This window comes from Oryctolagus cuniculus, chromosome 11 (genome assembly GCF_964237555.1).
Source record: "Oryctolagus cuniculus chromosome 11, mOryCun1.1, whole genome shotgun sequence".
NCBI classification, from domain to species: domain Eukaryota; kingdom Metazoa; phylum Chordata; class Mammalia; order Lagomorpha; family Leporidae; genus Oryctolagus; species Oryctolagus cuniculus.
In genome coordinates, this window is record NC_091442.1 from 67999883 (window position 1) to 68287305 (window position 287423).

Genomic DNA, 287423 nt, shown 5'->3' on the forward strand with positions numbered 1-287423 from the left:
GCCGGCTGGATTCCTTTCTGCATCCCTGGGAACTTTAGCTGCATTTTAATTAGAAAACTCATCTTTTGAGTACAGTTTTTTTTAAACCTCCTGTATTCTCTGTAGATCTTCATTTGGCTCACTGGTTAGTCACCTGGTCTTTTAACTTGAGCCAAACTTTCTCTGAATACAATAAGGATTTCAAAATTAGATTTTAAAGATATCTGATCCTTGATGTTCATATGGTTTAAAAACATCATTTACAAATATGTGCACATTTAAAAATATATTAGCTTAGTATATATCCATGGTAGGAAATATGCTAAATTCAAAATATTTTCTCTTGAAATTTTTAAAAAGATTTATTTATTTATTTGAAAGTCAGAGCTACACAGAGAGAGAAGGAGAGGCAGAGAGAGAGAGAGAGAGAGAGAGAGGTCTTCCATCCACTGGTTCACTCCCCAGATGGTCACAATGGCAGGAGCTGCACCTATCCAAAGCTGGGAGCTTCTTCTGGGTCTCCCAGGCAGGTGCAGGGGCCCAAGGACTTGGGCCATCTTCTACTGGTTTCCCAGACCATATCAGAGAGCTGGATTGGAAGTGGAGCAGCCAAGACTCTAACAGGTGCTGATAGAAGATAATGGCACTGCAGTCAGCAGCTTTACCTCACAGTGCCAGCCACCATCTTGAATTTGTTTTTCCTCTTGAATTTAAAATAAGAAAAAGACAGCTGTGAATCAAAAAGTAGATGGTAAAAATATCTAATGTTTAGAATAATTTACATGGGGAGAAAAATAACTTATGATTTGCAAATAGCAAAGAGGTTTTCTTACCTTTGAAGGAAAAAACACCATGCCAGAGGAAAAATAATTTGTTTCATGCAGGAACACCGGGATGGGTTGTGGGCATGACCCAGCAGGAGGTCGCAGCTGTCTGGCATTAAAGGTGCAGCATCATTGTGAACTTGTTGATAGGATGTTTTGTAATTATTTTCAAGGTAACCAACAGAGAAATATTTTGTCTTCTGACTCGGCAAGTAAATGAATTTTCATCACCTATTTCTTTAAGATTTCCTCTCTTTTATTCACCTATAAATAAATACTAAAATGTTAGGTTAATAGCTATTTATTAATAAATGACTTCATTTCAATCAGCTCATCAGCTTACTTACTGGGAATTATACTACCTTCTCCCCAAAAAGGAATGAGCTTACACTTTTAGGCAGAAAAATTCTGGAAAGAGGATTTATAAAAGTTCTGAAATTGTTTAAAAGAGAACTTAAGTAATGGTTCCACATGAATCCATTAAAATTTATTTCATGTAATAGCAATTTGTTAATAGATTAATAGGCTCAATGACCTATTTGCTCACTTAATGACTCACAATTTTTTATAACAAGTAATAGAATAACAGGAATTTGTGTTTCAGTGTGGCTTTGTCAATATATAGCTTACTTTGTTTTTTTTTTGTTTGTTTGTTTGTTTGTTTTTGTTTTGACAGGCAAAGTGGACAGTGAGAGAGATACAGAGAAAGGTCTTCCTTTTGCCATTGGTTCACCCTCCAATGGCCGCCACGGCCGGCGCTGCGGCCAGTGCACCGCGCTGATCCAATGGCAGGAGCCAGGTACTTATCCTGGTCTCCCATGGGGTGCAGGCCCAAGCACTTGGGCCATCCTCCACTGCACTCTTGGGCCACAGCAGAGAGCTGGCCTGGAAGAGGGGCAACCGGGACAGAATCTGGCGCCCCGATCGGGACTAGAACCTGGTGTGCTGGTGCCGCAAGGTAGAGGATTAGCCTAGTGAGCCGCGGCGCCGGCCAATATATAGCTTACTTTGGAAGAAGACTATTTCTTGTTGTTTTTTTTTTTTTTTATGTAAGGATGTTACTAATTTCAATTATTTAAAAAATATGGTGAGTTTTTATCTTTCAATATATTTTCAATGCAGTCTATTGCTTTTCCCATGATTTGAAGATTTTCTTTCTTGATAAGGAGGGAAATGAATTGAATTATAAGCAGTCTACTAAGAATGTTTTCCTACATGGATGAGGAAGGTTCTGGTGCATGTGTTGATTTAATGAGAGAGTGAAGATACATATGTGTAGATAATCAATGGTTTTAACCTTGCAATTTTTCAAGCAGTTGTACTAAAAACTACTTTTGGGAAATTGGATTTTTGATGAATTAGTGATCAATGACTTGCTGTTTGACTAATTTTCTACACACTAGTCTGCCTTTTATGAAATCATCTTCCACCTCCCAAGAGAGACCTACTTACCTGAATTGCCAAAAACAGTCTATCTGGAAGCAGATGAATGAAACTTCTGCTGCAATTCCCAGTCCTGTAGATTCAGAATGATAAATTGCACTCCATATACAGAAAATATCTCTTTAAGTTGTCTTTTTGGAGAAACTGAAGGATCTTTTTAGTCATTGAGCATTTCACTGAGATAGCATTAAAAATGAAGTTTCATTTTAACTACTCTAAAAGCTTATTCATAACCCCCATAGAAGTGTAGACTAGGAGGTAAAAAGAATTTCAGTATATATAAAAAAGATGAGGGAGGAGTATATATGGAAAAGATGAGTAAAATGCTAAGACTAAGAAGTAGAAGATATCTGAGAAAAATAAAATGCATAGTGCCATTAAAGTTGTGGTGCTTCATATAGATGGGTGTGTATCTTGGTATGAGACAAAGACGTATGTATTAACAATATAAAATCCACTTTCCCCAAACTATTTAGCAGCATATTGTTGGTAATAGACACAAGCAATTCCAGGTTTGTTTTGTTAATATCACTTGGCCCATATACTTAGCAATTGAAATGACATTCCAAGGACTATAAAGAAGGGCATTGAGTTGGACATTCTAATGGCACTGAACAAACTCATCTCCACTAATGTTTTCAGTGGTGACAACCAGAGACTGATGGCAAGAAGGTTCTAGAACTGACTATACAAATAATGAAAGGTATGAGGTGTTACTGCCAAAATATCAATCTACATTTTTTTTCTAGTATCAAGACACAGGCTTCCGCGGGAGAAAAATCTTTTTAGAAAAAACTCAAGCGCTGCTATATTAACAAGTCTCCCTTTGCAACTTGTGCAACATATCCAGGAATTTAAGTTTTTTTTTTTTTTTAATTCTTTAAATTAAAAAGTGTTAGCTTTCTCTTCCAGGGAGCAGAGACCTCTTACTGATCTGTCCTGCTAACACCAAAGGACTAAACTTAAGAGCCTCAGAAATTCTTCTTGGTTTGAGTCTTTATCTTTCCGTTTCTTTTTTTCTCCTCTTGTTTTCACTGTATTGAATTCCATGCCTTTCTTCACTGACAAAAGAGCTGCACCAGGCATCGGGGATCAAGAAAAGTTTTTTTCACCTTCATGATTTAGGTACTAATACAGACATCTGGCAGCAAGGAGTATAAAAAAAAAAAAAAAAAACCTCCTTTACTTTATTCTTTTTTTTTTTTTTTTTTTTTTTTTTTTTTTGGTAAGGGAACCATTATTTCAGGTAGAAGATATCAGCTAACATATTCCTGTGGGCATTGGACTCTTTCAAGACCTGCATTGGTGATCAAACCAAATATTTAAAAGGACATTCCAGTAAACAAAAGAATGGGCTGCATTCACAACCATTTTCAATGAGATCTCTTTCCAGTCAAGATTCTGACCATCTGCTTGCCATCTTATATTTTTTAATATTATTCTGCCAAATATATGCTCTGTCAATGCAGGTAAAGGAATACTTGAAAAATCTGAGCATACACAAATCAGTGAGACCAGATGACATGAATCCTAAAGTCTGGAGGGAGTTAGCTAATGCAGCCTTGCAAATAAGTACCCAAAACAGAGAAGCTTCACAGCAATATTTTATCAAACTGTCCTCCTTTCAGGAAGTACACAGGTAGTAAAATAAATGCAATCAACATTTTCTTAGACTCTCAGCATAAGCTGTTAGTTTGGACATGTTACCATTTAAAAAGCCAAATAAAGAAAAAAAAGTAGTATATTGTCAAGAAAGAGTGAAAAGCAAAATAAAACAAAAGCTTTGCAGGATGGTAAGTGTTTTTCTAAAGATTATAGAGGTCTATAATTGATTATTTAGCAAGATCTGGAAAAGTATAAGCCATATACACGATGTGGTTGGGTTTTGAGGAGACATTTCATGGCTGTGAGCCAGAATGACCCTGAGTCTTGTCCTATTTGTCATCTTTCTGTGTAACCACAGCTATGGAACTCTCATGGGAAAAAGTTAGAAATCCATCTCTCTCTTCTTTGATATTGTGGTAAATTTAAAATAGCTTCAAACTCTTTGACACTCTTTCCATTGATAGGTAGGATCTATTTCCCCTCTCCCAGGATCTGGACTGGCCCATGACTGCTCTGATCAACAGAATATAGCAGAAATAATACCATACCAGTTCCAGGTCTATCCGTAAAGAGAACTGATAATGTCTACTCTTGCTTAATGAAAGTCAATCACCATTGAACAAGTTGGACTATCCTAACATTGCCATGTTAAGTGGAAGCCAAAAATAGCCATGTGGAGAGGCTGTGTGCCAGGAGAGAAAGAATGAAGTCTTCCAGCCACTCTGCCAACCCAGCTTGGGCACGTTCTATGTGTAAGCCATCTTGGACATATCAGCACCGGAAAATGACATTGGAAGGTACTAACCCAAAATCCAGAATGGAAACTCCAGCTGTAGGGCCCTAACTGAGCTGGCCCTGTCAATTCCAGCCATTCAAGCCATTTTCTCTGAGACTTTGGGCACTGTGGAGCAGAAGCCAGCCATCTTTGCTGTGCCTTACCTGAACTCTTGACCCACAAAACCACGAAGTCAGTAAAAGAAGAATGGTTTCACATCACCAAGTTGGGATGGTTGGTTACACAGCAGGAGGCAGAACTAACAGCTTTTCTTCTACTTTGGAAACTTTACCCCCTTTCCTTCCTTTATTTTTCCCCTCTTTTTGTCTTTTTTTCTTCCTTTTTTAAAATTTTGTTTGAAAGGCAGAATTACAGAGGGAGAGCGGCAGAGGCAGAGAGAGAGGGAGAAACAGAGAGGTTTTCCATCTGCTAATTCACTTCCCAAATGGCCACAACGCCCAGGGCTGGGGCAGGCCGAAGCCAGGATCCAGAAGCTTCATCTGGGTCTCCCATATGGGTGCAAGGGCCCAAGCACTTGGGCCATCTTCTTCTGCTTTCCCAGGTGCATTAGCAAGGAGGTGGATCAGAAGTGGAGCAGCCAGGACTCGAACTGGCACCCATATGGGATACTAACACTGCACCATTTTTATACTACTTCCTATGAACTTACTGTTGCAGCCAATGTGTGATCCTAACAGATGGATACTTTGGAATTTTTTTCTTCTTTTTTCAACCTATCATTTTCTTCAATGAACATATGTTATGATTTTAAAAGACAGTATATGTGTGTATGTGTGCAATCACTTGAAGTTGGTTGTGAAAACATTTAGTCTAAAGCTGAGGTAGGACATTTTTTCTTTCCTTTTCTACTCATCCAGAGAAGGGAGAATCAGATCCTGAATTACAGAGCCAGTCATCCTCCTCCTGCCACTTCGTTTTGTGCTCAGAGATCGCTCCGAATGCTTAGTTGTTGATGGTGTGCTTTCAAGTGGATTCTGGTCCTCTGGCTAAAATCTTAGGAGAGAAACAAGCTGAATTGTCTTGTATTTGGCCTTCTGACAGCAGGTAACAGAGTGAAAGGGATTTTAAAAGAAAAGAACATACCTGCATAGGCTTGGAGCAGAAACTGGGCTAATCTGAAACTCCTGGCTTCCTTTTTCCTCTGCTGAGTTGCATGCCTGCTTGACGGATCTGCAAGAGGTCCTTCCTGCAGAGCCCATCTCTCCAGAAGACAAGAGTTTCAGATGACACTGTCTGCAGGCCTTCCTGTTCTTTGGACTGACACATGTCTCCCTGGTGTCAGTTGTGTGGGTTCAAATTCTTCCTGTCTCCAGCACTCAAGCTATTTCAGCTCCCTAATGCTGCTTTCTCCTCCCTTTCACATCACTGAAATTTGAGGGGGCCCAACTGGTAACACACTTGCTCTCTCCTACTTAAATTTTGGACTAAAAGTGAGAAGTAAAAGGCTAAAGCAGAGGTGAGTGTAATAAACAATATTTTTTTTACTCAGAAAAATGATAATGGCAATACTTCCTCTATGAGCAAATTGGCTTCCAGAGTTAGACAGACTTACCAACCCAGTCATCATTGGCATTTGGCAACCATAACTCCTCCCCTGAGAGGGGACTTGCCTCTGGAAAATGTGTAACATGAAAAGGGAGACAAAGACAGGTAGCTCCCAAAAGTAAGACAAAGAGGAAGGCATGGACAGTGTATGCCCAGTTTCTCTTTCCAAACTTAGCAATCAGGCAAGTCACTCCTTCTCCTGGTTAAGTCTTCTGCTCAGTTCTTTTCTTCTCAAACTCTATCCGAGCGAAAGCCTGCCTAATCCTTATCCTGAGTCCTCACCTGACAACATCCCCTTCAAGAGGCCACCATGGGGTGAGCTGATGCTCGGTCTCCCCTTTCCCCTCCTCTATGGACAAGGGTTTTAGTCTCTTCCAGCTACACATATTTATCTACTGTTTGCACCAGTTGGGTCTCAGTCTGAAGATCTCACAATAGAAAAACTCTTTGGACTGGGAACATATCAAAAGGCATACGGAGTCCCATCACCCAACTTTGGCTTCTGGAATTATGGAGAAGCAAGCAATCTTTTGCTACAGATTTGAAAATAGTATACTTTGAGCTTTGGGGAGAGAGCATGGGCTTTGGCATGAAATATCCAAGAGCTCCCAGCCTGATTCTGCCAATTTTTTTTTTAATTTTTATTTATTTTGACAGATAGAGTTAGACAGTGAGAGAGAGAGAGACAGAGAGAAAGGTCTTCCTTCCATTGGTTCACCCCACAAATGGCTGCCATGGTCGGTGCTGCACCAATCCGAAGCCAGGAGCCAGATGCTTCTTCCGAGTCTCCCATGTGGGTGCAGGCACCCAGACACTTGTGCCATCCTCCACTGCACTCCCTGGCCACAGCAGAGAGCTGGCCTGGAAGAGGGGCAACCGGGACAGAATCCGGTTCCCCGACTGGGACTAGAACCCGGTGTGCTGGCGCCACAAGGTGGAGGATTAGCCCAGTGAGCTGCGGCGCCGGCCATATTATGGTTACTTTTCAGAACATCTTTTATCAGTACTCCTGGGACAATGCCCAACACATAAAAGATATTAAGAAATATTGATTTCCATTTTTCATATCTAACCTAATGTGAACAAAGTTTCTGTTACATATCACAATACATAAACAAAAACTCTCCCAGAGTTAATTGTCAATATGATCTCTGTGGGAATAATGAAGAAATGAAGACCCTTAGAGGCTGTGAATTTTCTTCTAGCCTCCTCCACTGACTCCAGTGTTAGCTGGTGGAAACTGGGTTAGAGGACCATACATCAAATCACTCTAAAGACCAGGAAGTGGCCTAAGCCACAAACACTATTTTGGAAAGCTGATGTCAAGATTAGTAATACTTAATTACACAACTGCTACGATTACTTGTCAAGAATGGACTATTTGAAAGTAACTAAGACTCATTCCTTGATTACTCAGCATCCATTTAGGGCCAGGAACAGTGGACTCTACCTAATATTTACTAAAGAAATGAATTCATGAATGACCAACTTTCTGATTCAAAGAACGCCTTATATAAAAGCATGGTGGAAAACACAGTGTTGTGTCATTACTGAGGCTACTTTATACAAGTCTGTCTTATATAAAATAACATCCAAAATAGTACAGGGAAACCTCCCTTTACAGAAAGCTCTGTGTATCTTAGGTTTTGATTTTTTTTCAGACTCTAAACATATCTCCATGTCTATTAACACTAAATGGCCTAATTACAAAAATGTCTCAAGTGAATTTTTGTCCTTGAAATAGTATTTTCCCATTGGTTTTTGACATAATTTCAGAAATATTTAAATTTTATTCAAATGAAGCAGCTGTGGTTTCAAAATGTTTGCTCTTCTCCCAAGAAGTTAGTATTCAGAATCTTTTTGTAATGTAAATTTTCACCCCCTAATTTATATGTTGTCAAGTTTGAGTTTCAGTACACTGTATTTGGCTCACTTAAAACCAGGCACACCTGAATTAGCTTTGGGGATAAAAGGAATACAAAGAAAATTGATTGCGGGGAAAACATCTGATATAGTTTTACTTGCAAAGTTCAAATTTTCTGAATGGGATCAAGATGGCATGGTTTGAAATGTGACTGAAATGTCTACATTTCTGAGAGCACTAGTGGTGAAGGTCTTATACCATATTTCCTGCTGTGTTTCTCCTTAGATTTTTCCACATATGGACACACACAATGGGGAAAGCAAATGAAGAATTTCCCTGTCTGTGCCCTACAATCATTACTGTTTGGTAACTTACTTTCCAGCCTTCACTTCTGTAAGTAATTTTTAAATAAGTCTTTTAAGATTTTTAATTGTTGTAAAAGATACATAACAAAATTTACCATATTAGCTATCTTTTAGGTGTGCTGTTTAGTGCTATTAACTACATTCGTAAAGCTGTGCATCCATCACCACTTTCTATCTCCAGAGCTGTTTTCATCTTGCAGAGCTGAAACTCTGTACCTGCTAAACACTAACACTCCAGTGCCTCCTGTAGATTTTGTTTTGACTTTACCAAATAAGAAAAAGGATTGAATTCAAACAGAAATGAAATACTGTTCACTGCTGAGAAAGATCCGTCCTCAAGTATTTCTTCTCCAGGGCAGGCATTTGCCCTAGCAATGAAAACTTCAGTTAACATGTTGCCCTTGCACAGCACAGTACCTGAATTCAATACCCAGCTCTGGCTCTTGATTCCAGTTTCCTGCAGATGGAGACCCTGAGAGGCATCGGTGATTGTGCTAGTGACTGGGTTCCAAGCACTCAGGTGGAAGACCTAGACTGAGTTCCTAGCTCTTGGCATCAGTCATCATGGCCATTGTAGACATCTGGAGAGTTAACCAGGATGAAAGCTCTCTCCCCTTGCCTGCCTGCCTGCCTATTTTTTCCTCTAACCCTCTGCCTCCCCTTTCTCTCTCTGCTTCTCAAATAAACACATTAACAGCAGAAAAAGAGAACTTTTCTCTTGCCTGTGCAAAAGCCTCTCACTCCACCTTCCAGTTACACTTTGTCCTTTCACCCTTAAATCTAACCCTGGTAAGTGGGGTGGAGGGGCTGCTCTCCTTTCCCCCATAATCTTATAGTTCAAAGATTAAATTAGCAGTTACATCATGTGACAGAGCCAGTGATGGTGTGCAAGTCAGAAGCTTGCCATGATTAAAAGTTCTAATCAGTCAGTTCATCCTATATTTTACCCATATCTTTTTGTCTAGAATTTTCCTCCATGGTGCTGGATTTGGCTCATTGGAACAACATGGACTAAGACATCTCCCTTCTGCAAGAAGTTTTAGGAAAGAGCCAATTTCTCACTCTAATTTTTTTTTGGACACTTATTTGTTTATTTGAAAGGCAGAGTTACAGACAGAGAGAGGGAGAGGCAGAGGGGGAGGTCTTCCATCTGCTGGTTCACTACCCAAATGGCCGCAAGGGCCAGTTTGAAGTCAGGAGCAAGGAATTTCCTCCAGGTCTCCCATGCGGTGCAGAGGCCCAAGCACTTGGGCCATCTTCCACTGCTTTCCCAGGCCATCAGCAGGGAGCTGGATTGGAAGAGGAGCAGCTGAGGCTTGAACTGATGCCCATATGGGATGCTGGCACTGCAGGCAGAGGCTTAACCACAGCACCAGCCCCTCTTAACTCTGAGCTCTCCTCCTGGCTAACTAGACCCAGCTCCTCCAACACTCTCACATAATGATGAATTTTCTTAGATCTCTGCAGCAGGTGGGTTTTGCTATGAGTAATTGAAAACCTGACCAATAGTGGTATCAACAAAATGGGAATGTGGGGAGAAAATCAGTCCTCAAAGATCCCTTCTCTAGGATGGACATTTGGTGCTGGAGCATGCAATGAGAGGGCGCCATTTTTTCTCTTTGTAAAGTTTCTGGCAGGTGATCTCTATCTGGTAAGGCTCGGGATCCATCCGCCACATGGCTTATGTTTCCAGGTCTGAATGGTAGGCCCCCCAAGCTCTGTATGGCAGGATGCAGGAGGGGAAAGAGAAGGATGAAAAGGCACACACAACCCCTTAGGAAATGTGTGCAGAAGCTGATGCCGCTGCTTGTTTCCTCGATCCAAATTTAGTGACATATCTGCTACTGGATAAATGAAAGATGAGGAAATGCAATGTATTCTAGGAAGCTATAGGCCCCCCTAGAAATTGGATGTAGATACTGTTTTTTTTTTTTTTGAAGAAAGGGTGATGGACATTTTAAAAATTATTTTTAGAGAGAGCGCACATGTTTCTACCCACAGGTTCATCTCCCCAATACCCACGAGGCTAAATCTAGGAACCAAAACTCAATAAGGTCTCCCAAAGCAGGAACCTAACCACCTGGACCATCATCTACTGTGTTCCAGAGCGCTAATCAGCAGGAAGCTGGAACCAGGAGCAAAGCCAGGGCTCAAACCCAGGCACTCCAATACAGAAAGGAGACACCCCAACTGGCAGCTTAACTACTAAGCCAAAATGCCTGTCCCAGAATAATGAATTTTGAAAGCAACCAGCTCTGTTTACCATACTATCCCATTGAGCTCACTGTCTCTTATGCAGTGCTGAACCAAATCTGAGCAGAACTATTGTTGCCTGATTTTCTTTTTCAAATGTTCCACACTTTTATATACTTGATTTCTCTTCAGAGTGCATAAATCTTTTTGCCTTTTAAATGTACCACACTTTAAAAGTAGGAGTTTCTTTTTCTTTTTTTTCTTTTTTTTTGACAGGCAGAGTGGACAGTGAGAGAGAGAGACAGAGAGAAAGGTCTTCCTTTGCCATTGGTTCACCCTCCAATTGCCGCCACGGCCAGCGCGCTGCGGCCGGCACACCACACTGATCCGATGGCAGGAGCCAGGTACTTCTCCTGGTCTCCCATGGGGTGCAGGGCCCAAGCACTTGGGCCATCCTCCACTGCACTCCTGGGCCACAGCAGAGAGCTGGCCTGGAAGAGGGGCAACCTGGAAAGAATCCGGCGCCCCGACCGGTACTAGAACCCGGTGTGCCAGCGCCGCTAGGTGGAGGATTAGCCTATTGAGCCGCGGCGCCGGCCGAAAGTAGGAGTTTCATTTCATCACATATAGATGTGGTAAAATATTTTTTCTTTTCTAAGTCAAATGAAATCAGCGAGACTTTTACTATGCTGATGAAAACTTCAGTGTTTTTCAGTACAGCTGCTTTAGGGTCACATAAAGGTAGGTTGAGAAGGAATTGTGTGGGTCCTGAAAGGTATGGAATGTGTCTCTTATCTCTGGGTCACCTTAATTCCCCCTGAGAAGTTGATTGTTCAAGTCCATTTTGGTCCATGTGAAGACAGGAGACCCTGGTCTTTTTCCTTCTAGGAGTGAGTCTTGGGGTTTTGGCTAAGGCAATGTGGTTGGTGCACCATGTAGCCATTTCTAAGGCTCCACTTCCTCCTCTGGATGCAGCAACATCTCCTCCATTCCAGGCTTACAGAACTCCCCTCTTCCAAGGTCATCCTTTTCTGTATTTACCCTCCAAGCATATCTTTGAATTTCCCAAATCTGGATCAGCCCAACATCATTTACCCTCAGAAGCTTTAAAGATCAGTTTTGTCTCGTTTTTGGATATTCTAGTAGAGGAAAATTCTGACATTAATTTCTGTTGTGATTGTTGTTTTGTGATTATTGCTTTGTTTTGTTTTCTCTTAATCATTTATGTATGCTTTTAATTATTTATACATTAATGTAGTCTTGGATTACTTGGATCATTTGCATAATCATGTTATATTGCTGGATAGTATCAGAAATTGAGTTTCTCTGCTAGTTTCAGAACTTAACTAGGGATAGCTGGTTATATGACTTCCTCATATAAAGGAAGTCCAGAGCTAGTACAGGAACTCTATGATGTCAGCAGAGATTAAATGCTCCCTTGTCTTTCTGTTCTCTACCTTTACTCTCATTCATCATCAGTGATACATTGTGGCTACTCATGCTCCAGCCATTACATATATATTACAGACAGGAAGAAGAGGAAGAGCCAAAGAGACATCCCTCCCAAATGAGTCATAACCTTTTAAATAGCCCTCTTAAAAATTATTTGCGAAGATTCTATTAATATCTCATTGGCCAAATCTTTCTTCATGAGAGGATGAAAACAGGGGCCGGCACCGTGGCTCACTTGGTTAATCCTCCGCCTGCAACGCCGGCATCCCATATGGGAGCCGGGTTCTAGTCCCGGTTGCTCCTCTTCCAGTCCAGCTCTCTGCTGTGGCCCGGGAAGGCAGTGGAGGATGGCCCAAGGGCTTGGGCCCTGCACCCACATGGAAGACCGGGAAGAAGCACCTGGCTCCTGACTTCGGATCGGTGCAGCACCAGCTGTAGTGGCCATTTGGGGGGTGAACCAACAGAAGGAAGACCTTTCTCTTTGTCCATCTCTCTCACTGTCTAACTCTATCTGTCAAAATAAATAAAAATTAAAAAAAAAATAAATTGGCAGAATCAAGCTGGGAGCTCTTGGATATTTCATGCCAAAGCCCATGCTCTCTCCCCAAAGCTCAAAGTATACCATTTTCAAAGGAAGACCTTTCTCTCTGTCTCTCTCTCTCTCTCACTGTCTATAACTCTACCTGTCAAATAAATTTAAAAAAATAAACAAAAACTTAGTTGGAAAAAGAATTTAAAAAAAGAGGATGAAAACACAGTCTTAGGTAAGCATATTTCTGCTGCAAATAATACTCAGATTTTATTATTGAAGAAGCATGGTGGGGGAATTGATAGGCAACATGCCATCTCTGTCTGTTGTATATTATTGTTAATATACAACATGTTTCTGTCCTCAGTTTATAGTTATCATTAGGTATTTGCACTCAAGTAAAGGACCCTAAACTTTACCTGATTAGAACTGAGTTTTCATTTCAACCTAGGAAAATCTTTATATATTCAACATATTCATTGTTTAGAAGTAAATCACCTCTAAAATATAATTTTTTAAAGATGTGTTTTTATTTGGAGGTCAGGGTTACAGAGAGGGAGAGGCAAAGGCAAAGTGAGAGGTCTTCCATCTACTGGTTCACTCCCTAGATGGCTGCAATGGCCAGGGCTGGGCCAAGCTGAAGTGAGGAGCCAGTAGCTTCCTTCAGTTCTCTCACATGTGCGTGGGCCCAAGGCCTTGGGCTATCTTCTGCTGCCTTTCCTGATGCATTAGCAGGGAGTTGGATCAGAAGTGGAGCAGCCAGGACTTGAACTGGTGCCCATATGGGATGCTGGAATTGCAGGCTGCAGCTTTACCCATTTCACCACAGAGCCGGCCCCTCTAAAATGTCGTTTAAAAGTTGGCTGTTGAAGAGCTCTCTCTGACTCTGTGGTAGTTGGGGAAATGATGAAGTGGTGGCAATAATCTATCTCCAGAGACAGACTTCCAGCTTCTGAAGTGTACATCTGAGACTTCCAGCTTCTAAAGTGTACATCTCTTATTCCAGCACTTTGAGATCTTTCAGAACAATTTCTGTTTTCCTTTTCACAGAGACTTCTATTGTTGGAGAGAAATTTTATCTAAAAAATAAAACCACAAAAAGCATTTTCAGTTCATTTTCCTCTTATTTTGCCTTATTAAGTACAAATAGCTGTTACTAAAGTGTTCCAGCAGCAATTTCAATACTGCTGTGTGCATTTTCTCCTTTTCAGAAACTCTTAGAATTAAAACAAAAAATTAGTTTGCACATATAAGTATATCAAAACATCACACCATACCCCATAAATATGTATTTACTTGTTAATTAAAAATTGAATATTCATATGTGTATAAAAATAAAACTATTGTAGAAATTTGGCCAAAAACCAGATCTAAATATATTGTATAAATCATAATATCAATTCTTCACAAAGCTAATTGGGCAAAGATGTAAAATTGTGAATAGTTTCCCTTGACAAAATTTTTTAATAACATTTAATTAGAATTTTAAAAAAGAAAAAAACGACTTTGTTTAATACTTTCTTTTTCTTGCCAATTTTTCTATCAACACAATGCATTCTTAATTCATTGCACATGTATCTGAATGAATATAAATAAATAAAAGCAAACACAACAAAAAAATCCCATAAAAATTATTTCTACAGTATCAACTTTGCCTTGTCAATTAAGAATTTCCCTTCCCTTTCTGAAAGCTTTTGAATAATCTAAGTGAATATATCTTTTTTTAAATTAGAAATTTTAATCCTTTGATTGGGAAGATTCATTCCACAGTTTATTTTTTTAATTGGGAATTAACCATTGAACTTGTTTCTGATTTCAAAAATTTTTTAAATATGGAAACAATGACATTGCAACAACAAAGGATTAGGTTATACCTTGAAAATAACATTAAATTGTGAGAAATAGATGGTGGTCACTAATTCAGCTCCTACTCTGGAGTAGTTATTCACAAAATATTCTTTCAAAGCTCCTTTTCTCTCACAATAGGAGCTGATGGCCCTTTGCAACATTTTAAAATCTGTGCACTCTGTGTTGAGGGTAAAGGGGCCTAGCCTTCTCCCTGAGGGGAAGGGAAATTCTTTACATTTCATCCTCATGAATCTCTCTCTCTCTCTCCCTCTCTCTCTCTCTCTCTCTCTCACACACACACACACACATACACACACACACACACACACACACACGATTTCTTAGTTTATCAGTAGCTCTTTGGTGGGATGTCCTGTCACAAGCGCAGATTGCCCGTTGTGAGCTCTGCCATGTATTCACTGTGTGCATTTGAGCACTCAAGGAAATTTATGAGCCTCAATTTCCTCACCTAAGAAATGAAGATAGTGATACCTACTGAGCTGGGTTTGGAGGATTAATGGGACAGATAATGGGAGAAGAATCCATGAAGGAGATCCCCATCAAAGATTGAATGAGTAAGATGACTGGATCAATTTTTACTTTCCAAATTCCAATGTTAATGCTCAAGGTTGACCGTCATAGTTTGCAACATGCTACTTGGTGACTGTTATGACAAAAGAAACAGGGAACTTATCTAATGGACATACGTGCAGCGGTAAGGACAGGGGAAAGCATTTTTCAAATGAGTTTCCTGTGCCAAATACTATCCAGATGTTAGCACTTTTATTTCTCAGAACCTCTAGGAGGGAGCAGTATTACCTTGATTTTGAGGAACATGAGGCTCAGAAAAGCTAAACCACAAAGCTAGCAAGTGAAGAACTGAGAGCTGATCCTCTTTTGTTTGTAGGAGGTTCATCCCCTGGGATAGGCAGAATTCCAAGATGGTTCCCAAGTTTCCCATGCCTCCAAACATCTGCCCTTGACTGTAGGTGGGATTTGTGAATACAATGGGATAGTCATTCCTGTGTCCTCATTATGGATTTAAGAGTTTGTTTGGAAAGAAGTCAGAGTGATCCTCCCGCTGGCTTTGAAGAAATTAGCTGCCATGGGACAGAGCCAAGTGGTTGGGAGCTGAGGGTGACTCTTGACCAATAGCCAGCAGGGCACAAGGACCTCAGTCCTACAACCACAAGTTACTGAACTCGGAACTATCTGCATGAACTTGGAAGAGGGCCTGCGCTCTAGATGAGAACCACAGCATGGCCAATATCTTGATTTCAGGCTTGTGAGACCCTAAGCAGAGAACTCAGATTTTTCATGACAAAATTCCCAGTATACAGAAACTGTGAAATAATGGGGAGGAGTACTGTTTAACTGGCTGAGTCTGTGGGACTTTATTGCACTTCAATAGAAAATAATACATGTCCCTTCAACTAGGCTCTGCTGGACTTATAGTCAGGTGATAGAAAATTCAGATTCTATGTGTTGCTCCATCAGGTACTGGCTCAGAGAACTGGGGCAGTTCATTTTCAGACTGGAGCTATAGTAGTTGCGTGTCCTATCTGAAAGAATAGCTGTGAAGTTTATCTGAAACAGTGGAATGTTCTCATGGAACACAAAAGGCTATCTAAAGGTGATATAGAGTGAGTATCCTTTATCAGAAAGGATTGGGACCAGATTTTGGAGTTTTTCAGGTGAGAATATTTGTATATCTTTATAGGTTGAACATCCCTAAATCCAAAAATCTGAAATCTGAAATGTTCCAAAATACAATAATTTCAGATTTTTGGGTTAGGGATGCTCAACCTGCATTCAAAATGTTTAACAGTCAGTCAGTGCAGGAGGCAATTAATCAGAAAGGATGCTGGTCATTGCAGTATGGTCACACTGGTTACCTGGTAATATTTCTTGTAGGACAGTTGGGAAAGGTATTTCCAAGTTCAAATATCCATGTGTGAAAGCCTGTGTCTAGGTCAAGGAGAAGAGAGGTCAAGTTCATAATGGAGACCCTGCCAATCTACAATTTCTCTGTAAGGCTCAGAGTTTTGCTTTCTCCTGTACTGTAAAAATGTCTCAAATTTTCAAAAACCATCACATTAATATATTCTTTGCAAAATTTGTGAAATTGACTCTACTTTTAACAAATGTGCATTTCTGACGCCCTTCTGTTTCTGAGAAACAATGGTACCATTAGTTCTTCCCTCAGTCTGCTCAGAAAAAAAAAATGGAGACATGATTTAATGCTCAAATATATACTATTCAACAAGAAATGAGAGGTTGTTTTTTTCACAGTGTCACTCATATTTACTTGGTTTGACTGTGTAGATGTACATTTTGACCTACATATTCTCCAACTTTTTTTTTCCTGCAGATAGTTTGCTTTGTTCCTGCAGGTATTTTTGTATTGTTTCCTAGGTTCAAGTTTTGCAAAGTGTCTCAGTTGGTTCAGTAGCCTAATTGTGCAGTGGCATATTTAAAAGTCATTATTTTCATCATCTATTAAATGTAGCCCAGAACAGTTTAAAAAATTGGGTGAGGCATTTTTGCAAAAGCATTTATGATGTGGGCTGCCAAGGAATGTGCAGCTGCAGGAGCTTCTTTCTCTAATCTCAGACTTTTACTTGAAAATGTATTAAGGGTGGATACCTGTGAAGAGGAACCAATTTGATCTCTTAAGAATTACAAGCATTGGAGAATAGGACACACTTTGAACACGCTGAAATCTATTGGAGCTGGGAAGTGTTAATACTCAGGAAGCAGCCCCTTTCTATTGAAATGAACTTGGACTGCACCTGCTATCTTGTTAGCCCTTAGACGTCTTTGAAGAGTGGATCCAGAGCAGTGTTGCGTTGATAGATATTTAACAACAAGCTTGGGAGTTGGAGAGACTGGCCAATTTCCTTGATGTAAATACTCCTGCCAAAGCTAATTTCAAGTTACCAGTTAGATCACTGAATGCAGAGTTAGGGGAAAGTGTTCAATGGCACAGCAGCCTATAATAGTTTTTACCATATAGAGACAATAGATAGAATAATTTTAAGATTTCAAATTATAGTAAAATTAGGTGAAATAATTAGGAAGTGATGACCTTTAAACAGTCATCCCTCAGCATCCATGGGAGTTGGTTTCAGAACTGCATGCCAAAGATACCAAAAGTCCAAGGTGCTTAAGTTCCCTTTGTAAAAATGGTACAATATTAGTGTATATTTAAAATATCACTTAGGGACTGGCGCTGTGGCATAGTGGGTAAAGCTGCCGCCTGCAGTGCCAGCATCCCATATGGATGCCAGTTCGTATCCTGGCTGCTCCACATTCGATTCAGCTCTCTGCTACAGCCTGGGAAAGCAGTAGAAGGTGGCCCAGGTCCTTGGGCCCCTGCACCTGCATGAGAAGATCTGGAAGAAGCTCCTGGCTCCTGGCTTTGGATGGGCGCAGCTCCGGCCGTTGCAGCCAATTGGGGAGTGAACCAGCGGGTGGAAGACCTCTGTCTCTGTCTCTCTGCCTTTCCTTCTCTCTCTGTGTAACTCTAACGTTCAAATAAACAAGTCTTTTAAAAAAAGTATCACTTAGATACTTTAAATCATGTCTAGATTACTTACAATTTAATACAGTGCAAATGCTATGTAAATAGCTGTTGTATTCTTTAGAGAATCATGACAAGAAAAGTCTCTGTATGTTCAGTACAGACACTATTTACAGAAATATTTTCCTTCCAACGTTGGTCAAATCAACATATGTCAACTTTATGGATTTGGAACCTGGAGATATAGATGCCAACTATCTTTGTTATCTTTTTAAAAAATATTTATTTATTAGAAAGGCAGAGTTACAGAGACAAAGGGAGAGAGAAGACATCCATTCACTGATTCACTCCCCCAAATGGCTACAACAGCTGGGGCCAGACCGAAGCCAAGAACCAGGAACTCCATGCAAGTCTCCCGCATGGGGCAGAGGTCCAAGGGCCAGGACCATTTTCTGCTACCAGTGCTATGTCATCTCCTGTGACTCTTGAGCCAGTTCTCCAGGAGTCAGAAACAGCAGCTACAGTGATGAGGAGGGCAAAAGTTAAATGAGGAAGGAAAATACAACAGCAGTGTCCAAGCCCCACTAAAGTTGACATAGAATGCTTTCAATTGCATAAAAATGTGCAGTTTTGCATATTACAGTAGACTGAATATAAAGCCATGTGTTTAGGGAGTGGATCATTTCTAGTGCCCAAAAGAAGGACTCTTCATTTGTTATCCAAGAGCAATGGAAAAACTAGACAAACTGTCTACATAATGTGGGAGAGGGACAGGAAGGAATCCATAAGTCAAATTTGAAGAGCATTGGAAGAACAACATTAGGAATTTGGTTTTTCCTCATAATTTTTAATACAAAATCAGACAGACTACCAATTACAAATGTTAGCTTTCTTTTTGAAAAGAGTTTCTGAAGACATTAAGTCCAAAAGCTTAATCAATTGCCACTTAAAATAATGATGAAGGTAAGTCACATTATCAGGATGGAACATCTTTGAGGAATAAGAATTTCTTTTAGAGATTTATTTTATTTTATTCAAAATGCAGAGTTGCAAAGAGAGAGGGAGATACAGATAGAGAGAGATCTCTCATCCTCTGGTTCACTCCCCGACTGACTGCAACTGCTGGAGCTGGGCCAGGCTGAAGCCAAGAGCTAGCAGCTGCTTCTGGGTGTCCTGTATAGGTGCAGGGGCACAGGGACTTGGGCCATCCTCCACTGCTTTCCCAAGCGCATTAGCAGGGAGCTGGATTGAATGTGGGGCAGTCAGGACTCAAATTGGCACCCACATAGAATGTTGGCTTTGCAGGCAGCAGCTTAACCCATTAAGCCACAATGCCAGACCCAAGAATAAGAATCTTAAGTAATGTACAATAAAAAATATAGAGTGACTTTCAGAAGTAAATATTGAAGTATTCCACAAAGAATCTTGTGGTTGGGTGCTGAACTTCCACCCTCAGTTCTGATAGATCTTAGTCCCCAAAAAGATCATAGGAAAAGATAAGCTGACTTAGAAAAATTCGAGTCAATAAGACCTTGCTTCATGGGTGGGCATTTTGGTGCAGCAGCATAAATCACTGTTTTGTATGATAACATGACGTATCAGAGTTCTGATTCAAGTCTGGCTACTCCCCTTCTGATCCAGCTTCCTGCTAAGGCACACCCTTGGAAGCAGCTGATAATGCTCAAGGTGTTGTGTCCCCGCTACCCACAGGAAAGATGGAATTCCAGGCTCTTGCTTCAGCCTGGCCTAACCCTAGTTGTTGCAGCCATTTGGGGAGTGAACCAGCAGATACAATACATCTGTCTTTCCACCCTTCAAATAAAAATGAAAATAATTAAAAATTTGAGGAGAAAGACACTTCAAGAATTTCTTGGAAAATGGAATTTAAACATAAGTTCATTCACTCTTTAATTAACACATAATTATTCTTAGGTGTTTAAATTTAACTGAAAAGTGATCCCTGTTAAATATAAGAGTGGGAATAAGAGAGGGAGGAGATGTACTGTTTGGGACATGCTCAATCGGACTTGCCCCAAACGATAGAGTTAGAAATGTGACAGGGGATTCCAATTCAATCCCGTCAAGGTGGCATGTACCAATGCCATCTCACTAGTCAAAGTGAGCAGTTTCAGCTCACAATTGATAATAATGAAAGGATTAAGAGTCAAAGGGATCACATAAATAAGACTAGCGTCTGCTAATACTATCTGAAATAATTAAAAAGGAGAGAATGACCCAACATGGGAAGTGGGATACACAGCAGACTCATAGAATGGCAGATGTCCTAAATAGCACTCTGGCCTCAGAATCAGCCCTTAAGGCATTCAAATCTGGCTGAAGAGCCCATGAGAGTATTGTAGACATGGAAAGCCAAGACACTCTGGCAAAAAACAAAAACAAAACAAAACAAAACAAAAACTAAATGAAAGATCTCTGCGAGTGAGATCCCAGTGGAAAGAATGGGGCCATCAAAGAAGGAGGTACCTTTCTCTGAAGGGAGGGGAGAACTTCCACTATGACTATGACCTTGTCTAAATAAAATCGATGACGGTGAACTCAAAAGGCTTCCATAGCCTTAGCAACCCATGACAAGAGCCTAGGGTAATTACTGATGCCATAAACAAAAGTGTCAATTGTTAAGTCAACAACAGGAGTCACTGTGCACTTACTCCCCATGTAGGATCTCTGTCCTTAATGTGTTGTACAATGTGAATTAATGCTATAACTAGTACTTAAACAGTACTTTACACTTTGTGTTTCTGTGTGGGTGCAAACTGTTGAAATCTTTACTTAATATATGCTAAATTGATCTTCTGTATATAAAGATAATTGAAAATAAAAAAAAAAAGAAACAAACCAGAAGCCTTCATCCCGTGTTGGATTGTTTGGGTTCCAACTCAGCTCCACTTCCAATTTCAGGTTCCTGCTACTGTGTACCCTAGGAGGCAGAGGGTGATGGCTCAGGTATCTGGGTCCCTGCCATGCATGCAGGAAACCCAGAATGAGTGCCAGGCTTCTGGCTTCCAGTGGTGGCTGCTTGTGGGCTTTTGAGGAGTAAACCAGCAGATGGAAGATTTCTATTTGTCTGTCTCTTTCTCTTTTTTATTTATTTATTAAAGTAAAAAAAGAATTGTAAAAAACAAACATAAGTTCATTCTAGTGCAAACAATTTTAGAGTCTATAATTTTTTCATAATACACATTTTTGATGAACTTTTTTATAATACTCATTTTCCATGGACTTTTTGAAGTACAACAATTTTCCATAGGTTGTCTAAATACTTACACAGTAAGGAGTTAGGAGGTGAAAATAAACATATGTAATTACTTGCAGTTACACAACATCAAATAACAGTTGTCTTCTAAATTACACAAGTTACTTTTTGTTTGGAACTGTACAAGTATACAGTCATAGATTTCTTGTTAAAAGGAATTTAAAATTCTACCTACTGTATGTGATGAATGTAAACATAGTTGGAAAATGGAAGGGTTATTTGGAGGAGTTGTGCTGGGAATAAGTGCAAAAAACACCCAGATTCCATGAGACAGCCTATTGTCTGCTCCAGCTTCCTACTAGAAATGATACTTGCAGCAGTGACGAGACCCAGATGAGAAAGTGAGGTGACTGGGCAAGGAGGCCACACACTCTTCCAACAGGGCTATGTCACCAGTCTGCAGCCTTTATTCAGACCATGTTGTCCAAATGAGGAAGCAGGTTGGTAGGCGCAATCATGCAGTGACAAAAGCAGAAAGGAGGAAAAATGATAGAGCAATTCTGTAAGGCACCTTTCAACTTGCTAATACTGTGCTCTATAATAGACATGCAAGTTGAAATACCCATGGCAACCTGGAAAATTGAAAAAACAAAAAGACCAAGGGAAGTAGGAAGTTACAAGAAAAGTGCAAAGTACAAATGCTACAATGAGTAGCTATTGACACTCTGCTTTGGTGTCAGGGAGCAGGCTGAGCTTCAGCCTATTCCACAGTCAGGGCTTGCTGATTGTGCCACATGAGAAAGTGGATCCAGCAGGTGAAACATCTATGCTTTGTAAAGCCCTAAATTTTAAAATGTTGCCAACTTATTTTCAAACACTGTCTTGATCAAATAAACATTGTGTTCTATGATCCTTGGTATATGACCAAGATATTTTTCAGCCAACAACAATGATGATGGCAATGGTAAGAATATAATTCATTTTGGATCAGATTTTTTTAGATTTATTTATTTATTTGAAAGGCAGAGTTACAGAGAGACAGAGAGAGACAGAGAGAGAGGGAGAGAGAGAGAGGTCTTCCATCCACTCATTCACTCCCCAGATGGCTACAATGGCCAAAGCTGCATCAATCTGGAGCCAGGAGCTAGGAGCTTCTTCTGGGTCTCTTATGCGGGTGCAAGGGCCCAAGGACCTGGACCATCTTCTACTGCTTTCCTAAGCCGTAGCAGAGAGCTGGATTGGAAGAGAAGCTGCCAGGACTTGAACAAATGCCCATATGGGATGCTGGCACTGCAGGTGGTGGCTTTACCAGCTACACTACAGCACCGGCCCCGTTTCAGATTCTATTATAGTGCTTGCTAGCACCTGTAGTTAGGTGTTTCACAGGTATTAGCTCTTTTAATTCAAAATAATATATAGCATCACATTAACATCAAGAGTCCAATATACTGTATGACTTTATGCTTTTGTGTTTCAGAAGTAAAAATAACATTAACATATAAATAATTCTAAATAACTGTCCTCAATTCCTCTTTTTTTTGACAAAAGCAAGATGTATTTATTTAGATAAGAGACCTCCAGTCAGAGTGTCATGGAGGGGTGCTCCAAGAGAGGATAAACCTGAAGAGGCTAGTGGTACTGGGGTTTTTAAGCACAATTTTGGAGGAAAAAAAAACTCGACAATTGGGTCTCAATTCCTCTTAATTATGTCCTAGACTATTTAAACAAGTGCCTGGAATGGAAATGAGGTCAAACAGGGCCTTGTGTACCCTGCTAAGATGAATGCGGAGTACCTATGAATATTTATGGAAGAAGTAGGGAGATCAGATCTGGCTGTCCGAGCCCATGCCTTTCATTGCCATGCACCAAGCATTGCATCAGTTGTGGGACGTTCATAGATGTGAGAAGGGTACAGTCTATAATTTCTGAGAATTCTATCAATTGCTATCTGAGAAGGGTCCAGGAAGGGCACTCCACTAAAGTTATACAAAATCTGACACCAGTGGTGACTAAAATGTCCCATTAGATGTTTCCTTGAGAAAGAGACAGTGAATCAGAGTACCCATTCACTTCCCTTTCCAAAAGCTAGGAGCTGGTAACTCAGTCTGGGTCTCCCGGTTTGGGTGCCATGGATCCTCCATTGAGTGACAACTACTGCCTCCTAAGATCTGCATTAGCAGGAAGCTGGAGTTAGGAGCCAGAACCAGGACTTGAACACAGGCACTCCAAAATGGCAAGGGTGTGTGTCAACCAGTGTCTTTTAATTGCTGGGGCAAACACTCATCCCTTAATTCTGTTTTTTTTTTTTTAAGACTTATTTATTGAAAGGCAGAATTAGAGAGTGATAAGGGGAGAGGGAGAGAGAGAGAGAGAGAGAGAGAGAGAGAGAGAGATCTTCTATCCACTTGTTTCACTCCCCAAATGACTGCAATGACCAGGGCTGGACTGCAGGCTGAAGCCAGGAGCCAGAAGCTTCATTGGGGCTTCCCATGTATTTACAGGGGCCCAAACACTTGGACCACCTTCTACTGCTTTTCCCAGGCCATTAACAAGGAGATAGATTGGAAATGGAGCAGCTGGGAAATGAACTGGCACTGATATGAATATAGGATTCCAGCATTGCAGGCAGCTGCTTTACCCACTGTACCACAACGTTGGCCGGACAGGTGATCTCTTAGTGGGAGTATCCCCTTTGCCAGAAGCTTTCTTCTCAGTTTGGGCCAACAGCCTCTGATTTTTATCTTACTTCACTTCTGTCTGTACTTGAGGCCTGATTCAGCAGTTGAGTAGCTGTCAGGAGCTGGAGGGTCTGGGTGACTGGTTGATGGCAGGAGGCACTTTCGACTTCTTATATAGGATGGCCCTCTGCCAATGCAGCTGAGTGTAGCAGGGCCATTTGACCAATTCTGTGAGGTCCCTTTTAGGCTGGGAGTCCAAAGTTCTTAGGCCTTTCCTCAAGGGGGCATTTATCACATTCTTGGTCTCCTGCTTCTTCATAGGATGCCATAATGCTACCCCCTCCTTAATTGTGTTTTTAAACATTATCAAGAACAAAAAGTAAACCCTTGTTGAAAAAGACAGCCGATAGCATATCAAATGCCAAATATCATAATGTGACCTCATTTTTCTGGACTTTCAGACAGTATTAAGAAAACCCCGGGTGGGTATGTGGAACAGCTAAGACACCACCACTTGAGGCACCTGCATCCCATATAGGAGTGCCTGATTTGAGTCCAGACCACTCCACTTATGTTCCAGTTCTCTGCTAATCCTCACTGTTGGAGAAAGCCAGTGATGACCTGAGTACTTGAGACCCTGCCACTTATATGGGAGACCCAGTTGGAGTCCCAGTCCCCTGGCTTCTGCCTTGTTCAGTCTTGGCTGTTGCAGGCATTGGGAAGTGAACCAGTGGCAGTTCACTGAACTAGTCTCTCAACCTTTCAAATAAAGCGAAAATATTATTTTTTAAAAAAGAAGGTTGAGAAAAGTTTGAAGAGGTGGAGGAGAAAAGGAAGGACAAACACCAAGTGTGTCCATTTTACTATTTTCTCTGAGATTTGATATTTTAGGAATTGAGGTCAAATCAATAGGACCATTATAACTTCTACACACACACACACACACACACAAACACACTTAATAAAAATAGTTTTTTTCTTAAGAGAAACTTTGCTTTTCAGCAAACAAAATTAAAATTATCTTACTGGAATGCTTTCAAGAGTATTTGTATCAACAGCATATATAGGCAAAACCCCATTAAATTTTTTTGTGGATTTCTCTAAATCATTTAGCTGTAATAGTATTGTGTTATAGTAAGATCATCTCTATGAATCTTTTTTTTTTTTTTTCAATTCAGAGGCTTTGGAAATGATATAGGCTTTTTTTCCATCTTCTTAAGTGAACCACCTAAGAAGTGTATTGAGCTCAGTAGAAAATACATAAGAGAGTTCCTTCCCTAATTTCTTTTTTTTTAAATCTATTTATTTATTTGAAAGTCAGAGTTACACAGAGAGAGAAGGAGAGGAAGAGAGAGAGGTCTTCCATCTGATGGTTCACTCCCCAATTGGCCTCAACAGCTGGAGCTGCGCCGATCCGAAGCCAGGAGCCGGGAGCTTCTTCTGGGCTTCCCATGTGGGTGCAGGGGCCCAAGCACTTGGTCCATCTTCTACTGCTTTCCCAGGCCATAACAGAGAGCTGGATCGGAAGTGGAGCAGCTGGGACTAGAACCGGCGCCCATATGGAATGCTGGCGCTTCAGGCCAGGGCGTTAACCGGCTGTGCCACAGTGCCGGCCCCTCCTTCCCTAATTTCTATCATTCCTTTGGGAAGTAATGTTGGTTTACTATTTTGGATGTAGGGGGAGGTGGTAGTTGGGGCATTTCTACTTGGCCTTTCCTTAGCTTTTTTAACAATTCTGAGTCTATAGTTTTAGAGACCAGTACAGATGTTGACAAGCTACCAACTGTATCTGTTTCAGTTATAGAATTGAGGACTGGAGAAATAACCACACAGATGGGTCTGCAATTGTAGTGGACCCACTGGAAGCCAGATCTGAGTCAGAACTCTATTTAGTACTTGGCTTCTGGGGCAGACAGTTGGCACAATTGTTGAGACACTGTGTGGGACCCTACATCCCATATGGAAGTGCATGGTTTGAGTCCCAGCTCTGCTTCCAATCCACCTTCCTCTGAATGTGCACTCTAGAAAGACAGTAGAAGATAGGTCAAATACTTGGGTCTTTGCCATCCATGTGGGAGACCCATATTGAGTTCCTGGCTCATGTCTTTAACTTGGTCCATTTGCTGGGCGTGTGTTTGCGTGTGTGTGTGTGTGTGTGTGTGTGTGTAGCCAACATATGGAAGATATTTTCTCTCTCTTTCTCTCTCTCTCCCCCTTTCAAATAAAATTAAAATAAATAAATACATTTTAAAAGTTTATTTTAAAAAATACTTGATCCCTATGTGGCCACATGCTTACAAGAAGATAAGGCCAAACTTTGGGTCTCTTGGTTAGCAATGTCCTCTTTCTTCAGTAAATGGCCATAGACTTCTTTAGAGAATGACAGAATCATTGCTGTGTTCATTTGTTGTGGTATGTCAGGAGACTTGACCTCTTCAGTAACCGAGATTCAGGTTCAGTAACAGACTCAGATTCAGAAACTTTTTTTTTTTATCTGATTTATTTATTTATTTGAAAGGCAGAGTTATGGAGAGACAGAGGCAGAAGCAGAGAGAGAGAGGTCTTTCATCTGCTGGTTCACTACCCAAATGGCCACAATGACCGGAGCCGAGCTGATCCAAAGCCTGGAGACAAGAGCTTCTTCTGGGTCTCCCTCGTGGGTGCAGAGACCTAAGGAATTGGGCCATCTTCCTCTGCTTTCCCAGGCCATAGCAGAGAGCTAGATTGGACGTGGAGCAGCCAGGATTTGAACCAGTGCCCATATGGGATGCTGACTCCCCGACTCAGAAACATTTTACTGGAGTGACAGGCCCCCAGCCTCCCAGTCATTCATTTTTCATGTCTTTTGGTTTTATGAATTGAGTAATACTCTTGCTGTATGTGCATCTGTCTTGACCTTAGAGCACTATTCAGTTTTGAATGCCCATAACTTTTTGAGCAAGAGAATCCTCTGCCTGCCTTTATGACTTTGCTTCTCATTAGAATGATTGGTTCTACCTGGGGGTCTTATCACCTCCATCACTCTCACAGATGGTCTCTTACCATTATACCTAGCCACTAGGGGCGGTCACTGCTGAACTTCTTAGGGATGTTGATACCCTCTCTTAGTGTATCCCTTGTTGGTTGACAGATGATGCTTCCTCCCAGGCATCTTGTGGGTCAAGGGTTCTGGTGGTTTTTTGGTCTTACATAGTAAATACACTCTAGCATGCCTATTTCACTGAGTTTTCAAATTCCCTATCACACTACCTATTATGGCAATTCTGGTATTTCCACACATGCCTTCTTATGTGATCTATTGCTTTTTCTAGGATCATCTTAGTAGTGTGTATTTCCTAGGGTCCTTGCAAGGGTGTTAACTCCTACATCCTGGATAAATTTTCTGTTACACAACATTACATTCAAGCACCTTTGATAAAGCAACTGCAGAATTCAGGCCTGTATACCTTCATCTGGCTCCTGCTGGTTCGCCAGCTCTTTGAGAGTCTGATTCCTTTCCTCCTTACCAGGCTTGAATATGTCCTTGGGCTTGGTTATTTTATGACTGAGTCCTAGATATTGGCTCAGTAGTAGGCAAGGAGACATGTTAATCCTTGGGAAAAGTATGCAACTGTTCAGGTTCAGTGGTTTTAGGGAAATATAGGAATTCATGAGTCTTAGGCACAGTGACCCCAATGTCCCATCCATGTGCTAGAGACAGCAGTCCCCCTGGTCGAATTTGCCTTGCTTGGGAGCTTGACCTTCTTTAGAGCACTGCTACCATTAGGATAAAGTCCTGAGTCTGGTCTTCAGTCTCCCCTGGGGATGAGGGCCTCTTTCTGGTTCTGTCACTTAGCTTTCCGCCAATTATAGCTTTTTGTCAATTAGTCACTCTCATCAGGTTTTTGTCATAATATTTTGCCCCCAGGATGCCAGTAGAGCTTAAGAATAGCCAACCAAGAAGCTAGCATTGTGGCTAGTGGGTAAAACCACCACCTGCAATGCCAGGATCCCTTATGGGTGCCAGTTCATGTCCGGGCTGCTCCACTTCCAAAAAAACCAACTCCCTACTAATGGCCTGGGAAAAGCAGAAGAAGATGGCTGAAGTGCTTGAGCCTCTGTTACCCATGTAGGAGGCATGGAAGAAACTTCTGGCCCCTGGCTTCAGCCTGGCCCAGCCACAGGCGTTGCAGCCATATGGAGAATGAACCAGTGGATGGAAGATCTCTCTCTCTGTGTCTCTTCCCACCTTTCTCTATAACTTTGACTTGGAACTAAATAAGTAAATAACTAAATCTTTTAAAAAATGTTCAATCTTCCTTTAATTATATTTCCTCAAGCATTTCTCCAACTCCTTTGAAACACAGCAGTTAGCCTTTTCCCTTCCATTGGTCACCAACAGATCACCCCCAGATGGCCACTGGCAAAGCTGTTAACAATTGTGCTGCTACCTTGAATCAGAGGGCACCTGGGTACCATCTCCCCCGATGGGATTTGAATTGCCAGCCAAAGCTCCCAAATTACAGCCCAGTACCTGCTTTCTTAACTATTCATGGTGTCAGCTGGTTGAGTTTCCCAGGAAGCAGTTTCTGAGGTGGAGATTAGAGTACAAGAAGTTTATTAGGAAGGCTCCTAGGGCTGCTACCCAGGACAAGAGATGAAAGCAGGATTAGGCAGAGGGGGCAGTCAGTGACAACTCCTCTCAACTCAGGCTGTACATGACTAAACAGAGATCTCTGAAGCTGTGGTCCTGCCCTGAGGTGGAGTGGAGGCAGCCGTTATACCCTAACACTTGTCAGTTATTGGAAGCAACTGTCCTGGGAAAAGGCATAATTCTGGGAAAGGCGGTGCTCTTTAGCCAAAAAACTCTCCATGAGGGGGTTAGCACATTGGCCATGCTCCTAACAGCTGTAAGAGTACACCCTTCATCCATGCAAGGGCTTCTGGGTGGTGCATCACAGTGTCCACCGTGCCTGATCTTCAAGTATCTCTCAGCCAGAAATTCCTGGCTTGGTGAATCACTCTTTGCAAAGGTGAATACTTACATCGAATGTTTGCAGGTAAGAGCTAAATAATACTGTTCCAAGTTTCACTTCCCACATAGTTAACATAGCTTCGCTTCTTTATCTTAGGACCCCCTGTCATTTGTGGTTGTCTCAGTTCACACCAGAATTCTCTAAACCCACAATTCAGGGACAGGGCTCTGTGCCTTTGGGAATGTGGAGTCCGAAGGCTGAAGCTTTCCCTCTTCTCCACCTGGCTAACTCTGTTATCCTCTACAATCTGGCTAAAATGATAACTTCTGCTGTGACACTTCTCCTAGTGCCCTATCCCAGAGATATCGGCAACCTTCCTTTTGTTCCTACAAACATCTGGAAGAACATCACTTATCAGGCATGTTCACAATTCTAAGAGCTAAACTTGGTGGGCAGACTCCCATTTCATTTGAATCCTAGCTGACACTTGGCAGTTGTATCACTTTGAGTAAGCTATTTAAATTTTCCCAGCTTTAGTTTTCTCATCTGTAAAAGAGAGATCTATTTCATAGGGTTATTGTAGGGGCTAAATGAACTAAATGTAAAAAGCTCTTAGAACTGAAAACTATACAACTTTGTCATTACTTCATGGTAACTGTTTTGTCTTGTGTCTAATTACTTAGCTTATCAGGAACAGTGGCAATTTCTTTTTTGACTTTAAGTAGCCAACTATTAGCACAGTACCTGGCACACAAAAGGCAATGATACACATTTATTGACTAAAATAGACTAAGATCTAGAAATCTGTATCTAGCACCAGGATAATAATAACTTGCCATCCTAACAGCTAACAATATTGCATATTGTAACCTTGAAAAATACATTTATTTTTCTTTGTGATGGTAGTGGTAAGCCAGTGTTTCTCAAAGTCTTTAAAAAACATAGACAACCAGATATAATAAGCTCAAAGAACACGAAGCAGACTCAACCAAAAAAGATCTTCTCCTAGACATATTGTCATCACATTGTTGAAAGTTAAAGACAAGGAAAGAATCCTAAAGACGGTAAGAGAAAAGTGTCAAGTTGCATATAAAAGAAAACCAGTTAGATCATCAGGCTTCTTAGTGGAAACCTTACAGGCCAGAAGAGAGTGGGATGATATATTCAAGGTCTTAAAAAAACTTTCAATCAAGAAAATTATATCCAATGAAGTTATCCTATAAAAGTGAAGTATTTTTCAGATAAACAAAAACAGAGAGAATTCACTACCAGACCAGGCTTATGAGAAATTCTGAAGGGTGTCCTGCATTGCAAGTAAACATGAAACACATGTTACCATCAAATTCATTGATAGAGCAGGAGGAATCATTATCCAATCAACAAAATGACAACTCTTGGTTCTTATCTATCAAAACTAACCTTGAATGTAAGCAGATTAAATTCACCAACCAAAAGACTTAGGTTAGTTGAATGGATAAAAAACCATGACCACACAATATGCTGCCTACAAGAAACTTAGTTCACAAAGATACATGCAGACTGAAAGTGAAGGGTTGGGAAAAGATAGACCACGCAAATGAAAACCAAAAGCAAGCAGATATAGCTACCCTGATGTTAAAAAAAAAAAAAAGTTTTGGCCAGCGCTGCAGCTCACTTGGCTAATCCTCTGCGCCGGTACTCCAGGTTCCAGTCCTGGTTGGGGTGCCAGATTCTGTTCCGGTCGCTCCTTTTCCAGTCTAGCTCTCTGCTGTGGCCCAGGAAGGCAGCCGAGGATGGCCCAGGTGCTTGGGCCCTGCACCTGCATGGGAGACCAGGAAGAAGCACCTGGCTCCTGGCTTTGGATCGGCACAGCACGCCGGCCGTAGCAGCCATTTATGAGGTGAACCAACGGAAAAGGAAGACCTTTCTCTCTGTCTCTCTCTCTCTGTCTAACTCTGCCTGTCAAAAAAATAAATTAAAAAAAAGTTTAAATCAAAAATTGTAAAATGAGATGAAGAAGAACATTATAGTTTTGATAAAAGGTTCTATTTATCAAGAAGATTTTTGATTACTGCTTCAATCTCATTACTTGTTATGGGTCTGTTTAGGTTATCTGTATCTTCTTTATTTAATCTTGGTAGGTTATATGAATCCAGGAATTTACTCATTTCTTTGAGGTTTTCCAGTTCATTAGTGTGTAGTTCTTCATGGTAGTTTCTTATGATTCTTTGTATTTCAGTGATCTTGGTTGTAATGTCCCCTTTTCACCTCTAATTTTATTTATTTATTTTCTCCTTTTTTCTTTTTCTGGCTAGAGGTTTAACTATTTTGTTTATCTTCTCAAAAAAAAACAATTTTTGTTTTGTTGTTTTTTGTAATTTTTTAAAGTTTCAATTTCATTTATACCTGCACTGATCCTTATTATTTCTTGCCTCCTGCTAATTTTGGGTTTGGATTGTTGTTGTTTTTCTAAAGCTTCAAGATGTATCATTAGGTCAGGCCGGCGCAGCGGCTCAATAGGCTAATCCTCTGCCTGCGGCACCAGCACACCGGGTTCTAGTCCCGGTCGGGGCGCAGGATTCTGTCCCGGTTGCCCCTCTTCCAGGCCAGCTCTCTGCTATGGCCTGGGAGTGCAGTGGAGGATGGCCCAAGTCCTTGGGCCCTGCACCTGTATGGGAGACCAGGAGAAGCACCTGGCTCCTGGCTTCAGATCAGCGCGGTGCGCCGATCGCAGTGGCCATTGGAGGGTGAACCAACGGCAAAAGGAAGACCTTTCTCTCTCTCTCACTGTCCACTCTGCCTGTCCAAAAAAAAAAATGTATCATTAGGTCTTTAGTTTGAGACATTTTTCTTTTTTAAATGTAGCACTTAATGCTAAAAATTTCCCTTATTAATACTGCTTTTGCTGTATCCCACAGGATTTGATATGTTGTGTTTTCATTTTCATTTATTTTAAGAAAGTTTTTGATTTCCTTTTTAATTTTTCAATGGCTCATTGATCATTCAGTAGAATGTTGTTTAATTTCTAAGTATTTGTGAGTGCTCTATTCTTGTTGTTGTTGATTTCTAGTTTTATTTTTTTATGGTATGAGAAGATAAATGGTATGATTTCTATTTTTTTAAATTGGCTGAGACTTGATTTGTAGCCCAATATGTGGTCTATCCTAGAAAATGTTCATGTGCTGATGAGCCATTGGTTGAAATGTCCTCCAGTTGCATCCATTTTGCTGCAAATGGTAGAATTTCATTCATTTTTATAGCAGAATAATATTCCATTGTGTATATATACACGCCACATTTTCTTTATCCATTCATTTGCTGATGGACACCTTTGCTGATTCTAAATTTTGGCTATTGTGAACAGTGTTGCTGTAAACCTGGTAGTTCAAGTATCTCTTCGGTACTTCAACACAAAAGTCCCTGAATAGCCAAAGTGATTCTGAACAAGAAAAATCAAGCTGGAGGCATCATAATAACTGAATTCAAAGAATGCTACAAAGCTATAGTAATTAAAACAGCATGGTATTAGCGTACATACCAATACGTAGATCAGTAGAACAGAATAGAAAACCCAGAAATTAATCCACATACATTGAACCAATTGATTTTTGACACTCCATACAGTGGAGTAAGGGTAGTCTCTTCAACAAATGGTCCTGGCAAAACTAGATTTATACATGTAGAAGAATGAAATTAGATCTGTATCTCTCACTAAATACAAAAATAAACTCAAGATTGACCAAAGACTTAAATTTAAGACCAGAGACTATGAAGTTGCTGAAAGAAAACATAGGGGAAACACTCTAAGACATTGGTGTAGGTGAGGACTTCTTGGATAAGTGCAGGCAACAAAAGCAAAATTAAATAAATAGGATTATATCAAACTCAGAAGCTTCTGCACAGCCAAAAAGTTATCAATAGAGTGAAGAGACATCCAACAGAATGGAAAAAATATTTGCAAACCCCTATCCAACAAAGGATTAATATCCTGAATATATCAGCAACTTAAAAAACTCAACAACAACAAATCCAGTTGAGAAATGGACAAAGGACTTCAATATACAAGGTCTAAGAGTCAAAGGGATCACACAAACAATTCTCAAAAGAAGAAATACAGATGTCCAACAAATATATGAAAAAATGCTTAACATCACTGTCAGGGAAATGTGAATCAAAACCATAATGAGATAGCACCTCACCCCTGTCAGAATGTCTACAATCCAAAACACAGAGAGTAGCAAATGCTGGTAAGAATGTGAATAAAGGGGAACACTTACACGCTATTGGTGGGACTGTAAATTAGTGCAGCTACTGTGGAAAACAGTTTGGAGATTTCTTAAAAAACTAGAAATGGACTTGCCATATGACCCAGCAATCCTACTACTGGGTATATACCCAAAAGACTTGAATACAATGTATTGAAGATATACCTGCACCACCATGTTCATAGCATCAGTGTTTACAATAGCCAAAATTTGGTTACCACCACTATATATTTAACTTCTACAAGATCATCTATTTTTTAAACTTCAAATATCAGTGATATCAGGTGATACTTGTTTTTCTGTGCTTGGCTTATTTCGTTGAACATAGTGACTTCCAGTTCTATCCATCTTGTTACAAGTGACAAGATTTCATCCTTTTTATGGCTGAGTAATATTCTATTGTGTCTATGTATCATAATTTCTTTACCCATTTAATGATGGATGGTCATTTAAAAGGTTTCTACTTCTTAACTATTGTGAATAGTGTTATAATGAATATCAGAGTGCAGACATCTCTTCAATAGATGGATGGAGTGTAATTGCTGGTACCTCACTTTAGTTTTTTGAGGAATCACTATACTGTTTTTCACAATGGCTATACTAATTTTCATTCCTACCAACAGTGTGCAAGAGTTTCCTTTTTCTACATCTACCAACACTTTTTTAAAAAGATTTATTTATTTATTTGAAAGTCAGAGTTACACAGAGAGAAGGAGAGGCAGAGAGAGAGGTCTTCCATCGATGGTTCACTCCCCAGTTGGCCACAATGGCCAGAGCTGTGCTGATCTGAAGCCAGGAACTCAGTCTGAGTCCTCTACGTGGATGGTAGGGAATCCAAGTACTTGCACCAATATCTTCTACCTCCCAGGGTGCAGCATTAGCAGGAAATTGGATCAGAAGTGCAGGAGCCAAGACTCCAAATAAACGCTGTGATGTGGGATGCAAGTGTCCCAAGTACTGTCTTAACCTCTGCACAAAACACCCACCCCTCTTATTTAAATTAATTTGATTAAATTCAAAATCAAGCATGAAATATTTGATATAAAATAAAGGAATTTGAGAATTTCCTGGAATTGATTATCCCTCCTCTTCAAAATCTTTCTAGCTTAATATTATTACTATGTCAGCTCTTTAGAAGTTAAACATTTACATGTAACTTAAATCTTATAAATAGATAATAAAACCATTGATGCAGAATTTGCTTTAGTAAATTCACATTTATGCTTCATAACTATTCAAAGCACACAGACATTAATCAGTATTGTCCTTGAGTGGTTTATCAGAATTTGGGATTATCCATAATAAACTTGCTTTTAAGTTCCATGCCGTTAATATTGCACTTGCTTACTTGTAGCTTTTTATCCATTTCAATTTCCTCTACTTAATGTGCATCCAGAGAAGTTCTTTGAAGCTCAAATACTGAGCTAGTTCCTTCCTTGAAGAAAGTTTTGGTATAGCACAAATTTTCTTGTCAGTTAAGGACAAAAGTAGAAATTTTTTTTAGCATTGATGGGTTAAGGGAAGAGTTAGACAAGAGGCTAGTTGGGAGGAATGGACGTTTTTCTTGCACAACCGTATCTCCTCACCTCAATATGTCTTCAATGTCTTCTTGGAAGTAAATATCTAGACCAGCACACACACTATTTTCAAATATAAGAATCAAAGAAATTCCAAAGCCAAATATGAAAAAAAATTAGTTTCATGGCTGTTTTACATTAACCTAATCTGTAATCTTTCCATATAGTTTGAATAACTGAGATCTAAGTGACAAAGACTGATTTTTCTGTTGTTGGTAAATCTTGTAGTTACCCTCCTTGTTTCACAATCAAAATGATGATCATCAGTATAATAAAATATGTACCTCTATTATTTGTAGCTCTGTGCTTTATAAGTGTACAGGTTCTAAAAAAACACTATTAGAAATGAATTAAGCACAGAGCTAGACCCTTTCCAATACCATCTCTCTTTAGACTCCAATCAGTCCTTTGAGCTGTGAGGAATCTGTTTCACCAAAAGGAAACTGAGGCTCAGACACGTAACAAATCACAGATTATAGTGGAAAATTGATTTGTCTTGGTATCAGAATCACAAATAACTCCAGGAATCATTATTTTACCATAATTTTTATCCTTTTAAATTAAGAAAATTCTGTCTATAGTCTCATTTAATTGACAGAATGATTATGTGTAACATATTTCAGTATAAAAACAGAACATGAAGTTTGCTTAAAGGATTGTATTGACTTTCTCCTTTTACCTTGAAGCATGTCAGGTATATCAATTCTACAATCAACTAAGATAATTAGAGAAACAACACATGCCCCAGAGGGAGCATTTTCTAGTGATTATATCATAGATACATAATAATATCTTTATAAGCTAAGCAGGAAAACATTCTCAGAAGCATATTGTTCAGGTCAGTGATTTTAAAAGAATTCCATAGGATGAATAGCCCCTCTGTCAGAATAAAAGTTGTGGTGCAAATTCCATTATAATTCTCTTTTCTCAGTCACTTGGAACTTTCTCAAAAATTCTCTTTCCAAGTGAAACTGTCCCTGGTGGCTGCCTCCCAAATGCAATTTTTTTAAGTGAAAGGAAAATTTGTTTCTCCATCCAAGAAGGAAATAGTTATTCAGCTACTTTTTTCAAAGTTCTTTAACTATAAATACCACAAGACTCAAACTTTTAAATACTTAAAATTTTATATAAAGTTGGGTAGCACTCAATTATTGATCTGTTTGCTATATGGGAAATTAGGAACAAAATTTATATAGAATTTTACAAAGTTCAATGAATTGTTTGCCATATTAAAGTTTAGAGTAAAAGTGGGAATAATGTTATAGAATTACAGTTTGATTGAATCTGACTAAACACATGATTGAAGTTTGCTTCTTCAATCAAGTATTTAAATACTGATGTATTTCAATAACCACTCATGGAGTCAAGATAAAAATGTTGTTGTCTCCTCTGTTCAAATACCATTAAGGCTCATGGCAAAGCTAGAAAGGTTGTCATGTTAGGATTTGCCTCTTCACTTTTTTTTTTAATATTTTTATTTATTTATTTGAAACAGAAAGAGAAGTCTTCCATCTGCTGGGTCACTCCCCAGGTGATTGCAACTGCTGCTGGAGCTGGGCCAAGCCGAAGCCAGGAGCCAGAAGCTTCTTCTAGGTCTCCCACATGGGTGCAGGGGTCCAGATACCTGGGCCATCTTCCACTGCTTCCCTAGGCCATTAGCAGAGAGCTGGATTGGCAGTGAAGCAGCTAGGACTTGAAGCGGCACCAGTATGGGATTCAGGCGCTGCAGGCAGTTGCTTAACCTACTGCATTACAAGGCTGGCCCCTGCCTCTTTACTTTTAGTGATTTGTACCTACTGAAGAAGATCTTTTTTTTTTTTTTTTTAACTACTTAAGGTGACCTCAGCAGTTTCCTAGGATCTACAGGTTCCAGATTCTTCTTCAGCCTTAAAGTTGACCAGTTAAATATCTCAGTTCACATACCTAACTAGAGAATGAAGAACACTAGACTTTTTTTGCATGTGGGTGAATATCCATGTTGTCCACACAAATACACTTTCAGGAAGCTTTATAAGGTAGACTTATAATATAGTTAATCATTTCAAAGGGCATTTTACCTGCAAAACCTGATGAACTAGACATTGTCAGTGACTGTTAAGGACAGAGAAAAGTCATTTTGTATTATGTAAAATACATAGATTATAAACCAGCAAGTCAATTCATAAGCAATAAAAACTCAGCAATGTTGTAATGATCTGAGGTCTTTGTTTATGCCTTCTACAAGAAATATAAAACTAAACTATTCCAGTCATTGTCATGGCACTGTATAAGCAATAAAGATCAAATTGTATATTAAATTGTGTATTGTTTTAGATAAATTGGCTTGGTTGTAAGATGCAAGAGGTGGATTAAACAAGCTAGAAATATATCTCTTATGTTTAGAAGTCAGGAGGCCATTGGTCCTGATTGGAATAGAATTCCAAAAGGGAGGGATTTGCCTCCTGCCAGGTGGTTACCTTGCTATGTAAAGTCAGCCTCCATTTCGAGATAACTTCATGCTCAGAGACCGTAGTTAAGGCTCCAAACATTGTGTCTACATTTTATTCTACAAGGAAAGACACTAAGAAAGGGCATGCATTAGCCCTGTTATTCCAGTTACTTCCCATTGGCTAGAATACGCAAAGGGCCTCACTTGGCTGCTAGGGAAGCTTAAAAAAAAAGTAGTCTTTTTTCTAGAAAGAAATGTGTCCAGTTAAAACTCAGAGATTTTCTTTTTCTTTGTAAAGATTTATTTGTTTGAAAGGCAGAGTGACAGAAAGAGAGGCAGAGATGTGGCGGGGGGGGGGGGGGGGTGGAGAGAAAGAGAGAGAGAAACTTTTATCTTCTGCTTCACTCCCAATGTCTGTAGTAGACAGGGCTGGGCCAGGAGCCTGGACCTCTATCCTGGTCTCCCATAGATGTCACAGAGTCTGTAGTACTTAGACCAGCATCTGCTGCCTTCCAGGCCATGAACAGCAAGCTGAATCAGAAGCAGTGACAACAGGGCTTGAACCAGGCCCTCTGGTATGGGATACTGACAGCTTTGCCTGTTGTGCCACTACACTTCTCCAGGAGTTCTCTTTTTGAGGAAGAATGGCAGAATGGATATTTGAGGTAAACCCAACAATTTCATGCACATACATGATTAATAAATAAGAATGTAAACTTAAAATGATTACAAAAAATGATGTGGGGTAATGGCTGGTAATGGCTGAAGTACTTGAATTACATTAAGACTATAAAAATGGATTCTTGTAGATGATCTCCTTTCATGAATTAACTTCACAAGGTCTTTTGGAGGTCTTGAAGATTAAGCATCTTGTAAGTTAAGGTCTACAATAAAGGCTACAGCTGAACATTCAGGGCAAAGTGGATATTTAACAATTGATAAATAAATTCAGCCTGTGTAGTTAGCAATCTAAAAGAGAAAAAAAATGCACACTGAATCAAGAATTATTTTGGTTGTCACTCTACTGTGTGTTTATGCTTTAAATTTATGATCTTTTAGGAAGAATGTATACCTAAAAAAATATGCAGTCCTTACTGTTTAGTCTCTGGCACTAATGTACATTGCTCAACTATTTCAACGATTTAAAGTTCTCTTTTTTTTTACCTACATTTTTCCAGTTAAATAAGAAAATTATTTTGTTCACTTAAATATAATAAATAGTATATATAACATTTAAGAATGTAAGTGATCCTAATGATATATATAAAAAGTGAATTCAATCATCTCTAGAGAGACAATACAGACTGTAGTGTTTTTTTAATAACTTTTTTAAAGATTTATTTATTTATTTGAAAGGCAGAATTACAGAGAGGCAGAGAGAGAGAGGGAAAGAGAGAGAGAGAGAGAGAGAGAGAGAGAGAGAGAGAGAGAGAGAGAATCTTCCATCCACTGGTTCACTCCCCAGATGACTGCAATGGCCCGAGATGGGATGATTTGAAGCCAGCAGCCAGGAGCTTCTTTTGGGTCTCCCATGAGTGTGCAGGGGCCCAAGCTGGGCCATCTTCTACTGCTTTCCCAGGCAATAGCAAAGAGCTGAATTGGAAGTGAAGCAGCTAGGACTCGAACCAGCAACCCATATGGATGCTGGCACTGCAGGTGGTGGCTTTACCTGCTATGCCACAGTGCCGGCCCCCAGACTGTGGTTAAAAGGGAAGATTCAACCATTTACTTGAAGTACAAAGGTGGAAAATTAAGTTTCAGCTTTGTTTTAAAATTCAAGATAGCTACTTCAAAGGATTGTTATAAGAATTAATGCATTTTTTTTCTGTGTGCTTGACAGACAGTAAGAACTTAATATAATGTAAGGATGTGTTATAGACTTTTACTATCTGCTTGAATTCAGCTACTCATAATTTGATGTAAATCTCTCAAATTTTCTATCAAAATTTCCAAATTTATTGGTTTAGAATTTTCAACTGGGTTTCTTTAAAATTTTTTAAAAGATTTATTTTATTTATTTGAAAGGAAGAGTTACAGGGCGGGGGGCGGGGAGAAATGGGGTGGGGGAGGGAGCTTCCATCTTCTGGTTCACTCCCCAAATGGCTGCGATGGCTGGGGCTGAGCCAGACCAAATCCAGGAGCCAGGAGCTTCATCCAGGTCTCCCACATGGGGGCAGGTGCCCAAGAAATTGAGCCATCTTCTGTTACATTTCTCAGGCCATTAGCAGGGAGCTGGATTGGAAATGGAAGCAGCTGGGACTTGAAACAGTGCTGGTATGGAATGCCAGCAATGTAGACACAGGCTTAACCAGTTATGCCACAGTGCAGGCCTCCTTAAGATTTTTTTTAAAGATTTATTTATTTGAAAATCAAAGTTACACTAAGAGAGAAAGAGAGTCAGAGAGGTCTTCCATATGCTGGTTCACTCCCCAAATGGCAGCAACGGCCAGAGCTGGCCTGATCCAAAGCCAGGAGCAAGGAGCTTCCTCCGGGTCTCCCCCAGCAGGGGCCCAAGCATTTGGGCCATCCTCTACTGCTTTCCCAGGCCCTAGCAGAGAGCTAGATCAGAAGTGGAGTAGCTGGGACTCGAATCAGCACCCATATGGGATGCCAGCACTGCAGGCAACAGCTTTACCCGCTATGCCACAGTGCCGACCTCCAAATTTTTTACAAGTCTCATGAAACATTACATAAAATGATATGCAAAATACTTTTTTAATTTTTAAAAAATGTTAATTAATAAAAGGAGAACAGAGTTTATGTATTTCATAGAACCAATTCTAAGATAACCATACTTCCTCCATCCTCCTTCCTTCCTTTTTTTCTTTTTTTCCATTTGATTTTTGCAATAACATACTTTCAGTTTACTTTATAATCACAGGCTTAATGCACCACTGACCATAGTGTTCAACAAGTAAAAAGTAGAAAGACCATTGTTTCACAGGACTATAGACAAAGATTATAAACAATAACCAATCGTAAGATGTCAGTTTAATTCTTTTTTTAAAGATTTATTTTATTTACTTGAAAGTCAGAGTTACAGAAAATGGGGGAGGGACAGAGAGAGAAAGAGAGATCTTCCATCCTCTGGTTCATTGTCCAAATGGCCACAATGGCCAGGGCTGTGCCAGACTGAAGCTAGGAGTCAGAAGGTTCCTCTGGTCTCTCACATGGGTGCAGGCACCATCTTCTGCTTCCACTTGGGCCATCTTCCGTTGCTTTCCCAGGCACATTAGCAGGGAGTTGGATAGGAAATGGAGTAGCTGGGACTCGAACCAGCTGCCATATGGGATGCTGTCATCAGAGGCAGTGGCTTTAAATGCTATGCCACAATACCGGCCCCCAGTTTTGTTCTTACACATTGTTTTTTATGTTCTATATTAACTACCACATATCAGAGAAAACATATTTGACTGTAACTGGCTTATTTCACTAATCCTAGTGATCTCCAGTTGCATCAATTTTGTTACAAAAGGCAGGATTTCATTCTTTTTTTATGGCTGAGTAGTATCCATCATGCATATATACACTACATTTTCTTTATCCAGTCATCAGCTGATGGACATATGGGTTGTACCCCCATGTTTATACCAGCTCAATTCACAATATCTAAGATATGGAATCAACCCAGATGTATATCAACAAAGCACTTTTTAATATACTTTAGTGATAAAATAAATGGGTAGCGGTTAGAGACATGTGGTTATGCTGAATGAGATGTATAATTTATGACCAAGTAAAATATAGAAAGTCAAAGTCAACTTTGTTTTGTCTTGTAAAGTTTATTTAGCGTCTCAAAATTATATATTTCCAATTTTCTCTTTTCTGCGAGGATGGTCCTTCCAAAGATTTTAATAGTTCTTGCAAAGCTGGCAAAACAACAACTGAAATTCATCAATGTCTATATCTATACCTACAACTATGAATTTAAAAGGTATTGCCACTTTCTTGAAACTGTGTTTTTTTAATAACTTATCAGTGGTCCAAGACCTACCAAATGAGCCTTGTTCAGGATATAATGAACACATGTACAAAGATTGCTTTTTAACTTCCAGTTCCTAAGCCTAAGTCATATTGCATTTGCTATAAAGGAGCAATATATTATCTTGAAATGAACTGTGGAAGCAATTTTTTTAAGTTGAGCTAACATAAAGTTTTAAAGAATGAATATATCACAGTGAAAAACTGGAAAATGTGAAACATTGCATCATTTGTTTGCATTTCATATAAACATCAATATTACTGTTTCCAAAGAAAATATAGTAGAATATTAATTCTGATAAAAAAATAAGTATTGTTAATGAGCCAAGTACATTAGATATTTGTGTTACAGTTTTGTTAAATAATAAAGGCCTATTAAACGAAGAATGTTGTGTTACCTTTGGGCCCTAGTCTGCAGTTTTTTATGTGAGAATAAACCTCATCTGCTTTCTATGGGAGCATTCTTCAATTAAATATGATGAGCATATTTCAATTAAGGTTTATATTCCATATGTATTTTTACAGGTGTTAGTACCTAGATCCATAATTACTCCAAAGATCACGTGACTGTATAAGAGGCTCCCATGTGTATTTTTTTTTTTGAGATTTATTTATTTATTTGAAAGACAGAGTTATAGAGAGGCAGAGGCACAGAGAGAGAGAGAGAGAGAGAGAGAGAGAGAAATCTTCCATCCACTGGTTCACTTCCCAAATGGCAGCAACAGCCAGAGCTGGGCCGATCCAAAGCCAAGAGCCAGGAGCTTCTTCTGGGTCTTCCCAAGCAGGTGCAGGGACCCAAGGACTTGGGCCATCGTCCACTGCTTTCCCAGGCCATAGCAGAGAGCTGGATTGAAAGAGGAGCTGCCAGGACTCAAACTGGTGTCCATGGGATGCTGGCACTGCTGGTGGAAGCTTTACCGGCTATGCCACAGTGCTGGCCCCTATTTGCGTTTTTGATAGTGCATCTTCAAAAAGGTGGAAAGTGTGTATTGTGAGAAAACTATGCCTGGATTTCCAAATGTTTCTGAATCAAGATAAACTTCTCTACCAATTCTATTTTTCAGTGATTTTTTTTGAAGAGGCTTTATATATAATTCCAAATGTCTGTATAGCCAATAATTATAACAGATAAGATTTTTCTTGTTGAAGTCATGTCAACATTATTGCCAGATTACCATATGTTCTTGTCAAATTGCTGCCAAAATCTGAGTGCTGCCTCATCTTCAAAGTAACATTTGTATCAGAATTACATTACAATATCAATTTTAACCATTTTCTAGCTAATGGGATCAGATTGGAATGGCCCTCAAAATTAGGTGTAAACATAAATTCGGCCTGTGCTGTTTCACAGTGGGGGTGAGGAGTGAGTATTCCCCGAAGCATTGGTCATCTGAACTGACAGACCATGTGAAAGGCATGTTAGGGGTGTATATTGTTGTAGTAGTATTTGAATGAGGACATGAATAATTAAATTCCAGCTTAAGGTCTTATTAGTGTGTTTGGCTCCAGGAACTCGAGTTAGTTACCCAAAGACTCCATCTTTCCGAATAGTGACCATATGTGCTCACTGAGTTATTTTCCTTGGGTATTTGCTTTTCAAAGGGCTTCTCTGCATACAAAGTCAGTTGTTGAGATGTCCAAAAATGTGTAAGTAAATAGCTGAGAGTTTTCACTCCAGAAAACATCAAGTGTGCAGAAATGTCAACATCAGGGCAGTGGGTAAAGAAAGAGTTTTCAGCAATAATAAAATCTTGCTGGCTGCTCTGCTCACAGAAAACACCCATTTCTTTGAGCCATTCACTTACTTTTTACTCTGCTCTGAGGCAGGGGAGCAAGCATGATTATAATAATAGAAGCATGAAAAAGTTATGGTCCATCAGAGACTTTCTGATGGTTAAATGAAACCTACCATTTGATTTTAGTTTAGAATTAAAACAATGAAGTTGACAGATTAATTTTTTCTTTCAAACCGACCATTTAACTTTAGTGCACTAAAACTGCTAAATTGATTTAATCAATACTACCCTTGACTTTCCTCTGGATTGTGTCTCCTGAGAGATCAAGCCTCAGCTAATAGAGCTTGGTTCTTAACCCCAAGAAAATCTTTAGTGAAGCCACGCACGTGGTTTTTCTTCTTGTAGTTTTAATACAAATTTCAGAAGCAAGTTAACAGCATTGTTTTCCTCTGCTGGGTTTCTGAAATGACTGTAAATATGACATCAGTATTTAAGGAGAACATTGTTTACGAAACTTAACAAATATCGCTCTAGACAAAAAGTAAATGGGTATATTTTTCTTAGTGACAAGGCTCAGATTAATTCTAGAGCTCAAGTTTCCTTTCCCACTTGAATGTTGATTGTGTTTTGGAGTTGTTTTACAGACTCTAATCTTTGAATTTTTGTTTTAAGGTAACAATGTGTTGTGGGTTGAGTTTTGTCCCTTCCCCCTCACCCCCCACATCCCCCAAAACAGATTTGTCCAAATCCTAACCCCTGCTACCTGTGATCTGGAAATAGATTCATTCTGGGTGTAATCAAGTATATTATGCTGACATTGTGCTAGCTTCAAGGTGATCGCTGAATATAAGGACTTGTGCCTTTGCAGGAAAGAAGAGGAAGTTCTGAAACAGGAGACAGGCGCACACACAGAGGGGAAAGCCAGGTGGAGATGGAGGCTAGATGGCGGCAGTGATCTCTATAGCAAGAATTCCCAGTAGTCACCCAAAACTGGAAGAGAGGCCAGGAGCAAATTCTCCCTGAGAGCCTCCACAAGAAACCAACCATGCTAAGGTCTTGATTTCTGACTTTTGGCCTCTAGAATAAGAAAATATATTCTGGGGCCGGCGCTGTGGCTCACTTGGTTAATCCTCTGCCTGCAGCGCCAGCATCTCATATGCGCGCTGGTTCTAGTCCCGGCTGCTCCTCTTCCAGTCCAGCTCTCTGCTGTGGCCTGGGAAGGCAGTGGAGGATGGCCCAAGTGCTTGGGCGCCTGTACCCACATGGGAGACCAGGAAGAAGCACCTGGCTCCTGGCTTCGGATCGGCCCAGTGCCGGCTGTAGCGGCCATTTGTGGGGTGAACCAACAGAAGGAAGACCTTTCTCTCTGCCTCTCTCACTGTCTAACTCTGTCAAATAAAAAAAAGAAGAAGAAAATATATTCTTCCTTTGGGCCACCCAGTTTGTGGTAATTAGCTCTGTCAGCCCTAGGAAACTTATACACACCATAAGTCTCCTTAGTGGCACGTGGGATAGTTCTTTTGTTTTAGAAGCTGTCAGAATGTGTTGCAGTTGCATCTGTAGAGAGTACAACTGATGTTTCCCCATCAGATGTATTCTTCCCAAAATGAGAACCCACACCATTTTCTGTTGTCTTCAGTGGCTGGAAGCCTAGGGCCAGGATAAAAATTTATTCTTTGCTCGCAAATATCAGTGTCATGGATAACAACTCAATTTCTCCCACATCCTTCAAGTACAGCTTTCCTTAGCTAGGAATGCCAACACCAAATGCCTACAGTTAGAAATCTAGGGGCCAGCACCATGGTATAGTAGGTTAAGCTTCTGCCTATGGTGCTGGCATCCTATATGGGTATCAGTTCATGTCCCTACTACTCCACTTCCAATCCAGCTCTCTGTTAATGGCCTTGGTAACAGAGGATGGGTGAAAGTGCTTGGGCCCCTGAACCCATGTGGGAGACCTGGAGGAAGCTCTTGGCTCCTAGCTTTAGACCGGAGTTCCAACATTGTGGCCATTTGGGGCATGAACCAGCAGATGGAAGATCTCTCTTTCTCTGTCTCTCTTTCTGTCTCTTCCTCTCTCTCTCTGTAACTCTGCCTCTCAAATAAATAAATCTTTCAAAAAAATGTAACTGAAGACAAACCTATGTTCTCTGCAACAAAACAAACCATTCCCTGAAGGTAGCACAATTTTCCTGAGCATAATACAATTCATCTTTTTAATTTATCTTTATTTTTAAAAAACATTTAGTGATTTTATTTGAAAGGCAGAGAGTTACAGAGGAGATAATCTTCCATCTTCTGGTTCACTCCCCCAAACACCTGCAACAGCTGAGATCGAACCAGGAAACTCAATCCAGGGTCTCCCATGTCAGTGGCAGGGACCCAAGTCCTCATATCATCACCACTGCCTCCCAGAGTGTGTATTAGCAGAAAGCTGGATCTGGAAGTGCAGCCCCTGCTGAAATCCAGGCACTCTAATAAGCAATGCTGGCATCCCAAAAGCATTTTAGCCCTGTGCCAAATAGTCACTCCTTTTAATTCCTGTTAAACTGAATAATATGAAATGACTTACTGCCCCTTCAGAAAAAGAATATAGCAAAAAGGGAAGGAAGAAGGGAGAAAAAGGGAGAGGGAAGGGAGGTAAAGTAGAAAGGATGGGGTGATGAGGAAAGACAGAAAAACGGAGAGAGATGGAGGAAGGGAGAGCCCTACTGATATCTGCATGTGGAATATTACATAGTGAGCATGTAATTCAGATTGCTCTCATAAAAGAACGTATTTTAATGTATTATTAAAATATGACCTTGCCTATCTCAGTTGACTATAGAAAGATAAAGGCATAGGCACAGATGACCTACACAATACAGAGGGGCCCCAAGGAGAACAGTGGCAAGGGAAGCTAGCAGCCCAGCCTCTGAAGAGAAGTAGCACTTTAAATTCAGACCCTAGGTGGCAATGGAGGTGGGCCCCTTCCATCTGCCTGTTAGTCTGAGATTTGGTGCTATTATGAAGTACTTCAATGTCCTGTTGAAATTCATGTTGTCTATGTTTCTCATTGTGTAGAATAAGTGAACCCTCACCAGCTACAACACTGAAAGTTAATCAGAAATTTTCTTTGTAGTGGTATTTGTGTGAACATATTTTTCTTTTATTTTTGGGGTCAGGTCTTCTGTAAAACAGAAGAACTTCCTTGCCTTTTTCCTCTTTCCCCTCCATACCCTCCTTCCCTCTTAATCTCTTGAGGGGAGAGGAATCACAGGACAGGATATCTGGCTTTATGCTGCTATGCCCTGCAATTGAATAGTCAGCAGATGAGTAGAATGATGGTATTTAAGAGCAAACAAAGGGAAAATATAAATCCTTTGAGCAGCAGATATGTGTAATTTACTTGAGCTTTCTGTTTCAACTTTTAAAAGAATGCAAGATCTTAGACAATAGCGAGTCAGAAATAGGCCAGTTACAGCACTAAATCTCCTTCAATTAGGGTCATAACAAAAACACTATTTATAAACATATGGTGCAACTTGATAGGCTTAAAAGAATGGTGGATCCAATTTGCAATCTCCATCCACAATGTCCCAGGAGTGGTGAAAACCTGCTCCTTGTAGAGTCATTTTAAGCATTCTCAGCAAGTCTAGCAGACTCCTTAGATTCCACAAAATGACTATATTTTTAGCTATTGATGAAATTCAGGCCCATCATTCTCCATAAGCTCCAATATTTATTCAAGAGTGTTGTTTAGTGAGGCACTGATGTTGGATGAACTACTCATATATATATATATATATATATATTTGTCTAAGGCAAATTAAGTATTTGCACAACACCATCAATGATAATGCCTCTACTTCATATTGATTTGTATTTCATTGTGTGCCATTCTGACGTTATAATCCCTAAAATCCAGATTTAATTCTTTGAACCCATACCAATGACTTTTGTCTTTTCTCTAGCATGAAGTGCTCAGACTGGTCTGCAAGATCCCTGTGGTTTGCCCTGCCTTAACTGTCGGCCCTTACATTTCACTGCTCCTCTCCACATACTCTTCCAGATAGACTAGGAGAAGTCACACATACACATCACACTTTTCCCTTTCTCCCTTTGATTAACTACTCCCTGGTTTGGTCTGCCTTCTTGCCTCATATTTCATGTCCATACGTAATTTTTTGAGTTATTTCTATGTTGGATCTCAGCTCTACTCAACATAAGCTGATATGTAGGTGGAGATTTATTCACTTTTAGCTCTCAACCCTTTATATTAGAACTTCACACATGGGGCCGGAGCTGTGGCACAGTGCGTTAATGCCCTGGCCTAAAGCACCTGCATCCCATATGGGTGCCGGTTTGAGACCCAGCAGCTCCACTTCCCATCTAGCTCTCTGCTATGGCCTGGGAAAGCAGTAGAAGATGGACCAAATCCTTGGGCCCCTGCACCCAAGTGGGAGACCTGGAGGAACCTCCTCTCCTGGCTTCTGGCTTCAGATTGGCGCAGCTCCGGCCGTTGAGGCCAACTGGGGAGTGAACCATCAGGTGGACGACTTCTCTCTTGCTCGCTGCCTCTCCTCTCTCCGTGTAAATCTGACTTTCAAATAAATAAATCTTTAAAAAAAAAAAGAACTTCATACAGTACTTTGTGCATAACAGATACTCAACAGCTATTTGTTGACTACAAATACAAATGAATAAATTATATATAGATTAAAACTGAAAGATGAGCATTAAATAATGTCTTGGGAAGACATAAATAGGGAAAATACATTTTATTCACATGTAATTAGTGCTTTGTGAGAAAAATACTGTTCTTTAAATCATTTTATATCTTTACTTGGTGTAAAATTTAACCAAATATTCCCAGCTAAAATGTTTCAGTTAAAGTGATTATATGTTCTAAAGGAAGTCGGACTTACAAAAGACCATATTATAAATAGTAAGTCATAATTGTTATCTAAAATATTTTATGACTTTTTATTTATTTGAGAGGCAGAGAGAGACCACCAGAAAGCACCCATCCACTGCTTCATTCCCCAAACGCCCACAACAGCTGGGGCTGGGCTGGGGCCAGAACCAGAACTTGGAATACAATGTAGGTCTCCCATGAAGACACTAAGGACACAACCATCTGAGCCACAACCATTGTCTTGCAGGGTCTGCAGTTGTGGGAAGCTGAAGTTGGGGGCTGGAGCCAGCATTGAAACCCCAGTCCACCAACATGGGATATAGATGCCAAGCCATAAGCTTGCTCCCATGTCAGTATTAATGTTATTTTTATTATTACCTCTCTGCAATAAGATTTTAGAGAATTGTATACTTTAAGACTAAGACTATACCTCAAAAGCAATTTTATCCTAAAGTTCTAATGACAAGCTACTAAAAATTCAGTTCTCTGTACTGTGAAGACATCCAAATACTTCAGCGGAACTTTTTCTTTGTTCTATACAATTGCTCAACTAAACACATAGAGAAAACTTATGAATATTCAGTGGAAAGATTTAACTGAAAAGGAAAACACTGAAAAAAGTGTAAAATATTATAAAACCTTTCATATAATTGAACCAAAAGGAAGAGCAATTGACTTTTCTGGGAGATGTTCATTCAGTAAGTGATGGAGCAATAATATGCTTTCACAAACACTCATGTTTCCAACCTTTGATTACTATTTGCTTGTTACCAACAAAGGCTTTGAAGTATCATAACTCTAAGAACCAAAAATGATAGATAAATTAGATTGAGTATAAGATAGAAAGAGATCGGGGGGCGGTGCCAGCATCCCATATGGGTGCCGGGTTCTAGTCCTGGCTGCTCCTCTTCCAGTCCAACTTTGTGTTGTGGCCTGGGAGGGCAATGGAGGATGGCCCAAGTGCTTGGGCCCCTGCACCCGCATGGGAGACCAGGAGGAAGCTCCTGGCTCCTGGCCCCTGGCCCCTGGCTTTGGATCAGCGTAGTTCTGGCCGTAGTGACCATTTGGAGGGTGAACCAATGGAAGGAAGACCTTTCTCTCTGTCTCTCTCACTGTCTAACAATGACAGGAAAAACAATGGAAGATAGTCCATGAGCTTGGGCCCCTGCACCCACATGGGAGATTCGGAAGAATCTCCTGACTACTGGCTTCAGATCAGCCCAGCTCCAGCCATTGTGGCCATCTGGGGAGTGAACCAGCAGATGGAAGACTCTCCGTCAAAAAAAAAGAAAGAAAGAGATCAAGCTTTAAAAAGTTGTGAAAGCCTTATATATTCACCTTTCCGAGTTTATTTTCCTGATTCTAAACTCTGCATTCCTATGTCCCTCAAGTTTTAAGAGGGGAGAGAAAGTGAGAAAAATGAAATTATGGGGAAGATCCAGGGGCCAGGAACTTAACCCAGCTCCCACATGGGTAGTAGGAACCAAAGTACTTGAGTCATCACTACTGTCTCCCAGGTTGAACATTAGCAGGAAACTGGAGTCAGGAGCCAGAACTGAGTCTAGAACATAGGCTGTCTGTTATGAAACATAGTTATCGTAACTGGCTTCTCAATGGCTAGGTTAAAGGCCCACCCAAGAAAAGGAGACTTAAAAAAAAAAAAAAAAAACATAATTTGGTGCAGAATCTTCAGGGAAGTTGGATGCCTTAAGTCAGACCAGCAAGAGCACTTCCCAGAAGATTTGCACCATAGTGATTTATTGAAAGATAGCAAGAGAAACCAGCAAGGGAGGAGGAAGTAGGGTTGATTTCCACAGGAGAACTTTGTATCAGAAGTTATGTCTCAGTGTTGCCCCAACCCAATGCATGGGAACTGGGATTTTCTACTCCATACCATGAGTCATTGGTTCAGGGTGCTCCTGGAGGGCAAGTTTCCAGGATGTTTGATTTTCCATTCATTCTGGTTAAAACTAACTCCAGGAGCTAGAGAACAGTCCTTGAGGTAAAGATGCAGATGCTGCATTTTGGAAGTGAAAGCACATTAAGATATAGGAGAGGGAGATCACAGTACACAGTGAGATGTGGGCAAAGCACAAACACAATGCATTGCTTTGGCACAATCCGCTTTGAATCACACAGTCACAGTGCTTCAGACCACATGATTCAGTTGTCCACTCAGCATCAAGGAAATCTCTGAGGTGGCTGGCACACTTCCAGCACCACTAACCCACTACTGCTCCTTCTATTGCTGAATATAACTGCTGCCCCATTCTCCCCAGCATGGATCTCACCTGTCTCCTGCTCTTGTTGTTTCCAACTCCTGAAGTCTTAGGAGTTAAGTGATAGAGGCTGGAATATGTGTTTATATCTCTGCAGCAAAAGGTTCAAGAAGGGGCTGGTGCTGTGACTGAGTGGATAAAGCCACCATGTGCAGTGCTGGCATCCCATATGGGCACCAGTTCAAGTCTTTGCTGCTTCACTTCAGATCCAGCTCCCTGCTAATGCAGCTGGGAAAAACAATGGAAGATAGTCCATGAGCTTGGGCCTCTGCACCCACATGGGAGATTTGGAAGAATCTCCTGACTACTGGCTTCAGATCAGCCCAGCTCCAGCCATTGTGGCCATCTGGGGAGTGAACCAGCAGATGGAAGATCTCTCCGTCTCTCCCTCCTCCTTCTCTCTCTGTAAGTCTGTCTTTCAAATAAATAAATATATCTTTTTAAAAAGTTCAAGAAAAGGGAATATCTGGCATTGTTGGTTTATTTATTGAGAGCAAGATCTATCTATTTAGTGTTAATTAGGAATTCCCAAACCACAGGAAGAGGATGCTGCTCTGTGTGGACAAAAAACAAACAAACAAACAACAACAACAGAAAAGTAAGAGGTATTCACCACAGATAGACCACATGGATAAGACTTCCAGTATTAACAATAAGTTATTAGCAGGAATTACCTCTGGAGAGTCGAACTAGGCTAGAATTTGGGGAGTGGCTGGGAGGAAGAATTTTCTCATGTTCTATCTTTCTGTAGTATTTGAGAATTTTATAAGGGACACATATTTCTTTTTTATTTTAAAGAACTGGATTGCTTTTTAAAAAATATGCATACCTTTATTTAAGACTGCTTTTGAGATAATGCTTTAATTAAATTATGTACCCTTTGATTCCAAGAAAGATCACTCTGATTTGGTGGTTACCATTAATTTTTTTCACTCATTGGCAGATATTTGTTCAAAGCCCCAGAGATATAAAGATAAAAGACTGAGCTTCTTATCTCAAGGAGGGAGTTAATGATTATTGAAAGAAGTAGGAATGAGATATCCTTGCATGTGAGGGGGTTGTTTTATTTTCTTAAATATTGACAAGACTTTAATTTCAGATAATAATTGTCCTTAACTATGCAGTGTTAACTAGATTTATTTATATTTTCTCTTAATAAATGGAATTTGTATATCTTCATGATGATCTCCAAGTTAAGTGACATTGGTATCTCTGAAATGAGTTACTGTGGAAATATTTTATGCTCTTGAACTTGATTTTTAAGGATTTCATTAGAACTAGATAACACCACCTTATTTTCTGTTGGTTTACAAAAGACATATGGTTATTCAGATGTATTCCATGAGATGATTGTAATATAAGGATCCTAAAAATTCCAAATTCTAAACCTGGGATTTAATACAAGACATAGATAATAAATATGTGTATAAAAATGTAGCATCAAAATTATTCTGTCTCCCTGACATCTACTTTTGCTTTATGAAACATCTATGACATGTTCAAGCTTAGCAGTAGCTGTAAGAGTTTATCTCACTCCTCATAATCATTCTCAGTCCTCAAAGCCACCTCAGGCAAAGAACTTGCTTTGCCAGTGTGGCAGCAGGATCAGTCCAGTCCCTTCTTTAGTCAGTTTACCATCCATTTAGAAACTTAGAGCTACTCCTACTTTATAAAGTAGTCCTGGTTGACAATGGCCCAATTGGTTGGCAGAAAATAATACATCATTCTTATAGGTAGTTAAAACCCTTTGACTTAGACATAATTTGTTATGTAAATCTTGTTTGAAATCTATCCTTAAGTTCTGAAATACTTCAACTCAGTTAATGAAAGCAATGGCTTCCAATCTGTGTTCTGCAGAACTTCAGGGCTCTGCAGAAAGCACTGGGGCCGCAAGAGGCAGGGATTGAGAGGGAAGACTGAAGGGTTGGAATATCAAAGCTCTGTATCCCTGATCCACCTCAGTAAATTTGCTCTTAATTTTGCATAAAAATTGTTGTATAAAAGTTTGTTTGGAAAAAGATTTCTGCTAATGAAAAACTTAATGATTTTAAAGTTCAAATACACATTCTCTGTAACTCCAAATAGAACCTTTAGAAACTCTGCCCCAGAAATACTTGCACACGTGCACTAAGATGTAAGGACTAAGAGCTTCTTCGTCATTGCTTTATAGAGCAGGAAACTGGGAGAACCACCCAATATTCTTAGCAGGAGAACAGTTAATCAAGCTATGGTATAATCACATTGTGAAATACTGTATAACTGGTAAATATTCGTGGAAATAACTTTAGGACATGTTATGTTTTTAAAAAGCAAGTTTCAATAAAATGTGTGTAGAGTAGTCCTATTTATGAAACAAATTCGTATGAGGATACTTCAAAAAGTTTGTAGAATGGGGCTGGCATTGTGGTGTAGTGGGTAAAGCTGTCACCTGCAACACTGCCATCCCCTGTGAGTGCCAGTTTCAGTCCCTGCTGCTTCACTTCCATTCCAGCTCCCTACTAATGGTATGGGAAAAGAGATGGAAGATGGCCCAAGGGCCATTAGCGGGGAGCTGGATCAGAAGTGGAGCAGCAAGGACTGGAACTGGTACCTATATGGGATGCTGATTTTGCAGGCAATGTCTTAATCTTATGTTCTTTGTTTTAAAGATTTATTTATTTTGGAGCCTGTGCTGTGGCTCAGCAGGTTAATGCCCTGGCATGAAGTGCCGGCATCCCATATGGGCTCCAGTTCGAGATCTGGCTGTTCCACTTCCAATCCAGCTCTCTGCTATGGCCTGGGAAAGCAGTAGAAGATGGCCCAAGTCCTTGGGCCCCTCACCCACGTGGGAGACCTGGAAGAAGCTCCTGGCTCCTGGCTTCAGATCAGCACAGCTCCGGCCATTTTGGCCAATTGGGGAGTGAACCAACAGATGGAAGACCTCTCTCTCTCTCTCTTTCTCTCTCTCTCTACCTCTCCTCTCTCTCTGTAACTCTGCCTTTCAAATAAATAAATAAAATAAAAAGATTTATTTATTTGCATGGTAGAGTTACAGAGAGAGGGAGAGAGGGGGAGAGGGGGAGAGGAGGAGACAGGGAGAGAGGGAGAGAGAGAAAGAGAGAGAGAGGGAGAGAGAGAGAGATCTTTTATCTGCTGGTTCATTCTCAAAATGGCTGCAATGGCTGGGCTGGGACTGGGGCTGGGCCATGCCAAATCCAGAAAGCCAGGAACTTCTAGGTTTCCCACATTGATGCAGGGGCCCAGGCACTTTTGGCCAACTTCCACTGCTTTCTCAGGTGTGTTAGCAGAGAGCTGAATCAAAAGTGGAACAGCCAAAAAAAAAAAAAAAAAAAATGGAGCAGCTGGGACTTGAACCAGTGCCCATATGGGATGCCAGCATTTCAGGTTGCAGCTTAACTTACTAAGCCACAAGGCAAGTCTCACCTTGTGTTCTTTGCTTTAAATGGCTTTATTGATATCTAATTTGTATATTATACAATTTACCCATTTATAGTATATAGCTCACTGGTTTTATATTGTACTAACAGAGTTTTGAAACCATCACCATAACAGATATTAGAACATTTCTTAAAAGATTTATTTATTTATTTATTTGAAAGTTACACAGAAAGAGGAGAGGCAGAGAGAGATCTTCCATCTGATGGTTCACTCCCCAGTTGGCCACAACGGCTGGAGCTGTGCTGATCTGAAGCCAGGAGCTTTTTCCAGGTCTCCCACATGGGTGCAGGGGCCCAAGGATTTGAGCCATCTTCTACTGCTTTTCCAGGCCGTAGCAGAGAGCTGGATGGGAAGTGGAGCAGCTGGGTCTCGATCGGCACCCATATGGGATGCTGGCACTTCAGGCCAGGGCATTAATCTGCTGCATCACAGTGCTGGCCCCTAGAATATTTTTTATCACCTTGAAATGAAACTCCTCTTCCATCCTCTCATTCTTCATAAACCATGGATCTACTTTCTGTTTCAATAGATTTGTGCTTTCTGGACATTTCATCAAAATGGAATTGTGTAATATGTGGCCTTTTGGTTCTGGATTATTTCAGTTAGCATTGTGTTTTCAAGGGGCATCTATGTTTTAGCATGTGCATTATTTCATTTCTTTTTATTGCTACGTAATATTTTTAGGCCGGCGCCTCAGCTCAATAGGCTAACCCTCCACCTGTGGCGCTGGCACACCGGGTTCTAGTCCCAGTCGGGGCGCCGGATTCTGTCCCGGTTGCCCCTTTTCCAGGCCAGCTCTCTGCTGTGGCCCAGGAGTGCAGTGGAGGATGGCCCAAGTCCTTGGGCCCTGCACCCCATGGGAGACCAGGAGAAGCACCTGGCTCCTGGCTTTGGATCAGCGTGGTGCGCCGGCCGCAGCACGCCGGCCACAGCAGCCATTCGAGGGTGAACCAACAGTAAAGGAAAACTTTCTCTGTCTCTCTCACTGTCCACTCTGCCTGTCCAAAAAGAAAAAAAAAATTTATTATATTACCACATAACAGCTTGTCTATTCATTAGCTGATGGATATTTGTGCTGTGTTTACTATCATAAACAGATGCAAAAAGTTTTTGTGTGAATGTAATATTCATATGTATTACATATATATATATAGAGAGAGAGAGAGAGAGAGAGAGAGGAGAGGAATCGTTGGGTCACATGGTAATTCTACTTTTAACACTTTAAGAAACTGCCAGACTCTTTTCCCAAGTGGCTGCACCATTTTATGTGCATTCCCTCCAGCAATATAAGAGTGTTCCAATTTCTCTGTATCCTTGCCAATACTTCTTTTGTCTGTCTTTTTGATCATAATCATCCTAGTTGGGGTGAAGTGGTCTCCATATGTTTTTGTGTTCCGAAAGATGTCCACCTGAATTAATTAGGCTTCTGCTCAAGCAGCATTGCATAATAAACAAGCTCTGAATTCGATGACTTTTTCCACTGACATCCATCTCTCCCTCATGGGCTTAGCTGGGCATCATTCTGATCCTAGACACTGATACATGAATATCTTGATCCTGGGATTGGGCCTGCTCCTCTCACAGTGAAGCTGAGGATCTGAAGCAGCAAACACAACTACTCTGCAGGTCAGACTGTGAACTTTATTTCTGTTCTCAAACCATTGTCCAAAAATCCATGTCACTAAACCCACTGAAATACAGCCAGTAAGCGCACGTGGCTCGCAATGGCCAGGGCAAGAGTGGATGATTTTAATAAGGAAGTGAAGTGTTGGGAACAATGATCCAATCTGCCTCCCCACTCAGTTTTCTACTGCTACTCCTTCCTCTTCCTGTTTTCTAACTCTGTTTAATCATTGTGTGTTACATGTTGTCATCATCAAAATGCAGTGTGTCTCAAAACTCTCTTCATTCCCCCACATAACTGCTTCTCTCAATTTCTCAATTTCTCCATTTAGGGCAACAATGTTTAAAATTTGGAATTATTAAAAGTCCAAATGGTTGAGAATTAGAATGCCTTTCTTCCATTAGGTCCTGTCTTCTTCTGTGCTGACTGTTTCTTGCTGGTACTAAGTATTTCTGTTCTTCTAAAACAAACAAACAAACAAACAAACAAAAAAAACACCTTAACAAATTCAATGTAGCAATGTGCTTTTTTCCTCAGTCTCCTTATCTACATCTGGGGCTGACCCCATGGTAAAAAATCTGCTGTAGATTTTTTGAAAAGCTTGTTTTTCTTGTCATCTTCTTCTTGTTGTATTGTCTAGTCCATGATATGAAACTACAGGTGGAGTGGACATGCTTTAGCCATGAGGTGAGCATGCAGACTAAAGGTGGATGCTAAGAACTGGGCCCAAAATAGATGAAGAAATGTGAACTCTGATAACGTCATAGAGTTCTGCTCCACCTGGCCTGCCCACTTCTGGATTTTCTGTCATGTTCCACTTTTGTTGATAAAGCACCAGAACCTTTACATTATCTATCAAGTAATTTGCAAGCTTCTTCATAGGATAATAAGATGTTCCAAAATCTCTAAATAGATTCTAAGTTTTCATCTCATTATCATTCTTTGATCCCTCACCACCCACCTGTCCAAGATTGATTCTTCATCCTTTTCTGCACCAATTGAAGGCTGAATCTGGTAGTCTAAGTCACCCAACTTCTCTTGTTTTTTGGCCACTTATATGGGATGCATGGGCCAAGGCATTTCTTCTCACCTCCTCCCTGCTTTGGTGTCTTCTCTCTGGCAGTGGACACATGCCTCCCTGACCTCTGTAGCAACCAGACAGCCCCTTCTCCTGGGCTCCAACTCACACCGGGTTCCTCAGTATTACTTCCTTCCCTTACCATTTAAGCCCTAGGGTGATAATAGCTTCTCAATGCTGCTAGTGTCTGGATGCCTCAACATCTCTTTTCCTTTCCTATAGCCCTGCCCACTCACTCTACATGGTCCTTGCATTTAAGTGCCTTCACCAGAAACATCTGCAGTGAATTGTTTCCAGCTGCTATCTGACTAACACAGTAAAACCTCTCCTGGTACATGCGTTTTGGGTTTGCATTTCGGCAACTTTTCTCATAATCCCCCCTTTGCTTGAAATCCCTTTCCTCCCATCTCTGTGTCAAACTGTCCTTCAAGGCCCCCTCAAATGCCATAGCTCCCAAGTAGCCTTCCTTAATCCCCACACCAGGGGAAATCTCTTCTTTCCTTGAACTCACTCAGCACATACTTGATAGTGATTATCTTTTTCTGCTTTAAATTATAGTGACTTACGTACTCATACATGCAGCTCTGGACAGTTTGTAAACTCTTTGAAGTCTGAACCCAAATCCAGGTCTGATATGTTTTTGTTTTTCTCTCTTTCTGTTTCTGTTCTACCTTTGCTTCCCTCTCCCAAAAGCACCTGAAACTAGGTTTGACATAAAATCAGTGTTCTATCATTCATTCTTACTTATTACTGCTTCTTGTTAATACTATAATAGATAACAGTTACAATATACACCTTACAAAACTATGAAAATTTTGGAACAAGCTGAAATTACCCTTTGGTGATACAAATAATGAATTTATTGCACTTAAACTATGCAACAGTTATTCATCTATGAGACACACAGTCACCCTTTGGTATTCCTGAAAGAACTGGTTCCAGGACCACACAATGATACTGAAAACCTGCCTGCTCAAGTCTCTTATATAGAAGGGCATGGCATTGTTATAAAATTTACCCACATCTTCCTGTACACTTTACTTACTTATTTATTGTTTTTGAGAAGCTGAGACATACACACACACACACACACACACACACAGAACAAAAGCTTCCATCTGCCAGTTTACTCCTCAGATACCTATTATGGCCAGAAGTGGGCCAATGTTGAGATCCAGAAACTTAATCAAGGTCTCCCATATAGGTGGCAGGAACCCAATCACTTGTGCTGTCACTCCTACCTCCCAAGGTCAACATTATCAGGAAGCTTGAATGTCGGAAACCAGAGCCTAGAATTGAACCTAAGAAGTTGCATGTGGGAAACGTGTTTTACCCACCAGGCCAAATGCCTATCCCCTCCTGGATACTTTAAATCATCTCTAAATTTCTTACAATTTCTAATACAGTGTAAATACAACAAAAATAGAAGTCATACTTTAAGGAACAAGAAAAACAACCCATTTATATGTTTAGTATGGACACTTTTTTTTCCCAATATCTTCAAACTATGATTGGTTGGATCCATGGATGTAGAACCTGCAGTATGGAGAATCAATAACATAGGATACAAGACTATATTCTTCTATTTTTTAAAGATTTATTTTATTTATTTGAAATACAGAATTACAGAGAGAGGTAGAGCCCGAGAGAGAGAGGTCTTTCATCTGCTAGTTCACTCCCCAGATGACTGTAACCGCTAGAGCTGAGCTGATCTGAAGCCAGGAGCCAGGAGCCAGGAGTTTCTTCTGGGTCTCCCATGCCAGTGAAGGGCCCTAAGGACTTGGACCATCTTCTACTGCCTTCCCAGGCCATAGCAGAGAGTTGGATCTAAGTGGAGCAGTAGAACAGCTGGGACTCCAAACGGCACCCACGTGGGACACCGGCGCTGTAGGTCTGGGCTTTAACCCACTGTGCCAAAGCACCGGCCCCACAAGACTATACTCTTAGATAAAATTTACAAGTGCCAAATCTGCTTCTCCCAATACCTTTCTTGGATATCAAAGAAGAATTCGTGGGTCTGTCTTTATGGCACAGTGGGTTAAGCATGGCTTTCAATGTTGGTATCCCATATAGTAGCACCAACTGGAATCCCCCATGCTCTGCTGCAGATCCAGCTCCTTGTTAGTGGGCCTGGGGAAGCAGCAGAGTATGGCCCAAATATCTGGGCCTCTGCTATCCACATAGGAGATCTGGAAGGAGTTCCTGGTTCCTGGCTTCTGCCTGGCTCTCCCCTGCCCATTGTGGCCATTTGAGGAGTGAACCAGCATATGGAAAATCTCTCTCTCTTTCTGTCTTTCAGATAAATAAAATAAATACTTCCATAAAAAAGAAAAAATTATTAAGGTCCGATATTCATTTGTGATTTAGGTTATCAACCACTAGGGATTGGATTCAAAAGCAGACTTATCTTTTGTTCCAATGCTTTTAGTCTCTGCTCTGGGAAGTTCTAGAGAGTTTTCCCAAGAGTGGATAGAGGGTGAAAAGCCTTCAACTAGCTCTCACTTGAACAAAAGGATCTAGTTTTCAAAAAGAGTGGAAATTATCTATTGTAGCCTCCTGCACTAAACATTACCAGTGTCTCTCTATTCAGTAACTAACTCTCTGCCATAACACCTCCACCAACTGGGAATTCACTTAACCACTTACCTAAACCACACAAGTATGTTTCCAGAACATTTTGTCTTGTACTCCAGCTAAAATCTTACTGCCTACCATTTCTCTGCTTGAAATAACAAAAAATAAATATAAATTGACCACCCTCAAAATGGCAGTGGAAATGGTGATCACACTGCCACCGGTCTTTCTTCATGCTAAAACTGTCCATTTCCTTTAAATGGTCTTTATATGACATGTTTGGAAAACCTATTCTGGTCACATTTTTATTTGTCAATATTCCTTTTCAAACATGATGCCTAGAACCGTAAATGATTTTTCTGATATACTTTGCCCAGGGCAAAATATAATAATATTCTTATGATTAAATATAATGATATTATTATGAATGATTATTATACCAGGCAGAAGCCAGGAACCAGGAACTCCTTCCAGATCTCCTATGTCTCACCTTATGCACAAGGGGTACATACTAAGACTCCCAGTGGATGCTGGATATTGTGAATAGTACCAAAATCTACATATAATTACTGTTCTTTTTCCTATATATGCATAATTACAATAAAGTTCAATGAATAAGTTAATAAGTTAGGCACAGTAAGATATTAACAACATACCTAAGAATAAAAGAGAAAAATAACACTGTACTTCAGTGAAAGTTACGTAAATGTGATCCCTCTCTCTCTTTGTCTCTCTCAACTATCTAATCAGAGCCTAGCCTGCTGGAAAGAGAGAGAGGGAAACTATTTAACTAGAGCTGAACCTGCTGGGGTTTTATTAGAGCCTAACCAGGCTTCGGGAAGGAAAATATCCAATTGCATCATGTTCTGGATACCTTGTACTACTTAAAGGCAAGGGAAGGAGGTGAGAAGCATTTCTGCTATTCACAGTGCAAGGGTACAATCCTCAGCAAGACCACAGCCTAATCACAGGACAGGACTGTAGAATCTTCCCTCCCCTCTGCACCTAACCTCAATATAAGGCCTATCTACCTCATTCCTTGTTACTCAGTACATCATGCTCACTTCCAACAGAAACTAGCAAGGCATACTGGAAGGCAAAAGCAGAGTTAGAACTTACTAAATAAATATTAGAATCACAGTCAGATATGGCATGAAAGTTGGAATTATCAGAACAGAGTTTCAAAATAAAACCCTTTAATTAATATGTAAAGGGCTTTAACAGAAAAAATAGACAGCATGCAAGAACGTATGGCTAATAGAGGATGAAAGATGGAAATTCCAAGGACAATCAAAAAGAAACACCAGAGATCAAAATTACTCCAACGGAAATGAAGAACATCTTTGGTAAGTTCATTACTAGACTTGACGTGGTTGAGAAATCTCTGAACCTGATAAAGATGGCAATAGATAGTTCCCACACTGCAAAGCAAGGAGAAAACAGGTTGAAAAAAAAAATGCAAGAGTTGTGGAATAATTACACAAGATATAAAATGCACACAAAAGGAATACCCAAAGAAGAAAGGCTGAGAGGAAGAGATGCAATGTCTGAAGCAATAATGGGTATTTTTCCCAAATTTATGTCAGATACCAAGTCAAAGATTCAGAAAGCTCAGAGAACCCAACAAGGATGAGTGCATACAAAACAAATCAAACAAAAAACCCGACAATAAAACCTCCTACAGCTAAGCATATCATATTCCAACATCAGGAAATCAAAGATAATCTTGAAAGAAGACAGAGGAATAAAATACCTGATCTATAAAGGAGCAAAGATAAGAATTACACTTGACTTATAAGTAACCAGGCTAGGCTTTGGCCTAGCCCTGCCTTGACTATTTCAAGCATTTGGGGAGTGAACCAGTGGATGGAAGAGCGCGCTCTCTCTCTCTCTCTCCCTTTCAAATAAAATGACTATACAAAGTTTAAAAATGGAAACTAAGACAATTGGCAATAGATGGGAAATGATAACAAATATCATATATAATAATCTAACTATGTTAGTAATTACTTTGAACATGGATAGTCTACATACACTAACTAAAGGAACAGAGTAGCAAGCAAGATTCAAGTGCTTGAATCTCTGCTATCCACATTGGAAACCTGGGTTGCATTCCTGCCCCTTGATTTTGACTCCGGCCCAGCCAGGAACTGGCTACTGTGGGCATTTGGAGAGTGAACCAGTGGGTGGGAAAAGTCTGTGTGTCCACCTGTCTCCCTCTCTAGCTCTCTGACGTTCTCTGATTAGCTTCTGCTTTTGTGGTCTCTGCCTGCCTCCCCACCCCCCGACTCAACATCACAGTGGGTCAAAATACATGGAAAATGTGTTTTGTGCAAAAACTTTGCATGGATTTAAAAAAAAAATTGCGCTAAAACAAACTCTTACTTTTAATTCCATTTTCCCATGAATATTTTGAGGTATATTGATGTGTTGTTTTCAAAAAACCCACTTTAGATACAAAGATATATATAAATTAAAAGAAAATGGATGAAGAAGACAGCGCTGCAGCTCAATAGGCTAATCCTCCACCTGCGGTGCTGGCACACCGGGTACTAGTCCCGGTTGGGGCGCCGGATTTTGTCCCGGTTGCTTCTCTTCCAGTCCAGCTCTATGCTATGGCCAGGGAGTGCAGTGGAGGATGGCCCAAGTGCTTGGGCCCTGCACCCACAAGGGAGACCAGGAGAAGCACCTGGCTCCTGGCTTTGGATCAGCGCGATGCGCCGGCCGCAGCACGCCGGCCACAGCGGCCATTGTGGGGTGAACCAACGGAAAAGGAAGACCTTTCTCTCTGTCTCTCTCTCTCACTGTCCACTCTGCCTGTCAAAAAAAAAAAAAAAAAAAAAAAAAAAAGGAAAAAAGAAAATACATGAAGAAAGATATATCGTATTGGGACCAGCATTGTTGTGCAGCAGATTAAGCTGCCACATCCCATATTGGAATGTCATTCAAGTCCCAATCCAACTTCCTGCTCAAATACCTGAAAAGCAGTGGAGGATAGCCCCAGAAATTAGGCTTCTGCCTTCCATGTAGGAGACCAGGATGGACCCTCTGATTCCTGGGGTTGACCTGGCCCGGACATGGCTGCTCCAGCCATTTGGAGGGTGAGCCAGTACATGAACGATCTCTCTGTGCTTCTCCTTCTCTGTGTCCTTCAAATTAATGAGTAACAAAGCAAACCCTTAAAAATAAAAGCTTTTTTTTTTAAAAAAAAAAAGCAGAAGTAGCTATATTAATTTCATACACAGTAGACTTTGGAGCAAAGAATGTTATCAGAGATAAAGAAAGGCATTACATAAGGAATGAAGGAACAAAATCTCCAATAAGACAAATCAACCCTTTGTGTATGTGCATAACAACAGAACATCAAAATGCACGAGGCAGAACTTCATGATGCTTATAGCTGCAAAAAAAAAAAAAAGATAAATCTGTTATTAGAGTTGGAGATTTTAACACCTCTTCATCAGAAATGAATAGATGCAGCACATGAAAATTAGTAAGAACAATTTCTAGCACCAAAATCAATCAGCTGGATATGACTGAGATCTATAGAATACTTTTTATCTAAAAATAGCAGCGTACACATTTTTCTCAACTTCCCATGAACCAGTTTCTTGAGATAGACCAAATTCTGGGTCATAAAAGAAGAGAAATCATAAACTATCTGCCCTCAGACCACAGGGAATAAAATCAGAAATCAATAGCAGAAACATAGCTGGAAAATCCAACTATGTTTGCAGGTTAAACAACAATACATTTCTAAATAACACATTGATCAAAAAATAAACCTCATGGAAAATTTAAAAAATATTTCTAATTAAGTGATCGCAAAATTATTAAAATGTGATATGGCAAAAGTAGTGTTTAGTTTATTAATTTTACTATAAAATTTATAGTAATGAATACATACATTAAAAAGGAAGGAAGATCTAAAATGAATCATATATGCTTCCATTTTAGAAAGCGAGTAGATGAGTAAGTTAAAGCCATACTAAGCAGAAGAAAAGAAATTTTTAAAAATGGACAAGAAATTGAACTGGGAAAACAACAAAACCAAAATACAGTTAATTGAAAACACCTGTAAAATCAATAAGCCGCTAACAAGATCAAGAAAAAGAAGAGAAGATATAAATTATTAACATCAGAAGTTAAAGAAGACATCACTAAAGATATTATGGACATTGAAAAGTTGATGAAGGAATACTACAAACAATTCTGTGCCCCAAAACTTGATAAACTAGATGAAATGAACAAATCACTGAAAGACAATAATCTTCTGCAAGGCACAGAAGAAGAAATAGACAATTTAAATAGGCCTATGCCTATTAAATAAATTGAATTAATAATTAACCTTCAATTTATTTATTTATTTTTATTTTTTATTTTTGACAGGCAGAGTGGACAGTGAGAGAGAGAGACAGAGAGAAAGGTCTTCCTTTTGCAATTGGTTCACCCTCCATTGGCCGCCGCGGCCGGCGCACTACGGCTGGCGCACCGCGCTGATCCAAAGCCAGGAGCCAGGTACTTATCCTGGTCTCCCTTGTGGGTGCAGGGCCCAAGCACTTGGGCCATCCTCCACTGCACTCCCGGGCCACAGCAGAGAGCTGGCCTGGAAGAGGGGCAACCGGGACAGAATCCAGTTCCCCGACCGGGACTAGAACCCGGTGTGCCAGTGCCGCAAGGCGGAGGATTAGCCTAGTGAGCCACAGCGCCGGCTGAATTAATAATTAATAACCTTCAAAACAGAAATAAGGTCCAGATGGACTATTGTATTATACCAAAAATTTAAATAAATTATGTCTATTCTCTATGATTTCTTCCAGAAAATAGAAGCTGAAAGATTATTTCCTAACATTTTCTGAAAGCATTACTAATACCAAAACCAAATAAAGACATTAAAAGAAAGGAAAACTACAGAACAGTATATCTCATGAGCATAGATACAAATATCCTCAGCAAAATATTAGCTAGTTGAATCTAACAATATATAAAAGAAATTATGCATCATGATCAAATGGGAATTACCCCAGGCATTGCAAAGCAGTTTTAACATTTGAAAATCAATTAGTATAATCACAAATTAAAGAAAAATATCAAGATCATAGCAATGTAGATGAAAAAAAACCATTTGACAAAATCCAACACTTATTCATGATAAGAAAAAAAAACCCTCAACAAACTAGAATGGAGAGAAACTTCCTCAACTTAATCAACAACTCCTACAAAAGCCTTATAGCTAACACACTTGATGGGAAACTTGTGACTTTCCTACTAAGTTTATCAACAAGGCAAGAATGTCCCCTCCTACCTCTCAACATGTACTGGAAGTCCTAACCTAATTAAAGAAGACAAGAAAAGGATATAAAAAGCATTAGATTGGAAAGGAAAAAAATAAAGTTGTTTTTTTTTGCAGATAACATGATCGTCTATGTATAAAATTGAAAGAATCAGCAGATAATCTCCTGGAACTAGTGAGTTATTGTAGCAAGGAATAAGACTAATCCACTGAAGTAAATTCTGTTCTTATATTCCAGAAATGAAGAGTAGAATTTGAAATGAAAAACATTACTGTATGTAGTATCTCCGCCCAAAATGAAATTCTTAAGTAGAAATCTAACAGAATGTGTATAAGATCTTCATAAAGAAACTGTAAAATCCTTATGAAAACAAAGAAGAATTAAATAAATGGAGAAATATTCCATGTTCATGAATAGGAAGACTTAACAGTGCCAAGATTCCAGTTTTCCTAATTCGATTACAGATTCAATGCATTTCCAATAAAAATCCCAGCAAGTTATACTGTGAATGTCAACAAACTGATTTCAAAGTTTATAGGGAGAGAGTAAAGACTCAGAATAGTTAAGTCAATATTGAAGAAGTCAGAGGATTAACACTGACTCCAAAATTTACTGTCAATCTATATTAACCAAAGCTCTGTGATACTGGTGAAAAATAAGCAAATAGATTTAATGGGACAGAATAGAGTACAAAAATAGACGCATATAACTATAGCCATCTGATCTCTGACAAAATAGCAAAGCAATACAACGGGGAAAATATAATGTCAACTTTACCATAATTGCCATAATTTGGAAGCAACCAAGATGTTTTTCAGTTTGTGAGCAGATAAACCCTGGTGCATTCTGACAATGGAGTATTATTGAGCCCTAAAATGAAGTGAGCTATTTAGACAAGAAAAAAACGTGGAGGAAACTTAAATTCAAATTGTTAAGTGAAAGAAGCAAATATGGAAAGAACACATACTGTGTTCTTCCAGCTATATCAAATTCTGGAAAAGATAAGACTGTGAATACAATAAAATGATTAACATTTTTCAGGGATCTGTGGGAGAGGATGACTTGGCAGAAGACAGAAATTTTAGGGCAGTGAAACTATCCTGAATGAGACTATAATGGAGAATTTGTGTCCTTATATATTTGTCTAAACCCATAGAGTGTATGCTGGAGTAAACTATAATGTGAACTATGAACTTTGGGTGATAAAATGTGGCAATGTAGGCTTATTGATTATCACAAATGGAATACCCTGTGCTGATATGATGGTGGCTAAAAAGGTTGTGTGTGTATGAAGAGGAGGTAATTGAAGATTTTCTATACTTTGTGTCCAATTCTAGCATGAACCTAAAACTTCCCTAAAATTTTTTTATTATTAATTTTAAGCAGTACATTGTAACTTATGCCAAATATGCACTAATTGAACTTTCTATCAGTTAAGAATTACATTTGGGTGTTTATGACGGAATTAAAATTCTAACAGAACTTAGAAGAACCTTAAAAAAGATAGAAGATGAGTAAATTAAGTCTATTGATAGGCAGATCAGGGCTATCAGCATAGCCCCATGAAGTCATCAGGGACCAATCCTCTTTCTATCTTTCCATTCCACCGGCCTTAAAATGTGGCTTCCATTTTCGCAGTTACCACATAATCCAAGATGGCTGCTGGAGATTCAGTTGTTTGCATTCCTGGCAGGAAAAGAAAAAAGGAAGATGTGGGAAGGACATTGGGAGAAGCTTCCCAGTTGAAACAGTGCCTTTAAAAGTCTTTCCCAGAACTTTCCAAATACTTGGGCTTATATAATTCACAGCTCCAATCTAGAAGGGAGGTCATGAAATGTGATTTTACGGTTGGACATTTTGCTGTACCTAATATCATAAGTGTTCTATTACTCAATCAGAGGGTAATAACGAATATTAGGTGGAATTTTCATAATATCTGTATCTTTGTTTTATATGTGATTATAGGAATTATTTTAGAGTCACTTGCCCCATTTTAATATGGCTATTTTTTTTCCTCTTGGAACTAATTATTTATCTTCTTTGTATTTATCTTCTTAAATTGTATGATGGTTTGTTGAGTTTTTTTTTTTTAAGTTTAGTTTGGATATTGGTCCAGTTAGCTATCCTTTCTACCTTTAGGACAACTGAAAATTTGAAAATTATACCAGGATTCTGATAAAAGAGACTGCCTTTGAAGTTGATCTCAGCACAAAAGAATGCGTAACATCCAAGCCATATTTCTCCAGCTTTCTACAAGGATGTCATAAATTTTTTTTCAAATGCTTATTTAATACCAGCTGTTCTATTTCATTTATATATATATATAATACATATATATAATAGATGTATTAGAAATGGTGTTATATCTGACTTCAGAATCAGCCCTTAAGGCATTTTGGTCTGGCTTAAAAGCCCACGAGAGCATTTTAGGTAGGGAAAGCCAAGACACTCAGGCAAAAAATATCCTACATGAAGGATCTCAGTGGGTCAGACCCCAGTGGAAAGAAGTGGTCATCAAAGAAGGAGGTACTTTTCTCTGAAGGGAGGCAAGAACTTCCACTTTGCTTATGGCCTTATCTAAATACTGATGGAGTTTGTGGATTCAAAAGGCTTCCATAGCCTAGGCAGCTCATGTCAAGAGCCTCGGGTGATCACTGATGTCATATGTAAGAGTGTTAAGTGCTTGCCAGCGCTGCGGCTCAATAGGCTAATCCTCCACCTGCGGCGCTGGCACACCGGCTTCTGGTCCTGGTTGGGGCACCGGATTCTGCCCTGGTTGCCCCTCTTCCAGGCCAGCTCTCTACTATGGCCTGGGAGTGCAGTGGAGGATGGCCCAAGTGCTTGGACCCTGCACTGCATGGCAGACCAGGATAAGTACCTGGCTCCTGGCTTCGGATCAGCGCGGTGCGCAGGCCGCAGCACACCGGCTGCGGCGGCCATTGGAGGGTGAACCAATGGCAAAGGAAGACCTTTCTCTCTGTCTCTCTCTCTCTCACTGTCCACTCTGCCTGTCAAAAAAAAAAAAAAAAGTGTTAAGTCTAAATTCACAACAAGAGTCACTGTGCAGTAACTCCCCATGTAGGACCTCTGTCCTCAAAGAGTTGTATTATAACTATATATAAGTGCTCCCAAAGATGTGTCATTCTTGGGTGCTTTGTTAAAGTTAATTAAATTTCTAAAGAAGAAGAAGGGAAGGAGAAATAGAGGAGAGGAGAGGAGGAGGAGGAGGAAGAGGAAGAGGAAGAAGAAGAAGAGAAATTAACTTCAAGATTCAATGACTTTGAACAGCCCTTGTCTCAACTGTTGAGGAACAGTGTTTTTTTGTTTGTTTTGTCTTTTTTTTTAAAGATTTATTTATTTATTTGAAAGTCAGAGTTACACAGAGAGAGGAGAGGCAGAGATAGAGAGAGGTCTTCCATCCGCTGGTTCACTCCCTAGTTGACCGCAATGGCCAGAGCTGCGCCAATCCAAAGCCAGGAGCCAGGAGTGCCTTCTGGGTCTCCCACATGGGTGCAGGGGCCCAAGGACTTGGGCCATCTTCTACTGCTTTCCCATGCCATAGCAGAGAGCTGGATTAGAAGTGGAGCAGCTGGGACTCGAACTGGTGCCCATATGGGATGCTGGCGCTTCAGGCCAGGGCGTTAACCTGCTGAACCACAGTGCTGGCCCTTTGTGTTTTGTTTTTTGATTTTTTTTTTTTTACCATGCAAATTGTTGAACTCTGTACCTAAGTATAGAATTGGTGTTCCGTGTACAAAGTTAGTAAAAAATGGATCTTAGTGGAGAATGGAACTGGGAATGGGAGAAAGTAGAGGAGGAGAGGTAGGAGAGTGGGTGGGAGTGTGGGTATGGTGAGAAGAATCACTATATTCCTAAAGTTGTACTTATGAAATGATGATGTCTGTATTCCTTAAATAAAAGGTTTCTTTGGGGAAAAATCAACAAGCAAACAAATAAATAGAAATGTTATCTCCCCCCAAAAATAAATGGTGTTATAGAACATTCAAAAATATCAAAACTATTCATGATACATTATTTAGATAAAACCGGTTATGAAACTGAATGTCACTGCAAACCTTTATTTGTCCACTTAAAGTCTAAAAGGATTAAAATGGTTGAGGATTATCTCTCAGTGGTAGGGTGACTGGAGAAAATTTTTCTCTACTTTTATGTCATCTGCATTTTCTTTGTAATTTTTTAAAATTATTTGAGAGATGGAGAGAGGAGAGCGAGAGAGCTGTCGAAGAGTTCACTCCCAAAATACCCATTATATCCAGGGGCCTGAAGTTAGGAGCCAGACATGCACTCTAGGTCTCCCATGTGAGTGCCAGGGATCAACCACTTGAGCCATCACATGTTGCCTTCCAGGATGCACATTAACGGAAAGCAGGATTTAGGAGCAGAGGCAAGGAGTCAGACCTCCGACTCCAATGTAGGATGTGGGCATTCTGTCTATTTAACTGGAAGGCCAAACACCCACCCCCTTCATCTGAATTTTCAGCAGTGTATGTCTATTGTGATAAGAAAAAAAAAACCTATAAAAATAACTGACCAAAGAAAGAAATACATTCTTCTAAAAGCTGTATGAAGAATAGTTTTTTAGAATGTAAGACTGAAGACTAGAAGTTTAGAAAGAAATATATTGAAATAACCCAAAAGGAATATGAAAAGAGCCCTACTTAGGACAGTGACAGCTGAGGGAGAGAGTAGATTAATCAAGAGATATTTAAGAGGTGATCATTCGATGTGGAAAGAGAAGGAGGACCTAAAGTGGTTCCTAGCTAAGTGTGAGTTCCAATTTAGAGTGATCTCTAATTAATTAAAGCATTTATTTGAGCTTTTTATTTTATTTTCCCAATTTACAATACAGAGATGAGGTAAATAAAGAAAGAAATTACTTTTGAGGAGAAAATGATAGGTCAGTTTCTATGGTTATGTAACAATCCACCAAAAAACCTAGTGCCTTAAGTACAAACCAACACATAATACAACTCAAACATCATCTGCAGGGGAAGAGTTCAACAAAGTTCCGTTTGCTCTACATCACATTAGCTTGGGGTGGCTTAATGGCAGTGGTCCCAACCACTGGTCCTGTTCCTCTCAAGGACCAAGATTTATTGGAATATGCATGCAGTCATTTATTTTTTAAATATTTATTTACTGATTTATTTGAAAAGCAGAGTTACAGAGAGACACAGGGAAGGAGAGAGAGGGATCTTCCATCCACTGATTCACTCCCAAAATGGCCATAGCAGTCAGGCTAAAGCCAGAAACCTGCAACTCCATTTGTGTCTCCCATTTGGGTGACCCAACTACCTAAGCCATTATCTGCTGTCTTCCCAGGTGCCTTAGCGAGGAGCATCCAAGACTCGAATTAACACTAATATGGGATGCCGGTGTTGCAGGCAATAGCTTAACTTGCTGAGAGCCACAATGCTGGCCCCTCATACATTCATCTGTTAGGCAGCTGATGAGAAGACCAATATCTAGGAGCTGGCATATCCAGGGCTCCTTGGCATGTCTATCTCTGTGTGGCCTCTCCCTGCGGTCTTTCCAGCAGGGTGGCTTCAAGGTAGCTAAGCTTCTTATATGTTGGCTCAGGGATTTCAAGGTGCAGAGAGAGGAGAACGGGAGACCAGAAGCAAAAGATTGGGATCAAGCAGTAGTTACATTATTCTTGTAGCCTTTTCTTATCTAACTTCCAAAATTATGCAACATCACTTCTGTAGCCTTTTATTTATTACAAGCAAGTTCGTAAAGCTGACTCTTAATCAATGGAAGGAAATTCAATTTTATCTTTTGTGGGAGGAATGTCAAAGAGAGAGAGAGAGAGATCGAGAGAGAGAGAGAGAGATCTTCCATCTGCTGGTTCACTCCCCAAATGGCTACAATATCCGGAGCTGGGCCAGGCTGAAGCCAGGAGCTAGGAACTCCATCAGGGTTTTCTGCATGCGTGGCAGAGACTCAAGTACTTTGATCATCATCTTCTCTCTCCTGGGTTTATTAGCAGGGAGCTAGATCACAAGTAGAGCAGCCAGGACTCGAACCAGCACTCTGATATGGGATGAGGGCATCCTAAGTGGCAGCTTAACCCACTGTGCCACAACACCTACCCCAAAGTTGGATTTCAGTTGCTGGCCACTACTTCTCAATAAACCCAAATTAGTAGGGAAAATGGTTTCATGGGATGGTGCAACCATGTGGAACGTGTCTAGATGAATTGTACGACGAATGGTGCTGAGGGTAGGAAAGGAGAGGAAGACTGTTTGGTTACATTCCTCTTGTATTCATTTCCCACTGCTGCATAACAAATTACCAAAGGGATGGGCATGTGGCGCACCACTTAACACCTGATTCGGAACACCTGCATCCCCTATTGGAGTGCCTGGTTGAGTCCCATCTCCTGCACTTCTGGTGCAGCTTCCTGATAACATACATCCTGAAAGGCAGCAGATGATGATACAAGTATTTAGGTTCCTGTAATGAACATGGGAAGCCTGGATTGAATTCTGGTCTCCTGGCTTCAGCCTGATCCAGACATGGCTGCTGTGGCATTTGGGGATTGATCCAGCAGATGAAAGAACTCTCTGCCTGTCTCTCCCTCTGTGTCTCTTCTTTTCAAATAAAATGAAAAAAAAAAATACTACAAATGCAATAGCTTAAAATACCCATCTATTAGGTCAAGTTTTCTATGTCAAAAGTCAGGTAGGGTGTGGTTGGTTTCTCTGCTTGGGTGTCACCTGGCTGAAATCAAAGTGTCGGCAGCACTGAGTTCTCATCTGGAGGCTCTGGGGAAGATGGCACTTTCACACACTTCCGTGTTTGTTGGCAGAAGTCAGTTCCTTGTAGCTGCAGAAATGAGGTCCTTCTGGCCTCACCTGCTGTTAGACTGGGCTGCGCTGTTTCCAGAGGCCACACGCTTCTTTGCCATGCATCCTCTCCATCTTTCAAAGCAGCAGTGAGGAGTCAAAACCTTCCTTTACTTCAGATCTCCAATTTCATCTCCAAAAAGGATCCAGAGAAAACTACGTGTTTCAGACATGTACAATCAGGTCAGGCTTGTCTGGATATTTTTCTGCCTTAAGGTCAACTATGCCGCGTAACACAACCTAACCATGGAGATAAGATTCAGTATTTTATAGGCCCAGGAATTATGTATGCCTGTGCATGGCATGGAGACATGGCAGGAGATCTTGTGGGCCATTTTGTCTTGCCTACCAAACCCCCTGTCTCTAAATCTGATTTCAAAGCCCGCATTCTTCTTTATATCAAAGCTGCTTGTTAACTATAGACACTAGGAATGTTTGGAGTTGACAAAAGGAAGTCAATATGGATGAGATAGAGAATGTGAAGTCTTTTACTTCTGCTCTGCTTCCATGACTCTTGTCCAAAGGAATGTTCCATGAATTCCAGCAGACATTAAGTCCTCAAAAAGTAGCTGTTGAATAAGCTATGGATTTTTAAATGAGCACCTAGTTATTTTTAAAGACAAATTCTCTCTAGTTTTACACGAATTACTTTCTGGAGCCCTGAGAGAATTTTAAGTGAGATTCCAGCAAAACCAACTCAGAATATGTTGAATGAATGGACAGATTAATTTTGTTTAGTGCTCTGATTACAGGACTATGAAGGCTGCCCTCCCCCAAAAAAAGAGAAAGAAAGAGAAAAGAGAAAGCACGCTAGCTGGGCAGCACAAACCCATTCTCAATGCTATTGGAGGAAAACCCTCAGAGACATCTCCTGCGTTCCATTAAATACTGGATATATTCAAAGAGATATAATTTCTAAATAATGGATTTAAGTGGAGTAAATGAGCTTATTTAAAAATACTTGAAATGGTTTTTTAGCCAAATTAGAATACAAGACGCTGAAGGCATTTCCTTTGTACTATACTAAGATTGGATGCAGATATACCTTTATGTATGCGATGTATTCAGTTCAATAAATATTATTTGTATTTTTTTCTGTGACATCCAAAATATCTGGTTAAGATAAATTTCTGTTTACATGTGAAATACATCTAAGATTAATGCAATCAGCTGTAATCTGAGGAAATCCTTAAATGATTCTTTTATTTGCAAATGTATTGGAGTGTAAATGCGATGTGAAAACCTCAATCCCTTTATCACAGATGAATCTTCCTTTTGTCAAAGTGATCTTGAAGACAATCTAATACATGTAATGCTTTGCTTGTTCTGTGTGCAGCATGTAGTAGAACAACAATCTTATTGGAAGTCACTTTGTAATAGCAATCAATTAATAAGTACCAAATTCTATTATGAAATTATGATCCCTAGACAAAATCAATACAAAGATGAGGTGTAAAAAAAAATACCACCTGTCTCCAGGGAATATACACATACAATTTACATATAAACTTGACATAATTAAAGAATAAGATATTAGGTATTTTTTAAAGTTTTTTTTAACTTCTATTTAATGAATATAAATTTCCAAAGTACAGCTTATGGATTACAATGCCCCCCCCCCATAACTTCCCTCCCACCCGCAACCCTCCCCTTTCCCGCTCCTTCTCCCCTTCCGTTCACATCAAGATTCATTTTCAATTCTCTTTATATACAGAAGATCAGCTTAGCATATATTAAGTAAAGATTTCAATAGTTTGCACCCACATAGAAACACAAAGTGAAAAATACTGTTTGAGTACTAATTATAGCATGAAATCACAATGTACAGCACATTAAGGACAGGGATCCTACATGAGGAGTAAGTGCACAATGACTCCTGTTGTTGACTTAACCAATTGACACTCTTGTTTATGGCATCAATAATCACCCTAAGCTCTTGTCATGGGTTGCCAAGGCTATGGAAGCCTTTTGAGTTCACCGACTCTGATCATATTTAGGCAAGGTCGTAGTCAGAGTGGAAGTTCTCTCCTCCCTTCAGGGAAAGGTACCTCCTTCTTTGATTTCTTTGATGACCTGTTCTTTCCACTGGGATCTCACTTGCGGAGATCTTTCATTTAGGTGTTTTGTTTTTTTGTTTTTTTTTTTTTTTTTTTTTTTTTTTTTTTTTTTTTTTGCCAGAGTGTCTTGGCTTTCCATGCCTGAAATACTCTCATGGGCTTTTCAGCCAGATCTGCATGCCTTAAGGGCTGATTCTGAGGCCAGAGTGCTGTTTAGGACATCTGCCATTCTATGAGTCTGCTGTGTATCCCACTTCCCATGTTGGATCGTTCTCTCCCTTTTTTATTCTATCAGTTAGTATTAGCAGACACTAGTCTTGTTTGTGTGATCCCTTTGGCTCTTAGTCCTATCACTATGATCAATTGTGAACAGAAATTGATCACTTGGACTAGTGAGATGGCATTGGTACATGCCACCTTGATGGGATTGAATTGGAACCCCCTGGTATGTTTCTAACTCTACCGTTTGGGGCAAGTCAGCTTGAGCATGTCCCGAATTGCACATCTAGTGCTAGTGATCTTGAACATTTTTTCATGTGTCTGTTGGCCATTTGGATTTCCTCTTTTGAAAAATGTCTATTGAGGTCCTTGGCCCATCTCTCAAGTGGGTTGTTTGTTTTGATGTTGTGGAGTTTCTTGATTTCTTTGTAGATTCTGGTTATCAACCCTTTATCTGTTGCATAGTTTGCAAATATTTTTTCCCATTCTGTTGGTTGCCTCTTCACTCTCCTGACTGTTTCTTTTGCAGTACAGAAACTTCTCAATTTGATGCAATCCCAAATGTTAATTTTGGCTTTGACTGCCTGTGCTTCTGGGGTATTTTCCAAGAAGTCTTTGCCAGTACCTATATCTTGCAGGGTTTTTCCAATACTCTCTAATAATTTGATGGTGTCAGGTCATAGATTTAAGTCTTTAATCCATGTTGCAGTCTGGTAAAACCAGAGGAACCCTCAGAGATTACACTGATCTTTTATTTTAAAAATGAGGATGCTGAGATACAGAGAGGAGGAATAATTTGCCAAACTTCACAGAGGTGACAAATATTCAGTTTTGTGGAGTTGTGGAGGTACTCAGGTCTCAGTAACTGTCTAAGTCAATGAAGTTTAAACATTTTTCAGTGTAACCCACAGTAAGCAATCAATTTTACACATACTCTGTGTATATACCACTATGCCATTGATTATAAGACACACTAGTATTATGCGGACTACTAAAACAGAAACTGTCTTGTGCCACAGCAGAGTCGCATAGCCCAGTACTAAGATACCTGGGACTTCAGGATATATCCTGATTTTCAAGATAGTAAAAGATGAAAATAAATCCACCTTGAAACATGCACATGTGATGTATAACTAAGAGAGAAAATTTACATATGATCGTCTCTTTTCAATTTTATTTATTTTTTAAAATAATCTTTGGGTTCCACTAAATTAATTTGACCACCCAATAATTGGTTAACCTGGTCTAAACACTACTCTAAATTATGTGACACATCACCAGAAGCCTTATTAACATAAACAGCCAAGGTATTGTTCAATTTGATAGTAAATGCAGAAGAAGAAAAGCAAGAGTTTAACGTGGATAGGAACCCCCGGAAAGTTCTCCAATTAAAAAGTAGAGTTTAACTTGGATGGATGGATAATCTATAGTAAAGTAGTGAAAAATGAACCGTTGGGAAACTGGGGGTAGGGGGAAGGGGAGGTGTGTGGGAGGGGCTCAAATATAAATGTAAAAAATTTCTATATCCTTAAAAATAAGATCTAACCATTTATCTTTATAAAATGAATATGTAAGGACAACATCTTTTAGTAAAGGTCTCAATCATTCCAAAATTGAAAACAAATGATAATGTCTCACAGAAAATATCAAGAAATCTGAAAAAATTTAAATAAACACAGTCCAAAGAATGAAAATACACAAAACTGATTTAGACAAAACGATGCAATATTTGTTTTGTATCTTGTTATAAATTCAAAAGCAGACAAATAGTTTGATAGCAGAGTGTCCTGAAAACAAGTGGCTGGACAATCCCCAAGCCCCAATTCTTTCTGTAATTCTTGTAGATTCAGGGATTAATGCATAAAATAAAAATTTGGAATACTCTCCTTGCCAACCTCTGTGTACATTTTTTAAAGGATACAGTGAGTATAAAACTAGGTGGCAGAAATTTTTGGCGACTTCCACCTACATTCATTTTTAGTTTATGTCCACTCCTGATAAAAGGCAAGTAAACAAAAACAAACCCAGAAGCCAGTGTGCATGTGTGTGCAAACTGTGCACACCACCGTGCAAATATGTGATCAGAATTAAAAATGTGCACACTTGGCAGTTAGGAAGTGTTACTGCAATCGTTAGGAGGTGAAATTTCAGTCCCTTTGATGAAGATACCATCTTTCAACCACGCTCTGACAGAAAACCTTCCGTTCCTGTTAGAGCCCTCCCTGCCCAGTTAGCTGTTGGGCTCCATCTGGAGGGATGGGGGCTCTCCCTCTCTATCCTAGCTAAGCGTTCCCAGATCCCGGAGAAACCCTGGTTTCTGCAGAGCACTCAACGGGCTGCAAAGTGTCCCAGCTCAGCAGAGGGCAGCTGGAAATGGATTTAAAATGGCAACACGGACCAATCAGCGCCATTGCGCCTCCTCCACAGGCACAGCGGAACCTGGCGGTTCCTAACTCGCTGTTTAGGACTGAAAATAGGCGTTTGTATTCCACGGTGGTCTGTATCTCTGAAAGAAAAATTCTTCCCTGGGTGAAAGTTTTTATTTTGGAATCAATCCAAAATAATTTTGGGTGTGATGTGTGAAAATCTGAACCTAATTTTTTTTAGAGTTTTGTGTTTTTCAAGGATGAAATGAGGTACATTTTTAAATGGACTCCACCTTCTAAAAACGGACTGTGGCCATTATGGTAACTCACGTAACTCAGAAACAGCCCAGGCTATAAAATTAGGACTTTGCAAAAAAAAAAAAAAAAGAAAAAAAAAAGAAAAAAGTTCTTAGGGAGAAGGTTAAATGGAGGCAAATTCAAATTCAAGGGAACGTTGGGCAGCGGATGTAATTGTGATGTTAGGGATCCGTGAGGTTCCCTTTACCCCACGAGCTTTGGAACCCGGGGTATGCAGCGTGAGCCCTGGGGAGACTTCGTGTAGTCTCTGGACTTTCGCTGAGGAAAGAACTCGGCGCAGAGTCGGGCGCGCTGGGCGTGCTGTGTGCACATTGTGTGCACGTGTGCCTGTGTCTGCGAAAGTGCATGGACATCTGCGTGCCTGTGTGTTTGCGTGTGGGTTCGCGTGTGTTTAGGAGCGCTTGCGTGCCCGTGTATCTGCGTTCGAGCAACCGTGCCCGTGCCCACACGTTTGTAAGAGTGCATGTTTGTGCGCGTGGTTGCCGTGCGCGCCGGACTGCGCGCTCGGCAGGGAGGGCATCCTGCGGCGGCCGCGGGCTGTCTGAGGTCCTGCTCCTGCTGCCCGGCAGTAGCTTCCCACTCCCAGGGGACCGGGACGCTGAAGTCGGGGCAGCTAGGCGCTTCCGACAAAGTGTTGGCTCCGCACTGGGGACGCACAGGTAAAGGCCGAGCCCCGGCAGCGTGGCTCTGGGACAGTCAACGTTCTCGCGCTTTCTCGCGCCTTCCCTGAACGACCGCCCTGCTATGACCTCGGGCAGCCGGTGGGGCGAGGCCCGCGGCGGGCGGGCCCGGGATCCCCGGTCTGTCCCTTTAACCCCGCCGCCGGGCCGGAGCACGTGAGCCGGGCTCCGGGTGGCACCCGGGCGCCGCCGCCGCCAAGGCAGTTGTATTTCGAACACTGTGTCTGGCCCACGGCCAGGCGCCTGGTCTCCGCGGTCCGCCTGGCCTCCCTCCTCCTCATACTTTCCTCCTGCGCAGCCCCCTCCCCTTTATCCGCCCCCGATTAGAGGTGGGCACTCCCCCTGCCGCCCCCCCACACACCCGGGCCCCGGCGAGCGCGCGCGCGCGCGCACACACACACACACACACACACTCTCATCCCGCTCGGATCCCGGGCCAGGGGCTCAGAAAACTTCCAGCCCCGGCCGCGCGCGCTTGCTGCAGGACGCAGGAGCGAGCAGCGGTCCCGCTTCCACTGCGCAGTGCCGCCGCCGTCTGCTCCCGCCATCCGAGGAGGCGCGGTGCCACCCACTGCTCTGTCCCTTGCTTGCGCTGGGTGCCCGACCCGATCGCGGCCAACCTTTCCATCCTCCTTTTGCTGGCTGCCCAGAGCACTCCTTTCTCTCTCTCGCTCTCTCTCTCTCTCTCTCGCTCTCGGCGCGGAGGGGAAGAGGAGGAGGAATTCTTTCCCCGCCTAACATTTCAAGGGACACAATTCACTCCAAGTCTCTTCCCCTTCCAGTCTGCTTCCCAAGTGCTCCCGGTGCCCGCACGTCCTGATCCCGACCCGACCGGGGAGCCTCCCCAAAGCCCAGACCTCTCCTCCTCCTCACACGCTCCCCTCCTCCTCTCGCTACCTCCACCTCTGCCGCCACCTCCACCTCCGGCACCCACCCACCGCCGCCGCCACCGCCGCCGCCGCCGCCGGCAGCGCCTCCTTCTCTCCTCCTCCCCTCCTCTCTCTCTTTTTGGCAGCCGCTGGACGTCCGGTGTTGATGGTGGCAGCGGCGGCAGCCTAAGCCACAGCAGCCCTCGCAGCGCGCCCGCCCGTGCTCACCGCGCCCGCTCCTCCACCCTCCACCCCGTCTCCGAAAGGTGCCGGGCAGATTCGGGCGGCCGAGGCGCAGCGGCTGCAGAGGCAGCGGTAGCGGCGGCGGCGGCAGCGGTAGCGGCGGCGGCGGGACGCAGGATGAGCGCACGCGGGGAAGGCACCGGGCAGCCGTCCACTTCAGCCCAGGGACAACCTGCCGCCCCGACGCCTCAGAAGAGAGGACGCGGCCGACCCAGGAAGCAGCAGCAAGTCAGTACGCGGGCGCCGCGGGGGCGCCGGGCCACCCCGGCCTCTCAGCAGGGGCCCCGCGGCGCGCGGGGGCCACCCGAGCGCGGGAACCCAGTGACCGCTGCCCCCGGACCCCGAGGGCCGCCGGCAGAGTCCCCTACGAGGGCGCCGCCGAGCCCCGGGCGCCCGCGTCCCTCGGCGCCGGGAGATGGGAGCCGCGGCGGGCGGCCGGGAAAGGCGGGAGGTGGGGTCAGGCGCAGTGCGTCCGCAGACTTTCGCTATTGTGCACGGCCCGGAGTGGCGCGGTGTCGCCTGGTGACTGGAGGCGCTCGGGGTCCCGCGGACCATGGCTCGCCAGCGCTTTGCAGCCGCTCTTGAAGCTGCCGCGGGGGGAAGGGGGTGCTGGGGACAGGGGAACTCCAGCCGGTCAGGGCGGATGGGGCTGGAGCCCTGGGGACCCGAGGCTCTTTCTCACGCCTCTCGGGGCTGCTAGGCGGCTGGAAGCTGGAGTGCCATAGCCGCCCCCTTGGCGCCCTCCCTGCGCTCTCGGTGGCCCGAGACTCGCGCCTTCCCGACAAAGAACGCGTGGAGACCCTGGCTGCCCGGTCCTCTTAGGGCTTTATTTTATTGCGGCGCAGCGGCCGCCAGAGGTGGCTTGGAGAAGGGGCTACCGGGGAGCCTGGGCCCCCGCGGGACGGGGTGACCTCGCTCCGCCAAAGGCACGTTGGAAGGAGTGTCCCGGAGGGTATACGGTAGCTGGGGTCACTTCCTCGCCAGGCGCCCCTGGCCGCCTTTGCCCCCTGAATCCCGCACCTTAGAGCTGCAGACAGTAAATGTTCTCCAGGGCGAGTGGCGGGGGGTTGGGAGCGGCTTTCGAGGGGCTCCCGGGACCCCGCGGAGTAGAGGGTTTTGTCTGCGGATGCAACCAATTAAGCGTGCAGCCGGCGCTTGCAGAGCTGCGCGCAGCGCCCAGAGCTGAGGGTTTTGTTCGCAGCAATTTCCAAGCCTTGGCGGGCAGGGTTGGAGCGGGACATGTCTATGGAGAACATTTAAACTCCACTTGCTCGGGCTTTAAAGCTTCCCCTTCGTCCTTTAGCCTCAGATCGCTTCCTTCGTGGCAAATAGGCCGGTTAGAAAATTATTCCAGAGTCCCAAAGGTGCCTCAGAGCCAGGTGGGGACCCTGCACAACGTTTGCTTGCCCCGTGCGATTTAGAGAAGCTGAGAGGGCTGTACCTTTTTGAAATCATCAAAGGGAACAAGCCAATGTAGAGGCGCCTGAGCTTTCCCGCTCTGTCCAAGCGACACTTTATCCCGCGTTAGGATCCTGTTTTACACCTCCCAAGAAGTCTCTGCCCTCCCCCTCTCACTTCCCACTCGGCACTCGGCTTTGGCTTTCTCTAAAGTTCCTAATGGCACCCCCGCCCCTGTCTACGAAAGAAAATGCAATGGGATCTGGAGGCGCTTGGAGATTTTACCTTTCGGGTTGAGGAGAAATTCACAAAGAAAGAAGCTAGTGGCTCGGATGTGTGTGTGCTCTGGATGTGTCCCCTGGCGCTGGCGGCCCCGTAGACGCTGGTAGTGAAGCTGGCCCCAGATTGGGTGAATAGGATGCAAATCTTCATTGATGAGCACTTTTCCTGCGTTTTCGGTTCACGAGTCTCGTCTAATCACCGAATCTGAATAGATGATTCACTGGATAGTCATTTAGGATCTGGAATATTCATCGTCACATTCTCTTAACCACTGGAGTATTTACAACTGGGCATAAGAGCCTTTTGCAGTTTTGCTAAACCTAATGATTGCTTCTTTTTCTCCTTTCTATTCCTCCTCACACCCCACCCCTATTCCCTTTTAGTTTTCTCCAATTCACCCCCAGAAGAGTTTTCTCAAAAAAAGTTTTGAAGAAAATATGTTTATTTGTATCAAAAGATATTTAAGTTTAGACAGGAGGCCATGCCTGCCATCTCCAAAAGGAAGCGGAGAATTATTGAAGCAATTATCCAGATAATTCAAGCAAAACCTCCCACCACAGCTTTACCCTGATTATTTGGAATTTTTAGGGAGAATGGAGTTATTCTGAGCTGAAGAGCTTAGATAATCGCTCCAAAGTTTGACTTAGAATGTGTCGATTGTGTCATAATCAACCTAGAATCCAGGTACAAGCCACCTTTACAGTGTGGAGGGTGACTGGAATAGCTGCTGTTAGTTTTTCGTTTCTGTGTGAAATCTGGTAGAATGGATGCTGGTATCCTTAAAAAAGGCTTGCTGTTGCTCTAAGTTTCCAAATGCATAGCCTGTCAATTTGCATCTTAAAAATATATGACCGTCTTGAACTTGCATCTTTTTTCGCGCTTTGTTAGCATTTTAGGTTAGAAATGGAATCCAGTTTTCATATGCAAAATAGTTTCCTCTTTGAACTCTTGGATTGAAAGTGTGGTTACTTCCCCTTTTTGGAAACTCTGTGCCATCATCATCCTTTTACGCTTGAACTGAATGTGTTCTAACAACTACTCTGTTGAGCAGAAAATATAGCTAAAGAGTCAGGGTCAATTTCTTTCAGACATCCTTCCACAACAGCATTTTTTTCTTTTTCCTTTACAATTAGGAGCCAACCTGTGAGCCCTCTCCTAAGAGACCCAGGGGAAGACCTAAAGGCAGCAAAAACAAGAGTCCCTCTAAAGCAGCTCAAAAGGTGAGATCTTTAAAGTCAAGCTCTTCTAATTTCATCAATGACTTACAGGAACCTTGCTGTAAGTTTCCCATTCTCAGTCCACAACTAAGGACTTGGCCCACCTGTGTAACCCAAGACTCATTTCCTACATTTGACATTAGTTTGGTGGGAATTAACCTTTTTTTCTAAGCAGATGCCTAGCATTTAAAGTTCATGGAGATAACATGTTTTATTTAAAAATCAAAACCAGAAACAAAAACCAAATAATAAAACGAGGAGGGGGGATGAGGAGGGAAGAGGAGGTGGAAAATAACAGTATTTGCAATGGTAATGAAACAGTTAAAGACAAACTAAAACTATTGATTTTGCCTGCCTGGTAGTAAAATTTATGCAACTTCTGCAAAATATAAGAGATGAATTTACTTTGTGCTTCTTTACTCGATTGCTGAAAACCAAGTCTCTCTATTAAAGTTTAGTACTTTGCCAGATAGATGATAATTAGAAATAAACCCAATTATGGGATATTGAAAAAAAATTTTTCATTATTAGAACTTTAAGTGTGATGATAAGGAATACCATTTGTTTTACAAGAAAGCTGCCATATAGTTTATCATAATCTCAAAAAGCTTTTCCATCAAGTGATCTACTCAGAATTGGACAATGAGAAGATTTTTTTAAACAAATATTTGATTTATTCTATATTTTTGAGCAGGATAGAACACAATGAAATGTGACATTCTGTGTTTTTCTTAGTACATTTTAAATTAGAGTTTAAAATAACTTTATGTTGGTTGCATTTGAGTTAACCAAGAGGAAATATCTCAGGTCAATGGATGTATAGAGAAGTGAAGATCAACATAGAAGTCACTTTTTTTGGCTTTCTAAATAAATTGGAAAAAAATTCCTTCATTTTATTTGTAGGTTTGTATAGTAGTTGGAAACAAAGGTTAAAAAATTAACAGTAAACTTTGATACATGTTTTTAGTAGATTTGAGTACACCATGTACAGTATTTTTTTAAAAGGCTATATGCTCATCTTTTTGGAATTAATGTTTTATGTGGCTTTCTCTGTAACTATGGGCATTAACCATATTAAATGTGATAGTTTTCAGTGTGAAGTAAACTGCCATAGCAACTAGTGATACATACAAAATTGTTTAGGAGGGAGCTGTGAGCTCTTGTCTGTTTTCACAGTTTTCATCTGAGTTAAAGGAACAGACTTCTAATATATTTAAACTGAATGCCTTCTTGGAGTTTAGATTTAATTGTGATTAATATTTAATCAACAAACTTTAAAGAACATTAGATAACCTGATTATTTAAAAACGCCCATACATAAACTGGTCTTCTTAATATGATTATTTTCTATTGTCCTGTTCTAACTGGTTTATAAATCAACTTAAAAGGACTGATTTTACCAAGGAGTTTTTCTATGTTGCATAATATGGAGTTTATCCAACCTAATTTTACTCTAAGGAGATGGCAAAGAAATATCTTGGTAGGTAGTTAACAAGCACTTAAGCTATGATGCAACTGCTTTGAAGACTGCATCATTATGATATCCCCCAGGAAGGAATAATTGTCTTACCATAAATACTTAAAGGTTACTACATAAATGGAAAACTATTATCTTCCAGATCTCATTGTATTACATTTTTTTAGATGAGTAAGTAGATAGAAATAATCCCATCACATTCTCTTAATTTAATAAAAAAATTACCACTGAGTACAAAATCTTTGACAAAAAAAGAAAGAAAGAAAGAAAGAAAGGAAGAAAGAAAGAAAGAAAGAAAGAAAAGAAAGGGAGAGAGAGAGAGAGAGAAAGACAAACAAATCTGGGACTTATGCCTGATTCACTACCTACAGAAAAATACAACAAAAAGGTTAATCTATTCCTTAGTAAAGTTTCATTTAGTTTTAGTGACTTCAGTATAGCTATTTACAAATGACCCACCCCTTCATCTTCTGCCTAATTCTTCATGTGGATGCATGCACTGTTATAAGTTCCCAAAGAGAAGTGGGTTTTCTTTTGCTCAGAGAAGATCTCTGAAATGTTTCATTTTCCCAGACACAATTATTTCATACAATTTTGCTATAAAAGTTCCTTTTCCAATAAAATGAATAAATACATTTGCCATAATATGACTGTTATTTTTCTTCAGTTTTATAAATTACGCTTCATTTGGAGAAGATAATACTTTGCAAAATAATGAATGACATTGATGAATTGTTCATGGCATGTGTTAACGAAGTATTTTCACATTCAAATAAGTATTTATTGAGTATGCTACTATGCTATATTAACATGATTATTGAATATATACTTGTTTGTCAAACACATATTGTATTCTCACAAAATATAAGCTTGCTAGGATTTTGAAATGCCAATATTTTTAGAAAATGTTATATTGTTCATAACATGTATGATAAACATATCCTACTAGACTGATGAGAGTAGATATGGGGAGTCTTCAGTAATTAAAAAATTGGGTATTTTCCTGCAAGCTGAGACACATCACATTGAAAAAATCTGTTACAAAAACTGGTAAGTATATGAGAGAAAAGAGCTGTAAAATTAGAGGAGATGTACTATATTCTGAAATCTTGATGATGTTGTGTGTTTAAAATTTCTTGCTGCTTACAAAGTGTGTTTGGACTCTGTAACTGGCCTTGGGGCATTTAAAAACAAAACTGCTTGTTAGAAAATTAACAGTGTGAAACTTGACAATGCATTCAGAATGTAGCAAGATCAAGTGGACGACTACTAAATTAGCTATCACTTTAATTTCAGACCATATTCAGTCGAAAATGGGTTTATATAATATGTCAAACAGACAAGAGTATAAAAAACAATTTATTGTGCTTGGAACTTGTAGAAAAAAAGATATTTATTCCTCATTCCACTTATAATCCATTCATATGAATTTCCAGGGATGATCATTGTGTGCAATTCTAGCCATTCCTGAGAATACCAATCTGACTGCTCAGAATCTGCCCTGAACCAGTTTCATATCATTACCTTAATAGAAGAAATCACAATTTGTTTTTCCAAATAAATAATTTATCCATGTATGTGTGTGTATGTATGTGAATGTGCATGTTTATACTCATAGTGTGTCTTTACCCTTTTATCTTTTAGTTTGAGGTATACCTATGACCAGTTGTCTCTAAATTTGCTTTTTGTTTTGTTTTCTCATGGCTGTGCTGGGTGGAAGTACTTTGTATTTTAATATTTCCCATGTTTAGAGAGAAGGAAGATACAACCTTCTTTCTGTTTAGAGTTTTGCTGATCCTTTTTATTCATGAGAGAACACTGGAGGGGGCTCTCACTAATTCTTCAGTGTTAATGGTCACATGTCAAATTCATCCTTAAAATTTCAAGTCAACTTCATTCAAATACTGTTAGGAAGAAAAATTTTTTTCGGATGTTTCATGAAATTTTGATACAATGAAAATGAGTAATAGAAAAAAACTCAGATGTGACAGAGCCCTAATGTCATACATTTGCTTGACCTTCCTTCTGACTTCTTGTGTTAATGTTCAGACCCAGCAGACAAAGTGCAGAATGAAAATATCATCTCAGTGAAGTATGTATACTTCCAATAATGTGGTCAGAATAAACATCTAATTTCTATGTCCAATTTGCTGGAAAAAGAAGGTCTGATGTTAATTGAATCCTCTAAAGACAGGTCCATGCTCCTTTTACTCATTTGCATTCCTAAAATATATTTGAGTTTTCATAAATTATTTCTACTACCCATTATAGATATTTTAGGAAGAGAGACTACAGATTTTAATCGTCCTTTCAGATGAATCTTAGAGCACAGATGCTGAGTGAGGACAGAGTTTTCCTTAGACTGTAGTAGCCCAATTGGAGTAACCAAAGGCATAGTTAAAGGTAAGTCAGGAATAGATGATGCCAGAAGTTGTCATACAGGGTCAATGGTTTGTACAGTACTAGTACGATTTAATTTTATTTCTCTGTGTTTAATGGGCATGTAAGTTCCATTGAGGGATTCAGGTGCCTGTCTGAGTACACAAATGAATTCAGGCAGGTGCAATCAAGTAAAGCCCAACTGTTGTCGCAATTATCTTGATATTTTAGGCTAACTTCTCCAAACCATTGAATTTTTGTTTGTTTAACTTCATTAGGGAGTTATTAAACCTTCCTTACATATAATGGCATCTGTAAATTCTTTCTGGCAATGCATTTGAATCAGCATAAATTATGACCCAACAATGGACGATTCAACTGTATATGAATTATTTTGTGCAGTAATCATATTTCAAGGGCCCCATAGTTCTAATTCTCCAAAAACTGTCATCCTTCTGAACTCTTCCATCAAGAGCTCCTCATTACTTTGGCTGACCTGTATCTCTAGCTCATATCTACCTCAAGATCTCAGGGATCATTTCTCTCAGGAGACTGAATATACCAGATTGGTGTTCTATTGCATTGCAGCTCTTCCTTGACAGTAGATACGTACTGAAGAGCGCCTTGTGTCAGTTAAATCATTCAAAACTGTCATGTCTCATTAGCTGACTTTCTGTAGTTTTCAGAACTCAGAACCACATTGCTAGGCACTGGGGTAGAAATGGAATTTTCTTGTCCTAGATTCTGAAGTTTTTAGTTATGAATTTTTATTATGCTAACTAGAGCAAAGCGAGAGAACTGACTGCATTTTAGGCTATTGTTGATTTTTGTATTACTTTAATATACTAAGGATTTTTAATGGCATATTCTATTTGATTTAGTCAGCATCAGTAAGGCTATTCTCTTTTCCACAGGATATTATAGGAAGCAGTTTGCTCAGAAGGTAACTCCTGTGAAATCTTGTATCATTGCTGTTGATTTTTGTGATTACAAAAGAGGTAGATGGAGGATTTAGAAGAGAATTTCAAACTTTGGAAATGAAAGATACTCCTATCATTTTGGTATTTTGGTCTTGGTTTTAATTTAATGCTTATGTACATGAAGACAAGTGTATGAAAAATGATGACAGGAGAGTTGACAACAAGGGATTCCTTGGGAAGAATGAGTATGAACTGCAATGGATTATGGACTTGTATGTTTCCTATTGAAAAATATAGTGTGAGAGAAAATTGTGACGTCTTCTCAAGATTAAAAATGGTTCCACTTAAAATTGGGAAACTCATAGAACTGTGCTATTGAAAGAGTAAAATGAGAATTTACTCAATGCCTGGTCTGATTGATTAGTCCAGTTGATTTTGATGCCAATGCACACTGATTCACACTGTTTATAGTTTTTAAAAGAGCCTCTAAAAGAAATAAAATGTGACTTAATAGACTTTGCTTAGTTTGTTTCATACACTCTTAGGTCCATTGATCTTAGTCCTACAAAAAACAAAAAACAAAACCCTGAAAACAGAAGAAAGTACCATCATAATTAGGTATTTTCCTAGCTTTTTTTTGGTTCAGATGCATGGATTGATTTGGAGTAAGGGAGTTCTGCTTCTAGCACAATTCATATAAGATATGATGAGAGCGTTAAGAATAGCAAAAATTGAACAGCTAACTAAATTTGATCCTGAAGTCAGAATAGAATTATTTTCTTGGTTGCCCATCTTTGCTTTTGTCCAAGTCTTTATAGCAAAATTGAAAATATTTTACTTTTAACTTCTCATTTGATTTCGCCCTAGAAAGTTTTGTTTTGCTTTTTAAATTTGCCCATGGTGACTTTATTTTATATGGGAATCTCTTCCGAAAGAACTGACCCTTTACTGCCATAAAATCAAATCACATCTCAGTTCTACTACTTATGAACATGGGCAGGTCACTTAATCTCCCATGAAGCTGGAAACAGGGGAAATAATAACTGCCCTAATTAAGTAAGAAAACACTTGGAAACTGATGTGCAAATTTATAGAGTTGGTCAGTATTCTTTTTTAAGGTCATCATTTTTAAATAAGAAGAGGAAAATTATATTTGAGTACCTGTCAAATGCCGTGACTTTTGTCAAGCACTTCACATATATGAGTGGTCTTAAGAAAGTTCATTAAAAATAACATTATCTTTATTTTTTTTATTTATTTTTCCCCCAGAAACCTTTTCATTATCTTTAAATTGTGTTGTCGACAAACTTTTTGAAGTCCCCTCATACATTTAGCTCCTTTAGTCTTCTGGGTCAGAATTGTGGTCTCCCTACCACAGATGAGAAAACTGTGACCCAGAGATGTAAATTGTGACATGTTTAATACCCAGCTCCAGAAGATGGTGGCACTGGGGTTTGAATTTGACTTTGACTCTAAACTTAAGCCCTTTTCACAACTGTAACTATTCTATAGACAGCCGATTTCAGAAAGTAGATTTCTGATATCTCCAGTGATCTGAAGTGCAGTTTGGAAATTAGGTTTGGAGAAACCTTTGGCAGGGTCTGCAAGCTTATAGAGACATTGGCAATATATGCCTCCTGCAACTGATACCACAGACGTCTGACCCCCAAATAAACTACAGGGCCGTGCCTTTGGGGATTTGTTAATTTAGAAGTTTTCTTATTTGTTAAATAAGAGAGCTAGATGAAACGATTTTTAAAGTTTTACCAGGCTCCAGAATTCTGATGGTAAAAGGGAAATAAAGCATACATAGGAGGGGTGTAAAGTTCAGGGAATGTGCATACTATGAAAAAAAAATTTCAAAATTCTTTGCACCCAAATAAACTCAACTTCCAGTTCCATTTTCCACCTTTTGAAACTTCCTTGTATAATATAAGGACTAGTTCTTACCCTCCTTCCACTGAGATGTTTCTGGTCATCAGACGCTAGCACTAAGCAGTATTTTCAGGTTCAAGTGATCTACTTGCTAGATGAAGTTCCTTAATTTATTTATTTTTTTTATTCTGAAGTACACTTAAGAGCCTAGACTACCAGAACTTCTCAGAGAAAGAAATACATTTCCCATTTAGAGTTCCTCCCGATCCCAGTCAAGTTGTCCTAAACATATTGTAAAATTAAGTAGATAGTTCTGAATCTAAACCTTAAAAAAGAAACAAAAGTTATGAGTGATGACAAACATGGAAAAAGAACATTTTAATGAGATATGATAGTTTTGAAAATAAGCTTAATCATGTTGTTGATAGTCTGATATTTCAGTCCTTAACAAATGCACAGTTATCAAAACTCTTTTCTCCCTGTATATAAGAAATAAATAGAACTTGGTAGTCATGTCTTGATTATACAGGAGTTTGTAGTATAGATTCAAATTGTATTCCAGCAAAGGAAAACCAAATATATGCTTTTACAGAATTACATGTTGACATATTAAAACAAAACACGCCCCTTGAATGTTTTGTTTTGTCTTCTTTGAAAAATAATATCCTGAAGAGCATTAAACACAGCAGAACAACGTTTAAGTCAGTGTTTTCCAATATGTAAAAATCCTGGATCTATGCTGGTTTACAAACTAAAATCCTAGCTTGTTTTGCAGACTTTGTGGAGTTTGATTAGAATGATTAAATAATATGGGTTTTAAAGAACAATGAAAACCTCCCAGATAGATGCCACACAGTGCAACTAATGTATTTCTTATAGATGTAGTCTCAGAAGAGGGTTTCAGTTTACATGTAACACTGGCCTCAACGACCAAGGAGCAAGCTTGCTTTTAACAAGTCTGAGTGATAATCGTGATATTTTGCCCTTTAGTTAATGGTGCGAATTTTATTTCTCAATAGGCTTTTTGTAAATGAGGCGATCATTTAGAAGTCTTCTTACTTGCAGGTTTTTCTCTTTGAGAGATTTGTTTCCTCTGACTTTGAAAAGAAGACTCCTTTCAGAGAACAAAAAAAAAAAAAAAAACCCTCTCTTCAATGGATTTCAGGCGTACCCAGATCTCATCATGGCCCCTGAAACATAACAACTGCACAGCAAAAACCTGGGGTAGCCCCATTAGCCTCCAAGGTCAACAGCCTGCTACCCCAACCCCACCTACCATACCCATTGCTATTAGAAAAGTTTCCATCTGCCATGTTTGTGTAATTTACTGCTGGATAAACTGTGCAATCTTAGAGTTGCTCCCAAAGATTCAAGCAGATGCTGCCTCTGTACTAAGGGACTCTGTACTCCCACAATTCGCTATGCACTAGCCAGAGTATTTCCTAAAAGCTTCATTTTAAAGGTGACAGATGGGTGTCATGGGATACTTGCATTGACTGAACCTTTTGTGAGATTGGACTGACTTAAAGGAGAAAACTAAAAATTGCTAAGCCCCTCATTTGTGGTGGGCATTTCCACATAGCTCAGTGACTTCTCCCGGGAGGTTATCTCCATTTTACAGATGAAATCAAATTCAGGTTTTCAGGAGCCTGCCCAAAGTCGTCACACTCAAATGGAAGAGCGGGCATTTGAACCTAAGCTTTCTAGAGGTGAGTGGAGTGTGCCACTTGGCGCTCCTCTCTCTGTCCAGGACAACAATGAAAGATGGTGGGGTTTTACTGAGCGTACCTGGCTCTCACTTAATTTCACTCATGCCCTTAGGATTGAAGGTGAGACAGTGCCACTGGCCCTGTGATCACTCAGAAGTAGTGAGCACCATCAGAGAGCCCAAATCTGAGAGTCGAATAGAACTTCTGAAGGTGACCAGCTTCCCTTGTGCTCTGATTTAGTGACAATTAGCTGAATCAACTACAATTTTAGCTTTCTGGACTATTATCTATGGTAGCACTAGCTTGAGTACTAAGGGAGGTAACATTGTTTAGAAGGAAGACTCAGTTTTTAGAACTAAACAGAAATGTATTCCAATCTCATGTGACCCTGAGTGATTTACTTACTTAACCTTTCTAATTATTAGAATTAGTTCTACAAAACAAGAGAAATAATTACACCCACTTAATAAGGCTGCTTTAAGGAGTAAAGTAACACGTCTGATTAACAGCGCAGTGTTTGAGATATTTTAAATGCTCAATAAATGGGAGCTGATATAACAATCATATAGAGTTAGGGCTAATTCATGGGACCTGTTGGACAATGAAGCCAGATCAATGAGATATTGTTTGATGAGAAATCTTGTAGCCTTTGTTATCTGTCATTTATCTATCCATCATCATTTATGTCCACTTATTTTTAACAAGAAGAGGGAAGTTTTATTTCTCAGTGTCGTTTTAGTATCATTGTGCCAAGTAACCACTGGCCGGTAACCCACAAAACAGAAGTAAAATGGAAAACAAGTTGTCCTGGCTCAGATGCCTGTATTCTTCTGTTGAGGTAGCGATGGGATGATTCACATGCATAGAACAGTATGACTAAGATCTCTTTATACTGAAAAGCATAAACACGTTTTTTCGGATTTATGTGAGGTGTGTGTGCTAGTGTGTTGGTGTACCTGGGGATTAGAGTAGGGTCACAAATACAGAGAAAAGGCTAATGCTTTATTTATAATGTTAAGATTGATTGAAAAAGGAAAAAAAAAAACTATGATACCAAAAAAGTCTTACATAAAGTAAAGCAGTGAAACACTCTGAATATATTGGTATCCGCTCTTTAGAGTGTAAAATTATTATTAATGTATGTTTTCACTAATTATTATTTTTAAATACCCATAATGATGATTTATGCCAGCTCTTCACCCCTCCTCTTTAGTTAAACTGATTGACAGATGATTGTTTTTGGCTAAGAGCAGGAAATTAACCATGAAGAAGCGGACAAATGTTTGTTATTTTGAATTCCAATGCTTAATGTATTCTTTTTTATGTTTAGACTTGCTTGTGATTAGCAGTGTGGGTGGATGTGCTTTGTAAATTTAAATCTCTATATCAACATTAATTTTTATAATTTTAGATACAATACAGAAATAAAATCCTGATTAAGTCAGAAACATAAATTTTCCAAAATATTAAGTCAGTAGTTAGGCAATGTGAGGATAATGTTTTAATTTATGGAAAGAAACAAAAGCAACGTATCTTTTAAAGAACTTTTTCATGTACTACAGAGGCCATTACTTGGAAGTCATTTAGGGTAAGGGGTTGCATGGATGGATCTTTACATCACTCAGTGAAAACCAGGGGTGCAGAATGGGATCCTAAATGCAGAGGGAGATCCTTAAAGGGGAAGGAGGTTGTTAAGACAATCCTGGTACCTCATCTGCAGACCAGAACATCGTATCTTGAAATGTGTCCCTGGGGGCTGCACTTGTACATAGTGTCAGGGAGGAGACTATGTGACTTCTTTTTTATTTTGCAGAAAGCAGAAGCCACTGGAGAAAAACGGCCAAGAGGCAGACCTAGGAAATGGGTGAGTTATAAAGTGTCATTTACGTTCTTTATTTGAAAAACAAAACAAAACAAAAGCTTGCCTTTTCTAAACAAAAAAAAATAGTCTTAGGCCATCAACTACGTGAATTTCTAGGTTCTGGTTTGATGAATCTTTGAAAGGGTTAAGGCGAATGACAGATTATCACCACTAGACCAGGCGTTTACTCAGAACACTGTCCTTTCCTGAACGTGACCCCCTTTTTCTTTCTCTTATCAACATCAAAAGGGTGCCCACTCTTCCTTCAAAGGGGCTAACAATGAAATGGCTTGTTCAGTGGGTGGAGTAACTAAGGTTAAAGGGTATCATGAAACCTTGGAAGTTGATTACAAATGGTGATAAAATTCATATGAAATGTTTATGAGATAACTTTTTAACCTCTTTCTTCCTCCCTCCCTTCTTTCTTTTTAATTTCCTCCATGGCTTTGTTTTGGACACCTCTCCTTTTCTGTATGATTCTGGTTTCCTTTTTCATATGGCTTGGTTAAGGAATGAGGGTTTAGTTTCCACTTTTTCTTGCTTCCCTCAGTGGTCACACTCTACGTGCTGACATTAGAGACAACTGCACCCATAGTAGTGTGCTTGATCCTATAGACACACAGGTCCTGTACCTTTTAAGGCCAGAAATTCAGGCATCGCTGAAGAGCTTCGCTCATTTTAGCGCTTGAATCTTGATCCTTTTGTTTCTATACCACTCACAGTCTTCTGGCCTGTGTCACCTACTGATGGGGGAGAAAACTCTTGCAAATAAATAAATCAATTTCTCAAGAGGGCTGAAGGCACCCTTTGCAGCCACTGCTGTGTGTGAGGGCTTCTTTGGCCTTCTTCCTCTCTTCTCTCGTTTATTCTTCGTGTTCCATCTCTTTTCAGATTTTTTCCCCTGCCATTCTGGGTTATATTTTCCTGTTTGCCATTCCTTTCTCCTCTACAGTTCTGCATCACTTTCTATTTATACTTTGGTATTGCCTTTCATTTAATTTATTCATCTTTTTTTTTTTTCCTCTGCTCAACATGTGTTGGGATTAGATTTCTTAGCACAAGGAAATAGGGATGATCTTTAGATTAAAAACATCTCAGTGTTACAGTGTAACCTTCAAGTAAGGGGATTTCATTCAATCTTGTGTTCCGTAAATGCACTCTCCTAAGCCTGCCCGTCATATGCTGCTCATCTGGCCCTTGCTTGATTACCTTTAATGTTAGGGAACTCACTAGTCCTTAATGCTGCCTCTTTTTTCCTCAGAAACTCTGAACACTGAAATATTCTTCCATCTGACTGTCTGTACCTCTTGGCCACTGTCTGTAGGCCTCCCTCCTAGGAATATACAGAGTAATTGTTTTCACTTTCATTCATGATAACACTTCAGATATTTGAGGACAATTAACACATACTCTTTGTTCTCTTTTCTGGTTTGAATATCTTTAATCCTTTCATTTTTTTCCCCCTGTAAAAGAACATGCTTGTTATTCTTTTCTGAGTGTGTTTGTTTTCTAATCTTTGAAATATATCACCCAGAACTAAGTATCATATTCCAGGTGTGGGTTCCATAACCAGTGGGTTTATCACCTCCCTTATTGTACATATGGTTCCAGTTATCTGTTGCTGCTTCATCAACTGTTTCAAAACTTAATAGTGTAAAAAAAAGATTTTATTATGCTCATGGATGCTTTGGGTCAAGAATATGATCAAGGCAGAGCAGAAGGGCCTGTTTCTGCTTCAAGGATGTCTGGGACCACCAATGGAAAGACTCATGGAGCTAATTCTTGGAGTCTAAAATCTATAGGCTTCTGATCTTGCAAGAAAGGTGCTTTGTCAGGATTGGCTGGAAGTCTGGGCATATCTGGGAATGTCCACTAGACAGCCTAAACGTGGCCTGCCAAGCTTGGTGGCCTCAGGTTATCAGCTTTCTTGTGTGCACTCAGGCCTCTCAGAGAGAGTGTTCTGGTAACTGAGGGGGAAACTGCAAACCTTTAATTCAAAAAGTGCTACATCCATTAAACACTAGCGAGTGCACTGTGGACTAAATCAATGACAGAAAAATCAAATATAGATCTGATATTTTATAAGCATCAGAACTCTGAAGACATCCCATCCAATTGAACCAATCAATAAGAAAAACCTGTATTTTTTTTTTAAAGATTTATTTATTTTATTTGAAAGTCAGAGTTACACAGAGGAAGGAAAAGCAGAGAGAGAGAGAGAGAGAGAGAGAGAGAGAGAAAAGAGAGAGGTTTTCCATCCGCTGGTTCACTCCCCAGTTGGCTGCAATGGCTGGGGCTGTGCTGATCCGAAGCCAGGAACCAGGAGCTTCCTCCAGATCTCCCATGCAGGTGCAGGGGCTTAAGCACTTGGGCCATCTTCTACTGCTTACCCAGGCCACACCAGAGAGGAGGATCGGAAGTGGAGCAGCAAGGACTCAACCTGGCACCCATATGGGATGCTGGCACTGCAGGCTTTACCCACTACGCCTCAGTGCCACCACCCTGAATGGGCTTTCTAAAAGGCAACATAATAGGAAATAGATGAGCTCTTTGAATTCATGGGATTACTGTGGCTAAAGTGAAATAAAATAAATTGTAAGCAGATACAATGAAAATTTATCAGCCTCTGTCAAAGCAGGTGTTTTAACTCCTCCGCCTTTTCATCTGTACCTTTGGGCTATCCTATAGTATTTGCCAGTTACCATCCATTTGTCTTAGTCCTGTAGCTTCCTTCCTGTGGCTCCCCCCCTGGCCAATGGGTTGATTACAACTTCCACAGCACTTCCAAGTACCACAGTTTAATACCTCACCATCTGTTCACAACATTCTCCCTCCCACAGTTGATGTTTCAGCCAAGGTGGAGTAAAACAGAATAAGAAAAGGATGTGTATGATTTTTTCTTAATAGCTTCTTGTTCATTTGGAGTGAGGGAAATCTGGATTCCAAGACATGAGATCTTGCAGCTGGGCGAGAAGCCCATGTGAGGAGGCATCCACCATAGAAACTCTTGCCTTTCTGGGAATAACTGGATTCTCATTGACTTTCTTAGTTTCTAATTTTTACTGGCTGCAAGCATGGAAAATACCATGTGGTCAATTGTTACAAGTCCTTGATTTGGTCCCCAAAGAAGAGTTGTTCTGTTTAGTAAAGGAAACAAAAGGAAACTGTGTATTTTTTCTCAACAGTGTGTTTCCTCTTTGCTTGCATATCTTCTGTTGGGTAGACTGCAGCCAGTCACAGTTAGACAGTCCCTTCAGTGGCTTGTACTGAAGAAATAAATCATTGCATTTTTCCATAGGAAATGAGCTTGCACTTTATGGTAAGTTCAATTCTTTCCAACAGTGTCATTCATTGATTTCCTTGAGTTAGAGATATATTTTTGAACTGACTGGATTTGCTAGATACATGACTTAGAAGCCAAATTCCCTCCTCCTTTATTCTGGTTTTGTTTTAAAGTTCTTTTGATTTAAAACTATGTCCTATAAATCTTATAGATTCATGTAACACACCCAGAAAAAAATGCCTGTGGTGTAACCCTCTCCTCTGATGTAGTTGGTAGGTTAATCAGAAGTTGATTAACCGAAAATCTGTGAGAATAGGAGAGGAACTTTGATCAGTTTTACTTGTGGAGGGGATGGAGCATTGGCTAATCCAGTCATCCAAAGCATGTCAGCTAGATTTGATTAAGAGTAGTTCTACTCTTTACTTCATTTTCCTTTGTCTGCTGACCCCGCTATTAGTATGAATTAGATCCCAGGTCTGTTATCTTGATGAAATGATCTCTGGATTTTCATTTGTGTGTGTAGATGTGTAGAAAGTGTAGGAGGCACAGAAAAGAGAGAGAAGTGGGGCCTAACTTTTCTGCTTGTTGTTGTTAGGAGCTCAGGATCTGGATTCAGGTGGCTTGAGGTTCAAATCCAAGCCTACCACCTGGCCAGCAGAAGCAGATTGCTTGTCTTTTTTCCAAAGTCCAGATACATTTCTTGTATGAATTTTTTGAAGATTAATTGAAATAATACACGCAAGGACTTAATAAAGGGCATGGCACATAGTAAATACTCAAAAAGTGTTAGAATGTTAGAAATCATGAGTAATTCCACTTCACACTTTAATATTATTATCAACCATAACCTAAGTTCTAATTACTTATAGCCACTGCAGTTACTCCTGGGACAGAGATATGAGTCAACCTAAACAAGATTCCTTGGCTGTATTGTGACATCTTCAGTTTTTCTATGCTGAAACCTATCAAGCTTAAGAATTAGTAGTAAATAATATGGAAGTGCATTTTTAGTCGATTTGTAGTAGAAATTTTTATATTGCAGTTCTAAGGCTTTTTTCTTAGAAAGGTTCAGTGATGTGTACTAGTCAATTTGAAAAGTGGTATTTCTGCTGTGCACCTATATGCACATGTAGAGATGCACTGGTTCTCAGAACCTCTGTAGAATTTCATTAGCCAGGCTTTCTTTCAATTGAAATGAGGCATCTAATATCTGCTTTTCTCAATTTTTGCCTAGGAAATGTGCTCCCCACATAACTAGCTTAGTGATGGAAAATATTTGGAAAGAAAGTTTTCGTGTAGTGGATCTAAGACTTAAGAATACAATGAGGGCCAGCACCGTGGCTCACTTGGCTAATCTTCTGCCTGCGGTGCCAGAATCCCATATGGGCACCGGGTTCTAGTCCCGGTTGCTCCTCTTTCATTCCAGCTCTCTGCTGTGGCCCAGGAAGGCAGTGGAGGATGGCCCAAGTGCTTGGGCCCTGCACCCGCATGGGAGACTAGGAGGAGGCGCCTGGCTCCTAGCTTCGGATCGGCGCAGTGCACCGGCCGTAGCGGCCATTTAGGGGATGAACCAACGGAAGGAAGACCTTTCTCTCTGTCTCGCCCTGTCACTGTAACTCTACCTGTCAAATAAAAAAAAAAAATCTTAAAAAAAAAAAAAGAATACAATGAAATAATGAAGATGTTAACCTCACATATGAAATGCTCCATCCAGATGTTGTGTAGTGAAGCAGCTAGTGTTTCTGGACAAAAGGCAACAAGGACAGAATACCAATGAATACATTAGTGAGAATAGGATAGGCAATGCTTTCAGGTGTTTTGTTGTCTGAATATTTTTGCAAGAAAGGAAATTTCCAACAAAAGGAAAATACTCTCCAATATGAATTGATTTTTTAAGGGGAGAAATATCATTCTGGAGATACTGAGATTGACTTAGAAATTTACCCAAGGACCAGATGCTGGAACTTCACTTCCATTGGTCACTAAAAAGTTACTAGCAGTTCCCAGCTGTTTTCTGGGGACGCTGATTCTCTCATTTGTTAACAGGATGTAGCAGTATGTGAATTTGAAAGTATGCATTTCCATTCTAGCTCTTATGGGGGGGCAGTTGTCTTTCTTTTATTAAAGAGTCTGTGATACACAGGAAAGTGATGTAATTTCATTTGTTAGTGAAACATGTAAGTTTCTAAAGAGGCAACAAGGGCTTTTTGTTTTTCCTGGTTTGTAGAAACATAGAAACTTAAGTGATGATTTGAGGATTGAGTGGGAGGAAGTAAATCAGAATAAAATCCACTACAACCAGCCAGATTCAGACTCTTTGATATTCTTCTAAAGATCTCAAGCATTCATGTACTGAGGAACCTGGAAATCTAATTTTGAAGTTAAAGCATTAGGCTTTCATTTCCATTACTTTTCCTCTCCAGATGTTTGTTACTTAAAAAATAAATAAATAAATAAAAACTTTGGACTATTTATAACTTAACACTTGCTTTGTTTAAACTGATATATAACTTGGTGTTTGGAAAGGAATATTCAATAGTATATATTCCTGATTATTGTAATTTCTTGCTGGAATCAGAAGAGAAGAAATAACTTTGATAGAACATAAAAAACTGCTAATGGAGTGTGAAGGTGAAATCATTTTCCCTTAGAAACTTACACTCTTAACATGCTTTAAAAAACAGGAGATGATCTCTTTAAAGCAGTGTATCTTTGATGTATGCTGAGTAACTACAAAGAAATTTTCTGATGTGTATATTTCATTTAAAACTGGTAAGTAATATCTTCTGAAATGATCTCTTTCTTTGATATATTTTGTGATAAAAATGGAATACTTCCCAATTCTTAATAGAACTGTGGGGGAAAGTAACTTCAGCTTGTTTTAGTAGCTTACTGTAAAATTCACTAAAATGGTTACTTAAAAGTGCGCGATTCAACATGAAAACAATAAGTCACACCAGAAAGTAAGAATTGGACTTGATCATTAGTATATGAATTCAAGATCAATCCTTTTTGTTTGTTTTAATATTGAAGTGCTATTTTGAATAAAAATAATTATTTTAATGATTCTGTAAAGTCTTTAAGTAGAGTTTGATAATCTGCACTATGCAGTCATCCAGTTCTGTTGGGTCTGGCCAACCTCTACCAGACTTTAACCATTTAGGATTATAAAGGCATGGACTGCAGAGTCCACAGCTCAAGCAATGCTGTTGCAGTGCCACAAACCCTCGTGAGCTAATTAAACTGTAATCAAGGAAGGACGTGCTATTCTTTCACTGGTGGAATAGTGGAAAATTCTAGACAGGAAAGAATTCAGATGAATGTCCTATTTCTCTATATGATATCTCAGATCTATAGACTCCTGGCTAAGACAGTCACCTTAATTTCACTCTAATAAAATGACAGATATTTTGGAATTCAATGACAATTTTATATGACAGCAAATGTGAACTGGATTTTTCCTGTTTAAGGTGCTATACACCCCATATACATATTTACTTGTACTCATGCAAATTTAGAAATCTTCGTGTTGTATATAAGTAAAATTAGTATCCTACACATTTTATTATGTTTTTTACTAGGTAAGCAGGTAAATGCATATTCCAAAAGAGCATTTTTGTAATATTTTAAGGGTGGAGTCTCTTTTATTTTAGGATTTTTTTAATCAAAGAATTTTTGAATCCAAACTTTTCAATTTTGGGCACAAGTATTTAATCACTTTTGATTAATAACAAATATTTTGGCAAGTTTTCAATCCAATAGGATTAAATCAAGCCAATTCTCTAAGTGGAACTAGTACCTCTGCATTTTATGAGCTGAATACCTTTGGGCAGGTTGCTTAATTTACCCATGCATTTCCTTGTATTTAAGTACCTGACAGGAACGTTCTGTCCACAGCTAATGGCTGTCAAGCACTGATGGTTGTAAAACACAAAAACCTTTATTGCCACAACCAGCTCCACCATCGGGGACTGGTTATTGAGTTTGTAGATGCTCCAGCCCCTTGTCCCCTTTTTGCTTTGTTTTCCCTGCTCCCCCCTGCTGCCTGCCCTTTGGCCATTTCACTGCTCATTAGCGCCTCCACCAGATGGCGAGCAGGATCAGGAACAGGGGGTCAGCTCTGGTAAAAGGCTTGGTGGGAATGAAGCTGGGAGTAATGGCCAACATAAGGTTTTCAGATCATCTGTGGTTGTGATGTGTCCAGCCTGGAAGCTTCACAAGGTCTGTCCTCGGGAATAATTCCGTGCAGCCATGACACTGAGGTGCATTTTCATTAGTTATTCGTTCTTATAATAAATATAACTTTACACATGAGACAAGACATCTTTTTCAGGATACTAAAAACAATAGCCTGTATTTATTATTTATTTAGTATAGGTAAGTGATTGCAGATCAAGTGCAGTCTAGCAAGTCATTCACTCATATTCACATTCAGAAGAACTGCACTGAATTCATTTTTACATTGGACTTGGTTGTGGAATGGTATTTCTTTAAATTCAGGTAAAGGGAGATTGTTTTATGATGCTCAAAGGGCTCCCATCTGGGTACTGAAAGGTTATGACCAAGGGAATTTCATGTTACCACTTCATACTGCAGTTTCTTTTTTTCCCAAGTTTTAATTTATTTATTAGAGAGAGAGAGAGACAGAGATAGAGACAGCGCAAAAGAGAGAAAGAGAGCATTTCCATCTACTGGCTCCACTCCTCAAATGTTTGCAGCTGGGCTGAAGACTGAGCTGGGAGTCAGGAACTCAATCCAAGTCTTCCACATGGGTTGCAGGAGCTCAATTACTTGAGCCATTACTGCTGCTTCTCTGGTTGCACATTGCAGGAAGGTGGAAGCAGAGCCAGGGCTTGAACCCAGGCATTCTGATATGGGATGTGGGCATCCTAACTGCTAGACCAAACACCCACCCATGTACTACAATTTTAATGCATTCACCCAGATGAAGTACTGTGGAGTACCTATGTGAATGCAGTATCCTGTGGAAGGCATAGCATGTAAGACAGTCAATACTGCTAGAGACAAAGACTATTTAAACACCTTTATATTCCCCTGTTTGTTTGCTTTTCTCTTTCTTGGCTGGACCATTTAAACCCTGGGCTTCCGATTTTGTGGTTTTTTGTTTGTCTAAACGTTTTGCTAACGTCTTCTGACAGTGTTAAGGATCAAGCCCTGGGCTAGTTTCTAGGGGTAGACAAGTGGGGCTGGAGCTCAGTCTGGTGGAATTCTGAAAGGGAACTGATGCCTGCTAGGCTGATTACTAGTCTGCACTTCAGATGTGGTGAGGATAAATTAAACTATAGTTTTCAAGTATTTTGAGCTCTTTGGAATTCTAGTTTTTCCTTACAAGAAATTATGTTGTGTTCCAAATCCTAAAAGCACTCTACACACCATTATTTGAATTTGTGTATATATGATGTATGAATTAGTTGTACTGTGTGGGCCTGGGGTTACCTTCTCTTCTTATTGCCATAGCAGATATGCAGGCTAGTATCAAATGTACACAATTCTGATGTGTCAAAATCATGAGTCATATTTTATCTAGTTAAGATAGGCTTCAAAAGATATGTGTTACACAATCACATACAAGCTCCAAAAAGAGGTGGGGCAGGGGAAGGCATCACAAAGACCATAATAATTCTATCGAGCCACCACCATATGTTGATCTTATTTTTCTTTTTGTTCATGCTGAATATAGTTTATGATCAAGTAACTTTTAAATCACTAGCTCTTGAAGCAACTTAATGAAAGACTTCAGTATTTTTTAATAGTGTGAAAGCATATCATGTTTATGTTCTTACCCTCAGTACTTGGGACATAGGAGGGAATTCAGTAAAGTGATTAAGAGCTCAGACTGCCTGGGTTCAAGTGTCAGCCTAATCGAGGCAAGTGGCCCATTGTCACCAGTCGCTTTCCCTGTTTATAAGACAAGGAGAAATCATAATACTCATCTCACAGGATTGTTTTCTAAGAGTCAAATGTGAAGCCTTCAAAAAATTTTGTTCAACTTGCAGCAGACACTCAAAAGGTCAGAGTTGATCATATTAGAACAGTTCCAAGCCCATAGTAGCACTTAATATATACCTATGAATAGAAGGAAAGTTTTTCTTTAGTGTGTATAAAGCACTGCCTTTGTTAGTGTTGTTTGTTTTTATTTTTGTTTTCAAGTAGTAGATGTGCATTTGAATTGCATCCTTTGGCTTTTTTTTTTTTTTTTAATTTGATGATTTGTGTTTTCCAAGAGACTACACTGGGTTTAAAAGTACAACCCATAGACGTGAAATCAGTGTTTGCAATAATTTCAAATCCCAGCTATGTCTTTCCACTTAGGAAGTGAGCCACCAGCCACTATCAGCCAGACTTTGAATGCCTTGACCTCTATTACTGTTTCCATTCCCTCATTCCTGTTCTCCAAAATAGACTCTACTCCTGTACGTTAAAAGAATTTTGTCACAGCTTTGGATCATGAGAAATACAGAAGAACTTTGTTGGTCAAACATCTCAAAATAATTTTCTAGGGTAATTTCTTATTTTTTTCCTACAAAAATTCATTTTAATGGCCTATTTGTGTCCCATTCTTTACTTAATTCTCAGTACTAAAAAGAAAGAAAGGGGCAACCTAAGTTAATAACCATTGCTTCTGTGACTTCTTTCAAGGGCATTTTGAAGCACTTAGAGTGACACACTAAGTCAGTAAGGTAGACAACAAAGGATTCATTAAGAAAAAAAAGACCTGAAACCCAGGCTTACAGCACCACAGGAATAAGTAATTCACAGTCGGAATAACACAGGCAGCAGTGTAGCATACCTTCCAGGTTTAAGCATTAACATTACCAATAAAGGAAGTGCAGGTTTGCCAGGTTCCAAGACAACTCAAATGTTTTTAGTCCTGCGGGAGCTACTTGTTGCAGGAAGCATGATAGGCCAGAGAGGTGAGAGAGTAACTGTGGGAGGAACGCGGATTCATGATTACAGCTGATAATGTTTGATGAAGTACCATTTGTTTGGTGGCCTTTTATTATGTTTCAGATGATTCTGATGTCAGACAGCGCGCGTACCACCCAGGTTGTGTCAGAAGCTGATCCTGGAGTATAATTTCCTCATTACAGGGTTTCAGTCCCTGCAGTTCCTTTCCTGCCATTATTCTATCAGGTAGTCAGCTACACTGTTCTTTATATTCTCTAGTGGAAAGTTGGTGAAATGCTTGCGTCTCATCAAGCCCACTCTCACTGATGGATCCGGGAGAGGAGTTGGAATGTATGGACTGGCTGTCTCCATGATCTCCCATTCTCTTGTGAGACTGACATTAGTGGCACAGGATGTGTACCTTATGAGTTTTAAAGAAAGGATGAAAAGGCAATGCATGGTGATGCTGTCTATCCTATAATTTTTTATTCTACTATGCTCTTATTTAAATTTCCCTTTGAGGAATAAATAGAGGTTGATTTAATTCCATCATTCCCTTTTCTTATCTTTGGATCTGGAAATTTGCACGTGTATTCAATGAAAACAATCTCATTTCCAATTCTGATTCACTCCTTATAATTCTTTTCATATCCATAGCATAGAGTTTAACAACATTCTGTATGGATTTGCCACTTACAGATTGTTCACTTCCAGCCTGTCAAACAAAGACAAGGATGGGTTATATATTTTTTATTTAGTAATAAGTATATTAAAATTTGTCAGCAAATCAGCCAAGCTTAGGGCTTTTGCTTTTCTCCCTGTTTAGACAACTTAAACTACTTAAAATCCAGAATTTTATAAACAATAAAATGTTGACTTAATCTAATATATAATCTGCTTTGCTGATAAATCACTGATCTTAGTATAGATCAATTGAGATACTTTTTAAGAGTTAACATCGATGGAGACAACTGTTGTAAATATTCTATTATTTGTATTGTTGGAACTTCTTAGAGATCCTTAGTATTCATAGGGAACCAAGCCTTGTGAACTCACTTAGACCATATTTTCCTGCTAGCTATGATAAAACAAATGAGTTTCTGCACCCACTGTTGGGTTAGTGGGATGCTCAATGCACATAGGTTATATAGTTTGAGAGGGCATCCCCAGTAACAGGATGAAGAATTGTCTTTTGACTGAAAATAATTTTTTCTAAAAAATAAATAGACCTCATTTGTGCCTGAGATTATTATAATGTATTCAGAATTACTATTTGCTAGTTACTTAGGAAATATATTATAATAAACATTCAGACCCCTATTTGAGAAGCCGGCATTTTGAGTCCATAAGACAAACATAAAATTTTCAATTTGTGTGAAAGTTTAATTGTGTGGTTTTTTTTGAGGGGGTATTTTTTACTTTTGAATCGAAGAGATTTGTGAGTCTCAGAAAATGTTTGGGTTCATTTACTTGCTGGCTTTACATTATGTTTAGTAGGAAAGTATCCTTGTGTATATGAAAACAGCCAACTAGAAAGGAGATTTCATATGCACCCTTGATAATGGTATACAGGTTTAATCATATTTCCTGTAACAGGAGCATCTTCATATAGTCAACATAAATTTCTCCTTAAATGGTGCTCAGTCTGTTTCCTCTTGTCATGTTCTTAAAGGTGATAGAGAACATCTGCTATGTTCTTCTTCAAAATAAACCTTTTTATTTGGGGTAGTATGGAGTGTACACACTTTGGTCCTAACAGATCTGGTTTGGATGTGAGCCCTGTCACTCACTAAACTTGGGCCTTTGTTGCCTCTCTGAGCCTAAATATCTTCTTTTGTAAAACAAAGCTGATAATACCTCCTTTGATATTTTTAGGTAAAGTGCACAGTGCCTAGTGAATGCTCAAAATATGATCCCTCTTATCATTATTATTACAACTTGTAAGACTGTATCAAGTCAGCTTTCTCTTTTCTGCAGTAGCATTTCTGGATCTCTCTGACGATGTCCTATTTTTCCAAACCACTAAAGGTTTCCACATGAGTCTTCAGATGGTATTGTAGAGGGCACACTAGGTTTGCAAAGGTCTATCTGACTTGTTTTTGACTTAATGAATTTCTAATGTTGTGAGGTTTGACAGATCACTTAACATTCTTAAGCCTGTTGGTTCATATACAAAATGGAAATAATAATTATCATATCTTCTCTGTTTTCCTCCCTGGATTGAAGTTAGGATAACATAAGAACATAATTTATATTGTAAATCATCATACAATTGTAAGGTGATAGCAGTAAGGATAAGTAATTAAGAGTCAATAGAGTGATTGAAATTAGTTTCAGCATATATATAATTCTTTTTTATATTTATTATATTTATTTGAAAGACCGAGTTACAGAGAGAGGTAGAGACAGAGAGAGGTCTTCCATCTGCTGGTTCACTCCCCAGATGGCTGCAACGGCTGGAGCTGTGCCTATCTGAAGCCAGGAGCCAGGAGCTTCTTCCAGGTCTCCCACGTGGGTGCAGGGGCCCAACGACTTGAAACATCTTCCACTGCTTTCCCAGGCCGTAGGAGAGAGCTGGATCAGAAGAGGAGCAGACGGGACTAGAACCGGTGCCCATATGAGATGCTGGCACTTCAGGCCAGGGCTTTAACCCACTGCGCCACAGCGCTGGCTCCTATATATAATTTTTTAAAAATTGAACTTTTGGGGCTGGCTCCTCCTGTGGTGCCAGCATCCAATATGGGTGCAGATTCATGTCCCAGCTGCTCCTCTTCTGATCCAGCTCTCTGCTATGGCCTGGAGACACAGTGAAAGATGACCCAAGGGCTTGGGCCCCTGCACCTGCATGGGGGACCTGAGGAAGCTCCTGACTCTTGGCTTTGGATCAGCCCAGCTCTGGCTGTTGCTGCCATTTGGGAGTGAACCAGCAAATGGAAGACCTTTCTGTCTGTCTCTCCCTCTCTATGTCTGTAACTTTTTAAAAGAAGAGAGAGAGAGAGATCTCCAATCACTAGTTCACTCTCCAAATGTCCACAACCAAGGCCAAACCCAAGAGCTCAGAACTCCATCCGGCTGCCCTTTGTGGGTAGAAGAGGCCAAACAAAGTATTTCAACCATCAACTGCTGCCTCTCAGGTGCATATTACCAGGAAGCTGAAATGGGGAGCAAAGACTGGGCTTCAACCCAGGCACTCTGATATGGGATGCAGGCAGCTATGTTAACTGCATTGCCAAATACCTGCCCCTATATGTAACTTCTAAAACTTAGCTCATTATCTTCAGCCTCTCCCTCACCCTTTGTAGCAGTTATGAGGTATTTACTCTTTTGTCATTTCTGTTATGACCGAAAGGCTAAAACCGACCAATTTGCAGATGTACTACACGTACATCCTGAAACATTTCCAGCATTGCAGTATTGGTGTATTGGTGTGCAGAGGTACTGAGTAAATAAGCAGGAGTGGGCATCTAAGTGGGAGGAAAGAGGAGCATGATCCAGAAGAGGGAGATAAGAAGAGATTTCTCCTGGGAGGGACATGAGAGGGGAGGCCTGTAGAACTGCTTGTCTTCCGATGGTCACTGCCAAGGCCTAACAAGTGAATGTCATAGACCAGTATAGCAGAGGGAAACTTTGGTTGGGATGTTGGATTTGCCTGGAGCAGAAGTGGTCCTGAGGGCTGTGACAGCCTCTCCTGGCAGGAGAGGCTGCTGGTGGTGTCTGCAGAGATGCAGGCTCAGGGGAAGCCTGGGGAGCTGTCAGTGGGATGTTGGAGAAGAGCAGCCAGGAAGTTGAGTGTCCCAGCTGGGAAAGCTGAACCGTGGAGACTGCAAGCCCTGAAACTGCGGGAGAGAAGAAGGTGGAATGGGCGTAGTAATGCTTAAGTGCATACTTACATGTGCTATTGATTTTATATTTTAAATTTGTGGAATTTACAGCTAAGAGTTTGCAGAAACTTAAGAGCTGTCCCTGTATTTGTATTATATTAATCTTTGTTTTGTTGCCCTAATTCAGTTTTGTCTCATGTTTAATTATGGGTCTGAAAATACATATGTCGAGGGTGGAATTTGGTTAAATAGCCCTGCCAATTGTTTTCCATAGTTCGGTATTCCAAGCAAAGCAGCCACCATGATCCAGCTGTCTGTAGGGGATTTGTAGATGTTGGTTTCCTGAAGGCCTTTCCTCCATGGCTGCCTGTGACCCTAGCCACTGACTCACTAAGTCATTCTTGGCCTTCTAAGTCAGTGATTCTGAGCGGGCAGGGTGGTAGTGTGATGTCATGTCTGGGGCATGAGACTGTATCCTCACCGCACATAGATCCCACCCTTCCTGGTCTAGGCAGCTCCATGCGTAGTGCTTGGAGCATGGTGAGCATGCAATAAATTTAGTTGCTTCTCTTGTCTCACTCTGGATCTCGAATAAGAATATCCAAATTTGAGGATGCCACCGTTGCATTCAGTTCTCCAACTAAAATCCACAGTGACATCTGAGGCAGACGTGTGGATACGTAGTCCTAGACCCTTCCGTGAATCTAGGAAAGATGATTGCACTGAGTTTACAGCTAGACTTCCCATGCTTGTGAAGCATAATGAAATCTTTTGTGGGATAAATGAGTTTTAACTTGATGTAAAAATTTTAAATTACATGTAATATGATAACATTTGAAAGTATTTGCTGTGAAAAATAACTGATGGAGTTACAAGTTTAGAGGCATTCTTTGTTCTCCCTACTCTGTTGGTGTGTTATTGACTACACTGCCCCCACAAGGGATCAGAAGGAAGGTATTCCACATTTTCTCCAAATCTCAAGATGAGAAAAACCTCAAACTAGAAAGGAACATTTTAATAATGTAGCACATTTATTTTTTCTTTAGAAAAAATACTTTTTTGTACTTTCTCTGGTAGAGAGAAAAATTAAATTTTTTGCTTCCTTTCTCCTTTACTCTAAGTTCCAGCAAATATATTCTTATCTTTCCAATTAATTGTGATAATTGTGGATTCACATGCAGTTGTAGGAAATTACACAGAGAAATGGCTTGTATGCTTTAACCAGTTTCTCCCAATTTTGTGAAGCTATAGTACACTATTTCAACTAGGATGTTGGCATTAGTACAGTTCACTCATCACATCCAGATTTCCCATTTTATGTATACTCTGTGTGTGTGTGTGTGTGTTTCTGTGGGGATACATGGGTACATGCAGCCACCACCAGAGGTATTGCCTTTTAAAGCTGCTGGTTGCTTGACAGTACTCCGCACATTCACATGACGGCTGACACTAAGATGTGTCTTCTCCCCTGAATGCACCAGATCTTTGCATAGCTGTAGAAATAGGGAAAGTCGGGGCCGGCGCCACGGCTCACTAGGCTAATCCTCCGCCTAGCGGCGCCGGCACACCAGGTTCTAGTCCTAGTTGGGGCGCCGGATTCTGTCCCAGTTGCCCCTCTTCCAGGCCAGCTCTCTGCTGTGGCCAGGGAGTGCAGTGGAGGATGGCCCAAGTACTTGGGCCCTGCACCCCATGGGAGACCAGGAAAAGCACCTGGCTCCTGGCTCCTGCCATCGGATCAGCGCGGTGCGCCGGCCGCAGCGCGCCGGCCGCGGCGGCCATTGGAGGGTGAACCATCGGCAAAGGAAGACCTTTCTCTCTGTCTCTCTCTCTCACTGTCCACTCTGCCTGTCAAAAAAAAAAAAAAAAAAAAAAGAAATGGGGAAAGTGGAATCTGGCTGACGGTTCTTGTCCCTGGCTGTGCAGTTACTATTTCACTTTCCCTCGTTATAAAGTGCTGGCTGTCCAGGGAAAATCATAGGTGGGCTTGGCACACAGCTAATTACTTGCCTGGAGTAACTTACGCTTTTGTACTGCAGTAAGAGTTCTGCCAATTTCAGAGGCCAGGAAGCAAAGAGTTGGCTTAGAAATGTAGCACACCTGCTTTTCCTGAGGTCACGAAAAACATAACTATTTGAGTACCTGTTTGCTCTAGGGTTCTGAAGTTGTACAGAAATACCTCTCCCCACACACCCAGAAACTTTTGTTTTAAAATGTTCATGAGAGATACTCATTGGGGAAACTGTCCAGATAATTGTACATTGGCTGTTTGGCCTAGTCTCTAGAGTAGAACTGGGTCATCTTGACAAGGAATACCTACATTTGAGATTGCTACCATAATTTAGGCTCACCAATTTAAAAAAAAAAATGCAACTGTCTTGCACACACACACACACACACACACACGCAAAGCCATGCTGAGATGTTAACACTGGACAGGTGGCTAAGCCACTTCTCAAGCTAAATTTGAGAAAAATTAGACTTATATTGCTCAGACTGTGAACATGAAAACTGAGAATAGTAAAGGTTTATTGTGTCTAACTCATCACTCCTGGCATCTGAGTGTTTGGTTAGATGATGATGATGATGGTGATGATGATGATAGTGATGATGATGACGGTGATGATGACTGGTCAAAACAACATAAATGTGATCATCACGGGAGCCTTTCAAAAGTATATTTATTATGTTTGGATCCAATGCCCTAATGAATCTAAATCCCAGCCATACTTTAGCATACAATGAGGTAAATTTCCCTTCCTTGGACTGATCCTTTTCCTCATGGAACTCCACAAATTCATGAATTACAATTGACATTCTTTATTTTTGATGCTATTTTCTCATTTAAACATAATCTTAGTTTTAAACTCTCCAGAGACATATTTGAGAATTTTGGGAAAACTGTGTTTAAAAGAAAAAAAATTATAAAAGAATATCGGGATAGGCTGCTATTACTTCTTTTTTTAAGATTTATTTATTTATTTGAAAGTCAGAGTTACACAGAGAGAGAAGGAGAGGCAGAGAGAGGGAGAGGGGTCTTCTATTCACTGGTTCACTCCCCAATCGACCACAATGGCTGGAGCTGTGCCAACCCAAAGCCAGGAGCCAGGAGCTTCTTCCAGGTCTTCCCATGCAGAAGAAGGTGCCCAAGGACTTGGGCCATCTTCTACTGCTTTTCCAGGCCATAGGGGAGAGCTGGATCGGAAGTGGAGCAGCCGGGTCTCAAACTGGTGCCCATATGGGATGCCGGCACTGCAGGCGGCAGCTTTACCCAGTGCGTCACAGTGCCAGCGCCATCTGCTATTACTTCTATCAGACTTCTTTGGACATTATGTAACCCAAATAGCTACTAGTTATTACTGGCTTAACTGCTGGTAGGGGAATGGCTGGGGGACACTTGGAAGGTGGTGGTTCTACTTCCTGCATCCTGCTCTCTATCACTGAGGTCTAAACAATGCCAGACCATACTTTGGAACTGTTGGAATGTTGGTCTGTTTGGTGAGTGTTCTTCTCCATGCTAACTCCAGATTTGGTCCAAAGGCTATATACTAGAATCCTCTCATTTCTGCAGGTGACAACATCAAAGCTGACAGTAATTAAGTGTCCAGCTCAGGGTCACACATTCTCATCAGCTCTGACAAGAATCAGGTTTCCTAACTTCCAGTCTATTGCTTCCCAGTAACGAGCAGCTTCCTCTTACTTCACTGCCTTCCTTCATTTTCCATTTGCAGTGTTGACCACAATTCTTTCTTCCCTTAGGTCCTGTATTAGGGTTCTTTTTCTTGGGGTTGCTGTAACAAAGTACCACAAGTACGGGTGCCTTAACAGAACAAGAATTTGTTCTGTCCCAGTTCTGGGAACTGGAAGTCTAAAATCAAGGAGTCAGCAGGGCCATACTCACTCCCAAGGCTGTAAGGGGGACTCTGGTTCATGCTGTTTCCTTAGCTTCTGATGTGCTTGGTCAGCCTTGAGGTTGCTTGGTTGTAGCTGTGCCTCACTCAACTCTCTGCCTTTCCATGTTGTGCAGTGATCTTTCTGTCTGTGAGACTATTCTTCTCTTATGAGGCTGTCAGCCAGCTTAATTAGGGTCTATCCTAACAACCTCATCTTAACTTGATTATAGCTCTAAAGACCCTGTTTTCAAATATAATCATGTGTGTAGATACAAGGTGGGTTAGGACTTTAATGTATCTTTTACTGGGACACAGTTCAACACATACTAAGTCTCTAGCTTTAAAATCATTTTTAGAACCAGGTGGGTGTTGGTAATGCAAAAGGAGAACCTGCAATGAATTTCATTAAGTGTAAAGCATCATATTCAGCATTTGCAGTTTGCTGCAATAACACATTGAAAAGATTTATGGACCATTTGGGACGCGATTTTTGAATTAATTCCCTCCTTTGAAACCATTTTTTGGGGCCCAGTTTTTTTAAGGGAGGGAACGAATAGACCTGAAAACACCTAATTTTCATTTTTCAATTTAGCATGAAAGCCGATGGTTTTTATCTAAGCTAGAAACTCTTGCAGAAAACTAGCACGGTATTTGTTTATTATTTCAGTCTTCAGTTTTAATAAAGTTTTGTCTACATGTGCAAAGCCTCTTAGCCAAGATAAAAAAGTAGAACCTTAGGATTTTTGTTGTTGTTGTTGTTGCTGTTGGTTTTGCAGCACTGAAGTCCAGAATAAAAATGCTTGCTATACAGTATTTGATAGTGTGTGTACAAATTTTAAATAAAACTTAAAAAGAATAAAATCCTACTCACTCAACACTCTTCAACTGTACACATCCCCCAAAACTCTGGTTGGCTCTAAGAATTTGTGTTCAAAGACAATCTTCCTAACCTGACTCCCTTCAATATCATTTGATCAGTTTGGGAGGAAATGTACATATAACTTCAATTTGTACCTTTTTCAAAAAATATTTTTTAAGCTAAGTAATGAGAATGAATTGCATGTCTTTTATTAACTTTTATGTATGTGATTCCAAATGTCCCTTTAATGTATTTTAGCTTCAAATATACCTCTTCCCATAAGGCTAGTCCCCATTTCCTATAATCTTACAGACCTAGGAGAACAATATTTTCCCTTCTGTCATTTGGATAATTACGTCCTCTGTGCTCAGTGGTGGCCTATTAACTCACATGAATACCGTGGGCTTGCAAAATAGCCTCAAATTTCCATATATTGGAACTGTGAGAATTTTCTAGAATGGTGCTTTAGCAATAATGATGGCAGTGCAGGCATTTCCTGAGGATTAATGACCAGCTGGGAGGAACCAGTGGCCCTTGGCTCTGCCTCCCAGCCAGCCATTAATTCCAAGGAAATGTCTTTTGCCGAGGTCGTTATTGCTATTATAGGCTTAAAATGGAAAAACATAATAGGCATATGAGTTATTTTTATGGATTGATGCAGTTTCCAATGGCATGTACTAATTCGAGAAAATGAATGTGTGTATGTACAATAGCAAGTCAGATCATTTGAATCCTCCCTCAGTATCCCGTATGCTTTATGACTGGTTTTACAGTTCCCTACCTTTCCCACATAGGAAAAAAGGAAGAAAATTTGATTCAGCAATTCCTGAATTGGTTTGAGGCTTAGTAGGGTTGTTCAGTGACATTTACAAGCACCAGTTTCTGTTATCAACTTCAAATAATATTCAAATTTCACATACGACCTGAAGGGAAATAAAGTTTATTTTCCAATTCTGTGATGAAAATTATTTTTTGAATAAATGCTGCCAAAAATGGGGGTGGGGAACCTCTGTAATGATTTTATTGTGTTTCTTTAATTTTTTTCCTGCAGTTGGCTTAATAGGCAGCCTTGTATTTACATACTGAATCCACAAGAGAGTAATGTGCACCCTAGTTATCCCATATTCCAGGGTTTTATTGTTATTTCCAATTTTGGGGTCTATTTCTATTTAAGAGGCATGGTGGGTAGGGGTGGGTGGGAGAGACAAGCAACAGATAGAGAGAGCTTCCACCTGCTGGTTTACTCCTGAAATGCTTATAATGGCTAGAGCTGTGCAGGAACTGAAGCCAGGAGCTGGGAACATAATCCAGGTTTCCCACAGACATGGAAGGAATTGTTATCTGAGCCATCACTGTCTCCTTCCGGGGTCTGCATCAGCAGGAAGCTGAAGTCAGGAGCCCAAGCCTGGAACCAAATCCAGGCACCTTGTTGTGGAATGTGAATGTCTTAACCTCTAGGCTTAAATGCTTGCTCCCCATTGCAGGGTTTTAAAAAAGTACAGCAATAATGGGAAATCCTTCAACACAAAACCACAAAAAATTCTTCTAAATCTAAAGCCAAAGAGTCAGATGTTGCCCGTCATGTTCCTTTCTGATTCTTTTGAAGAGCTAGTCCTTGTACTTCTACTGTGATTTAGATGAATGGGCCTGTTGCACTATTTCATTATTAACAAAGCTTTTCAAATACATTATGAAAATCATAAAAGGGCAAACCTTGACAATCCTGGAATAATGCCACCCATGATCTTATGGAAAAGTGAGTTTGTGTCACCCAGGCATGGTGTCTGGGGACCGTTTTTACCTATCGTGAGTTGGCATGCTATGTTGGCATCGGCTATGTTCCAGGCTCGGTGGGGGATTTAAAAACTTGCAGGACACAGGTCTGCACTAAATGAAACAAGAATCAAACCAAGGCCTTTTTTTCCTGGTGGGCCTTCAAGATCTTGTCCCACTTCTCTTCTTTCTCTACCAAATTTAACTTACACTCTCAAAATAACCTATGGTATCTGTATGATAACTCCACCTATTACTTGCCTGTTTTTCATGCATATACCTTGAGCCTCCCCTAATCTTGTTACATGTGTGTTCTGAAGTCACTTCCAGATTTTTCTTTCATGTCATGATTCCATCATGTCATTTTTCTCTTCAGAAACTACTAACTGGCTGAATAATTTGTAAATTTTTCTGTCTTCATGAATAGAATTATTTGGCTCTTGCTTTGTTATTTTCCTCATTTTATGGAGCCAAGTGAGTAGATTTTCTATTCTGTAAACAGGACTGATACTTTCTCAGCTTCACTTTTTTCCTGGAATCTCATTCTCCCTGTGTCAGCTGTTTAACATCCTCAAAGCCCAGGTCAGAGGTGGTCTCTCAGGCACTAGCCCCTGACTCTCCTGTCAGAGTGGGCTGTCTCCTCACAGAGCATAGAACCACATTATAAATGCTTTCGTCATCGCATTATCCATTTTCTCTTGTGCTGATACTTTTGAGCATTTCTTATTTTTTAAAAAAGTTTTATAAGCTCGTTAAGATTTTTGCATTTTCTTCAAAACTTAGGACAGTGGTACACAGTTGTTGCTTAATACATGTTTGTTGAATGGACAAAAAAAATTACATGGCTGGTTACTCGGGTCATTCTCACAAAAAGATTTCTTAAACTGTGTAATTGGAAGTTTATAAGAAAGTATTTCCACAGTATTATGTCATTAATTACTGTACCCTGAGGAATTATTGCTACTGCTAATCTCTTGGAGCCAATGGTTAGAAACATAAATATAATTGACATTAACACTGCTACTGCACTCAATGAGATTACAAAATAGAAAGTTGACCTAGAAGCAGATATTGGAGAAATGTCTTCAATGATAACAAAATACAGGACATATTGTTTGGCTTGGTTCAGGGATGCAGTCTGGATGAGGCTGTCCACCGGGGCATTTGACAGCATGGTGGTCAGCTCCTATGTGGGATGGGAAAGAGGTGGTTCTCTTTTGGGAGAGTTTTCCTCTAAATCATAAAACAAACAATGCATCAATGATAGATTAAAAAAGAAAAATAAGTTAAAGAAATAATACTTGCTGATTGGTATGGAAAAATGAGTTCCATGTGAAAAACTTATGTATGTGAATGTATTTCTTATTTTTTAATCACTGTTTTAGATATGTGGAACACTACATTCAGGAAATAAATTAGTTTTTTTCCTGTCAAAATATTGTATTGGTGTTTCTTCTCTTTTTAAGGTATGTCAGTTTCTCCTAAATTGGTTAAAACCTACATATTATCTATATTTAAAAGTGTCTTGTAAATAAATTCTTAAGAGTAAATCAAGGCCGGTGCCGCGGCTCATTTGGCTAATCCTCCGCCTGCGGCGCCGGCACACTGGCTTCTAGTCCCGGTCGGGGCACCGGATTCTGTCCCGGTTGCCCTTCTTCCAGGCCAGCTCTCTGCTGTGGCCTGGGGGTGTAGTGGAGGATGGCCCAAGTCCTTGGGCCCTGCACCCCATGGGAGACCAGGAGAAGCACCTGGCTCCTGGCTTCGGATCAGCGCGGTACGCTAGCCGTGGCGGCCATTGGAGGGTGAACCAATGGCAAAGGAAGACCTTTCTCTCTGTCTCTCTCTCACTATCCACTCTGCCTGTAAAAAAAAAAAAGTAAATCGAATAAAGAAATATTCAGTGTATGAAAAGATAATACTTTGAAATTTAGCCTATCAACATACTTTTTGAAAAATATGAATTTATGCATGGACATGTTACTAATTTCATAGTGTAACTTGAAAATGTAAAGGATATTAACAAAAGAATAAGTATTGGATATGTTTACCTTTTCTTGCAGTCTTATAGCAAGCTTGCTAAAACACACGTATACACACACACACACACACACATACACACTACAGCCTCAAACAATAGAGCATTGATTTCTACCTGCTTACTTCTCTCCTGCCTCCCACAATCAGTACCACACGACTACTACAAATAGGCTGAAATATTTTAGGTAGTTTTACATTTTTACTACACAAGAATTGAGGAAAAGCTAAATTATCCTGAAAATGCATACTGTTTTAGAACAATTGATCTGCTTGGGTATACAATTTAGAGTCCAAGTGTTAGAAATCTCTTGTACACCAAACACATTTATTTATTTAAAGATTTATTTATTGGGGCCAGTGCTGTGGTGTGATGGGTAAAGCCACTACCTACATTGCCAGCATCCCATATGGGTGCCGGTTTGAGTCCCGGCTGCTCCACTTTCAATGCAGTTCTCTGTTATGTCCTGGGAAAGCAGTAGAAGATGGGCCCTGCACCCGCATGGGTGGAAGAAGCTCCTGGCTTCTGGCTTTGGATCGGCACAGCTCCAGCCATTGTGGCCAATTGGGCAATGAACCATCAGATGGAAGACTTCGCTTTCTCTCTCTCTATATATATTTTAATAAAAATAAAGATTTATTTATTTACTTGAAAGGCAGAGTTACAGAGAGAGGGGGAGAGAGAGAGAGGTGAGAGAAAGAGGGAGAGAAAGAGAGAGAGAGAGAGGGAAAAGGAATCTTCCATCCGCTGGCTAACTCTCCAAATGACTGAAACAGCTGGGGCTGAGCCAGGCCAAAGCCGAGAGCTGGGAACTCAATCCCAGTCTACCACATAGGTGCGGGAGCACAAGCACTTGATCCATCTTCTGCTGCTTTCCCGGGTACATTAGCAGGGACCAGGATCAGAAGTGGAGCAGCCAGAATTCTAACCTGAGGCCCATAAAGATTGCCAGTTTTGCAGGAAGCAGCTTAACCCATTGTGCCACAACATTGGCCCCACACCAAAATATTTAAAAGTGTTAAGGATCAAGAATTATACCTGTACTACAAACCTGGGTCAGTTGGTGGATGGCCAGAAACCAAACTATGAGGAAAAACTCAGGAAAAAGAAGACTGGATGCAGAGTTCCAGGCAGAGCCGAAGCTCTCATATATTTAGTTATGTAGGTGTGAAGTATCACAGAGATAGCTAAGCCAAAGATAAAGATTTGGGAGCCATTAATGGTATAGGAGCTGAAACCGTGAAGGTCCACAAGAATAAGGATACAGAAATGAAGAAGTAATGGGTGCCATTGCACAACATGGAGATAAAAGCTAGGTTTGTCAGCTACCAACAGTGTCTTGTGTATCAGTAGTCATAACTACATCTTTCTCCAGCTGTCTCATCAAACACAAGAACTAAAGTAGGGTTCCCTGGCCCCCTCATGCTTAGCTCATCACAATCAGCACAGTTGTTACTTCTCTATTAGTTCACTAGACTTAGCTCACCATTGAGGAATACTGAAAACAGCAGCAAACCCTAAATTTGGGGGATGCTATCAACACTCAGGGAGAACGGGAATGAGACTGCGGAGAATCCTTTTGGGCCAGATCATTAAGTCACAGCAAGTGACATTCCATTTTCCATCTGGAAAACTTAAAGTTTTGTTGTGCAATTAGCTTTACAGGATGGAACATTTCTGTTAGTTTACTAAAAACTGCTAAGCCAAAATAGGGCACAAGTGCAAGTGCTGGTCCCAGAAGCTGGCTACACCTTCCTTTCTGCAGTACTAACTGAACGTCTGTAAAGAAGAGTGAAAAGTCCCCGATGTGTTTAAACTGACTGCCTTGGCTCCAAGGATCATTGGATTTCAAAAGACAAAAAAAAAAAAAAAAAAACACACACACACACACAACCAACCAACCTACAGCAATATCCTTTGCCTGGATCCGATGGTGAGAAACTTGAGTTGTAAAAGACATGTAAGATTTTCACATGAATGGTTCAGGAGCACCAGGCTCTATGCCCAGCCAATCTCTCCATCCTACCAGAGATCTTAGTCTTCAGATCATAGTCGTGGTAACCTTCACACCAAACAGACAACATGAGGCTTTCAAACCTTTTGGAGGGTTCAGTGTTTCTAGGTAAGATGGCTTGACACAAGGAGTCACAGTTGTGCCCGATATTGGCTAAGTGGTTTTAGCAACCCAACAAAAATACTGTATTCTGCAGAGCTAATGGGAGAACAAAACCTTAACTTCTTCAGATAGAAAACAGGATCCCCAAACACGCTGAAGGGAGAAGTGTTCAAACAGCTCCATGAATATTATGTATGCCCAGTAAACATTTACGATCATATTTAGGTCCAAGCAGCATGAGAGATTTTGTGCTGGTAGTTGTTGATGAGTGCCACAAATAGGAATCCTTTATATCTGAGGTCACCATAGTAACTAAGTAGGGCCTATTTCCACTGTTCTTGTTAGTTTCCAACCTGCTAGCCATGTTTAGACTCCACGGACTCCAGGATTCCTAATTCACAGAACACCCCAGAGAACAGGTAAGTGCTTTTCAGAAAAAGCAAACGTAAACAAGGAATTTTAAGAGGTTTCAAGAATGCCACATAGTAAGCAACATGCTAATTAGTAGCCCAACTGTCAATTTCAGTGAGTAGTGTTATAAAGACAAAAATCACATAGCCAGAAACAGAATTATGATTATTAGGAAAATAATAGTGTTTTCTTGTGCCTCCTTGAAATCTCCTTGTATGTTATTAACTCCATTGTTTGCTGTTTTGTAGGTAGCACACTGTCACTTTGTATTTGGCAAGGAATGCCACTTTACTATTAACAGCCATGATAGTTTTTTTTTTGTTTGTTTGTTTGTTTGTTTGTTTGTTTTGACAGGCAGAGTTAGACAGTGAGAGAGAGAGAGAGACAAAGAGAAAGGTCTTCCCTTTGCTGGCCCACCCCGCAAATGGCCGCCATGGCCAGCGCTATGCCGATCCAAAGCCAGGAGCCAGGTGCTTCCTCCTTGTATCCATGTGGGTGCAGGGCCCAAGCACTTGGGCCATCCTCCACTGCCTTCCCGGGCCACAGCAGAGAGCTGGACCGGAAGAGGAGCAACCGGGACAGAATCCAGTGCCCCAACTGGGACTAGAACCCGGAGTGCCGGTGCCGCAGGTGGAGGATTAGCCCAGTGAGCTGTGGCGCTGGCCAGCCATGATAGTTTTTAATATAAGGAAGTTTTTTAACATATTGGAAAAAATGACTTGCATTCATGAAACTAACATTAATATTGTGATGATAATGTAATCCTCTTTTCCTAGGATATACTGCAAATGATTTTATAGTGTTCATATTTAACATACATAGTAGGTTTGGATTATATATGCAGTGATTATTGAATAGCAGCATAAAATTGTCCGTGGCCTTTTTTTTTAATATTTATTTATTTATTTATTTGAAAGACAGAGAGAGCGAGATCTTCCATTTTCTGGTTTACTCCCCAAATGGCCATAATGGCTGGGGTTGGCCAACCTAAAGCCGAGAGATTAGAACTGCATTTGTGTCTCACATGGGTGGCAGGGACCCACTGCTTTTCCAGGCATTTTAGCAGTGAGCCCTATTGGAAGTAGAGCAGCCGGGACTTGAGCCAGTGCTCCAACATAGAATGCTGGTGTTGCAAGCAGCTTACACTGCTGCACCACAACACATATTTCTTAACTTACTTAACTGTGATTAGAATTGTTTTGATCCATTTTATTGACTTTATCTCTCTGGCACACGGGTGTGATTTTACTGGATTTCACAAGGGTGAGATTTTTGTACTATGCATTTATAGGTAGAAATCCAAGTTACTCTGTAATAATTAAATATGCATTGAAAATATTATAGATGCTAAGGTAACTCTTACATTGAGCTTAAATCTAAGCTCATCTTCAGGCTTTCTGAAGTTTTAAATTAGAACTGGAGTATACTATAGAATGACATTTTTCTGTTTCTCCACCATCAAGATAGCAAGATGCTCATTCTCAGCATCTTTATCCCCACCAATTTTCAAGCAATAGTGACTGGCTAAAATCGTGGAGAATCAAAGTTTGTGAATTCTAAACATCATACCAAATATAAAATTTCTTTGTGCCCCAGGAAGGTAGGTCCCCATATTGGAGAGAAAGAGTTCAAAAACATAGGAGGAGGGGAATTGGAAATGACTCCTAGAGAGACATCTGTTTATTCACTCAACCAACACAGATCACATCCCAGCTCATGCTGGGCTCTGGGCTGGATATTGGAGAGGCACTGCAGATCATCTGGAGGTGCCTGCTCTTAGTGCTCTGACATTCTAGCAAAGTATTGTATGTGATGGGCTAGCTATTTAAAAAAGAAAGCTGGTAATTTCAAGGAGTGATAACAGCAAAGAAGGAAAGTGAACCAAGTTAATGTGATGGAGAACAATGAGGGAGAGAGACTGAGTGGGCTTGATGGAGGAGGTCATGTGTGAGCCTACAGCCCTGAAGGACAAGAAGGAGCCAGGTTGTTGTGGTAGATCGTTGCTGACATTGACAGCAAACAGGAGAGAAGAACTAACTGAGCCTTCACTTACTTTTTTTTTTTACCCCTTGGGTTATGAAAAATGACACAGGCAGAACACTTGCAGGTATATTAAGAGGCAGGTAAAAGGCAAAATGATTCATTGTGTCTGTTCTTTTGGTAACATCTGCATGACTATTTGCAAACCTCAAAGTGAAATGAATGTTACCTCTTCTACTGTAGCCTTCCTCTCACTCTTCATCACAAATTTAAGGAAGCAATCATTAATGCAGATATTTTTTTAACATTGCAAACTTTATTTGTAATTTTAACTGACTTACAAAGTTGTACATTATTTATAGGATTAGGATCCTATTTGATGTTTCTGTACATGTGTACACCATAATACCCAATCAGGGCAAATATTTCCTCAAACATTTCACATTTCTTTATACTGGACACATTCAAATTGCTTTCTTCTAGTTAACTATGATGACTTAAAAAGTTACTGGCACCTAACTGAGATATGTATCAATATTGCTTCTCTACTGCTGTTTTCTCTGTAGAGGAGTGGTTTGGGGAGGGAAGAGGGAGAGGAAGGGAAGAAGTCAGTTCTGTTTTTCTGGTTTCTGGACACTACAGAAGAATACATTAGAGGGGAAAAGAGAGTTTGTGAAGAAAGACGTGGAAAGAGATATACAAGATTTCTTATCTTTGAGTTTAATTACCTGCTCACATGAACAAAAAAATGTGGGCCTTATGGATTTAGGACCTACCATTCATCTTAGCTGAAGTATCTGTACAGACCTTAGGGCACAAACTGTGTAGAAATAGCTGCTTGTCCTGTTTGACTGATGAGCAGAAGTCCAGCCTACAGAGGCCTTGGATTCTTGTCTGACTTTGTGTGCTGATGAGAATGTCTTTGCTTTTGGATGGATCCAAGGACAGCATGAAAATCCAGGGGACTTCTCAGGAAGAGAAACTTCTAGGAACTTAATCTGCTAAGAGTAGAGTCAGGAACCAGCACACTTGGGGTGGTATCTGAGCAGGAGTCATCGGAACTGGCTGTCCAGTCTTCCCTGGGTAAGTGTTTATTATGTTCAAGTTACAGAACTAATTACTGTGAAAATACATAAAGGAATGAGAAGACGGAAACCCTATCCTCATGATACTGACAAATCAGTTGGAATGAGTATGCATGAATCAACTAAAGAACACTTCTGCCAAGTTCAAATTGTGTAAAAGTAGAGGATATGAGTCTTGTGGGGACACAGAGCTGAGGCATGAGCTATTAGTCAGTACTGGAAGGCTGTCTACAAGGGAAGGATTTTGGGTGGAGTTTTGAAGGAAGTGAGGAAAAGATTTACATTAATGTACATAAAGTTTGCCACCTACACAAGACTGCAAGCATCTTTAGAGCAAAGACATGTTTTTTTCTTCCATATTCACAGAATTCCCTTGCTTCTTGTTTGGCTCTCTATTACAGGATTTACCAAGAGTTGGATGGCTGGACTTGGGCACCATGTTGTTAAACTGGTTCTAGTTTGGAGTGGGAGTTTAGTCTAGTGGTTAAGACACTCTTGTTCCATATCAAAGTGCATCGCTTTGATCGTTGGCTCTGGCTCCTCAGCCCAGCTCCCTGCCTATGCAGACCCTTGGAGGTAGCAGAGATGGCTCAAGTTGAGTTTCTGCCACCTACAAGGGAGACCTGGATTGAGTTCTCAGCTCTGAGCTTCAGCCAAGGAGAAGCTCAGAGGCTGTGGGGGAGTGGACCAGCTAATGGGAGCTCATTGTCTCTGTCTCTTTCTTTATGCCTCTATGTCTCTCAAATAAATAAATGAAAATTTTACTTTAAAAATTTAATTAAACTTTGGTCTTCTATTCTGTCACCAGCCACAGCACAAAGTGAAACAGACATCACAAGTGCCTTCTAGATTTGTGCTTTTGTCTTAAGAGGTTCATTCTCTCTCTTTTTTTTTTTTTTCCTTTTTTTGAGCTTTGTCTCCCTCCAATTGTGCTCACAAAAGAATCTCTGCATCTGAGAAGGAGCAAATATCCAGTAACCTTCTGCAGCTGGCCTCACTAAAAGGGGAGACTCTGTTGAATGCCACTGGAAATGTAAGGATCTCTTGTGACAGTGAGGTCTCAGGAGAAAACTAGTGGTTAAATTGCTAAGTTCTTTGAGTCTGAAGCTTTTTTCACTTGCTGCACAGATAAGTGCCTGATCTTGCAGTATCATGTTTCTGACTTCTTTGTTCTGCTTTCATTTTTTTTTTCAAAATGCCATTTTCGTTTGTTCGTGGAGTTCAGAACATGTCATAGAGCTTCTCTGAGCGGTAGGTGGTTTTACAGAGCAAACGGAGAATGAAAACTAAATATCATCCTGGAAGCAGTCCATTACGAGCAGGGAAGAGTCAGATTACGTTCCAGTCTTGGCTGTGTCTGAACATGAAACAGGAACGGGAGAACTGAGGCAATGAGTCATCTCATTTGGGTCCAAAACACCATTTACCTTGAATATAGAAGAAACTTAAAACAAGAGTTTCTTCTTATAGATACTGCATTGGTAATTGCTGCTTTCTCTGTGGTTCTTGTCCAACCCAGTACATCTTAAAGGATGGTTTAGTGAATCATGAGATGGCACAAAAACCCAGATCTTGTCCATCTTGCCTGTTCTGAATTTCTTCACCTGAATACTCTTTAGAATTGATAGGAATGCTGATATCAATTTTAATAAGTTGTCAACTAAGTAATTAGTGGTGTGTATTGGTAATTCTTGAGAGAACAATAGAATCATTTCATTTTGAAGTTAAAAGAAAATTAAGAATTTGTACCAAAACCAAAATATAGTCAACGTCATATTATAAATACCAGTGCCCCATGTACGTTGTGTACAAGTGAATCTAACTGATTATCACTGATTCTTTGTTTCATACACTTTAGGAAATTGGCATTGGTAGGCAGTTACACTTTCTTGATGAATGAGCCAAAAACACCTTTGCAAAACATTCAGCTGATGAAAAGATTAGCTAGAAAGCATCTAGGATGTTCTTTTATGATTCAATTAGTTCAAATCAATATCAAGTAGATTTTGATTCAGTTTTTTATGGGGTTTCCTGAACCAAATTACTTTATGCTTGAAATAGCATACTGCCATCACCATAATCACATACATTCATAAATCAAAGCAAAATTAGAGAAAGAATATGATGTATCACAGAGCAACTCAGACAGGTGACAGTTGCAACTAGGAAATGGAAAAGAAACACAATGGTTGTATTTCAGGGACCATACTCTGAAAATGGGAGCTCTCATAGCATTTAAAGTCCCACCTGGTGAGTTGATGGACCCTGCAGTCTAATCTAATGTCCTTGTCCACACCCACTTCTTGCTGTCTCCTGACCTTACCATGGAGAAATTGAAGAGGATGCCATCAATAGGGTCACTCCATTCACTTTCCCATAGAATGAGCTAGAGGCTGCTTCTCTATTAATGTGTGTAAGGAAGAATAATCAAGAAAGACAATTTGGGACTGGTGCTGTGGCACAGTGGTTTAAGCCGTGTTCTGCAGTGCCGGCATCCCATACAGCTGTTCCACTTATGATCCAGCTCCCTGCTAAATGGCCTGGGAAATCAGCATGTGATGGCCCATGTGCTTGGAGGACTTGGAAGAAGCTCCTGGCTTCAGCCTGGCCCAGCCCTGACTGTTGTGGCCATCTGGGAAGTGAACCAGCGGATGGAAGATCTCTCTTTCTCTCTCTGTCTCTCTCTCTCCCTCTTTCTCTGTATTTCCGACTTATAAATAAATAAATAAACCTTTAAACAAAGCACAATTTACATTTCATCCCATGTGCACCATTTTGAGCATCGTTTCACACTGTAGGCGATATAAATAGAGGCATTTAAGTATAATCTTGTTTAAGATTCTTAATCAAGACTTATTAAATGCCTACCAAATACCTGATTATTCTAGAGACCTTAAAATAGAACTGTAAATGCACATTTGATTGACAATTTTATAAAGGGAGAAGATGAGTCTGAGAAAAATTTAAGTAACACACACAGATACACAAGCTTGAAAGTATTAAGACTGAAAATTAACCCAGGTCCATCAGACTTCATAGCCTGTGATTTTCTAAACCATGTGGCAAGCTCAGTTAGAAAGATTATGGAAACCTTTGAATTTCAGCTCTTCTTATACTTAACTTTAGGCTTGAAAACATTGGTTATGCTTTATAAAGAATGCAATGCTCACCATTCTAATTAATATTATTTAATAAACACTTATTGAGCACTTTAACCTGTATATGCAGCTCATTGTTGTAGGCTTTTGTGTAAGCAAACAAAATAGGGTACTTAGCTTCAAGAACTTACAGTATAGAAATGCATGCCCTGGGGCTGGCGCTGTGCTGTAGTAGGTTAAGCCTCTGCCTGCAGTGCCAGCATCCCTTATGGGCACCAGTTCGAGTCCTGGCTGCTCCACTTCTGATCTAGCTCCCTGCCAATGGCCTGGGAAAGCAGCAGAAGATGGCCCAAGTCCTTGGGCCCCTGCACCCATGTGGGAGATCTGAAAGAAGTTCTTGGCTCCTGGCTTCAGATCAGCCCAGCTCAGGCCGTTGTGACCATTTGGGGAGTGAATCAGCGGATGGAACACCTTTCTGCCTTTCTTTCTCTCTCTCTGTCAGTTATTCTGCCATTCAAATAAATCTTTAAAAAAAAGTGAGAAAATAAAAAAAGAAAAGAAACACATGCCCATACCAGTCCTGTGTATTTTGAACTCCAACTATGTGTTAGATGTTATGCTAGGTGCATTAGAAACTTTGTCTTACCTTGTTATTTAATCTTTACAAGATCTTTGTCAGTTTGTGGCTTTATAAAATTTTTACCAAAAGCTAGATCATGTGGTCTTTATTCCAACTAGGGAAAGCTTTGTAACAAAGAGGAGTAATACTTCAGCTGAGACCTAAAGAAGGAATGGACAACTGGAAGAGGGATTTTCCTGGAGAGAGCCTTCCATGCCATGTGAAAAGTAGAAACAGATCAATGCAGGCAGGGAAGTGCACGGATATTCAAAAAAGAACAGCTAGTTTGGGTTGGATAGTGTAAATTAGGATCATAGCCTGGGTAACATGGTGCCTGCAGACAATGAACCTAAACAGTAAGTGATAATAGATCACAAGGGCTTCGTATAGCATGTATAAGGAGACTGGATGCTATAGGAAGTGGGAAACTTAAAGATTTCTAAAGCAAAAGGACAGGTCAAATCTGATTTCATTTAGAAAAAATGCAGACTCAGTCAAACTCTATATCATTAGCCATAGTTTAAAGATCAGTGTGTCGTAATTACTAGCTACACTAATTTTCTTCTTTAGAAATCAGTTTTTTTAAAAAAAGATTTATTTATTTTATTTGAAAGAGTTACAGAGAGAAAAAGAGGTCTTCCATCTGCTGGTTCACTCCCCAAATGGCCACAACAGCTGTGCCAATCCGAAGCCAGGAGCTTCTTCTATGTTTCCCAAAAGGGAGCAGGAGCCCAAGGACTTGGACCATCTTCTACTGCTTTCCCAGGCTATAGCAGAGAGTTGGATCGGAAGTGGAGCTGCCAGGACTTGGACTGGCATCCATACGGGATGCTGGCACTGCAGGTGGCAGCTTTACCCACTATGTCATAGTGCCAGCCCCAGCAATCAGTTTTTATAGTATGTATTTATAGTACAGGTCTGTGCATTTTTAAATGGTTGAAAGAATCCAAAAGAATAGTAATATTTTGTGACATGTGAAAATTATGTGAGATTCAAGTGCCAGTATCAACAAATAAAGTTTAAGTGGACACAGTCACTCCTGTTTGTTCACATGTTGTCGCTGGCTACTTTTGTATGAAAGTGGCAGATCGAAACCTGCCAGAGGCCATCTGACCAACAAAACCTAAAATATTTACTAAAATATATGACCCATAACAATGTGTCTTTTGGCCCTCTTGATACATCTAAATGGGTTTCTTACTTTTGGTGTGTGAATGGAAAATGATTTAAGTTTATTAATAGAAGAAACCTTTAGCTGTGTCTTCTGATATTTTTCCCCTTCTCTTGAGAATTTTCACTGTTCTCTATCTAGATTCTTAAAACTGAAAAATAATGAGGTGGAATATGTTTTATCCATTACTGTACGCCTTTCCTCTGGGAATTCTGAAAGTGTGGTTTTCCCTTTAGGTTAGAGAACCACATTCTTTTTCTAGGCGCACTCCATTTTTAGTGCACACTCAAGACTGTCAGCTCTACAGAACAATGTACTTCATAGAGTCTCTTAAAAAATCTCTTCCAGGTCAATGTCTGCCTGTCCCTCAGTCCAGTTAGTTTTTGTCTGAAAGCTCAGGATAGCAGAATAATCTTTGATTATGAACAATGTACTTAACTTTTCTATTTGGCTTGCTAATGTCGCAGTAACCTACCAATGAGAAATTGGAAGCTGTTAAAGATTTCTGAGCAGGAGAATGATAGATCAAAGCCTGTGTGCTTGGCAGTTTTACATCACTGTGTCATGCCTTTCTTGGATCAAGGGGGTATTGGGTCTGGCCAAAGGAGGTGGCAGACAGTCCACCTGAAATTTGTAGACTGAAGCCATTCTGAAGTGGCAGGGAGGCAACATAATGCCAAATGCAAGCTGCTTTCCTCTGTGTGTGTTTCAGCCACTCCTGATCTGGCTTCCACCCCCTTCATCCTTCATAGAGCACCCTACCCCACAGGAAGTACTCTAAATTAGGCCACCAGATGCCTCTAAACTACACAATCCAAAGGCCACATCTCACTCCTCATCCTGGTGGGTTTTCTGAAATTTCCAGCATGTCAGCAGTGCTTCCCTATTTCAAACCTGCCCTCCTTAGATCCCAGAACAAAAACTTGTCCTCGAATCTCATTGGATCTGCCAGGATCTTCTCTCTCTACCTGCCCTCTGCATGTTGCTCATCTCCAGGGCTGTGTCTCAAGTCCTCTCTATTTTTCACAGTATGTATTCATTCTCGACCAGCTCTCTCATGTCTGAGTTTCAGTGACTGTATTCTTAGTTTATTTGAGAGTGTCATTGTCCACCTTGATTCCCTTCTTTATCCAGTTTCAACACTCACACAGTCTTGTCATTTATTGCTCCTAGCTATACCCAGAGCCATGTGTTTCGAGTTTTCCTTTTCGCCGTTGCCACTGGTATTTTCTTTGCACAGGCCCTCATCATCCCTCTCTTGAACCATTTGCTAGAGCCTCCTGGTTTCCTTGGTATCTCTAGTTTTCTCGTATTTAAGTGGACTCAAGACAACAAGTAATCCTTCCAAAGTAGTCCCAAATTGAATTTTTACTCCTCCATCCTCAACCTAGATGACATACTGACACTAGCTCACTAAGTGTTTGTCTTGATTGTTATATTGTCAGCGGCGCCAGATGTATTTCATTTAATTGAATAACTCTTCTGAATGGGCAAGTGATATTATTCTAAGTTGATATATTTATATGCACTAGAACTTGCAATTTGTTACAACCTTCAGTTTATTATTTCAGAGACCATGCTGTGCTGCAAAGAATCCTTTATTCTGATTCTCAAGTATTCAGTTTTTTTTTTTTTTTACTATCAAGACATGTCAACCATTGTGAACTTTCTCTGAAAGTTGATGCTCTTTTTTATTTGCTTTTTTCTTTGAATTAGTTTCACTATCACTAGAGAATGAGCAAGGTGAGTTAGTAGAGAATGAGATCATCCCTGTTGCTCCAGCTATTTTTAGCATCTCTGATTTTTAGAAAGTGGGTGGAGGGAAAATGGGGACTGGTGAGTTTTTTCTTTGTTGTTCAACCCTCCTAAACTTGTTAAAAGAGAAGTAGTAGCTACAACAAGTCAGCCTATCATATGAATGCATGTTTATAAATCATTTACTCAGCCATTCTGGTTTGTTAAATATGTACTTACGTCATGCTTTAAAAAATAGAAATTCTGAATCATGATTTTCAATGAATGGATTCCAAATCACAAGCAAAATTAACCAATCATTTTTATTTAAATATTTTCAGTAGTTTTTGCATTAGAAATTTACCATGTAATAAAACTCCATTCCCAAATCATGGTGTCAATAGTATCTCAGCTAGATATATTAAAACAGTGACAGAAAATATGTTTTTTGATAATTCTGTACTTGCCAATTTCATTGCATTATGCCATGTTAAATACTCTCACTGCCTCCTAATTTTAGTGTGCATTTAAGTTCACATCCAGTCATTCTGTCTAAAACACACACACACACACAAATCCTGCTATCCCAGGAGGGAAATCTCTATTGGTAATTCTCATTTTCTCTTTTTGAATCCTCTCAAAAGTAGGCAAAACAATTTCTTGCCTCCAATTTTTGAGAGCCATATAGTCATTTCAGCACTTAAGTCCAAACTTTCTAAATCAAATTTTAACCTGAAAACAAATGCTTTTGCCATTCATAAGCTCTTGAAATTAAGGCTTTTAGTAGAACTTTCCAGACAGCCTTCAAGAAAGCCATGTCAACACATGTCCCTAAAACACATTAAATTATATAGTGCTCTACCACGTATGTGTAGTATGTGAAACAAAAGGGAAAAAAAAATCTTCTCTCAATCCCTCAGCAGGCCTCTTGGTGGGTAGGGGCTGACAGGTGGGTGTCAGTGAGGCGGCAGGAGGAGGGAGGATGTGTGGGGGTGCGAATGAGGGTGCAGAGAACTCACACTCTGGGCTCTGGATTGCTGGGCTTGTTCTTTGTAGCCCTGGTCGAGAAGTGATTTATGAGAGCTGCACAGGCCATACATCACCTTCCTGGTTGGCTTTGTTGACACCTTGTCACATTCTTGTGGGCTGGAGGAATTCATTGTTCTTGTTTGAACTGATAAGGACAAAAAAAAAAAAAAGTAAGTAAAAGAAAAAAAGAAAGGGAAAAAAAGGGTTTTCTCACTGAGACCTTGGGAAAAGCCAAGGGGGTGGAATGTGGACGTGGAGCAGCAGAGCTGTGCTTTCCCAAGCAAAGCGGGTTTTGCTTCTGTCTTGTTCTCAGTCACAGGGAAGTCTTGCCAGTACGTGTGCTTGCTGGAGCTTGATTAGCCTGGTGCAGGTGCTGTCCTGGTTTGAAGGAGCTGTTTTTGTTTCTTTTCTTTTTTTTTTTTTTTTTTTCTTAGCTGGGGTGGTACTGGAGAGAGGAGTTTGGGGAGGAGGAGAGGAGGAGAGAAGGAGATAGAATGGCTAGGAGGAGATTCCAGGAGAAGGTAGAATAACACTGGTCATTGGGAGAAAGTAAAACACGCGGTGACTTTTGATGTGAGCCGGTCTCTTCAAAGTTCATCCTGCTGTACAGCATGCGTTTCGGGCATAGTGCCATGCTGACCTCTCCCCTTTAATGTGTAGTGCCCCATGCTTCACTTAGCATTTTGGCAGCCTGCACGCAGAGGCTGGCATTTGAGCCCTGTGCTTTGAAGATAGCAAAAAACTTTTGGAATGGGAACTCATCGAGCCACTGGCCAAAAGTTTGTGTGATTTATGCATAAGGTGTTAGCTCTCTTTCGATAGAGCAAACGAATGATCTGCCTGGATTTTTAGATCTCTGATATCTGTGCATTAAAAACAAGATTAAATTATTTTTCTTCTGAGAAAAGTAACAGATCAGATCATATATAAAACATCATGGAATTATAAATGCTCAGACTTCTGTTTGTGGAAATATATGTTTTCTTTAAGAGCAGCTGAGCACAAACATCTTCTATTTGCTAATGTTTTCTGTCATCATACTATTGTTGATTGCAAGGAGAAGAATCTACTGGCATTGCAGCCAAGGATCAGGTTTCCAGGGAGTATTCACACTTTTGTGTTATACTGTTAACAAGTTCATGTGTAATGTCATAAATCATTTTACCTGGAAGCGCCAGTTATACATCCCCAGGACGAGCCTCATTTTGAACTGGAGCCATAGCGATATGCTTCCAGACTTCTCCAAATGGTTCTCTGCAGTGATGTTTCTTGTAGAATATGTATAAACTTCTTGTACTTGATTTAATAAGCCTTTATTGTGCTGTAAACAAGGGATGCTGAAAAATTGCCAGGGTAGGTGGCAGGAGATTGGGATCTGAGAGCTGACTTTGGGATAATACTGAGTGCAAATGAAAACGACCTAATAAATGTGTAACAGTAAAGCCAATGAGTGTTCAGCAGGATAGTAATTGCAGGATTAAAATAAGAAGCTAATTTTGGAAAGGACACACTTTCTCTTCTATATCATCTACCATACTCGAGACACTTTGACTAACACTTAAATATCTGAACACAGGCAATGCTGTTAATAATAGTGGCATCAAATTATTAACACAGATCCAGTTTTTAAAAATCTACAAGCACAGTTTACCCAAGATTTTTGCAACTCAGATGAGCCTGCCAGTTCTGCCTTTGACTTTTTCCTTGCTTCGAATCTACTCTGGTTTCCAGGATGAGGTTTATTGACAGTGTTTCACTGCTCTCTGCTGGAGAAGCCCAAAGCCAGGCCCAACATCTGAGACTCTAATCACTGCAAGGAATGCAGGTGAGATGGCTCAGTTGATAAACTCCAGGCCTCTGAAATTAAACTCATCACAAGACTTATTCATGCCAGTCGTAGATCACAAGTTACAAGCCATGTTGTGCAGGCTAGAAATGGGTTTCTTAGAGAGGAGGATGAAGAACATGAAAACCTAACAGTGTCCTAACTCCCATTTCTTACTTCAAATGCTGCCTTTTAGAAAGGTATCTTATACAATGAGGCCTAGAGACTGTGTCATTTCTCCAATCATTTTTCATCCTTTCATTTTCCCACATATACATTTTATTTTGTTGGGTACATCTGAGATAATACCCCCCCAACAAACACACACCCCAAGAGAAAGAAAATAAAGGGGTTTTTGTTTTGTTTTGTTTTGCTTTGGTATCAGATTTGAAACAAAATCCATATGAAGGTTTTTTCTAAGCCTCTTCTGGAGAGAAGGTTTCAAGGGTATTACCAAGTAAGGCCACAGAGGGCATGTTAGCACATTTTTAAACAGAAGTTTTCCAGACAGAATAACTATTAATTTACACCATAATTTACATGAACATAAAATTGTACTGTAGCAACGTTTAGAAATTGTTCTTCAAGTTTGAAACAAAAGTACAAGTACAAAAACAAAAATAGTAAGCACTTTAGGTGAGTACTTAGAAATATATATGTAGTGTGCATGTACCCATATTTGTGCACATATGCACATGTGTTTGCACATATATTATATATGTGTGTATGTTTTGGTGGGAACAGGGAGTGAAGATATAAGCATAACACATCTCTAAAGTGTTTTATGTCCTTTTCGGTCTAGCATCTTTTAACTTAAAAACAACTTGATGAATAGAAATCATAAAAAGCCAGCCTTATGGCAGCATTAGAGTGTGATTCTATTCTACAGCATTCCAAGTGAATTATTGCTGTGCTGTCAAAGAAAACAAAAACATTTGGGAAGGACTGTTTATTTTACAGTGGTTGACCAAAAGTATGCAAGTGGTTATAAAAAAATGTAGACAACTAATGATGGGAGGTGCCACTTGTACATTCTGAACTCCATTCACAAACCTTTGACACTAACTCTTGATCACTGGAGACAATATTAGAGGCAAATGCATTTTCTGTGGGGAAAACCCTAGGTCTTTCAAAGCATTTCATCTCAAAGCAAATAAATAAGACCTTTTGCCCCCTTCCCATGTCATTGGCATGTCCTCATCCACAGAGTCTAATGGTGTGATCTTATTTCCCAAGAAGAGCAAGGAAAAGATTGCAAAAATATTTCTTTCAAATATGATAGCAAGGAGATGTTCTTGTGTTATGAAGCATGTATTGCCCTTTGTATTTAAAGATTAAAACTGGCATTGAAATTGTTAATCGATTCTTTAAACAAATATTTCATCTTAGAGATAGGTGGGAAAGTAGAGATCTCTCACGGGCCTCTTCATGTGAAAGGCAATAAAACGTGTACTTAGAGAAGATAAATGACTCGTGCACGGTCAGATAGCTGGATAGTGCAGCAGGATGAGAGTTAGGGACAGAAGGCTGGTGTTCATGTTGTGGTATGTTTTGGCTGAGAATCAGACAATCGACAGTCAAGACCCCACTGGTCTTATTTCTGGCATGTGTTTATTTAATGTTTAAGGATTTCTCCTTAAAGAAGAGGTCCTTGTTCCTCATTTCTGGGGTCTTGGAACTTATTTCTTGTATCATTTTAATTTTGACTGATAGCCCATTGAGCCTTCTGGTGGAACATTAGACTTATGTTTGAGAAATGATAATGATCATAACTGGTTCTGTGTGTTCTTATCATGGGGTGAAAACTGGGAAAAACTATCCCATAAAATCCCCTGATAACTATTGAAACAATATAGTTAGGGAAATACTTCAAATTTCCTTTCTGACACTGTCACTAGTTTGTTTTCTGGGAGGTAAGTAGAGGGTAGGAAGGCACTACATTTGAGACGTAGCAGTGCGATACCATGAAATAGACAAGTTCTGCTACTGCTGTGTGTTAAATCCTATGGGCATTGAGCTCTCCTACAGCTTTGTCCCCAGAGAGGAGGTAAAATACATAGATAGATAGATAGATAGACAGACAGACAGACCAGATCCAGTTGATAACTGTGCCCCTACCTGAGCAGCTCCTCTTTCTCATCCCTGAGGATCTCCAGAGGCTGAGTTTTGTGTCATTGGCCCAAGAGTCAGTTGCCCTTCGCACAGTTCAGCTGTTCCTGTCTTGAATGAGACGGCTTCAGATTATTTTTCAGATGTAGCATCTGCCTTCCCTTGGGTTAATCACGTGCCTGCTGGCCAGGGTATGTAAATAAGACTTGGCTAAAAAACACTTAAAGGATTATGAAGCAATCTTGCTTAATAGTAGTGAAACAAAACAAAGAAAAAAAAAGCCACTCCAACAAATCCTTGTGTGTGCTACTTAGCAGGGGAAAGATCTGGCTATGGCTGGACCTGTCGTAACCTAAGTAGGGCCCACGACCCAGAGGGAGGGAGGAAGACAGAGACAGAGACAGAGAGACAGGGCTGAGGGCAGCTTGAGGCTTAGGCGTCTGGGTGAGGAAGGCTGCTGAGCCCCCAGTGGGCCTTCCTCATGTGTGCTGGGATGACTCACAGCCCCCTCCTTTAAACTGCACGCTTGTCCCACATGATAAGACGTTGCCTAAGCCGGCCCCTGGTGGGCTCCCCGGGAGGTTCAGATTGAGGGGTTCCTGCATGGTGTTTATAGTGGAATGTCTCTGTGTTCTGTTCCTGGGTGGTTGGAGCCATGCCTCTGGTGCCTCCCAGTTGTTTGTCTCCCTAGCTGGCTGCCCTGCCAGAGGGAAGTGAGCACGGGAACCCCCGGTGACTGCAGGCCAAAAGCAACCTTAGTCAATGAGTGAGCTGGGCAGCTTGGCAAGGCCCTGCCTGCTGCTGGCTGCTGCTCCTGTGAGAATCACGTGCTGCTCTTTCTGTGGCTTCTGCCAGTTGGCCTCTGCCCACCTTTCCTGTTCATACTGAAGCGGCCAAGCACTAAGGGAGAGAGGAAGCCTCGGCTGCGCTCTGGGCTGAGCTGCCAAGGGTGCGTCTGTAGTAGATCCCGCAGCAAAAACAAAGCAGGGAAGGGCCCAGGGAGGCCCAGCCGGGGCAGCTGAGTGTGGCAGCAGCAGGCGGCGGTGGAATGTCAGGCTGATCAGAAGCTTGGAGCGTGGTTTGCATGCAGGGAAACTGAGGCCCAGAGACAGTGTGACATATCTGGGTGGGCAGTGGCTGCTGGGGAGGTGGGGGTGGCTAATCCACCCTGATGTTTGGGTTTAGTGGCTCTGCTGCTAATTGTTGGTGTTACCCTGAACAAGTCATCTAGGCTTCAGTTATCACATCTGCAAAATGGAAATGAGAATAATACCCCAAAGTATTTTAGTGTGAATTAAATGAGAAGTGTAAACAAAGCACTTGGCACAATACCTGGCCACTTAGTAAGCCCTCAGTAAATGTCGGCCAGTGTTAGTGAACCAGAGCTTGAGATTCAAATCGCAAGTGAAGCAGGAAAGCTAGGGTGTTGCCTCCAAGAGCCTGATCTCTTAAGGAAATGGTTTTTTGCTGTTAAGATTTATTTATTTATTTTGAAAGTCAGAGTTAGAGAAGGAGAGAGAGAAAGAGGGAAAGAGAGAGAGGTCTGGCTCACTTCCCAGATGGCCACAAAAGCTGGGGCTGAGCCAGGCTGAAGCCAGGAGCTGGGAACTCAATCCTGGTCTTCCACTAGGCACAGGAGCCCAAGTACTTGGGTCATCGTCTGCTACTTTCCCAGCCATAATAGCAGGGAGCCAGATCAGAAGTGGTGCAGCCAAGACACAAACTGATACCCATACGGGATGCGGGTGTCACAGGCTACAGCTTTGTCTGCTGTACCACACTACCTGTCCCCAGGAAAAAAAATTTTTTTTTGACAGGCAGAGTGGACAGTGAGAGAAAGAGAGACAGAGAGAAAGGTCTTCTGTTTCCGTTGGTTCACGCCACAATGGCCGCTGTGGCTGGCGCGCTGAAGCCGGCGCACCGCGCTGATCCGAAACCAGGAGCCAGGTGCTTCTCCTGGTCTCCCTTGCGGGTGCAGGGCCCAAGGAATTGGGCCATCCTCCACTGCACACCCGGGCCACAGGAACCTGTTTTTTTTAACACAGAGCACTTTTCACAAGGAGCATTAAGCACACTTGAACTGAGATCATAGCGGCTGCACGATTTTGTTCAGTTTTGATGTTGAAGAGTCCAATTAAATGGCCAGCTCACCTCCCACTTCCAGGAAGAGCACGGTTGGAATCAGGAGGGAGCAGGTTATAGGAGGCAAAGCATCATATCCTTCAGATTTCCTAAATCTGCATTTGTCCTCTTTGCAAATGTGTATTTGAACCCTCCTGAGTTTTAAAAGTTCAACTTCAAAGTTGTATTCTAATGAAAAACACTTGCTAAAAGGTTGAGCGATTGTTCTGGGGATGTAAAAAGAGAAGAGGTGGTCAACAGCACGTTTGGAGAAAACATAAGGATATGTGATTTGACTCCTTGGACCCAGGTGTGTGGAGGGCCATTGCTTGTTCTGGCACTAACTGGTTGTGAGTCACTTAATAAAGATAATAGTAACCACAATAGTTATTCAGCCCTTACTGGATATCAGATATTGCACAAAATATTCTGTATACCTTAGCTCACTAAATTTCCACAGCAACCCTATGCAATATTCTTCCCTTTCATATTGAGAAAGGGAAGCTTAGAAAAGTTAACTTGTCCAAGGTTGTACAGCAAGTAAGGGTGCCTGTGTTCTTAACCACTGTGCTATATCCTGCCTGCCCCTTAATCTTAACTTGAATTAGGCTGATCTCTATGAATTGCTCTTTTTCCATCTGTAAATTCAGAGCTGAACAGCACTGTCAACTGGCTACTTCTTTCAAATTTCTACATGTTTCCAGAAAGAGGCATAATTTACTGTGAACAATCTTGTTTTCCAAAGAAGTTCTGCCTTATTAAAAGCAATGAAACAATTATCCCTTTCATAGGTAAGTATTGTTTAAGAGAGAATTCAGGAAGATTGGAAAACTGGGAAAAATAATTTCCTATGATGTTTTGATATATATGTGCATGCCCAGTGCCTGTCAGGAAATACTTGACAGTGACTGATCAATGTTAATGCACAGGTACATTTCCTTTTACTCTCATGGGCAGAGTTTAAACTTCATCTGAGATGACCTTCATGTCTAAGCAAGGTGGTATATTTTGCATGCAATTTCATATCATCAGGATCGTTAAGCATTCTTACTTTACTAAATGACATTTGTGATAATTTTTCATGTCCTAGTGGGATTATGCCTCTAAGTTTTCACTATTTTCTTAGTATCTTTGAAAATGTGTGAATTAGACTCATCTGGATTGATATATGCTAGTAATGGCTACCTGTGTGACCTGGGACATGTTTCTTAATCTCTCTGGGGCTTAGTTGTCTCAGCTACAGAATGAGGATGATAATGGTGCCATCGTATTATTGTAATGGGTTGTTGAGACCATTAAATCAGTTAATTATATAAAGTCTTCAAATTGCATCCATCCCATAGTGTTATTTAAGTGTTACTTAATTTTATTAATCACTTGTGATTTCTAAAATGAAATTTTAGAAATGTTGGAGTAAGTTTTAAGTCATGATCACCTTTCTAACTGATTGTATTTTTTAAAGATTTGTTTATTTTAAAGTCAAAGAGAGAAAATGAGAGATAGAAATGGAGATCTTCCATCCACTGGTTCATTCCCCAAATGGCTCCAATAGTCATGGCTGGGCCAGGCTGAAGCCAGGAGCCAGGAGCCAGGAGCTTAATCTGGATTTTCCATGTGGGTGTGGGGGCTCAAACACTTGGGCTGTCTTCTGTTGCTTTCCCAGGCCATTAGCAGGGAGCTAGATCAGAAATGGTGCAGCTGGGATGCGAACTGGGACCCATATGTGATGCAAGAGTTGCAGGCAGCGGCTTAACCTGCTGTGGCCCCTCCAATTTTATTTTTAATTGATATTTGTTAGTGTAATCTGCTTTCTTCATTTCTCTCTGGTGTATGCAAATTACATACAGAAAGCTTCGTCTTTCAAGAAATTTTCATATTCTACTTCATCTTCTCTTTAGCAGTGTAGTAGCTTCTTCCTGTTTGTTCCTTAGAATTTTATCTAGAGAAAGTTGTGGCTTTAAGCTGACATATAATGGATCCAGTTGCACTCACTGAATTTATTCACTCTGAATTACAGATGATTTTAGGTAGAATTTGTACTCAATTTTTTTCCTGGTGCCCAAGTCTCAGAGAAACATGTTTTTAGCCTTGGTCATGATAAATAGTGGGTTTTTGAATGATATCATGAGATACATATTTTTCAGATACAAAAGTTTGTTGTTATGTTCTTTTGGCCAGAAGAGACTCTTCTTCCTGGGAAATGCAGCCACAGAATGCTGGGTTTGAGTTTTATTAATATCCTTGTAGATTGAAAACAAAATGTTTTTCCTCTAAGTTTTTGTTCTTTTCCACTTGGCAGGCCCAGTGATTTGCCACATGAGCTAATGTGTGTCTCATTTGCTTATTTTCTTGTGCACTAGCAGCACTGGTGATATCATCTGGAATGTGTACAATCCCTGGGAATAAATAACACACTGGAAAATAGTTTGCTTCAAGGCAACAGCCTCACTTATGCACCTTACAGCAAATACTAAGGAACTCAAACCAGTCTCTTTTTTTAAAAGGAATCTTAAGGTGAGCTGCCCTTCCCATATCTTTTGGTCCAAATAATCACAACAAGAGGCTATTTTTGTAACTAATGACTGTAAATTGAGAATTAGGGTTTCAAAATTAGGTTAAAATGCGACCTGATGATATCAAATATTTGTGCCATGAAAATCTCTTTCTTTTTCCCTTGAGGAAAATTACTAGGTAACTGAATCAAGAAAAAGAAGTCAGACATGTTAAACTGGGCTTACATGTACATCTTTGTTGCTCAATCCTTTCCAATCTTACAAAATATTCATTGACTGGAGGTAGAGTTTTAAGAGGCTAGAATGTTGAGTGGAGTGTAGACCAGACTGTTCTCAAACTTCTCCAACGCTACATCTCCCTTATGGTTAAAACTCTCAGGTACCCTCAGCCCCCATTTACTCCCTCTGGTGGGAGATTCTCTCAATCCATCATTTCTGCAGGAATTACTGGGAAGGTCATTGGTAACACTGGGGGTTTAGGCAAAGAGGTACAAATGCAGCCAAGGCATACCGTTAAGTCCAAGGGGAATTTCCAGTAAAGCTGCTCAGTCCACTAGCCCAGACCCAGCCATCAGTAGTCACTTTCACTTTCTGTTTTTTCTTGAGCATACTCTTGCTTTTTGAAGGCACAGCCCACTGAATTCCCCATTTCCTGTTTTATTAATTGCCTTTCTCAGTACCCCTTAACCAGCAAGAATCTCTTGAACTGTAAGTTATGAAATTCTTAGGATTTTTAATGGCTCATTTAGAAAATAATGCATGTTCCCCATGGCCCAGAATTGTACAAGGCCAATTACTTCACTCTATTTATTTGACAATTTATGTGCTACCTTTTCTATAAAGAGGTCATTACACAAATGGCCCCCTGTGCAATGGATGATATTTCAGGGAAGAGTTTTGGAGAGGGAAGAGTTTGATGACTGCTCTCAGGCCAGTTCCATGGAGCAATGGAGACCTCATCTTGACTGTTCTTTTTAAAGTTGGTATTCCAGTGAGTCATCATATGCTTAAGAAAAATATTTTATACATAGAATTTGTGAAATTCTAAAATTTTAAAGGACATTAGCCAGATCTTTACTTCCATTGTTAAAATAATTAAATAGTAAAGATTCTTTGGAATTTGATTAAGACTTCTGTAATAAGATACTGTATAGAAACCAACATTAGCTTGCCATAGACAAGCTTTTTAAAAAAAAAAAAAAAAAACAGTAATAACATTTGAACTTATTATCTAATGGCTTCTTCCTTACTTTTGAGTTTAAGGCAATAATGTGTCTTTTAGATGGTCTCCTTTGGGTTTTATATTAGAGTCCTTTTTTACCTCTCTCATGTACTTAGATAGACACACACACAAACACACAGTCACACTCACACCTTTACACAAACCACAGGAAATAGCAGTTGGTTTTTCTGAGGTTATTAATCCCCCTTTTCAAAATAGCAGTTATGTAGGAAATAGTTTGTGATTTGAGGAGACACACATATTTCCTTTAAAAGAAGTATTTGCCTAAAACTTTGCAATTTTGACTCATCAATTCATTCACCAAATACATTGGGAGCCTGTAGTGAGCTAACTCTTATCACAACAACCACATGGAAACCCACGACCACATCCCCTTGAGGAGATCCACTCTTGTTCAGCTTGGCTGACTCCACATCCTGGGCTCCTTCCACAAACGTCGAGCTGGCTCCATGTCTACTAGCAAGAAAAACTACATGCTTGACATCTTGTTTTGGAAGTCTTTAAAAAAATGTATTTTATTTATTTGAAAGGGCAGAGATAGATAGAGATCTCTCATCTGATGATTCACTCTGAGTGTTCACAACAGCCAGAGCTGTGTCAGACCAAAGCCAGGAGCCAGCAACTCAATCCAGGTCTCCCACATGAATGGTAGGGACCCAAGTAATTGTGCTCTATCATCTGATGACTTCCAGAGGATACATTAGCAAGAAACTAGAATGTGGAATGGAGCCATTACTTGAACCCAGGTAGTCAATATGGGCTGCAGGTTATCCCAAACAGTGTCTAACTGCTGTGCCAAAAATGCCTACCCTTTATTATACTTTTGAATTTTACTGCCACCCTACGCCTATCTCCACCAAAATATCCAAAGTGTTAAACATTTCTTAAATACTAATTGTGCCCATTAATCTCCTAAACTTTTCTATTTCCCTTGTCACATAAACTTCAGTATTCAACTAGAATTTCAGACTTCCTTCAAATGGATTTTGGTAAGACTTATTGTTGTCATTGATACAGGATCAATAGTAATTTGTTTTCTTCTCAAATCCCAGAAAAAAGAGATTTTTTTTTCTACCAAACAAAGCTGGGCACACTAGGAGCTGCCAGTATTACCTGGCATTTGTTCCTTCTTTCTTAGTAAATCACCTTAGCACTGAATCAGGAATGCTCAGATATACTGTGGATGTCTACCGATGACTCTTAGTATAGTAAATAGATAGTAAATGAATCATTAATAAATAAACTAAAGATTAAAACATGTGAGTGTTCTATAAAGCTCCCATTCTAAGAATGCTAACTGAAAGCACAGTACATGAAGACAAGATGCAGGACAGAATGTTACAGCGTGGTGGAATGGCGAATGAGTTGGACTCTGAGGTAAGTAGATTTGGACTTAGTTTGAAATGGAACTCAACAGCTAATAAATGGTAGAGCCAGGAAGGGCAGCTTACATAGCAGGTGACTCTGAGAAATGCTTCTGCCTCATTCACTAAAGAAAATCCAGCCTGTCTTCCTACTAATCCTTACCTTTTATTTCGTAATTACTACGGATATGGCTCCATGCAGCCATAGCATCACTAGCTCACAGAGTAGAAAAGCAGCAAAGAAAATTACATATTCCTCTTGGCTAATTTTACCAAAAAAAAAAAAAAAGAAAGAAAGAAAACCACTTAGCAAGGTAGAAGTTACCCAAATTATACTCCAAAGTTAGTATTTACCAATTTCAGGCCACTATTTAAGTATGACACGTAAAACATTGCATTACCCCAACATCCCCAACTCCAATAGGACAGAGATCGTGTTTTATGTGTCCTTTATGTCCAGCCCTCAGCACAGTGCCTAAGACATGATGGCTGTACAACTTATGCTTTTTAATAAATAAAGGACTGGATAAATTCATAGGATTGGTTTTCAGTCTTTTCAAAATCTTGCTAGATCATTCAGTAATACTCATATATTCTTATGGTTTAATCATTGCATAAAAGTGCAAGACCATCATGTAATAGTAGTCTATATGCTATATTTCTATAATGATGCCTAATATGTAAATGTTTTGTGGGGGAAGCAGTCATTTTACACAACTGCTTCAAACTAGTCACGTATGCCATGAAACTTGGCACTGTCTCTCCCCATCGAAACCCCAACCCAGCTGCTTTCATGTGGAACAGAAGCCCAAGAAAAGCTGAGTCCTTGGGTTGGGCTGAGGTCTAGAGGCACACTGTACCACTTCTTCTGTAGAGTCCTTGGGAATTGAGCCTTCTGCGCCTTCCCCTACCTCTTCTGCCATCCACTGGAACAGTTGTCTTTTTAATGTGCAGGAGAGAAACCTGGGCTCTCCAACAGTTTTGATGCCAAATCTGTGTACCTAACAGGCCATTTAGGAAGACTGGGATGAACAAGTTTTGAATCTTCAGAGAGCTTTCTGGCTTCATGATCTGTTTCTGCCTCTTAGGGGCCAGACAGTGCAAGGCTTATGGGAGGCTCAGCCAGAAAACTGGCAAGTCGATTAATCTGTAGTTAACCACAGCAATAAATGAGCACAAAGGAAATGCAGATGTAAGTAGGGGATAAACTTTGAGTGGCTCCATCAGTAGTGATTCATGATGTTGAACTACAATAATATTTTCCTCCATACACACTCCCCGTTCCCGTTGTGACCCTGGGGCAGCATTTGGGGATGACTGTTGGGCTTGCGGTTGTGGCTGTGCAAAATTGGTCCTACGGCTCTTAATCTGGCTGACAGAATTTTCATAAACAAGGATTGTTGAAAGTGGCATTATAGACACTTAGGGGACAGAGGCAGTTAAAAGAATGGTCTACTATTAAAAAGTCCAAGAAGGAGAAGAGCAGTTTCTTGGTTTTTCCAAGTGTGAGCTTGGGAATCAGAGATGGCAGCGGAGAGAGGAAGGAGACAGGGATCCTAGCTTGGATTCCAGCCTATGCTACTGTGTGTCCTCAGACTCCTCTCCCATATATAGGAATTGTTTTCTCTGGAGTACTAAAAGAGAGCATGGGTTTAAGGAGCCTAACTCCATGCTGGGCACAACAAAAGTTACCCTCCAAAGGCATCAGTTCCTTTTTTGTGCATCTCACCCTGTCTGGCAGTCTCTTTGCTCCGTCTCTCAGCTGACTTTTATCCCCTCCTGCCCACTTAGTCAAGTCAGCGATTACAGATATTACAATAATGTGCCTCCTTGTCTCCTCACGGGTGAGTCTGGAGCAGAGCGCCGTGCCTCTCCACCGACACTCACAACGATGGTCTTGGCTGGGCAACAGAGGCTGTTGGCAGAAATCTAGGAGGGAACGCACCACCGTAGTAGCAGCATGAAAGAATTTGGCAAGGAGCGGCTCGTCACATGGTTGTGATTCATACTGTACTCTCGAAATGTGGCAGGAGGGCTAGGAAAGGCTTCTAATGCCAGCACTCAGAGAGCAGAGACACTCATTTTCAAACATCACATTCTTTTTATAGTACAGGCATGCCTCACAGGGAAAATATTGAACTTGGCCCGCCAGCACCATGAGAGTCGTCCCAACTGTGATTTTATTGCTTGAGTCACTCCCTGAATCAGATACTAGCTGCGTGGAGGAAGTCTTCTATTAAGGATGCTTTGAAATTGTGTTTTTAATTCATTAACACCAACTCTAGGCTTTTTTTTTTTTCCATTGACTTGTAGCTGACTCCCTTTTTTCTTTTCTTGCCTGACACATTTTTAGATATTTCTGTAAGGTCTCAGCCGGATCGTTCTTGAGTATTTTTGGTGAGAGAGTTATCTGATTTGGGTGAACAAGGAAACAAGGGAACTCTTCAAAGCAGAGTTGCTCTTCCTTGTGTGAATCTGATATGTGGGAACGGTATAGTGGGGGACAGGGTCTCAAAGTCTGGCAATAACGCCTTTTGATCCCTTCAGCCGTTCTCCATCCATTCATCCTGTTGTTAAAACTTAAAACTAGAGCTGGCCAGCTGTTGAGAAATGTCCTCGTTTTATTTCAACCAAATGGTGCTGCCTCCTGGGGCTGGAAGGGGGCTGCCTTCAAGCACAATTATAAATGTATGGCTCTTTCGGGCGGCGGAAACCTACAGAATGGCCTTGATTCACAGGGCCCCTTTGGCTCAAAGGCCCTCTGCTTCCCGTGTGCCATAAATCTGTATCTGCATCAAAAAGTGTAAAGACTGCAGTGTGTGGAAGTCCTTCTTCCTCTGCAAGTGTGTCTATGACAGATTTATATTGATGGCTACACTACATCCCGGTCACAGACTCCCATTATAGTCATGCCCCACTGACTCAGCTCCCATTTCCTGTTGAAGGTGAGGCAAGGTCTTGCATGAAGAAGGGTAAGGGTGAAATTACATCTCAACTCTCTAATTGCTGCTAATCCAGGAGGACCCTTAAGGGCCATGGCAAGACCCTCTTTGTTCTTAGCAACATGCACTGTCTCTTCACCAAGATGTGCTCACACAAAAATCCAAGGCGTTTTGTTTAGTGACAAGATCTACTGGGACGGGGCACTCCAGAACTCATCACTGTGAAAGTAGAGGCCAAATGGAGAAGAGCAAATAGCCTCTTTTGTTAGAGGTTTTGTCTCTTCAAAGTCGTTATGTTTTGTTCCCAAGAGTGATAAAACTTTTCCAAAAGGTAGCATTGAATCTGCTTGAATGTTAATATTTGTAAATGGATGCAGAATAGAGCTTGTTTTTGAAACCACCTCCTTGTCTGACATTTTCATCCTTAGGGAACATTTGTAGGGTTTCCGAAGCAGGGCCCCTGAGAACCCCTTTCTGCTGAACCTTGCCCTTGAGCTAGCCTGTGAATCCTGGTAAGGTGATCTTCCTGGAGAAGAGATCAATCAGAGCTGTGGTTCTAAGAGTTAAGCAACCAAGTGACAAAGATGTCATTGGTCTAATACTGAAGAATGAACGTCAAAAAGGGACATCAAAGATGGGGTAGTTCTTTGCTCTACTGGTTAAGATGCCCACTGCAGATGACTGCATCCATATCACAGTTTCCAGTCCCACTTCCAGTTCCAGATTCCTGCTAATGCATACCTTGGGAGGTGATAGATGATGGCTCAAGTAGTCAGGTCCCTGCCACCCATCGGGGACACCTGGACTGAATTGTCAGCCCCCAGCTTCCCACAGACAGCCCTGGCTGTTGCTGCCATTTGGGGGAGTGAACCAGTGGATGGAAGACCTCTCTTTCTCTCTTTTGCCTCTCTGCCTCTTCAAGTAAGTAATAATACATTATTGTTTAAAAGGAGGAAGACATTAGAATAGTTTTGGTCTTCGAGGATGAAAAACAGTGAGACTGGCGGTTGACTGCCCTACTGCATTTAGAGTCCAGTCTTCATGGGTCACATTCTCCTTTTCATTGCGCTCGCTTTGTCTAGAGTACCCCTCAAAAAAAAAAAATCCTAGTGGGAGCACTGTGTTTGTGATGGTATTTTTAATTCACTTTTAAAATAGAGTAAAATTATAAAGAAATTATACAGAGGGATAAAAAATTTATATAGCTCACAATAAGTGTTATGTTTTTTAATTCACTATTCCTCTTTCTCTTGTCATTGATCAACTTAACATGAGCATGGTTATATGCCTCTGGTGTTTGTATTGCATCCAGCACATTTTGAAAAAAAAAAAAAACACGTTAAGGATTCTGGTTTAAATAGAAAATCAGATTGCAGTTTGAAAAATTTAGTCTTAAAACTCTACCATCTGCTACATTTGTGAAAGAGGATCTGGTAAATGAAAATTGTGTGTATGTGTGTGGTTTATTTTATTGGCACTGCATATTTCTTTGATGATCCGTTTTCCAAGCTCATTCTTATCTTTTAGAAGATGTTTCCAAGATTTATGCATTTGGCAAGATTTCAGAGAACTCTATAGTGGTGGAGAGGTACACTCCATTTATAGGAAATCCCGAACAGGGTCATTCCAGAGCATTTATTTCACTCTGTGCTTAAATTTATTTGTGCTCTGGACATTTCTTTCAAATGGATCTTTTTTTACATTGGCAGAACTCAGCATTTTGTTCATAAGAATTCTAATAATAAAGCCTTTTCAGTCCAGACATAAGAGGAAATTTGCAAAATGCATCAGGAAAGTATGCCAATTGTTTTTCAAGCCATCATGTATGCTGAGAAAGTATTGTATTCATTAGTGTTTGAAAAACTATATATTTAATGATGCAAAAGTAAAATTGACCTCTCCCTTTTGGTGCACAGATGTATAAACTTTATGGGAGTACACCCCCAGGTAGAGACTTATTGGAGTAACTCTTAGAAAGGGCAAGGTTGGCCATAAACAGTGATGCAATAACCCCACTATTTTGTATGCTCAATTATTTGAAGGGAAGTCTGGGAGAAGTGTTTTATATTGGTTATATGGCAGACAAGCAGTGAATGTGGAGAAGCACAGTCTAAAGGTTTGCATTTGTTGTGTATACCCCAAATAGCATCCTAATACAGCTTTATAATGCAAATCCACTGGTACCAGTAAAATGACATGTAAAACAAATAGTAAAATGAACAACATTTGCAAAGCAGTAAAGACACCACCTTTGAAACCACTTTACTACAGTTTTGAAAATATTAGTGAATAGCTCTCCAAAGATGCAAATAAATAATATTTTATTAGATTTCAGTCTAGGAGAAAGGGGAGGAAAACCTTCAACTAGAATTACATGATTATTACTTTGCTTCTCCCTCAACCCAGCAAACATTCAAATGGAACATAAAATAAGTCTATAACAAGATTTATGGGGAAAGGTATTACACTTAGGGGCATATTGTGCAGGAAAGTCATTAACATTGTTTGGGCCTTAGGAAGGGGGGCAGGGAAACCCTTTTGAGAAAAATGAGAAACTCAGATGTACCAAATGCCTTGCTGATGACTACCTAAGCCTTTAGGTTTTTAAAAAGTCGTTGTACCTTAAGGTTCGGATTCATTCCCTATTATGTCAACTTCTTCCCACTGAACAAAGCTGAAACATTTTACTAAGGGGGTACAGTAGGCCTAGCTAGTACTCCTTTGTGTGTGCTTGTAGACAGACGGAAGGTATTGTATGGTAGAAACAATACAGGCATGCCATATTTGCTATATATTAGGGGTTTTAGCAAACCAACTTTGCTCGTGTGCAGCAGTTGATAAAAGCAGAGCTTATTGCTGTCTAGAGTACTTATGCCTTAACTTCCCCTTTTCATCCTACTCAGTCTGCCTAGCAGATTTTCTGGTTAGTTGTATGTGCGTTTGGGTAATGGTGATAGTGCAGCTTCTTTATGCTTTGTTCTGCTCTGAAGATGATTGATACACTCAATTTGGTGTTGTATACTTCCTATTTATTTGCCTGGTCCTTTATGTTATGCTAAATCTCAGTTTATTATACCAGTAACGTTGAGGTTAGTGAGTGTATGTGTGTGTGTATGCATGTGTGTGTGTGTTTTCTTATCTGTTAAGTTTTAACTTTGGCTTACTGTTTAACCAGGAAACTCAGCAGGACAAAGGAAATCTAACTAAAACTGTATTTCTATTGAGAATCTCCACGGTTATGCAATACTATAAAATGGTGGTTTGGGTAGAAACTCTATAGTTCTCTCAGCATTATAGTTTTCTATTTTTTTCTTTTTGAGGGGTCTTAAAATGGAATGTTTCAAGGAGGTCTTTGAAAACCATTTTCTTCAAATGTTCATTGCATGTAAGATCCCATTTTTGTCCCTTTATTTGCTCCAGAATACCGCCAGACCGCCAACAAAGAAGGGCCTGTGCTCCCAGGAATTTTCTGCATTCCTCTCTGGAGTAGGCATTTTTCTCAGCTACAAAGGCCCTTTGGCGAATTCCCTCTAATCATTGGATTTACCCTGGGCTCTGATAGGTGCCATTCATGGTCTTGGTCTGCTGTTTGATAGGACTGAGGCATTAATGGGATCTTTTCATGATAAACAAAACTGGGTAACATTACCAGAGGGATCACAACGCTGCTGTTGTCTGGAGGTGTGGTGCTCTCTCTCTCTCTCTCCTTTCTCCTTCCTCTTCATCCTTTCCTCTCCTTTCTTCCCATGAGTGTACATTTGTGTATGAGTGTGTATCTGTGTGTGTGTGCAGCACCGCCATTTCTAGAGGCAGATCTTCTGACCTTTACTGCTGCTCACAAGTCAAAAGCCAGTTGCAGGCCTTTGTGGGACTCAAAATGATTCTATAAACTGATCTACAGTAGTTCTGCAGCCTGTGGGGAGGTCTGTGTTTTCCTACTTGATTAAACAGTGGAGGAACATTGCATGAAGAATCTGATTTAGGGATCTTTCCTACATGTTGGCATTTAATTACTGATAATACAAGGGTATTTCAAAATGTTGGTGGAAAATGCAATTAAAGACTACATTTATTTTGATGTAAAAGACTTTTGACATCCATACATATGAGGGTGTTCAAAAAGTTCATGGAAAATACCTGTGAGAAAACCATGCATATGTTTCAAAATGTTGTGTTCCCAAATAAACTAACCTTTTAACTCCATTTTCCACAAATTTTTTGAAGTACCCTCCTAACTGGTAGTTGAGACAAATGAGTCTGTGGGAACCAACACTTCACCAAAGAATCTGACCTCATGTGGCTCCTCTGCCTGGTGCATTTCTGACTGTGTTATCAGTGTCAGACTTCATGGGGCAACTTCAGTGGCTGTTGCTGTTGCTGTTGTATCCTACTTACTCGCTTCTAAGAATGCAAAGCTAGTGAGCTGAAAACTTGACTCCCACAAAAGCAAAAAATGAAAAGCCCTGTTCATAATAATTTTAGTGACATAACACCATCTTTTGATTAAATAAACTGACATCACAAATTAGAGAACTTGCAGTCATCTATATTGTTTTAACTATTTCTGAGAAAAATTAAGGAATACATTTCTTATTTTAAATGGAAATCTTTGTGATGTAACTTGGGAATAAGCAGAGATTTAGGCAACCTTCCAGGAGTATTTTACTTATTTTTGGTAAATTTTCTTATCTCCAGCACTAAGCTGGAGTACCGACAGAAGGACAGAAAAAAGAGGAAGGAAGTTTTTGGGAGACTACAGAGCAGGGATGCACGCAGCACAGTATTAAAACTCAAAAGGGCTGTGAGGTCAGGGATGATGGTGAGGAACAATGCTTATCATTTCTCCTAAAAGATAAGAAAGTTAAGTGATTCCTCCATAGGAAAGGATGGCACAGTGTCTGCATGTTTCCACAAGCCACTGATGTTAATTCTTCATGTTAGTTTGGGTGTCATGCGGTTAAGTCACATTAGAATACAAGTCTCAGCCTCTTCACAGATATATTTCCTAGCCAAGATGTGGTGTAATAGCCCCTCCTCAGTATATTTTCAGAATATACAGGTGCCATATAAATGAATGTTATTATAATCTGCTCAGTATAATTTATTGTACACTATAAATCCAGTGTTCAAATCTCTTTTGCAACTTTTGCAACTTGCAAAGTGGATCTTCCCAGCCTCAGTGGAACCATGCAGTGGCCAGTGTTTCCTATGGCGTGCCCTAATGTGATAATCCTGCAAAGCAGCTAACAAGGTGTCATGTTTTCCCATTAAGAAATCACCTCAATATTCTAAATATCTATGTGATTTAATATTTAGATATTTACATGTATGGTTTATTGAATATATTTGACCATCTTGAAGTGCTTTAATTTTATGTATATCTACTGTAATCCCAGTGGTAGCAGTATATACATCAAGGATCTACTATCTTGAGCACTTGATTCACATTTTCCTTAATCCTTTTAGCAACTCTGAAAAATCATGTTATGATTATTCCCATTTCAAAGATGAGGTAACAGGCTCAAGGAGAATATAGTACCAAAGGGCAGTGGAGCCAGAGTCCAACTATGTCTGGCAAATTGCATTGACTATGTTCTTATTCTGCCTTCTCATCAGTTTGCAACTCATGCTTCCAAACAGATGAGAACTTGAAAGTTTAGGCAAATATCCAAATGTTTTCAAGTGTCCTTGAATTATATAGCTTGGAGTTTATGCTGCCTTAGGGAGCAAGTCCTTTCCAATCTTTATTTATTCTCTATAATACTTCTATTTACTCCCTCTTCCCATAATGACCTCAGATCATACTTCTCCCTGCTTCAGAATTCACTTCATTATTTCACTGAGCTCCTTCTTTACCATGACAGCATGCACTTTGGAAAAACTACTTATGATGTGATGATCATGGGATATTTTCTGAATTATGGAAGACTGGAGTAGAGAAAAATGGAAGTTTGAATAAGATTTCTCTCTGGATCAGTATTTTGTCCTAGGGAATGCAGTGGAAACATCCTGGTCAATTTTGTGAATGCTGACTAAGAGAACACCTAAATCAATAGATTATTCTCTACTTCCTACATGTTTTACCGTGGTCAGTACCCTTCAGGATTTTATAGTCTGAGAATGAAAGCTATTATCGCCCAAACTGTGTTATTTTTATGATGAGACTTGAAGGTCTTTCAACTCCAGATAGTTTTCATTTTAATTTACAGATCTCCCACTGCATCTTAGGAAAGCTTCTATTTCCAGGCCCATCATAAACTCACCCATCATATTTCACCTGCCTATATTCTTACTACCTAAATAATTAGTTTCCCAACATTTGGATTTTTCTACTTCTCTCAAAGTCACACATTGAAGCAGGTATGCATGGAATTTAAGCAGACAATAAAAGGGAAAAATCTTTTGTCTCAGTCATCTGAATACTTTGTATTTTTCAAAAATCCTGATTTCTATAGGATAATTACTTATAATTTCATATTGTTTTGCATATATAAATTTAAATTTTTGTGCTATTCCCATTACAAATTAGGTCAAGTTTATTCCGTAGACAAACCACAGGATTTGTTTGAATTGAAGTCTCCCTGGATTATTTCACTTACTGCTCCCTCTCTAGTAGGGCCTTAATGCTCTCTAAATTTGTATATGATGGGTTTGTTATGAAACTACTGGATTTTACATGACTAAATGCACACTACTGCTATTACAAGGGCTCATTTTTGTCCTGACTCCCAAGATATAGTCAGGCTCTTTTTTCCAAGGCTTTTCGCAGGGTGTTTTCAAGCAAAGTAGAGTTGGTTCCTTGTTAGGAATATAACTGAATGCCAGTAGTCAGAGCTTCTAGGACCAGAATCTTGAGCACAGTTCATGTAGGAACCTAATAACTGTCACTGCTGATTCTTCTCTGTAGCTACAATGAGTTCACAGTAGCCACTGGCTGGTCAAAGACTGTAGAAAGAGATTTCCCAGTACATTGGACTATGATAATGCACAAGGTAGGCTACTGAGTCTACAAAAACTATTCAATTTCTTTCTGTTCTGAAAGAGACAACTAAGAGGAAAATTAGCACAATTTTTGTAGTAAAACTAGTAATTTCTGAGCGTTCATTAAATTCACCTGTTACAGCTAAAACGAGGTACATCCAAACTGGCCAGTTTTGAAGGGAGATTGTGTGATATGCTAGTGCTAGCCCAGAGCCAATTATTAAATATTTAAGAGTTTTGAGACCTGCTTATAAAACATGGCCATCATTACAAATAAACATACATAAATGTATCATTTGAAAATTATTAATACCAAATATAATATTTAAAGCTCACTGTTCCCAAATTATTTTTCCATATCTTACTATGATTTCTGCTCTTCGTTTTATCTGTCTGGAGAAAATACTATATAGTAGTGTTCCACTGCCCATATCTTCTCAGCTCATTCAGGGCTGAAACATTGGCACCTTGACATCTGCCAGGGTGGGAGCATTTGCCCTGCAGAAATTAACAAATGCTATAAATAAGGTTTGATCTATTGTTTTGATGATTTTCTAGACTGAAGAATGTTATTGAGAATAATTTAATAATACAGGTTAACCTCAAAAAGTCTTATATCTATAGCTCTTACACGGTGACTAGCATAAGAAAGTTAAGGAAATATTGAGTTTTCAAAAGCTATCATTTAATTTAGCAAAGAAGTCACTCACATTACTGATGAGTGAGTCAAGTTCTGACTTCATTGTTTCACTTTGGTCTTGCTTGTTAATGTAAATGAAAACATTAACCAATGTGCATGTTGGAACTGTGCTTGTTTGTGAATGACATGAGGTATCTCTCTGCTGAATTGAATAGTAACCAAGCACTTGTTTGTAGACTGACTTTGTAACTCTGTTGTTGATGATAGAATTACAGAAACTGATAGTGAATTTTGCAAGATAGAACATAATAGTGAGACGCACGTTATAGATGTATATTTCCACATAGAGAATCATATCTTTTATTATCATTTGTAAATTATTTGCCATATATTTTTATATCACAAAATTTATAACAAGCTTGTAAATGTGTTTATGTATGTATTTTTTCTTCTCCCAGAAAGCCTGGTATTAAACATTTACTAGATAATGGATGACAATGGAAGCCTATGACCTGGATCCATAAATCCTCTACCATTTGCCATTAAGCCCTGTTTTTAGGTCCCTTTATTCCAAGGACACAAGTAGAACTTTTCAAACTGAATGAAAACACTCATGTGCATGTACCTGTGTGTGTACACACACAAAAGCTAAGAAAGAAAAGCCATCTCTGTCAACCTATTTTGTTTTTGAAAGCATTATATTCAAAGTATTTATAACTGAAATATGCTGAAGTATGTGAAAACCAAGTCTTTTATGTGAGGCCATACAACTGTGTTTTGAGTAAAGTCAAAATTGATGGCATTTATTAATTTGTAAAACAACAAACAAAAACCTTTATTTGCTGATAACCACCTATGTACCAAGCTTTGTCCAAGTTAGACAAGTTTTGCAAGTCAAGCTCAAATGTGTGTTCATGATAGGGATCGACCAACTTTAAAAATTTTGTTTTCATTCCAGATAAATAGCCAAAGTTAAGAGTCAATTCAATTTCTTAAAATAAGTGGTGTGAATTTGTGAGATTTAGTTATAAGCAGGGTTTGTCTTCCATAGAATGGTCATTGCAAACTAACCACTTCAATACCTGTTATGTGCTCCACTCTGTGCCAGGCGTGTGTCATAAAATCCATCTTTTAAGGAATTCTTTGAGATAGATTCTTTTTTTAGAAAGCCTTTATTTAATAAATATAAATATCATAGGTATAGCTTTTGAAATATAACAGTTCTTCCCCCCATACCTGCCTTCCCATCCCCACTCCTGTTCCACCTCCTACTCCCTCTCCCATCCCATTCTTCATTAATATTAATTTTTAATTATCTTTATATACAGAAGATCAACTCTATCCTAAGTAAAGATTTCAGCCGTTTGCACACACACAGACATACAAAGTATAAATTACTGTTTGAAGACTAGTTTTATCGTTAATTCTTATAGTACAACTCATTAAGGACAGAGCATGTGGAGCAAGTGCACAGTGACTCCTGTTGTTGATTTAACAGTTGACACTCTTATTTATGATGTCAGTGACCACCTGAGGCTCTTGTCATGAGCTGCCAAGGATATGGAACCCTTTTGAGTCCACAAACTCTGTCATTATTTAGACAGGGCCATAAGCAAAGTGGAAGTTCTCTCCTCCCTTCAGAGAAAGGTACCTCCTTCTTTGATGGCCCCTTCCATCCACTGGGATCTCACTCACAGAGATCTTTGATGTAGGCCATTTTTTGCCACAGTATTTTGACTTTCCATGCCTGAAATTGAGCTAGATTCTAATACTTTGATCTTACACAAAAGTAGGACTTTTGATAACAGCAATACATGATAGAGATGGAGGGTGAATTCAGGTTTTTTCTGAATTAAAAATGCTTTGTTCTTTTTGAAAATATTTTTGCCCCAAGGGCCCCAGAAAGAGAAAAGAAAACAAACAAACCAAAGTTATATTCTTGTGCGTGTATCATCCCTGAGCACACACTGAGCCCAGGGAAATACTTTTCAAAAAGTGTGAGAAAAAACACTAGGTGACAGCTGGATGGCCAGATCTGTGTCTGTTGTGGACAGCCCACTATGAGAAAACAGCTGCCCAAAAATGAGGGAGTGTAACAGGCAGCAGTATGTTGTCTGATCAGTTTACATTTGGAAGAAAGCAGAAAATTCTAGTTTGAACTTGTTGGTCATCCCTAGTACAACTAAGTGTTTGGCCTACTGAGGCAACAAGACTTAGTGATTCCATTTGCAGTGTGGTCTGAGGTCATTGCAACTTGCTCACTGTCCTCGCGTGCTGTACATCACAGTAGCACACTACTTACCAGTATTCATTCAAAACATCTTATCTACATTTGGTGCAGTGAGATGGCTATCAGAGGGAGCTTCAATAAATTCACGGCAAATGGAATTAGAAGATCAATTATTTTGATGCAAAAAAATATTTTGAAATCTAAGCCTGTCTTTTCGTAATATGTACTTTCCATGAAAGACCCCTAGTTTAAGCCAGTTAGTGTGATTAGAAAGAAAATATAGCAAACTGAAGTGTGATATAAAAGAAAGGAGAGAGATTTATAAATGTTGGTTCAAGAATACAAACATACATGTGTGTGTGTGTGTGTGTGAATACATTTTTAAAAAATTTAACAAGTATCAGGACGTGAGATGTCATTGGGAATACCATTTCCCTTTAACTGCTTTATATACCACTGCAAATTGATCTAGGACTTGTTTATTTCTGTATTCAGCACATACACACAAAACAGTTTGGGAAACAGTTTGAAACCAGTGACTTCACTGATGTAAGAAGATTGAAATATGTCCCTTCACCACAGCAGTGCAGGAAAAATCATGTCACAAAGTTAAATGTATATATGGCCAATGAAAACTAAGAAAGAAGATGAGATATATGATTTTTTTAAATTAATTGATTTCTTTTTTGGCCATCAGTTTGATAGTTGCAGGCTGTTAAGCATTGAAGAAATGCAGAAACTCACTGTGAAATGGATTTAGCAAGGAAAGAAAAGATCTAGGGAAAGACAAAAAGACAGTAGTCACAAGAGTGGAATAAACACACTGATACACCAAAAGTGCTTATTTCACAGAGTCGTAGAAGGGTACAAGAAGGGCCCCTGATTAATTGGAGCCACTGTAGGAAGGAGCCAATGTCCAAGTGTTGTCACAGTGAACATTGCTGTTAAGTCAAGTGTTAGCAAAATATTCTGGACAGTACTGTCGAACACTGCGGCAGAAAACCCAGAAAGGTTGTTAGTGTCCCAAGGACAGGTTTCCTTCATCCCAAGAAAGAATTTGTATTAAGTCACTAATATATGAACACATACTTATGTCATGTCTTTTGGCTCCTTGATTGGTGAGATTCCGGCTTCTTTGAACAATTAGCAGATAACAGGTAATATTCCTCATTGTTGCTGAAATGAAATAGTATTCAACATTGAGGAATTTGAGGGAGGTGGAGTTATATTTGCCAGTAACGTAAATAACAGGACCACTTACGTCGTAGTGACAATCGTGAGTGGTTATAATATCTCAGATTTATAATTTACAAAGCACCACTTAATCAGACAGAATTTTAAGTCATTAGTTTCATTTTCCAGAGGATCCCAGGCTAAGGATGTTTGGGAGATTTTTTCAAGATCACAGAACTCAAAAACTGTGAGGCTAATACTGGAATCTGGATTACTGCTTGCACTCAAGGCTATCTGTTGGTTAAAGCAATCCGCTCACTAAAGCATTGGCGTCACTATATCTTCTTCAAGATTGTAGACTCAGCTAATAAAAACAAGCTGAAGAGTAATTCATTTTAAAATGACTTCTAATATGCGGCAATGTACAACTATCAAGCAATCTCTTTCACATATAATTGTAGCATATTCTGTTTTCTACAGCAAAACCATCCAGAATTAAGGTAGCAGTGCAAGCTATCTTTTTCATTTTTTAGCAGTTATTCTATAATTGATTTTTTGTTTCAACCTTGCATTTAAAGTAATGTTAATTTATAAATGAATAAGACAAGGTGAGCATAGAATGGCTCCGATATGCCCAATTCATTGGTCTGATTATTCCGAATGATACTAAGAAAATAATTATTCTTATATTTTAAGAATTAAATTGCCTGCTAATTTGATGGTATTAACTACTTATTTTAAAAATCTTAGCATTATATGTATAATTCTATAACCAAGTTAGCTTCTGATTAAATGTGGAGTGAAACAGCACAAAAAATTTAAAAATGCAAAGAAATAGGAATTCATCTATATCCAACTTTCAAATGCATGTCCTAATTTTTATTTCTTTGAGACTAGGCTTTCTGACTATCTTGGAAGTGGGTTATAATAAGTTGACTTAATCCATATACATTCATATATATGCATATTTATATTTGACAGGAAAATAAGGATAAATACTGAAATGAACATTTATTATATATAACTAGCAATATTGATATATTCAGATAAATTAAATGAAATTGCTGCATTTGTAAAGCAAAAATGACTGAATGTGGTCTGTTTTTTATGCTTCAGCCTTCTTGATTTTGTTTTCAGTTTTATTAAGCTTCTTTAATGGCACCCCACTATATTTTGAAACTAACTCATCTTCCAGAGAAAAAATTCTTGCCACTGCTTTCATTCTTTGCTTGCTGATTATTACAATAGGTTGATGAACAGAAAGAAAAGTAAACAAAACGGTAAATAAAATATCCCACATCAAAACCCGTGTGGGTAGCTATGTCGCATGGGCAGATTAGCCCTCAACTACATTTTTTTCTGAGAATAACCACACAGGGCCTGTAATATCCATGCAAATGCTTGGCCCAGCTCATGCACAGTATTTTTGCATATTTCTACTTAAACAAGGAGCATTTTTCTTTAAAAATATTTTTACTTAAAACATATGTTTTTTCTGATTATGAAAGTAATATGCTCTGTAAATATTTTGAATATTTCATAAAAGTACAGTGAATGAAATAAAATTGTTCCCTTAATCCTAATACCAAGAGAAAGTCAGAGTTAATAGTTTTGTCTAATTTTTTCATATATGAAGTAAAGGCTTTTTTAAAAGCTATAATGTAGAGTCTATCTCATTTAGAAAATTTGTGTTACCTTGCATATCATTTTGCATCACGCTTTTCACACTTCACACTCTACGGTGAGCATTTCCCATGTCATTAAATATTCTCCTAAGGAACCATAATAGCTCAGCAATAGTTCACTTAAAACAGTGCACAAGCTGCATTAAAACCCAGCCAAGGCCTTACTAAAGAGCTGATGCTATGAATACCAATCATAGCTTAGTTGCTGTTCCATATGTTAATTTAATTTGACAGAGTAAGAGTCTTTGAAGTCCTAATTCTCTTTTGCATCCAATAAACCAGTTTTTATAGTGCCTGAACTTTTAGACATCAGCCTGCAGCTAAACTCATGTCGGGAAGTTGCCATGAGGTCACGTGTAACAATGGCCGGAGGGGGAGTTCCTTTGGAAGTCTTGTGAGAGAGGTGAGGGGACTGTCAGGGGTCGCCCAAGGGGTCAGTGCCTCTGGTGATAGCATCTTATGGGCACACAGATTTGTTGCCATTTTAGGTCAGTTCCTACAGGAGTGGGTCTGCAGTCTCCCAGCAACATTCATTTATGAGTGTTTAGATGCATCTTTGTGTTTATTAGCGGGCTGTGTGCATTAGAAGAGAAAAGCTAAGAAGTCAACCGCTGCTCTGTGGCTTTGCTTTTCATACTTCAGTGAGAAGGCGACTCAGCTGTCTTCCCCACCAGCATTTAGATGTGGGGCTGTGAGTTGATTTAACTCACAAAATGCTCCTTGGGGATATTTTTGTTTGACGCTGATTAGAGTCAGTGGTATGGTTAGAGGGATGGAGGGGAGAGGCAAGAGCATTAGAGAAGAAGATCAAAAAGAAAGAGGTTTAAAATAACAAATCATGCTGAACATTAAAAGTTTTCTTTTATCACTCTTTGTTTAGATTATAAGTTCTTTGAGGGCAGAAAACCATGCTTATAAGGTATTACAAGCTTAGGAGCTGATGCCATTGTCTATAGGCGTTCCAGTGCTACAACATCAAATACAGTGTCGTGAGCGCTACAAACACAAGACCTTGTGCTGCTTTCAAAATTGCTGATCAACTAGAGTGTGTCAGGGCCTGTTAGCACCTTTCTCCCAAAGGTGAATGGGCAGTCCCTATCACTAAAAATGAGTGTAATTGTCCTACTATTTAATGTGAATTGTTTGTTTATATCAGCAAAAAGTGGTAAGATATATGCTGAGAGTTTAGGGCCTCACAGCATTGGACCCATGTCAGTGGATTTGTCCTAAGTTAAACAACTATTAAGCACCAGAGAAAAGTGATAGAGAAATTGAAAGAGGAGGCTGTTCCCCTCTTTGGAAGCACCAAGAAAGCCTGTTCTTTGGGGACGTCTTTATTTGTGGACAGCAATTTGGGATGGGGAGCAGAAAGATGGAGTGGTCACTTAAGAGACATACAAGCCAACAGTTAGGAAAATTGGTCATTAACAGGAAATGATTGGACAAGAGCTTAATTTTTCCAGTAAGGATGTTTCTAGGTAACAGTCCTGTTGTGGTAGAGTGGTTCTGGGAAGTTGTAGATGTGGGATTAAGCAGCTGCCCTGGGTAGTAATGATGTAATTGGGTTTCCAACATCATTTCCAGGCTTGCTAACTGCTCCTGGGTGGCACCAACTGCCATCTGACCTACGTTCCTTTTGGCAGTCCATTTTTACTTCTCCCATTGCTTCTCAGTCTTTACAAAGGTAACTTGACTGTTTCTTCACATTGAATCTTGTCCATTTAAATAAAAGTGACACTCTGTATGTAGAGTCTTCCAATTAAGCAGTTAGAGGAAACAAAATGTTCTTTCTTTATGAGGATAAAGGACCAAATTTGACAATCAAGTGGCCCAAGAATCTGCCTAAGATTTCATATAATTTTGTATTAGTTTACCTTATTCATGGGGCCAGTGCTGTGGCAAACCAGGTTAAGCCGCCATCTACAGTGCCAGCATCCCACATGGGCACTGATTCAAGTCGGCTGCTCCACTTCTGATCCAGCCCCCTGCTAATGCACCTGGGAAAGTAGCTGAAGATGGCTCAAGCCCTTGGGCCCCTGCACTCATGTGGGAAACCCAAAAGAAACTCCTGGCTCCCAGCTTCAGATCAGTCTGGTATAATTTTGTAAGATATTTACCTTACTCTTATAGCGAATTATGGGATGACATAAAAAAGATTACTTATCTCTGAAACTTCGAAGATCTATCATGTGTAAATGCAAGCCTACACACAGCTTGGAATTCCCCTTCATCCTCGGAAACAGGCACTAACTGATGGCCTGAGCCATTCGTTTCTACGTAGGCTATCACACCTGCACTGTGGTTCTATCCGCTGTCTCATTCTGTGCAGTTTCTTATTCATTGGTTTCAACATCTTCTCTAGATCTTTCCCCACCTATTTAATGTCTTATGAATTTGTCTTCTACTGTTTCCCTTTTCTACATAGCGCCTTCTTTTCTTTCCTTTGATTTTCTCTTTGTTCTTTTCCTCTTGGCATGCTCGATGTGAGTTAACTCTGACCCCAACTGTTACAGTGGAGTGGACAGAGCTGTTCCTCTCTGCACAGGGGACACTGTTCTGTAATGATTTGTTTCTACATCTGTTTCTGCCTCAAGGGAGCATTCGTCTTCAGCGGCTTTCTTGGCATCTAATAGGAAATTAGAAGATGCTCCTGTCTTGACCTGTCATAATTTCAGTAAGAAATTTTACCCCGCTTTCCAGATAGTCAATTTACTAATAGACTTTGGAACCTGTCTCCCATATAGGTTGATAACTTCCTGTAGCAACCTATAGCAAAAGGTGTTTTATTGTAAGCCTAATCTTGATGTACTTTGGCCCCACCTGAATTCCACTGTAATTGCCTTTACAACATATCCTGCCATCATCTTAAGAAGGTTTAGTTCTGAACACATCTGCTGGCAGGGAATTTGTTTTCTTTCTTTTCTAGGAAACTGTAGCTTAGCAAACTATTATACTGTCTGACTTAAATGTTTCTTACTTCATAACTCTTGGTCTAATTTTTTTCAAAAAATGAATACATTAGTTTTAATTTGTTTATTATGCATAATAATCACACTAGCAATTTAGTAATTTTAATAGGAAAAAGTACACCTAAATCTTCTATACTGTTTGTTTATAAACCTCATACCTAGGAGCCACAATACTTTCAAAAGTATACATCAAAGTAATTGTTTTGCCTGGCGCCAGTACAAATTTCTGTTGGGGCCTGCCCTATTTAATATAAATTATATTACCAGTGAAATTTAAGAGGATGTAAGGTGTAGCATGCTCTGCAGGTAGGAAATTTAAACTACAGGCTGCCTTTTTTTTTAAATCTCTGATTTGTTCCTGTAATGTGGCATATTTAACATCCCATATTTTCTGATTAATCTTTTTAAGGAATAGTTTGAATTTTGCATTCATACAAAAGACAAGTTAAAAATTCTTACATTCTCTCAAGCTAACTTGGGAATGAAAAATATCTAAAGCTAGGGGTATCATGGTGAAGCGAGAAAGAGATTTCATTATCTGAAAAAGTCTATTTAGAAGTAAAAACAAAAACAAAAAAATTCAGTCAGGATGATGAGGAAAAACAGGAGCCTTTGACCTAATTTAATCAAATCATCATGCTTCGAGCCCGATGTCTTGCCTCTGTTTTGTCTATATAGACATGAACAGAGGTATAGAACATCCGTGAGCAGAATATGCAGACAACCTCCCATTTATAAATTCATTGAACACAATTTTGTACACTGCTTATAAGACCAAAATGTTAGACTTTTTTGTTAAAGATTTATTTTATTTATTTGAAAGACAGAATTACAGTGAGAGAGAGGGAGAGACAGAAAGAGAGCTCTCCCTTCTGCTGGCTCACTTTCCAAATGGCAGCAACAGCCAGGACTGGGCAAGGCAGAAGCCAGGGGCCTGGAGCTCCATCTGGGTTTCCCATGTAGGTGGCAGGGGCCCAAGTACTTGGGCCGTCTTCCACTGCTTTCCCAGGTGCATTAACAGGGAACTGGATTGGAAGTGGAGCAGCTGGGACTTGAATTAGAATTTTTATGGAATGCTAGCAATGTAGGTGGTAACATAACCACCTCTGCCACAATGCTGGCCTCCAGATGTTGGACTTTAAATGTGTGTCAGGAACACATACACTGTGAGCCTGTCCATTTGTTTTCTAGGGTCCTTGTTTTTCATGGCTTCTGGATCACTTTTTACAGTTACCTTTTTTTGAAAAAAACAGCTCCTTATTCTTAGAGTGCAGTTCAATTTAAATTGAAATACACACCTCTATGCTTTTCTTTTAGTTTCTTACAAGTTTTCTTTTGCCTTAAAAAGGTTAAGTACTCATTCCAAGGGATGACTGAATCCAAAGGCTCAAATTCAATTCTTAAGATGTTGAACTGTGCAGACTAAAAAGGAACAATTAGTAATCCCTGAACATCAATGGTGAAGAGAGCTGGTGTTTTGCCCTCCCTTGGTCTCATACCCCAGTCACCATATTCCTTTTGACAGTGGAGCCCCTCAGACTCTGCAGCAATGGATGAGGTCCTTGGGAGAAACTGCATTAAGAAATAAGGCTTCAAATACATGTAGGGCATTTTCCAGTCCAGCTGATGTATAACTAATAGAGACTTAGCTCTTTATTTCAAACAATGCTGTGTATCACATTCACTTGGACTACTTTGATGTCTTACACTAACATCTATGGTAGAAGCAAGTTTAGAGGATGCCTCTGGGCTTAAGCACTGGGTATAGGATGGAGCTGGTTGTAGAAAAACAGATGTCCGAAGGCTGGGATGATAGATGAACCTTCTCTATCACTTTCTTTAAAATTCATTCTTAGATAAAACGATAGCTTAATAATGGGACTGGTTGTTGGGAGGATCAGACTTCTACAAACCTTCACATGCTTTCTGCCTTTTCCGGAAGTAGGTGACAGGGTAGTTGGCATTCACATCCTCTACTCAACAGAGCAGCTTCTCTGCTGGCACTGTGCTTGGCAGAGCTCCCAGAAAAGCTATGCGATGACAGTAAGGTTAGGGTACAGGAAGTGGGACTGGGTCATATGCACTAAGCTATTTCTTCTGGTCCCTTAGAATGGTTGATTCACTAACACTGCTTATCCCTAAAACCAAACTTCCTGTTGAGCTCTTGGTCATTTAAATTCCCATCATTAACAAACCAGAATCCATTTGGGATTCCTCCTGATCTTCCTTGTCATTTTTGAGATGACGGATCTCTTGTACTGTAAACCTTACCCCACCCATCCCCACAGAGATCCTGGACATCTGTGTAGAAATGATGGCATACCATGGTAAAGTACTATTGAGTGTCCACAATTTTGGATTCATCCTATTAAGCAGTATGTTTATTAACAATTTCATGCTTGAAATTATGTTATAAGCATGGCCAAACAGGAATGAGGCTAGTGTAGTGGCATCTTTATATTAATATCTGCCTTCTATGGAGCTGGGCATATCTACACTTAAAGATAATTCATTACATGGAAGCTCTAGTGTCATTGCTTAAGACTGGTAATTTCTGCTTTAGTTGCCACACTTCCTCAAAATGTATTACCTATAACTATGCTTTCTTCCCACTACTCTTCCTGTTTACATTCTCTCTATAATCTCCAAACATCCAACAGCTGAAAATTTTACCACATTTCACAGAATGATTCTTAAGATACATAACAAATATTAAAAGTTCTAAATGTATATATGTTATTTCAGCAAGCCAGTCAATTAAAATGTTTTCTTAATGTTAAAGTGAATGTGATTTGTTGTAAATATTCTAGCAAGTATTTCTTCCTAGGAAACACTACTTTAAAATTTTTCTATGCTACAAAAATAAACCAAAAATTGTGACCTCATCTGTTTTAAATTTGAATAAATGAATGAATAAACAAGTGAAGTAAAGAATATTCTCTGGGAGTAGCCTTCATGGTGGGCCTCAACAACATAAAGAACAAAAACTTGTAGACATGGCTTCCCACTCTTAGAACCGTGAGGAAGCTGATCTTACCAGTGTGTCTGCAAAGTGGCATGAATGTTCTACATACCTAGATCCTTCTTATTTTTCTGCTATTCTGGCTTTTTAATTTTATTTAGCAATTTTCCTGCCACTGATGCAAACAATATCTAGATTTATAAATGATTCATCTTAAAGTTAAAGTAAAAGATGGTATGGTTGACCCATAAGCTAATCTTCAGATTGTACCTGAAGATACAGATTTAGATCGTAGAAAGAATGCTGGATTTGGAATCAGATATTCAAGAACTTAATGTCAAGCCTTAATGTTCTCAGCTATTAATTGGATATATCTCTTAACCTCTCAATTATCACAAGTCTAAAATGTAGATTGTCATAGAATGATAGTATATAGTTTTTAAAATGTATATCATTTTAAAATATATATTGAGCTAAAAAAAAGTGAGAATTCTGTTAAGTCTCTTTATAAAGATTTTGAATATTACAAAAATCCCAGAGGTGGTCATGTAGCAGGCACCTATTACTCCTCTGAGGCAAGATGACCCCTAAACGCTTCTATTCAGATACAAATCTATATTGTTGGAAAATTCCTTCAGAGGAGGAGGTGCTGTAGGATTTTGCTCCACAGGAGAAGCCTTTTCATTAATTATTTATGGTTCATCACGGTTCTTTTGTTTTCTACCTTTGTTGCCACTTAATATTTCTTCTATTCCTCTATTCCTTCTTCCATTTTGTGCTCTATCGTAGCATCCCTTTCTGTGAGTTTTCCTCCCATTCCTTTTCTCTGGCCAACCTCTTTAGTGACTTTCTCCATTTTCAACAAACTCCTCCTCTCTCTGGGGTCAGGCGCCTTGACCTCTGCACAGGAAGAAGATTCCACAGTGTTCCTCAACCACTGACTCAAATATGTGCAGCCCTGCTGGTGAGGAAACATCCCTTCATGCTGCAGTTGAAGCCCATTTCCTATCCGTATTTCTTCAGAACAAGTTTCAAGACAGCTGGTCACCATCCTTTAGGTTAATCCTTCCTAGACAGTACTTCAAAAACATTATATCACTTTTCAGTCTTTTTTTGTCAAGCATGAGTTATAGAACTTCCTTTAACTTTTTCTCATAAGGCGTATTATTCAGTCTTTTAATAAACAGCATGGTGTAATTGAAAGAAGATGGGCTTTGTTGTTAGACCTGGGTTTGAATCTGGGCTGTATTAGTCACTCACTTGCTATCTGACCCCAGTCAGTGCCCCTTACTTCTCTGAACTTCAGTTTCCTCATCTGTCAGGTGAGGTTCATGGGGCCTATTTTACAGGGTCCTTGTCAGAAATGATCATACATGTAACACTGATTGTGTGTAATCTCTAATAAATGTTGGTCTTCTGCCCTCCTCCTTTTCTGTATATCAGATCACTATTTCTTATTGGTTATGAAGCTCAGGCTTGAACACAGTGTTCAGAATTGGAAATAATTCTCTCTCTCCATTGTCTTATCCCCAGAATTCATGATGTAAAAAATTTTTCCCATCACTGGACTCCTCTGAAGTATTTACTTCACTTCTGTATGTTCCTGGAGTCTGCTGTTCTGCCCATAGGAACAAGCTTCTCCCAGAAACCAGCTCCGAGAAAAGAACAAGGAGGGGAATCAAGATGAAAAGGTGCATTTCACTGGCATCAGAGGAGTGCAGGCAAGCTCTTAACCTGGAGGAGTTTCCCAAGCTACCCCGGAGGTCTGTCTGTGACACTTTCCAAGATAGGCATCCATCAAGTGGCCTTCAAGTCATTTAAAAACACTGAATCACTCATTCTTAGGTTTCCAGCCTCAGGGTGCAGTGTCCCTGCTACACTGTAAGATGGTATCCTTGTGTACCCACTCTAGACCAGCACAGAGTCATGCCTGGGAGAATAGCTTAGAGAGTTGAGGGCAGGCTGGACTTCAGGAACCCTAGCACTGGGGTTAACTTTTTCTCCAAAACCAGTGTTGGCTCTTTTGTGGTTTAATTGCATAAAATAGGTGCTCAGAAAATATTCTTTGATGTCATCTAGTATCAACCTTCCTTTCTCATCCCATTGGCTTTCTCCTTTCTGTATCTCTTATCCTCTATGCAATTTGGAAATAGCACTTCATTCACTGCATCAAATGGGCTCCAAGTAACTTCTGCCAGTTCTAGCTTTTTGTGTGCATCTTTGAATGGCTACTTGAACTTTCTTTTTTGTGGAGTTACTCTTTGAGTTTAAAACTTTGGGCATTTGAAGATTGAGCCACTTAGACTTACCCAGAATTCCAGCATTCTGTTTATAGATTCTTACTAATAGCAAATGGACAAAATCTAGGTTGTTGTTTCATGCCCGTGTTGCTGTTCCCTCTTCTCTGCCACACCTCTACAAGAGATAAGCATCTAACTGACCTATGCCAAGATAGTGGGAAGGGAGGAGAAAGGGAAGGGGCCTGAAATACTCTCATGGGCTTTTCAGCCGGATCCACATGCCTTAAGGGCTGATTCTGAGGCCAGAGTAGCCAGCTTGTTCTTATATCCAATTTAAGTGTTTTTAAATTCATTTTAAGGAGGAAGAAGAATATATTAATGCAAAAAAAGTGTTAAAAAGTCTGAAAATTAAGAAATGAGAAACTTGAAGATGAGCCAGATACAAAGTTTCGTGACAAAGTGGTGTTATGGAGTGCAGTTGGGTCTCTTGATGGTTATTCTTGGAATACCATTATGGAAATTACCTTGTGTATATCTCTTTTCATTTATTTCCAAAGTACTTATGAGGCCAGTGCCTTCCTGGGATTATAAAAGTAATTAACACCTATTGAGTTGAATAAGTAGAAAAGCCTAATAAATCTTCATGTAACTCCAGCTTGAAGCATGTCTTTCTGCTCTGTGAGTCACTAGAATGTGTGAGCAGAACCATTTCTGATCTTAGGATAAAAGAATGCTCCAAGAAAGCTGTCTTGTTTGTTGCTTCTTTAAGTGTACTAATATATGTATTTTCAAAATTGAGATAGCGAGTGCCTGGAACTGTTGTTTATCTTTAGAGCTAGACATAAAGAGTTTAGTCTTAGAAAATCACAGAGAAAGGGAGTTAGTAGGGCTCGGCACTCATAAAAACCTGGAAGGAAGTGTGAGGACAGTGAACAGAATGAGGAAGCTGGCGAAAGTATAGACCTCAGGTACTGGGGCATACATGCTGTGCTGCACATGAGGAGGTGCCAGAAGAGGCAGCTTTTGGGGAGAGATGATGCAATCTAATTTGGACATGTTTGTTTTTATATGGTAGTGAAATATCCAGTCTATATATTTTGTAGGCCTTGAGAAATGTGAGATTGAAAAGAAAGATCAGGCCTGAAGGTTGGGGCTCATCTGAGTGTAGGTGCTAATTGAATTCATGTGGGTATCCTAAGGGATTATATAGAGAAGAAAAAGATGAGCAAGGAGCCCCTGCCTGACCTCTGAGACATGAGGTAGTAACTCCTGAAGGGAGGAGGGAAAAGGCAGAAGAAGAAAGAGCAAGCAGATGGAACTGTCTGAGAAGCCCCGGGGGCCCAAGGCCCTGCCATTGAGGCTATGAGAATGCTGAGAAGCCCATTGCCATGTGGGAGATGGCATAGTACTCTAGCACCAGGAAGCCACTTGAGAACATCTGTAAGGAGCCAGGGTATTTGACGGCTGTCACAGAATCCAAGAACAAAAGCTAGGACTACAGAAAGGAGAGGCAAAACTAGGGCAAAATCTTGGTCAGGGCATCTTGGTCCCTCTCTGTGAACCACTACAGTGCTCTGTGAAGACAGCATTTGTTTCATGAATTAGTGAGGGAAGCAGAAAATGAATCAAGTAAATAAGCCAATGTAGGCAATCATGGATTCTTTAATAACTGAGAGCACAATACTAAACAGTGCCTTTAAACATCACTAGCAGACCTAATATGCAAAACTGGAGTGAGGTGGGAAAGGAGTTGAGAAAAAGAAGGAAACACCGTAGACAGGGAAGAAAGAAGGCCACAGTAGGGAGTGAAGAAGGCCAGGCACTTCCTGGAGTGTGCAGGACAACCTACATCTATGGCTTGAGCCTTTAATTTGTTTTGTATTTCTAACTGTTTCTTAGACATTGACCTCATTTCTCTAACGAAACTTCAAGCTTCTGGGCAAAGGCAGAACTACTTTTGTGTATTTCTTTCATACCTGATACAGTTCTACAAAATTTACTCCACACTTGATGATAGGTGAAGAGAAAGAAAGGGAAGTTTTTAGTAATTTCTAAAAATGAATAATTATACAGAAATTTCATCAGTGAAAACATCCAGTGTTAATAAATCAAACTAAATCCTTTCTTCACTCAGACACTTTTATTTTAAAGATTTACTTATTTGTTTATTTGAAAATTAGAGTTACACACAGAGAGAAGGAGAAGCAGAGAGAGACAGAGACAGAGAGAGAGGTCGTCCATCTGCTGGTTCACTTCCCAGTTGGCCGCAACGGCCGGAGCTGTGCTGATCTGAAGCCAAGAGCCAGGAGCTTCTTCCGGGTCTCCCATGCGGGTGCAGGGGCCCAAGGACTTGGGCCATCTTCTACTGCTTTCCCAGGCCATAGCAGAGAGCTGGATTGGAAGTGGAGCAGCCGGGTCTCGAACCAACGCCCATATGGGATGCCAGCACTGCTGGCAGTGGCTTAACCTGCAATGCGACAGTGCTGGCTCCTCAGAAACTTTTCAACTTTGATTTTCTAAATAATTTATCAAACTTCTATCCCTAGGATAGTTGCTAAATGTGTCGCATGTGATGTCCTTCTAGGTGGGCTGCACAATGTTAACAAAATGAAGAAATGAGCCTAAGAAATTTGAGTTATGCTTCTCTCTCTTCCCGAACTTCTTTTATGGCTATTCATAGAAATACCCACCAGTGTATGCAGATGAATTAGAGGCAATGTTATTCTGGAAGAAAATCACTTTGATTTAATATTGTGATATAATGACCTACAAAGAGAACTTGAGCTTACATGGTAAGGTGATGTGTATATGTGGGAGCAAAAGAGGGCTGTTGAGAAAACTTGGTGGTAGCAGTTAATTTTGAACTTGGGAAATACTCCAATAGTTAGTCTACCAGATCTCCTTTTTCCTGGATACTTGGGAAACTTCAACTTTTCTGTATTCATTAGTTTATATGCAATAATGATATAAAGTAAAACAAATGGTACTGGGACAGGTGTTCAGCCTAGAGGTTAAGATAATCACATCTCACATCGTAGTGCCTGGGTTTAAAGTCAGCACTGGCACCTGACTTCAGCTTCTTGCAAATTCAGACCCTAAGAGGCAGCAGTCCTGACTATATGTAGTTGGGTCCCTGCTACCCAGGTGAGGTTGAGTTCTTCACCCTTGCCTTCAACCCTGGCCCAGCCCTGGCTTTTGCAAGCATTTAGGGGAGTGAATCAACGGATGGGAATTCTTTCTCTGCCTCTCAAATAAGTAAACACAAAAATTTTTAAAAGAAAGAAAATGCTCTTGTAAGAATAAAAAAAGCAATTTCCATCTTCATATACTTTAACAGCATATGAACATGTTTTTCAACCTTTTAAGAAACACAATTCACCTTTTGCTAATTAACAAGATGAAAGTACTGCCAATTTAAGAAGTTGATTCTGAAAGTCACGGAGTGAGTGGCTTCTGTACTTAACTTTATAATGTCCTGCCACAAATGCTTCTATAAGAGCAATGGAGAAATAGCTGGAAAATGTTACTCATTTTATTGAATATACCAGAGTTGTTTGTGTCCATTTCTAGGTAGTAATTTCTGTTTTAGAAGTGAGTTTAGTAGGAGATACCTACCCTTGATTTGATCATGACTTTTTTTGTTTTGTTTTGACAGGCAGAGTGGATAGTGAGAGAGAGAGACAGAGAGAAAGGTCTTTCTTTTGCCATTGGTTCACCCTCCAATGGCCGCCACGGCTGGCACTCTGCAGCCGGCGCACCACGCTGATCCAAAGGCAGGAGCCAGGTGCTTCTCCTGGTCTCCCATGGGGTGCAGGGCCCAAGCACTTGGGCCATCCTCCACTGCCTTCCCGGGCCACAGCAGAGAGCTGGCCTGGAAGAGGGGCAACTGGGACAGAATCCGGCGCCCTGACCGGGACTAGAACCTGGTGTGCCAGCGCCGCTAGGTGGAGGATTAGCCTATTGAGCCACGGCGCCAGCCCTGATCATAACTTTTTAAAAGTTATTTATTTATGTCAGAGCTACACACACACATACACACACACAGAGACAGAGAGGTCTTCCATCTGCTGGTTCACTCTCCAAATGGCCCTGAGCCAAGCCAAGTAGGGTGCCAGGAGCTTCTTTCAGTTCTCACATGGGTACGGGGCCCAAGCGCTTGAGCCATCTTGCACTGCTTTCGCAGGCACATTAGCAGGGAGCTGTATTGGAAATGGAGCAGCCAGGACTCGAACCTGTGCCCTTTTGGAATGCTGATGCTGCAGAGGGTGGCTTAGCCCACTATGCCGCAGCACCAGACCCTGACCATAACGTTTAAAGCACCTAGAGATGTGAAAAAAATCAAAGGGCACCACTCCAGTGCATCTCTTAACAGGGTGAAGAGGAAAAGGCAGACCCAGACAGGCTTGCTTCATCTGAAAGAATTTTCACATGAAAGATGGACAAATATCAAATACGAATGTTTATCAGACCTCACACAGATCTGTTCCCTGTGGGAACATCATGTGGCATAGATCTGTCCCAAAATAGAATACAGAAAGCACTATAAAATGTATAGACTGGGAAAAACAATAGCCAGTCTTTATTATGCACTCTAACACATGTGAGTACATTAGGCATTTTGGTATTTTTTTAAATGACACATGAGACAGTATCACTAATAAAAATGTGACAGTAGACCCTGAGCTCCTGGCTCAAAAGAGAGCAGCAATGTATTAGACAAGACATCTATTAAAAAGATGACAGTGGTCCTAATGGAAAACCAATTGTGCTGCTCCACTCCTATTTGAGAACTTCTCTGATTGCCAAAAGAGTGAGTGACTGTGAAATTGAGAGAGCATTGCAGAAGGCAGGTAACTAGAGTCAGTTAATTCCAAGCTGTAGAAGCAAGATAGTACATATGCTTCAGTAATGAGAAGTTGCCAGGGCAGGGTTTTTTTTTTTTTGTTTTTTTTTTTTTTTTTGTTTTTTTTTTTGCAGATGAAATAGTTTTAGAAATAGACAGTAAGCATTAATTTTAAAGTCTTAGGCACTTAAACATTTATGTAAATCTGCTATTTTCCCAATCCTTAAAGACAGAGAATCATGTGGAGAGTTGTAGCATATTTTATTTCTTGCCACTAAATTGATGAGAATTACGATGTCTGAATTCTGCTGTACCACTGGAAGACATACAATAGAACTAAATAGGTGGTTGAATATGTATGTAAATGGAAAAGCACAACAAAACTTTTTCACCAGATGGTGTTCAGATACACTACTTGTTTATTTGTGACCTATTTACTATTATCCTGTTCTTCCTCAATGCACAAAGGATTCAAGGCTCCTTGCAAAGAACAAATGGACCTCAGACAACCAGTTTTCAATGACCAAAGATGGACCGTGAGATCCGCGACATTTAGTAATTTGTCGTTTTTCTCAGGCACAAAGTTGAATTCTGGCTCCTGGAAGCTCATGTTTGGAAGAAAATCATTAGTCTGTGAGCCAACAACATTCAAGAAGTCACATCCCAGTGTGGCTGGATTGTTTCCTAATCTGAGTTTACACAGTAACTCTCTTAAAGAGACGATACCATTTTTGTGGTTGTTTCTTTGTGAAAGTAGCCATAAAGTGAGATATGAGTCCTTGATAGAAGTTGGAAAGGGGGTTAACTTGTGGTATGAGGATATGTACAGGAAATGCTTGCCTCTAGATAGTAATACAGTTTCAGGAGAAATCTCTAAACCTGAGCAAAATATTTCCTGGATTCCCAAATTTAGAGACTGTGAGTTTGGGGGTTTGCCAAGTCCTTAAAAACATCAAGGGCATACTAAAATATAGTAGAAGACTCCAGAGAAAAAGACAAGGGAACTAAAGGATTTGCTTAAAATGTGTATTTTAAATCCTATCCTCCTACTGACCACATGACTTTGGGAAACTTCTATGACCATTTCCTTGGCTTCTCCAATTAGAAACAAAATGAAACTTCTTGTCCCCAAACTGCTCACCCTTTTCTTTGGTGTACCTCAAAGAAAGGCAGCTTGCTCCTTTTGCAGAGTTAATTGATAAATTTGGGTCCAGTCAAGTAAAAGAGAAGCAAAAAAAAAAAAAATCCCTATGAGCATTATTAAAAAAGGCTCCTCAAGGAATCATGGACAAAATTTTGGGTCCTCAGCTATCCTCAAGGCAGAGCAACCCTGTTTTTGTCATTTATGTAGGATGGTGTGTGTGGGAGAGGATGGGGACATGGAAGGAACACGCATCACCCACTGTGGACTTCCCCTGTATCACATGCAGGCCACCTTCCAATCTCTGGGCTTTTGGGGATTCCATTGGTGCAGTGGGGCTTCCCTTGCCAGCTATAACACTGGACCAGTAAAACCAAATCCATTCTCATGTTGAAGACCAAACAACTCCTTGACTTGTTTGGTGAATAACGTGTAATTGAACCCAGTGGGACCCCAAAGAGTGGATTAGGACTCTGGTGTAAGTGCTGTTTTGTGGCTTCCAATGGGAGCTCTAGAATTTGTGCCATCCAAAATATCAAATTTCATCACCGCTCAGGCTGACGCTGTGGTGTAGTGGGTTAAGCCACCGTCTGCAAGGCTGTATCCTGTGTGGGTGCCGGTTCACAACCCGACTGCTCCACTTCGATCCAGCTCCCTGCTCATATGCCTGGGAAAGCAGTGGAAGATGGCCCAAGTCTTTGGGCCTCTGCACCCTCATGGGAAACCTGCCTGGCCCAGCCCTGGATGTTGTGGCCATCTAGGCAGTGAACCAGTGGATGGAAGATAGCTCTCTCTTCCTCTCTCCCTATTTTCCACCCTCCTCTATCTCTTTGTAATTCTGACTTAAAAAACAACAACAACAACAACAACAAAAAAGATTCACAGGTGACTTAAATGTGGAGCCAGGCCTGAGAATCCCATTTTTAAAAAAGCAAAAAACTTCATCACCCCTAAGAAAGCCATCCTCAGATCCCACTCCCAGCCTGCCTGGGGAACAATGTTACTTAATACTAACTTAAATCCCTCTCACTGTAATGAAGTTTTGTCTTGGTCTATTTGGGGTAATGAAAGGTTACCCACTTCCTATTCCCTTTCATGGTTTTGAAGTTATTTTTAAGCAAACCAACTTCAAATTCAAACATAAAAGATAATATTTCTTCATCTCACCTGCTTACAACCTCATTGTTCTTTTCACTGTATCTGAAAATAGTCTCCAAATTTGCAATATGTTAATTTCTGGGCTATATGTTGGAGATAAGACAGGCACTCAAATTTGTAATTGCCCTTGGATTACAAATCACCAATTGCCTTCTGTGTTGCCTCAGCCTCCCACAACACACAAACACACACACACCCCTGAATTTGCTCTAGATAGCAATAACTATGGGGTCTTTGACAAAGGGTACCTTGCTATATGATGGCTCAGAGATTCTTTGTGCCTTTCCATCCCCTTGAGATTATCTTCTTGCATGTATTTTATACACACAAGTATCCAATTTATGTTCCCTTCCTTCATCTCTCTCTCTCTCTCTCTCTCTCTTCCCTAGTTTTCTCTCTCTTCCAGTTCTTCCAGGTCTTTCAGAATATATCTTCCCATTTTCTTCCATGCCTTTTCTTCCATCTTGTCATATTTCCAGAGGGGCACAAGTAATAAACGTATCAGGGAAGGGAGAAACCATATGTTTTGAGGTAAAATGTAACAGAATAAAGAGCGAATTCTATTTATCTCCTGCCCTTGAAAATGCCCAGAAGCTTCCATTCAGACCCTCCATGAAAGTTTTCTTCCACTGTCTTATTAAACCCTGGTATTTCTCAAATGTCAAATTCCGAGATGAATTTTTAAAATATTTCTTATAAACTTCTGTAGTTCTTTTAATTACTTGGAAATAGCTCAGAAAAGCATTTTTTTCTATGATTTCTTTTGTAAATGTACTACATTTTAGGTCGTAGGCTTTTGTCACCAACCCAAGGCTCTTAACTATTATGTCTACCTTTTGTTCCTACAAAGTAAAACATGTTGCAACTTTGAAAAAATTTATACCCAATTATTGTGACAACATCAGGCCACTTCTAGTCTAATAATGATTTGGTTAGCCGTGAACAGGGGAAAATATTCCTCTGATGTGCGGAATGCAGCTGAGGAAAACACCTTAGGGTACTGCAAGGAAATGTCTCCAGAAGGCTGGCAGGCAACCTGATTGGCAACTTCGGTGTGTGAGCAGGACTGAGAACCTGCAGTTTGGACACTGGAGTTCTGATCCTGCTCTTGCCATCCTCTTTATTTCTAGAGAAGCGTTCTTGTTTCCATGCGTGATATGGTGTTTTGCAAACATGGTCTCTTATCTGCCCGTGTGTCTAATCCAGAGCTTCAAACGCAGTAGGTACTTAGCAGTCGCTCCCTGAACTGAATGAAAACGAGGCAGAATCATGGTTCTTCATTATCAGATATGAAGTTGAATGAAATTAAATGAAAACGTTGTAAAGTACTCAGGTTAAACTGTGTCCAACAATCATTAAATCTTCCATGAGTTTCCAGATCTTTGAAAGAGGATGCAGATCTCTAGGGCATTTTCAGCTGTGCACAGAGATGTGAATGTGTGTGTGTGTCCCCTCATAGGTTCTTACATAGCAGAAGGAAGGAAGTCGGGAAAGAGGAGAAAATAGAGCTATTGACTGAAGAGCCGTAAAGCTGTTTTTAGAATGACTGCTTCTGTTGTATTGGGGAATGCTTCCTTTGAGAAAGGGTATATTATGCATCCTCTTTCCATGAAGTCTATTTTGGGAAGAAATTGCAGACGATCATATATTACCCACTCCCAAGGATCTCTTATCAACACAGCCTCTATTCTCGTTACACACCGAGCAAAATAAATTATTCTGTTTTCAGGAATATCAACCCAAGACAATCAAAATATCCACTAAATCACTACATTTATTAAGGAAGCGCTGATTTTTGAAAAGTGCTAACTTCACCTCTAAAAATAGTGAGAGCAAAGGACTGGTGGTGTCTGGCTTGAGCATTCAATCCATTTCACCAGGGCTGCGTTCAGGAATTGTTTTCAAAATAGCACGGGGGTGTCCTCCTCTGGGTGAAGATTTATCTGCCTTTGGCAACTACTCCAGTTACTGTGGAAGGAGACGTTTACTTCTCATTACTTTTACAAATTATGTGTTTAACTTGGTCTCTATAGAATTAATTCATGGGAGGCGGGCAGAGCAGAGTGGAGTGAAGGCTTTCAAGGCAAGTTCACACATTTGAGATTTACGGCAATGGCTGCATTTTCCCCCTGAGTTCTGTTTCCTTCTGAAAGCAGTCTGCATCCTGTGTGCACGTTGATTTAAATGTTAAAATAAAACAATTAAATGTTTAGCCATAAAAAGTTATTTAATCATTAAACAACGACCATTTTCTTTCGCCCTTTAAACGTGCATTCAGTCAGCTGGGATGCTGGTTTACAGTCTCGTTAACTGCAAGGATCACAAAGGAAAGGTTAGCGGGATCACCCCCAGCAGCAGGCAGCTCTGAAATGCCCCATTGTCACATGAAACGTTCCACGAGACGCTGCTTCAGCTGTCTCCCTCGCACACTCGGCTCGGAGGGAGGGACGTGTGAGAAGAATACAACCCCCAGTTCCAGAAGCAGCCCTCTGTTCATTCAAGGAGAGGAACAAAAGAGGGCCTTGCATTTACTCTCTCTCGCATTGCCCTGTTGATCGCTGTTGTTGTGGGTAATTCAGGTCTTCCTGCAGCTCACCTGTACCGTGGGGCAGGTATAGCCTTGCGGGTCCACAGGTGAAGGAAAGACTGAATGTTACTTCTTGGGAAAACAAGGAGGAGTCAGTATTTTTCTTTCTTCCTTCTCTTCCTTTCTTCTTCTTCCTTCTCTCCCCTCTCCCTTTCCCTCTCCTCCCTCTCCCCCTCTACTTCCACCTGCACCTCCCCCCCTTCTTCTTTTAATGGCCTTCTTTCAACACGTGGGCGTTTTATCACTCATTTTAAAAACATAACTTCACACCATTTTTGAACCAGCCTGAGACCCAGCCCTGGATTGTTATTTACAAAATGGCCCCCTTCTCCTCAGACAGGGTGATCACTGGTGCCTGTTAACTGCTACACTGTTGGAACAGCACTGGTTGTGAACTTTGGCTTTATGCACTACAATCCATGGTCACACCAGCCTCCAGCAAGGAATCACAACTTTCCGAAAAGAAGAATTGCTTCTCCAACGCAGCAGTGAGCCTTTTGATTCCTCATTCTGCCTCTGTTGGGTGTTCATTCTCACCGCCAAGCAGATAATCCACCCTGGAAAAGACAGTCCTTTGCTTTTAAGCAGCCGGGTCATAGACACAATCGGTTGTTAGATCAGTTTCCAAGAAGACAAGACCCACTAGTTCTTTATGTCTTAGAGAACTGCATGATTTGATAGTGAACTCCACTGTAGATGGAAAAAGTAGAAACATACAGAGTTCAAGAGACTTGGCCAAGATCTCACAGCAGAAAATTGGTTGGAAGGCAGGATCCTTGGGTGGTTGTGTTTTCAGCTGTGCAAACATCATCTTTGCTGGTTTAATAAACACTTCTTCTGACCTGCCCTCACAGAAGATAACTGCTTGCTAGTCTTCATCCATCATTCACATCTACATGGTCTCCAAGACAGAAACGTGTATCTCCAAGACACCTGTCAAATCACCAACATTCTGACCTCCTTCAGACCCAACAATCCAGTTTTCCCCACTTATTTTCAGATTTCTATTTTCTCATCTTCTCATTTTTAACCTGGTCTCTGCAGAGAAAACTTTCTGATTCTGAACTGAAATATTCAGAGAATTAGGAAAACTTTTATATATGTCTTTGGATACTGTGCAGTCAAGTTCTACATTTCTCAGCTCTGCAAGCTGCTTCCTAGGTAAATACTGGGGGTTGTTCTCTAACCAAAGTTCGTTGAGCCATTGCTCTCAAGAGCAATACTTCTTCATGCTTTCTATCTTTTTTATTTAGTGTTGCATCCTTCAAGCATTTGATTTCTTGAAGCAGTGTTCTGTTTCACTGGCTCATAGTGTATCATGACCACAAAATTTAAATCATTTTCATCTTTAAAGGTGAAAGGAAGATAGGGTTAATTTTTAAAAAATCTACGCTTGTTGCAAAAAAAAAAAAAAAACCAACTCTTATCAATCTGATCTTTCAAAAGAGATGCATTTTTTTTTTTACTTTTATTTATTTTTTTTTTTTGACAGGCAGAGTGGACAGTGAGAGAGAGAGAGACAGAGAGAAAGGTCTTCCTTTGCCAATGGTTCACCCTCCAATGTCCGCCGCGGCCGGCGCGCTGCGGCCGGCGCACCGCGCTGATCCGATGGCAGGAGCCAGGAGCCAGGTGCTTTTCCTGGTCTCCCATGGGGTGCAGGGCCCAAGCACCTGGGCCATCCTCCACTGCACTCCCTGGCCACAGCAGAGGGCTGGCCTGGAAGAGGGGCAACCGGGACAGAATCCAGCACCCCAACCGGGACTAGAACCTGGTGTGCCAGCGCCGCAAGGTGGAGAATTAGTCTAGTGAGCCGCGGCGCCGGCCCTAAACCAAGGTTTTATGTCAGGTATTTTTATGAATACACATTTCTACTCAATTTTAAACTAAATTCAACTAAAAATATTCTATACTTTCAGGGGGATATTCAGTCAACTCATCAAGAAAGATAATTGATTAGACTGATTATTTGACCTTACCCAAATATAGTCATTGACAATGAATGAATTTTTTTAATGTGTCAAGACATAGGTAGCTGTAACTAGAACAGACATTAAATATGTGATGGTGGCAGAAACGGCAGGATGTTCTTATTTGTAGTAAGAACTATAGAGAGAAGCCATGAAAGATGGAGAGAGAGGAGCAATGTTGCACTCAGGAAAAGCTGAATGAACAGAGCCTATTTCAGGGTAAAATATGTGGTACAACTCAACATAATTGAGTGCTTTTAAGAAGATATACTTTCAGCAACTCCTTTGTTTCTTAATGTACATACTACATTTGAGCAAAATGCTTCTTTCCTGTGGGCTGGACAGTAGGAAGTAATCTATCTTCAACTTTGTTTGGTTTGTAAATAAAACTGTGGACAGGGTCTACTGAACTTTGGACAGGCAGGCACCATGTGCTCTCCCTCGCTCTTTGAGGCAGGTTAAAAGATACAGCCGTGACCACCACCTTATCCTTCAGGGAGTGTTTATAGTAGATTGAAAAATATGCTCGGCACCCATAGCTGCCTTTCTGTACAACTAGCCCAACCCAAGGGGACTGACCAGCAAGACTGACTTCAGTGAGAACAGATGAGAGAGCTTAGGGTGACCTTTGGCACCTTCAGCACTTGCTTTTGGCCTTCACCTACTGAATTTTTAATTTTCACAGAGTTCAGTAGAAAAATGGATGCTAGCCATCTTTCTTTTGGTCTGCTGCTTTGCAGTTGGGATTCTTTGCCTTGGGATAATGAAGCAGGCTGTCATTTCCTCCCCCTAAATAATACATTACAAAGTGGAAATGCAAATTTCCTGTGCAAGCTCTAAGTAGCAGGTGGTATTTCCTTAATATATTGTTTCTGACCTTTGGGGAAATTGGTCTTATGAGCTGACTTTGGAAAATGAAAATAGCATCAAAGTCCTACATTTTAAATATAACAATATCTTAATTTTTAAAAATTAGACTGGAGTACTACTTCAAGAAAAGACATATGTATTTTACTGTTACGTGTTATTTTAAGTTTTTAATTCAGGAAGGACAAGAAAAGGGATATGACACAATTGGACTTTCTAATTCATTAATAAAATTTTTAAAAGAAAGAAAACATATTTTTAAGTGTTACTTTAAACCTTTACTGTTAACTAATGCTTTGATACATTTAGTTCACAAAGAGTTAAATGTGAGACTATTCAGATGGGTTGAGCTGAAGGTAAAAACATCTGTATTTTTCATTCATTTGCTCAGCAGCACTAAATTTCAAGCTTGTTTTTTGTTCAGCATCAAAGAAAAGGTTGTTTTATGGTTATTGGATTTTTTTTAACCTACATATTTCATGAAAGGGACTCAAGTCACTGGGTCTTTATATTCTTTTTAGTTATTTTTCTGCCCACAGCCCTTCTGCATACCATCTTGTTGAAAAGGGAAAACATAATTTTATTCCTTTTCTCTTCTTTTGAAGACAAAATTTAAGAGGTTTAAATACCATTCACATTTTGGAATTTCCTTCTTCACTCCCTCCCAAAACCATCATCTCACAACTAAGTAAAGCAATACAATGTTGAAAGACTTAAGAGATCCTTGTTCCTATAAATAGCCTTTATATGATTATATCGTCTCTGCTTATCAAGGGCAACAAGAATGGTGCTCAGGAGCTAACTAAGTTAATAGGAGTGTGTGTGTATATGTGTGTGTGTGTGTGTGTCCGTGTGTGTGTGTGTCCAAATTTACGCAGTGTTTTTAACATGGCAGATAAGGAATTTATATTCTTTTTTTTCCTGCAAAAATCCTGAGTGTTGGACCTATTAGTTGATGGGGCCAGATTGATGCAGTCAGTGGAGGACTAAAATATTTAACAAATCCAAGAAATTGAGGTTTGTTTGAAAAGTTTAAACTTAAGTAGTTTAAATTACTTAGACACATTATCTAAACTTGGATTGTTATCTTTACTCTTTAATTGTTTTGTAGCATAAATTTGGCTTCAAATTCCAGCTTTTCAAGTACAAAAAACTACATTTTCATCCTAAAAACGTAAAACAAGACAATATATTTCATTTAACATTCACATTAATTGTCATTGCACTCCTCCTTCCCAGAAGGAAGGAAAAGTGAGAGGTAGGTTCAAAACCTAGTCTTGTAAAAGTTCATTCAATCTTGGACTGTTCAAGAATATTAATTTTCCAAATAGTTGAGTTAGTGTTTTTAATTTTGAACTTAAAATATTGTTAATGTCGTGTATGAAAATCGGGATAATGTACATGATATGTGTGTCTGCATCTATATCTATATGTGTGTATCTATATCTATGAATGCAATGAGTACAAGTTTATGTATTGATAATGTTTGACCACTGGTGTAAGCATTGCTAAACTTATGGAGTGGGAAAGATCATATTCTTTCATCCTTTTTTCCTTCCTTATTTCTTGAGTTCTGACTATATGCCAAGAACTATGTACCTTCTCCTTGGTATAGGAAAGGTCCTTAATGAATGTGTGTGAATAAACAAAGAAAAGATGTGTAATGAGTTCAATGGATAGTCATAAGGGTAAATTAAATTCAGCAACCTTATTTGGGATATAGGACCACTCACAGTGCTGTGACTGTAGCTGCAACTATATGGTCTTAATAATGTGGAATATAGAGGTGTATGTGTTCAATAGCAAGCAGTGGTGCCCTGTCCCTCCTTGAAAACTCATCTAGACTTGAGAGTGCTCTTTTGGACCATTGATCACCTTTTCATGAAACTAAAAGAAATGTGTGCGGCTGAAGGGCCGACTGAGCCACTGTTAGCAAAAGTTCCTGTTCAACTCGTGATCTAAAGCAACCATTTTCCAAAAAGTTTTCCTTACTTTCTAAAAAACAATTACCAGGACAATCAAAGCCAACGAGGTTTCCCTTGCCTCTGCCATTCAGATCATCAGTGATTTTGACATTCTTAGCATAGACCTCAGACACCAAGTCATTGATTTTTCCACCAGACTTTCATTCCATGTACAGTAAGTTTATTTCTGGACTGAGAGAGGAATATTCCCCTCACTTTGAGAAGTGGGGCTAGGATGCTCTGGAGATGAATTACATCATTACACTCCTATCCTGTGTGATGTGAAGGGAAAGTGTTGCCTCTGGAGGGAGAAGAGCACAGGTTTGGATACTTGCTTTGTCGGTTACTAGCTGCATAGGTGACCATGGAAATGGAGTGCTCCGCAAAGGTGGTACTCTCATAAACATAGTGACAGAGACAAAAGCTTTTTCAGAGCTCCATGGAAGTTTGTGTTTATTATCGTACTGAAGATTACATATGTCTGTTCAGACACAATACTAAACTAGAAGTATATTTTAGGTTTCCTTACCATTTGTCCAATAAGCATCAGTGATAGTGCAGTATACCCCCTTATTTCATTTCATTCTCAACTATCTACATATAGTCTGCAAAATAACTTAGTTTCTCATGAAATCCATTTGTAACAACATTTCATATATTGAGTGACCCTGACAGTGAATCAGAAGTAATTCATGCTAAGATATAAAAATATTATAGAAATATTCACAAAATCATACACTGCTTCCTCAGTAACTACACACGGGTAAGTCTGTCGTTCTGAAATTATTATTCACTGAAAGAATACAAAACATGATGGAATCTAGCCACCAAAAATGTCTATTTTTAAAACATGGGTATGCACTGGGTAAACAGTAAGCAAAGATATATTTTTCTGATCACTAAGCTTTAATTTACCATTTCAAAGATGTGTTAACCATCCTTAATCTTAAACCAATGAGGTCATGATTCACTAGCACTAGACTAGGTGCAGAATGCAATGTCAACAGAGCCCCATTTTACAGTAATATAAAACCTCCAGGATAGAGACTGTCCAGCCAGAAATGAGTTCTTAGGGAACTCCTTTTCTGTCTTAGTTTGCAACAGTATTGTCACTTTCTGAAGATATGTAAGTCTCCGTCAGCTGTTTGAGCTCCTCAGGAGATGTTAACATTTGTTCGTGTATTCACTGGACAGTAACCCTCAGAAAAAGAAGGAGAATTTTCACATCTTCTTAAAAAGAACCACCTAAAAAGAATGTACTATAAGAGAGTGTGAGAGAATGCTATAAGTGTTTTAATTAAATATGCTATCAGTGTTTTAATTAAGATCCAAGTGAATACATTGTGAAATACTACTCCTCACAGTATGACTAAGCAAAAATTTAAATTTTTTAAGGTTTATCTATTTATTTGAAAGTCAGAGCTACAGCGAGAGTGAGTGAAAGACAAAGAGAGAGAGAGAGAGGAAGAGATCTTTCATCCATGGGTTCACTTCCCAGATAGCCTCAACATCCAAGGGGCCAGACCAGTGCCAGGAGCCAGGAACTTCTTCTAGGTCTCCTACTTGGGTGGCAAGGGCCACCTGGGCATCTTCCACTACCTTCCCAAGCCATTAGCAGGGAGCTGGATAAGAAGTGGAGCAGCCAAGACACAAACCAGTACCCACATGGGATGCCAGAGTCACAGGCAGCTGCTTAACTCGCTACACCACAATGCCAGACTCAAGTAATCAAAAATGTATAAGATTTTCAACTGTGGCACTTCCTAAGCACCCATAGTAGAGTAGATAAAGGTAGTGTTGCCTGGATCCAGTGGCATTTTCCTGTGCTTTTTCCAACTGTATAGCAATGACCATATTATTTCATAACATTAACATCTTCCTAATACATAGATCTCCCTGCTTTTCATTAGAGTAGTACCGGGGCTCATGCTGTGGAGTGGCTCTTTTCTTACATCAACCTACTTGTGCATTTACATTACTGTGATTTTACAATCTGATGTGTTGTGGCTATCATTGGACGATGCCAAATTTACTTTCATGAAATCTTGGTCTCTACCTTTTCCACCAACTCATGGTTCATCATGCATCCATTCTCTGTAAAAAACCATGGGAGCACCCAGAAATATCATCTCTTAGTGATGAGTAGTACTGGACAGCTTTTCTTGTGATGCCCACCTTTGTTCAGGTGAATGAAAGTTAATTGGTTGAAAGTGGTCTGCATATAGGTTAAGGCACTTGGAATGCAAACACTCAACTTAGAGGCTGGTGTTCTTCATGCTGTTGGATATTGATTTCCTTATTTTCTCCCCACAGAGCCTCAATGAGTGGTGAGTATCCATTAAAGTATTTGGAGATTTAGACTTGGGCTATCTCTGTGGCAGTATGATAAAGCAGGTGTTACCCTACAGGATTTGAAGGAGTCTTAAGAGCAAGGAAAACCAAGGGGTGGTTTCTTCTGCTAGGGTTCAGAGAATGAAGAGAAGCCAGTGTTCTGAACAGAAACCAAGCCCCTCTTCTTGCTTTGATTCTTCTCCCTTTGTCACCATAGCTGGGAGTCGTGGCTTTATTGTCTCCCAGTAGAAGGAAACTTTTAAGTGTTTATAGCTTTGCATCCTGAAGATACTGTACAGTTGTTGAGTCTGTTGGGGAAACATCAGGAAAATCATGTTGTTCAAGGACTCAAGCTCTTCTATATTAGCCATGCATTCTGTTTGATATCAAACCATAGGTTCAAAATTAACTTATATATTTATAGGGTGGTGTTATTAGTTATTAAAATGTTGTTAAACAATACACTTAGAGTAGAACGTGATCTGTTAGATGATTGTTTAACAGGTGTTCAAAAATAATCTTAGCACAAAGTAGGTACATAAAAATTTGTTGAGTATATAAAATATTTTTGACAGAAATATCTGTGTAATTGCAATACATTATGCATGCTCATTATAGCCTAACAGCATCTGTTTGAATTTGGGTTTTTGGATTTTTTTTGTCTGTGTAACACACATGCAGGCATCATAATGTGATTATTTACTGCTGTTATCTTAAAGAAACTTTTCCTAACTCTTTTAATGGTAGTTTGCAAGCAACATACAATTTTGAACATGGAAGAATTGTTTGCTTTATTGAAATTTTAATTTTATGACTTGCTGAAAGTTTTTTTTTTTTTTGCTTTTAAGATCTGAAGTATAATTGGTAGTCATTAATTAAATTGAATAAAATATAGATTCCTCTCAAAAGAAATTCCTGACAATAGTACCTTTTAAAGCCTGGTTCCTTTTCCCAGCAGCCCAGAGTGTTTTGAAGATAGGAGGAGAACAAGGGAAGTATTTTAAGCTATAAAGTTTTGCAGGGTTGCAGTTAAGTGCTCAAGGCACTGCATTCTTGATGCAGCATCATGTTACAGTAATATTATGAAAAAAAGCTACGGGGAATTCTCATCCATGCCTAGTACATATAGCTTTAATGTTCACATGGCTGGATTCATTCACAAATGGGATCTGTTGGTCAGATGCAGTTTGCAAGCCACTATTATTAAGCTGTTTTACTTTTACTATTAAGTAATGGTTCCTTGTTAATATTATGAATGCGTGTGTTCTTTGCTCTCTCTGTAAATCTTTTGTTCCATTCATTTTTTTTTTCCTGCCTTACAAGAATGTTGGGGGAGGACATCTCGATCCACAAATCAAGTGCTTAAAATAGCCATGCTAGAGCTGAATGAAGGAAATCAGTCTAGATAACATCTTTGTGAAATGTATGCCTATGAACTCTGCATCACACAATACAAAGGAAATTGCTATTGTCCTGTGCAAGTTAGGTGAACAAAGTAGATCAAAAATCCCGTTCTGGTTGCCATGCATATTCCTGTACAGCTGAAATCGGAATCTTAAAGGTCACCGAAATGGCAAGGCTTAAGTGACAAATGAGCAAATCAGAGAATGTGGACTTTAAGTTTAGAATGCAGAGAGTTCTGTAATCATTCACCAGGGTGATACCAGGTTCTTTGATGTTGAACAATGCAAATCATAAACATTGAGGATTGCAGCACCAGTGCAGCTGCTGTTTCTATTACTGCCACCACTGCCACTCTCCCTAGTGCTACTAAATGCTGTCTATTAAGTTCTTATAACCAGCAATTGTGCTGTGCACTTTAGTGGTATTCATTGTATTTAATCACCCCAACAACTCAGTGAGGTATCCACATTACACAAGTTAGGAAATTGAGGTTTAAACTGTTACTGAATCACTCAGTTTGTGCATAGTCGGTCCCAGACCTGATCTGATCTCGGAGGTCTTTCTGGGCCCTTTTCTTTGCCACCCCTATCTAGAACTTTCTCGCCCTGGATATGGAGGGAGTGGAACTCTTTAAGTTTCCAAAATGTCACTCCTAACTCTTAAGCAAATAGAATTCCTTTGGGGAGAATTTTCCCCAGTACCAAAAAAACTGCGTCTGTAATAATCCTGAAAACAGCAAGTACAATCAAAGATGGAACCTTACAAACATCTTTCCTCCATTTAAAAAAATTAAGATTTTTTTTAAAAAGCTCCCAACACCAACAGTGTCTCCCAAGATCAGAAATACCTACACTCGGATGGCTATAAGCCCAGACATACCAGAACATGTATTATCTAGAGCCAAGGACTTGAACACCACTTGCTGGGAGACAAGTACTCACTTCAACAGCTTGTTCAGAGTAGGAATCCTCCCATGCTGAACTGAGGGGGAGCCAGAAAAGCAGTCGAAAACAAAGAGAGTAGTTATTGCTGGGCAGCAAAAGGCCCCAAGCACACCCTCAGGTTCTGCTCTTCTCTGATGTAACCAGGCAGAATGCTGGTTGACTCCCTTTAAAAAGAGTCCGTAGTCAGCTTCCTGAATGTGTGCAGAAGCTCATGTTGTTATTTACTACCCATCTTTGGAATTCCTTTTGGACATGACCAATGAGTTACAGCTGGATTTTAGGCAGCATGGTGCACTATTAACTAGCTGTCAGGAGCAGCTACACCCTTTGGTCCACAATGAAATGAACACAAATAAAAAAAAAAAGAAAAGAAAAGAAAGGCCGGCGCCGCGGCTCAATAGGCTAATCCTCCACCTAGCGGCGCCGGCACACCGGGTTCTAGTCCCGGTCAGGGCGCCGGATTCTGTCCCGGTTGTCCCTCTTCCAGGCCAACTCTCTGCTGTGGCCTGGGAAGGCAGTGGAGGATGGCCCAAGTGCTTGGGCCCTGCACCCCATGGGAGACCAGGAGAAGCACCTGGCTCCTGCCTTCGGATCAGCGCGGTACGCCGGCCGCAGCGCGCTAGCCGTGGTGGCTATTGGAGGGTGAACCAACAGCAAAAGGAAGACCTCTCTCTCTGTCTCTCTCTCACTATCCACTCTGCCTGTCAAAAAAAAAAAAAAAAAAAAAAAAAGAACACAAATCTGGATGTACCAGAGGAAAATTCCAAGCAGACCAGGAAAGCAAAAACCACCGACACCATCTCCATAATAATTGTAACTCAGAAACATGTACATTCTACAAAGAGGACTGTTCTGCCACCTCAGAAACAGCTTGATAAAGGTAGGAGCTTTGTGCTCTAGCCCACGACAAACAATACAAAAAAGAAATCTAGTGCAGCTTGTTTCTGAGTCAAGAGGGCATTTCTTACCAGTCCTCAAAGACAGACCCATCACAGAGAATAGTAACACGTGCAATGCCAAACCAGTTGCTACTCTATATCCATTCTTCATGTCCCCTCATGCACAGAAAATTACCCTTTCTGGGATCTGGGTACATCTGATTTGTCTGAGGGGGTCAAAGTGACCCCATTGTCCTTGCAGAGACAGCCTGGCTTGTTGCAGATGGCAGGGAATTCTGCGGGGGCCCTAGTAAGAGACTTTCTCCTTGTGCTGGACATTGACATTTCTGGAAGTGCGGCCATGAACAGCTGTCCTCCTTACTCCGAGGGGGGTGAACTGAGAATAGATTGAAGATGGTGACACAGAATCATGGGAGGAATGTGAAGCTCTGAGGATTCTTGACCCACTGAATTTACCAACACTGGGGGGCATCGTCTCTAGGCATTTTGTTATGCTAGATTTAAGCACATTATTTAATGTGGTTAAATCCATTCAAAGTGGGGCTCCCTGTTATACCCAAAAGCATACAAGAGAAGTTTTCTTTAGTTGGCTCCCTGAGACACAGCATTAATTCTTTATCTAGGTTCTTACAGATTGTATTAATGTCCATTGCTCTTCCTCACAGACACTGTTTCACAGGAAATGTAGGAAGATAAAGTCATACTTAGTATGTCTTGTCATGTTTCTAAGATGCCCATTTTATTTCTCCTCTCCCACTTTTGGGTTTCAAAAAAGAAGTCTCTCCCTTCGTCAACTGCTTCCCTGTTGGAGGGAGGAATGGTAGCTGTGTAAGCATTGTTTTCCTATGATAATGTTTCTCAGAGTATGCCTTTCTCATATTTTTTTGAAAAAAAATCACTGGGCACTTCCTGAATCTAAGAGTGGAATTCAGGAGCCTGCATTTCTAACAAGCACCCTTTCATGAGATCTGTGAAAGGCATGACTTACCAGTTGAGGAAAAGGAGTTCGACAGGGAGGAGAATGTACAGGCTGTAAGAGGGTTAAGAAATTCATTGAAAGCATTTTTTTACATTGACTCCGCACAGAAGACGGGAAGTGTGTGAGGACCAAGTGAAGTGGGTGGGCAGTTTCCCTGGTGGACACAGCTTTTCTGCTGTTGGGGCATGAAGTAGTCAGTACCAGTAGCTTTGTCTAGTAATTGGGCCTTAATACAAAGAAATATAAATATATATGTGTGTGTTTGTTTAAATGGTGTGTTTGAAATGGCCCCCTCTGTATGACAGTGTGTATTTATATATATCATGAGTAAAAAATAAGTGTCATGGGTGGTCACATTCCAAAGAAATGAACATATGTACAAAGGCAGCAGCCATGGGATACACAGCCTGTAGTGGACAAGAGAGTCAAGGTAAGAGATGTGCAGATTCCTTGCACAGAGATGAGAAAGCAAGATGTCTGGTGCTGTAGACAGGCATGCGCACAAGGGACCTGCATAACGTCCATGTGGGAAGCATGCATTTTTCTCCTCAAATGTGGATCCTGGATAGTAAAATATAAATTAAGAGGTTACAAATCTGTAGACACTGGAGCTGCATCCATTCATTTCCTGTGTCATAGATACTATGGGATTTATAGCTAATATTCCTAGCCTAATCAAATATTAGAGTAAGTGATAAACCAAAGGGGAAAGAAATTGGTATTTATTAAAGATATTTAACCTTCACAGCCTTACCTGAAATTTTTTTCTTAGTGTTTTTGAAAGGAATGTAAGAAATAAAAATATTAAGGAAAGGATAGTTAGATAGATAGATAGATAGATGATAGATAGATAGATAGATAGATAAGAATTTCAAGGTAGAATTTCTACTTTTCTACAAATCTACTGAGAAACAAGGTGCAATGTATTTTTCCTAGTCATCTTGAATTTTTTGACAGGAGCAAAGCTTTGTTTATTTTCAGAGTAAAACTGTTATAAAACAGTTTTCTAATATGGATCTGTGTTTAAAGTATATTAGAAACATTCTTTTAAACTAATATCTTGAAAATTGTTATATTAAAATTAAAATGCAGTTTTCCTCCTTATTTGGTCATTTCCCTTCTCAGTGAAATTACAGTCCTAGGGGACTAGATTTTTATTATTTTTTGTAAAATGATGCTATTTTTACAGATAAAACAGAATGGTTACACTTAACAATGATTTTTTTTTTTCATAAAAAAATAAAAGCACACAATTATCTGATTGCCTCACATTCTTTTCTGGGGCAGTGTGATGTAATTGTGGAACCTGCAACCTGGGCTGGTGGGCATTGTGGCTTCATTCTTACTAGCCATGTAATCTTTTGCAAGTCATTTGCTGTCTTTAGGACTTAGCTGCTTCATGTATGAATAAGAATGGCAATATTGGAGTGGGCATTGGGCACATTACTTAAGATTCTCCTTGGGATTTCTGAGTCCCATATCAGAGTACCTGGGTTGAAGTTAACTCCTCTGCTCCCAATTCCACCTTCCTGTTAATGTGCATACTAGGAGGCAGCAGGAATGGCTCAAGTAAGTATGAAGGTGAGGGGAGTCCCCTGCCACCCACGTTGGAGACATAGATTGAGTTCCCAGCTCCTAGCTTTGGCCTGGCCCAGCCCCGGCTGTTTTGGGCATTTGGGGAATGAACCAATGAATGGAAGATCTCTCTCTCTCTCTCTCTCCCCTTCCAAACTTCAAATAAAGAAAATAAGTGGGAGCAGGCGCTCTGGCATAGCAGGTAAAGCAGTTGCCTGCTGTGCTGGAATCCCATAGAAGTGCTGGTTCAAGTCCCGGCTGCTCCATTTCCCAGCCGGCTCTCTGCTGTGGTCTGGGAAAGCAGTAGAAGATGGCCCAAGTGCTTGGGCCTCTGCACCCTCATGGGAGACCCAGAAGAAGCTCCTGGCTCCTGGCTTCAGATCAGCACAGCTCTGGCCATTGCGGCCAATTGGGGAGTGAACCAGCGGATGGAAGACCTCTCTCTCTCTCTCTCTCTCTGTCTCTCAATCTCTGCCTCTCCTTCTCTCTGTGTAACTGATTTTCAAATAAATAATCTTAGGCCGGCGCCGCGGCTCACTAGGCTAATCCTCCGCCTAGCGGCGCCGGCACACCGGGTTCTAGTCCCGGTCGGGGCGCCGGATTCTGTCCCAGTTGCCCCTCTTCCAGGGCCAGCCCTCTGCTGTGGCCAGGGAATGCAGTGGAGGATGGCCCAGGTGCTTGGGCCCTGCACCCCATGGGAGACCAGGAAAAGCACCTGGCTCCTGGCTCCTGCCATCGTATCAGCGCGGTGCGCCGGCCGCAGCGCGCCGGCCGCGGCGGCCATTGGAGGGTGAACCATCGGCAAAGGAAGACCTTTCTCTCTGTCTCTCTCTCTCACTGTCCACTCCACCTGTCAAAAAAAAATAAATAAATAAAATAAAAAAAAATAATCTTAAAAAAAAGAAAAGAAGTAAATTTAAAGTTAAAAAAAATTCAGTCCCTCATTTCTTCTGTTGGTTAGCACATTTGGAGAATTCATATAAGAAATAAAAGACAGAGGGAAAAAATTTTTTAAAAAAACTTCTTCTGCTGACTGATGTGAGGATTAAATCATATAGTGCATATAAAATCACTTTATACGCTGTAAGTTATCATATGATCAATATAAATATAAAATAAAGAGTCTTCTCATCTCATCCTGAATGGTCTTTGAAGAATGTTTGGTTCAGTGGATGTGATCATGAAGCAGAATTAAAAGAGACATTTCTGGAATATTCTAAAAAGTTCTAGACAAAGAAGTATAGCTTCTAAGATAACAGAATATTGACCTAAGAGTTATCTACTTTAGGAAAGTGGAGATGAGTTAGGTAGTTTAGGAGGTTTCTTGAAACTCTGCTTGGATTTGAAATTGGGTAGATTTGGGAGACAGCCCAGTGAAATATTTTATTCTCTAAAGAAGGAATGGATTCCAAGGAAAGGGACATTAATACAGAGAAAACCTTGAGTGTAGATCCAGGCAGAAAGTATCCTCTAGAAAGACCAGGGTGCTGGGGCCACTGTGGAAGTATGAGAATGTGGAAGAAAGAGAACTCCTTTCTATGACTGTTTTAAAAGTCTAAGTATATAAGCTAATGTTCGGGAATAGTTAACATTTCTCGGATTGAATATTAAGCTTCCTCCAAGGAAAACAACTCAGCTGCTAAAGTCAGCCCTAAACTAGTGCCAAGAAAATAGCGCTAAATTAGGGTGCTAGGAGAGATATGACTCAGTTAAGTATCACAGAACTCTCAACTCATAAACTATCCCTTTGTAGTCCTTGAGAACATAAGAGAGATTACAAATAAATTTACTGACTCTTTCCTTAAGGAAAGGAAATGCCTAAAATCATGATTCAGCTGTTTAAATTCAGTTTCCATGTGTTACTATATTGGCTGCTGGGAAAAACTAGTTCGCCAAATCATTTTGTAAAACTATTTTCAATTATTTTAGTCTAAGATCTAGACAAATGTTCTTAGAACCAAAAAACTTTTATGGGTATTGGTTCAAAACCTCTTTACTCAAAGTGAAAATAATTGAAACCTTAAAAATTGCTTTATTTCTATTATAAGCATAAAGGCAAGCACATAAGGAAAGATATACATGTTACACACAAAATTGTGTATATATGGCTCAACTCTATGTCCAACTTAATGTAGCCAGTACCTGACCAATTGGTTGAATGTTGAGAAGATGTGTAACTTCAATGATGTACAAAGATTTCACCAGCAAAATTAGAATAATAAAAAGAAACCTGGATATTAATTAGTTATTGCTCATTTCAAATACGGTAATTCAAATATTTCATTTTCATTATCTCATAGATAACTCCTTTTCACCTGATATTGAATAGTAATCTTTCTACCTGCTCAAAGTCTACATAAGCTGAAGTTTTAACTAAGGCTACAGCATCTATGCATATGTGTTTGATTTGTTGAAACCCAGCAGCATGGTGTTTCAAATATTTATGCATTTTCCTTTGGCTCTTGTAAGAATGTATGTATGCAAAGGGACCTCGCATTGTGAATGAATATATACACAGAAAAATAAATATGTACAGAGTAAATAATCCAAGCCTTTAAAATATATAAATATAGTGTTTCTTTAAAAAAAAATCTGGTGGGATAAGGAAATAGAACTGAAACAGATTGATTCTTTTTCTATGAAATGACATTCACCTCACAACTTTCTTTGCCCGAGGGTGAATTTTTCTCCCTTAAGTCTTACAGAATATTAAAAATTGAGATGAGAAGTTGACTTATGAGACCAGGTATTCCTTCATCCCACTTGTGTGTGGCTGTTCACTCCTGCCTGTGTTATGCTCCTCTGAGCACATCCTCTGTAAAACACAAGTGCTTACTGCTACAGCTCTGACACACCAAAGTACTGCAGTGTGGCGTAATAGCATTATTCTCATCACTACATCTTTTAGTTTCCTCATTTTCTGACTTTTAAGCTTAATTGCAAATTTTAGCTTTCTAAGGTGAAAAGTAAAGAGTTTCTTTCTTATCTATATTTCTTTGTGTAGAAGTGATACTTAATCTATATTTCTTTGTGTAGAAGTGATACTTCTATATTGTCTTCGGATTTCTTCTGTTTTTTTTTTTTTTTCAATGAACTTGCTCTACTTTATCATTTTTTCTGTAGTAAAGAAAATACAGTTCTTCTTCAGTATTGGAAGGGTTTTGGTTCCAGGAACCCCTGTGGATACCCAAATCCTTGATTGCTTAAGTCCCTTTTTATAAAAAGGTGTAGTGTTTGCATGTGACTATATACATCCTCCCATATCTTTTAAATCATCTCCAGATTACCTATAATACCTGATACAATAGAAATGCTATGTAAGACCGGCGCCACGGCTCACTAGGCTAATCCTCCACCCAGCAGCGCCGGCACACTGGGTTCTAGTCCCGGTCGGGGCGCTGGATTCTGTCCCAGTTGCCCCTTTTCCAGGCCAGCTCTCTGCTGTGGCCCGGGAGTGCAGTGGAGGATGGCCCAAGTTCTTGGGCCCTGCACCCCATGGGAGACCAGGATAAGTACCTGGCTCCTGCCATCAGATCAGCGCGGTGTGCTGGCCGCAGCACGCCGGCCGTGGCGGCCATTGGAGGGTGAACCAACGGCAAAGGAAGACCTTTCTCTCTGTCTCTCTCTCTCTCACTGTCCACTCTGCCTGTCAAAAAAAAAAAAAATGCTATGTAAGTCATTGTTATTGTATTGCTTAGGGATTAACAAGAAGAAAAAAAATAAGTCTCTTCATGTTCAGTAAAGGAAATGTTCTTTTTAGAGTATTTTCAGTCTCTGGCTGATTAAATCTATGAATGCAGTACTGTCCATGGTCATCACTTTCTACTTTCCTGCAATTGTTCCTCTCTATATTTGATGAGCATGCCTCTCTCCACCTAAGAATATATTGTAGAAAAAAAATAATGTAAACTTGTGCATGGTTCTCTGATGTCTATTTTCTTATTTGTATCCCCAGTTAGACTCTGGGCTTCTTGAAATAGTCCTTATTTCTTTTGTACACCCAGTCACCCAAGTCTGATATACCTGTATAGTCCATCAAATATCAGTTGGTATTTCATAAGCTAATGAATAACTTCATTAGATCAGATTGCAGAAGGAATGATTTAGAACCTCATCAGGATACTATGATTTTTAAATATTTTTCATTGATTTTTTTCCCCCTCTATCCCAAAGTTGTCTCAAAGACACTAGAGAGAAGACAAAACCTCTCAAACATTGGCTCCTTAAGCTGCAGTCTTAATAGCAGTCCTCATACTCTCCCATACACACACAGGCTGATGTTAATCAACACTAGAGCAGATTTTGACTTTCCTCATCTCTGAACACATGAAATGAGGCCGGCAGCCATAAGGGCATTTTGCTATAACAATCCAATAAATATTTTTGAAATGATGCTTACATTTGTCATTTGCATGAAAGGCTAAAAATAAAGCCACGTAGTGTAGAAAACAAAGAACACTTCTCCTTCCCCTGCACAATGCCAAGCAGAAATTCCAGAGATTTTACCAAAACTCCTCCTGGATTAATCACTTCTTGGGAGACTTTGTGCAGAGAACTACAACATCTTTTTTGCACTGTAGAGGCAAGATGTTACTGTGGAGTTGTAACTATCTGTGGCACTTTGTGTACACCCATTGTACAGTTGTCTCTAAGTGAACAAAGGAGCCACAAAGAGAAAAGCTATGACCCATCCCAGGCTTTTTCCAAGTTCAAAGAAAATTGTCACTTAGCTCTCACAGTGAATGCTTTCTCCCCTTTACCAAGGCCTACATCACTAGGGGGCAAGGTCATTCTCAACTGAAGAAGCCACTAAAGCAAGAAAACTACTAACCTCAGAAGAGAGCATAGGGGATGTGACTTGTGCAGTTACAGCTAGTCTCGACGTCACATTCTTTTTCCACATTTGAACCGAAACAAATTCTTCCAGCTTCCAATTCAACCATATTCCTATCAACTACCGAAATACATTCCAGAGGTAAATCGAATATGTTTTGACCACTCTGTATTATAGACTGCCTTGAACACCACTCCCTTATATTGGTGACAGTCACTGAGATTTAACCATTAATTCTAAATTTAATTAGAACTATGGTTTTAATTCTTGAGTTTCCCCATAGCCACAGAGAACTAGTACATGTAATTTATCCCAGCATAGTTTCACTGGGAAGGTATAGTTCCCAGTTGGACTTGGAATGTGTATGAGAAGTTAACCAGATGGTTACAAAGACAGGCAGGGTACTCTGGACGAAAAGGTGGAGCATAAGCCAGAAATGAGGAACGTCACACCTGGTGTAGGCAAATCTTGTTTTTTACCACAGAGTCTTCTAGACTATGGCAAAATAAATGTAAGGGACAGTTCACAGGCTGGGGAGTAGAAAGCAGGGAAATTGAGTGCAGGGTCTGGGTGTACAGATGGCAAACAAATCTGTTAACTAACATAGCTTAAAGACAAATCATGAAAATTTTATGTCTGAATTAGAGAAATCTTACCTTGATTCTGTGTAATGCAACTGTTGACATTTGCACAAGACAAGTTCATGTAGGATCTCCCTGATAGTGTAAATCCCCTTAGATGAATGCTATGAATGTGCTGTGCTTCCGCTTGTCCTGGTGAAACAGACAAGCTGTAGAATTTACATGTAGGAACCAGAGATGTTCAGCTGGCCTCCTCTGGAGCTGGAGCGCTGCATTCTACTGGGGCGGAGGGGGAGGGAGAGGTGGGGAGTCTCAAGGCATTTTGAGAGGGCAGAGGCAGGTTGCAGGGGAGGCACGTGAGCAAGTCTTGGGAGCCTTCATTGGCACCCCAAAGAGAAGTACCATTTCATCTGTTTCCTATTGTAGGGTTCCACATAAAATTTGATGTGTAAAACCAAAGAGAAAATGCTTGTACCTGAAAGAAAAATATGGTTCAAAACCTCTGGAGTACAAAGTTCATTTTTTTAAAAAAGTGACCCAACTACAAATTTTGCCACTCTAAAATACTGAAGCTTTTTTGCTTTTTTTTTTTTAAGATTTATTTATTTATTTGAAAGTTGGGGTTGCAGAGAGAGAGAGAGAGAGATCTTTTATCCACTGGTTCCCTCTCCAGATGGCTACAATGGCTGGGACAGGACCAGGCCAAAATCAGGAGCCAGGAGCTTCATCTGCATCTCCCATGTGGGTAGCAGGGGCTCAATCAAGTACTTGGGCCATCTTCTACTAATTTTCCCTGTTCATTGGCAGGTAGCTGGATTGGAAGTAGAGCAGCTGAGACATGAATTAGTGACCATATTGGATGGATGCTGTTGTTGCAGGCTGTGATGTTACCCACTATGCAACAACATCAGCCCCTGGAATACTGATGTTTTAAATTGTAAATCTAGAGGGCCATGAGCAAGTGGATTGAGCCTCCCATTTCATGAAGGGCAGGAGATGGCCTGTTAACCTCACAGACTCAAAATCTCGGTGTGTTGCGAGGTTTGCACGCTGCATTGACAGAGTCCCTAACGAATATAAACTTACCATTTGCACAGACTTAGAAATGGTCATCAGAATGATCTAAAGCAACCTAACAGGCTTTGCTGTCTATCCAGTGGAACAGCTCTTGAAATCCACACCTTGGAAAGGGGCTCTCTCAGCTTCTCCACAGCTGATAGGAAGAGGACTCTCCCCTGAGGCACCTGGGCCTTGCAGGCCCAGCGCTTGTCCACTGAGGATTCGCTTTTCATCAGCATGCTTGGGGAGTCCAGGTTGGGCCCTACTGAGGAAGCCGAGAAATCCCAGTGAGGAAGGTGATTCTGGAGGTGGAAATTACGGCCAGGAAGTACGAGCTTCTCCTCCTTGTTCTGGATTTGACCTTTTCTTCTTTTCTTTCTTTCTTTCTTTTAAGGAAGAGAACGCGTTTCCCCGGAGCATTCAATGGAGGATTAAGAGAATTAGTAGACTCTGGTTGTTTTAGTTTTAGAAAATGACCTTGGGGAGATTATCTAAATTCCCTATGCCTTAGTTTCCCTGTGAGAAAATGAAAAGAACAAGGCCTGAACCCTCCCAGTCACAAAGGGGCAGATGTTAAAAATATAAAGGATTTTAGCTTCTATAAAGGGAATGAACATGCAGCATATGAGTTAAGGTGCGTGAACATGTGTTGTTAACCACGCTAAAGACAGAGATGCACAGTTGGTATTATTCAGTTCTCTGTACAAAAACATAGTGGCCAACTGTGTTTTTAATGCCAAGAACCCTGAGGAGCAACTGGTTTCCAAGTATCAACACTTAGCGCTAAGCGGGGAGATGCCTCCCGGAAGATAAGAGACTAGCAGTCTGTCTGGTGTCCAAAAAGCTTTCCAGACGGCAGTTTGTTTCCTCTCACTTTTTATGAATGGCGGTAGTATTATGCTTCATTCTGCGTTTTTTACCAAAGCCATTCATAAAAATAAAAACAAAACAAAATAACAACACAAAACTTTCTCAGCACAGTCTGGAGCCAGTGGGTGCCAGGGGCTGGGAAAACATCTTGGCAGCCATAACCGCAACCAGCATTGAAAGTATTCAAGGGTCTGTTTGTTTGGTGGTCTGAAAAGTATGAAGTGCTGTGTCTAAGGGTAGCTGGTAGAAGTTCGGTGACACAGACTAGGCCGGGAGCCAGGGCTGGCAGAGTTTCAGACATTGTCTTTCCCCTCATTGAAGTGTCAGGACCTAATTCATGGAAAATTGGGTGAGCTGGCAGCCCTTTCAGAGGATTTCATTGAGCCGCAGTGTGCAGGAGTCACATGAATGCGGGATCCTCAGCCAAGAAAGGAGGGGGATTTCTCAGCAGTAGGAGCCAGTCAGCCTGCAAGAATGTGTGTGGATTTGAAACGGCTTGGGAGTAAACATGTGTACAGGTGTAATCGGCAGGAAAAAAGAGGAGGAAGAAAAGTGTGCTGTTCTTACAAATGACCCTTTTGAAATGGATACTCTCTTAGCACACGCTTTTGCGTCCTAAGAGGCAAGAAGTCCTAACCATCCTTGGTTCAATTCCACCTGGAGAAAACATCATCTCAAAGCTGGGCTTTTACAGTGATGTCATCTCTACTGTGATTTAAAGTCAGAAGGAAGAGCTTTTTTTTTTTTTTCCATGAGCACAATTACCTTGCCATCTATTTTATTTTTACCTTGTTCATCTAAAAACAGCTCTGATGATTTTATATAACGTTTTAAACATATAGGTGATATAAAACATCACCCTAACACAGACATTCTGAGAGGAAAGGAAATGAACAAGAGCTTTATGATATAGTGAATCTACCCTAACTTCTCTTTATTTGGGGGAAGGTACTAATTTTGTTTCTTGAAATCGTACCATGAAAGCATGTCACTGGCCACAGCCACGTGGCTCAGGTATATTTGCAAATTTCAGTGATGTGAACAAACCCACAGAATGGGAGCAAATATTTGTAAGTCATATATTTAATAAGGGACCAGGGTCCAGAACATGAAAAGAACCCTTAGAATTCAACAATGGAAAAAAACTTGGGGCCAGCATAGTACTGTACCAGGTTGATGCCAGCATTCCATATAGATGTTCCCTGTTGCTCCACTTGCAATCCAGCTCGCTGCTATTGGCCTGGAAAAGGCAAGGGAAGATGACCTTAAGTGTTTGGGCCCCTGCAACCCATGTGGGAGACCTGGATGAAGTTCATGGCCCCTGGCTTTGGTCTGGCCCAGTCCTGGCTGTTGTAGCCATCTGGGGAGTAAACCAGTGGATGTAAGATTCCTCTCTTTGTCTTTCCCTCTCTCCCTGTTACTCTGACTTTCAAAATAAACAAATACATAAACCTTGAAAAAATAAACCTCAAATTTTTAAATGGGCAAAGGATTTGAATGGATTTATCCATAGAAGATAAACAAATGGCCCATAAGCACATGGAAAAAATGCCCATCATCTTTGGTCAGGAGGAGGTTTTCAAATTGGAACACATTCAACTTCATACACATTTGGATGTCTGTAATAAAAAACATAGACATTAATAAATGTTGGCATGTATGTGGAGAAACTGGAAATGTCAAACCTTGCTGGTGGGACTGTAAAATTGTGCAGCTGCTTTGAAAAACTGGCATCTAAGTAAAACATAGAGTTACAATATCTCCCAGCATTTCCACTCCTAGGTGGACACCCAAGAGAAATAAAAACAAATCCTCACTCTACCATGTATATGAATGTGCATAGTAGTATTATTCATAATGATTCATAATAGCCAAAAGGTAGAAACAACCCAGACATCCATCAGCTGGTGAGTAGTTAGATACAAGGTGGTATATCCACACAGTGGAATATTATTTGGTGTAGAAAGAAATGCATACTAATAATACAATATGGGTGACCCTAAAAACCACTATGCCAGTGAAAGGAGCCACACTCGAGAGGCTTTATATTATGTGATTGTATGCACAAATGGGAAAATTGCAGAGAAAGAAAGTAGAGCAGTGGTCAGTTAAGCATTGGGCAGTGAAGGGAGTAGGGAGTGGTTGTAAATTGGGGTGCAGGGTTTGTTTTAAGGAAGATTAAGATGTTCTAAAGTTAGACTGTGGTAATAGTTGTAGAACTCTGAATATACTAAAAAACTTTGAATTATATACATATAATTGAATTACATATATACTATATGCATAAGAATATATATTAAATGAGAGAATTTTGTGGCATGTAAAGATACCTCAGTAAAGCCATTTTCTAACAAATTAGACCACTCACTCTTCAAATTTCATGATAGATGAAAAACAAAGGGAATCAAATAATTTCTTTGGATAGAGTTGGGATGTATGCCAGAGTCTAATTGGGAATTGCTTTAATTGAGATAACCCTAACAAATAGAGATCATGAATACACCTTCTTTAAGCTTGGGTAAACCACATGGTCTGTAAACTTTCTTCTCTGGTTGGCAGACAGATTCTGCGTGTAAACTCTGTAGACTTTTTTATTACATATATTTCTATAATATAACATTTCTTCTTGGTTTTTTTCTTTAGCCACAACAAGTCATTCAGAAGAAGCCTGCTCAGGTAAGACATGATCAGGACTTTCTTTTCCTCCCAATTAATATAAACAGTAGAGTGATGTTTTCCTGGGAGAAGTCCCGTATTTAGCCATTAACTAATATTTTTCTAATTTTGATTTGGTTAACACTGCAGTAGTTTTGAAAAATTGTTGTATCCTTCAAAGTCAGAAATATAAATTCTAAGACTGTGTTATTAAAAACCAAAAAAAAAAAAAAAACAAGCCTTAAGTGTACAAAGAGTTTAAAAATAACACTATTTAATTTAGTGCCCTCGAATGAAAAACAAGTGTTAAATCTTACCATGTGCTTTGCTTATTTTTAAAAATTAAATTTTGGTTTTATTTTCACGGGGCTGGTGTTGTAGAATAGCGGACAAAGCTGCCACCTGCAGCACCGGCATCCCATATGGGTGCTGGTTCGTGTCCTGGCTGCTCTGCTTCCAATCAGCTCCTTGCTAATGGCCTGGGAAAGCAGTAGCACATGGCCCAAGTGCTTGGACTCCTATACCCATGGGGAGACCTGGGAGGGAGAAACTTGGCTCCTAGCTTCAACATGGCACAATCCTGACTGTTGTGACCAAATGGAGAGTGAACTAGCAGATGGAAGATATCTCTCTCTCTCTCTCTCCCCCACCTCCCTCTCCGCTCCCCCATCTCTTTCTCTCCCTCTCTTTCTCTCTATAACTCTTTTGAATAGATAAATAAATATTTTTAAATGAAAAAAAATTTGGTTTTATTTTCCATCTGTATATATTCCTTTGACTTGATCCAGGATTTGTTAGTTGCAAAATATATGTTCATTGAATTATTCCATAACATATGATGATCCCAAAACACATCAAAGGAGACTGAGAAATTGGGAAATTTGTTTAAAGATTTATTTATTTATTTATTTAAAAGGCAGAATGAGAGAGAGAAGAATTCGATTGATCTTCCATTTACTGGTTCATTTCCCAAATGCTTGCAACAGCCAGGGCTGGGCCATTCTGAAGCCAGGAACTCCATCCTAGTCTCCCACATGGGTGGCGAGGGCCTCAGCACTTGGGCCATCATCCGTTGCCTTCCTAGGTGCATTGGCAGGAATCTGGATTGGAGGCAGAGTAGAAGGGACTTGAACCAGCAATCTGATATGGGATTCAGGTGTCACAAATGGTGGCTTAAACTGCTGTGCCACCATGACAGCCCTGGGAAATTAAGTTATCCTGATTCTGAAGATTCATGAACCCTCAAGTATTGCTTAAATGACCAAGTCACAGTCTCTGAAGCCTTTGGCAACATCAAGATTAGGACCCAACTTTACTTTTTTAGTTTCATGTGCATGGAGTTCCTTGTTCTTTTACACAGAAATGTAAAAGTCCTCTTCATTGAGGAAGTATATCTTGAAGAAAACAAAAATGAAGAATAAGTTTAAAGTGATGGCCAAGAATCTATTAAAGTGTAAGAATGACCTGGTATTCTCTTCCCTTCTTAGTTTAAATAGACTCAAGAGATCTAGTTTGTATCAGGCAGAGCCTGAAGAAGTAAGTTACTAAACGCTGTCATGAATTACCAAGTTCCCTAGAGATCACGTTCATGTAATTTAAAAGATCCATGGAGTCCTTTCCCAAGAGGCCTTTAAATATGTGCCTGGCATGAGAATGTTGCTTTGCCTAGGAAAGGCCATCCAGGAAATCTTATATGTCTACTGTTGTTTTAAATGTTGCTTGGAAGAGAACCAAAGCTTCTAAACACATGTAATGATGCAAGAATGTGTATTCAGCTAATTATACATATACTTCAAATGGAATAAAACCAGAGTTATCTTTTTCACTGTCACTGCCATACCTGAAAGCCCAGAGTTGTAAAGGAGCACTAGAAGTACTCACGTTTGGAGCCAGTGCTATGCTGTGGCCGGTGAAGTCACCACCTGCAATGCCAGCATCCCATATCAAAGCACTGCTTGAATCCCAGATATTCCACTTCTGTTCCAGCTCCCTGCCAATAACCCTGGAGAAGCTGCATAAGATGATCCAACTCTGGACCCAGAGTTCCAGGCTCCTGGCTCTGGCCTTGCCCAGCCCTTGCTGTTGGGGCCAGTTGGGGAGTGAACCAGTGATGGAAGATCTCTTTCTGTCTTCCCCTCTCTCTTTGTCACTGTGCCTTTCAAATAAATAAAATGAATCTTTAAAAAAAAAACTCATTTGTAAACAGTATTAAATGAAACAAAATATGAGAGACTTGACTTTTTTTAAATATTTTATTTATTTAAGAGGCAGAGTTACAGACAGTGAGAGGGAGAGGCAGAAAGGTCATCCTTCTGTTGGTTCATTCCCCACTTGGCCGCAACAGCCGGGCTTGCGCCAATCCGAAGCCAGAAGCCAGGAGCTTCCTCCAGGTCTCCCATGTGGGTGCAGGGGCCCAAGGACTTGGGCCATCTTCCACTGCTTCCCCAGGCCATAGCAGAGAGCTGGATTGGAAGAGGAGTAGCCAGGACTAGAACCGGCGCTCATATGGGATGCAGGCACCGCAGGCATAGGATTAACCTACTGTGCCATGACGCCAGCCCCAAGACTTGACATTTTGAATAGGAGATCCAAAAGATATTTAGCTTGTCATCCTTAATTAGTAATCAAGAAAAAGTTAATTGGTGCGAATATACTGTGCTTTTGAGTCAAAAGATACCTCGGTGTTTCCTGTTGCAACACAGGCTGTGAACTGGAGTGATGACCTTGTGTAGTTTGTTAACAACACTGATTCTGCTCTTGATGTTGTAGGAAAAGATAAGCCAAACGAACAATTATTGCAACTGAGAAATGTGTAGTCTCATTCAGAGGTTCTTAACCCTGGCTGCATATTAGAGTCTCTTAAAAATAATGCTCCCAAACTGTTGAAATCTTTACTTAGTATATACTAACCCATATGCTGTGTCTGCCCCATTCGATGGTGTGCTAGAGCCAGCCCTTAGGAACTGTTCAGACTCTACCTTCGGTGAGGTCAAGTAGGTAGCTTGAAATACATTATAGTGCGAGTATTTACACTATGAAAATTGACCAATAACTACAAATCCCCACCCTTCAACAATTCTGTTTATTTGATCTGGAGACCCAAGTAGCAAGTATATTTTTCGTGAACTCCCCAAGTGATTCTAATGTGTAGGTGGGGATGAAGATACAAAGTAAAATCACCCAAAAAGATGCTTGCACATTTCTTGAGCAAATGACCACAAAATGTCAACATACGTGGGACCACAGGGGATACAGGTGAATTCCACGGGTGGTTATAGGGATGGTTCCCTGAACAGTGGAATGTATTGTGCTTTGGTTGTTGTTTAGTTGGAGAAGATAAAATGGAGACATAAATTCAAGGAAAGAAAGGGAGATATAATAGATGAGTGTTAAAGACAAAAGTAGGCGAGGCAGGACCTAGTACACCACAGGTGGAGATCATTAATGTGTCTGGAACTGATTATAAGTTGAGCATTAAGACATTAAAGATAATGTAAGTGAAGGCACAGATTTATTGATTTGTTTATCTATCTATTGCTGAGATAATCAGGAAGCTCAAAGCAGTCTCAGTGGGTTGAATTGGCTGTTACTGGTCAATCTGTTTGTTGTCCAGACCCTGCTCCATGTTAGCCATTCCAAGGAAAGGAGTTCCCATGTGGATCAGGAAAAAGAACATGAGCTCACTGGACTACCTAATTTATATTGTCAAAGGGCACAGTGATGAATTCTGTAAACATGGGACACATGGAAGTTCGCGGAGGATGATATAAATTTTACACCACCTTCAGAAGACTTCTTTCCTTTCCATCTGTTTCTTCAAAATACTCTCCCAAATGGCTTTTCCATGTGGCAATCTGGATTAATTTAGGCTCATGTCTTTTCCTCACCAGCAGCACTTTGAGGAGTTACATTCAGATACTGTTTTGAGGTAGTGAAGGTTTTAGCACAAATCAGTATCTTGCACTTAAAGGAAAGGGCTCCACAGTCTGTAAGGAGACCTGAGTTTTTTGTTCTGGCCCTGTCCCTGTGCTGATAAATCTCTCTTTGTCCTGTTTATCCATGTAGGGCAACGGGATGATAACAAGTGCCTCTGCTCTTGCTCCCAGGAACATTGTGAGAGGTTCCTTGTTGTATAAATTCCAGCAGTGTGCTGTCATGTTCTGACTTATTTTTGGCTTTAACGTTTTCATTTGCAGAGATGTATATTCTGAAAAATTTCTAGAATTTTAATTCATTAGAAACTGCTACCTTTTTTTTATCTCAAAAGAGTTTTCATTGCATGTTTTTTAAGTAAGTTTTTTTTTTTTAACTAAGGGAGATTTTATTGTAATCACTACCTCCTATCATTAGGACTAAAGCAGTCAGAATCACCTTCCTTGTACATACATTACATGTATATAGGATTACAAAGACTCTGTGGTAAAGTATCCTCATCCCATCACATTCCAAAACCTCTTAAGAACTTTTGAGGTGGACGTTTGGCTCCAGAAGTTAGTACACCACTTGGGATGCCCACGTCCCATATTGGAGCACCTGGGTTGAGTCACGGCTCTACTTCTGATCCAACTTCCTGCTGATGGCACCCTGGGAGACAGCTAGTGATGGCTCAAGTACTTGGTTCCCTGTCATTATCTGGGAGACAAGGATGGAGTTTCTGACTCCTGACTTCCACCTGGCCCAGTCCCAACTGTCATGGGCATCTGGGGAATGAACTGGTCCATAAGGATCTCTCTCTCCACCCCCCTCCTCCCACCCTCCCTCGTTCTCTCTCTTTCTATCCATTTCAAATTAAAAAATGGGAAAAACCTTTCTCAGTGAGGATACAAAGCAGTAAAGTTCATTCGAAGGAGACAAATCTAGAATCACAACAAACCTCAGCATCTCTGGAATGCATTTGTGCTTGTGCAATATAGTGCACGTGTCTACAGAGGAATAGACATTGAGGGGAAGCCCTACTGGGGGGCTTTGTATTTGGAAAGTCTACCAGGTGCCCTCAGCTGCAAACCTCAAGTATGTCCCCTACTCCTAATAGGAAAGTTAATAGTGTCTTAAAAATCTAAAGGGGTAAAATCTGCAAAATTCACATCAACTTTTTTCAAATGACAAAACCAATGAAAACAAAGCTTACAAGAGAATGATATTACATTTTCATTTAAAGTATTTTAAAAAGCAATAAACAGAAATTAGCTAATTAGAAATCATTAGGAATAAATAGAAATTATCTAGTTTTTTAAACACTTTGAAGAACTTAAATTCCCAACTGTATGGGTTACTTGAATATTCTTAGCTTTAGTAGGAAATAGAGGTAGGTTTTTTGTTCTTTTTTAATAAAAGGAACATCATAAAGGTATTGGATTATTATTATTAATAGAAGGAGCTCTCTTTCTCAAGTTTCTATTTTGATAAAAATAAATCTTTGCCCATCTGAGGCCTCCAAAAAGCTTTTGTGGTTTATCAAATATCTCACTTTTTCTCAGTGTTCCCTTCATAGACTTCACCTGAGCTTAGTCGGGACTTCTTGTATCTTATATATAATTCAAATGTTTTTACTCACCTCAGCTTTACCCAAAGGGAAAACACCATTTGTAAAAATTTCCCCCATTTCAATCTACTTTGCTCATTGTTGTGTACTCCTAGCAATTAGGAAAGGTAAAAACCTGTTCCTTTTCCGTTTCCCAAAGAGAGAATTGGAAAGACTTCAGTTTCTGAATGACTGCAGACAAAGCTGTTTCCCAGTAGATCTTTCACCTGCAAGGAGCATCTTGTGGGTGGTGTGCAGTAGGGCAAAGAAGTCTCAGTAAGCCTTGGTTATCATGGGATTTCCCCCCTTTCAAAAAAATGTTGAATGTTTTTACAGAGACTTCAAGGGCAGTTTTAAGAATGTTTATATTTCAGACAACCTAAACATTGTTTGGAGCAAAATGAGAGATTTCATTTTGGGACAAGCCAGTGATGAATTGCAGTCAGCATCTTACTCTCAAAGAAGGCATTTTTTACTGGGGGCTTTTAGTGTAGGCATACAAAGGAGGGAGGAGGAAGGAGAGAGGAGAGAGCATTCTCACTCTAACACTCATCTTTTACGTGGTACCTTGGCCAATGCAGTAAATAGTTCATAATAAATCAGACTTGCAAACAGTTACTTGTCTGCTCACTCAGGGGGCACAGTGATTTATACCGGCAAAGTCATAAAGAGCGCTGATTTATTTATTTTCCTACTTATGCTCTTTCAAGCTGGTAAAACATTTTGTGGGCCAGTAAATGTTTGGTACCAACTGGCAAAACATGAAGGATCCTATCAAAGGCTGCCCTGAGTGGCAACTATTTTGTTGTATAGGAAATACTTTTTGATTTAACCTCTGACCTATGACACTGCAAAGGTCAAGGGAAAAGGAGAGAGCAAAACAGAAACCAGTGTTTAATCCTTATTAAAGCAGCTCAAGGACGTAACTCTACAGGGAAATTGGAGGGCAAAGGAAGCATATCAAAATGATTATTAACTGTAAAAAGATGAAGTAATTAACTTTGCCAACAGTTGTAATAAAGGAATATTGGCAAGATGAAGTCAGCTTTTTCTTGGCAAGAAATGTCTTGTAGAGATGACATAACTTCTAACAGAAATGAAAGAACATCACTCAGTTTGGGGCAACTTATAAAACTCCAAAAGGTAAAATTTAGTGTTATAGACTTGACGGATTTGCTATCGGAATTTTTTTTAAGTATGACTGTTTTTAACTCTGTAAGGAAGTCTGTAGATGAGTCTAAAAATAAAATGGCAGTGTCTGCCTGCTTTTCCTATTCCCACTACAGAATGCAGCGCTTTTCCTCTATGGTTTTGTGTGAGCTGGAGAAAAACCAATTCTTTATCCAATACATAAACTGTATTCTTACTATCCAAGCCTGCTAATTCAAGTTACCATAGAACAAATAGTAGCTAGCTTTAAACCTGGTCTTTCTAAGAAAATTCCTACCGGTTAAATAAGAAACATGATGCTTTGTCTAATGCATTTCCTTTACATTCAGGAAGGGTGCACTGGACATTCAAACGTCCACAAGTCATTATTTGTGGACTTACTGTTATTACCACTATTTTTATAATCTTATTTAAAAATCTTGATTTAGGATAATGAAAAGCATTGGTGCAATAATGATTAAAATCCAGAATCACTCTGTTCTTTTGCACCACATACAACAGCTAAGCAAAATGTTATACACAAAAGAAACAAAGAGGAAAGATTTCTTCTGCTCTGTGCCATCAATAAGCTCATCAGGAATATAACCATGAAGCAGCCTTTAACCTAACCATATTTTTTTTTTTTTTTTGACAGGCAGAGTTAGACAGTGAGAGAGAGAGAGACAGAAAGAAAGGTCTTCCTTCCGTTGGTTCACCCTGCAAGTGGCTGCTACGGCCGGCGCGCTGCGCCGATCCAAAGCCAGGAGCCAGGTGCTTCCTTTTGGTCTCGCATGCGGGTGCAGGGTCCCAAGCACTTGGGCCATCCTCCACTGCCCTCCCGGGCCACAGCAGAGAGCTGGCCTGGAAGAGGAGCAACCGGGAAAGAACCGGCGCCCCAGCCAGGACTAGAACTCGGGGTACCAGCGCCGCAGGCAGAGGATTAACCAAGTGAGCTGCGGCGCCGGCCTACCTAACCATATTTCAAAAACTATGTTGTGTAAAAATAAGAACAATCCTCAACAGTTTAGAGATATTGAAATAGATCCCCTTCTTTTGAATGCCTCCTTCGAGCAAACATTGCTATGTCTTCAGCTATTTTTTGATGTGAGGCTCCTTCAGTGAGAATTGGAACTTGGATGGAAAATTGACCAAACCCATGATCCTTAGAAATCATGACTCCTGAAACTTGCAATTACTTTACACATAAAATTATTTCACTGGCTGGAAAATGTGACTTCCATCTCAAAATCTGAAGAAAAAAAAAAAAAAAAAAAAAACAGCCCTGGATCCCAGGAGAGAGAGATTCATCCTATTCTGGGATCCAGTGTTATCTCTGTCTCATTAGCTTCAGTGATGTTCTCTGCTAAGGGCACAGACCAGAACCACAGGAATGCATTTTGGGACTCTAAGGCATTTTGTGTTATTTTTTTGGGGGGACATTGTTTCATAACAGCTTTTTGCTTAAGAATCTTTGAATCACAGGTAAAGAAATAAACACTGAAGGAGTAACTGAAATTAACAATCATAGCTCCACCCTTTTTTTCAAAGTTTTCTCATGTGATTTTCTCTTTTTTTTTTTTTTTTTTTTCTGTCACACAACCCTGCAGTGTTGCACATGGGTTTTCCTGTGACTGTGTCAGACTCAGTGGGACTAAGGCACAGGTTACTCAACCCATTAAAGGCACGTGTGCGCAGTGGCATATAGGACCGACTTTCTTTATATTAAATGCACCCGCATTAAGATCTTAAAACCAACTTTACTAAGTTAATAGTAATGCACAGCTGGTAAGCCTGCTACTTGTATGTGTGTGTGTATGTGTGTGTGTAAAAGATCAAGTACAAATGTAAATGTCCCAACTTCTCAAGTCTTCTTTTGAAAAACATATTTCCCTCTTAGCATTTCCTCTAGAATCCCTTGCACTTGCCAGGTTATATGGTTTGTATATGTTCCATTTAACATGTTTTTAAAAATCTGCTACAAAGTTTTCCTAGTTGGAGGAAATAATCACTTTCCATGAAGTTAAACAGCCCCAATCCATTTTAAATTAAAATATCTGACAGAGAAGTAGAAAAACTTGGCTTTGTGGTCTTGCGGGTCACTTAGCTGCAGATGGAACTTGAAAAATTGGTTCCTGGTCGTTGCTGTGGAGAAGGAAGAAAGCCCTTTTTTTCAGCTCTGACAGGACCAACTCAGGATCTTCATGAATGTGTCATTATCAGTCGTTAAGCAGTTGGACTTACTAAGATGACAACAAGAGTGTCCGTCAACTGAAACTATCCTTTCTAGATTACCCCGAATGAGTAGTTTCATCAGCAAGCTAACTTAAATTACAATTGGACATAGTTCTAGTCTGTAGCATTATATAATAAAGGATTACGGAATTAATTGGAGTCAACTCAAAAACAGAAGCACTTATTAAAGCTGACCTGGGTTTCTGTGCTTTGCACACCTTACTCTACACAGAGGGGCATCACGGCGACACAACCTCCGCAGGGTTTGCAGGGAGAGCGATTCCATTGCCGGCTCTCTCCCACTGCAGACCTGCTGTTTAGTCTGCATTTGGAAATTAAACCCAGAGCCTCAGCTTTTGCATTCTGCACTTCCTTCCAGCCCACACCCTCACACGTGCCTGTGTGGTAAGACCTATGATTAAACTCAAGACATTTGAAAATTCCAACAAGCATTAGAAGTTAAGGTTAGACATTAGGCCATCTTCTTCCTCCTTTTTAATTACTTAGTCTAAGTGTCCCTAAAGGTATATACCACATGTATCACACTAAGCCAGATGAAAAGAACGGTGATACATGCAAGCCATTTTTCTGGGTTTCAGTGCTGTTATGTTTTCTTTTAAGCTGACTAAAGTAATGAAAGTGACTTTTATTAAATTTTGTTTTTTCACGAACAAAAGAAAAAGTAAGGCAAAATGAATGCAGTTTTCCAATAGTTATTTTATGTATGTGTGTGTGTTTCTCCAACTCTGCCCACTCACTTTTCCCCTTTCATCAGTTTTCTGCCAAAAAACCTCCCATTTCACCCTGGTGTGGTGCAGCCTCCGTTGTCTTTGCAAAGTAGCTGCATGAATGGCTGGGAGCTGTTCAGTGTTTAGAGGTTTTAGTGGCTGGTGCTCATAAAAGTGTCACTGTGCACTTCCACTCTGAAAAGTCCTTTTATCGTAACATTCCTGAAGCCCATTCCAACAGGTAAGTCTTCTTGACCAGAGAGCTGCTGTTTGGCCTTCCCACCCCATCAACTCGCTCCTAATGAGATGTGTAAAACTCTTGGCTACAGTGCTTCAATCTTCTTATTACTTCAAGGCTGCCTGTGGGTAGCTAAACAGGTTCAAAGATCCTTTGCTCCATGTTGCAAACATTATACAACTTTCAAAAATCATCTCTTGGTGCAAGCTATTGTCTGCAATACATGGCCATGTTATATTCTAAGCTACTCAAAAGGATTGAGGCTTAGGGGCCCCGAGTCCCTACTCATTACTTATCTATGGAAGCAAGATTCTTTTGGGAACACTAGAGTCGGCTGATTATTCCCCACATCACCTGTGTCTGTGCAGTCCGTGCAGTGTGAAGTGTGGCCAGACCGGAACACATAGGATAGCTCATAGTGGGTTTTCCAACTTCATCTTCATTCCTGACAGGGAGGATTTGTCTTCACTTCATTGCACACACATTTGTGGCACAGCAGCCACACATGTAGCAGAAGGCCAAGTCACTGGAGAGGTGAGAATTGAGGTTTTCAGAGGTGGGAAGTGCCACCCACCCAGCCAGCGTCATCCGCTTGGCAGCCATGCCTTCCTTTGGAGGGTGGCCAGTCGGAGCTATGCCAAGAAGAGAGCGAGCTCTCCCTTAACTGGATGAGAGAACCATCAGGCCGAGTGTGTGAGAGCTCATTGCCACCGAAAGTTTAACGGAGTGAGACTCCCACTCCTGACATCCTGGTTATGTTCCCAGTACTAACTGATAGTTACTAGTAGAAGAATTTCAAGGCCAGCAGAAAGACACATAAATAAAACAACTATGCACGTTTCCTTACTGTTAAGTAAGAAAACAAAATGCAGCTCCATCATTTGCAGCTGAGTTGTGTCTAAACAATTTGGGTCTCAGAAGTTTCTCCGGGCTCAGATCAAGCAGAGTTTCTGAGAATGTTTTTGAGAAGCTGATCACATTCCATCTAGCACAAGGTCTTTGTAAGTTCATGGCCTGAAAATTCTATTTCCTACCGGATTTGAAAGTACCTTGGTTTCCAGATAATATAGGAGAATCACAGCTAGACCCAGGAGGTTGCTCAGCTCGGCGGAGTTCTATTAATTTGTTAACCATGAGAAAGAGGAAAATATACCTGCCGGCTTGTGTGCTGTATTCTGATGCAGAGTAGATACCCGTGTCCGCACCTCTCATGTCATAATGAGGAGTGAGTCATTTGGGGGTGGATGAAGAGTGTATCTGCCAAACCGCTTAGTGACTTTCTGGAATTTAAATGTTCCGGGAGAAGACAATGTCACAGGGCAGCTGATCCCTGGCTCCACTCCCTTTTGTCTGTCCGTGGCTTTGATCATGCTGCGTCCCCTCTGTGGCCGGGACTCCACAGAGGATCTCAGGGTCATGACCTGTTGCCTAGTCAAGAGGTATAAACCTGCTGCTTAAATATGGGAGGCCTGCAGTTTTGGGGGCTGGGGGTAGAGGGGAGTTAGCTTCATACGTTCCACATTTCCCACAAAACCCAAAGCAGACTAAACAAAACCGGTGTGAAAGCTCATGACTTGGTGCTGTTCTGGTTCTATTTTTTAAGCTGTAATCCATTCATTTGTATGTGTGTTTATTCCCAGGATTTACAGCTCTCTCAGTCTTTGGGGGAAAGAGAATGTTTGAAACCTTTTGCAAAGGGCTTGCAGGAAACAGTGGCCTGTGATTAAAGCCCAGGATAGAGTCTGTAGGAGCCTCTGTGTGTGTGTGTGTGTGTGTGTGTGTGCACGCACGCGTGCGAACCACCGCTCATGTGAGTGTGTGAGTGCCGGTTCCTGTGGGCTTTTTTTCCCCTCCGGTTTGCTGCTTTTACGCAAAAGCGTCACACATGGTAGCATTTAGGAGCCCCTTCACAGCTGAAGTGTTTCAAACACTAATGAATGGAAGTTTGGTCATATAATGCAGACAAGCTTTAAGGCATGCTTTACTGAATGGTGTACTGTAGTGACCTGGGGAAGGAAGGGAGGTATAAATTGTGTCAGTTAGCCACCCAGACAAAACGAAGCCATGTGGAAAATCAAATCTATTAAAGTATGAAGACTGTTATAAGCTGTTGTAAGCTGGCCATTCTTGAAGGGGCTTCGTTTGCTGCAGGAGTAAATGTTTACCTCTTCTCCCAGATCTTTTTCACATGCCGTTTTAGGAGACAGCATGCAGCATTTGATAAAAATCATCCTCTCCCTAACGACGCTTTTATCAGAAATGTTTATTGTCTCCGCTTTACCACCCATGTCCTGAAAGGTACTGCACATTTGTTAAATAAGCAAAAGGAAAGAGAACTCTGCGGTTCAAGCCGCCTTGCAGAAACCCCAACAAATTCCAGAGCCATAAGGAATCAGAAAAGGGGAAAGAAAAGGAGGAGTAAGGTTTATATGAAGAGGAGGCCCTGCAAAAACATATATATTAGATTTTCTTTGCTTGGCTGGCCCACCATTAAATGTTTGGCCAATGCGGATTTAGTGCTGAGATTGAGCACTTACGCCAAACTTCGGTCATTGTCTCAAAATGTGCTTTAATAAATACGGGAACGAGGAAATAGGTTTGGAAAGGAAGTTCGCAGCCGGCTCTCCGGGCTCTCTCGGCGGCGGCGCCTGCTCCCTGGCCGCCCCTGCGCAGAGCGTGGCGGTCACACGCGGGTTCTGGCACCCGCCTGACTCGGCTCAAATCCTGGCCCTGGGACTTCCGGCACGCTGCTGCTCGGGGCCTTGGTTTTCTCATCTGTAAAACAGGAATCAGAGCAGGCAGTCCTTCCAAGCATCTAGTAAACACCATTTAGGGGGAAAAATAGTTTTTGTCTGAGAGCTGGATTTCTTTGTACCTCAAGAGAGGAACGCCCTAGCTATATTATTCTTGCTTGTATGCCGGGTTTTCAAAGTGATGACTGGCCTGCTGTCGGGAAAAAAATTTATCCATTTCGTTTGTAGCCCAGTGGGTGAGTAAGCTGACATGGGCCTGACATTCCCCGGGCTGCGGACAATTGAATTTGCTGACCAGCCGCCATGCTGTCAAGCGCTAAGTCAACAGCGGCTAATGAGCACTCTGGGAAAAAACAACACCTTGATTCCTCAATGACGGCGTTAAGAGGCCAATCGTGTGCTGTGCAAGCAGGGTCATAGCCCCCCCAGGGCCAAGGGTGGCGTCTCAGGCTTGTGCACTTTGTGTGTTGCAGGAGGAGACGGAAGAGACGTCCTCACAGGAGTCTGCCGAAGAGGACTAGGGGGCGCCGCCGTTGGATTTCTACCTCAGCAGCAGTTGGATCTTTTGAAGGGAGAAGACACTGCAGTGACCACTTACTCTCTATTGCCATGGTCTTTCCACTTTCCTCTGGGGCGGGGCGGGGCGGGCGCGGGGCGGGGGCGGGGAGGGGCGGGGAGAAGTCACGTAACCTTGAAAAGGACTATATTAATCACCTTCTTTGTAATCCCTTCACAGTCCCAGGTTTAGTGAAAAACTGCTGTAAACACAGGGGACACAGTTTAACAATGCAACTTTTAATTACTGTTTTCTTTTTATTCTTAACCTACTAATAGTTTTGTTGATCCCATAAGCAAGAGTGGGTGGGTGAGAGAAGCTCTGAATTGGGTTTAGTCAATCACTGCACTGCACACAAACAAGAAGCGAGTCACGCTCGTGACCTTGGGCATTCATATAGGAAAAGCGCGGTGTGTGACACCGGGCACACCTCAGTCCCAGCCCACCCGCTCGCCGTAGTGAATCCCATTTAGAACGCCAAAGATAAGGGCTAGATTCTACTCTCCTTTTCGTATAATCTTGTAGACACTTACTTGATGATTTTTTTAACTTTTTGTTGTTGTTGTTTTTTATTTCTAAATGAGACGAAATGCTGATGTATCCTTTCACTCAGCTAACAAACCAGAAAAGGTTACGTTCATTTTTTTTTTTTTTTCAAAAAGGGAAGTAAGCAAACAAACGTTGCCAACTCCCGTATTTATGGATACCACACATATCAGCAGGAGTAATAAATTTACTCGTAGCACTCGTGTTCAGGACAACACTTTGTTTTCAGGAAATCCACTTCCTACAGAGCCAAATGTCACTTAGCGATAAGTGACACTTGTCAACCTCAGAGCATTTAAGGAACCTAGACAAGGAAAAGTATCCTCTTTGTAACTTGATGGAAAGGTACAACAGAATTAATGCATGATAAACTCACCTGAATGAGGAGGTGGGAGGAGCGCGCGAAATCTACATTTCTTTTTGCTATAGTTAGGCAACAATTTAAAAAAGCAAAAAAAAAAAAAAAAAAAAAGGCAGTCTTTCTCTCTTTTCATTGTGTTATCAGTTTTCTTTGAAAGACCTAAATACCACTTACCTCACATTAAGCTTATGTGTTACTGCAAGTAATACGTTTTGACATAAGATGGTTGACCGTGGTGCTTTATTTTGGCTTCCGTTCACCATCCCTTCATTCAAACTGCACTTTTAGCCAGAGATGCAATATATCCCCACTACTCAATACTACCTCTGAATGTTACAATGAATTTACAGTCTAGTACTTATTACATGCTGCTATACACAAGCAATGCAAGAAAAAAACGTACTGGGTAGGTGAGTCTCATCATCTGCAGTTCTTTTTGTACACTTTGATACAGTTATAGAAACAGTCTCCTTACTGTGTTTCAGCATGGCTATGTATTTTTCTATTTTTTTTAGTTAAAATTTTACAAATACTTGTTTCAGCTTCTCTGCTAGATTTCTACGTTAACTTGAATATTTTTTTAACCAAGTCGCTCCTAGCTTCTTAAAGATGATCTTCCGTGATCACAGTACACATCACACAGAATTTGACTGTAATGTTTAAAGGTTACCCTCTAAGTCTGTACCTCAAATGAATTGTTTAAGCAAATGGACTAATTGACTTGCAAAAACCTACCTCCAGACTTCAAAAGGAATGAACTCGTTACTTTGCAGCATTCATTTTTTTCTCAATGTTTGAAGTAGTTCAGACTGCAGCTATGTTTAATCAAAACTATTTTTGTAAAACATTTGATAGAAAGGAATGCATTTTTACATACTTTTGCAAAAAATAAAGGAATAAATAAAAAAATAAAACCAACCTTCAAAGAAACTTGAAGCTTTGTAGGTGAGATGCAACAGGCTCAGCTTTTGCATAATGCAATCAAAATATGTGTTTTTGAGATTAGTTGAATATAAGAAAATGCTTGACAGATATTTTCATGTATTTTACACAAATGTGATTTTTGTAATATGTCTCAATCAGATGTATTTTAAACGCTTCTTGTGTAGAGTTTTTATGCCTTTCTCTCCTTGTGAGTGTGCTGATTTTGAACATGGTATTATCAACTGGGCCAGGAGGTAGTTTCTCATGACGGTTTGTGTCGGTATGGCTTTTAGTACTGAAGCCAAATGAAACTCAAAACCATCTCTCTTCCAGCCACTTCAGGGAGGTAGCTGCAAAGGCTTTAGACCTCCCTGAGACTGGCAGATTGCTCACTGTCGTGAATCACCAAAGGAGCTATGGAGAGAATTAAAACTCAACATTTACTGTTAACTGTGCATTCAATAAATAGTGGCTCATAAAAACAAAGTCCATTCACTATCTCTGGATGGGCCTTTTAGAAACCTCGTTGGCCAGTTCATAAAATTGAAGCAGTTTGCTCATGCTGGCCAAACTCGGAGCACCGAGTGAGTTCCATCTCTGATGAAGTTACTCTTTTATTTCCTGTATGTTGTACAATCAAAACACACTACTACCTCTTAAGTCCCAGTATACCTCATTTTTCATACTGAAAAAAAAAGCTGGTGGCCAATGGAACAGTAAGAACATCATAAAATTTTTATATATATAGTTTATTTTTGTGGGAGATAAATTTTATAGGACTGTTCTTTGCTGTTGTTGGTCGCAGCTATATAAGACTGGACATTTAACTTTTCTACCATTTCTGCAATTTAGGTATGTTTGCAGGAGAAAAATATCAAGACGTTAACTGCAGTTGACTTTCTCCCTGTTCCTTTGAGTGTCTTCTAACTTTATTCTTTGTTCTTCATGTAGAATTGCTGTCTATGATTGTACTTTGAATCGCTTGCTTGTTGAAAATATTTCTCTAGTGGATTATCACTGTCTGTTCTGCACAATAAACATAACAGCCTCTGTGATCCCCCTGTGTTTTGATTCCTACTCTTTGTCACAATTCCATTAAACGAGTAATAAAGTTTGGTCAAAACATGTCAAAGAGGGAGACATTCACAAGTCATTTTGTTGCACCCTCTGCATATTGTGTGGCCACATTTGTGCACCCACTGACATAAAGTGTGTTCTTTAAGTATTACACCCTTAAATCAGCTGCCCATAACTCAGCTTTCATAGTCTGACATTGAATTCTACAGAGACACCCATAGAAGAACTATAAAGGAAAAACAGACTGTGGTTTAAAATTACAGAGTCTTTGCTTAAGGCTAGCAAATACAGAGTTTGTAAGAGAAGTAACAGATATACAAGTTAACCTTAAAGTAACATTTGGAGAGAAATTCAGAAGTTTGATGAAAAGAATAAAAAGAATAAAAAAGCCACAGAATTTCTTCTAAGTAGAAATTATTTAATTCTATAAAAGCCACTGGCAAAGTCAGAATTATTCCACCAAGCTCAAGGTCCTCTTTACACTTCAATCACTGATTATGAATTATGCGAGAATTAGTCCCATCCCTGAAGCTGGAGACCTTATAAAAGAAAAGGTTTATTTAGCTCACAGTTTTGGAGGTCAAAAGTTCAATATCAGTGGCTCCACTGATTTGGTCTCCAGATGAGAGCGTCACAGCAGAGGACTCCACAGTGTGGAAGAAATCCCTTGGTGACACAGGAAGCCAGAAAGTGTAGAGTGTTGCTCTTTTATAGCAACCCACCCTCACAGGAACTCCGTTGGGTCCCCTGAGAACTACCTTAACCTCTTCCAAGGGCAGGGCCCCAAAGACATAGCCACCACCCAGGAGGCTCTATCTCTTAAATGTTCTGTCACCTAACATCTACCGCACAGTGGCCCAAGCTCCCAAGACATGAACCCTTGGGGAACACACTCAAAATGGATGCAAACCATGGCATTTTTAAAAAGGCAAAGCCTTCAGTGTGTACTACCACCATTGTTACTAAAACTTCTTCATTTTGCTTCTTAGAAGGGGAAATTTGTCATGAAAGTTAGTACTTCATCCCTTCCATTTTTAAATTCTCACAACCAATATTCTATACGTGCCTACCATATAGTAGGCCCCAGACCAAGAGGCCCCTCAATAGATTATCTCATTGGAGAAAACCTTGCAGGTACAGAAACAGTAACAATATTGGATGCATATGAAAAGAACCAATAATATCATTTAGTGACCAGTTGCAAGAATTTAGAGGAGGAAACTCCATTTCCTTCATTTGCCTGTCATGAGCTTGGCCTAATGATAGGGACACAGGCCAAACATATTTAATATAATCCATATTTGGTCTTTTCATTTTCACTAGGAAAGTATGTAAGACACAGTTACTTCTTAAAAATAAAAAAAATAGATAAATCGATAGAGTACTTTAGGCTTCAAAAAGAAAGGATTTATGTCTAGAATAGAATAAATAAATGGGATGACATTTTTGCCATATTTTGGAGTTGCTCTTCACTAAATGATTTCTGAATTAGGCTTGGTTTTTAATTAAAATAGTTCACACAATGAGTAGCGCACTCGAGAAAGGTATTGTATAAAGAGCTCCTACACATTTATATCAAGGTTCGAGGAGGGTGTCCCCCAAAAGTTCTGTCAATGCATTGCAATGACAGTGGAGTCTGTACCATATACTAGGTAGTATCTGGGCCAATAAAGGTAAATGAAACTCATCCTTGCTCCCAAAGACACAAAACGTCTGATGAGGGAGCTATACCTAAGGGAGTTCTACATAAGCTGACTTTTAATGCATTACCTTGAAAAGTGGATGCATTCTGAACCATCTGTCAATATCAGGGACAAGTCTCAGGCCCTCTTGGGAAAGAGCTTTCAGGTCAACATGGAGAGGCATCCTGGGGCTGCAAGGACAACCAGTTTCAGCCACTGTCACATTTCATATGGAGGGAGGAGGAGGGACTTCTCAACAAGTCTAAAGTACTCAACTCTGGTGAATTCAGGAGTAAGTGGTTTTAAGAGTATGGGCAGAAATACAAACAGAACTAAGGAATGAATAACACTCCAACCAGGGGGCATGTGGCGCAACCTCAGACACGAACAAAACTTCACAGAAATGAAACAATAAGTCCAAGATCGGAGAAGAGGTCAGAATGGGATACACTTCTTTTCAAGTTTAATTTACATGAGGTGACTTTTTATTGAACAAGACTAATTCTTAAAGTTAGGTAAGGTCATCCTTGAACAATTACTCTTCAGAGCTAGGAACTCTGGCCTAAAAGGAGAAAGAATGAAATCAAAATTACTTTGGAACTATGTAATGCAGATGAATAGCAACCAGAGAGTCAAAAGGCACCAACAAAGGTCTACAGCCTAGTCCGAGTTTACTCATCTGTAAGACAATCTGTTCTCTTCCCAAAGTAGGTGGGAAATGACCTTGAGCAGGACCCTCTGGCTGGTTCTCTATTCCTCAGTCCTCCTCTGAGTTCAGATCTCATCCACACTAAGCCAGCCAAACCTCTGCTCTGCTCGCAAACCAAGACCCAGAGGTGTCAGAGGGAAGATGCCTCATGTCACTGAGCACCGCCCCACTGGGTATCTAGTCTATAATACTTGCATAGTTGTTTTCTACATCTGAACCTAACTCAACACCTTAATGACCTGCTACCCTGATATGGTCCTCGCTTACTCATGACAGCCTTCCAAGGGACTGAACTCCTCCTGTATTGCAACCAACTGTGAGGATGACCCCTTGGGATCTATCAACACCATGTCTCCTTCTGTCACTGATCATCTATTTCCTCATTCTTAGGTTTTGCCTGCCTTTTGGCTGCCCTTGTCCTAGCTGAAATAGCCATTCTTGGCAACATTTGCAAATACTGCAGTGGCAGAACCCATGTTATGGGGTACCTACCTTGGGCAAAACTTGCCATGGGAGGAAAATGGTAGACTCAGATCTAGTCCTAGCTAGGTTTCTGCCCCTGAGAACCTGGAGAGGTGAGAGAGAAGAGGATGCCTTCAATGCATGCCAAGGCTTTTTCCTGAATGCTCAAGATCTCAGAAACTTTAGTGTCCTTGTCACTGACCAGTGTTCGCTGTTCTGTCAGGTGGCCATGTCAACAAGCTCTTAGAGGAACTTAAGGAAGAGGAGCTGCCATTTAAGCCGTGGCACTCCAGGAAAACAACAAAACAAAGGAAAAGCTCCTTTCAAAAGTGGTCATGAGGCTGGCGCTGCGGCTCACTAGGCTAATCCTCCGCCTTGCGGCGCCGGCACACGGGGTTCTAGTCCTGGTCGGGGCGCCGGATTCTGTCCCGGTTGCCCCTCTTCCAGGCCAGCTCTCTTCTGGGGCCAGGGAGTGCAGTGGAGGATGGCCCAAGTGCTTGGGCCCTGCACCTCATGGGAGACCAGGATAAGTACCTGTCTCCTGCTATCGGATCAGCGCCGTGTGCTGGCCGCAGCGCGCCAGCCGCGGCAGCCGTTGGAGGGTGAACCAATGGCAAAGGAAGACCTTTCTCTCTGTCTCTCTCTCTCTCACTGTCCACTCTGCCTGTCAAAAAAAAAAAAAAAAGTGGTCATGAGTAATGTCCGGGGACACTGGATAAGACATCTCAATGCACTGCAGGATGCAAATGGTTAGAAGTGTGGGCCCTGGGAATAGACTTCTGGGTTTGAATCCTAGCACTGCCAATAACTAGCCAGGTCTCTTGGACAAGTTACATCACTATTATGAGATCTTTTTTCTTTTTTTATCAAAACAACTGAAACTGCCTAAAATTCTTGTGGTAGAGACTAGATAAGTCAAGATATGTGGCATACTTAACAGCACTTGGCATGTAACAGGCACTATCTAGTGTTAGCTATTGTTATCTTACCCCTGCCTATGCAATACCCTGAAAGCTAGCTTTTTCCCCCCTTCTAGTCTCCATCATTATTTGATCTTTTGCACAGAGGGATAGCCGCAGATCATGGTCAAAAGCCTATCAGGACTCCAAACACCATTTTGGTTTTACATCCCATGCATGGAAATCATTACGATGTGCACATACTCCTTTTCCCATGTGGTTTGTACTGTGTTCAGTCTCAAAGGATGTAGCTATTAAAGGGTGTCACTCCTGAAAAATCAGCAGACTACGAATTGCCTCCCCTGTAGTGACAGCTCTTGGGGTCCCTGAAGCTCTGCAATAATGATGTGCTTGCAAGGTTGCTCACTGTCTTCCTGCATTTGGTCCAGGCCATTGTCAGCCTTAGTTGCTCAGTTTCCTGATTTTGGCCTTGGTTTGGAAGGATTACAGTCTTGAGTACTGGGTTTCTTGGTGGTCTCCTTCTCCTGGCTGGCAGCATACAATTCCTGTTACTCCTTCAGATTTCAGCCTCTAGCTTAGCCCACCCACCTAAAGGAACCAAAGTAACTACACTTCTGCAGTCAGCACCTGTACCTTATTCACATTCTTTAGGCCACCTGTATGTCCTCTTCTGCCTTGTCCGCTTCCACTGAACTGAGACTGTTCTATGTCCCCTTAGTGCCATAGGTTACCAAAGGGACACCAGGATCCTGGGAAAAGGAATAATTGAATATTTAGTAGAATACAAATTTAAAAAGGAGGGTAGACAAGGGAACACATTCACCTGTTTTTGATTTCCCCTAGCTGATCAGAACTGGGACAGGGTGAGGGGACTACCTGCCCATCTTTAGTTGTTTTACCACACCCTTAGGCTGGCAGCTCCTGTACTGGAAATGAATGCTATTTTCAGAATTCCTTTGACTGAAAGGGACGTGAAGTGAGTTTAAAGTGGTTTGAACCAAAAACAAAATGTAGTAGCCGGTCAACCAAGAAGGCCTGGATACTGGCTGTTTAGGCATAGCTTAATCCAGGGACCCAAGAATATGGCCCTATCAGCCCACAGCTCAACTTTTCTCCACCTTAGCTTCATCCTCAGAGATTTGCTGTTTCTTCCCACAACACATTTGAGTCCATTTTTTAAAAAAATTAGGGGGAGGCAGAGAGAGAGAAGAAGAAGAAGAGATAGAACATTAACTAGTTCACTTCCCACATGGCTGCAATGGCCCCTGGCTGAGACTGAGGCCAGAGCCAGGAACTCAATCCAGGTCTCCCATGTGAGTGGCGGGAACCTAACTACTTAAGTTATCACTGCTGCCTGCCAGTGTCTGCATTAGCAGGATCTAGAATCGAGAGTTGGAGCTGGGAATTGAATCAGGCATTCTGATATGGGACATGGGCTTCTTAATCAGCATTTAATTGCTGGACCAAACACTTGCCCCGCCCCCAGTCTGAGACAAATGACAATTCTTTTTGCATCCTTACTTTTGGCTTACAAACCACTTTATTTCTTTCCATCTGTGCTGGATGATACAGCGGGTACTCATTTTATAAACGGGTTAACTGAAGCTGAGAGCATAAATGATTGACTTGGGGATACAGAGCTAGTAAATGGTAGAGGCACAAGTAATCTCTGTCCTTCAGACTAATGTACGTCTCTATGAGTCAACTTTCCATCGGTACCACACCTGAGGCAGCTGACTTATAAAGAGAAGAAGTTTCTTTATCTCACAGTTTGGGAGGTTCCACTGTCGGGTCCCTGCCTGTGCTCAGTGCTGGAGAGGACTTCATGGCGAACAGCAGATGGCGATGGGGGCAAAGTGCATGAAGGAGTCAAGAAGTGATTACGCCTCAAACCAGGAGCAGAGTAAGAAAGACCATGAGGCCGAATAAGCTTTGGATAACAACCCTATTGGGAGAACTTCTAAAGAGATCCAGAGAACCGCCTTCCAAGGGTACATCCCCAGTGATCTGAGGTCCCACCCCACAAAGGTCCAAATACCTCCCAACAGCACCACATGGAGATGAAGTCTTTGATCATAATGGACCCCTGAGGAACACTCAAACCTTAGCAGCATCCGTAGTGTCCTACAGAAACACTGTTCAGCATAAGCTTTCCTTTAGACAACACAGCCTTAACACGTCTCATCTTAGTTTTCCAGGCTTAAAATTGATTTTCCAAAGCTGGTTTTCCAAGGGACTGTTGAAATAAGAACACAGTCTCTGGGTTGTCACTCCCAATACACTAGAATTCTTTCATTTCATTGCAGAGCACCTACATTTGGCTGTTCCTCTCATTTAGCAATCCAAGAATGCACAACAGGAGAATAAGAACTCCAACAGATTTAAGGGATTATCTAAACTACAGCAAGCAAGCTGGCTGTAGGACTTGGAACATTCTGCAGGACCACCAGAATTTAAGGTCCCATTCCTTTAATTTTATTTTAGTCCCCAAATCTTTAGGCTCCACAAAATTTCCTGTGGTCTTGTCTCTTAAATCAGGCAGTAGGCAGACTGATATATGTTCATTATTTATTACAATGGGGCATGCTTAGCCATAAAACAATTATATTTGGATTAATCTACAGTCAATTTAGTACTGTCATGAAAAATAAAACCTACAATTTAACCAGCTAATGAAAATGTGAGATTTACACAAATCTAGAAGATATATTGTACTGCCTGACTAACCATTGCAGAAGCTACCATTATAAAACTAAGAACTGTAAGTGCCTCCTACATGTGTCTGATTTCTCTTCACCTTCATTGCCACTACTACAATCGAAGCCACCCTCACCTCCTGTATGCTATGACTGTGCGGTCTCACCCCACTTCAGTTCTTTCTCTGCACACAGCAAGTGATATCTTTCCAACAACATAAATCTGATCACAAATCTAATGCTCTCAACACTCAAAATCCGGAGCCGATGCTGTGGCATAGCAGGTAAAGCCGCCGCCTGCAGGGCCGGCATCCCATATGGGCACGTTTGAGTCCTGGCTGCTCCACTTCTGATCCAGCTCTCTGCTGTGGCCTGGGAAAGCAGTAGAAGGTGGCCCAAGTCCTTGGGCCCCTGCACCCACGTGGGAGACCCAGAAGAAGCTTCTGGCTCCTGGCTTTGGATCAGCACAGCTCTGACCATTGCAGTCATATGGGGAGTGAGTCAGAGGGTAGAAGACCTCTCTCTCTCTTTCTCTCTCTCTCTCTCCCACTGATTCTCTGTAACTCTACCTTTCAAATATATTAATAAATATTACTAAAAAAATCCTCAAAATCTTTTCTGCAGCCCAGATAGCCTGCAGTGGTCTGGCTCCGGCTTCCTTTTCCAGCCTGTGCACCTGGGCTTCCGAGGATAGCTTGCATGCATCCTTCTCTTCGCTTTGCCCTGAGTATTTTCTCACAGGCTCTAGACTTCCCGCCTGGAATCCATCTCTTTGTCCCAGCCCTTCTCCCACGCTACCAAACCTCTTCCTAATTCTTCAGGTCTCCATTTAGATGTCTCTCTTTAGAGCACCTTCTCTGCCTTCTCACTCCCCACGCCTCACCTCCCTATCTGACGAGTCAGGTCCCCTAGGGCAGAGTCAGGTCCTCCAAGCTTTTCCCTGCTAGCGGCTGCTGCCTTCATCAACAGTCAGTTGTATAATGAAGGTGCCCTGTGGATCCTGAGGCAGATGTCTCTGCACCTCCGTGCGCCCAGCACCAGAACTCCCTGGATGAATGAAGCATGCCTGATTTTCTGAGCACAAAGACTCTTCCTGGTCTCTCTGGGCTGTTTCCCAGACTTCCCCCATCCTGTCACTCAGAGCTCACTTGTTCTGTACACAGGGCTCTGCAAACCAAACCTCTCTGTGTTGCTTCCCCAGCACTCCCTCAACATACCCAATGTAACACCCCCTCTGCTCCGTTTCTCTAAGTTCAACTTTTTTTTTAATTGTTTTTGTTTTGACAGGCAGAGTTAGACAGTGAGAGAGAGAGAGACAGAGAGAAAGGTCTTCCTTCCGTTGGTTCACCCCCCAAGTGGTCACTACGGCTGGTGTGCTACACCGATCCGAAGCCTGGAGTCAGGTGCTTCCTCCTGGTCTCCTATGTGGGTACAGGGCCCAAGCATTTGGGCCATCCTCCACTGCCTTTCCCGGCCACAGCAGAGAGCTGGACTGGAAGAGTAGCAACTGGGACTAGAACCCGGTGCCCATATGGGATGCTGGCACTGCAGGCGGAGGATTAACCTAGTGTGCCATGGCGCCAGCCCCTAAGTTCAATGTTCTAGCAGCATTTTTACCTTGAAAACAAGACCCGATAAACAAATGAATGGACGATTGATGCTCCACAGCTCATGTCTCTCACAGAGGATGCACTTGATGCACTGCTTGCTTTGAACTACTCGAACTAGTCAGCATCTATGCTATTTTATCTCTGGTGACAGTACACATTTTTGAAAAAATGTTTGCTCCCAGTCTGTGGATGTTCATCACTGCCTGGTGAGAAGAGGGCATGTGCCTCAGGTCTGGCTGGTTGATGTATTTCAACACTCTGATTTGTTCAAGAATAGGCATACAACCCAAGGGAAGCCCATGAGCTACCGTGTGGCCGCTTTTACGGGGCTGCTGGGAGAGCCACTGCTTCTCACCTGGGAGAGCGGCAGGACACACACCTGGCGCTTCAGAGGGAAGGGTGGTGAGGAGGAAGGAATGGTGGCCGCAGCTTGCGATGAGCCTGCCTGAGAATGGATCCAGCCCAGAGGAAGGCAGAGACAAGATGTGGAGACATGAGGAAGCAGTGAAGTCATTTTTTGAGACACTGGATCCTGTCATGCCTGAAGGCTCTCCATCACAGGAGCTCATCAAGTATCTTCTCTTTGGGGCCGGCGCTGTGGTGCAGCGGGTTAAAGCCCTGGCCTGAAGCGCAGGCATCCTATATGGGCGCCGGTTCGAGACCCGGCTGCTCCTCTTCCAATCCAGCTCTCTGCTGTGGCCAGGGAAGGCCCAAATGCTTGGGCCCCTGCACCTGCATAGGAGAGCCAGAAGAAGCTCCTGGCTCCTGGCTTCGGATCAGCTCAGCTCCGGCTGTTGCAGCCATCTGGGGAGTGAACCAGCAGATGGAAGACCTCTCTGTCTGTACTTCTCTCTGTAACTCTGTCTTTTAAATAAATAAAATAAATCTTTTTTAAAAAAGTATCTTCTCTTTGACTTTTTCAGAGTTGGGTTTCTCTCACTTTCACGCAGAAGAATCCTGACTATGGCACAAATGAAAGAAGGAGTAAATCCTTGAATTTGGAGAAAAACAGCAGAACTGAAGCCTGTCATGGTTCTGCAGCTTTCATCCCAGAGCTCAGAGTTTCAGTCTCGTTACCTACAGACTGACAAGGGTGGTTGGGTCAGATCTTTAATATCCTGTCTTGGTTTAAAATTCTGGCATTCTGCGATGCAAGGTGGCCACAAAGCTTAAACACAAAGGAGCTGGTTCACGGTGGTGAGAACTTGGATTGAGAGCCTGTAGAGGAAATAGCACTGGATGGAGGACCTTTCCTGGCCCTGCCATATCTCACGTGTGCACAGCTTCCTAGTATATTTCCAGGTTAGAGAAGCCAGGCACTTCCTGGACTGATAATAGAACCCACCAGAGTTTGAGGCTGACAAATAACAAAATAGCAACCCTGGGACAGCAGAGAAGTGTGTGTGTGTGCGCGCGCATGTGTGTGCGCGTGTGTGTGTGCACGCATGCTGTGTGTGTGTATGTACATGCAGGAGGGGACTTCAAAGTGTTTAAGGATAGTGGTGCGTGAAGCCTGTGATTATAGAGTAGATTGAAATTATGTTTTTGCAAAAATTAAAACACAAAGAAAGGAAGGAAGAAGGGACTTTGATGGAGGGAAGGAAATACGGTTATCTTCTTAGGTTTGTACCCAGGAAATACAAGAAATCTGTTCTCTTTACATTAATAAAAAGTTTGAAAAATGTTTATGAAACATGGATTTAAAAGATAAGTTTATTTTGATGTGAAAATTTTCATGGTATGCATTTGCCATGAACTTTCGGAAGACCCCTCATAAGTAAGGCTTCCACAGATTTTTCACACCAAAATAAATTTATCTTTTAATTACATTTTCCCACAAACATTTTGAAGTACTCTTGCATGTATATGCATATATGAGTACACATCCATATATACATTCCTATATCTGTACATGTTTATATATATATATATATGTGTCTGTGTATGTTATATATTGCCTTAAATTAAAACATTTGCAGGAGATATATCCTTTCTTAAATGTAAGGTATTATAAAATACCATCAGTCATTATGAAGCATAATAATAATAATTATAAACTCAAGCCAGAGGTTAGTAACCAAAGGAGAGCTGGTGAAGAAAGTGAATGCAATGCCAGGCACCGGAGCTCGCGGCTGGAGGTGAGGCCACGCGGCTGCTGCCCTGCTCACAGTGAGTGACGATGCAGAGGTGCAACCGTGCTCATTGTAACTTTTCTCTCTACTCTCTGGAATGCCATTTGACTCAAAGGTACAGTGTGCTTCAAAGAAGTGCTTTTTTACAAAAGGAGAAGCTACCAGAGGCAGATGGACGTGGAGCCAGACGCTCGTCCTAAGGTAAGTCAGTGCAAATACTCCCACCCAAATGTATCTCTCTTTCCTCAGCTGCACGAACTGAAAAATCCAGCTCCACACACAAAACACATCATTCTCTATCTCTTTACTGTTCTTTGTGGGTCCGCAAGGCAGTTCCACGGAATGGTTTTCTCTTTGGGTTGTGACTCCTGAGCCTGCCACATAACTTGAACTAAGTAATGAAATCTTGCTCAGTTTCCCAATCATCGTAGGCAATCATGCCTCCTAAAACAATCATTTTTCAACCAGCCTCAGATTAAAATGTTAAAACCACCTTTCAGATTTTCTTTCAAGTTTTTAATATCATTCGCAAGGGCATTCAGTACATATTAGCTATGGGCCAATGAGGAGCAATAGGAGCGCATGAAGTGTCTATGAGGCTTCTATGGCATCCCTGCCTGGGCTGATGGGAGGCGGGGGCAGCAGGAGGGGGCTGTATTGAAAACATTTTCGCTTCACATAACCCAGAACCAGATCTCATGAGTGATAAGGCAAGTCAAGTTTTCAATGTGGCCTTTGTTAACTAGTATTCAAAGGCTGTGAAGAAAAATGGGAAAATGTAACAACTTTCCCTCACCTATTTGTCAAGCCATAAATAAGAGGCTTCATTATAGTATGTGGCACAAACCGTTTGAAAGCATTTTCCTTTCTTCTTTCATGGGGCTATAAAATTATATGATGCAGTCTCAACTTACTTGGGAAATTGCTGGAGGAAAGGAGCTGAGGAAATATCCATTTCCTAGGTTACGCAGGAAATAGGCCTTGCAGTCTCTCTGTCTGTTTTTCCCTTAACTTCTGGGGTTAGGACCGTATTTTTTAAGTCATTAGCCATAACTTAGCCAGTGTGAAGCATGACTATGCAATAATTCTGGTTGTCATTTCTCACACAAACTCAAGTAGGTGCGAGCTAAAGTGGAACTGTAGACAGTGACGGTGGCTATTACTCATATATTCATTCATTCAACAAAGTTTATTGAGCACTTACTATGTACCGGGCCATGAACTGGTGCTAACAAGAAAACAAGCCAATGTCTGCACCCACAGAGCATGAAGTCCAGAAGAGGAAGGAGAAAAGTCAATGGCAGAGACAATGGAGTACGTACAGGGAGTACAAAGCCAAAGAGATGGGCCAGGAGCTTCAGGAAGTACAGATCCGCATTCAGGAGGTGACGTTGTTGAGAAAGTACTCTCTGAAGAGCACACATCTAACTGGAATCCCGAGAGATGAGAAGGAGGTTAGTCCAGCAGAAGGGAACAGGGAGGGGAGAGGATCCCCAAGAAATCCTTGGTGTGGTCTACACACCAGAGCCACACAAACAAAAGAATTTTTTGAAAACTGCTCATATTTGGATCACCCCCCCGAAATGACTGGAGAATGATTTATGTGGCAAGGGGCTCAGTGTATTCCTGAACTACTGGTGAATTATGGTCACAGCAGCAAATCTCAGCACAGAACGGATGAAGTGGGTCAGAGCCGAAGCTCAAAGCGGACGGTCAGGAGCCATGGCATGTTGCGAAAATCTCTTGAATTTCCTGAAACAAAGGTCACTTGCGCTCCAGATGAGCAGACTGAAAAAGAAACGTGGAAAGAAGTGTGGAGCGAAAGCAAGCAGATGACACTGACAGATGTTTCCAAAGCAGCCTGGACCCAAACTTCCTTTTACTTTCTACAGGTCCTGTTGCACCGAGCCCTGATGACAAGTTCTACAATTGCGTTCTAGCAAACAATGCTTTGGTTTTGTTCTGTTGTTTGTTCTTTGCATTTTAAGGAGCTGAGTAGGCATATCTATTATGAGGACTGATAAGCAGAATTTATTCAATTTGTTTTATGATACTAAATATTTATATTTTGGACTTGAATTTTTCTCTGTTTTTAGGTTAAAATCCAGATGTTTTCAATACATGTAAAATGACAACAGTACGTAACATATTCTTCAACAATTCATGTGAAGTTTAGTACAATGCCTGGTATGTAATAAATGCTCAATAAATGTTAGCTATTATTATTGTTGATATGACATATTTACAGTAAATAAATACAAAATGCTTTCTAAGACATATACACCATTTTCAAATCAACAATACAAGCACATGGTGAAAAAAGCAAATAGTTTTCAAACACTAATAATGAAATCAACAGTGCCTTGACTCCATCTGCTTCTTTTATTCCCCAGATGTAAGTAAGTGCCCTTAACTCCTTGAGTTGTTCCTTCAGGTCTACACTATAGGCGCATACATTGTTCTTAACTAACTGGAGGCAGTGTGCACTGACGTCTTTACATAGCAGATGAGGATTCACATCTCTTGCATTGTTTACTTATTCACTCAGCAAATAATTACGCAACTCCTACTGTGCCGAGCGCTAACTAGCTACTGAGGACAGCACAGTGCACAAAGCTAACAAAAATTCTTGCTGTAAGGAGCTTACATCCTAGTGGGGAGAAAGCATGTTGGACGCATGAAATGCATGGTGTGTCGCATGGTTATGCATTCCCTGGGGGAAAAATTAAGCAGGAAAGGAGACAAGGAGCACTGAGTGGAGAGGGCTACAGTTTAAATAAATTGGCCGACAGCTTCATTGAGAAACTATTTTTTTTTCTTTTTTAATTTGAGAAGCAGAGAGAGATACAGAGAGTGAGCTCCTATCCATTGGTTAACCTCTTCTCCACACACACTGACAGGTGCACACACACATACATCCCCAACAGCTGGGGCTGGGCCAGGCTGAAGTCTGGAGCCAGGAATTCAGTCCAGGTCTCCCACATAGGTAGCAAGAACCCAACTGCTTAAGCCATTATTGCTGCCTCCCAGGATCTGCATTAATAGGAAATGAGTCAGGAGTGAGCTGGAACTCCAATATGGGCATATATGTGGGCATACTAGGCAAAATGTCTTCCCCAAGAAGCTGATAGTTAAACAGAATTTAACCTTGAGACTTTTCCTATGTTGTTTCTTTGATAATTTATTCACTTGTTTTCTCTATTCCATCTTTTTTTTCTTTCTTTTTTTTTTTTTTTTTTTAAGATTTATTTACTTGAGAAGCAGAATTACAGACAGAGAGAGGGAGAGACAGAGAGAGGTCTTCTATCCACTTCTATCCAAGTGGCCGCCATGGCCAGAGCTGGGATGATCTGAAACCGGGAGCCAGGAGCTTCTTCTAGGTCTCCCATGTAGGTGCAGGGGCCCAAACACTTGAGCCGTCCTCCACTGCTTTCCCAGGCAACTAGCAGAGAGCTGGATCAGAAGTGGAGCAGCCAGGACTTGAACCAGAGCCCACATGGGATGCTGATGCCACAGGCAGAGGCCTAACCTACTATGCCACAGTGCCGGCCCCATTTCATCTTTTTGAGTATTATATTCAAAGTCAGATTATATCACAGCAGGGTTGGATTTGACTCTGCTGTTTTAATCTTTGCTGCTTGAATTTTCTTTGTTGTCTTTTTCTGTCAATCTTTGTTCTGTGTTCTGGCAGACTTTCTTGATTTTACCTTTTTAACTCCACAGGCAACAAGGATATGGAGATCTTTCTGAGACACTTCAGGTCTCTTGGAAAGTCCTCCTGCACTCTAGGCTTGGTACAGAAACCAGGCCATTGACGTATTATGCCCACAGAAACAGATGGCAGCCAACTGCCCCAGGCAATCTCCTTGATTTGAGACCTGGGTCTCCATCCTGTAACTGAAGCCTGTATTCCTGGGACTCCTCTGGGAAACTCTTTTTTTTTTTTTTTTTTTTTTTTTTGTCTATCTACCTTTGTGTGTGGTTAAAGCAGCAGCTTCTACTGCTCTGCTAAATCTTTTTTTTTTTTTTTTTTGACAGGCAGAGTGGACAGTGAGAGAGAGAGACAAAGAGAAAGGTCTTCCTTTTTCCATTGGTTCATTGGTTCACCCCGCAAGTGGCCACTATGGCCGGCGCACCGCGCTGATCCGATGGCAGGAGCCAGGTGCTTCTCCTGGTCTCCCATGGGGTGCAGGGCCCAAGCACTTGGGCCATCCTCCACTGCACTCCCTGGCCACAGCAGAGAGCTGGCCTGGAAGAGGGGCAACCGGGACAGAATCCGGCGCCCCGACCAGGACTAGAACCCAGTGTGCCGGCGCCGTAAGGTGGAGGATTAGCCTAGTGAGCCACAGCGCAAGCCCCTGCAAAATCATTTTTTAAAATTTTTTATTTTATTTATTTGAAAAGCAGAGCACCACAGAGAGAGGGAAAGACAGAAAGAGACCTCCTGTCTACTGATTCTCTCCTCTAAATGGCTGCAACGGCAGGGCTGAGCTAGGCTGAATGCAGGAGCTTGGAACTCCACCAGGTTTTTCCATGAGGGTGGTAGAGATCCAAGCACTTGGGCCATCTTCTGCTGCCTTCCCAGGCACATTAGCAGGGAGCTGGATCCAAAGCAGAGCAGCTGGGACTTGAACGAGCACTCCATTATGAAAGGCCAGTGTCGCAGGTGGTGGTTTAAACCAATGTGCCACAACATTGGGCCCTCTGCTAAATCTTCTAATCTATATTCCAGAAACATGTAGAAATTATTAATCTGTTATTGCCTCCTATACAATTCTTTTTTAATCTATTCCAATTAAGTGTCTTTACTATGATTCTGATAAAGTCCAAGGAATAAGAGGAAATAAATGTTAATTTATTTTGTTAATTTGCTATCTATAACTGTATGACCATGTACAATTTTATTATTTTAAATTTTTAAAAATTTTTTTTATTTGACAGGCAGAGTTAGACAGTAAGAGAGAGAGACAGAGAGAAAGGTCTTCCGTTTTCCATTGGTTCACTCCGCAAGTGGCCACTATGACCGGCGCACTGCACCGATCTGAAGCCAAGAGCCAGGTGCTTCTTCCAGGTCTCCATGCGGGTGCAGGGCGCAAGCACTTGGGCCATCCTCCACTGCCCTCCCAGGCCATTGCAGAGAGCCAGATCGCAAGAGGAGCAACTGGGACTAGAACCCAGCACCCAGATAGGATGCTGGCGCCACAGGTGGAGGATTAACCTAGTGAGCTACAGCGCCGGCCCCAACCACATACAATTTTAAAAGCATTTATTGACTTAAAATTTCCATCATATTCACACACACACACACAAACACACACACACACATATATACCTTTCCCCACATATTTATCACAAACGTATTCTATATACATAGATATTTACATATATGTAAATAAGAAGCTTGTATTGCTTCTCAGCCTTTTTGTTAAGATCAAGGGTATCTGGGGGCCGGCGCTGTGGCTCACTTGGTTAATCCTCCGCCTGCGGCGATGGCATCCCATATGGGCACCGGATTCTGTCCCGGTTGCTCCTCTTCCAGTCCAGCTCTCTGCTGTGGCCCAGGAGTGCAGTGGAGGATGGCCCAAGTGCTTGGGCCCCTGCACCTGCATGGGAGACCAGGAGGAAACACCTGGCTCCTGGCTTCGGATTGGCGCAGTGCCAGCCGTAGCGGCCATTTGGGGGGTGAACTAATGGAAGGAAGACCTTTCTCTCTCTCTCTCTCTCTCACTGTCTAACTTTATCTGTCAAAAAAAAAAAGGGAGGGTATCTGTTCTTATCAGTTTATATATGCCTGTATGAGTATATATGAGCATGCACTTAAGTATGTGCGCCTGTATGTGTGAAATCTTTTCTCCAGCATTCTACTCTTTTGGAGCTAAGAAATGTAAACTCAAGAAATATCATTAATCTCAAATACAAAAAAATCTTACACACTGTATTCCAAGGTGAAAGGGCGTACACAGTATCTGTTAAGAATTGTAAGAATGGGCCGGCGCCGCGGCTCACTAGGCTAATCCTCCGCCTAGCGGCGCCGGCACACCGGGTTCTAGTCCCGGTAGGGGCTCCGGATTCTGTCCCGGTTGCCCCTCTTCCAGGCCAGCCCTCTGCTGTGGCCAGGGAGTGCAGTGGAGGATGGCCCGGGTGCTTGGGCCCTGCACCCCATGGGAGACCAGGAAAAGCACCTGGCTCCTGGCTCCTGCCATCGGATCAGCGCGGTGCGCCGGCCGCAGCGCGCCAACCGCGGCGGCCATTGGAGGGTGAACCATCGGCAAAGGAAGACCTTTCTCTCTGTCTCTCTCTCTCACTGTCCACTCTGCCTGTCAAAAAAAAAAAAAAAAAAAAAAAAAAAAAAAAAAAAAAAGAATTGTAAGAATGGCTGGAGTACAGATTTGTTTTAGTGAAAGGGAAATGATCACTGAAGATTCTAGAGGAAAAAAATAAATAAAACAGAGCCAGACCCTAAAGGTCTATATCAAAGTTAAGAAGTTCAAAATGTGTTCTGTGATCTGTAGAGAACCACTGGATGCATTGAGCAGAGCATGCTGCAATCAGATTTATCTATTTTTTTCTATGAAAGAACATAGTTTTAGTTATTGCAGTAAGAACTTTTTTAAAAAGATGTATTTTATTTATTTGGAAGACAGAGTTATGGAGGGAGGAGGGTGGAAGAGACAGAGATCTTCTATCTGCTGATTCATGCCCCATATGGGCGCAACAGCTGGGACTGGGCCAGGCAGAAGCTAGGAGTCAGATCTGAACCCCACATGGGTGCAGGGGCCTAAGTATTTGGGCCATGTTCTGCTTTCCCAGGCACATTAGCAGGGAGCTGGATTGGAAGTAGAGCAGCCAGGACTTGAACTGGTGCCCATATGGGATGCCAGCATTGCAGGTAGCAGCTTAATCTGTTATGCCACAGCACTGGTCCTTGTACTAAGAACTTTTAACATGAGATCTACCTGGCATAGCAGGTAAAGCCACCGCCTGCAGTGCCGACATCCCATATGGGCGCCAGTTTGAGTCCTGGCTGCTCCACTTCCGATCCTGCTCTCTGCTGTGGCCTGGGAAAGCAGCAGAAGATGGCCAAGTCCTTGGGCCCCTGCACCTGCATGGGAAACCCAGAAGAAGCTCCCGGCTCCTGGCTTCAGATCGGCGCAGTTCTGGCCGTTGCGGTCATTTGGGGAGTGAACCAGCAGATGAAAGAATTCTCTCTCTCTCTCTCTCTCTGTCTGCCTCTCCTTCTCCCTCTGTGTAACTCTGACTTTCAAATAAATAAAAAAAAATCTTAAGAAAACAAAAGCATGAGATCTACCATCAACAAATTTTCAATCTCATAATATAATATTGTTGACTATGGACACAAAGTTGTGCATAGATCTCTAGATTGTATTCACCTTGCATAAGCAAAACTTCATATCCGTGGAGCAACAATTTATCACTGGTTACAGCAGGAAGAATTCTGAAGGGGGCAAAACAGACGGTGTCAGTAGCTGATTACAATAGTCCAAAGAAGAGATCCTGATGGCATGATCAGAGGCAAGGGCAGTGAACCACTATTTGAAAATAGAGTCGATGAGTCTCGTGATCTGTTATAGGTGGGGGTTGGGGTGGGAAGAGGACTCCAAAGGTGGTTCCTGGGCCTGACCTAGGTAAGTGGATGCTGGTACCATTCACTAAGTAAAAAGCCAGGAAGAAAGCAGGTTAAGAAGAAGCTGATGAGAGGAGACAGAATAGACCAGAAACTAATTACCCATACCCAGGCAGGCCACAGCCAGACAGATCTCAACAGGGAGGCAGGAACAATCCCACCAGATGGTAGATGGCCGCATTGATGGGTATCTCCTATAGGACACCTATTTGAGAAGGTGATTTGGGGGCTTTCCTGGCTCATTTCTGCTGCTGTAACAGAGAGTCACAGACTGGGTAATTGAGAAAGATCAGAGGTGTATGTGAGGCATGATTCTGAAGGCCAGGAAGTCCAAGAGCATGGCACTGGCTTTTGGCAAGGGCTCTTGCTGCAGCATACCAGGGCGGGAGGGCAAGCAAGCATCTGTGTGAGGGAGACAGCAATAGCCAGAGCGGGACAAACTTGAAACAAACCCACTCTCCTGATAATTAACCTACCCTATGTTAACTGTATGACTCCGCTAATGAGGGGCAACTGCTCTTGAGCTAAGTACCACTTAAGGGTCTCCCCTCTTAATATCACAGTGGCAATAAAATTTCAACATGAATTCTGGAGGGGGCATTCAAACCACAGCAGGGACCAAAGCGAAGGTTGGACTGTTTATTACTTAGCAGTCCACAGAAAAGACATTTTCCAGAATTTACATTCAGAAAAAGAGAAATTACTGCCACTGAATACATTTAAAGTTGCATTTTTTGTTGCCTGCCACACACCATAGATTCAGGCTTCTCATTACAGCAATATAAAACTCTGTACTCTACAAATCCTCGTCAAACACACATAAAACATCTATCAGAAATGACCACATCCCAGATTATCAAGGATGGCTCGAATTTTTTCAAAAGTTTTATATTATAGATTACATTTTAAAACTGTGTGATCCTTAAATTAGATATAAACAATAACAATCTAGGAAATGAGACACATTGATTCACATTTTGATTAAATGTGCCTCCAAAAAATTCATGACTTAAAGAGGAAATGACAATAGAAATTACCAAACTTTTAGACTTAAACAACTGTAAAAGTATCACATACTAGAATATATGTGGGTAGAGATGAAGTGGTTCTTAGATATAAATATATAGCCTCAAGTATTTTTTAAAAAGTATTGCAAATAAATTAGCATTTACTTTAAGAAAGTACATTAAGTCACCCAAGGAAAGTCAGATACAAAGGTAAGATTTTATCTTTTCTTAATACAAAACATTAATAGGAAAACAAACAAGCCCTTATTTGCTCCAAGTAAAATTTCTATCGGCTAGATAATAAAAGTGCTGATTTCATTTGCTCTGCCCTTTTGGTCTTTTTACTACCTGTACTGATCACAAACTTCAGTAGGTTAGTGGATACTTGGTTTCCACATACATTTTGTAGCTATCATATCTATATGTATATGCAATATGATCTCTGGAGGTAGATATCAGAATCCAACTTGGACAAGTTGTTTGTAAATTGATAAGAGCACCGAGAGAAGCAAGAATGGAAGAATCAGAAAGACCTAGAGTCCAGGGGACCACATAGAGTTCTGGCTGCACTTTACCTCTAATCGCTTCAGCTCCCACCTCCATAAGTTGGAGTTGCTGTCACACCACCAGTAGAAGCCACAGACAGTAACAAGTTACTGTACACACCACATTCACCCTGTTGCTTAGCGGAGTCAACCATTGCTAAATAGTAAGTTAGTAGAATCAGAAAAAGGTCCATACATTATGAATGAAGGGAATTTAATTGTTTTCTTTTAAGATTTTATTTTATTTTTATTTGAGAGGTAAAGTTATAGACAGAGAGAGGGAGACAGAGAGAAAGGGCTTCCATCCACTGGTTCACTCCCCAAAAGGCTGCAAAGACTGGAACTGGACCAATCCGAAGCAAGGAGCCAAGAGCTTCTTCCGTGTTGGCACAGGGGCCCAAGGATTTGGGCCATGCTCCACTGTTTTCTCAGGCCATTAGCAGAGAGCTGGATCGGAAGTGGAGCAGCTGGGACACCAACTGGCACCCATATGGGATGCCAGCACTGCAGGCAGAGGCTTAGGCTACTGCGCCACAGCACCAGCCCCAGGGACTTAATTTTGACAAGCACAACAATGTCCATTTTTTGCTTGGCTTTCAAAATTCCTAACACTCCAAGAGGTAGACTTGACCAGGCCTTATTCACATTTTACAGCAGGACAGCTAATTCTCAGAGAGCTTAAGTGCTTGGTCTAAAATCATAAAGCTAGTTAGTGGCTGTACGGTATATTGGAGTCCTGACTTCCTGACCCCCTGGTTCTTTGTTCTTTCTCTGGATGTGTTTCAACAGCACTGCTCTCTGGAGCTCTGTTGTAAAGGACCTTCATTCTAGGAGGACACATGGTTGCTTACCTATCTTTTAAGACACTAGGAGAATTAATGTTATAAAAAAATTAGACCTAAGATAAGAACTTTCTTAGATCAGTGAGACCTGTGGAATTTGTGCATACTTCCTATTTTAAAAAAATTACTATACAAGTATAATTTACATTGAGAAAACAATTAACTCCATCTAGTATGCAGTTCTGCAGGTTTTCACAAACACCTATAGACATGTGAACATCACCAAAATCAATATGTAAAATAAGTCCCATCACCTCCTCAAATGCCTCAATGTCACTTCACAGTCAACTCCTTCTCTTATCCCCAATCGTTGGCTACCATTGATCTATTTTATATCCCTACAATTTTAACTTTTACAGACAGTCCAAAATGACACAGTATGTGGCCTTTTGACTTTGGCTTCCTTCTCTTAGCATTGTGTATTAGAAATTCATCCTTTTTTTAAAAGATTTTATTTATTTATTTGAGAGGTAGAGTTACAGGCAGTGAGAGGGAGAGACAGAGAGAAAGGTCTTCCTTCTGTTCGTTCGCTCCCCAGATGGCTGCAACAGCCAGAGCTGCACCAATCCGAAGCCAGGAGCCAGGTGCTTCTTCCCGGTCTCCCACATGGGTGTAGGGGCCCAAGGACTTGGGTCATCTTGTACTGCTTTCCCAGGCCATAGCAGAGAGCTAGACAGGAAGCGGGGCAGCTGGGACTAGAACCGGAGCCCATATGGGATGCCGGCACCGCAGGTGGAGAATTAACCTACTGCGCCACAGAGCTGTCCCCTCAATCCATGTTTTTGAGTCTCCATGGTCCATTCACATTTTATTTATGAGTAGTATTCCGTTGTATGAATGTACCACTGTTCATTAAGGGATATTTCGGTTGTTTCCAGTTTTTGGTGATTACAATAAAAGTTACTGTCAACACTTACAAGCAGGTTTTCATTTCTCTTGAGCAAATATTTAGAAGTAGGATTGCTCCATGTTGAACCTTCTGAAGAGCTGTTTTCCAGAGTGCTGTATCATTTGCATTCCCACCTGCAATGAATGAGGGATCTAGTTGCTGTAATTCTTGCAAGCACTGGGCATTGTCAGGAGTTTTGCTGTTTATTTTGTTTTATGATGATCTGGTTTTTGGGTGTTTTTCACCATCCTAATATGTGTTAAGTGACATTGATTTTTGTTTGTTTGTTTGTTTAAAAGATTTATTTATTTATTTGAAAGAGTTATGCAGAGAGAGAAGGAGAGACAGAGAGAGAAAGGTCTTCCATTCACTGTTTCACTGCCCAATTGGCCACATCGGCCAGAGCTGTGCCAATCCGAAACCAGGAGCCAGGGGCTTCTTTCAGGTCTCCCACACGAGTGCAGGGGCCCCCAAGGACTTGGGCCATCTTCTACTGCTTTCTCAGGCCATAGCAGAGAGCTGGATCAGAAGTGGAGCAGCCAGGACTCGAACTGGCACCCATATGGGATGTTGGCACTGCAGCTGATGGCTTTACCCAATACACCACAATGCCAGCCCCAAGTGACACTGTTTAAGAGATGTTCATGATGATAATAACCTAAGGACCCGTGTGAACAAACAACTATTCTGATTGACACAGGAAGAATAAACAATTCCCTAATCAATAATTTTGTTCATTGTATTTTTTTTGTTCAATTGGGCATAAATATACATATATGAGTACACAAACACAATAGACATACAAATAAATGCTAGTAAGTGCTACCTTTTTGAACAACCAGAAAGAACTTTCTCCCATGGCATGAGAAGTGGTAGGCACTCTTATATTTTTCCAAAGGGAAATCAACAAGTACTTGCTAAGTATGGTAGGCAGATTAACAGCCCCAAGGATACCCATGTCTTCATCTACAGAAGCTAAGAACACTGTTCCTGTTGCATGGCAAGGAGGAATTAGCATTGCAGATGAAACAGAGGTTGCCACTCAGGAGACTGAGATGGGGAGATTCTCCTGAATTATCTCAGGATGAAATCACAAAGGATCTCTTGAAAATGAAAGAGTGAGGCAGGAGAGTTAGGATCAGAGGGAAGTGGGATGGGAAAGCCTTAATCTGCCTTTGCTGACTTTGAAGATGGGAAACATCCTGAGCCAAGGAATGCGAGCAGCCTCTGGAAGAAACTCCAGAAAGCAGATTCCTTCCTGGAGACTTCCAAAGGAACAGAGTCCTGCTCACTCCGACTTTAGCCCAATAAGACCTGTTTTGGATTTCTGACCTCCAGAAAACAAACACATGCTTAGTTTACCTTACAAGAAGAAAGATGAAGTGGCCATGGACTGAACCAATTTCTGAAAGACCGTTCTTCCCATCAGTCCTCAGGGCCCTGGATGGTAAATCTTTGTGATCCCTTCCTTTGCTGCAGTTTCTCATGATGCAGTCCCGGGACATCTTCCTGCCCCACTGCCTTCTCCCTGGCTCTGTAGCTCCCTCCCCAGGTGTGACTTTACATACCGTCTGTTTATGTTGCCCATTCACAGGTTTGTATCTCTCACATAGCTCTCCCTTCAGAGCTCCATGCCAGAATATTTCCCTCTGGCTATCTCACGGCAATGTTCAACAATGTGTCCAAAACTCATCTCTTGATTTCCTATTCTCCACCCCATCCTCAAGTCCTTAGCCTGCCTTTCCTCCCCAGTTTCTCACAGAAGAAGCTAGCCAGAAAATGCTTCACCTTTCTTCAACATATGATGACCAAGCCTTGTCAGATTTCTCTACAAATGCGTCTTCTGTCTCTCCAGTCCTCTCCACCATTCATTGTCACCCTAGTCCAGGCCATCCTCTCTTCCTTGGGCTGCTGCACCAGCTTCCTAACTAATGGCCCTGTTTCCCCAGCGCTCTCCTTCAGCCCATTTTCCCACTACAGCCAGGACAATCTTTCACAACATGGATGGGACAATGTCTTTCCTCAACATCAAAACTCTTTAATAGCTTCCCATGCTCATACAAGAAAATCCAGATTCTTTTTTTTTTAAGATTTTTTATTTATTTATTCTAAAGTCAGAGAGTTACATAGGGGAGAGGCAGAGAGAGAGAGAGGTCTTCCAATCGATGATTCACTCCCCAAATGACTGCAACGGCCAGAGCTGAGCCGATCCGAAGCCAGGAGCCAGGAGCTTCTTTTGGGTCTCCCACGTGGGTGCAGGGGCCCAAGGATTTGAGCCATCTTCCACTGCTTTCCCAGGCCATAGCAGAGAGCTGGATCAGAAGAGGAGCAGCCAGGACCAGAACCGGCACCCATATGGGATGCCAGCACTTCAGGCCAGGACATTAACCCACTGAGCCACAGCACTGGCCCCCAAAATCCAGATTCTTTAGTGCAGCTTAAAAGGCCTTCAGAATCCTCCCTGTTTTTCCGCATTTATCTCTTGCCAGTGATCCCTCACTACTGTGCAGCCACCTTCTTGACTTCCTTGGACATCTGACCTCCCTCTGACTTCAGGGCTCTCACTCAAATGATCCCTTCTGTCGGGAACAGACTTCTCCCAGATTTCCATGTGACTCTACATTCCTCAGATTTCACCAAGTAGACAGAACTCTCCTGACTTAGAGTGATTTTGATAGTGTCCTGTTACTTTCTTCCATAGTTCTTATCAAAACTTGTAACATCACTTGTTCGTTTAATTTCTGTAGCCCATAGTAGTCTGTAAGCTCCCTCTGGCAGGTGCTGTAAGTACTATGATCATCTTAATTTTTTTCCCTCTGTGGAAAGACTACATCTATCACATGCCTTTCAGGGCAGCCCATCAGTCAGAGGGCCTTTCACTTAGGCCTATGGGTCGCATCCAAGAGAAACAGGGATGAGATGAAGGGAACTTCCCTTTAGCAATAACCTTGTCCCTGACCCCTCCCCAATGTATGAAGGAAGCTCCTCCTGGGAGTCCCCGGAAAGTTGAGGCTAGTCTTCGATGTTCTACAGAAAAGCCAGGTGGGAGAGGGAAGGGGTCGGCTGGGCACTGACCTTTCAACTCCAGAGGTTTGAAGCGTAGCAAGGCAGGTCCTGTAATGTCCCTCCCTCTTGAAAGAGGGCTTCAGTTTCTGGGCTGGTACTCTGAGTACTGCTGTGGAGCAGCAGCAAAACCAAGACTGTCTCCAGCAGCATGAGCCCTGGAGCACCCAGGGCCACTGCCGTGATGCCCAGAACTATGGAGGACAAGGCACCCATTAGAGGGGCGCCCACACCCAGGAGCATCGACCAGCTGAGGTAGTTTTGGTCCCAGGATGCAGGGCCTCATCTCTGTATTGCTGGTCCCAGGCACAGTGCCCAGCACACAGCAGGTGCTCAATAATGGTTGGTGAAGGAAATTAAGACATGAATCATGATCGCTTCTCGGCCTTTTGGCTAAGATCAAGTGTAGTAAGACATGAATCATGAATTTTGATAAACAGAATTTTTAAAGATCTCCTGTCCTCTTACCCGATTATTTCTTCCTTTGTCCCCCACCAGATGCTCTTTGCCATTTACAGCTACCTTCCTGCAGCAGGGTCACGTGCTCTGGAAACGTTCCACAGGTTCAAAATACATCTGTCCTATGTCACATTCCCACAGGGACTCCGCCCTCTTCTGGTTGATATGGGAACTGACTCTATTTTCAAGGATGCTAAGGTCTAATTCATTTTCCTTCTCAGATAGTATTTTTTTTATCGCAATCAGAAATATCTGGAAAAACAAGAGCCTACCCCAAAATAAAGGGAATCGAATCATCTTTATTTTTTAAATTATATATAAATCAAGTCCATTACCAAACTCATTAGTGATGATTCCACATGAGAGTATATAAAGCCATGACAGGCTGTATCCCTTAATTTGACACCTAAGTATTGATGACCTACCTGGTGAACAAACTTAGGATTTTTCACAGAGCCCCAGACTCAGGAGGCAAAAGAGTTCTTGTAACTAAAAGAATGAAGACATCCCACTCTGTAGATAACTCCACAGTACACCAGGGATGTGGAAGGTGACCCTGGAATAAAAATTTAATCAGCGCAGCACTGAGACCTTGTCATGCTTCCATCAGGCCTGATGGAGTGGGCCTGATGCTAAAGCTTACAGGTAGGATCAAAGGAAGGAAGTAGCTACTCTGCATGACTCCAGGGGCTGTTCAGAAAACTGTCTTTGAGAATTGTTGGTGTTTGTATTGTGAGATCCAATCCTTCCTTGTTGGGCAAGGAGAAAAACTTGCTGGACAGGATGTCTGCAAGCACCCTAGCATGGAGCAATATCAGGGAGGATACGGAGGATCTGGAACACTCACACCCACCTTGTGCTACTCCCAGGCACTCAGAATTCCAGGGACTGCCTGACATTGCCTTTCTGGAGCTCTCTGTCCACCACCCTCCATGATTCAATTCTTGATTATTCTGGCTTTTGTGATTGGCTGAATAACTCAGAGCTGGGACAATGTAATGCTACTGCTATAGGGGGTAGGAGTTCCTGCAAGCTAGGTGAACTTTCTCCTAAAGTAGTTTAGAATGAAAAAGAGTCCCGTTTTTAGGGAAGTACATGTCTGAGACCAGAATGGGCATGAAGCATCCACAACGAAACCTGTGAATTGCTCAACTTATGGCAACAATTTCCCTTAGAGTATGGGGAATGTATCTAGTATAGAGATTCAGATTGCTTATTATTATTATATTATTATTAACATATTAATAATAATATCAGTGATCTTCAGAAAGTTTATGGAGAATGTGTATTAAGAAAAATTAAGCATAGATTTCAAAAGTTTTGCACCAAAATAAATTTGTCTTTTAATTCTGTTTTCCACAAACTTTTTGAATGCCCTTGCATATTATCACATTGCTTATTCTCTTTGGATGCATCAATCCTACAAGTAAAATCTGATTTGCTCCTACATCCTTGGATGAGAGTGTGGAGGCAAATACAGAAGCAGCACAGTATATTTTCATCAGAATCTTTAGAATGCAGCAAATAAAGCTGGCTTAAATGGAAAAAAAAGAGGGTTAATTGGATCATTTAACTGAAAATCCAGATGCTCAAACTATGTATTCATGCAACTCTCTTTCCTTCTCTTAGTTTTATTTTCCACTGTGTTGTCTTTATTTTCCAAGCTCTCTGTCCCATACATGGCCACTGGTAGCATCAATTCAGCAATTCCATCAAAATCAGAGCTTCTAATTCTAAAACATTTCTGTAATAGCACTAAATAAGTACTGTTTGCTTCACTTGCCTGAGCCCAAACTAACCACTGTGAACAAACCTGGGTAGCATGTCCATTTCTGGAGCCACGGAATAAATCAGACCCTTGAACTATCTAGAACAAACCTGAAAGGAGATGGCTCACACACAACTTTAACAAATATGTAATACATTAAGTGTTCCTAAGTGCCTTAATCAAAAATACAGAGAAGTGGGACTGGCGTTGGGAGCTGGGGTTAATGCTGCCACCCACCTGCGACAGGTGAGTTTGTTTCCTGGGTGTTCCACTTCCAATCCAGCTTCCTGCTAATGGCCTGGGAAAAGCAGCAGATGATGGCTTAAGTGCCTGGGCCCCTGCCACCCCCATGAGAGACCCAGATGAAGCTCCTGCTACTAGCTATGGCCTGGCCCAGTGCTGGCTGTTACGGACATCTGGGGAGTGAATCAGCAGATAGAAGTCACCCTCCCTCTGTCTCTCCCTCTCTTTCTCTCTCTCTCTGTAACTCTGACTTTCAAAATAAATAAATATTTTAAAAAAATACAGCAAGGCGAGAAAATAAAGGAGGACAAGATTTGCTATTTACTTACTCATTTTATTTACTTACTCGTTTTGAAATTTAAAAAGATTTATTAGAGTTAAAGACCTCCAGCCAGAGCGGCAAGGAAGGGGGCTTCCAAGAGAGGAAAAGCCCAAAGGACCCTGTGGCACTGGGTTTTTTAAGTACAATTTTGAATAAAAAAAAAAAACACACTTGACAATCAGATTGACATTCAGTTACCAGGAGGGGGCAAAACCCATCAAAAGGCAAGACTTTGTTCTATCTGGCTTGCTCTTGAGAAAACAAAAACCATCCAGAAGGGTGGGATAGGTAACTTGCTTTCACAATAAACTGTGGTCACCATTCCCTTGCTGTTCTCATGGTCACTTTGGAGATTCCTAAGGAATCAAGGTGGTCAGTTTAGGGAATGAGGTCAGGACTCCTTAGGGCAGAGGATTCTGGGTTTGGGAAATGGCAAGTGTGAAGACTACAAGAGTGACAGGTGCTTGAAGAATTTGGCAGACAGCAGAAGGCCCATGGTGGAGGATGGAAAAAGAGAGACAGACAGGATGAAATAAAGGGCAGTTCTGCAGACTACTGAAAAGACCACAGATTTTATTCCAACCATGACATGAAGCATTGAAGGGATTTGCACAGGGAATTGACATGATGCTGCTCATATTTCAGAAGATGACTGCCAACTGTTATCAACATTAGGAGGGCATGGGGAGTTGGGGGAAGAGAGGAGCAGATGAATTAGGAGACACAGCACAGCAATGGAGGTGAAGGATGGTGCCCTTGGGCTACTGTGGTAGTGCTGGAAGCTGGATACATGGTCAGATTCAAGAGTTATTTTTTAAGTTAATGCCAATAGGCTTAGGAGGGAGTTTGATACAGGATGTGAGGGGGGAAAAAAGAGTCCAGGGTAATTTCAAGGTTTCATGTTAGAGAAATAAGGGGAAAATTCCATTTGGGTAATAATATGTAAAGAATAATGGCAGGATGTCAACACACACACACACACACACACACACATCTTATTAAAAAGATCATCAACCCTGTTGCTTAGGATCTGGTACTCAATGTCTGCACATGTCTTGTAACCTTAAACATCCGCTCTCAACACTGACGTCCTTCGGGCCCCCAGGGAACTACTTCTCTGTATCTCTTGCCCCATATCCTGAGCTAACAAGCTTCTGACTGTCATGAAGGTGTAGAGATTGTAACAGTGCCAACACTGCTTTGAGTGAGAACAGGAGGTGAGCAGAGGAAACACTGAAGGAAGAGACACAGACAAATGAACTTGTCACAACTTTCTTCTCTCATAGACAGCATGACTTCCCAGTGGTACCCGGCATCCCGTTTCTTGTTTCTTTTAGAGCCGGGAGATGCTTGATAAATAGCTCATTATTCAAAATGGTGGCATATGTCTTCTGAAGAAAACAATTTATAACCTTTTTAAAAAATTTTTTAAGGAATACAAATTTTGTAAGTACAATTTTAGGAATATAGTTATTCTTACAACCTTTTTAAAAAATCTTGGTGCTGTGGTGCAGCATCCCGTGTGGGCGCCGATTCGAGTCCCAGCTGCCCCTCTTCCAATCCAGCTCTCTGCTATGGCCTGGGAAAGCAGTGGAAGATGGCCCAAGTCCTTGAGCCCCTGCACCTGTGTGGGAGACCTGGAAGAAATTCCTGGCTCCTGGCATCGGATTGGCTCAGCTCTGGCCGTTGCGGTCATTTGGGGAGTGAACCAGCAGAATGGAAGACTCTCTCTGTCTCTTCCTCTCCTTCTCTCTCTGTGTAATTCTGACTTTCAAATAAATAAACTAAATCTTAAAAAAAATCTCATCACTCTTAAATTTATCTACGTGGGCCTAGGCCTAACATGTGAGATGCAATGTTTGATTCTCTATCCTGCTAATTAGAAGAACACTGAATGTTGGATTTATAAATACTTTATCTTATAAAAATATTCAAAAAGATAACCAACTTTTCAAAAAGCTTAATTAACCATGTGACTATTAGAAGACAAAGGTGCAGAGTACCAGAGACGCAAGCCTTAGACATGAGCTTCACAAGGGATCAACTGAAGTTTCTTCTTGCTGGGGAATCCAGCCAGCCCCACCACTTGGAACGAGTGTTTCTGGAGATGGATTGATTTTATTTAAATATTTTTATTTAAGATTTCGATATAAATTTTTGTATGTATCTTTGCTTTTAATTTTGTAGATAATTTAAAATATCTAGGTGAAATGACATTTTTGAAAGCAAATTTTTTTATATTTATTGTAATGTACATTTTTATGAGGTATATTCAATTTTGTATTCATTGAAAACAACTATACCTTACTGTTTAATACTTGAGGTCATTACTGTCAATATAATATCAAAAACTGATGAAAATCTTTGTAACAAAAATATTATACTAAGGTCAGGAAAAATCTATTTTAAGTGATAACTACATAAAATCTACATAATAATGTACAATAATATTAATTGTGTACATGGTTATCTTATTATTCATCCAAATATTCAGTCTATTAACTAAATAATGTTTAAGAATGATTATTACATCTTCAGCATTTTGCTAATTCATAGTCACAGTAAACAATGTATTTACTCGCAGGCATATACATATGTGTATATATAGATAGTATTTGATAGGCAGGGAGATGGACTGAAATCTCCCATCTGCTGGCTCACTATCCAAATACCTGCAACAGCAAAGCTAGGAGCCAAGAACTCAAGCCAGGTCTCCAACATGCCTGACAGGGACCCAACTACGTGAGCTGCACCGCAGGGCACACATGAACAGGAAGCTGGAATTGGGACTAGGGCTGGGACTTGAATGCAAGCGCTTTGATATGTAAGCCTCCCAACCAGTGTCTTAACCACGAGGCCAAATGCCCACCCATCGTGTTTTTTATTCTGTTATTACAGATGGTATATTTATTCATTCGGAAGTCTTTGTGAACACTTACTGTGTGCCGGGCAGTGAGCTAGATGCTGGAGGTGTAACAGAATAGTTTGTGCTCTGCAGGAGCTTATGTGAGTGACTTTCTGTGTTACATGTTATGTCTAGTAACAGTCATGTGCACATCTTAGGAAATGCCTTGAGTAAGGGATCTTGGTACAAATATGTTTGCAATTCTACCCAGCTCATCATCTTAGGCCAAGTGAACACTTAATGAATATTTGCTGAATTAAAGTGAGAAAGCTACCATTGAAATATTTGAGTCTATTCTCCAGGCTATATTGCAGGAAGCACATTAGAGAAATATATTCCCCATGGTCCCAAGTCTGAGAGATGTTGGGAATCCGTTAGCTGTTTATTAGAAATGCTACGAGAGCTCTGAATCCTTATGAACCATGAAATATCAATGACAATTAAACAATGAATTATTACCAATACCACCAGCTGCCTCTGATCAGTAACTTCATAGGTGCAGAGCACCCTGTTCAGTGCTCCACATGGATTATCTCCTAATTCCCGCACCAGCCCCCTGATGTAGATGGGCGACCAAGGGGCAGTGAGATGAACTAACTTGCCCTGATACAGCTAATGAGTGGGAGTTTCAGGTCTTCTTGGATCTAGAAAGACAGGGGAGGTGCTCCTCACTCCCACCCCTCCCCGAAAGAAACGGGCAGTGCTTTTAAGGACTTCAATCACCCTCAAAATGCACGCTTTGTGGAGTTTACCCTCGTGTCGATTTTACAAGATTTGGACAATGGCCTTATCTGTGTGATAAACAGATGAAGTCAGTTCTATGCACTGGTGCTGGGGTTTCTGTGATGGGTTAAGGGACCCTGCCTCCCCAGCCAATAAGGAAACTGACTCACTCCACTGACAGAGCTAGACGACAATTTCATTTTGCAGGGTTCCTAAGTCCCATTAGTGAGAGGATTTTTGCTCCATCAAGAAATCTGTTGGGAGACACGCTTTTTTTTTACCCCCCTCAATGGAAAGCATTTGCTTCTACTAGAGGAGTATAGAAGAACGTAAATATTACATGAAGGAAAAAATTACTTCTCAAAGTACAAAAATTTGATGAACAGATTTCCTTCCTTGCAGATGAACCTGGATTGGTGGGAGCCAGAGATGATGGGAGAGTTTGCTGGAGAAAGATGAGGGAGCCAGGCCACCATGTATGGATGTCCAGATTGTTCACTGCATAAGGCTACCTGGCTGCGGTGGCAAATGAGACCAAAATCTGGTGAGTGCTCTCTTGGTAAGTCATGCACAGTGGTGCAGGCCATGCCTGAACAGAAGAGGAATTTGGGAGCAAGTATTTGGTGAGATACCCCTTGGGAAGCCCACAGGCCAAATAAGAGTGCCTGAATTCTAGTCATGACTCTGCTTACAACTCCAGCTTCCTGCTAATACATACACTGGGATGCAGCAGGTGATGGCTCAAGAATATGAGTCTTTGTGATCCCTGCGGGAACCTGGCTTGAGTTCCTAATTTCTGGATTTGGCCTGACCTATCCTGGTCATCATTGGCAGTTGAAGAGTGAAGCAGTGGGTGGGAATTTTTGGTCTATCTTGCTATCTCATAAATAATTAAGTAAGTAAGTAAATAAAGTTCAGCCTTTGTTTTCATGAAGCCTGCTCACTCTGAGAAGCATTCTCACATAGGCATCTCTTGTTACCTGCCTAAAAATACTGCACTACAGGCCCTTGGATGTTAAAGCCCTCAAAACCAAGATGCAGATCCATTCTCTCCACCAGGCTCTTGTCTGAGACTCACTTCCAGATTATCTGTTTCTATCAACAGTTTATTGTCTATACAATAAACATACTGCCCTTGCCCCCTTTGTGGAGACTAAAAGCAAAAACCAGGATGGATATTTGTAGTAGTGATTAAGAAAAGTCCTGATCCATTCTTGATTCTAGCTTCCTGCTAATGTGCACCCTGGAAGGCAGAAGTGATGATTCAAGTGGTTGGGCTCCTGCTATCCACATGAGAGACCTGGATTGAGTACCTGGATATGAACTACTGCAAACATTTGGTAAATGAACCAGCTGATGAGTAATCTTTCTCTCTCTCTCTCTCTCTCTCTCTCTCACACACACACACACACACACACACACACACACAGTGTGTGTCTTTCCCTTTCAAAATAAATAAATAAAAATAAAATCCTTTCTTCAGGAAGTACTAAAATTCTTAATAAAATTAAAAATATAAGCAAACAGAATCCAGCAAAGTATTTAACCACAATCCTGACTGCTGTCAGCTTGCATCCAGCTTTCTCTTGGGCAGGTGAAGGTAGGAGAGACTAGTCATAGTTTTCATCTCTGCAAAGGCTTCAGATATCTTTATTAATCTTTGGTCCTGACATGTTTCTTTGTGGGTTCATTTGCAATGTGTTTATTCATAAATTAGGAAGTGAGGACAGATGTGTTAACATGCGTGCTCAACCTCTGAGCAAGACTGAATGTTCATTCATCTATATTCAACCCACATTTCGGAGAGACTGACAACGAATTTCCAGGAGCCCACAAGTTGCAACCTGAGTCGACTGCCTCTATCACAGGTGTTCTTCTCACCCCCACCCTCAGGGGCCGCATAGACATTTGTTCATTTCATGATCCCACTGAGGCAGGTCCCCAGGACAGCAATGCAGAGTTCTCCATTATTACAGCTGCAGAGTTTCCCACCGTAACGATGGTTCAACTAATTGATAAAGTCAAATACCACTGATAAACAGAAGAGCAGTATAAGAACAAGGAAGAGTTATTGTTTCCAGGAATTAATCCTTTGAAAATTTGTAACTGATACAATCACTCACACAGTCTTAGGAATACACAAAGTATTTTGTTAAAAAGTAAAATGACCTAATACCTTAGCATGGAATGCAAGGCTCTCCACCATGCCAGTCTATGGTTTAGCCTCTCTAGTCTTGACTTCACTGTCACCCTCCCACTTCCCCTCCAGAATCCTCCCCCTTCTCTGCAGTTCCCTATGTACCATGCTGTTTCATGTCTCCAGAGTCAATGCACGTATTATCTTGGCCTTGTTCACCTCCATATCTGCCAGCATCACTCTAAATCCTACCTAACCATGTCCTCCTTTGCAAAGCTTCTCATGGTGCTGTCCCCATAACCAGCCTGTTGAGTCCCCTCTGTCCTTTACCCCAGTACTTCAGAGATTATATCCTTCATTGCACATATGAACTCCTGTACGTCCATCTGTTGTATGGATGTCTCCTCTTCCAGTGTGTACATTCCTTGAGAGCAAATCCCTTATAATTCACTTCCATGATCAGGGCAGGCTCTCTCTGCTGTCACCCCATCCCCATCCCTCCACCCCACCTGTGGGGTCATTGTGATATCCCCTTTAAAAGTACTCTGAGAGGTTTGTCCAGACTTTGCTTCCTAAACCTGCCCCAGGTCCAATTACCCACCCTTTGCTTCCAACTTTTTGTTTTATTGTCTACGAAATGCTCAAGACTTAATGGTTTTTTTCAGACTCATCCATATCTCCCACCCCAGACTTCATGTTGAATACACCAAACTGAACATAGGCCTGCTTGCAGTACCTGCTCCTGGTACCTGGTATCTAGTTCAGCCAGCAAATGGGCATCCGAACACAACAGTTGCTGTCCACAGTATTGCAAACCTGGAGCGACTTCATCTTGCAGAAGAGAGCTTCAATTTCTTCCTTCTTTCCTCAGGAGCTCTCTTTCATTCTTCACTGATCTCTTCTAACATGATGCACAGTTTCAAAAGTTTGAAAAGTGAGTGGCAGCAGCTTCCTGTAGCAGTTGGGTGGTCCCCTCAGGGTGCATCAGACTTGCCTTGCCCACCTCCCCTTGCCTCTTCCCTCCTTGTCTCCTTTGTCCCTCGAGTTGCTGGAAATGCCTTTAGAGGCATCACTTAGCATTAGTAGAATTTGTCCAAGCCTGCCTGAACTAGGGGTACAAAAACCACAAGAATGGAGTTGTGTGCTGCTTTTTTTCCAAGCACTTGGCAGTTTTTCTCAGATATGCATCCTGATAGGCATGCGGGGTTGGAATGAGCTGTACCCCTTGTCAGACTTTGTTACATTAACCTGACTCTCCTCCTGGGGCCATTTTGCCTCAAAGAGTGTGTTTCAGATATTTTCCATTATGGAAAATCCCACAGGAGATGAGAGTAAGGATGGTGGCATGCTAGGGCCTTGGGGATAGGCTGAGACAGCTCTTGCCTGCCATTCCCTAGGTTCTGGGAAAGCAGCATAATCGTGGTATGAAGAATTTCTATGCAAAAATCTATACTGATTTTAGGGAACAAGGGTGAAAGTGAATAGAAGATAAGGTTTATAGATAAGAGTGAAAGCTCTTCCTTCCTTTTCTGTGGCCTGGTCATCCCTGATAGTGTATTCTTTCCAACTGAAAGGAGATTCATCACAAGGATTTTGAGCTTGTGTTGTTCATGGTGGTTTCATTTCTAGAAGGTGAAAGGAGTGGTGTTAATTGTGGCACTTTATAACTATTTGAAGAAAGCATTTAATGTTGATTAGTAGAACTACTATTAAGTAATTTCTAAAATGAGCCAAATTTACAAATGCAGCATGGATAAATCCCATAAATATAAGAGCGAGTTTCTTTAAGAAATTACAAAATTATATGTGGTAGATTTAACAAGATACATTTTATTAAGTAAAATATCATGTTATTTGTGGATAAATACATATATAATAAAACCACAAAAATATAAAACTAAAATCAAGTATACTTTTGGATCAGGGAGGAAAGAGAATAGCAAGGGAGTACCTCCAACTCGATAACATTTTAGTGCTAAAGAAGTAAATCTCAGACAAAGATGATAGCACTGACCTGGCTGCCTAACCTCACGACCAGTACAGGCAAGACTGGAAACCAGAACCTGAACATATCACATGCATGGCCCCTCATCACCATAATTCGGAAGTAGCCTTCCCACTGAGCTTGTCACCTCCAGCCAATTGAGTTCTCACTTGTCGCTCGTCCATCAACCACACTTACAGACATGCCTTAACCTTATAAGACAGAATTAGTCCCCAGCTGTGACTGCTCATCTGTCAATCTGATTGGGCCACCAATGCCCAACATTTGGTCAAACATTGTTCTCTATGTCTGTCAGAGAGAGTTTTTGGATGAGATTAGCACATAAAAATGAGTGGACTTTGAATTGAGCAGATTGCCCTTCCTCATGTGGGCTGGCTTCAACCTATCAATCTTGATAGAAGAAAAACCAGACCTACCCCCAGTAAGGCAGTATTATTTCTGCCCAATGGCTTGCAAACAGCATCATCAGAGTTTTCTTGTCTCCACACTCAAAATGATCAGCTCTTCCCTCCATCTCTCTCTCTCTTGCTGTCTAACTCTGCCTGTCAAAAAAATAAAGAAATAAAAAAATCTCACTTTTCTTCATAAGCAGCTTGGTTTAGGTACTTAGTTATAGTGATGAAGAAGTAACACACCCCGGATGTGCATTTCTAGGGAACTTTCTTCAATCAGGAGTCTAGCACTATTTCCTGATGTGTGCTGACAACTTTAAAGCTTCACCCACTTCTTTATCATGGCCCACATCTGGTCAAGTTGATTTTAAAAAGTATGGATTCCTTTTTTAGGTGCTGTGAGAGAGTCAAACCTCACAAGATCCCGATGACATGGGAGCCCTAAGCCTGCACTACACCCAAACACCATACAAATATTAAACCGTCGCCTTGCTTTATTGTTCTAGCCTTTTCCAGACCTGCTCCATCTTCCTGTCCTTCTCGTCCCAGGAAAGCCTCAGTTATGTAAGTAACTTTTCATGTTCTCTTGGTGTATGGTGCATTGTCAGACTTTATACCCAAATCAAATTAAGGGTGGAGGCCTACCCTACTGTTGCAGAATGGAAATAGAAAGGAACTATTCCAGGCTTAAGAAGGAACTAACATGATCTAGGGCCTTGGAGAAACACATATGTTGAGAGATTAATAAAATTAAGCACACATCTTAGAAAAATCCAAGCAAAACAACTTCTTAGTGATTGATGTGTAAAAAAGATTCATTTGGTTTTGGATTTTGGTGTAAATGTATTGCATTTTTATCTGACCACAGTCTTACTCATTTGTTATGGTAAAAGACAAATAGGAGTCTTTATAGATTTAACTAAACTATTCACACTTGTCTGGTGTTATTTTTTTTTTCTTATTCATTGCAGTGGATGAAAAGATAAACACTCTCTCCTGATATCTGCTACCTTCCTTGTGCCTGTTTGGATGTGACACTTGCCTGAAACACAGAGGAAAAGGGAGCCTTTTTCCTTAATGGGAAATCTTTCAACTACCATTTTGCCATGCAACTCCTTCCTTTGCTGTCACTTAAGAGATGATTAGACAAGACTTGCCCCCTTTGCACTCGAGCTAGGAAACTCTTCCCATTCTAAATGATCTATGAATAGGAAAGGAAGTCTTAGTAAAAAAATTAAAGAATATTCTAAATGGAATGGAACATAAAAATACAACACAACAGAATTTGTAAGATGTAATCAAAAATAATGCTTGAAGGAAATGTATACCACTAACATGCTTATATTAGACAAAAAGAAAGATTTCAAGTCAATGATGTAAGCTTCTGCCTTAAGAAACTTGGAAAAGAGCAAAGTAAATCTAAAGAAAGAAGAGGAAGAAAAATGGAAAAATCTGAACAGAAGTCAATGTAATTGATAATGGGAAAATCATGGGGTATATTACTAAAAATAGATGATTTTTTGAAAAGATTCATAAAATCGATAAGCCTCTAGTCAAATTTACAAAGAAGAAAAATAAGAGTGAGAAGACACAGATTGCAAACATCACAAATGAAAGAAGGAACATCATAATGTAACCTACAGATATTTAAGTGATAATAAAAGAACAAGTTGGGGAGAAAGTGTTGTGGCACAGCAAGTTAATCCACTGCTTGGGATGCCCATATCCCACCTCTGTGCCAGTTCAGTCCTGGCTACTCTAGCTTGGAAACAGCTCCCTCTGATGCAGCTGGGAAGTAGCAGGTGATAGCCCAGGCCCTGGAGTTCCTGCATCCACATGGGAAACCTAGATGCAGTTCCTGACTCCTGGCTTGGTCTTGTCCCAGCCCCAGCTGTTGTGGCCATTGGGGAATGAATCAGCTGATGGAAAATCAATTTCTCTCTCTCTCTCTCTCTCCCCATCTCATCCTATCTCTCTGTCACTCTGCCTTTCAAATAAATATTTTTTAAAAAGAAAAGAAAACAAAGAACAACGCTATAACCACAGATTTGATAACTCAGATAAAATGGACACATTTCTTAAGAAACAACCTCCAAAACTCCTTTAAGAAGAAATGGATAACCTGACTGGTCTTACATCTTTTAAAGAAATTTCATTTGTAATTAAAAACCTTCTAACAAAACCTCACCTCTCCTATTTAACATCATCTCAGAAATCCTGGGCAGTTCAGGAATAGAAGAAAAGGAATTAAAAATCTACTATACTACGGTATAGTAGATAAGATATTGTTTACAATGTCCGCGTTCTATATCTGAGTTCATGGGTTCAGTTCCCAGTTCCTGCTCTGGATTCCACTTTCCTACTAACGCATGCAGCAAAGCAAACTTCAGGCTTCTGGCACCCACATGAGAGACCCAGCTTCAGTTCTGATCTTCCGACTTCAGTACCAATCAGGGGGCCGGCCAATCATGGCAACTGGGGATGAACTAGAGGATGTGAGTCCTGCCAGCCCTCTCTCCTCTCTGTTTGTACCTCTCAAATAAAATAAATACAAATGAAACAGATATAATTAGAAAGGAAGAAATAAGTTGTCAAGAAAAATACAAGGAATCCGAAATGTTACCCTAATTTCAAAGTATCAATTTAGCCTACTCTGGTTTCATGGACCCATAGGTTTACTGGGCCAGAGAAAAGTATTTTATTGCAATAGCAGTTTCTGAGTGTCATCATTTTCTTGTGTTGATTCCTCCAACAAAATTTGCAGTGGGCAACCTAATGAGGACTAGATGTCATGCATGTGGTTAGGGCACCCAGATATTTTATTCTGTTGTCACTGATAACCAGGAACTGGCAATGAGAGGGAAATTTGACTACAAAAATGCATAGCCAAGTTTTTGGGGTGATATAACTTTTTATTTTGAATATGGTGGCAGTTATAATAGAATGCATTCGACATAACTAGAAATCTTTACCCAAATGAGTAAAATTTACTGTATCTCAACTATACTTTTTAATTGCAAAAATTGTAGAGAAGGTTACAGTTAAAAGTACTGTTTTTAAAAATGGATCCCAGTCTCAGGCATTCAATTATTCACTCTAATTATCATCACTTTCTACATTTGCTTCAGTCTTGAGTTTCCATTCTGGGTTTCTATTTGATGATTGTGTGGAGAGATTGTTTCTTATGTAAGCTAATAGAAATTTAGTGAGAGATGTTATTATTGTACCACCTTAAAATCATAAGCAGTTTTCAGTCAGTGACTTTATAAGCCCCATGAAAGCTGTCTCCATAATTCTATGAGAAGGGAAGCAAATGCAGTCATGAGGCATAAGAAGGTAAATAAATTTTCTAACTTCATTGCTAAGCCAACCAGTAGAAACCAATTCAACCTGTCTTATCTGCTGCAGTTTTGTGATTGTCCTAACGGGGTCTGGCTACTACTATTCAAGGTCAAAATATACAACCCAAACAACCTGGCTAAGGGAGAAATCAGGCGCTGGGGTAAGATTACCAAGGTAAAGCTAGACATACAAAGATGAAGATCTGAGACAAAGCAGACACAGTTAACAGGAAGCAAGGAAGGCCAAGAGCTTTGGAAGTCTGAACCAGGCTTTCAAGCCATAGTGGGACAAGCCAGAGGTCAAAGAGGAGACCCAGAGGAAATTTGACCCTCCAGGCTTTCTGCTGAGAAAGTGAGGGTGGGGTCAGGGAAGCCAACTGCTGGCTTAGAGCAGAGTCTGGTTGTACCTGTAGTATCTTACACATTTTTTGATTTATTCACAGATTAGCCTTGGTGTGCTTAGTTCACTCATGCTGCTCCCCTGTCAAGTTCCAGAACTGAATGGTAAATTCAGCCAAACAGCTGATTTTGTGGAATAAAAAAGCCAAGGAGTTTATTAAGTTGACAATGTCATCAATTTGTGAGATGATTGGTGCTCCCAGGACAGAGCCTATTCATAATCATTCTTGCTTAACATTTCCAGAAATTATTTTATATTTAAACAGAGATATGGAGGATCAGGAAGAACAAAATTTGAAATCCAACTGCAGTAAAAAGCACTGCTGTTCCTAGGTACATAACTATAGACAGTTAAGAATCTCTGAATCTTACTGCCCCATAAAGAACATGGGATCAACAATATCTGCCTGTTGAGATAAATAAATGAAATAATGTTCATAAAGTACATATTACATAGAAAATAGTCAATAAACAATAATAAATAATGATTTTTACAGCCAGCTCTCCATATTCATGAGGTCCAGTTCAGTAGATTCAACCAACCATGGATCAAAAATATTTGGAAAAAATACTGACTTTTGTTGTCACTATTCATTGAACAATGCAGTAAAATTATTACATAGTTTTTAAAATATTTACTTATTTATCTTGAAATTCAGAATTACAGAAAGAGAGAAAGAGGGAGAGATCTTCTGTCAGTTAGTTTAACCCTTAGATGGCTACAATGACCAGGGCTGGACCAGGCTGAAGCCAGGAACCAGGAGCTTTTTCCAGGTCTTCCACATGGTGGCAGGGGCCCAAACACTGGGCCATTTATGCTGCTTTTCCAAAGCCATTAGCAGGGAACTGGATCAGAAGAGGAGCAGCTGAGATATGAACAAGCACCCAATGGGATGCTAGTCTCAGGCAGCAGCATTACTGGCTACACCAAAATGCCAGCCCCTATTTACATGTCTTTTGCATTTCATTAGATATTATACGTGATCTAGAGATGATTTAAAGTATACAAGAAGATATGTGTAGGTTATATGCAAATACAGTTTAGGGGACTTGAATATATGCAGACTCAAGTGTGGGAAATCATAGAATCAATCCCCACCTACTGAAATATGACTGGATTTTACAATATTTCCTGCTTAAGTTGAAACTTGGACATTTATCTGGTCCAATCAAGAAATATTTATTAAGTACTACTAGATGCCACAAATACTCTTCTAGGTATATGGGATTGGACAAAACAAAACAAAAACAAAAACAAAAAAGCCACAAAACTCTGTGTTCTTCTGGAACATTCTATAGGCATATTTATTATATATCATCCACATGGCAACAGATATTTCTCCCACTGAGCTCAGAGTAGAATTTCTCATGCCACTGCAGTTCCATTGGTCATGACTCAGGCCACTGAATTAGGCCTACTGCGAGAATGGCTTGTACATTTCCAAATATTTCATGAATATAATAATATTCTGCTAAGGACAGGGTCCAGTTGTGAAGCATGAATATTTATCAACAATTTGAACTCTGCAGATCTCTTCATACAGTTACACCAGTAACATGGCTGATATATCAGGATACTTGCATGCTGCAGGGGACCGAAGACTCAAACCCCAACTGGGAGGCACTTGGGGTATTTGAGTAAATGAGTCAAGAAGGCCACAGCCATGCTTAAAGCGTAGGGGAAGGCCGTGAAAAACTGATTTGTCTATAAAACAAGCAGCCACTAGGACTTCTAGTTGGTATTTGGGGAGAAAATGCTCATGATCAGATCTGATTTTTCAGAAGCCGAAGTCTTAATTACGTGAAATTCAGTGATCTTCAAAATAAAATCCCTCAAATAATAAGGATTCAGCCCAGGAGACATCAGTTTGCAACCCCAATAGAACTTGAGAGGACTACATTTTTTACAAAGGAATAGTATAAATAATGTGTAACTTTTTATCATCCAATACACTGAAAGATATTCTTTAAAACAGCAAAGTGCCAATGGCAGAGATTTAAAGTTCTGTTTATCTGTTTATTTTTTTTTTATCTGAGACCATGGTTGTTATCCAATGTCTAAGAATGTAGAGCTCATTTGGTAGGTCCCATCATTTGTGGAAAAGCTACAATAAGGCTGAATAATGGTGGATTAGGGTGCCCTTAAACCTAATGTCCTGTGGGCCCTTGTAACACTAGCATGCAAAGGCTTGTTTGTAGTTGCAGATTTTGTATTTTCTCTTGACATGGCTGCAATGAGAAGGCACATCTGTGAAGAGTTTGCCAGCATGTCAAGAGTAACAGCGCTCTTGAAGCCATTTCAAACGTCATGCCAATCCTTGCGCATAACATCTTTAAAAAGATTGTTGCTTTAGAGATCTTAATATTTCAAAAAAAAAAAAAACGAAATGTAATACTTCAGCCACTTAAAAGTGCAGCTCTTTTTCACTAAGCAAAGTTGAACTTTTTAAACTTCTTTTTACCAAACAAGCCTCTTTTTGGTGGTGAGCAAATAAATTAGCATGTGGGTCCTAAGTGCTCTTAAAATCGTCTTGCTATAGACCTGTCCACTGTTTATAATTCGCGAATAAAGCTAAAAGTAAAGAAAGCCTTTCTCTGAAGCTTTATGAGCATTTTTCCATGAAGCAGAAGTCAAACAGAAGATCAAAGAGATCTGACAAAATGCTCCAAACTGGGAGTAGGGTGGGCTGAAGGGCGGTGAAAAGAAACCAATCGTCCCAGATAGTTTGGGAGATATGTCTTGTTATTTAAAAATAAAACAAAACTAAAACATGATAGTCTGAGTGTATCAAACTGACATTTCTGAGCAATGTCGTTAAAAGTATGTCTTTGATATTTTACCCATTGCATTTTAATAGAAGTTAGCCAACCATTTGACCATGTGGCAGATATGAACACAGTCAGGTGAATTTCCTCTCTCCCTGCTCCTAGCAGCAATCCTTCTTTGGACTTCTCTGAGTATGCAGGGGTGGACTTTTCATGTTTACAAAGGATTAATGTACAATCTTGAATTGTCTTGAGCAATATAATGCATTCTGTATATTTTGAATGCTAATTCATTGACAGTTTACCTTTTGACGCACTACCGGTATAAATGTCAAATAACTACTTGAAAATAGAAAAACAAAAGAAACAAAATGAATGTATTTGCTGAAAAGGCATGAAATCTATATAGCCATGATTGAACCCTCAATAAGTCTGCTTCTAATCACTCATTGGTATTTAAATATATAGCAACTACTCTATTAAATTTAATTCCTTTCTAAATTTAATGACAGTTATTTGAAATATATGCCCACAGATTATTAACAACATTTTAACAAGACTTTTTAACCATGGAATGTGAGTATGAATCCATCAGATGTCAATAAATCAATTATTATTTAATGCAGAAACCAGAATTGTTAAATCGAAGCACACCCAAGTGAGAATAATTTGAAAACATTTAAATGAAAAATAATTTGCCAGGGGTAGAAAGTCCATCTGTGATCTGCTAGTACTATTTCAGAGTAAAAGTAAGGATATATAATCCTAAAATATACGGCCGGCGCCGCGGCTCACTAGGCTAATCCTCCGCCTTGCGGCGCCGGCACACCGGGTTCTAGTCCCGGTAGGGGCGCCGGATTCTGTCCCGGTTGCTCCTCTTCCAGGCCAGCCCTCTGCTGTGGCCAGGGAGTGCAGTGGAGGATGGCCCAGGTGCTTGGGCCCTGCACCCCATGGGAGACCAGGAAAAGCACCTGGCTCCTGGCTCCTGCCATCGGATCAGCGCGGCGCGCCGGCCGCGGCGGCCATTGGAGGGTGAACCAACGGCAAAGGAAGACCTTTCTCTCTGTCTCTCTCTCACTGTCCACTCTGCCTATCAAAAAAAAAAAAAAAAAAAAGGATATATAATCCTAAAATATATTTATTTGTATGAACATGTGCATTTGGAGGAGCACAATTAAATTTTCTTAATTGGGAGTTGATTTTATCCAGAATACCATTTTAACCTTATAAGTCAAGTGGTTTTAATTTTTCTGTCGCCAATTAAATACGTGTTAAACATATTACGTACTATTTTTATTTTGTGGATTCACAATCAGCTTTTTTTTTTTTTTTGTAAAGCAATCCTTTACATCAAACATAAAAAAAGTTTTTTCAGGTTATGCTGTCCACCAAGTCACTGTCCCTCAAGCAGAAGTCGTTCATCTGCGTAACTGTTTCAGACTCGCTTCCTTTCTGATGGCCTGCGGCTGCTGCATCTTTCTGGGGAGCATGAGTGGCCCACGGGGCCCTTGCGTGGACTTCCCCTTCCATGTGTCCTCATCCTCATCTTCGGGGCATTGACTGGGACCAGAAATGTAGACTGGCGAGTTCATGTGATGTAAGCATCTCAACCTATAAAGCACATCAGTAGACACTCTGTAGCATGTGCCGTTTATTAGGGTTTCCATTAAAAGTATTATGTTTCCATACTTTACAACCATAAAAGAGTAAATAATTTCAAAGGATTGCTTGATAGGAGACTTCTGTTTTAAATGGAACTTGGAAATATCTGGGAAATCACTGGAATAAATGTATTTAATAGACCCAATGCTGTGAAGTTCTTTCTGTTTTCTTAAGCACATAAAAAGATATACCATTTCCTCCAACATTTTTTTAAAATAGGTCTTGGTTTGGGGTTTTTCTCTGTAACGTTTGACATACAAATATTTCTTACAATGCTGTCATTGTTCTCTTTCTTTCTTTCCTTCTCTTTTTGCTTTTTAGTGCTGAGACTGACTTCTCAGCACCAACAGGTTCTGTTCTCCTTCACACCCTAATCCAGAGGATAAGTTGGAGCTTAAAATCAGAAGGTAGCCTTACATACCACCAAAGAAAACCTGCTGCACAACTTGATCAGCTGCATTTTTTTTAGAGAGAAAACAAATTCCATCTATGGGACTAGGTAAATATTTCATCAATCTGTGCTGTATGGGAAACCAATACAGAATTTTTTTCATGGAACAGATTAGATCAAGTTAGAATAAAGTCATTTAAAAATATCGCTAATATCAAACATTTGAGGATAAGTTAAGTAGTCCATAAAATATTCACATATTATAATCCAATTGGAATCGTCCAGATTGGCTGCCTCTGTATTCCTCATTCTCCAAGAAATCCCAAGAACTTCTTGATTTTGACTGAGCAGATGCAGCCTTAGATAGCATTTTCTTTTCTCAGGGTCGTTGCATTTCTGAGCACCAGCCAAAGTCCATCAGTAACAACAAGCCACCAGACACTGATGAGTAGATATTGCCTTGGCTGAAAATCATTTGATTTCCCAACTATAAAAATTAGAAGTCTCACCAAGGTGGACATAATGTTTGTAAATTAAACAAATGTTTTAATGCTACATGTGAATTTTTAAAATGTTTCATTTATGTACTTATCTTTTATTTTTTTTTAAGATTTATGTATTTGAAAGGCAAAGTTTCAGAGAGAGGGACACACAGAGAGAGAGAGAGAGAGAGAAAGAGAGAGAGAGAGAATCTTTTTTCTGCTGGTTCACTCCCCAAATGGCCAGCACAGACGGGGCTGAGCAAGACAAAAGCCAGGGGTCTCAAGCTCCATCTGGGTCTCCTATGTGGGTGCAGGGGCCCAAGTACTTGGACCATCTTCTATTTTCCCAGGAGCATTCACAGGAATCTGGGTGAGAAGTGGAGCAGTAGAGACATGAACCAGCTCTCTGATATGAGATGCCAATGTCGTAGGCAGCAGCTAAACCAACTCTGCCACAATGCTGGCCCCTATCATTTAATTATTTGAAATGCAGAGAGACACAGAGACAGACAGTCAGGGATGTTCTACCCACTAAGGGTTTACTTCCCAAATGCCCACAACAACCAGGCCTGGACCAAGATTAAGTCAGAAGCTAGAAACTCAATTTGGGCCTCTCAAATGGGTGACAGGGACTTAAATACTTGATACATCACCACTTCCTTCAGGGGCGCAGAGCAGCAGGAAGCTAGACTTGGAAGCAGAGCTAGGACTTGAACCCAGGCACTTCAAAAATGGAAATGGATGCAGGCATTCCAACATGCGATGAGGGCATTCCAAGCAGGATCTACTTCCTCTGAAAAACATCTACCGCTTAGACCAAAAATTTAAACCCTCAATAACAACTTTTGGAATAATAATAAAAAAAAAGTGAGCAAGGCACGTTTTCAGGTGGGTTTCCCTGATGGGAAAAGAGCATTCATGCTGATCATACCAGACTTGCATGACAGGCTCTGCCGAATCCTCACGACCCCTCCCAGAATCTTGATACAGGTGAGGGAATGGAGACAGAGGGATTCAGGAAGTTCCTCAAGATCCCAAATTCAGTGGTGTAGTTGGAATTTCAGCCCAAGATTGCCTGAGTCCAAAACTTGGGCTCTTAGCTGCTCTACCCAATGCCCCTCCTGTTTCTGAGCTAGGCAGGGCCAGAGGCCGAGTTCAGAGACAAACCTAGAGAGAGGGGTGACTCTCAGGAGGTGAGGACACCATCAAGAAGGAAGTCACACGGCAGCCCCTCTCAGGGTCAAGAGGCCCTCCTGGCACAGCAGCGGTGGTTGGCAGGGAGGCAAAATGGGAGGTGCAGGGGCAGGCTCTGGGGTCTGGGAAAAAGACTGACTGTCCCAATGCCATCAAGCAGGAGGTAAGTTTTATGCCTCCTTCTGGTCCCGACACAGACTCCAGGGTCTGTATAGTGGTGAGCTGGCGGGTTATCCTGAGGCAGGCAAGTGGAGAGGAATGAAGGCAGAGAATGCATCTCAAGGTACATCTTAAGGAGCCTTGCCCTGCCCATCAAAGTGATGTAGCCCCTGCCAGCATCAGGACCCTGTGTGGGGAAGGCTGGGAAAGTCAGCAGGGGGAGAGAAATCCAAGGCAATGAATCACCTTGCCTGGCGAGGAGGGGCAGTTCAGGCACCAAAGAGAAAAACAGGGCTCCCTTCCACAGCACTCAATCTCCTCAAAGAAGCAGCATAAATAGAGTCACATTTGCCAATGCAGGTTTCTAAATGTTTAAACAAGCCAGTAACACCACACAGATGGAGAAACTAACGCTTGCGGAAGTTAATGATTTGTACTGGAGTCACTCAGTGAGTCGGAGATAGAGCAGATGCAAGCCCCCAATCTCTGGATTCCCAGATCTGCACATAAACCATCAAAATACAAACCTTCTAGTCCTGAAATGTGCCCAACCCTCTGTCTGCTGTGTGGTCCCCTGTCAACCTTCACTGTTGCACTACCCAGAAGGGATTTCTTTCCCCTTACGCTGTTTTAGGCTGCATGAGCAGGGCTCCATATTCTTTTTCTTTTATTCTTTAATTCACTTGCTAAATATTTAGTGAGTGCCCACTATGTGTCAGATACCGTTCTAGATGCTGGCAACACCGCAGTGTCCCAAACAAACAACTTGTTCTCCTGGAGTGCAGATTCTAAAAGGGGCAGGTGGGTGATGAACGACAAACAAGAAAATATTATGGGTAAAAGTGGTGTCTGGACTATCAAGCAGAGCAGTAGGACAGAAAGGGACAGCAGGCCATGCTTCAGACTGAGCAGTTAAGGAGGGCCTCTTAGAGGAGATTTGTATAATTTTAAAAAAATTTGCTTGAAAGGCAGAGAGAGAGAGAGAGAGAGAGGGAGAGAGAGAAATGTCAATCATCTGGTAGTTTCCTCCCTCACATACCCACAGTATGAACCAGCCTAAGCCTGGAGCCCTGAAATCTATCTGAGTCTCCCCCAAGAGTGGCAGTGACACAGGACTGGAGTCCGCACCAGTGCCTTTCTGGGTGTGCATGGGCAGGCAGCTGCATCAGAGGTGGAGCAGGCACTCTGACGAGGTATGTGGGCCTCCCAAGCAGCAGCCAAGCTGCTGTGCCACACACAATGGCTGCTTCAGACATTTTTGAGCTAAGCCCTGAATATCAAGCTGTGTGAAGTTCAGAGGGAAGTAGGTTTGCAACCAAAACACGTGTTTGGACTTCTCTTTAATTTGTTTTTTCTTCCACCAAAATAAATTATTAGATTGCAAGGTAGTGAACAGGAATAACACTAGTTCATTCTGAATTTTAAAGTTTCGTTGGCAAGCTGTGAGATTTTAACTACAATTAATATGAAATTCCCTACTCATTTCACAACAGACTAACACTCAGAAGTCTTATCAGGACAGGTTTATGTACAAAGGGCTCAAGAAGCTCAGAGAAGAGCTCAATGGCCTGACAAACACCCATCAAGTTATGCTCAACTCCATTGGCACAGGAGCTGAAACACTGGTCTGTCACCCTCTCTCCCATTTTAGTTCAGCTGGGCTCCTAGTTTTCCAGCAACCAAAACAATCCCTTTATAAAAATTATTTATTTATTTATTTAATATTTATTTGACAGGTAGAGTTACAGACAGTGAGAGAGAGAAACAGAGAGAAAGGTCTTCCTTCCATTGGTTCACCCCCAAAATGACCGCTACGGCCAGCGCTGCGCCAATCCAAAGCCAGGATCCAGGTGCTTCTAACTGGTCTCCCATGTGAGTACAGGGGCCCAAGCACTTGGGCCATCCTCCACTGCCCTCCTGGGCCACAGCAGAGAGCTGGACTGGAAGAGGAACAACCGGGACTAGAACCCAGCGCCCATATGGGATGCCGGCTCCGCAGGTGGAGGATTAACCAAGTGAGCCACGGTGCCAGCCTGATTTATTTATTTATTTGAAAAGCAAAGCAAAGAGAGAGAGAAGAGAAAGAGACAGAGAGTTTCCATCTGCTGATTTACTCCATAAATGACTGCAACAGCCAGTTTGGGTCAGGCTGAAGCCAGAAGCCAGGAGCCAGGAGCTCCATCCTGGTCTTCCACATGGGTGGCAGGGGTCCAAGTACTTGGGCCGTCCTCCTCGGCATTTCCAGGTGCATTAACAGGAGCTGGGTAGGACAAGGAACAGCCAGGAGTTGAGCAAGCGCTCCCATGTGAGATGTGGGCTTCACAAGGGGCAGCTTAGCCCACGGCAACACGACAGCTGCCCCAAGACAATCCTTTAAAAAACAGAAGTCTGATCACATCTCTCTGTTACTCACAGCACCCTGAGTTACAAGTGTCTGCAGTTGTGGATCGTTGCGCACTGAGTTATGTCCCCCTGAAATGCACACGTGGAAACCCTGGCCGTTAGGGTGACTATGGCTGAGGACAAGTCCTTTAAGGAGATCATTAAGGTTACCAGAGGTCTTAAGGAAGGGGCCCTGATCCACTAGGACCAGCGTTCTCAGGGAAGAGGAAGAGGCACCAAACCTCTCTCTACCTCCACAGGCACACAGGGAAAATCCACGTGAGGAGATGGCCAGGAGGCAGCCGTCCTCAAGCCAGGGAGAGAGGCCTCACAGGAACCAGCCCTGAAAGGCCCTTGTCTTGGACTTCTGCATCCAGAGTGGGAGAAAAGAACATCTGTTTCCCAGTGCCGAATCCCTCGGTCCTGGCACTTGAGCAGACAGGTCCACAGTGTTGTCTGCTCTAGGGGACCCTTCTGGTGTGCTGCCCCTTTCTCCCATTGTGTCCCAGGCGTTTCTGTTGTTGTTGCTCAGTACTGAAGTCGGCTGTGCCGCATGCACTGGCGTCAGTTTTCAGATCACTCAGCTGTCTGCTGGTTCAGGTGATGTAAGTTTGCTCCACACCCATACGCAACCCCCACCCACACTAGCCTCTGAAGACGTCCCTGAGGAGCTTCATCAGGGAGCAATGCAAATACAAGTAGGGGCCGGCGCCGCGGCTCACTACGCTAATCCTCCGCTTTGCGGCGCCGGTACACCAGGTTCTAGTCCCGGTCGGGGCGCCGGATTCTGTCCCGGTTGCCCCTCTTCCAGGCCAGCTCTCTGCTGGGGCCCGGGAGTGCAGTGGAGGATGGCCCAAGTGCTTGGGCCCTGCACCCCATGGGAGACCAGGAAAAGCACCTGGCTCCTGCCATCGGATCAGCGCGGTGCGCCGGCCGTGGTGGCCATTGGAGGGTGAACCAAGGGCAAAGGAAGACCTTTCTCTCTGTCTCCCTCTCACTGTCCACTCTGCCTGTCAAAAAAAAAAAAAAAAAAAAAATCCAAGTAGGAGAAGATTAGATGGGTTAGATGTGGCTGAAACTACTGACCAAAATAGTTTGCCCTGATATTTCTCCGGATCTTCATGAACTCATCAAGCTGGATAATGGAGTCATATGAGTCATATGGTTATTTAGATCTTCATGGAGGGTGGAGTGATTTCTTTCCAACTCTAATAAAATTTATAGTACCATATTCTTACTATGTTTAGTGTGACATTTTTTATTTTTTACTTTCCTATTTGGTAAGCAAAATGAAAAAAGAAAAAACAAAACTTCCCTTATCAACTTGGCATTTGTATTGAATTTTTGTTTGCCAATCAAACCTTTATTCAGTGTTGTGTTGGCATTCGAACATTATAAACACCAGACAAAAATATGTAGATACACCTTTAAACTGGTTTTGAGTCACTGAAAAATTGATGTCTGCCTCTAGAATTTAGGGGAATGAACAAAAGAAGTATCAGACAGTGATTAGTGTGATTGAGGTTAATGGAATGCATTTGGGGACTTCTACATCCTATGCTATTAAAGTGGAGAAAGTTAGTTTGAAGACAAAAAAAAAAAGCAATATGAATAGAAGAGGTACCTTCTGGATCTAGCCCCAGAGTTCATTTTGGATCTTTATTAAACACCCTTCTGATAATAAGCTAGAGAAAGATAAAAGTTGAAACCATTAATGAACAATGCAATTAAGTTGATAGATTATGAAACATCCCATCCAAGTTACCAAAAATTGAAATATAGTGTTAAAATAAAGGTATGTTATACGCAGTGGGATTATAGGAATCTCCAAACCCCCATTTCTGCAATGAGCTCTCCAAATATTCATAAATCTAAGTAACTTCCTAGTAGGATATCTTAAACAAAGTGTAACGCGATACAAAAAGCTGAAATACATAAAAACAAGCTTTGAGTACTTAGCTTGATTTGCTGGAATTTATTAGGAAGCAGAAATGCCACCAAAATGGAAATTGTACACAAGGAAAAAAATCCTACCATACCTTTATCTAGATAAGCTGAAAGTGATACAATAAATGCATCATAAATTTATATACACAAATGTGTGAGCAACTCGTCCAGGGAGTGACAAGTGCAGAATTCTAGTGGAAAAAAAAAATAGTGTATGTCAAAGAAATTTGATCAGCTGCCAACAACCATTAGTCTCTTTGTAATCTTTTAAATATATAGATGAAAATAAACTTGTCATCTTATTCTGTCCCTCAAAGCAATATATTTTTATTTATGAAGTTATGCTAGAATATAAGATTATACTTTATTTGACACACAACATACACAGAGGGTATCTTGAGAAGATTTCATTCTTAAAAATGAAGACATTGATAAATCAATAGCCATACACCTCAAGGATAATGGTATAAGTCTGACCTTAGTCCTCAAATTCAATGTGATTGTGATCCTCATTCATCTTGCAGTGGTCAGTAACCACATCACAGAAACCACAGTATGTGATACATCACCACCAGCCAGCTCTCTAACAAGGAGAGACTTCAAATAAAGATAGCATTGAATTGTTTCATATGCAGAGGCCTGAGAGAAGCCTTCAGAATTAGGGAAGAATCCTTTAAATTTCACACTAAAAGGAAACATTTGTGCAGTTTTCCAGAAAAACCCAAGAGTTGTTGGCTGTGGTTACCACGGGATTACAGCGAGCCATGTGCTAACACTGTGAAGTGATAAACGTTCCCAGGGATGTGGCCTTACCAGAAGTCACTTAGCACTCTCCAAATTCACAGTGTGACAGGTTTCCATGGAGAACATCCCTTCAAGATAGTCCCTCATTTGGAATTCTATAATTCTATATCTCACACACCTCAGCAATAAAACACAATGTGTTACTTATTACCATTTCTGTAGTGAATAACCAATATTTTCCATCTTGAAACATTACTTCAGCAAAATGTTTCTGTTTATTGGGACATGATTTGAAGAAGGCTTGCAAATAATTTAAAATCTACTCAAGCAGTGGTATAGCTATATAGTTATCTTTCTCACTGCAACCTCAATCAATACCTAAAATGGGGAGGGTGTATGTGTGCGTGTGTGTGTGTGTGTGTGAGAGTGAGAGAGAGAGAGAGAGAGTCATCCATCACATTAGATTTGCTATTTAAAGACAAACAAATGGCCAATAGGTTTATGAAAAGATGATGAACATAATTAATCATCAGGGAAATACAAATCAAAAACACAGTGAAGTATCACTTCAGTCTTGTTGGGTTGGCTTTTATCAAAAAAAAAAAGATAACAAATATTTGCAAGGATGTAGAGAAAAGAGAACAATTGCACACTGTTTGTAAGGATGTAAATTATTCCAGCCCTTAAGAAGAACAGTATGGAGGTTCATCAAAAAACTAAAAACAGAATTACCACATGACTCAGCTGTCTCCCTTCTGGGTATACATCCAAAGGAATTGAAATCAGCATATTGGAGAGATATCTGATGTCCTATGTTCATTGCAGCACTATTCACAAGAGCTGAGATACAGCATCTAGCTAAGTATCCATTCACAGATGAAAGGACAAAGAAAATGTGATGTGTATGTGCAATTCAACCCTTAAAAAAAAGGCTGCTTCTGTTACTTGTGACAACATGGATGAAGGTCAATGACACTGTGAAATAATTCAGGTGAAATAAGCCAGACACACAAATACTACATGATCTTGCTTCTATTCAGAATATCTTTTTTTTAATATTTATTTACTTATTTGACAGGAAGAGTGATGTCGGTGGGGAGGGGAGATCTTCCATCTGCTGGTTCACTCCTCAAGTGGCAGCAAAGGCCAGGGCTGGGTCAGGCTGAAGCCAGGTGCCTGAAATGCCATCTGGTTTTCCCAAGTGAGTGGTAAGGGCCCAAGCACTTGGGCCATCCTCTGCTCCTTTCCCAGGCACATTAGCAGGGAGCTGGATCAGAAGTGGAGCAGAGGGGACTCAAACTGGCGCCAATCTGGAATGCTGGTGGCTTAACCCACTGTGCCTCAGTACCAAATACACAGGATTTAAACATCAGTTGTATCAGAAAATTAATATACTGTCATAAAAGTGTAAGCAATACAGATAGGTATAAAATAAAATCTGATATCAAGGATTTTCTGCATAAATGTAATATGTAAAGGACATCTAATTTACAAAAACCAGGTCACTCGTTCCTTTCAGGGACTCAGAAGCACTCGTATGTGTGACACTAAGTGGCAGGTGGCACCACATGAGGGGTGACCACGGCAGTGGCAGCCGTGCCTGGAGAGCCTGTGAGAAGCAGGTGGAATGATTCAGTGTGGAGGACCTGCACTGGCATGCAGTGGGGCTACACGGGACTGAGCAGACATGAGCAGACCTGGCAGAAGCCGGCAGCCTGGGGCTGGGACGCGGGGCTCGTCCAGAGCCATTCCGGGAGGTCACAGTTCTCGATGCCCCATTTCCAGCAGCACGCTCTCCAGATGCAGTTTGCTGGTACTGCACACATACGGCTGGTGCAGCCACATGGACAGGTAGCTCAGGGGGAGGTCGCGGTCTGCGGTGTGCGCCAGCTCTTCTGCCACGGTGCGCTTCAGGAGCAACTACTGCAGGTACATGTCAGAGAGCTTACGGGAAACCTCGTAGAAATGGGTTGTGGGCCACGTGTGAAACATAGGGGGCCGTTGACTCTGCTCCCCATAACGGTAATTTTCTAGTTCACAAATCCCCTTGGTAGTTGAAGACAGCTTTTCCATTTTCACCTGTATTTTGGTAGTAAACTGATTTTCAGGTTGGCGATATTATTTGCATCGTTGAGGGTTTCCCATTTTAGGATCGGCTGCATTGTCCTTAAGTTTTCTCACGCTGACTGATAAAACAGGTTTTCTGGGTATTGTAATTCTGAGAGTTTTTGCTTCCATGTGGTCCGCAGGTATCCCCTCTATTCAGAATCTTAAAAAAAATCAAACTTGTAGAGAATAAAGAATAGTGGTTCTCAGAAGCTGTTCACATGGGGGAAGGGTGTAATGGAGAGATATTAGTCAAAGGGTAGAGTTTCACTTTGACAAGAGAAAGAAGTTTTGGAGATACATTGCACAGCATGATGGCTATAGCTGGTAATAATGTGTTGAGTATTTCAAAATGCTAAATAGCATATTTTAAATATTCTCAGTACCAAAAAAAAAAAAAAAAAAAAGCACATGAAGTGAAGAACGGACCAGATCAGAGAATATATCCTGGTTCTAATGACTAAAACATGCAAATATTGATCCTATAGAAAGAAGACAAGGCAACAGAATTCATCCTTGTGGGGAGCAACTGGGAGCAACTCGGACTAGACTAAGTTACTGGAATTAAGACTTATTTTATGCATCTGCTCTCCCACAATATGGCGCTGGGAGAGGAGGAAACAGCTTCTATACAGCTGCCTCCAGTTCAACCAATAAACAGCAGGACCTGCTCCTGATTGGAGGAGAGCAGCGTACTCAGCGTGTGGGCAGCCGAGTTGGGATTGGTGGAAGAGGACTATAAAGGAGGAGAGAGACAACATGCACCAGGAACATCTAAGGGGAACACCTGAGGAACATCTGAGCAGCCCCCGAGAGAGCCGGCCTGCCGGCGGTGTGCCGCTCCCCCGCGGAAATGGGGAAGGTGGCAGGGGGAACCGCCCTTCCACGGAGGTGGAAGGGACGGTAGCCAACCCGGGAAGAACCAGCAGCAAACCCGGGGAGGGCCGAGCAGACAAAAGAACAGCGCAGGGTCCTGTGTCGTTCCTCCACGAAGAGGGGGAGCGACATAATGGTGCCGTGACTCGGATATGAAGCCTAGGCAGGGTTCAGTGTCGTTCCTCCATGAAGAGGGGGAGCGACAATCCTCATTCTTCCAAGCTCAGGTGGTGCCATGGCATCAACCCACTCTTAGTGTTTGCCTTATAGCTCAGTATTTTCCAGGAGGCAAAAGGAAAATGAAGCCAACAAAACCAGCATCATTCACCAAGTCATTCAGAACCAGTCCTCACTATTTTTCCTGCTGGTTAATGTTTTTTTCTGACAGTTTCTAAAACCAGAGCAGCAGACATCATCACAGAAGAAATGTGGATTGTGACTGGCAAACAGGGAGCAGCCTGCTGGGGGCTGTATATTGACACCTGCGAGAATGGGGGCAGGAACGGAATACAGAGGCTCAACGTATGCCAAAAGATGGCAAATCACACTCTGGGGTCAAAAACAGATGGGACTGAAGGACAGGGAGAATGATGGGCTTCTCCAGGAGGCCTCCTCTCGCCAAAGCCAGAACCTCTCAGATTTATGCCTTTGTCCTGACTGGATGATTCCTGCCATCCAGGAACACCAGAAAAGCTTGCAAGGGAGGCAAATAAGTTAAACAGGGCAGTTTCCCAGGGGCTTCAGCATCCTGCAGTTGTCCAAAGCACAGGGTCAAAGTCACTCTGTGCACGTGGCCATTGTGTGCCACCCACAGCAGTCTCCACAAAGCTCCGACGTTCTGTCTCTGCTTGCGACTCAGCCCTCAGAGAGCCAGCTCCTCTCATGGGCCAGTTCATATCAGTTTACTTCTGCCTGATGGATTTTAGTTCCATTTTTACTTATTTATTTGAAAGGTAGAGAGACAAACATAGAGCTATCATCTACTGGTTCACTCCCTGAATGCTTGCAACAGCTGATGCTGGGTCAGGCTGACGCCAGGAGCCAAAAACACAATCCTGGCGTTCCCTCTCCTGGTCTCCCTCTCCATGAATTGCAGGGACGCATCTACCTGAGCCCCCACCTGCTGCCTCCCTGGGAGCACATTAGCAGGAAGCTGGGATCAGGAGGGGAGCCGGGACTCCAACCCAGGCACTCCAACATGGGATGTGGGCATCCAAAACAGTGTCTTAACCACTTCCACCAAATGCCTTTCCTTAGTTCTATTTTTAAGTTACATAAGAGGGTACATAAGTTTGTAGGAAGCTAAGATTAGAGATAAGCTTATTTTGGTGCAAAATAAGTTGAAATCCATGCATAGGTTTTCCGTAATATGTATTTTCCATGAACTTTTGAAGACTCCTCGAACTTCAGTGAACCCTTTTTATGCTCACCATCCTAAATTTACTTTCTCAGTTATTTCTTAAGACTCCAGGCTTGGAAACTACTGAATTCACATGGTTCGATCATTGAGTAATTCTAAAAAATCTCATTACTAGAGTGTAACACTTATCTAAAGTCAAATCTAGAAAGGAAACAAAAAAGAAAGATGTGATGGTTATAAACTACTATTGAAACAGCATCATAAAGCTGGCTGTTAAACAATAGGATATTGTAAATGATACCCTCCCTAAAAGTTCGCTCTGATAGCCACAGCTAAGGAAAACATATGATAACAATAAATATGATTTCCACGACGCCGCGGTCCTTTCACCACTTGTTCCATGTGGGGATGATAAGCAATAGCTCTGCTCTGCATTTTTTTGTTAAAAAAAGAAATTCTTCCTGGCAAATAATAAATTTATAGCAAGGGAATTTCTTTGTGACTCATGTCTTTAACTTACTGCTTTCGGGGACATAAATTCCACTTGCCTCTGTGTGGAAAGTCTGTTAACTTGGAATCAGGGAGAGTTGGTAAACATCTTAGAGTTTAAAAAGAGAAAAACAACTATCTTCAAAATCTTTTCAGCTCTCTGCTGTATTCCTGTCCATTTCAATCTGTGTGATTGAAATGTGTGATTCACACTACTTCAGTCAGCGTTGGATATGGAAATGGCCTACATTAATTCATTATATTTGGGTAAGGAAGGATCAGTTGAAAAAAAGCATAGCATGGAATGCATAAATGTGTGTATCTCGTCAGTCAGCTGTGTATGTTTTCGGAATACCATACCCTCATTGACATGTTAGAAACTGTTTCATTCTTAAAACCATTTCAGTGTTAAAGCGTCCAGTGTTCATTCTTCCAGCATTCATTCCAGCAGGGCCCACATGATAACAGAGGTATTCCTGGTACATAAGAAGAACCAGCACTGTCCAGCCAATTAAATATTTTCTTTCAAATGAAAAGAACACATAATTATATAAGAAAACCAAGTTATTTAAGAAATACCAGGATTGATCCCACTGTATTTCAATAACAAGTGAATGGTTCCCAATGTAAACAATATAAACTATTTTTCCTTTCTTTTTGTTTGGGGATCTTTTCTTTGGCAGAGCTGACCCCGAGTTGGTTGTCACCATGCTTCAGTGACTTATGCACGGAAATTGAGAATGAGCATGTAGAAACTGAGTCACTGGACACAGGGTGTGTGTGTGTGTGTGTCTGTGTGTGTGCTGAATCTAGTAGTAAACATTAGAGGGTTGAGGTTTGCCTGATTTGATGCATTTTTACATTTAAAATTTCTGAAAACTCATTTGCCTCACATTTTACAAAAATACCAGATCATAACTAATTGGAGCTTTAGAAACCAGCCCTTTGCCACAGGCAGTTTGAGGTGTACTGGCCTAAGGTACAATGTGACCTGGATGGTGAGGTGAGTGTCTTGTGAACCAAATGTGGATTTTGTACACACACACACACACACACACACACACACACACAAGGCCCTAGCCACATAACAGAATAGCCAACTCAGCAGAAATGACCTTCAGAGCCCTGTGAACACATTTCCTCAGCATCTCCAGATGTGGCACAGCTGAGGAGACTGTTCAGAAGTAGGTACGGTTTGATTAAATGATTGAGGCAGGGGCCAGCACCGTGGCTCACTTGGTTAACCCTCCGCCTGTGGAGCCAGCATCCCATATGGGAGCCGGGTTCTAGTCCCGGTTGCTCCTCTTCCAGTCCAGCTCTCTGCTGTGGCCCAGGAGGGCAGAGGAGGATGGCCCAAGTGCTTGAGCCCTGCACCCGCATGGGAGACCAGGAGGAAGCACCTGGATCCTGCCTTCGGATCAGCGTAGTTCCGGCTGTAGTGGCCATTTGGGGGGTGAACCAACAGAAAGAAGACCTTTCTCTCTGTTTCTCTCTCTCACTGTCTAACTCTATCTGTCAAATAATAAATAAATAAATAATTGATTAAAACAAACGGACTTACTAGGCCTTCCTTCTTTTTCTCCCTCCCTGCCTTCCTTCCTCCTTTGTCTCTTTCCTGTGTACAGACAGTACCGTCTTCTCACTTCATTAAAGAGTTAAACCAGGCATGTGCCTTCATTCACTGAGGTGAAGGGAGGAGTAAAAGATTAGGCCTGTACAGAAAACAAACCCATGGCTGGGAAATGCACAGGAGCTAGGGTACAGAGACAAATGTCCCCAGCATACCCCCCAAAATTGTTCCTGAATTCCCAGGCAACTTTTTTTTTCTGAACTAAATTCACCTTTGATCAATATATTTTAATCAGCTAGAAAAGGAATTTTTTACTTTTCTTAATAGAAGAGTTTTGGAAAATGCTTCTGGATTGTTCCCCCCATGAAAACCTAAGGATCTTTCTTCTAAAAATTATCCATGAATACTCCTTTATTTGCTCTGGGGAAGAGAACTGGTGAAGCCATTTCCCCTGCCATCCCCCACTCTCACCCCTTCTGATCCGCTGCGGGGCCCAGGATGTCCAGTGTAGGGGTGGAGGGGGGGGGGGACCCGAGTCATTTCCCCCAGACTCTGGAATATGGATGGTTAAAAATAAGACAATAAAGCAACCATGCTTCCGCCCACCACACTGCCCCATTGTACATCCACAGGACAATGCAGATTTGTTCTGCCTCACCTGTGTCTAATGTTAGACACATGCCCGAGAAGCTCTGACAACTTTTGTGTTTCATTTCACAATCAGGGAAATGTACTGCCCAAGCTCACGCAGAAGCAGAGAAATCAATCTGTATCCCTTAAGATCTGCGATTCATTTTTCTTCTTTGTCTGTTCTGAAAACTGAATTCCCTGAGTTGGGGTTTTATACTACAATTTCGTCTTCTGCCCCTTTCTCTACTCCCCCTTCCACAATCCCCGCCACCACCTCCCCCACCCCCTGGAGTCTTTGGCTCCAAATCAAAACAGCTTTCAAGTGGCCAGGACCAACTTCCAAAGCCTCTACATTTCCTAGAGATTTTCCTGCTTCCCCAGATTTTTCTCAGCCCCAATCTTTGTAGGAGGGCATGCACCTCCAGGTGGGGTTCTGACTAAAAGTATTGTGCCTGCACCCCCACCCCAACTGCAGAAGTTTATTTGAAGTATGTTACTCTTTGCCTGCTTCTTAACTTGAGGCCTGATAGTCTTACAATGTCATTTTCTCCCCCTACTGTAAATCAAGGGACAGCTGTCTTTGGAATAAATTCCAAATAGTTGGTCTGGAAATGAACTTCGCAGAGGGTCCCTCCTCCATTCTGGCTGACATTTCCCCATTAATTTCTTTTTCTCTTTCATCCATTCATTGGTTGATGAGTCTATAAATACACCTCATCTGCTTTTACTTTGCTTTTTAAGAATAAACTGATACCAAACACACTGTCTTAATTACATCCACAGGCAAAGTATAACAAGTTTAAATGTTGTCACAATATAGTTTTAAAACTTGACATTGTTAATTATGCCAGCTGCGATAAAACTGGAGAATTAAAAATCTTAATTTGAATGTGTAAATAAGTAATTCACAGGAAAAGGCTTTTTTTTTTAAACATGGATAAATGAAAATACCCAGAAACTTACTATGCAAAGGAAGGGAGTTGGACAGGAAACTGATAAGTCGATTGGTAAGCAAGGAAATGTGGCTCCCATTATTCTTGCTCGGGACACCTTGGTAATTGAGCACATCAGCCCTCTCAGCTTCTATTCCGACCAGGAGAACCTTGCCTGGCTCCATCCTGGAGTGTCCCCATTACGAGGTGGCTGCTGATTCATGAGGATATGAATTTTGCAGGCAACTCAGGAAGAAAAGCTCAGGTCACATTCTCATTCAATCCCTGCAGAGAGAGGTACTGGGTAACCCTGCTTTTGTGATGCAGACAAGATTAAAGAAAGGGATAAGATATCACTCATATGTTCTGGTTAGAAAATTGCCTTACATTTATAAAACATTTGTTTGAGTGGGTATGGCTGATGAATGTCAGATAGCAGTAGCTCATTAGGCTAAATTAGCATTCTGAAATTTCTAAAGAAATTCTTATTTTCCCATGGTATTCTTACATAAAACACATTCTTGTTTTAGAAAGAGCAATGGGAAAATGAACATCTAGTTTTGAGTGGAAAACAACAGCCAATGGGAAGCTTCCCAGGTACAAATCTATCATAATGTCTCAGTTCTCACACACAAAGACCCACAAAAAATAGCAGTTAATATACTTTGAGTCATGTGTGAAAATGTTAGACATATTAAAAAAGTTTTAAGTGAGCCAAAAGAAAAGACTTACAGATGGTCGAATGGCTTTGACATTGATGGAGAGGCACAGGAAGAGTGATGATCAGATGTTTCACTCTTTTCTATGAGAACAATTTAAGATGAATATGATTAAACTGTAGAAAAATCAATTTTGGCAATACATAAAAATTGCAGATTCTAGCTGGAATTCATTCATCACCAGAAAAGTTTACAAAAGAAGTCTGTGGAAGAATCTATTTTCTTTGAAAAGAGGATCCCTTTCCTTGTAGGAAAAGAAGGAAATCCATGTCCTTGCCAGTTGTTTTTGTGGTCAACACCAACTCTGTGTGCATTTTCACATAAGTTTCTGACTGGGCTCTTTGCAATAATTCAGAAATAGGTAAAATTTAAAGAGGTAGACAGATAGTCTTCAACTGTAAAGCATTCAGCTCCCATATATCATGTGCAGACACCTATGAGCAACACACCAAAAGCCTGACAGTTGCGGAGCAAATTTTGACATCCCTCAGTTCGTTCTTGCCAGCTAATAATTCTGTTTGGTGGCCGTGTTGGCAGGCAGGCAGTGCCGTGGATTCACCAATCCATTTAGTTTCTCCCCTGGGCACACAGAAGAATTACATCTCCCACTCAGTTCCTAGGCACCTACGTGGTATCTTGTGACAACTGATGGCTAATGGGAAATGTGAGCAGATGTGGAGTGTGTGCTTCCAGTTCTGGCACTTAAAAAGATCCTCGAGATTCTGTTCATTGCTTCTCTTTGTTCTTCAGTTGCTGAATATTGCAGATCCCAGCACAGACTTCTCAGGGAGGCCCTAATGGATAGCAGAACCACTGGCAGAAGATGCTGGGAACTGGGAATACCACCTTGCAAAAGAGTTCCCAAGCAAGATCAGCCCCTTCGGGCCCCATGTCAGCAAAAAAATCAATCACTGACGTTTGGAGTTGTTTTTAATGATGATAACTAACAGTAGCTACCCCCAACAAATAATTTCTGTGGATACAATAATCCAACCAAAAATCAGTATTTGTGTAATTATTTGAATATTCTGTTGAATTTGTCATTGTTCTATTAAAATGGTGGAAAAATAGAAAAAGTTGTAAGTACTAACGTCAGGACTATCAAGAACTCAATATGGTCCAGAAGCCTAAAATTTACGAGTCATCCTAAAAGTGGTAAATTTTAACCTTGGTGAGAACCTCACTCAAAAAGGCTAACTATATGTTTTTAACTGTGAAGAAAAATAAAATCAGAGAACAGTGCATGAGATACTAGAATTTAAGTCATTCAAACAATGTGTCTAAAAATCAAATCTTACATAGACACAGGATGTCTTTCATCCCCTCCCTTTCATGTTAAATCCATTGTTTTACTATCTTACAATCAGTTTGCCTGCATGTTTTCAGGATCAAAAGTATAAAAGCCCCATTTCCTCATTTTTAAATTTGAGAAAATTAAAAATCAGACAAGTTGAACAATTTCCCCCAAAGTCATGTTAATGAATAATAGAACTAAGATTTATTCCAAGATTTGCATCCACGCAAATTCCTTGTTCTTTTCATTATACCGCACTGCCTCTCATCTCTGTAAAAATTTGGATGTCTGCCTATCTTTGAAGAAGAAAACATATAAGATGATCTTACAGCGCCCCCTTTGAGCACTTTGATTGCATGAGGGTACTTCAAAATGTCCATGGAAAATGGAATTAAAAGTTTAATTTGATGCAAAGATTTTGAAATCCATACAGAAGAGAGGTCTTCATGAAGTTCATGAAAAATGCATATTATGCATGGACTTCAATTGTTCTTCCCAAAATAAACTTATCTTTTATTCAATTTTCCATGAACTTTCTGAAGTACCCCCCTATGATAATGATATTCCTGTAACATTTTAATCTTGTGAATACAATACCCTGTAAAGAATGTCTTTTTACAATCCAGGTGGATGAAAAGGTGAAGGTTTAGGAATACGGCTGTGGTTGGTTATGCCATGCTGCCTCTACTCAACAGCTTTATAAAATCTATGAAGGATTTATATTAACTTAATGTTGAAAGTAAATGAATAACAACATGAAAGAGTATGCTAGAGTTCCACGCTCTACACTGGTAGCAGAAAACTTGGCCTCTGTCCCAGCATTCTGCCCCAACTGGTCATGTCTCAGGAGGAAAGAATTCTACAGCAGCTCATTCTTCCCAACTCAACCCCCAAGGGTGGTGATGAATACAAAAGGTTTCCAAAGAGAGAACTGGCAAACAGAAAGCTTGGAGACACCCTACCCCTTGAAAAGAAGAAAACATTAATACATTATTTATTAACATCATAATGGTCCTTAGAAGAACGTCATAAAAGCATCCTTTGTCACCACTGCCATACCAAAGCAAATGTGTGTGAAGGACGTCAACTGGAAAAATTATTTTTCATTGACCACCCAACAACTTTGACCTTATGCAGTATTTTGAAAGCCCACTTTTACAATAACTCAGTTCCACAGTCTTTTGGACTCCATAAAGAGTGTATGATGCGGTGAGACTTCTGCTTGTGGATGATATCCATGTAAAAACTTGCATTAATAAAGTTGCCAGCATCCATGTATTTCTGAACACATAAACACTTTCAAGGTTCCAGTTCTGCTAGGATTTTTGCTTGATGAATGATTCCTATGAGGGTTCCCTTGCCGTCCCATACATAGTGCTGTCCTGGCATGCACATGGCAGAAGCAGCAACTTGGAGAAATCATTAACAGGTGACTCTTCAAAATCAATTAGAAATTCAGGTCATAGATTGTTTGGAACACCAGTGCCATAGAAAATCCTATGGCTCATCTACTTCCATGGAAACCTCCTGGTCCTCCAAGTCCATGTGCCTGAGCTATACCCAGAAGCAGAAAATGAGACATAATGATGGATTGATGGTAGGAAGGAGGGAGGGATATCAGGGTGAGTATTCACACCAACACAATGGAATTCCATGAGCAGGATCTTGCTGCCTAAGTCACTCTTAGAGATAAAGCTGGCATACTAGAAAGTGTGTTGAAGCTTCCAAACTACAGAAAGTATGGGAAGTATCAGGACGTTTGTACTTCATTGGAGGTGGCATAGTGTAGATTATTGCTTCTCTAATTTGAATGTGTGCGTAAGTCAGCTGGGCATCTTGCAAACATGCAGATTCAGACTTGGTAGTCTGGGACAAGATCTGAGATACTACTTTCAAATGCGTTTTCAACAGGCTGGTGTTGTGGCGTTGTGGGTGAGGCTACATCCTGCAAGGCCAGCATCCCTTGTGGGCACTGGTTTGAGTCCTGGCTTCTCCACTTCCAATCCAGCTCCTGGCTGGTGTACCGGGGAAGGCAGCGGAGGATAGCCCAAGTGTTTGGGCACCTGCACCCATGTGGGAGACCCTGAGGAGGATCCTGGCTCCTGGCTTCTGGCTTCGGCCTGGCCAAGCCCTGGTCGTTGCAGCCATTTGGGAAGTGAACCAGCAGATGCAGAACCTCTCTCTGTGTGTCTCTCCCCACCCCCAGCCCCCACCCGTGGCTCTGCCTTTCAAATAAATAAATCTTAAAAAAAAAAAAAAAACTTTCAAATGATGATCCTTTAATTGAGCAAGAGTGTAGAAAGTAAGAATACAAAGTCCAATTTCAGAACTTACTTGTAAGAACTGTGAAACGTTGGGCTTCAGTGCTCTTATCTGTGAAATGGAGATTGTTTAAGTACTATAGTACTGATTATGGTATTAAATGGCATGATGTCAGTTAGTGAGCACATAATAAGGACTTCACTTATCAACTACAATATTAATCAGCTTTTCATTACTGTAAAACAATACCTGAGGCAGGCTAACTTTATAAAGAAAAGAGGTTTATTTTGGCTCATAGTAATGGAGGTGCAAGGTTCTAGTGGCCTCTTCTGACAAGAGTCTAAAAGTGGGCAAGAGATATGAAGAACAGGTGTTTGTCTAAATCTGTACGGTACAGTCTCCCTCCCCACCCTTATAGTCAGTCATAAGGGTTCAATCACAGGGCTCTGCCTCAATCCTCCAATGTATAATAATGTATACTTTCCAAAGATCCCACCTCTAAACAGTGGAGTCGAATTAAGTTTCAGCCACCTTACTGCCATTAACACAAGACTGTGGAGACTGTGTGATACAAGTCACTCAAATGATATCAGCTACCATTGTCTATGTGGCTCTTTAAGAGACTGTGGTGCGGCCAGTGCCGTGGCTCACTAGGCTAATCCTCCGCCTTGTGGCGCCGGCACACCAGGTTCTAGTCCCTGTCAGGGCGCCGGATTCTGTCCCAGTTGCCCCTCTTCCAGGCCAGCTCTCTGCTGTGGCCAGGGAGTACAGTGGAGGATGGCCCAAGTGCTTGGGCCCTGCACCCCATGGGAGACCAGGATAAGTACCTGGCTCCTGCCATCGGATCAGCGCGGTGCTCCGGCCGCAGCGCACCAGCCGCAGCGCGCCGGCCGCGGCGGCCATTGGAGTGTGAACCAATGGCAAAGGAAGACCTTTCTCTCTGTCTCTCTCTCTCTCTCTCTCTCTCACTCTCACTCTCCACTCTGCCTGTCAAAAAAAAAAAAAAAAAAAAGAGAGAGACTGTGGTGCACAGGGTGACATGGAATGTGTGTGTGGAGGGGCAGGTGTAAGAGCTGGGAAGACAAGCAACCCTGGAGTGGAGTACAAAGAGGGAGCTCCATCCATATCTTCATTCACACTCAGATGGAAAGCTGGCATGTGAGAGCTGCAGCTCTGTGACCCACCGTAGGAGAGACATTTCCTGGAGCAGAGCAGGGACGTCCTTTGTGGGTTTTTTTTTATTCCAAAAATAAAAGTAAGGCTGCAACTACCAAATACCATATTGCTTTAACCCCTATAATTGTGATTTTCACAGAACATTTCTGCCATATGGATAGCATAACCTTATAGACTGAATGAAAGAATAAACCAAAGTATTAAGGTACTCGACCAAAATTTTACTCAAGTGTTTAACTTCTAAACATTTCTCTTATCTGAAAGGCAGATATGATGAGCTCATTTATGAAAATAATTCATTGAAATAACCTCAAATTTAACAAACACTTATTGGGCTCTTACATTGCCAGGTTATATATTAGTCACTTTGAATATAAAAATGAATAATATGTATTTTTTTGCCATATGTTTGTTATAATTTATTTGGGAAGATACACATGCAAGAAGTCTTCACAAAGTTCATGCAAAATGTACACTATCTTTTAATTCCACTTTCAAAGAACTTTTTGATGTACTCTAATATCAAACGTTAAAATGCATTTTAATAAGTATAACAGAGATATCTACTGAGTATTAGAGTACACAAATGAAGAATGTATATAAGAGTAATTGTTGTAAATACATTCTGCCAGCCCAAGCACCAAATATAGCCCATGAATATGTTATGTATTTAAGATTTTTGGTTTTGGTTGATTTAAATTAGTTGCTAACATTTAAATAGAGGAAGAGCTGTGCTCAATTCCCTCCTAACAGCAATCAATTAATGTTGAATAATAGGTGCTCTTTTTAGAGAGATATATATTTTCCAGTGTCCACTGCCCCTCTCTCTTTCTACCTTACCTCATCATTTGGACCGCTACAGAGTTGAGTTTGACACTCCTGACCTAAGGTGGGATAGAAAAGCATGGAGTTTCTTTCTAGAAGGATAGATAAGTATAAAGAAATGAAAAATAAGAAAACTACCCCATTTTAAAAAATATTTACCCCTAAGTTTATCATTTGAAGAGTTCATTATCTCTTTGTGTGGATCCAGATTTCCATCTGAGATCATGTTCCTTCTGTTGAAATAAATTTTTGACATTTCTTATGATGAAGGTCTCCTTCTTTAACCTTTATCCATGAAAAATACTTTCACTGGGTATAGAAATCTAGGATGGCGGTTTATTTGTTTGGTTGTATCCTGTTTTGTTTTTGTTTTACATTTGAAAGATGAACTTCCATTGTCTTTAAGCCAATGTGGTTTGTGCGGTTTGTGATGAGAAATCTACTGTAATTCTCATTTGTGTTCCTCTGTACCTAATACATCTTTTTTTGTTTTATCTGTTATTTAGATCTTTTCTTTAGCATTGATTTCAGAAATTTAATTATGATGTATCTTGGTGTAGTTTGCTTTATATAACTTTTGTTTAGAATTCATGGAGCTTCTTGGGTTTATATTTTTCATAAAATTTGGATAACTCTTAGCCATTACCTCTTCAAGTAGTGTTTTGGTTACCCCCCACATCACACTGCTAGGATTCCAATTACACATATGTTACATGGCTTATTATGATCTAAAGTTCACTGGGGCTGTGTGTGTTTGGTTTTATTTTTAGTTCTTTTTAATCTGTACTTCATTTTGGATATTTCTTATTTCTGTGTTTTCATGCATGATGGTCTTTACTTCTGCATCATATAATAAACTGGTGATACTATCCACCCTATTATTTTTATAACCTATATGAAATAAAAATTCATCATAAATGTACATCATGATAAAGCTACACATTGAGTTAAAAATTCATGATTTATTTTAAATAATAAAAAAGAATGACAGAGAGAGAGGGAGAAACTAGATGGGGGACTGGGGAGGAGGGGGGCTTCCATCCACTGGTTCACTCCTCAAATGGCCACGATAAGCCAGAACTGGGTCAGGCCTGAAGCCTGGAGCCAGGAGCCAGGAGCCAGGAACTCCATTATGGGTCATCACCCACTGCCTTCCCAGGCACATTAGTGGAAAGCTGGATTGAAAGCAAAGCAGTGGAACTTGAACCTGCACTCCAATATAGGATGTCAATGTCACAAAAAGCAGCTTAACCCATGGTGCCAGTCCCAGATTTAAAAAAAGTTTGCACCAAAATAAACTTAATTTCATTTCCATTTTGCTATGAACTTTTGGAAGTACTCTTATATTGTCTTCTCTATAAGTTCCATTGGGGTTTTTTAAAATGTCTTTTATTCTCGATTCATTGTGTTTATGTTCCCTTTTACATCTTTAAGCAGAAGGATAAGCTTTGTTAAGACTCTTACTACTGATTTCATTATCTCTGTCATTTCTCATTCTGTTTCCATTGATTATTTCTTCTGTCATTACAAATTATATTTTTATACTCAACATATTTCATAACTAACTACTCTTTGGACTACAGCTATTGTGAAATTTTTTGTTGGGTGCTAGATTTTGCCGTCTTCCTTTGAAGAACTGGGAACTTATTGCAGATCAGTTTGATCCATGAGGGGGTTTGCTTTCAAGCTTTGTATAGATTCAGGGCAGCCTATATTCCAGCACTAACATAACCCACTACTGTGGCATGACCTATCTGAGAACTCCACCTGATGTCATAGTGTTTTGACTTTTCTTCACTTTGTGGGGAGCAATCCGGACTAGACTAAGTTACTCGAATTAGGACTTATTCTATGCATCTGCTCTCCCACAATATGGCGCTGGGAGAGAAGTAAACAGCTTCCGCACAGCTGCCTCCAGTTCAACTAATAAACTGTAGGACTTGCTCCTGATTGGAGGAGAGCAGCGTACTCGGCGTGTGGGCAGCCGAGTTGGGATTGGCGGAGGAGGACTATAAAGGAGGAGAGAGACGGCATGCACCAGGAACATCTATGAGGAACATCTAAGGGGAACGCCTGTGCAGCCCCCCAGAGAGCCGGCCGGCGGAGTGCCGCTCCCCTGCGGAAGTGGGGAATGCGGCCAGGGGGAACTGCCCTTCCACGGAGGTGGAAGGGATAGTAGCCAACCCGGGAAGAACCAGCAGCAAACCCGGGGAGGGCCGAGCAGACGAAAGAACAGCGCAGGGTCCTGTGTCGTTCCCCCATGAAGACGGGGAGCGACACACTTAAACAAGTGGAAACACGTTCTGTTCTGTGAGCTCCAAGTATTACTGTGTAGTAACTCTCTGATAGTTCTTTCTCCAGTGTTGGCAGTACATTTACATGCATGTGCAGATCAGTAATACCCAGCCCAAGGCATAGGGAAAGCCTTCTGTAGATCTCCATAGCTCCCTTTCCCTTTAGTTTTCTCTTCTTGATGGTCTGTCCCACAAATTCTAGCCTGCTTGATTTTCTCTGTCTCCTCAACACAGCATGACCACTGGTCTCAGTTTTATTTATCCTATTCTGGGCAGTGTGCTGGATACTCCATCCAAGGGTAAGCTGTGGCAATCAGAAGGTTCACCCCATTTATTTTCCTACTCAACAGGATCAAAATCTTGTTGTCCAACATCTGACATTTTGTCTTATTTCTAATTCTTTACATCTGGACAGTGATTGCTATAGCAGTTAATCATTCATGGGCAAAGGCTGGTGTGGCTGACAGATAATGAGAGCAAGAAGAGTATTTTGGGCTGTGATGTCACCTACACCAAGCCATGTGAGAAACAACACTCAGGAGCTTCAGAAAAACAGCAATGTGGAAGGCACTGGCAAAACATGAGGCTGGAATTTGGGTTCAGAGCCAGAATTTTAGACCTCTGGAGAGATACAATTAAGAACTATGGGATAGGAAGAACAATGGACAAAAAATTAGGAGATCTGGGTTCAACTTCCAGCCTCCTATGGGCCTTTAATGTTAAGGAAAGGTTTATGCTATATTGTCTTCATTTGTAAAGCAAGAAGTTTTCTCCAGTTATTATTCAAGACCATATTTTAAGGCAAAAATTCTAAAACTGCATTCAGTGGAGGCAGAAGACACTTCAGGCTTGGACCTTTAGAGAAAGGTGGTTACGGATGACAAGTATTTATTGATCACCTACTACCTGTTGATATCTGTGCTCAGAGCTTTAAATAAACTGTCTTTAATCCTCTCAACGACCCCCTTCTCACAGATTAGGAAACAGAGTTTAATAGACTGTCAGAAGCCACATGGCTGAGAAGGTGGAGACAGGATCTGAACCTGAGTGATTACATTTGGCTGCTTCTCTCTGGGGCCAGGCACCATAGTCTTCAAAAGCTTCTTGGGTGATTCTAATGCTCAGCCGGGGTTTAAGAGCAACTAATGAGAAAGGTAAGATGCAGGTTTGACACAGACACCTCCATAACAACCAGTAACAACTTCAGCAGAGTGCCCTGCTTCCCTTTGCTGGACGGGGATGCATTTAGGAACGGACCTCCTGCTCACACGCCTCCATTCAGTCAATGGTCAGTTATACAGTCTAGACTTTTCCTACTTTTTAAAGTAGTAACGATTGATCCATCATGGGAAGCGGGATACACAGCAGACTCACAGAATGGCAGAGGTCCTAAATAGCACTCTGGCCTCAGAATCAGCCCTTAAGGCATTCGGACATGGCTGAAGAGCCCATGAGAGTATTTTAGGCATGGAAAGCCAAGACACTCTGGAAAAAAAAAAAAAAAAAAAAAAAAAAAAAACCTAAATGAAAGATCTCTGCGAGTGAGATCCCAGTAGAAAGAATGGGGCCATCAAAGAAGGAGGTACCTTTCTCTGAAGGGAGGAGAGAACTTCCACTTTGACTATGACCCTGTCGGAATAAGATCGAAGTCGGTGAACTCAAAAGGCTTCCATAGCCTTGGCAACTCATGACTAGAGCCTAGGGAGATTACTGACGCCATAAACAAGAGTGTCAAATTGTTAAGTCAACAACAGGAGTCACTGTGTACTTACTTCTCATGTGGGATCTGTCCTTAATGTGTTGTCCAATGTGAAGTAATGCTATAACTAGTACTGAAACAGTATTTTACACTTTGTGTTTCTGTGTGGGTGCAAACTGATGAAATCTTTACTTAATATATACTGAATTGATCTTCTGTATATAAAGATAATTGAAAATGAATCTTGATGTGAATGGAATGGGAGAGGGAGAGGGAGAGAGGAGGGGTGCGAGTGGGAGGGAAATTATGGGGGGGAAAGCCATTGTAATCCATAAACTGTACTTTGGAAGTTTATATTTACTAAATAAAAAAATTGAAAGTATGTCATGATAAAAATTAAAAGAAAAATATGAAAAGAAAGAGGAGGGAAGGTGTGAGTGGGGGAAGGAGAGAGGGCATGGTAGGAAGTATCATTAAACTTTTAAAGCTGTATATATGAAATTTATACATATAAATTTGTTCCTTTTTTATAAATAAAAAAATTTAAAAATTCAAAAAATAAATAAAGTAGTAACGATTGAAAATATGGTAATGTATATTAATATTGGAGTAAACGGATTCCATATCACATGCATGGAGTCCAGGAGCATGGATTTTGCTGGTGGACCACGGAGAATGATAAGAGAAGCTTGTAGCACTGTCTCCAGAGCTGTTAACACCCATTCTCCCTCTGCCCTGCTTGTAGTGAGTGCTCATAACAACATCCTAGTGACTAGGACTACATGATGTTTTCACTGGGGAAACCTTATGGCCTTTAGTGGGCCTAGGTTGAATGCAGGCTTTTCCTCTGTCCTTAGGTAGATCTGACCACCTGCAAAGTCAGAACATCTAGAATCATTTGGTTCAAACTCCTGCCCAATGGGAATAATTCTGATATCAAATATGCCTAAGGCAGCAGTCATCACTTTAAGGGTCCAACAGAAAAGATAATCTTTACGTTACGAAGTTTCTTACACGAAAACTGATGGAAATATCAGGCGGATCCACTACTGATTCTGGGCTAATATGCAATACGCTGTTATTTGGATCTGACTTCTTTTTCTGCTGTTTTTGTTAGCTCTTCCTGTATGGAGCTGGAGTTATATGTGGAATCATATCTATACTAATTTTTATACTTATACTTTGCAAAAAACATGATCAAAGAGATTTTTTGTGTGCCATTTCAAGGAAATTGAACCCATCAAGGAAGTTGAACCCAATAACCTCAGTGAAACAATGGAGTCATTTGTGCATTTTTTTATGCATGCTGTTGTCACTGCCAACTTTGCTGGAGGAAGAAAATCTGTGATTGAAGTACACACGGAAAGGTTCTGGGTTAGCAAACCTTCTTCCTCTTTTTCTTCTAGAAATGTGATGAATCACTTTATGTGTTGGTGAAAAAAAGGTCCATTTGTCCCTGGAGAGTTCACCAAAACCTGCCACTTGTAGAATTGAGATTTGTCTATGATAAAATCGCTTTCCATAAACTACTTGATCTCATATAGGGACCTTCCTAGTGAGATACACTTGTGCTTAATGGTTTAAATCCGGTTGAAAGCCTCTGCAAAACCTGAATGGAAACGTCTTTATTATCATCTAAACTTTCCTTGGCTTCTCACTTCCCTAGATCTTTTAAGTACTCATCTTTGATTTAGACATCAGTGATCTTGAAAGAAAATGGTTTAAAAAAGTTTTTCTTATCAATGGGTGATATATCATGTAGCCCATTTAACCATGAAAACAATACTGCTAGTCAGTTTGTCTTTGTTCCAGGTTTTTCATGTTAACGTGGTCTGCGTAGTAAAATCGTTACTAGTGAAGGGAGAGCCAGATTTGTGGCATGGCCCATAACACACGTACATTGCTGAGACCACACACAGATAAAAAAGATAAAGGCAGGCATTGCTTTTGAGCAATGACCCGTGTGCCAAAAATGAGATTTCACTTCCAGGAGACCAGAAGAATGTAAGAATTTTGGTCTCTGGAAATCAAGAGTTTCCTTTTCTGTTCTAGTCTACCTTTTCAAAGGATGATAGGACAACTGTTTTTAGTCCCTTTAAGTGTCCTCGTTTCACTATTTACAACCGAAAAAGAAAAATGAACATTTTCTTCCTCCCACCAGCAGCTGCTATAAAAAGAGACAAGTGTCACAATGAGGGCTTGAGACTCCAGGGCCAGACTGCTTGTACTTCTTTTTTATATATTTGAGTCTCCATTTTTTCTAAAACAATAATAATATCTGCACCTACTGCATGAGGTTGCTGTGAAACTAATGAGATAAGGCACAAAAATGCTCAGCTCAGTATCTGTTCTCTAGTCAGGTTTCAGTTGTTTGCTATGAATACAGTAAAATCCCACCAAAAGAACATTCATGGACTCCCCAAGTTAAATTGCATTAAGTGTCCACTTGCTTGCAACACTAATAAATAATCATACATTTTCAGTCAACCTGCAGAAGTGTTCAGTTCACCATCTGCTGAACTGAGAAGATACAGATGGTCGCGTCTTCTTGAATACGTCCTCTCCCCTAGGTGGTGGCCACTCAGCCTCTGGCTCTCTGGGAGCTGGGGCACACTGTAGGTCTAACGCTGTGTGTCAGAAGTGCCATCTCTTCAGCAACACAAACCTTGCAGTTCAGGCTTCCCAGCCAACAGACGGGACTTGTTCGTGGAGTCTGAGGCATCGTGGTGCTCACCTCCAGACAACATGATATGTCTGGCCCCGGAGAAGGCGCCCAACAACTGCTGAGCAGGGCTCTTCCTGCCTGACTCCCTCACGTGTGTGCTTACCCCATAGAGCATCAGACAGGACTCGGTCTTGGAAGAGGCCCACCAGCAGAGCAAAACTGATTCACACTTCCCATGTTAAGACAGAACACTCTCCATCTCTCTCTACCCCTTTTGAGTAAAGTGAAAATAAATAAATAAATAAATAAATAAATAAATAAATAAATTTGAAAAGCATCATTAAAAAATAATGAAGTTATTCTTCCAAAAAATACCTGGAAAACCTGTTGAACATAGTCATGAATATTTTCTTTTGGTCTTAAAATTTTTAAAAACTCAAAATCTTGATTAAAATTAAAAAGAATAAGGACCTTAGTCCCCTTAACTGGTAGCATGAGTTGTATGACTGTGTTCACAGGTACGGGACCTCCAAACCCTACTTGAGATTTTCCTAAGACCTGCAGAGAGCCTTGCCTTGCTGCCACCAGGGCATGGCTGGCAGCTGCAAGTGTTGAGTATACTATTCAGGGGCCGGTGCTGTGGCTCACTTAGTTAATCCTCCGCCTGTGGCACTGGCATCCCATATGGGTGCTGGGTTCTGATCCCAGCTGCCCCTCTTCCAGTCCAGCTCTATGCTGTGGCCTGGGAAAGCAGTGGAGGATGGCCCAAGTGCTTGGGCCCTGCACCCGTGTGGGAGACCAGGAGGAAACACCTGGTTCCTGGCTTCGGATCAGGGCAGTGCGCTGGCCGTAGCAGCCATTTGGGGGGTGAACCAACGGAAGGAAGGCCTTTCTCTCTGTCTCTCTCTCTCACTGTCTATAACTCTACCTGTCAAATAAATTAAAAAAAAAAAAAAAAGAGTATACTATTCATCTCCTTTCCCTGTGCAGACAAGGCTGCGAGGGAAGCAGGCTGTGTCCATGCAGCTGATGTGAGCTTTCCTCTGTGTTTCAATAAAGCTGAAGCCATGGTCCGAAGGGTAATGCCCAGGAAATCACATTAGACAGTGCCCTTTCAACATCTAAACACCCATGTCTTCAAAAACCTAATAGAATTGATGATTCTTCCCCACTGAAACGATTTGTTCTTAAGGAACAGCAGAAAAAGAATCCTCCGGCGAGAAGCATTAGATGGGGCTGGGTGCTCTGGCACAGCAAATTTAGCTGCTGTGTAGGGTGTCGTACGTCCCATATCAGAGGGCCTGGTATTGAAACCCACCCCTGCTCCTGTACAACTTCCTCTTAATGTGCACTCTGGGAGGCAGCAGGTGATGGCGCAGGTAACTGGGTCCCTACCACCTGTGTGGGAAACCTCAATGGGTTCCAGGCTCCTGGCTTAGACTTGGCTTAGCCCCAGCTGTTGTGGGCACTGGGGAGTGAACCAGAGAATGGAAGACCTCTGTGTGTGTGTGCGTGTTCCCCTTTCCCTCCCTCACTGTTTCTCTCCCTCTGTCTGTCATTCTCCCTTTCAAACGAATAACCTTTTTAAAAAAAAAAAAAAAAAGCAGCATTAGATGCAAAGAAGAGGCAAGATGTCAAGAGGACATCACGCTAACAGGCAACATTAATGAGGCAACACAAAAGTAGAAGCGAGTTGTTGTGCTGCTTTGATTTTTGGCTGTCACTAGTAGCAACTGGAAATAGAAAAGTAAAATAAATACAGTTGGTGGTGGTGAGGGTGGGCCTGAGTGCAAAAGGAACTCTCCTTCTAGCGCTTTCTTATTGCTAAGCAGCTGGAAACTAACCTACCACATGGCTTTTGCCTTTCCTGGGCCCATCCTCCTTGTTTTTCTTCTATAGGCAGTAGAGTGAGATGACTGGGGGAGTCCGTGGCTTCAGAGAGCCAGGCTCTAGGCTCAGCTCTGCCACTGCACTATTTGTAGCTGTGCTTGTAACCTAGGGTGGTAATAAGTAACACTTAGGAAGTACTCAGAGCCGGTGGTGAGATACTCTTTTCAATGCCTGGTGCCTAGTGACTTAGCTAGTCATCATGATGATGAGAGATACTATTTGCACAGCATTTTATCCATTTGAAAGCAATTCATTTACTTGCCCAACATCACACAGCTCAGATGTAGAGGAGCTGGGACTCAAACCTGAGTTCCAAAGCACAAGCTCTTCCCAACTGAACTTTCTTTCAACTGTCTGAGCCCTTCTTCTCTCATTTTAAAAAATATAGCTTGTAAACTGCATAGATTTAGTGCATTGGCTAAATGAGATAATATGTATATACTTTGCACAGGGTCTGTAGTATAATTAGCAACCACAAAGTGTCTGCTATTATTTTTTTTCCTTTCTTTCTCCTTTTAGCCCAGACCCCAAGAAGTGGAACAAGCAGAGAAGACTTGAAAAAATAAAAAGAAAAGAAAAAGACCAGTTCCTTTTCTTTCCCACCCAGGGAGTGCTATGTTCATATACCATTGTGCTACATAACTAATACTGGAAAAAAAATAATAATGAGGCCATTGAGTGCCAAGAATATGTTGGGCATTATACTAAATCCATCATTCTACAAAAACCTGTTTGCTTCCCAAGCCTGTCCAGTCACTGTTGAGTGGGTTTAAGATTACTGGCAATATATCCATTGCAAACCCTTTTGTTCAAGAGAGGCTGCCCCTTTGTCTTTAGGACTTTGTCTCTGCAAGAATACAGAATGCTTTGATTTCAGCTGCAAGGGTGTTTGGGTGGCAGCCAGAGTCTGTAACATTTGGGGTCTTTAAGCCTTTATACATCTGTTGTGTGGCCATCACAACTGACTGCACTGAGTTGGTTGGAATTACAACTCAATTTACACCCTGTATTTTCCCTTTAGTTATTCCGCATCATGCAGGACTTGAGATTTAACAGCAGTTCTTTGATTTTCTGATCTCCTCTCCAGACTTTATGTGATTTCTACAAGCCATATAATAGTGTTTTTCGGCAGCCAGTAGTAAGTGTTCAATGGGACACCCTAATCAGGCTCTCTGCCTTGGCAGTGAGCCCTAGCCACCTTCTCTTCCATTCTGCAGGCGGGAAGATGTCTCCATTTTTAGAATGAGGCCAAAGCTAATTCAACAGGTGAAGGAAAGCCGATTATCATGACAGTGAGACGGGTAATTCCTCTAACAGAAAGTTCTGCTGCTGTAGTTATAATCTAGGGCATCGAGTGTTTTCCCTGATGCTTGCTTGTCTCGTGATTTAAGAAGCCTGTTTCCTTCTCTGGGACTCAGTTTTCCCATCTGTAGAATATACTCTGGCCTCTTCACCACAGAGGTTAAAGCACTTCCCCATATGTTACCTGTTTCCAAGCCATAATCCTGTATGAGTCGGGCACACATCATTTGCTTTAGGACCTGAAAGGAAACAGAGAAGGAAGAAGATGTTGTGACCTTCCCATGGTTGTACTGTAACTGGGATAAAGACTCACCTTTGTTTGTCTTCATACTAAGTGTCCTTGTTATCTAGAAACTTCTTTGTCATGAAATGGAATTATTAACGTAGAAATACAGCACCTTGCTTAAAGTGGTCTCTTGATCTGGATATTTAAATGAACTTGAGAGATCTGAAAATCCAGTCTAATGGAAAACATTAACAGGTAGGAAACATGCTGGCCCAAAGAAGTTTCACATTATGTAAATATTCCACACATGGGGCCTTCCACCTTCAGACTCTTACTACTTGAATCCTCACAGTTACCTGGTGACCTGCATGATTAGTCCCTGGGAGTTCCATTTTACAGCTGGAGGCACTGAGGGGGAGAGTTCTGATGGACTTTCTGAGACCATGGAGAAAGTCAGTACTACACAGGAGAAGTTGTTATATGCAGCCTCTCTTCCCCATACCAAGACAGAAAGCAAATTTTCTGAAGACAGTCTCTCCACGGAAATCCATCTTGCAAACCTGATGCACATCCACATGACGTTAGCTTTGGGTGCAGTCACAGCCATTGCATTTCTAAAATTTTAAAATAAAAGCAAATGTAAAAGCTCCATGTTGGGCAAACATCCTTGAGGTTGGGTTTCTGTAAATGCAGTCCCTGTACTGCCAGAAATTTGAGAGGACTCTAAATTATTCACAGATGATGACACTTACTCTCTTACTCACGAATTAACTATATATTGGTGGCATTCCATCAAAAGCTGAAGTCTTTTCACACGTGTTTGGGCCAAAAATAGCAGCAGGCTTCCCATTGACTCCCACGATGGGAACTGTTGGTGTGTGTGGTGGTGAAGGGTGGGGGGTGTTTGCTGGTGGTGGTAAAGTGTGTGTGTGTGTGTGTGTGTGTGTGTGTGATGTCAATCACTTACTGAGCATCCGCTGTGTGTTAAGCACTGTGCCTCCTTATTGGGAAAGAGAACTAAAACTATCTTCCTTCTGCCCAAGAAATTTAGAATTTCAGTAAGGAAGCAAAACATACAGATATGTACCAGGTTTTGGTAAAAGTGAATTTTAGATATGTACTATTATTTTTCTTCTAAAAATTGTTTTCTTTATTTTGACTTTAAAAGGCAGAGAGAGAAACAGAGAGAGAGAGATGGAGATGTCCCATCTGCTCGTTCACTTCCCAAATGCCTACATCTGGGACTGGGCCAGGCTGAAGCCAGGAGCCCAGAACTCCATCCAGTTCTCCCACATGGGTAGTAAGGACCCAACTACTTCAGTCATCCCCTGCTTCCTCACAGGGTAGGCATGAATGGGAAGCTGGATCACAGTAGAGGAGCCAGCGCTTGAATCTGACACTTAGACCTGGGATGTAGATGTCCCAAGCAGTATCTTAACCACTGTGTCAAAGGTTGGGCCCAGATAGATGTTCTTTTAAGTTTTGCTTCACCCCTTCTTTCTTTAAATATTTGAATCCAGAAATATTTTTCTGGAAGAACATAGGAATGCCACTGCCATTACTTCTTTACTTTTGAAAATTAATTTTTTAAAATCTCTCAATCAATATTCAGGTGTGGACTTTTTGTTCTTTCTTTTTTTTTAAAGAATTATTTATTTATTTGAAAGTCAGAGTTACAGAGAGAGAGAGTGAGAGACAGAGAGATCTTCCATCTGCTAGTTCACTCTGTAAAGGGCTGCAATGGCTGAGGCTGGACCAGGCCAAAGCCAGGAGCCAGGAGCTCATTCCGGGTCTTCCTCATGGGTGCAGGGGACCAAGAACTTGGACCATCTCCTGCTGCTTTCCCAGGTGCATTAGCAGGAAGCTGGATCAGCAGTGGAGCAGCCAGGATTCAAATCACCACCGGAAGGGATGCCGGCCTTGCAGACGACTGCTTAACCTGCTGCACCACAGTGCTGGCCCCTAGAATTTTCTAAAATGTTGCTTTACTTAAGCTTACTTATAAAACAATTGCATCACCAAAATGCAAATGAAGACTGCTTAACTTACATTTATATTCCATTATTTTGTGTTAGATTTGGGCCTCCTATCTGCTGTGAGTTGAGCAGGATAAAAGGAATCAACATGCGCCCTGCCTGATCTTGTCATGGAAAAGAGATATGCAAACCAAAGACTGCAATGCGATGAGGGGAATGCCGGTTGACAGAGCCACAATATACGATCAGCACCT

The 287423-nt window shown here is 40.9% G+C and overlaps 1 protein-coding gene, 3 long non-coding RNA genes and 2 pseudogenes across 7 annotated transcripts; 2 read left to right on the forward strand and 4 right to left on the reverse strand.

Annotated features, from left to right (window-relative positions):
• Window positions 1-13105: 13105 nt before the first annotated feature.
• On the reverse strand, window positions 13106-80373 carry LOC138844382 (uncharacterized). The gene is made up of 2 exons (XR_011380143.1): window positions 79268-80373; window positions 13106-13674 (listed from the first exon to the last, which is right to left on the reverse strand). It is a non-coding gene; the product is annotated as an uncharacterized lncRNA (long non-coding RNA).
• Window positions 76079-210233, forward strand: HMGA2 (high mobility group AT-hook 2). Of its 3 annotated transcripts, XR_011380142.1 has the most exons (7): window positions 76079-76451; window positions 77488-77812; window positions 80398-80484; window positions 90655-90705; window positions 133221-135084; window positions 194159-194191; window positions 207265-210233. XR_011380142.1 is itself a non-coding variant. In XM_017341960.3 (6 exons), exons 2-6 carry the CDS (start codon window positions 77702-77704, stop codon window positions 207310-207312), a joined length of 330 nt encoding a protein of 109 aa, XP_017197449.1. In that variant the 5' UTR covers window positions 76335-76451; window positions 77488-77701; the 3' UTR covers window positions 207313-210233. The 3 variants fall into 3 exon arrangements, 2 of the variants coding, with proteins under 2 accessions (XP_017197449.1, XP_051701606.1); XM_017341960.3 differs by lacking the exon at window positions 133221-135084 and having other exon boundaries at window positions 76335-76451; XM_051845646.2 differs by lacking the exons at window positions 76079-76451; window positions 77488-77812; window positions 133221-135084 and adding an exon at window positions 79416-79993.
• Window positions 125796-130723, reverse strand: LOC138844383 (uncharacterized). 2 transcript variants are annotated; one of them, XR_011380145.1, is made up of 2 exons: window positions 127681-130723; window positions 125796-126660 (listed from the first exon to the last, which is right to left on the reverse strand). It is a non-coding gene; the product is annotated as an uncharacterized lncRNA (long non-coding RNA). The 2 variants fall into 2 exon arrangements; XR_011380144.1 differs by having other exon boundaries at window positions 130459-130688.
• A 24597-nt stretch (window positions 210234-234830) lies between the features above and the next one.
• LOC127491263 (U2 spliceosomal RNA) lies at window positions 234831-234915 on the forward strand (annotated as a pseudogene).
• Window positions 234916-262493: 27578 nt separating this feature from the next.
• Window positions 262494-263242, reverse strand: LOC138844384 (cyclin-dependent kinase 2-interacting protein pseudogene; annotated as a pseudogene).
• Window positions 263243-269038: 5796 nt separating this feature from the next.
• Window positions 269039-270436, reverse strand: LOC138844387 (uncharacterized). The gene is made up of 2 exons (XR_011380150.1): window positions 269574-270436; window positions 269039-269126 (listed from the first exon to the last, which is right to left on the reverse strand). It is a non-coding gene; the product is annotated as an uncharacterized lncRNA (long non-coding RNA).
• Between the last annotated feature and the right edge of the window lie 16987 nt (window positions 270437-287423).

Bases quoted from the DNA above. Each gene is read 5' to 3' on its own strand.
- HMGA2 (XM_017341960.3), top strand. From the start codon at position 77,702: ATGAGCGCACGCGGGGAAGGCACCGGGCAGCCGTCCACTTCAGCCCAG. The intron at 77,813-80,397 runs GTCAGTACGCGG...CTTTACAATTAG, and splicing joins GACCCAGGAAGCAGCAGCAA to GAGCCAACCTGTGAGCCCTC. The intron at 80,485-90,654 runs GTGAGATCTTTA...TTTATTTTGCAG, and splicing joins CCTCTAAAGCAGCTCAAAAG to AAAGCAGAAGCCACTGGAGA.